Genomic DNA, 265,910 nt, shown 5'->3' with positions numbered 1-265,910 from the left:
TTGTTTTTCTACCTGCAATAAGTATGTTTCAGATCTTTAAATTGTATGTTCAAACCTTTAAATTGTATCCATGCAAAGTTAAAGCATTTTATTACCTCAGATTTAACATTATGGTTTCCATTTTTAATAATTTCATTTTCATGAAGTATGATGTCCTTACTCAAGGCTATGTGCTTATTTTTTTCCTGTTTTCTCTAAGAGAACTTTTCTTGTTTTGGGCAGCTTGCCTTCAGCTTACCACAGAGTGAAGTAACAGAATTATGCCATTTTGATTGTATACCCAAGTCAAATCCCTCTGTAGTGCAGGTGTGACTCCGTATCAGATGCAGCTTTGTTCAGTTTCATGTAAATCTTCTATTTGGGAGCTGTAATTCTATTTTGTAAAGAACTTTTTCAAACACAGTATTGTCTAATATTAGAAACTGGAACCAAGCATAATCAAGGAAAGATTTATAGCTGTAACAGTGTGGAAAAAAAGAATTTCTGTGTTTCAGAGGATTTTGTTTCTTCTCAGTGAAATTGATTTTTGCAATTTGGATTCCTACCCAAATTGCAAAAATTCTCTGGGCAAGAAAGCTCCAGGCTGGAAGCCTGGGGTCCACAGCCCTCAGCAGTGCTGGATTCTGGGGGGCTGCCAGGTTGGCCGCCAGTGAACTGCACTCACAGCCTTGTGGGGTGCTGTGTAGATGTTGATATGCCAGGCCAGCAGAGCCCCATATTCTTCAGTTGCCTATCTCTGTGTCAGTTATCATAAGCAGCGTGCTGCCTCATTCCTGCCTCTCCTAAGAGCTCTAGGTTTTATGTCTCACAAAGCTGTATTTCCAATATCTACCTTAATCTCAGTTTCTGATCCCTCTCAGGTTACAAGCCAAACACTTGAAATCAGTACAGTGAGAGGCAGAGATTCAAAATAAATGACACCTACTTCGCCTTGGAAGCACAGATTAACCAGGACACATTGTGATGGCCATCTGTAGAAATAGGATTTTATCCCTGCTTTTTCTTTGGGAAACCTACTTAGTCATCTGTGCAAACTGCCACTGAAGTGGGTGAGGTTGTGTATAGCGTACAGTACTGAGACTTAAATATCTAATTGTCATATTTATAGCTTTCTTGATAATTTATGAATAGTTATTTTAATTGATCTCATTTAGGCAAACTGCGGACAACACAATACCTGTCAACATACAGGTAAAAGATGATGTCATAAAATATTACAGGTAGCATCCGCATATAGTATCACAGTTTTAGGTGTTTTTTTCCCTTCAAAGTTCTAGATAAAAATTTGCTCATTATTACCATGCTATCTGCACCAGCTTCTGTGCACTATTGTACCTCAGCAATTATAGGTAGTAACCAACTAAGCATACAAAAATGTCCTTTGCAGTCTTTATCCACAAATGTAATTACTTGCACATTTATTATCAGTGTTGTAACGTGCCTTCAGTCTTCAAGACAGTAGTTGGAATTTCAACTGGTCAAACCTTTCCTGTTGAATGGAATGAAACATATTTTGGGAAATAGTCATGCCTTCTCATTCTGTAAACACAGTTTTGAGGGATTAACCGAGCTGTATAATTCTCATCTACTTCTGTGAGAGCTAGAGTACCTTCAGAATCACTTTCAATTAAGTATCGCAAGTCACAGATGTATTTGGTATGCCTCTAACTGGTTTATTTATGCTTTATCAGGCACTTTGCCAGCCTTATCAACATCCAGACATATATGTAGAAGTCTTAGGAACTGCTTCTTCCTACTGTTACAAAAGAATCAGTTTTCTGTACTTTTGCTATCATCACAAAAATATGAGGCATTCTGTTTTGTAAAGGAGACCAAAATTAACTAGCTATGTCAGCTAGAAATGCTAAATTCCTTTCTTGCTACTACTTTGATAAACTTTAACCTAAAGAAAGCATATTACACTGTGTGCTTTAAGGGATCTCAATTCAGAAAATTCTCAATAGTTCTATTATCCAGGTTACCTGAGTCTACAGTTACTCTCTGAAACTTGGGAGATGGCTGGGACCACGCTTTTCGCAGAAGCAAACCCTGAAGAATGTATTCATCTCCAGCTTGAACAAGATTGCCTTTCTCAGTTTGCAAAAGTAGCTTCAAATATTGTGTTCCAGTTTATTAGTTGGGAGAAATGCTGCTCTGTGTACACAACATGCTTTCCTGGATGATCTAATGGAATGATTATTTTTCCTGGGTTTGAGATGAGTCAAAGACAATCCCTTCCATTTTCCTAATACTTCAGATGAGAAAAATCCAATCCTGAGATGTAAATTATCTTGATATTTGAAGGCAAATACTCCCCTCCCAGATATACTCAGACAACTTGAATGATAGTGAAGATGGAGATTAAGTATCTGTTGATATTCCTTACTCATTTGCAAGTAATGTTAACAATTACTTTGGAGACTATTTCATTTTTATTCAATTTCTTCTCAAATAAATTAACTCTTTTTTCTTTAAAGTTTTTAAGTGAAATTAGTGCAGCCACTTTCAAATGATCTGCAGTGAAGTGTATGAAAACAGACCATGTATTCCAGTCAGGAATTCTGTGCTGAGTGACAACAGCTCAAATACAGGGAAGAGAGAGCAATTAATCTTAACTTATTCTGTAGACCAGAGGAATGAAATTAGTTTGGTATTTTTTAAATCGTAAGCATGCTAAGTGGAAATCTCATGGATATTCCAGTTTTTCATTAATTTATTGTTTTTGAATAACATTAATTAAGTAAATAATTTTGACTGCCCCTGTTATTAACTGATTTTATTCTGAAACACTGGAAAATTTGAAAATACCTAATATTTTTCATATTTTGGTGTACTTGAGAATGAGATGTGCTAGTTGACTGCTTCCTTCTGAGAAGCAAACCAGAAATAATTAGCTTCCAGAAAGTAAATTCTGAGAAATTATTTTTTTTTATCAAACATTTATTGTAAAATAGAGTTTACAGGCCAGTTGTATCTCTTGCCAGCCAGCACAACAAGCTTCACAGCCATTCAGGTTTAAAATTTAAGAATCAGTCTTTCTGATCAAGCAAAAAATTGATGCAAGTCCACCAAAGAAAGGATGCCTACCTTCACATCAGAGAGCCACCCTTTCATCTCTTCTGGAAAAGCAGCTTCCCCCATTTACCCACCCTGAGGAGCTGCTCTTGCCTCTTTTTTCCTAATCTTTTACTGAGCAGGGGACCTTCCAGTCTTCCAGCTGGGACTTAGATCGCTGCGTTGATTTTGTCACCTGTATATACTTGTCTTATGTGAAGGACAATCAGCTTTAAAGGTTCTATATGTCTTGTTGCAGCAAATTCAAATCCTGCTATAAAGTCAATAAAAAGAAGGAAGGCATATCTGTCAGGCTGTTTTCCAGCAGGGTTTATTCTACTAGTGCAGAAGTTGAAGGGAAATATTTTGCTATCTTCCATGACTGTAACTAGATAGAGTATTCATTAGGCAAATGTGGTCTCCCAGATACTTGCAGAGGGCTTTTGTCTTCTCCTTTGTAATATGTTTCAGTTTCAAGCTGATTAAATGTGACCAATATTTTACTCCTTGCAAACTTTATTTTTCCTTGTCTTCTGTCTGTCCTGGATTTTCTCTTCTCTTCCCACCTTGATATTATACATTGCTCTTTATAGCAATGGAGGCCTTTTAAATATTTTTAAATTCTTTTTGCCCCCAGAGGAAGAAAAAAATCCTAAGAAATCAAAATTGAAAGCACAGTAGATATATAAAAGTCTCTCTGATTTTCATGTGTTTTAATCATTCCAGATATCTCAAGCATTTTATTTAAGAAGAAAAAAATCTTCATGGGAATTTTTACATAAGACAAGGGCAGTAATATTGTCACAGCAGGAGCTGAAGGCCCAATACATTTTGACAGTGCTGTATGTAAGGCAATTATGTTTTATTTTTTTGTAATTCTACTATAATTTGTGTAAAAAGAAAGTGTTCCCAGCATGAAGGAAAATGCAACTTTTCCCATTAAATGCTACATTTAAAAAAAAGTCATTTGTTGTAAATTAAACTTTAGAGAATCTCTTTGACTGGCTATAATTTATGCTGCTTTCAATTGTAATCTCTGAAAGCAATGGAAATTGTGAACTAATTATTGAACAGGCAGTTTTATGGCATGTTTGTTGCTTCAGCATCACTAATCTTGAAAATTATTTTAAAAGTATTTGTCACATGAAGGGCTTGATTCTACAGAGACTTAAGGGTGTAAATAGTTGCTTATATGATTATTTCTGAAGTCAGATATATTATATCTGTCTTATATTCATATATATATATATATTCAGACTGATATTATATCAGTCTTGTATTCAGATACTTATAAGAATGGAAAGCTGACTGTGACTTCTGTTACTGGTTGAGCATTCCAGTCTCTGACAAGCTGCTTCAAGCAGGCTATGGCTTCTCTGATTTAAGCTGTTTCCAGCACTTTGCAATTGAAACCCAGAATGCTTTGGCTTTGTTCTGTTCATATAATTTGCAAAACTCGGTCTATAGGTGTTCTGCTAACATTTGTGTGTACAACTGTGGCCCTGTAGCAAAGAGTTTGGGTAGAGTGATTTTGAGAAACTGATGGTGGAGGCAGCTTTAGGATGACTAGTCTACAAGGAATGCAGAAGCATGAAAAGAAGTGATCTAGCTGGCTTGCGGAGGTATACTGTAATCAGAGGAAGTGAGATACTGTGTTTTTACCCTCTGCCTCTTAAGAGATTTTTTTCTAATCTTTATTTGCTTACATTTTGTATATTAAAGCTTCCGCTTTGCTGTGACATCAGACATAAACTTCTTATTGACCATAGTCAGTGTAAAAGAAAGTCTAACAGAGTATTATACCCCAAGTGCCTAACCAACAGTTAATAAAATAGTTATTGGCAAAGTCTAGCACAGAAACCATAGATTCTGAATTCATAACTGTGTCTTGACTGATCAGCTACTTACCCCTCAGTAGGCCAGGAATCATCTAAGGATCTGCTTATAACATTCTTTCCTTCATAAAGTGCTTGAGTGTGTGTGTAACCACTTGCTGAGTAGAGAGGTAGATGGCCTGTTATATTTAGGGCTCTCTGACATTGGTACACTATCGTAGACACATAATGAAAAACAGACTCTTAAAGCAAATAGTGCAAGTAATACAGAAGACGACGCAAAATCCTTATCTTATTGTATTGGTCTTGCTTTCTAGTCTTGTTGCATTGTGGATAAACAATATAATTAGGCTACCGAAAGTCAGTTAAGAAAAGTGTTTCCAACCAGGACTTAGGAGTAAAACGGGACACTCAAATTTAAAAATCCAGTATTAGAGTTGAATTCAGTCATGCTTGGCTTATTTTAAACACCAACGGAGGGGCTGCAAGTGTGATACCAAGACAGCTTTCTTTATCCCATGTAATTATTGCTTGATTAATATTTGATGCGTGTCTGCAGAAAGAGATACATTTTTTTAAGGCAATAGGGACTCATTTTTAGATAATACAGTTTTTTTAATCTCTTATTAATCAATGAAATATGATCCAAGTTACTGAGTTATTCTGCTCTTCTATTGTATCAGTAACAGTCTTTATCCTATACTTCTAATATCTACCTTGGCCAGAGCAGAAATCACTGCATGCACCCTGCAACTTATAATCCACTCTACCCAGTTCCTCATCAATTATTTTTGCTGCAAAATGTAGTGCCACTGATAGGTATTTTATCTTAGTGCTGCATTCCCGCTGCCTGCGGACTGTTGCTTTGAAGAGTCTTAAAAGCATTGCTATTTAATGGTAGTAGCCAGTACATCTGCTCTAAAATTTGTTTCAAGTTACTCACATTCTGTTTTTAACACTGAACTTTCATATATATATAGTAAACACATTTTCTTTACTACCAATTTATTCCAAAGCAAACCTTTCCAAAGTGAGACTATGTTAAAATAGGGAGGAGGCAGATTTAATTAAAAAAATAGTCATAATGTGAAAAATTTATATTTTTTTCATTGAGTTACTCTAATGGAATTTGATGTAATTATAATGTAAACTAAATGCAGTTTTCTTAAAGGGAGACATTGTGACTATTTTTCATATTAGTTTGTTTCTCAGGGAAAGCTTTCTTTCTGAAATCCTTACTCAGTGAGAACTTCCCCCTAAGTGATGATCATGGCCCATACCATTGTGTAATAAACATCTCATCACCGCCTTTTCACAGGAAAAACTCCCCTAATAGGTTGCAATAAATTATTCATGTATGTAGTGACCATAATATGTTGACCTATAAATATATTAAAGTCAATGTAGAAGTACACCCAGGATAAAATTTTGTTTTCTATGTTTGTGATGTTAACTATACTATAAATGTTTGCGAGGCATTGCTTATATCTTTGTGAGGCATTGCTTAAATCTCTATGGTTTCTTCATGAAGTCTTTTGGGAGAGTTAACTGTTTTTATGTTAAATTATCTGCAACTATTTCTGGTCATGAATGTATTGGATGATTCTAAAGAAGAGAACAGCTTTTCAGGGACTGTGCTGAATCATGTAGTCTTTCTCAGACCTGAGCAAATTTTAGGCCAGAATGCTCTTGGTGGTGCTGGATCTCCATCCATTGAGGTGGGTACAGAAAATGGGGCAGGCTTTGATTGGTTGTTTTTTTGTTTTTCAGAGAGTTAGAGAATCATGGAGCATTACAGGTTCTCCCTTACTACCAGTTTATTTTTCTCGGCTACAACTATTTGAACATCTGGTTTAATGTAGTATGCAAGCTAGGCAAACAAACCTATTTTATATTTAAATATTTGTCTCTTCTTTCTTGGTGGAAACTAGGAGTTCTGAGATTTGTTTGTTGAAAATCCCCAATCCTTTCATTCATGAAAATGTCCTCCACCCTTTTCAAGACTGTCTTTCTCTGTGCTACCACCTTGAGCATGGATTTCTTAAACATAAATGTCTTTAAAATAAGTTTTCTTAAAAATAAATTTTAGACATGGACAGTAAGCGTATTCATTTCAGTTCATACACTCTTATGGTTGCGTGTATCCTGGAAGCTTTTACATTTGGCTATTAAGTTAATTATTTTTAAAAGAGCAGTGTAAATCATCTCATCTATCCCAGTCTGCATTCTTCTTGCAACGTCTATATTGTGAACTCTGTGGGTTTGCAAATTATTATGGTAGTTGTACATATGATAAATCCCACCTTCATATGTCACTTTTGGTAAAGAGAAGCCTTTAGCAGGCATTGTGCCTGAAGATCCTGTTAGCAGTCTTTTCTTTTCCATATGCTTGCCTGAGCTTTTTATATTCTAGCAGTTATCTTCTCCTGACCATGTGTCATTGGTTGTGCTTCAAGTAGCAAGCTGACTTCATTCCAGTTAGCAGACTATTTTTGGCATATGGCAGTAACATCATGGTTTGTAACTGCTCTCAGCTCTGCTAAAGCATCTAGATATCATTTAGATGTTGACCAACATAGATGCAGTGGTGTCAGGAAGATTACTTTTCCTTTGAGGGATGTGGCAGCTATTATAATTGCTTGACCAATCTGTTTTCTGATTTAAATGACTTAGGGAGGGATACATGCTTATATGAACTAAAAGGAAAGAAATCTTTAGAGAGAAGAGTTTTGAACAATAGATACGTACCTTTCATAGATCAAACTTTTGTAGCTGCAGGATGAGACATAGTTTAGTTTATCCTTAAACAGCACAAGATAAAATAGTGGTATCCCACCTTTCTCATTTTTGTGGTACTGAGAACATTGCAGAGTTGCAAATCTGCGATAGGTCTATTTTATCTGTTTTATTTTTCAGATGTTATTCTCTTACCAGATACATGCTGTAATGCATTACTGGCTTTGACTAGCTATTGAAATATATGAACCAAATCTGAGATTAGCAAAAACTTTGATGGATTTTTAATATCAGTAGAAGAATTTAGGCCAGAATAATGTATGATGGGAAAGGGATAAGGATGGGAAGTATATGAACAAGAACACAGGGACAAGAGAGACTACCCAAATAATGTGTGGTTTAGAATCTGGCGTATGTGTCAGTGGGTAAAGGAGAAAAGAAAAATCTTGTCAGAAATTAATGAAGTGTGGTGGTGTTATAGCAAAGGAAAAATCTTTGTAGAAAAACCTGGTATGAAAATCTGCCAAAACAAACCACTTGTAGCACGCTGCAAATCTTTTTAAGAGTCTAAAAAGCCCAGAGATTATATTTTTCGCTCCAAATTGCCAACTATTGTGGCTTTTGTTAATTACTTATTTAAGAGATGCCGGGAAAGCCTGAATGAACATGCAACAAATACCAATTTGTATTGAATATGAAGTTCTCTGTTGGGTGAAGCCATGTGTATTCTTTATCAAAAGAGATGTCTGTGCAACCCTCTCTATACTTTTCTAGTTTATCCAGTGGCAGCTGCTGCAGTAGCAATAGCAGAACCAAGTGGGGCAGGAAAATCCCAGGCTTTGGATGGGGGATTTTTTATGCCACCTTGGGGTGCTGTATTGCTTTCTGTGAATCAATTGAGTTAGTTTTGATGTGTGCTCATTTTGGGGAGGATGGATCCCGAGTATATGTATGTAAGCAAATAATTTTGAGCAGAAAGAATTGGAAATTTCTCACCGTGGAAAAGTTGGACCACAGCAGTGATTATTAGAGACTACAAGCATGTCACTTCTATGTTAATACACCAACATAATTACTCTGTCCTGCTCCTTTCTTTGTGAGCAACTGGTAGGTGGTAAGTAATCTCTTTTTAAGCTATTTTCCTCTCAATATGTCAGAGGAATTACTTGAAATAATTATGAAAAAAGACATAGAATATAAATGTCAGAATAGATGTAGATAGGAAAATATTACTAGAGAGGGGTTTTGTAATATGTTAGAAATGTCATTTATGGTTCTGTTTTAATGAATGGGTAATTAGTTGGCTGTACATCAGCTCAGTTCTTAATGGAATCTTAGTGGATTAACTACATGCCTCATTCATATTATCCTACAGAATTTTTATGCCTTGTTATAATGAATAATCTTTTTGCAGGATGCCGATATGAAAAAAGAGGGGCTCTAATAATGTAGAGAATTTGTGCTTTTGTTCATTGGTAAAAATGTATGTGGAATTTTATTGGAAAAAATCTACCACTGGTGCTGTTCCTATACTTCTTTCCCCAGAACTACCAACATTGTTTTGGATGCTATTGCTAACGTTCTGCCTTTTCTGCATTTTTTTGATTGGTAGCTCAAATGACAAAATACAAAATTCAGACTATATTCTCTCTTTGTTTCCCTGGTCTTATCAGTTTCCCTCTTGGCATCCCTACAGAGGTTTCATCTGTATAGGTCCTAGTCCTTTTGTTGGAAGGGTCGCTCTTGTCTCCTCATAGCTGTGGCTGCCAGAGGCATCTCTCAACACCTACAGTCAGCGCCCTGTTGTTTGCTAACATGGTAGGTGAAGTCAAGAACCTACCATGCTCCACTGTCTACATTTCTTAGCTACATGTATGGTATCCAGAAAATGTGTGGGTTTTTTTAATGCATGCATATACTTTTTGGACAAAAATTCTGTTTGTTCATGATGACCAAACCTCTTATGCCTGATTCATATACATGATAACAATGGGTCTACACTGACAAATGGCACTCTTGAGCTTGCATGCTCCGATTATCTGGAGTTTGAGTTTGGAAGATACTGCCAGTATATGTGCAATTATATTTTAAAGTTGTCCCCTTCGAGATTGAATGCTGCAGGAGGTGAGTGTTGTTATGAAAAATCAAGAACTTCTTGCATTAAAAATATCCTACCATAAATAATTACAACTGTCTCTAGATTTGTGTGTTGAGTTCAAAGTCTTTGCATTTTGAATCCTGTAAAACTTCTAAAATCCCAAATACAGAAGATATCCATTGTTGAATCTCCCTACAAGTGCACAAAGAGAACCCTATTCAACTCTGTTTATATATAAGGATGTTCCTGAAGGAAATTGTTTATTTCTATAAAAGCTTTTTTTGTTACTTAGTGTGCATCATGTCTTTATTATGCATACATACTTTATGCTTAGATTGTTATGTATTTTCCAAAACCTGTTTCTAATTGGGCACAAAGGTGGCAAAGCAATTTCAAAAATTTATAAAAACTGTTCAACACTTAGCTCTACTGTTTGTCCTAAAGCTATAATTACTAAAGTATTTTTTTTCCTCATCACCTGCATGTGAACTCCTGCATTACGTTATAGCTTACAACAAAACCTTCTCTGATTTGCTGTGTTTCTTGACTGTGTTGCATGCACATTTGTGTGTTGCTAGGGTATACTGCTAAAATTCTGAAAACTTAGGTAAGAGGACCTTATGATATATGGTTCTGAATAAAGACAGTTCTCTTTGAACCAAAAATTAACCTACTTTCTGAAGTCTGCCTTGGCAGATCAGAATTCAAAGACAGATGGTAAAATATATACCTCAATTTTACTCATTAGATGATAACTTTTTCCTGTCACAATTTCAGGGAATTCTGATACAGTTGGGGTAAAAGAAAGTGAGGATCAATATTGTATGGTCTGTGTTAATATGAATAAAATTATATCAGTTAGTTTTATAAAAGAATTTAAACATATCTTTTAATTTTCTAATTCAGGACCAAGAGATGTTATCTGCTATAATGTACCTTTCAGTAGCATTATGTGCTTAGAAAAAACAAGAAAGCTTTAGCTAAAGCAATTTGGATTTATAATTTGTTTTCATTTTATTTTACTTTGTGTCTAGCAAAATAGTATTTGCAGCAAAATTTGGTATCTCAGCTGAACCATTATGTTCAGCTGTAATTAGAATAAAGTGTTGGCATGAATTACTGTACATTGGTTTTAGAGATCTGTTTGGAGACAACCATTTCTTACCAAAGCAGAGAGACAGCAATTTGCTGTCTAACTTTGTACATTTGCGGAAGACACTTAGGGTAAAATTAATTAAGTCATTAGGAACCTATTATCTTGCCTCAAAGGAACTGATTTTAAAAGTAAGCATGTTTCCTATAAAATGTGCCATCTTTCAATTCCAGCCAAGTTGTGGTTCATTCTTAAGACTCTCCTCTTGCTTTTCTTCCTTTTTCAAAACAGAGCAGTGTGTAACAGGTTATAAGTAATTCTCAGTATTGTGGAAAATGCAAAGTGAAAGGACAAAAAAGGTAATTCTTTAGTTGTTTATTTTATTGTCCAATAGCACTAATGGGGTAGCGTCCAATAACTAATATTCTGGAAAAATAGCTTTTTTATTATTATTATTTTGAGAGTTATCCACAAACACATTACGATTTAGTAAGTTCTTCAGTGTTTAGAACAATTTAATTAATGTTACACGTGAGTGAGTTTCATCCTATCAATTACTATTCATTATGGCTGTCTCAACGATAGTTTATTCTTGCAGTGTATTTAGCTTTGAGTACTTCTTAGTAATTATTTTTCTTGCCTATCTGGATGATCTGAGCAAATAATTAGGAATTTTAGGCTCTATCTTTTCAAAGATAAAAAAAATGCTTATATTTGGCTAGCTACAGAACTATAACTTCCCAGTAGTCTCCTGAGAAATGAAACAAAAAAGCTAAAGCCATATTTACTTGTTACTTAACTGGTTCTATGTCCACTTTTCTCTTGTCTCTTACAAACAGTGATGTTTGTATATAAGACTAGGATCTTATTTTCCTGCTTTTGTCTCTTGGAAGGTGAAAGTTATCTGGCAAAAGGAATAGTAATTTTATATTCTTGCTGTGCAGCATCTAAACTTGTTTTTTTGTGTAGTGATCTGTTGAGAGGGATTTTTACGATAGAGTGACAATGATGTAATGTGGTATAGGCCAAATGTAAGAAAAAAGTATGGAAGATGTCAGGGTAATTAAAAAAAAAAGGTATGTCTGTCAACTACTCAATTTAGGGCTCTAGGTCTGTTTACAGTAAGAATCAGTAAGTGTCCCTATTCTGAAGAGATGGACCCTTTGTGAGTGCCATAGATTAAATTAGTTCATGATTTCCAATAATGTGTTTAAGCATTACCTCTACTACATCCAACTGTAATGAAATTTTGCAGAAGGAAGAGCAAATCTGAGATATTGAGCAATGTGTTCTGAAGTAGATTTTGTGTACTGTGTTCTAGACATCTATTACACTCTCTTTCTGTACTGTTCAAATATCTAGTGACAAATGGGTCAGTTTATGCTTTATCCCAAGATAGACATTTTCATGGTGTTCAGAAAATAAGATTTTAAAATTCCAGTATTTAAAAAATGGTCTTAATATCAGAGGGAAACAAGCCGCAGTTTTGCTGTGAAAAGAGAGGCCGTGTTATCCTACTGAGGAAGGAACAGTTTGCCTGTTCAAAAGATAGACTGAGACTTCCCAAGCTGCCTTAGCAATTTGGGCTCCTTGGTTTCGCTGTTTTGATAGGAACAAATGCTCTCAGATGAGGACATGGTATTAAAGCCTGGACTAGCAATCTGAGATAAGTGTCAGACTGAATGCTGAGCTTAATTCATAGACAAACAGCTGTGCTTCCTTTTTTTTGAATAATTGTAAAGAGCAGCTGTTCTTTTTTCTTCTGTAGCTATCTTTGAACTCTGCTTACTCCTCCCACCCTCAAATTATGAGCTGCCTTTTAAAAATTCATAATTAATCCAATCTTGAATATTTTTGAAGCTCCTGCTGACTAGTAATGATGAAGCAGGAATGACTTCTGTCTGTTGGGTAAACTTTTTGATGGGGGCATCTCACAGCTGTGTCATCCCAGCAAGGACTGTTTCTGAGTCCTCCTTGCTTTCAGGGCAGGAAGATGTCAAATCTACTGACCTTGCACAGTTTATTCTCCCCTGCTCACTGCAGTAGGGTCACTCCTTTGCTGATGGTACACAGTGAGAGCAGGAAGCAAGGGTTCCACGTCTCGGCTCCCTGTATTTGTGGCACTTCACAAACCACACTGGTCTCCCACTCAGGAAACTTTAACAAACACTCAAGGAAAGGAGAGCAGGATGGAACTTTACTCTCCCTACAGTCTTGACAGGTCTTCTTGTACCATACAGAAATTTCTCCTTCAGGGCCCTGAAGTTTCCAAGAATCAAATGATTCCTACACAACGGGCAATCTGCTTTGCAGAGAAAAAATTAACATTGAGACAACAGTAAGCAAAGCATCTAAAATTCTGTTTAAGAAATTCTGACTGATTCCATCAAATAAACCCCTTCATCCTATCACAGTGGTTTCTTTAGTGCATGTCTTGTTCTCTGTGTTTCCAAAACAGAATGTCTGTAAAGACATTGTCTATAATGAACAAGCCTTCCTAAAGGCATGTGTTATGCTTTTCTCTCTCCCCCACCAAAACAGGGAAATCTCTGTAGACCCTTGTCCTCCACAGACGTGCTTTAGGCAATTTAACCAATTCCACTTCTCAACCTGAATTTTTATTTACTGCATTTCTCTGTGCTTTCTTTAAAGCCACCCGCCTAGTTTTCCCTCTCTTTTGGAGACTTCCCTGCCGGGAGTCTGAATGCTGCTGATCATACAGGCAGGATTCAACTCAGAAAAACACAGCCAGCGCAATTTACCTTTCAGCTTCCAGCCCCTGTGTTGTGTCAGCGGTTTTGTTTTTGCTTTCAGTGAATACACTTGAATGCGCTTGCCACAAAGAGAATTGTTTTGGCTGTCTCTAAAACATGGGAAATTTTCTTTTCAGCTTTTCTATCCAAAAACTTCTAGCACAAAATCAGAATAGACTCATCCAGTAGGCAGTCTCAATGTGACAGAGAATTATTTTGCAGTTAGAACGACTTTGTCAAGAGACTGTATCAGTTAAAGGAGGGATAGAGCCACACCTTATCTTTTGGCCTCTGTTCTGAGTCAGTAAACTATAAGAAGGCCCCAAAAACATAGAGCTTTAGTAAGAACTGTCCTGAAGGGACTGCTTCAAGCACTGTTCCAGTGAATACTGCTCTTAGCTTTTAAATTAAACAGAGTTATAGGCACAAGGTATCTTCCCTTTGAAGTTAACAGACTAGAATTTTTTTAGGCAAACATGTAGAAAGTTGGATAGATCGTGTCTCTATCCTTAGATATTCATTAAAGGTATTTTAATTGCTAAGCACCTGTATCTTAATACTCTTGGTATGAGACTGTACCAGGTATTTAAATACTGTAATACATACAAACTCCAGTACATGTACCATATGCTTCATATTGAGAATGTGTATAATACTGATATAATCAACATTTTTTGCCTCCTCTGAGCATTTTAAGGGTAAGGTGTTGGTAAGACTGACAGTGACTTTACAGTTTTGCAGTGTAAGTTCATTTGACTATAATATTCATCTGATACTTTACAAACTAAAATATCATTTCTGCAGAATAGTCAGAATACAGTTAATTAGCAAAGCGCTGACCAAGCACAAACCCAGATCTCTCTGAAATGTTAAGATGACAGTAAGCTGATCCTGCAAGTTTGCTGTGTTTTTAATTGTCTGCTTGTGGCAAGCTTGCCCAATATTGATGCATACACATGGTGCATGCCATCAGTAAGCATGCTAAATAACTCCTCACCAAAACCTGATGTAAACTTAACTTTAGTGTTGCAGACAAGCTGCTGTAAATCCAGCATGAGCTGGTGCTTGATATATATATATATATGTATATTTTAGGTAACTTTGGTGAAATGTCTTAGCTAAATTGATTGAGCTAATCTCATGAAGGCAGAAGACCATTGAAATTTTGCTTTGTCCTTCCAAAAAACCTTGCTGACTAGCTGCTGCTCCCAGCTTGCAGTAATTGGTGGCAGACACCAAGCTAATTCCTTATTATATAGTACTTCAGGGGGGTAATTTGTAAACTGTTGAGTGCAAAATAATAAACCAATAAGGTTGTGCCCAGGAGAGGAAAAATGTTTAATTCAGATTTTCTATTGTTGTATTTCTGTTTTATAATCTCTTACCACTGTTTTCTTTTACATAGGCTTACAACACTTACGTTAGGTAAAGTGATGCAAAGCTAAGAGCTGTGCATAGGAGGTTTAGCACCAAACAGAGTGAAGTCTTGGTTGTCCCTCGCTGAGTAGAGGTCTGTCTGTTCATTTGTATTTGTAGCTACAAATACAGATAAGAACCTATAGACTAAGGGATTTGTAGAAAGGGGAGACCTGAGGAAAAATGAGTTATTTACAACATTAGGATAGATATCTTAATTAGAGATGGGTAATGTACTAAAGTGTGGCACTCTTAGCAAAGGGTTGTAGCTGCAGTAAAATAAATTCTTACCCAATGATGAAGGGGGGCAGATAAGGATATTATAAATGCAGAGCTCAATTATTGTATTTTTCTCTGATTTTATCCTATTTGTTTTCCCTTTTTATTGATGGCTTCATTTTCGAATCAGGATAATAGCATCATATTCTTTCTCTAATTGGGTATATTTAAGTCTCTGTGTCTTGGGGGGCTTTGTGTTGGCATAAAGAAGTCTAGCTGAAATGGAGTTTTCTCTTACATCATCATGGCAAACTTTGTGAAACTTTGTGATCTGAAACTAATGATGTCTTGTTACTACAGTGGCTGCCTCGCCTTGTTTACATCCTTACCTCTTTCTAATAACAATATGTACTTTTGTGTTTTTATTTTTATTAAAGAAGATACCAAGGCTCTGAAGACTTAGGAGTAGATCTTGAGTTTTGTGTCCATTTATTTAGAACGGAGTAAGCTATTAGAAGGAAATAAGAACTCTAAAAGTGCTATCTCCTAATGTTCCAAAAGCCTATTTTAGGGAATCTCTTTAGGGAAGTTCTCTTAGGATGCTTGACATATAAAAAGGCTACTAGTTCAAGTATGTGTTGCTATTTATTTTGCATAGCTCTACATTTCTAGAGTGAATAATCATGTTGCACATTCTGGAGTGCAATGAGAGCTGGTTAACATATGGGTAATTATTCTACATAGCTTCTCTGTATCACACTAAAAGGAAAGGAATAGAAGACACTGTAGTTTCTGTATTCTCTTCAGCTGAATCATATTTGGATCTGTCAATTTTTTATGGATGTGGGAGTTAGCAAGAAAGGCAGCATTCACACATGTAATCTTAGGAGATGAAGCAAAATCAGTAGGGGTTTGTTTTGTTTCGCTTTGGTTTTACTGCCAGGTAGAAGTCAGTACTTGTATTTTCTATGCTTTCTCCTGGTTTTTGGGGGCTTTTCTTTTCTCTGACAGGGATAGCAACATAGTATTAAAAGAGAGAAATAAGATAAACCTTGAAGATCAACATAGCTACACCTTCCTGCTTCTTAAGAGGGTAAACCACCAAAGGCATGGAGGCTCTCTTCTTATGGGGTGAAGGAGAGAATTCCTCTTTGCCGGAGAAATGTTTCTGTAGAGAAATATTTAAAGTTCAGTGTAGATATGCAAGTCTGAAGTGAAATACCTACAGTTGGACAATTGCAAGATATATTTTATGAATGCACTTTCTAGTGTTAAATGTATTGGTCTAACAAATTAGTTTGCTCACATTTACAGTTTTGTTAATTAATATTGAGTGAATATTGTCAAATTTTAATATGAAATAATTAATATATCTGGGCTTTCTAATAGTGTGTGTTGGCAATCAAAAAAGAGTTGCATGTTCCCGCAGTTGAAAAGACCATGTATCTTCTGACTTCAAAGGTCAGACAAAATATCTCAAACAAGGGGTTAGTAGCTCTGAACTCTTACAAAAGCACTGCTCATTAAGGAAACAGATGGTAAAAATTATCTGAATTTCTATTAATAAACATGAATGAAATTTTAGGCCTTTGACACGTGCAGACGTTTCACTGTTGAAATAGAGGCCATTTGGTGAAGTAAGTTGGTAGAGCCTTTCTACTCTTGATTACAGGTGTGTTCAAAAACTGCCATCATATTTGATCTCTGTAAGGATCTGGAAACTGGAAACTGACCATTCCTTAATGCCTAGATGTAGTCAGAGTTGAAGGATAGTAGCTGGGCAGCAAATCATGAAGCTGATGTATGTGCTAAGATTTTCTTTCTTGAGCATTAATGAGCAAGTGTAAAATCATTACTATTTTAAAAGTAAAGCATGTACAATGGCTGCAATAAAACATTTAGACTGGGCACTACCATCTGTTTATTAGTTAGAAGGGGTTTATATAGCTGTGCGAAAGAGATTATTTTATTTATGAATAGCAATGCTAACAAATTAATAATATAACTAGCTTACTGTGAAGGTGCTGACCTTTAGAAAAAAAAGAGCTGGAATACAAAGAAGGTTGAGTTAATTAACATCTGTTAGAAGCTTTTGCAACCAGTCCCAAAGGCAGAATTTCAGGTAAGCTAGAACTGTGGGGCACCTGACAATTCATTAAGAAAGTAAGCCCAGACGGCTTCATCCAACTGAGAAATTGTGCATCTGATAGTGAGATCACATGCATGAACAGTAACTTCACAACTTTCAATGATTTATGCTGATAAAGGTAAAATCTTTTGTTTATTTTGTGCTGCACAGTTAATATTTACTGTACAACGAAAGGTATGAGTAGCTAGGTGGCTACAGTTGCAGAGTATTTTGCCATTCTACACTGGGTGTATTCTCCCAGAGGAATTCTGGAGTGTTTCCCTGTTGACTTCGCTGCAGGTTGTTATTGTCAGCTGCCAGACCTCAGGTTGATTTTGACACTTTTATCCTGCTGACAGTATTTTTTGCTAATAACTTTTGCAGATTTTAGGTCTTTTTTATGATCATTTCCCCTTAGTGTATTTGCTGAGTGGAAAGGGGTGAAGGTGCACAAGGACTCTTGAGGCCTTTTAATAGAACCCTTAAATCCTTGTTGAAGTTTGTGATGATTTGTACTCAGATCTGTCAGCTTGGCTTAAAATTGGTGCTCATACTGCTTTTTGTTGGAAAAGAACATATTCTAGGTCAATAGGAAGTTAGCTGGGATGTTCTTTTTTTCTGATATCCCAGTGAGTCATTTGTCATGTATCCTGTTACGGGTGTGTGATTAATACTTCTAGGAAGAGTTTTGTGTGTCACATCTCAATGGTCCTTTATTGCCAGTCCTGCTTCTAATGAAGTCTGTAGAAAAAATACCAAATAACTAAAGAATTGAGACTTGGATTTCGAGCTTCACTGGCATCAATATCTTATACTTCCATATGGAAATTGCTCTTCGGGACTCCAGCTGAGCTGCCTTTGCTTTCTGAGCCATTGGGATGCCTCTTCTAGTTCCTTATGCATTTTTAAGTGAGGTGGAAGCATGCTTTTAATTTTATGCATTTATTTTGGATAGCTGAAATGGAGAGCAGATACCGCAGATGTAATATGCTTGAGCACACTTGACAATGAAGCAAGTGCAAGAATACTGCTGGTGGCTCATTGATGATGCTGTTTGTTCTGTGGGGCCATGTGAGACACAGCACTCTGAGTTGGTGATCGTGCTTAAGACACTGCAAACTCATAATCCTTTCAACCACTACCAGATGATCGATGAACGCTCTTCAGTTGTGGTGCAGACTCGTACGTTGCTCACAAAGCAGAGTTACCCCGTGTTAGTTTTAGCCCAGTCTACGAATTTATATGGTAATTGGGAGCTTCTTTGAACAAATCCAACTCAAATAAAGGGACACCTGTCCTTGCATGTTATCTGTTTGATGCTTGTCTCTATGTAATACAAGCTGTATTAAGGAAGTACAAGATAGTAGAGGACAACTGGAAGAAAATAAGACAGAGGAACAAAGTATCTAATGAAATGCTAAGCCCATTGAAGGGAAATAGGTGCGTGTTAAGAGTACATAATCTAAATCTTGCAAATAATTTTACTAAGAAAAATTATTTTCTGTCTTCATGTAGCCACCCATTAAAATTCAGCAAGAACATGTGGAACTAGGACTAATTTGCAGGTTCATAATTGTATGCCTAGATAAAAAGGAACTGGTGTTTTGAGCTTTATAAAAATCACTGTCCTAATATGTACATGAATGCTCTTGTTTCATTACTCCCTATACCTCTGAATGCTAAACTGTAGAAGACCAAAATTCCCCATAACAAAGGAGGCATCCATCTCTTAAAAAGAGATGACTACATCCTGAAAAGTGACTTGACTATTGAGCCAATGTCTTTTTCCACCAGATCAGTTAATGGAAGTTGTCAGGATGTCTGCTTTGTGTGATGACAATGCATGAGAAATTCCCATTAAACCTGTTTGACAGAAAATAAGTGAATCTACGTCTTGTTTAACCCACTAAAATTATTAGTGCTTTCAGACTGTAACGTTCTCTTTCAATACCATTTTGAATATTACTGCACTTGAAACATGCTAGAAATATTTAGGAATATGAAAATTTCCACAAGGATCCATTTATTAGTTATCTCGTGGCTCAGTAGTTTAGCTATGTGGACTGATTCTTTATTAAACAAAAGTCAATATGGTTAAATTTAGCCAGGTTAAGTTCATTGAGGTGCTTATCTGCTTATTTCTGTAGTTCTGCTATGCAAGTTTAAGGCAGTTACTGAGGGATGGCCTGTTAATTGATAGTAAAGTAAAGAACCCTGGTGCAAGATGCATTAAAAGATTATCCATGGGAAATACAATGTGTTTGCTGCTCATTTAATTTTTGAGAGTATTAAAAATGCATTTCCCTGAAATGTGAGATATCAAAAGCTCAACATCTTTCGTTAAATGTTTTCCAATCTATATTAGGAATCTATTTACAGTAAGGCTTACAAAAATACTAACACTCCTTATACATGCAGTCAGCGGAATTCACATGATAAACAGGATAGAGAAGCTTTGAAGACAATTGGTCCATCATTTTCATGAGAAAACAAAACCTACAAACCTAGCTGAGCAGTATGACTGTATTTGTGTTCAACTTTTTTAAAGTCATTTGAGGAGAATAAAGTGAAAAATGTGTAGCAAAAGTCTCTGGTGAAATGTGGAAAAAAAGGTAAAATCTCTCAGAAGAATGTAAGGACAAAATGATGAAAGGTGAAAGACTGAAACAAGCTCAGAATAGTATTATTCTTTATTCAACCTAGTGTTCTCCTGTGAAAGAATTAAAAGATCAACTCTGAAGTCACAGCAAATGTGACTGACCTATGGTGGTTGTATAAGCTGCTCAACTGTGTATACAGACCCAGAGATGGTCATGAATGATTCAGGATAACTACACAGAAATACTCGCTACCCTTCCCAAGAAAACTCTTCATTTTTAAGTCAATGGTGAATATTGTTTTAAGTGGAAAAGCACGTAAGACAAAGGCATTGGTTGCGAACTTTTGTATGAGGAATATTGCTGGCATTTTTTATGAGTGTCAAGAAAAGGAGGACTTGCAGGGAGAGACAAGAGAACTTGATTTGGTAATATGCACTTGCTAGTGCATTGTATTCATTAGTCTTGTATGTTACCTCTACAAATAGCACTTGAAAGTGCCAATGAATTAGATTTTATGACATCAAAATGTCATTTCTGAAAAAATCAGTTATTATACAAGATATGACAGTCTCCACTGAGTGAGTTGGAAGCAAAAAATTTTTGCCTTTCCCTGAGGTGTGATTTGAACTCTAATTTTGGACATAGGTTAATTTATGTAGACTTATTAGATGTTTTATTTGTATTCTTTCTGAGGTTCTTAAAATATTGGTCAAAAGCTATCTCCAATTTCAACTGCCTTTTTTTTTTGTACAATAGATTAAATTCAGAAATGACAGAGGTGTAAATCAAGCAGGATTACGGCAAATATGTATAATTTATAGTGTGACAGAAAGGATAGGAAAGATATTCTGAAATGCAGCTTCTTGGGGATATATGATACATTACCAATAACTTCTCTTCCTATAAACAAAGTAGTTGTTGGTATTATGAAATGTATTAAGGATAGTTATATTACAATAAAAAGACATCACTGTGATAATATTACTATAGTAATGAGGATGTCAAGTGCTGTACATTCAGTAAAAACAAAACATTTCCTGAAAGAAATCTAGATTGAATATACAGTGTAAATACCTTCAACAAGAAATTGATTCCTCCAGTCTAGCTATCCTATCATTGTATGAGTTCCAGTTCACAGAGACAAAGTCTTGTTTGATGTAAACAAAGCCTTCTTTGTGTGGAAAAAATCCTGGCTTCTTTTAGTGAAAGGAAGACTGCGCATTTCAGGAATTTATACTATTGATAGTTCAGTGTTTCCTTGCAAATGGAAACTTGCTGTATTGATTCTCGTAGCTCTCTCTGGTGGTAGCGTCATTGCTGAAATCTCCATGGTTTTATTTGACATATAACTATATAGGGCTACGAACAGCGATGATAAGTAACTCATGCAAATCAAGAGTAGAGCCTGAATAGTTCCAAAAATGGATGCTTTAGTGTTTCTCTGTTTAAAAGGGTAGTATGTCATTGTCACCTTGGTTTTAGTTGCAGTGATGTTGCCTTTTTTTTTCCTCTTCCTTCCCCTGTTATGGCGGTTATTCTTTCTTTCCTTTTTTTGTTTAAGCAGGAAAGGATATAGAGGATGGTTTTTATGACTGTTTAGTCTCCAGCAAACACAAACATGTTTCTCTACCTCTGCCCAGGACTTTCCATTTTCCTCTTTGCTGCTTTAATATTCTTAATTCCACATTAAAGAAATGTCATCATTTTAAAATATCTGCTTTAAACCTTGAAGTTGCTTAATGTGGTCTAAAAGACTGCCTAGCGGACTTCACCTAGATGGAACAGGGCTTGCAGTTGTGTTTAAAATTAGTGAATAACATTTATTTATTGTTTTAAAATATCAATACATTGATTTATAATATGTGAATATATTAGTGATTAATATTAGGTGCACTGAAGTAAGGATTATATCTGGAGTGAAAAAAATGCAGTCATTAATTATTACCAGGATTTGGATTTAACCATAAAATAACAGTCTAGAATTGCTTGTATCACTGAAGGTCTGTCAATTTAGTGTTGGCAGTTACACTGCTCCCATTTGGTGTTCATGTGAATATTCAGATGCACTGATTCTCCCTGACCAAGCTCTTGACAAGAATTCAGCTGCTTCCACTGAGTACAGTGGTTAAAAACATTGAATACACAGCAAAGAATAGTTGATAATCATTGATTTTGAAGCTTTTTTCAGCTAAGCCATAATGTGAGTAAGAATCAGAATGATGTCTTTTTCTTGCTCATGCTGTAATTTTAACAGCACTGTGTGTCTCTTAGCTGTTCTTGTCTTAAGTCCCCTAAACTGAGGGACTAATTTTATTTTCCTTCTTTTTTTTTTTTTCCTGAAAGATAATTGAATAAAACTAGAAATATGTTCACTGATGTTTTGGAATCAAATACTTTTCCTTCTGTATTCTTCTAGACTTACACATATGCTGTAGAAGGAGGATTCTTTGGCAAGTAGAAGAAAAAAAAACCCTGAATTTACAGCAGACTCTCTGTTCCTTATTCCTGGAGGTGTGCATCAGCTGACTAGCTACTTGCAAACTCTTGTCCTTGTGCATGAAATTGCAGGCACCCAGCATCTCCACATTCAGAGTCTAATTCTGTGATTTTGTCGGCGCCCACTCTAGTACTTGGAAAAGTGACACTGCTATTGTAATGCAACAATATATAGTGCTATTGAATGCAGTCTTTGGTTCAGTATTTTGTGTGATCAGATTTGAAGCTGCAAGAGCTTGAAGAAAAGCTGTCTGGCAAACACTCTCTTATTGAGAAAGGATTTTTTTCAAAGCTTTTGTACCGACATGGACTTAAATTAGGGTTGATGGAGAATTTAAAGTTAAGAATTGATTAGGGTAGGGAGAAATAATAAAAATGCTTAGTGGAGGAAATCTTTGAGGACATCAGAAGGGTAGAAGTGTCAAATACGAAAAAAGTCATCTATTGTATCAAATATAATGAAAGGACATTCTGTGAGAGTCCCACCTACTTATTCTTAAGTGGAATGTGTTGTAATTACATCTGTCAAGTATGGATGTCTGTGGTCACCTGCGGCTTGAAAATACTGGCAGAAATATCTGTGTAGCATGATCTGACACTTAATAACTGAATTAGAGAAAGACAGGTTATTTTGCTAATAAGTGGAAATCTGTTCTATAGAAATTAAGGGAACTGTAAGCCTTTAAAAATTTTACTTGGCTGAGAATAACAGCTAGTATTGTATAATGCTATTCATTAATATCGCAATATCTGGAAGTATGGTGGAATATTGGCGCCACTGAGGCCAATGGTAAAAATTCCTTTGTTGTATAGGGAGAAAAATGTTACCGTTTTAATCTATTTTTGTCAGATACGTGGTGCCCTTACAAGTGCCTCTGGACATGTTTTTTTCTTCTTTTTTCTCTTGAATTAATATTTCACACTAGAACATGTTGTCAATGTCACAGGGTACTGTATATCAGTATACATGGTGATACAAAAAGAATTAGCATATTCTCATGAAAAATAATAATGTACTTGTTAGGATATGAGCCCTACTATGGAGACATGTCAATGATGAGTGACAGGAACTCACATTGCACTAGATAGACAGATGTTATGAATAATAGTTTGCTTAGTGAGGGTAGGCATTTCTGCATCTCAGCTGGACCTGTAGGTTTCAGAAGCAGGTCTCAAATGCTTATTTTTCTTTTTATTGTATCTTGATTAATCTGACCTAAACTAAAGATACCTATGAGAGGGATGGCATAGAGTTTACTAAATAAATTGAAGATAATGAGTAAATGTAGTCTTTTCAGCAAATCTTCTCTCAAGTTGTATTTTAAGTTATGAAACCAGTGCAGCTATGGCTAGATTTGTCAAATAGATTAAAATCCATCTGCACTCATACCTGAGCCAAAGTTGCATGTTCTCCTTCAGGCTCATGTAGACTGGGTAATAAAAAATTGATTTGTGTGGTAGTAGGTGACTAAAGAGTATTTACCTCCACTTCTTGATGTTCTTTCCTTTGTCAGAGAAAGCCTTTTCAGAATGTGGTATCCAGGTGACTAGTTATTTTTCTTCACTATAAGATAACTTTATAGGTTGCTCTTCTTTCCTTCCTTGTGAAATGGAAGAAACTATCACAAGAGACTGTCTAATGGGGTCTCTGCTGAATCAGCCACTAAGAAGAGAGTATGATTTCTGGCTTCCTCTGAGGTCCTCTTTTGGAGAATATTGCATTAGATCAGGGAATAAATAGTCTTCTGAAGAAGATTAGCTATTGCATGTCACAGTACTGCCTTTTAGTGACTGATAGGTGGTCAAGTGTTAATGGACACCTGGACTTTAAGAAAAAAAAAAAAAAGTCTCTACAGCAGAGAGGAAGATTTGTTGTTTGCGTTATTCAGGTGGCTGTGCACTGGGTTAAGGGAACCCTCCAGAGGGAGAGACAAGATGCTTTCAACCAAGCGTGCTTTCTGGAGAAAAGGGAAGAACAGGGATGGTGTCTGCAAGAAGAAAGAATAAAAGATTTTCTAGCACAGCCAAGACTGCTGAAAAGAGCATGGAGAAGTTGCAAAGCCAGTCTTCAGAAGTGACAGAAAGGAAGACTTTTTTCAGATCTTCCAGGGGAAATACACAAAATGTACTGCAACCCAGAAAGCCACTGAAAAGTTGTTTCATTGAGAGTTATCCTAAAGGCAAAGACCGATCTTGCAAAGGTATGAAAATGAGGTAACTCTCTTCTTTTTTTTCTTTTCTATCCTGTCCTTGTTTTTCTTTAATTGATGATGGCTATTGTTCTTGCACCTGTTCTAATAAAACCTAGCTAGGGAGCTTACAGAAGTCTGTTGGTGGACTTGTGTGCTTGCTGTAAGGAAAAGGTGAAGGCAGTACCGCTATTTCAGTATTTCTTTTCATCAAGCAAAATATTCGTGAAAACTTTGAATATAATAATCAAATCCTGCTTTTCCTGTCTGTCTTCCACCCTCAAAATTAATGGTTCATTGCATCAGTGATAATCTTGAGGAAAAAAATATCCTGTTCTTATGAAACCCTTTTGCTATTCGAACACAGAAGAATGGATTCAGCACAGAACAAAAGCTTTAAACCTCAGATTTAAATGTTTACATTTGTTAAGACTGTGTTACAAAGCTAGAAGACACAGTAATAAAGAACTCTTCATGTATTCTCTCTCTTGTACTTATGATTACCCAAGCATAGCTTCATTCTTCTCTTCACCCATTGTCAAGTAATACATGGATGTTAACAAATGATGTCCGAGGATACCATCAGGTGTCCAGTGATTTGATGGTATCAGTTAAATTCTTGCAAGGAATCAACTCAGATCCCAGAAACTACTGTGCAGCCTCAGTTTAAATAATTTACTTTTATCAGAGATAATAGAACAAGATCATTCCTGGATTCTTGCTAAAGAATAAGTAATGCTGAAGAAGTTTGATTTTCTAGGGAAAGTTAAAAACCTCTGGATAAGCAGAGAGTACATCTTAGCTCTGAGTGTTCATTTGGATGAATTGTTACTGACTGGGTTTTATTAACTCTGGTGGCAGAACTGGGTATATGGTATTTTCTCAAGGCCTTGTGAACTCATGTTCTGTTGTGTTTCTTTGGCAACAGCTAAGTTTGTTGCTTGCTGTAAACATAAAGTAAAAAAATAGCTTGAGTGCACTCTTTGAATGAAAAAGAAGCAAGAAACCAGAACATGTAGCTTCGTAAGGTTTTTGAATGAATATGATTAAAGTGTATGTGTCTGAATCTTAGGAAAATGTTTTCATTTTTTTATCTGAATAGCTAATATTTCTAACAAATACTTGAAAAATATTGAGCTATCTATTTTAGATCTCATACTGTGGAATTCCAGTGACCTGTAAATCTTTGGTAACCTTGGAAAGTATTTACACTTTCTTAATAAGGAAATAATCAAATCTTACAAAAAGGTCTCTCATGCATACTTACAAGGCAAAATAAATCTTTAATTAGGTGAATTCTGATCTAGGGCTATCGACATGTTTTCACTGTAGATGAAAAGCTTTAGTTCTTCAGACAGAACAACCTCAGTTCCTTGGTTCTTTGGCTGAGACCAGATGAGCAAGAAAGACTGAACTGCCATGTCAGGAATATTCAGGTTTTCATGCAGCTAAGAAAAGCTTCTTAGGATTTCCTTGGTTCCATTTGGCTTCAGGTACAGCAGAAAAGTATTGTTAAAATATGCTGTTTATCTCTGTTGTCTTTCTGCTTCCAGAATGTCAGTAGATAAGACTAAATAAGTAAGATTAGAATAAAAGATATTGCATATGTATGGTAGAGGATGAAACCACTAACAGCATCTGACTTTGGAAATCTGACCTGAACTTTGCCTTGTGAATTACATTATCATAAAACCAAAGTTAAAAAAGAAAAAAGCCAGCCTTTGGAGGTATGATTACTTAAGCATTTGCCCGAAGAAAAATAGAAATATTATAAAACTGAAAATGCAAATTTTGTAGAAATAGAACATCTGGTGCAAATTGCCTATAATTATTTTGCAAATCATGTTTTTCCCACTGGCATTATTTTTTTTAATTGATTTCCCAATATTTGACAAAAATATAAACACAAAGTGCATGTAAATCATTAAAGTAATTCTAATAATAATAATAGACACGCTTCAGCATTAACATGTTAAGTGTTGATATTATTTGGAGGATAGTCATTACACAAATGTTTTACTCAACCTTATGTATACATTCCTAGGCTATTGTTGTCTGGGCAGACACACAAAGGGGAGCAGCTTATGTTTCTATTTGTTGTGTCAATGACACAGGAAAAGGTACAAGAGATGCTGGAGTTAAAGCGTAAGCTGTCAGTCAGGACATGAGGGGTCAGGACCCATTTTAATGTTCTCTGAAATGTTCTTAGGGCCATACAGAAAGGTGGAGGTGCAGTGTTTGAAGCTGTAGGTGAGGAAATTGGTATGTTCTATGGAAAATGGGTCAGCTTCATTAGGAAATGGAGAACCTTTTTGAATTGAGGAGCAGATATAAGAGGAATAAATTTAATCTGAATCAAAATGAAATTGAATTGCTGGCATTAACAGGTTAGAGACAAAAGAGTGAAGAGACATATATAAGAGCACATTGCTCAGGTAGATATATCTTTTGAATGAAGTAAATATATAACTGTATTTAAGCAAATAATTTTAAAAATGCTGTTGGAAAACCTGGATATAAATGAGCTTTCGGGCACAATATACAAACTAGAATCTTGATAGGAAGATGATAATGGTACATTGTAATATTAAGGCAGAAAGTGTATGGGAAACACTGTGTAGACTGCTGGTGGAAAAACTGATGTTGAATGCAAATAGAAGCTAAGAGAAAAATCAGATATAGTAAGTGTGTTAACAAGAAATGTAGAATCCTTGACATTTCAAGAAAAAACAACAGTATTTGACTGTAATAGCAGCTACTAAACAGGGCAGCAGTAGTTGAGTGCAATGTGTTAAGAGAATTCAGAGAGCCTGTGAGAGAAAAATCTCAATAATAATAGGAAGGTTCAATTAGGTATAACAGGAAATGTCATGGGAGATGAGGTGCAGAGATTAAATTTTTAGATTTCATAAATGAGTGCTTCGTAGAGCACGCTGTGGTAACCCATAGGAGATACAAATCTTGGCCTACTTGAGCATTGCACAAGAAATATTGCAAAGGGAGTCACTCTGTACAGTGACTGGTATATTCAGATTTAATAATCCTTACAGAAGCAATTAAAAAAAATCAATAGTTCTGTATAGTTTTAGAAAGTGAACTATGTTTTAGCTTTGCTAAAAAAGAGAGTAAGAGGCAGAACATTTACAAGTGATAGGTAGAATATTTAAAATACTATATTGATAATTTTAGGGTAGATGCATTATAATTTACCAGGAAAGACTTCAGGAAGTATATAAAAAAAAAAATTCTAGCATGACTATGTAAGATAAGGAACTCTACAGAAATAAGAAGGCAGCCATCAAGGAACTGGAGTATTGTCTAAGCAAGAAAAATCTGCAAGAGTATCACTCACACAATTACACACTAGCAGAGCAAAAAGAGATGAATAACTTTCACAGAGTTTGAAGAATCATAGATATTTTTTCAAAATATCAATAAAGGAAAGCTTGCCAGAGAGCTGCAAGGCCAGTCGAGATGATCAATCTTAGAGGTGATCAAGGTATAAAATGACAGAAGATAAGGCCTTACCAGAAAAAGTTACATTTTTGCATATGCAGTGACTAATGAAAAGCTCAAGAATGTTTCCATGGAAAACATGGAGGAAAAAAAAAGGAAATGTTAGGAGTTCTGCCTCAAATTCAGATATCAATAGAAGTAGTTAATTGGCAGGAGTAGATGGCATTCACTTGAATTTTAAAAAATTTCAGCTATGAAATTTCTGAACTGTAGTGTGTCATCTTTTCTTTCATACCTTCTTTGGCATGAGTAAAATGGAAAGTGGCAAATATATCCCAATTTTTTAAAACAAATTCAGGAGTTACTAGTAAATCTGATGTTTGCAATTGTATGCATGGTTATGAAAAGTGAAACTAGTTGCTTGTATTGGGAAGAATCAGCATAGTTTAGTAAAGGGAAGTCATGATTATTAAATCCCTGAAGGAGTGAAAGAATAGGTGAATGGGCTGACGTACCTATCTGACGTTGTATACTTTAGGGTTTTCAAAGGCATTCCTCCAAAAACTTTTAAAGAAGCTAAGCTGCCTTGAGACAACAGAGATAGTTATCATAAGGATAAACAATGGATTAAAAAATTACGATGGCCTTACACTTACCTGTAATGTAGGTAATCAGGTTTAAATCTTGGGTGTGATGATTGCCAGTCTTCCCTTTTTGGTGAAGGGGGAGATTTGTTTATTAATGTCAAAAGCTTGATCTATTCTTGATTTAGATTGCTTTGAAATGGAAAACTCCAAACATTTCAGTCCTCTTTATGGGATGGGAAGAGCACTGCTTATGAAACTTGAGTTCTTGCTAGTCATTTCCTGAAGTCACCCGAAGAATTTAATGAGAGTCCATGAACACCATCAAATAATTTCAAGTTGTTTCAAATCAGTTAAATCACCCGAGTCTTCTATATAAGAGTGTAAGACAATTGGCCAGCTCATAACTATGTCAGATTTGTGCTGTTGGCTTATTTTCCTAATTTTTAACAAGATCTCTGTAGCAATATTTATAAAGAAACAGAATAATAAGTTTCGGGAAAACTGACAAACATGAAGGAATTCTGTATGAGTTGCAAAACCATGTACCCGCCCCCCCCCCCCCCCCCGGATTATGTAGTCTTTACCTTCAGGCACTTCCAAAGACGAATAAATGTATGAAATAAATACACTGAGTAGCAACATCTTGTATGTAATATAAAAACCTGATTACATTAGGTACAGCTGTCTTCAGCATCTGTAAGATCTATTATATCTTTGAGGCTATATCTAGTTTGAAAATAATGTCTTTGTTTTACAGATGTAACACAGATTCCCCCAGCTCAAAAAAAAAAAAAAGAAAAAAGAAAAGAAAAAAAAGTAAGTAATATATACATTACCCTAAAGCTGGATTATAACCATTTGAATGTGCCCACTGCAAAGCAACTCTATCAAATACTCAAAGATGTCAGTAAGAGATACGATGTTGGTCACAGACAAGGCCCATTACAAACTTTTGTAGTAAGTGTTTTAGTCAGAATAATGATTTTCTCTTGAAATAGTTAAAGTGATACAATCCCTACGGTGAACTGTAGATTGCAGTAAAATAAAAGCATGTTTATGGCCATTTGTTCACCCTCCTATGGGAAACGTAAGTATCCTTATACTGATACAATGCCTGTGCAGCAGGACAACTGTTCCAGTCTGTCCTGATGTAGTTAAAGTAATTATAGACAAGGTCATGGGAACAGAATTCTTTCTAAATAACCCTGTTTGTCACTCTTTGGGAAGTACAGTACACAAGAATTCACAGATGAAATAAAAGTATTTTCTTCCAAAGGTATGCATATTTCATACTTGATGATTAGGGAGCAATGAATAGATTTCTGGCTAACAAGTATGATTTGTACACCTATGCTGCTGGCTATTTACCCCAGTATATTCTCTTGATAATGTGTGTTGGTTGGTTTTTACATGCTTTCCTTCATTGAATGTTCAATCTGAAATGAGTGTATATTCACAGATCCCCTTGCTGATTAAAAGCCATGCTTTATGTGGCCTGCATGGAATACAATCTTCTACTTTATAAGCTTATTTACAGTTTCAGTGTTGTGCTTCTCTTTACTGCTGTCATTACAGTGTTGGCAGAAGTACTCCTGATATTTTTGCAGGACTTAATACTATAGTGAAAAGAGCATTGTTTTGCAAGACACGTAAAGTTTCAGTGCATCTGTTCTCAAGCCATTATCACTCTCTCCCTACCAGATAGCACCAACAAAAACAGGTTTTGTGAAAATTTAAAAATAACTCACAGATAGTCTGGTTCTGGTGTAACTAACATTCATCTCTGCTAAGGCTAACAATAGCCCCTGAAACTTACTACATTGACAAAAAAATAAACATCTAATGTAAATGAGATGTCTGAGAATATCTCTGCAAATGAGAATATCTGAGTAAATGTCAGATTTGCAGAAAGAACATTTTATGTTTCTTGAAATGGCAAGGGCTGCTTTTTGTACAAAAAAGATTTTCCTTTTTAAAGCCCACTCTGACACAAGAAAATGCTTATACAAGACCAAGCTTCATAGGCCTTTGGGACAGGCACTGCAAGAAAAAGAACAAAAATATAGCAAGCCTCTGGGGTCTTATCTTTGTGCAGGGACTATTTCTGTTCTGCATTTGTACAATGCCCCCTACAATGGCGGTATGTACAGTATCTCATATAGTACGTAACAACGATGAAAACAAAAAGTTTATTGAAGTTTTACTGTAAACTGCTGAAAATAATACATCTGTCCTGAGCCAAGTGTCTTCAGGAATGTTCTCTCTCTATTTCTCTCTCTCTTTCTATTTCTCTCTCAGAAGTAGAAGCAACTGGGTTTTGGAATGGTTCAGTCTTCCCTTCCTTTAATTTTTCAGAATTTTGTGATCGCAAAATACCATCTCTACAATTTCAACCATAATAGAAGCAAAAATCAATGAAATTTTTTGCTGGTTTGCAAATTTTTCTTCACAATGATGTGCAAATATCAGTGTTTGCTACAAACAAAAGGTGAGGTGAAAGGGAGAAAAGTGCACAGCCAAAACGGTGATCTTATACTTTTTACAATATTTTGGTGAGTTTCCATGCTAATGTTTTGCTGAGTCTTAAATTCTCATCTTTTAAGTACCTTAGTGAAAACTGGAACATGCATATTATATAAAAACTCATGAACTTACCAAATTGTGTTCCCTGCCTTTTGCATGTGAAAGTCTGTACCTTAACCAGGTAGGTGGCAGTTTCTACAGCAACCAGAACCTTATACTGCTGCAAGCACTTGTTTTAGAGAATGGCAGCAGCACAGTTTAAATGGAATATACATGCTGGTTTTTATGGAATTCTCATTAATATTTTATCTTTAAACTCTACACTTTATCTTAATGGGAAACATTGGCTTAGAAAAGAAGAAAAATTGTTGATGAAAAATCAAGACTGTTCAAAGAATGGACATGAAAAGCCATTCTTTGCCTGAAAATTAATTCATTATATTCTGTTTTTGTACTTTTTGTACTTACTTTGTGTTTTTAGCACTGAAATACTTTAATATAGGCTTAAGACTATTTTCATAACCTTGTGACATAGTATCCCCTATATGTGGTTCCAAAGGCATATAACTAGCAAAGGCTATCCATCAGTTATGGAGTGTACTACTAACCTTAGTTTTGAGGTCTTAGGATCTAATCCAAAAAAATCCTATTGTCTTCACTGTGTATATTGCTTCTTACTTTATTGTTGGCTTTGGCATATTTGTTTCTGCATTGTCTTTCCATTTCTGTTTGCTCTTATAGTTTTTGGGGCCTAATTCTACAGTGTTTGGTACAAATTCACATATTTTATCAAGACAGTGTGAGATACAAGAACTTAAATGCTTAGACAGTGGCCAGTGGCCAACTGTTTAAGTGATAAAAATTGAAATCACTGCAGATAATGAGGATAAGATTTTAGCTGTAGGACTACTCTAAAGGCTCTGCCCAATGCCTTACACAACCCCAATACTGCCTATGAATTTTGTTGTATTTCTGTTTCCTTCAAACTTTCACTGATTCCCCTGATGTCAATACATTTTAATGCACTGTAAATCAGTGCCAAATTTAGCTTCTACCTGAAGCTCTAAACCAACAAAAGCAACATGATATTGAATTCACTGAATCTTAATGTTGTTTTAAAATAGTTTTTAATGGGGTTAATTTCTTTAGGTTTTTCTTTCTCTCAGGGTAGTATAACTTGATTGATACAGTTTCCTTTCATTTTGACATTGTAACAGGGTCTCATTAGGCCTGCAATGAAATTGAATTGCCGTCATAATATCACATCATAAAGGCATATTAACGAGTTCTCTATAGACTTCTTTGGAATCATTTTTCCATCATAACCTTAATGTCATTGAAGGAGGCTCTTCCTGAGTTTAGGAAGAAAGCATAGGAAGAACCAAAATGGCTCTGGGACCCTCATTTTTAAGACCTAGGTCTGTCTTTCATTTCTTAGCAGTTACAGCAAATGTAACTGGTTTATATTTCACAAGTAAATGCTGTTTGTTGTCTCAGTTAGAACTCCAGTCAATTGTATTGCTTATTGCTTTCATGATTTATGCATTTGTCCCACAAACATCTTATTAGCCACTTACGCTACTCTGTTTTGTACTGTGCTTTTCATAACCCCTGCTTTTCTTTCCCCTTCTTGCAAGCAAGAAGTTCGTTTTTACCCATTCGTAAAGTGGCAAGATATTGCTGACACCTTTTGGTGACATTCAGGAGTTGTCAAACTTCCAAATATCTTTTGATCCTTCCTTGGCTGTGAGTGCTTCAGGTAGAGTTGATTATCAGTTTATATCCATAAGACAAATGTTAATCTGCTTCCGTAATTTGCTATCTTTAAGTCTGATTATTTGGGTGCATTTTATACAGCTGGGCTAAGACTGGCTTTGCCAGTTGATTACAGGGCAGAATTTAAAACTCAGGAAATTTCTTCTGAAGGTTAATGAGACTATTGCAAAAGTTTATTTTCCAGACTCAGTTGTTGTGTTTCCATTACCTTTGTTTTCATAGTGGCTAGATGGGTTAATCAAGGAATGGAACATAGACAATAGGCAGTACATAAAGTTAGATATATATAATAAATGTTATTAATAGTCATGACGTATTTTAATGGAAAAGTTATGCTTATGTAGAGAACAAATAATTTATTTAAAAAAAAAAAGTCTAAGTGGTTAGGTTAACTTCAGAAAACCCTGCTGTTTCATCTACCTTATTCTGTCCTTTTCCAGCTGCTCTAATAGGAGAATACTTTGAAGAAGATCAACTGCAGCATCAAAATATGTGATCTAGATATGAACTTTTCCAAGCATCCAGGAGAGGGGAAAGAGGAGGTGGTAGGAAAGTTTCAGATTCTGTTCAAAATTAAATTAGGTTTTCACTGAAAGATGGAATCAATGTGATACCCTATTCATTCTAAAATTTTCCTTCACACAGAAAGGAGGGTAGAAAAAAGGACTACTAAGTGATGGAGAATGTCTCATTTGATGGAAGCTGCCTGCCTCCAACAAAGAGAGCAAAAATCATGTATGAACTAGACACTCTCCTCATGAGCAGCAGGCATAGAAAAGCCTAATTCCATAAAGTGCATGTAGTAAGATTGGACTTTTGTACATGAGCAGTGGAGGTGTTGATTTGGTGTTGAAGCTATTGTGTGTTCTTTATTGCCTCCTAATTGGAGGTCATAGGCCCCCAGCCCCTAAAATAGTGTAAAGTTTCTGGCAAATTTTAGGTTCTTCTGATTAAAACTTTGTAATGGTATTACTTTATTTGGCTTTGTATTTTTCTAGTTAATAGGTTTTTCTAATGCCTAGGCACTGAACAGTTGCAGTTTGCACCTCAGCTAGAATACAGATGCTTTGGAAGAGTGCATGCTACAAAACACAGCTTTGCAAATTGAAATATCTGAAGACATTTGCATGATTAACTCCCCTACTATCCTGGGATGATTAGATCTGCCAAAGTCACATGTTTAAAGCATTCAGCCAATTTAATCAGCCTGAAAAGGCTTCATTTATTTCCAAGTGTTTAGTGTGATTATTGGTTTAAATCATAAACAAAAGGTAACCAAAAAAAAAAAAAAAAGATGTGGGTGGCGCATCATTTATTACTTTATGTAATGAGGCATACACTGATATTTCGTGGCATATTTTAACAGAAAATGAGAAATATATGCAGAATTTCTTCATATTGGCAACTGAGTGTTATGTTAAAGTAAAATATGTAACAAAAACAACACCACCCTTTTTAAGACAGCCCCCACCACCCTCCCATCCTGTAGGATCACAGCTAGAACTTTCACAGTTCCTGAATCATTGAGGTACATTTTCAGTACAGGGCTGCAGAGTACTGAGAAACGATGTGACAAGCAGTTCTCTTTCTCTGTCACTTTCTTTTTCTCTTGGGTATTCTTTCTAATTCTTTTAAATGAGAAAGAAAATTAATTTAGATGATACTAAGAACTGTTTATAAGGAGCATTGAAAACCAAGAAAATGTCTAATTATAATGCTTTTGTTGCCATTTGAAACACAGCACAAATGGTTTGTCTGTGCTTTTTCAGAGGCTATCCTTTATGAAGATGTTATTACTCTAGGAAACAATAGCATCATTTATTAACTTTGGCTGTGTCATTACACTAGGCTTTTATGTTTTCAAAGTATCGCTAAAACATTAGCTGACTGATATATGCAGCACCCCTATGAGGTAGGTAAATATTATTAAAACTGCTTAAATGTGTATCCACAAATAATTGTTTGATGAAAAATTGCCTGGTATTATTCAGAATATTTGCTCAGTTGACTGGGGTGATGCTTCTCACGTTAACATTGAGGAACCAGGAGTGCTGAAGATGAGGAATTTGCCTAGACTCAAAAGCAAGCCAGCATCAGAAATCAGCTACAAATCTAGGTCTTTATTGCTCCAGTGCACCTTTAGACATGCTGCCTTTCCTTCTGCAAGGACACCATGGGAGAATCACAATATGCCTTTTATGCAGCCCAGTGGTGGCTCAGTGTGTCTTATTTTCATGCACGAGCCTTTCTGCAGTAAAATAACCTTATTAAAGGTATCTGGGTGCAGAGCACATTTTTGAAGCTGGTGAATACATCCTATGGTTTTTGTCTTACCAAAAACTTTTTTTTTTTGGGGGGGTGGGGGGGGAAGGTTAGCGTACCAAGAAGAAATACTTTCCTGAACCTTGATTTGGGAGCAGTTTTATGTCGTCTTTGCACACAAGGTGTCGCTACAGTTTTGCGTGGTGCAGCGCTCACCTGAGCTGTGCTGGTGTGCCAAGGTGTTGCCCCGGGTGCGGCCCAGGCCCACCCTGCTCCCAAACAGCTACTGAAGGGTTTAGGGCACACAGTTTGAGTGCCGTTGCTGATATTAATGAAGATAACTTTGCTTCCTGCTGGCTGCTTCATTTCTATGTACGCAACTTCACAAACACATCAGGGTAAGTTGTCTGGTGTCCTATTTTACCTCTCTCCTTAAGAGAGCTCTCTGATTTCCTCCTCTGAGGCAGTTCAGGCTGAGTCTGGTGTTCACGAAGTGTGCCTAGCAGGGCTGTGGAAGGATGGAGGCGACTCGGGCCATGGCACTCTTGCTCCCAACTGTGGCAGCATCTAGTCTGATAAGTCAAGTACAGTATCTTCCAGTAATGGCTCTCCAAAACATTTTAGAGCAACACTTCAGATATGACAGTACCGGGTAAACAGCATATAAATAAAATCCTTACCTAACGTGCAGCGCTCTCTTGTATTTTACAGTACAAGTTCTAGAGGTATTTTGGATGCTAAAATGTACCAGCATAAACTTAAAGAATACTCTGTTTTGTTATTAGTGGCCGTTACATTCATTTCTTTTAATTCATTTGAAAATAAACTGATAATTTCAGGGTTTATTTCCAAAATTGACAATGTGCTTTTAAGCCTTTGGTGGGATAAAAGTTCAAAATGATCTTGATAAATTGGAGAAGTAGTCTGGAAAAAAATAGGATGCAGCTCAGTAGGGACAGGCAGAAAATATTCCGGTTCGCTAGTGTTGCGGGCAGACAGTTTTTGATTTGGGCAGTTTTTTTAATCTAATTTATTGCAAAACAACAACTTCTGATCACTGATTTGGGTATTGGGGAAGACATTCAAACACACACCTTTGAACACCTTTCCTCCCCATTTCTGAGGCTTAACTTAAGCCAGATACGTGTTGTCCTCCTTCCTTGTCCCAGCTTGCCCTATGCTCACTGCAGGTTGCACTTACTCCCACCCATTCCTTCACTGAGATGGCAGGTAGCGCATGAAAAAAATTACAGCTGTAAAAATAGTTAAGTCCTAGAATATATTTCTGGGGGAAATTCTGGCAACTCTGTCATTGCAGTATTTAAGATCAGGCTAAACAAACACCTTCCATTTAAGTAGAGTAGATCCTACTTTGGCTTATGAAGGTGAATTAGTTGACTTCTCCAGGCCCAGCTGTCTTTACTGTGATACAATTTGATTCAAATCATGTAGTAAGGCAAATAAGAAACAGACATGATTCTGCTTTTGAACTGACTGCTTTAGGAGTACGTGCAAGTGGTATCTCTTTCATGTCCACAACAAGGATCAAGACAGAAGAGAGACAGGTTGATCTTGTTTTATTTTCAGCAGTTGGGAGAGGATAGGTCTGTTGACCATATGGCCTCTTCCTGGGCTTTATGTGTTCATCTGTTTATTAAATGGTTAAAAATGCTGTATAACCATATTCGTTTATGTGCAGTAAAGAAGCATGTTCTTTCTGCAGGTTTTATGGGACTTTCTCGAGGTCTTCCATAGCTCATGATACTGATTTAAAGTAGATTTAAAATGGGTCTCCAAACTGATTAGAAAAACGTACATGCGGAGTCACAAAGGAGTGGCAATGGACTTGGTTGTTTCACTGGAGTGATTTCAGGTTGACGTATAAAGTGTAGATTCTTTTTGTTTTCTTTCAGGAAAGAAATGTGAAAACGAATTTATTCCTGTCAACACAAATGGTAGCTTGTGAATGAGAATTCTTTATATTCTCTATAACTTTATATTCTGTTCCTTTGCTCTCTGCCATACAAAGGCTTTTCCATCTTTTCCTACCAACAAAAATATATTCTCTTTGCTATCTAATTCCTTGCTGTAAACTGCAAATTGCAGCACTTCATTTTCATTGTATGTTTTTTCTCTTTGTTTTAGTTGCAACCGAAATGCTTGCACTTTTGCATGTTTGTGTAGGGTTGCGTTGGAACCTTTAAGCGTTTCATAACCTCTGCAGAATTGTTTATATGCCTAAAATTTTGCATGTGCATAAGTGCCTTGATAAGCCAGGGCCGTACACAGGGGAATTACGTGGCACATTCAGTTTTTTGAGTTCATTAGAATATATGGCTAATGGATTAAAATGAAACTTAATGATCCTCTTGGATGTGGTTTATAAAAGGAAACGTGAGATAGCTGGTCTCTCTCTCTCTCTCTCTTTTTTTTTTTTTTTTTTTTTTTGATGTTAGCTCAAGGTAGCAATCATGCAGTCTTATTCCAACATATGCCAATACAGCACATAAAAAGTATGCCCCTTTAAAAATAGCAGACCATACTGAACCTTCAAAATGTCAGCACTTCTTTGCACTATCACTTGCTTATGGCAGTTTTTTGACAATTTTAATGGAACACATAGTTCATTCTGTCTATATTTTAAGATAAAAGTTGCATAGAATTTTTGTTAATTAAGAAGTTGCTCAAAATCATAATGTATTGAGTAGCTTTTACTTTAGAACATGCCTGTCCCATTTTTATGCTTGTGTAATGCTTTTAGTCTTTTACTCAGTGAAAACACAGTCTGTAGTGCCTTTCACTCTTCTCTGACACAGACATGTTGCATCATTGTTGTTATTTCTACCTTGGGTTAATGGGATGGACTAAGTTGCCCGTTGTATTCCCCTCCAACTTTGTTATTTATTATGTTGTTTTATTTTGTGGACATTTTCACATATACTCTCTCTTTAATATTTAGCTGAGTTCAGCTATGTGCCCTGTCAAAAATATTAATTGACTGGGCTTAATGTTTAGAAGCCTGCACCACTGATTAGGATATTTATTGGAGTTTGTGTTTAAATGTAATTGATTTAGTAGTAGCTGGACAGGATATACAGAAGTTAATGTGGGAAATCAAGAGTAACAGGTGGTACTATATAAAATAAAAGACATTTCCTTAAAATATTGCTAGGCTGTTCTTTGCTAAAAGACTTGCCATTTCTACACATGTTTTATTTAAGGACATCTGATAATTAAAAAGAGGAGAAATTCATTTTTCAGTACTGCACTTGAAATAAATATCTTTCATCCACTGCAGATTTCTATTTATATGTATATATGCAAAGAAAAAAACATTTTTTCTACTGCAGAAGTCTACCAGTTCCAAGCAAGCAAAACCTCATCTCCACCTCAACATGGTGGTATTGCATATAGGGTGATGTGTATAATGAGTGCACAGAATAGTTCTGGTTTTGCTTTTGTGCCCTGTGTGCCAAGTTCCATTTGCACTGATTAACTACAGTCTAATTCGATAGTAGTTACTGGCCCAGGAAAATTTTTTGGTTAAATTTTAGCAGTCAAATCACATTATATAACAATTGTGTTGTGTCATGTACTATTCTTTCAATTTCTAGATTGGTTTGATGTGATGTAGCAGGATCTGAGATATAGTCTTAGTAACTGATGTAGGATAATGCATCGTGCAGTGTGTCAGAAACATGCGGTAAATGTTCCAGAATGTTCTGTAGCCTTATGTCCATTTTACAGACCTGGCGTGATGAGTAATCTGTGAGTAAAAGTGAGTGTATGGCAAATGCAGCAAAAATAACAAGTGAAAGTCCACTGCAGGTATCACAGAAACAAGTGGCAAGACTGTCATTAACTTCATTACATTTGGATCAGGCCTGTAATTGTTAAATTTGTAGTGTATGTAGCCTGCTTCAAATCAGACGTTTACTTTACTGGGTAATTTGGCTATGTTTGTGCAAGCTTTACTTGAGAGACGTATATATAACTGTGGTATTATGCTATCTCCCATAGGTAGCACAGCTCTTTCTTGAAATTCCAAACATCCTCTACTATGCTTTGCATTTGTGTGTAAACATTTCTCACTCACGGAAAATTGGAATTTCACGTACCGAACTCTGACTCCCTGGGTCAATACGTAGGACCAGATCTCTGACACTGTGCTCTCCTCAGTCTGGATCTAGAAAGTAGTCAGGCCCTAAGATGAAGACTTGAGCTTGTTTTGTTCCAGACACTCCTCGAAGTGGTGTATATAAGCAAAGTATTTCACCAACATCCTCTTTCCCCAGTTGCCTTCATCAACCATGTAAGATCACAGCTTCTCTTCCAGAGACCGTTAATTCTTTTAGACTGCTTATTTACTGACAGCTGTCCTTTCCTTACCTACTTTTTTCAAAGGAGAAATTATAACTATAAAGAATATCTATTTGCAAAATCTTCCCGTAATAGGTAAGGTTACTGATGGCAACCAGGAAGTTGTCATTCATTCTCATTACATTTAGCATGTAAGTCTAGTGAGAGTAACCACAGAAACAAGGAATTTTCTGTACTTGTAAGCTACCCAAATGCATGCTGGAGGTATTGTGGGTTCTCTGTTGTCTGTAAGCTCTCTGCAAACAGAATATAAAAGTAACATAATGCATGTGAAAGGAAGGAAGGGTATATTTTATGTAAATTTCTTAAAAAGTCTTCACAATGATTTGCATGAAGTAACTCAGAAACTGTCAGAGTATAATAAGCATGGAGGCCTTTCCTGCTTTTTGATGATCACTTGAGCTTAGTATACTACTGCACATATCAAGTAGATGCAGACTGTTTTCAATGGTCAGAAATTACCTGCTGTTTCCAGAGGTTCAGTCCACAATTGTACGGAGGAGAAACAAAGTTGGTGTTGAAGGCTGAAGGGAAAGTTGTGATCTATACAGCATGCCTTGTAAATGGAGGCAAAATCATGCTAGACAGTGCTGGCTGAATGAATAATTTCTGATGAAAGTATCTGTGAATGGAAAGAGTGAAATCATGATCGTGTCTTGTGGCTCTCATTTGTCAATCTGTTGTTAGTCAATGAAGAAACAAAGAAAAAAACCCTTGAGTTTGTGATGATTCTGATGATTGTATATCAATATGACTTGGTATGTAATGTACCAAGTTTGCTGTTGTGTATTTCTGTATCCTTTTTGAGGGTCCAGCTCATCACAAGCTACCCATGTCGGTCAAGTTGTAAATTTGCCTCGTGTTTCGATACCCTATGTGCAGTCAGACTAACGTGCAGTGAAATGAGATATACAGTGGAACTCTGGGAAGCTCAAGGTGAAAGGTGGTGACCTCGATAGTCTTGTTATTGCAAAAGTTGGCTCCTGCACAGTGTACTGAAGTTTTGGTATGTACATGCAGTGAAATATTTCCTAAATATTAGCTAATGAAGTGGTGCAAAAGGTGAGGAGACAAATAGTGGGACTGCAGAGAAAATCCCTTGTGGCAGAACTGAGGTTTTGCTAAATGTGGAACTATAAAGCTGGAGAACTTCACTAGCAGCAAACAACTGAGGAGCATCTTCAGCTTTCAAAGGGCTGTAGTTAATCAGCTTGTAAACTTATATATGGAAAAGAAAAATGTAATTTCCCAAGTGTCCCAATTCTATGCATGGTAAGTCTTCTATTGTGGTTTGAATTATGAGGAGCATCTGCATTTTCTGATGTTTTTCAGTGAAAGTAATAGCTTCCTTCAGGTTTATTTTCATTTCAAATTCAAATTTCTAGTGAAATTTAAATTAAATATCATGTATAATTCTGAAGGGGCCACTAGTTGCCAAAAGGATAAGTTAAATCATGAGGATAAGTTACACCTTGATGCATTTTTTTTCTCTAGGAACATCACCTATGTGTGCAATTGGAAAAAACATCATTTTTACAAAACTAAGGTGGTTGTATGTTGTGTGTGTGGTGAGAGTTAGAAAAAGGAAAAGGTCAAGTTGTGCTTTATCAAGAATTTTTTGTGCTCAGATAATACCCCTTCTTCCTTTTTAAATACCTTTACCTTGGACCAAATCTGGAACACTTATATTATCTGTTGGGGGGACTCTGACAAGATGGATGTGAGTATGAATGAGAAGCACAAAATGGAACAACACACAGCTGGGTCCAAACAATTTGGCTATGATTTGGTACTCTGTAAGCCCACTCAGTTCCTAAACAGCAGTCTGACAAAGTCTTTTCTGTCAAAGTCTCCTGCATACAGATGATGAATAAGGGGAAGATACCATTTATCTGAAGTGAAGGGAGTAAAAATGGGAGTTCGGTACCTTTCTAAGGGCATTATTACAACATCCTATATGCTTGCTGAAAACTGTCCTAACTCTTGTGGTACCTTAAAGCCTGTCTGTATTGTTTTATATTAAGATACTCAGATACTATGATTATAAAGTGTCACAGGAATAGAAAGCAATGTTTTGGTAGCATGAGCCAAATAAGCTAGATGCATTAGGTGTTGATTTTTTTTTTCCTCCCCTTTTGATTAGATAACAACAATAGCAGGAAAGAGAATTAAAGGAAAAATTAACAAAGGAAACACTTTTTTTTTTTTTTTTTTTTCCTGGTAGGCCTTGTACTGTTGTTGCATTTGAATGCTTTGAGTGAAGCAGTTATCAAGAACAAATCCAGAGGGAATGTTTTCCTAAGACCTCAGCAAAAATAATTGTTTACTTTCATACATTTTCAGCTTTCAAACTGACAGAAACAGGAGTGGAATAGTACAGAGTCTGGATAGTAGGAGATAGGTGCAAATGTATCTCGAGGGCTTTTATGCTAGACAGGCTCCTATTGGAGTCATTAAAGTGTCCTCGGCTGTATTCAAGAAATATACAACATAGATGAAATGGACTTGAAACAGCTTTTGCTTTGAAAATTTTGGCCAAATGCGGCCAACATGGTTTTACCCAATTTTCTAGAGTAACTGCGAGCTACTTGCAATCCTGCATTATGTCCCACTTGGTGGGAAGATGTAAAGTTTTTGAAGACATTCTTTTTTTTTGTTGCCTGGATGCTGAATGTTCGTGTGTCATTAACTGTCTCTATAACATTTTGTACCACTGGCTTGAACCCCAGGCCATTTTTGCTGGATCAAAGGGCAGCCTGGGATGTCAGCTGTTGTATTCATTACAGCTGTTCTTCAAATAGCACTTCAGACTTCCTTTCCTTCCAGTCATATCATATATTTCCATATAAAGAAAGATGAAATAGCAGTCTCTTTTAGTCCTTCCAGTAGTAGGTTGTATCTTCTTTTTTTGTTTTTTTTTTTGGACTCTTCCAGAATGATTTCCATATGAATCAATGGAGTAGAATGATTTTCCTATTGTATTAAGCTTACTAGACAAGTAGGCAGTGATTGGTCTTTAAGGAGCTTTCTGTATATCTTTTTAAATGCCAGAGTGCGCTGAAGAACAGACGAGAACTATTGAGAAGGATTGAGCATTTTTCTCTAGGGTTTGAATACCTTTTCTGTTAATTTTTTTCCTTCAAATAAACTTACCTTGAATTACTTTTTGGAATTCAGTAAAACTGATGCTCTCTATTCTCCTTCTGAAGTCAGCCAGCATTCGACTGAACTCTTCTTGACAGTTTACCAGATCTCTCTGGATTTACTGAAATCAACATGACTCAGTCACTTGACAGCAATTGCTTTAATTTTCAAGTGTGAAATGGTTGTTGCCAGCTATAAATATGTAATGTATCAAAGAGCACAGGTTTTATTTTTTGGCCAATGACAAAAAATACTTTTATATTGTCTTGTGAGTTCCGTACCGCACAGAGCACATGCTTAGTAAGTTGAAAATAAAACACAAAGCTATCAGTCTCTAAATTTGAATGAGTACTTCAAGGATCACTCTATTTAGGGTGCTAACTTATTGATTAAACATGTAGATTTACCAAGTACACTTGACAGTTTATCAATAATACTTTGCTCTATTCACCAGCATTGTTAGTATTTAACATTTGAAATAAAACTACCTCATTTTGTCCGTGCTATGTTACTTTTACAATTAAAAAAAAAAGTTTAGCAATCTATCCAAAATTACTTTATAGACTGTGGCATTTAAGCAACTCACTTAAACTGTGAACATCAAGCTTGATGTTTCAGAGAGCCCTAAAGTGTTATCTCAAGATCATATAACTTGTGCTGTAATTTTGTTAAATCTTTGTAATATTTGATTCTGCTTTCTTAAAAATCTCCATGAGTATTAACAGAGATTCAGTATTCCATGTTGGAAGATCTAAAAAACTGGCTTTTGCTCCTGCTGCTTTTGTGTGGTATAACATACTCCAGTTTGATGTGGATGTGTATTAGAGGTGTGGGATGAAGCAGTTCATAGATGTATTCCATACTTAATGCAAAGGCAGTTCTGAGACTTTGGTGAGACACAGTTCAGTCTTACTTGGTCTATAGGGACATCAGTGACTGTGTTGACTTGAGAGGAGCTAGATGTAGTTCGTGATGTTTTCAAAACAATATATGCTTTTCAGCCTGAAAGGACTATTGAAATTGTTAATGTGCAATTCCTATATGGTAGGAAAATGGTTGTTAAACCTAAGTTAACACTTATGTGTGATTTTGTGTGGTGCAGAGAGATGTTAAACTAAATGCAACTGCTCTCTACATTCTTAGTCACCAATTTCTAGGCAAGTGGATGGAGTGTCACTGTGGAGCTTTTTTTAATAGTATCATGTCATGTTGAAGCAAATGATTGTTTGAAAAGTATGGAGTGTCTGTTTTTTCCAGGGGAATGAGAATATTCTTAGTGTGTCGTCACATCAAGTGTAGAGTTCTTGTAAACTATAGTATTTTATTAGAGAAACTGGATTAGCAAATAAGAGGCACAACTGTATGACAGTGTAAGTAGCATGATAATGTTTAGAAATTACTGTCAAAACCTTCTCATTTTTGATAAATCCTTTTCAGCATCTATCTAAAGCATTAGCTTTGACTGAAGTTCAAATGAAAGAAAGCACACAGTTCCTAAAAGTTCGGTCGTGCATCCAATACAGTAGACCAAAAATAATACAATTTAACAGCGGCTGTCTGCCAGAATGTATACAAGACTGATAAAGTATGCACAATAATGCACTTGGGTCAAATGTTCTTTAATGAAAGTTCAGTAAATTTGAATTGCTCTAATATGTGAGCATTCTGTAGTCTGATGTTCTAATATCACTCATTCTTGTAGTAATTTTAAATTCTAAGATTTCAAAGTGCTTGGTAGTACTGTATAAATGAGATTTCTGATACAAAAAAAGAAAGGTTTTAGTGAAATTTTTCACCAGATATGTGTTCATACAACTCACATAAAACTTTCTGACTCAGGCTTTTCTATCTACAAGTCCACAAACTAAATAGACTTGTTGCATGATTTGATACTTTATGTAGAAAGGTTGGAAGTTGATTCATTTTCAGTTTCATCAAAAAAGAAATGATCCATGACACATTTTTCATTGCACTGAGACATTGTCAACAGAAGGGTTTTTTTTTTCTTTTCCAGGTCAGTCCATTTCGTTCGATGATAGAACAGTACTGTGTTTTGCGACTAACAGTATAATCTCACAGAGGGAGAACATGCTATTGAGAGTTCAGACCCGAGTCCTGATGTTTCAATACATGCAAAGGTATGATTTGTCATATATCATGTGTCTGTAATATAGTGTATAACTGCCATAGCTGTCAATACTGATTATGTGACAGCACAGGTCTTCTTACAGGGACACACACATTTGACAGAGTACATGCTCAGTTCATGCTATAAAATCATGGCTAACAAAATTAATCCATGAGAACTTTTTTGTTGGCCAATGAGGTGCAAAGTGTCTGCTCAGAGCCTGAGAAGCAGCTAGGTGAGTGAATCAAATAACAATTCTGTCTTGCGTTAGTATCAGATTTACATATGATATGCACATGTTTTATGTAAATGCCATAAGAATTTATTATACTTAACTGACTAGTCTCAGAGTGATATCTCAGAGTATCTCAGGAAGGAAGGCTTATGGTATCATAAGCATTAATTATAAATCTCAATTATAATCCTTCTGGGCCAACTCCTTCCATTTTTGTAAATGCTTCTTTTCTCTGTGTAAAAACAAAGGTATTTCATTATATCTTCCCCCCTTCTGTAATGGTATTTTAATTAAAAATAGAAGTGGAGCTGAAGCTTAGGGTAGCTAGTAAGAATAGGAATTCATTGATAATAGCATGAAAGTGGTGAAACTGTTTCTCAGATAGCCTAATCCTAAAATCAGAGCTGGTAAGATTCTCTAATTCTATTTTATTTTTGCAACATTTTAAAATTTAGATTAAAAATACAAAGTTACTGCCAAAATATGCATAATGTCATTCTGAAGAATTAACTATTAATAAAAGACAGTGATAAAGCTTGGTCCTGCTACTGGCAATGACAGAAATTCTGTTGACTTCAGTGGGTCAGGACTTGCCTCATAACTATGGACAATACAGGGTAAAAAGGCAGCTGAAAGCTATTTATGCATTTCATACTCCTGGGAATGCTTTATATCACTTCATACCACAGCATTGCTTGAAAGAGGATCGTGTTGAGTGCCGAGAACTGCCCCACTATCTGCTTGGAAACAATTTCTGATCTCTGAATAAAGGATTAGTTGCAAATAGTCCACTGATATCTGTAGTCTTTATCACCCTTGTTTCCATCATTTGCAGGATTCTCTGTTTCTTTTCTACAGAGAAGGAGCTAAACTGATAGCTTTATATATGATTTGAGCTAGATAAAAAATTATTAGAATTCACAATGTGGTTATTATCATTTGGGATATTATGTGCCTGCATAAGTCATTGTATAAAGGATTAAAAGCCTAAAAAATGTTAATAATAAAACCCCCAGATCTAATAATTTTAGAGATTAAAATTAATTGAATTAGTCTTTGATCTTGGGTATTAAGTTTTAAAAGAAAAGTTCAGTAGGCATTTGCCATTCGGTTTTCAAAGAACCAACCATTGCTAAATGTGGAGTTGGAATGCATCTATACAATCATCTTGTGGCAAAATAATGAACATCAAAGACAAAGTTGAGGAGAAATTTTTCCTTTCTGCTTTGTGTCCAGGCAATCAATGCTGAAATGTTTTCTGGTTAAGATTTATAAATATTTTAGCTTAACCAGCTTCAACAAATTATTGGTGGGAATTGGATGAACTGGAAAGCTTTGGCACACTTGTTCTTCTCTGTGCAGTATACCTAAAGAAATTGTATGCTACATTAAATAAACATAGACAGATATATAAAAAAAATCCAATTCAACAAAGGTTTGGGGTGAATAAAGCAGGTACATTTTTTTGATTCATGGGATGTTTACTGAAAGATCTTTACTAGCTGATGAGATGGTGGTAGTTGGGTAGGACTGGTGAAGCCTTTGTATACAGCTCTCTGAACATTATTTTTATATGGATTAAAATAACACCTCAGTTATTCAAAGTCCGTATCTCATCCAACTAAAATGAGCTGAAGTACCCCACATGCACATTGCTAACTCTGTTACCATAAGCTTCATGGCATGAATTTATTCAATATTATTATTTTTCATTTCAGATCTGTAAAGCCATTTTATTTCACATTATTCCATCATCATATTTGTGTTCAACACAAATGCTCCCAATTTCCTATTTCAGTGGTACTGTTGTGTAAGAAAGATGTTATGCTGCTGTAAAAATCCTGGTATGATAGCCAGAGAAGGCTCTCTATTTCTTGCTACTTTCCTTCGGATATTGGAAGTGGTAAACATACATCATCTCAGCTGCCTACTTTGGTACAACTCATATTTTTGTAGATAACTTTGTGTTTATATCTGTGTTGCTCTTTATTCAGCAAAGCTGTACAAACTCATTCATTGCACAGTGATTACAGTGAATCCCGAATACAAATATTTCTGACTGTCAGATGATGTCATTTTATCTGAAGAGGTTTACAATCACCACGAAAGTTAAAAAGAAAAAAAAAAGAAAAAAAAAGGGGGGGGGCAAAAGTGAGGAAAGACAAAATAAAACAAAGGCTAGCAGGAAATGAATATTTAGGATATGTTCTTGGATATTTGTGGCTGCCCAAGATTTGCTAGGCTACATGATGGTATCTTAGCAACTTTGACAACCTATTGAAACATCTTTAATTATATCTTTTACTGTTCACGTTTGCCTGTAGTGCATCTCCAAGCATGTCTTTGCATTTGTATGTGTCTTTATGTGACAGTGGAATTTACTAAATTCCTGCATCATGTTTGCCATGGTAATCAGAAAAGCACAATGAATATGTCAGAATGAATCATTTATCCAATTAATTTAGCCTCTTAAGTAATTTACAAAAAGGATTCAAAAATTTGGTTTTCGTTGAGCTATTTTAAATGATGGCTCAATAGGAAACATCTCTATGTGAAACATCCGTTCTTCAGTCTTTTAGTTGTGATGTTTACTTTTGTTTGTACAGATAAACCATAGGATGGCATAGTTTAGTTCACCAAGTCTCTAACACCTACGTACGCATTTATTGAGCCAAGTACTTGTATACTAAATATTATGCTAAATGCAAGCAGTTTGAGATATTCTTAAATACTTGGCTGAAATGAAGGTTTCCAGTAGCAAAGGACTAGATCCTTGCATCAAGAAGGCACTTAGTTTGCTCTATTTACATCCATAAGGGATCTAAATTCCTCTCTCTCCTTTTATCTCCCAGTTTTCTCTGTTCTCTAAATATCAATGTGCTCTCAAGTTTTGTATTGCTATACACCAACTAGCCCCCTGAATGGGAAATGCAGATTCTGGGAGGATAGGGCTGAGAGGAAAAAGAGCCGTCTCTTGAAGTGGTGTAGAGGTAAATGCAAGCCAAATCATTTTTTACCAGACTGATATGTGGTCATTCGACGACCCTATTAGGCACACTTTAGTTTGTACTGCTTTACTGCCTGGCAGCACACTGTGCCACACCGCAGAGATCCACCTGCTGTGCCCAGCTCTGCGCACTTACAGTACCCTATTAGGTACGCTCTGGTTGATACTGCTTTATTGCCTGGCAGCATGTGGTGCCGCACCACAGAGATCCACCCCCCAGCCCACCTTGTGTGTGGTGGGCAGCATACCCTGGGTCACTTCACGGTTCCTGCCCCGTTCTAGTGGAGCTGCATAAGGTAGACTGCTCCCAGCCTCTGGGGCTCTGTACACACGCACAGGACAGAGTTAGCACAGCAGCCAGAAGAGCCTCACACTGGCCTCCACAGCTGAGGAGATTATATTGATAGCCCACTCTGCATAGGTTTCTGGGTGAACAGGCCTTTGCATGTCTGTCTTCAGAGTGATGTCTGAATGGAGAAATACTGTCTTCACGCGTCTTTATTTTTTCTGAACCAAAACTAGGCACACACGTCATCATACAATCATCATCAGCAATCTCAGTAAAGCCTGGATAGGTAAAAAGAATAAGGGACCTGATTCAATCTTGACATAAATAGTAGCATTCTCTGGTTTCAGTGAGATCTAGTTCTGCCTGCTGATGAAGAGCTTAGACACCATCACTCATTGCATCATTGAACAGTTATGACATGGGGAATTAGAAAAATGTACAAATGCTCAGGAGACTTCTTCATCTTTTACAATGCACGAGTATCCTAGGAGTGACTGCTGTTGCTGCTCTTCCCCCTTTTCTACAGTAACATTCAATTGGGTTACATGCTGGGATATGAATTTGCCCTGTAAATATCAGTGCCTGAAACATAGACTTTTGGCATATTTCTGGGAGGAGGGGAAGAAGAAGAAAATCCAGTAAAATTGGAGGTCCTGACCTTGGTATGCCTTTGATCGTCACTGATAGAGGTAAAGTACTTGCGTCTGACAAAGTCGTTTAACTGATTGGCAAATATAATAGGAGTGCATTTAGTAGAATAGTCTGCAAAAAATTGAGGTCAGCCATTGATGTTATCCCTTCAAGATCTAATAGGAAAACACATATTTTGCCCCTGAAAGAAAAATGTGGATACCATCAATCTAGTAGTATATGTTAAAGTCATGAAAGAACTGAAGAAAGTAGGGTGCAATTGAAACTCTTCAGTGTGGCCTGTGTAACTTTTACATTTCAAGAACACAGAACCCTGTAACAATAAAAATCTTGCTTATGCTGCTCCTTTACAGTTTAGTCATTCAAGAAGAAACAACTCTTATTACAATGAAGATAGTGTCTATAGATTTTAATGTCTTCATCTGATTTTGTGTATGATCATATACTAATGAAAACAGAAGACCATAAGCATATTTTAATACCTTGAAGTGCATTAAACAGTAAAAAGGTCTACAAGAAAACAGTTAATGCAAAATTAAAAATGTAAACTAGTGAGATAAGAAGGCCTATCACTTAAGTTGGCTAGAACCCTCAGGCTGAAGGCAGTTCACCAGAACCAGAGAATCTCAATTTTCCACATGACAGGCTACCATCTCATTTATAATGATGTTTTAATCATAAGACATCCATTCTTTTAAAAGGAAAAAAAATCCAAGTTCTAATGAACATGACTTATATTGAACAATTCTGTCATTTCTCTCTTTAGCTGACAGATATTGCTGTTGGATTGCAAAGTTTCATTTAAGAGAAAGTTTTATGATAAATGTTTCCAGAGTGAACTAGTGAATGGTAGTCAGCCATGATTATCCTTCAGTTCATTACAATCATGCTTCTAACTTACATTGCTGACATTCCATTCCTGAAATGTATTTGAAATGATTAAATTGTTCTTTTTTGATCTGAAAGGCCACATCAAACTGGAACCTTGAAAAGATATCTTACAAAAATAGATGACATAAATTTTTATTAAGTTCTTTATGAGCAAATATCTTTAGAAATTAAGAAAGCACCAATAATGTTCCATATCTTTCTCATTGTTTGGAGGAAATGGGGCTTAAGTCAGATTGCTATAAATAACTTTCTTCTCAAAGTTGAAAAAAATTGAAAAAATTTAGTGTCTGTGAGAATAAGGAGGTTAAAGCTATTTCATGGGTTTTGATAGTTTAAATATTTTGATTATCCATGATAAGAGAAGTAGCCCTGAAATCCTGAATAAAAATGGTGGAGTAGTGCAGTAAGCAAAATGGATTGTATGCTATTGATACAGTAGATGTATCAGAGTAAATTGGCTACGGCATGTAGACGTTTTTAAAACTCTTAGCCAACAGCTTTATTAATGGTGATATATATGTATATGATTATCTTTCAAGCTAGCTAACTACTTATAGGAATATACTTTAGCATTACTAGAGCTGTTAGATGAGTTTTTTGAAACTGCTTAAGTGCTTGGAAATTCAACCTGCAATCTTTTCCTGTTTTAGTTAAACTATTTGAAATAGATATCTAAATAATGTCTTGTTTCTGTAAAAAGATAATGAGATATTACTGTCTGTTTTCCTTCTTATATTTCTTACATATGGCACTCATTTTGCACATAGAGGTTGAGTTATCAAATCTAAATATTTTACTTTGAATCTGAGCATTAGGATAACAGAGGCCACACTGCAGCAGTATTGAAATATGTGAAAGGGCTCTATGTAGCTCTAGATGAAGCTCGCATAATAACTTTCGAGTAGAAAGATCCCATTTTACTCAACACTTACCTTGATTCAAAATGAGGATGGTGGTCACAGGAGCGGCATGAGTGAGTATATCAAAACTGATTGTATTTAATATTTTCTCTTTTGCTATGATTGATCAAATAAGCCACACAGAAGTGTGGCTCCATTCATGGATGGAGGAATGTAAGCAAGGCTGCAAAGCAGTTGTACATGGAAATATAATAGGGTGTTTTACATACAAATCATTTATACAACTCTATGAATATTCATGATAAATAGCGAACCTCAAAGGGCAACTGAAATGCTTATAGAAAAACTCATTGTGTTTTCCTAATAGCATACTTAAAATTCTTTTATTTCAAGTCAACCCCTTATCACACTGGAACATGCACACACACACTCTCTCTGTCTCTGTCTGTCTCACTGGTATCAAAGAAAATATTGCTGTCCTAAGTATGAAAGTTCTCAGGTCCCTCCATTGAAAGGGAATCCATATAGTATCCTCTAAATTTACTTTTCTCTAGCTTATGGAGCTAAGATGATACGCTTCAGAGGACCTATGGCTATTGCATTCAGCACTTTACTTATCGCAGGAGCTAAAACTGCTGATTTTGACCGTGAATTCCTAGGTGTAATTTAGAACTATTTTGATGTTACTAAAAATTAAGGCAGTGACTAGACTAGCTGTTCAACCGCTGTCAGGGCTGGAGGACCATAAAGGTCGTGCAAGCTGTCCTTTTCTTCTCGTGATCTTTTGCAAAACAATACCACGTGTTGGCCCAAGATAGTAGGAAGCAATAGATGAAAAAATCCCAAGGTCTAAATTCTGTGAGATATATCTAGGGATTAGAAATCCTAAGGCAGATTTCTTTCATTTCTAATAAAAATTAAGTATTCAGATATATCAGTTAAAAATAGTAAATAAATGGAGAGGGTTATAAACAAATGTTTAGCTGATTATTTGAAATATTGTGTGTGTACACTTTTCACTGACACATGAACTGGGTGCTGGATACATCTCAAAAGATGTTCATCATCATATAAGATTGGACTAATGAGAGTACTGGATCCAATAGATTTAAATGGCTTAAGAAAGCAACACCTGAAGCAGAGCAGTAGTCATTTTAACTTAAATGGGTTAGCTCCTCAGTGATCATTAGTTAGTAAATGGCTATTTTATTTCATTTGTTCTCTTTTAGCATTCTTGTCCCCTTTCGTTTATAGGCTGGATTGGTTCAGCTGGGCAAAAAACCTGTTTTCTCTGTTTCTATAATGTGCATCTGGGAATTCCTTTAGTTTTTTCAAAGAAAAAAGTCAGATATTTCCTCTTTTTTGAGTTCTCAACTGTATTTCCTCAGCATTTCAAATTATTTTTTTAAACAAAAATCTTGGGAAAAATGTCTTTTACCTCATGATTGACAGAGAATTATCAGTACAGTGAGACGGAGAGTATTGGACTTGAGATTTTCCTGTAAAAATAAAAATTGCTGGTGTTGTAGAAGAGAACTTGTTCAGATTAACTTTATTTGCAAAAGTGATGTTTCATTCTAAAAGGCTGTGAAAATATTCAGAATTTAGTGGTTCTTCAGTAAAGTAAAATTTGAAAGTGTTTCAATTAAAATTAGAAAATGATGCTTTGTCTTCTTACAGCTGGCCTCAGGATGCTTTTAAGATTTTAAATTAAGTTCTAAATATGACTGAATTCTGTAACTTTTAATCAATGTCAGTTTAATACATTCATACAGAGTTTTGCTGAAAAAAGTATTATGCAAACCTAGACACAATTAGACTCCTAGACTCCATCGAACAGTTCTGTTTGTGAAGCATTTATTCACGGCAATGCAAATGGACATTCTCTATTGGGCAAAGCATGACTCAGGTGAATTCAATGGCAGACACACACTTGGAATATTTGAGATAAGCAGTGAACTAATACTTTATTCTTTTGGGCAAAAATCTTGTTAAATGTGGGGGAGTTTTACAGTAGCAGAGCGTCTAAATTTTGCACTCCGTATCTGTTACTGAAGCTCTGTATCTGAAGATCTCAAAGTGCTTCATTGCTAGTGTTCTTGTAAGGAAGCTGTTGTTTTTATCCTGTTTCGTAGATGAGGAAACCAAGCCATAGAAACTCGAAGAGTTTTGCCCATCATCATAAAGGGGCTTAGGGGAAAGTCAGGAGTAGGGGCTGGAAAAAAGATTTTTTTTGCATGCCTCTGAGAAAGCTATCTCTGAACTAGTTACACTAATGATGCTAAGTAATCTTATCTGCATATGGTAGACAGACAGACCTCTCTTTGGATCCCACGAACAGAATTTCTGAAGCTCTGTTAGCAATGTAAATGTAAAAATGCTTCTTAGAAATACTAGTTTAAACATTCTGCTGTGTTGGTGACTTTCACCCAATATTTTGAATCCAATGGACAACACTTGTTAAGGAACCTGCACAGCATGACTGGATTTTTAAACGTTCCAAAGCTGAATAAAAAATAATCCAAAGCTTACAGAGGAGTGGGTTCTGGCAGCTTTGGTGATAGCCTGGAGGTTTCAGTAGATTGGATTCAGTCTACCCTTCACAGATGTGCAGCCTCAGGAAAGACCGGTTGACCCAGGTTCATCCCACTTAAGCACTTAAATGAGGTAGCGTAGTTAAAAGTTAACTCATGAGAGAGAGAAGCACCTCCATAAGGCATGTCAGATACTGGGTGTACTGAAATGTCCTCTGGATGAACCTCTCTCTTTTTTGACATGAAAAGAGCATTGAGCTTCCTAGTTTCTGCATGACAGTGCACTGCCAAGTCCTGGAGTGCATCCCCATTCTAGGATTTTAGTTGGCTGGACTGGAGAGCTTAGCTGGCCAAGTCCAGGGTCAGCGCCTTCATTGCTAAAAGCTGCTGTGGAGAAAGCTAGAAGTGATGGCCTGCCCCTCTTGCCTGGGACTTGCTTTTAAGCTTAGGCTTTATGGCTGGCCCCTAGCAGTGCTATGCTGCAGCTGTGCAGCTGCTTTCTCTGTGCCTGGTCTCGTTGCACCTGGACCTTGGACCTGCCCTGCCACTGTGGACCTGTTGGATGATCAGTGAGTGGACTGTGTCTGACCCGATCACGACCCAGCTGTGCCACTCTGCGTCCCGGCTACTTGTTGGCGAGGCACTGCTCACACCCGCCTTATGACTGTGTTTTGCTCCCGGCTCACCTTCCCTTGCAGAGCAGCCATCCCTCGCTGCACCCTCACGTGCTGGAAATCAGATGGGATGAATCTGGGCCTTACTTTCTCTAACATTAGTCTTCTGTTTTACAGAGGTTTTGTAAAGAGGCATGCCTTGATAATTTTGAAGCACGCAGTCTCATATCAGTACCTCATTGTACAGTACTAATGTATTACGTTATAAAGACTCACTGTTATACAACATTTTATGAGTACTGCAGTATACCTGATGCAAATACCGAGCAAAATTGTAGCACAGAAAGTTTGTTTGGCATTTTCGAAGGAGCTAGAAAAGACATTCAGTGGAAGTAGGTATGGAACTTACATTTCTTACTCTTACAGCTTTCTTTAAAAATAATGTACAAATGTAAAGCAGTTAAATTAACTGTATTTGAAGAGTTATGAGGTTTAGGATACATTTATATCTGTGTTTAGTATGAACTTTGTGCTTTAGGCTGTTTTTTAGTACAATGACTTGTTCAAGGTCACATATTAATTGCTGGCAGAGCCAAATAAAGAATCTGGGAGTATCTACTCTAACCAATAGATCATACTTATTACTGGTTATTTTTCTACTGACTGGATCATGGCTCTGGGACACTGCGTCTGGCTGTCTGAGTTATTACCTTTAGGTTTGTGGAAATTCATAAACGCGGAATGCTTCAACAAATAAGTACCAATCTAGAGAAATGAATGGCAAAGTATCTTCAACCTGCCCTTTCTTTATATAGAATTTTGGATTTATTGCCAATTTCATGATGATCTTGGCCAAGCTTAATTTTTTCTAGTAGTAAAATTATGACTTCATGATGGATTCCAAGACTTTGGGAGTCAGAGTAGTGCAACTTGGTGCTTCTAGTGCAGAAGTGTTTTTTTTTTTTTTTTTTTTTTTTTTTTTTTTTTTTTTTTAAGAGATTTCTAAGTGTGATTTATTGGCATACTTCATGAAAAACCCATTTAGCTGTTTTACAGGGAACCTGCCATGTGGGATGTGAAATTGTAAGTAGCTGATCTGCCTTGGGCTTGGTAGGCATGACGGTTTATTACAAATCTGCTGATTGTTGTCTTTTTTCTACCTTTTTCTAGTTCTTTGAATGACCTCTTATCACAAGGAAGCTCTCTAATGTAACATGAGTAATAGGAATAATATTTTTTATAAATGTTTATCTATTAATTAAAAAAAACTTGTATTTTCTTTAGCTAATCTAATTCTAAAATGTAAAGACACAAAGTATCTTTGGTCCTAATACAGTTAGGCAACCAAAACTCCTGGGACTGAACAAAACTTTGAAACAGACTCGATGCAAAGTATGTCTATGGTAAGTCCCTATTAAATGGGAAGCAGCACCTATAGAAACAAAGAGCAGTTCACAGGCAATGAAGAGAAAGAGTTATTGTTTTCTTTATGCCTCTTTACCAGTGTTTCTCAACTAAATTACTAAATGCAGTTTCAGTAGAAATTGTAATCTACATACAAGTGTTTGTGGAAACTGGCAACTAAATTGCATTACATTAATGCCTTTCAGTTCCAGGCTTTCGTTTTGCAGAATTTTCTACCTGTATATTTTCCTTATTGCATTCCTCAATCTGGGATATTCTTGTCCTGTTCAACAGCACCTTAAAATTGGTTGTAAGGGGAGCACTGGACATGTTATAAAGAAGTTAAGGGACTATTTCCCCTAAAAAGGGAGGGGGAATTAATGAAATTTGTAGAATATACTTGCAGCAGCAAAGAAAAAGAAAAATCTGCTTTTATCCTGGTAGCTGAAAATAAGATTTCCTCTTGGTTATCCAGCCATCAAGTGATTTAATAAGGAATGTTCTTTCTTTCACTGTTAAGGAAAAGTGGCACAAGCTGGAAGCGGGAGAGTAGAATAATGAGAAGAGATTTGCTTCTCTTCCTCTCTGCTGGGTGTGGATGTCACAATATGATTATCTTTGTGTTTCTCTGTGACTGCAAGTAAGGAAAAGTGACTTCCTAGCTGTTAACAGAAGACTGACATTGCAGTAGATCTTTTACAGTCAATCAGTTTTCAGGAAGACCAAAGAGAATGAAAATAAGAAATGGCTAAAAAATTGAGAGGAAAACCTACAATTTCTGTCCATCAACAGAGGCCTCTTAACTGCATGTTTGCAAGTACTAGAAAGCTTCAGGAGGTTGATTTTGTACAGCACTAATAGGATTAGATGCAGTCTCGCTTTGTTCTGACATGTTTCTCTTTTGGACTTTTCTACCAGGAGAGAAATTGCTCAGACTCTGGTCTCAAAGAATTCAGAGAGAGAAAGATGAAGCATCTCAGAAACCCGAAAGAACTCTTATTGTTGCTATGAGAATATACATCATCCATGAACAGATTGTTTACTCGAATAGCATTTATGGGTCTGAATAAGGTATGGCTGCAAGGATTTCTGTGCCTCAAGTATGAGTATCAGTTATCCAGTAACCCATATTAAACAGGGTAGGCTGGATAACTGTTTACAGTGAAGGAGTATGAATCAACAGTGTGCTTTCATCAGGCGTAAAGCAAGCCACGTACTGGGCTATATTAGGAGGAGCATGACCAACAGATTGAGGAAAGTTACTATCCTGGATTGCTTGGTATTGTGAAGCCATACCTTGAATATTATATCCAGGTTTGGGCCCCTCAGTTGATGAAGGATATTGAGAAACTGGAGAGGGTCCAATGAAGGGCCACAAAGATGATGAGCCTAGAGCACATGAAGAGAGGTTGAGGGAGCTGGGCTTGTTTAATCTGGCAAAGATAAAGCTTAGAGGGCATCTAATAGCAGTTCACAACTATCTGAAGAAAAGTTGCAAAGGCAGTGCAGTCGCACTCTCCTAGTTAGTGGCAGAGAGTAAAACAAAGGCCAACAGCTACAAGATCAGGCTTGAGCGATTCATAGTGGACACTGGGAAAAGCTTCTTCAATAGGAGGGTAGGGGAGTATTCTAACAGGTTGAGGCTGGAGATTTTAAGGGCTTAGCTGTACCAAGCCATGGCTGACCTAGTTTGGCACTGGCAGTAGTCCTGCTTCAGCAAGAGGTAGTGCTTCTATGATTTTAATCCATATTGTTAAAAATAAAACACTAGAAGAGGAAAAAAACTAGAAGGTGGATTATTAATATCTATTTCATTCTCTCGTTTATTTTATTTTTTCACAAGAGAATTCATGGTAAAGAAGTGGTTATGTAAAAAAGAAAAGTCAGAAGGTAAAAATGTTACTGAGGGAATGATTACATATGTATAGATTCTCTTTATTCCTTTCCCATCTCTGTTTTCTTCTTGTATGGTAAATAAATGTGGTATCACGCTTATTTGTATGTATATAAAAACAATATTAGAGTGCATTTGTGATAAGAAATTTACTAAGTGGTGAGGTCGTAATTTCTTTTTCCATATGGAGTAAGTCATACAGCGTTGATCTGAATTTGGAGAAGGTACTTTTTATTATGAACTTTCAGTCTCTATTATTGGTGGACAAATGCATAGGTTCAGTAGATATTAACCATTGCTGGAAGTCTTCATGAAAGGAGAAATGGAACTTGGTTTAAATGTGCAGCCTATAGAGTAGCAGGAAAGCAAGGTTAAATTGTAACTTGAATTCATCACAAAGCTTTTGGAGAACTAGAAGCAGTATATGTTGAACTAAACATGCAAAAAATCCATCATTCTGTACTTGACTGTATATAGAGAAAATATCTAAGTCCTGCAACAGAAAAGTTTGCCAGACATTCTTAATAAAGGCACATTCAGTTTTATCCACATCAGAGGCCTACCTTAAGCAGACAAGAAGATATGCAGTCTTCGTTTAACCTCTGAATCCAGCCTTAGGATTCTAATTTGTAACTCATTAATGGCCTTGTTAATTAGACATCCCCTCTCCTGGCTCCCCAACTCTGCAACTTAGGTGCTACTTGTTAAACAAGAGTAAAAGGTTCAGATGCAAATTAGTCCCCTGTATTTTTAATGAATTGTCTGTATTCACCAGTTCAGGCTTATGTCCTAAACTCACCTGCACATTCCTTAAAAAGAATCATTTTAATGAAATTTTCAAGTGAATGAATTTTAAATCATTAGAATATAATTCAATAAATGGAATAATAGGAGGTGGATAGATGTAATTTACTATATTTTCTTGTTCTGAAATAACTGAAGCAGCTAACTTTGGTTGGCAGAATTTCTTCTTTCTTTTGTAAGTGAAATGAGGTTATGGTATGTTAGAAATCCTTTTGTGAGGACAAACACAATGTCAAACTCCTTCCCTCAACTGGCACCTCCGCCTCTACTGTCTGTTCAGGTAACACATTCAGTGCTTGCATCTGAATTACAGATGCATTGGTTAAATGATCCAAGCTAACTGAAAATCTAGTCTCTCCCATGTGTGAAGAGAAAATGGAAGCATGTCGTCTCTATTAGCTTCATCATAAATTTGATTTTTCATTTGGCTTGCTGTAGATTTGACAGACGTCCTTGTTTTCTCATTTATTTAAAAAGCATCATCATGGTCAAAAAGTTGGAGAACAAAAATGGGAATAATTTTTTAAATCACACGTGTATTCAACTTGAGATTATTCAGGTCTGTGCTTAGCAGCACTTAACAATAGTGTTAAAAATGAATATATTATTTTAGAAGTTATATGAGCTTTGGGTTGCAAGTCATAGCTCTAACTAGAACATTATTTACTGGGTCACAAGTGTAAAAGTTAATGTACCAGTGCTTCTATCCTTCTCTTTCTCTGGATGGATTGTAGCTGTAATGAACCTTAACTGATTTCTATTCATCTGGCCTTTAGCTGCTGAGATTTGCAAAGAGAATTAAAAATAAGACCCTTTATGTTGTCCTTTTTTCTCCTTTCATTTTATTTAATAATATGAATCACACATTTCTGTTTAACCAGATCTTCAGCGCATGAACAATAATTTCAATAACCACCAAACTGGCATCACGATGAAGTGCAATTCAAAGAAAAGAAAAGAAAAATGAACTACCACATGTCACGGTGTGTTAAGAATCACAGCAGGAGTCTTAAAACCATCACTGTTTTATGCTGGCTTTAGTAGTTCAGTGTGGCTAGCCACCTGAATAAAAAAGTCAGAAAGTAAGTAGTAGGCTGAGTGGCTTAAATCTGAATGATGTTAGCTCAGTCTGTGATGGGCATTTGCAGCTCCATGGAAAAACGCATGAGTTATTTAAGTCATCTTTAGTGTTGCATTTATGTACCTGAGATGTAAGGATTTCTGATGGTGTACACTAAGGTTATTTGTTCCTTAGTAGGCTATACCGCTGATTCTTTCCTGGGCAACTGTGGGAGAATTTGTGTGTCCCTCTCTCCAGAGGTGTTGTATAGCAGTATTAGAGAACTCTCGATACTTGGATGTCTTAGTCTGTGTCTTCACAGTGAGTAGACAACTATCATTATGAACTTTCTGGGTGTAAGCAACATTCAATTTTAGCTTGTGAGTTAGCTCAAGTGAAAAGCAACACTGTCGTGAGATGAAATGATAGTGTTTAGACCAGATGCGGTTTAGGAGCAATACCAGAGCGACAGCAATAAAGACCTTGTGTCTAATTCCAGGTAATTCAAAACAAACTTCATTGCAGGTCAGTATAGTTATACAGATGTTAATTTTTTGGAAATGATACTGAGAACTGGTCCTTGTTTTGGTGTGTTTTCATCCCAGAATTTAAGTTAGCTATTGCACGAGGGAAATGTCGGTATTCTTATATGCCTATCCTCCTGATCTTTCTGTGTCTTGCCATAGCTCAAGTCATACGTTAGAATAAAATTTGATGTTAGAGTAGATTTAAAAATAATTTATCTTGAATCTTCTCAAAATAAATAAAATGTCAAAATCCCTAGGCAGAGATGTTTTTTTCTCTCTCAAAGAAATAACTTTTGGAGAGATTTTGAAACATTCAGTAAGTTCTTTTGAGTAGTCAGAACTCTTATTTTTGAGCCAGTTCCTGACCAGCACAGACAGCTTTAATGTATATACAATGCGTTTGATAATTTAACATCAGATTTCACTTTTTGAGATGCTGTTCTTGTGACTGGTTTTTATTCACATTATTCTTTTCAGATATCCTAATTCGGTAGTTTTTCCATTTCTTTGTGTTCATACTTATTTTATTTTAGTATGATATATATGTCTTTTAAGATTGCTGCACAAGTATATGCAAATTCATTTTCTTGCATGGACAGTAGTAAAGTCATATGATCAGTGTTTAATCTGGAATTAATGAAATAATGCCTAACTAAAAGAGTGCTAAATAATTGAGTGCTGAATAATTGAGACACTCATGTATGAGAACTAGACTTTTCTTCATTTTTTGATGTTTAGACCTCTCCAAAATGTTTAAGTTTCTCATTCCAAAGATCTACATAATGTAAACTGGTTAGAACAATCGAACTAAACACAGTACAGTTGTCTTTACAGAAATGGGGAAAAGCAATCAGGCTGTGTCAGCCCTCCATTTTTACTTTCTTCTCTAAGTTTGGGGACTCAGATGAGTACTTCCGTGTCCCAGAAGATTAGCAGATTCACATTATTTCAGGGTGGATGAATGTGGAACATGGCTTTTTAATTTTCTGGTTAGCACGCTGGTATATAGCCTGTTGGTATTGCTTATTAGTGCACTTACTGACAATGTATTAGGCAAAGTCACAAAGAGCATATATTTTGTTTAATATATAATGTATCTGGCTTTCTTGTTACTGTTTTTTGGCCCTCTGTGGTATTGCTTGCACTATTTATGTCATTTTCAAGTACTACATTTTAAGAAATGCTGCAACATTGTACTATTATGTCACAACATTACTTTTTTTTGTTTTAACAAAAGAAAGGAGAACTGATGGGCAATACTGAAGCCAATTCTGAGTCAAATCAAACATCTTCAGGTTCATAATCCTCGCTCCTGCTCAGTTCCTAATGGAGTCAAAGGCCTGTTTTTTAAGGAATATTTGCAGGAGATAAATGTCTCCTACTGTTTGAATGAAACATAGATGTTAACACTAGGAAATTAATTAACCATCTGCATGTTTAAATATCCTGAGATAGGTTATTTTCGTGGGCATTTTACCTGTCTGAAAAACTGTGTCACAGTGACAAAATAAAATAAACGTGATAGAGACTGATGAATTTTTCTCATCAAATGTGACAGGCAGAATACAATACTTTCTAGAGCTTTTATGTCGCTCACCAATTAAAGCAAGTTCCTGAGGTCTTTCAAGGAGAGGTGTATTCTATATATTGGGGAAATCAATATTGAGCCAGTTTTTTAATGGGAATAAATTGGCATAGGTCAATCAATGTCAGTGGACTCAAAGTCTGTGAATCATTATTTGTACAAAACAACTCATTCCTTTTTCTAAAGCAACCTTAATCTTTAACTAAAAGCTGAGCAGACCCCTGCACTTATTAGGGAAATGTTATGACTAAACTCACCCTAGCTGCTGGTTTTGAACTGAATATTTTTTCCTATTCCTAAGCAGAAAGTTGCATTCCAAAGGAATGTGGGATACATACTCTCTGTCAGGAGAGGTGGCAAAAGTAGACAACACTGGAACAACTTGTGGGGGCAAACAGACATATGTGAAAAGCCTTGGTTTACCATGATGCTGTCTGATTAAATAGACTATTAATAGAACAAAGAATTAAGAAAGGTAGATTTCATTTCAGTTCTCAGATCTCATATTTGACCAGTAAATTATTCATGTCATTCATCCACTCAGTTTGGTCATTGTTGAACAATATTCATTGCTGAACAGTACCCCAAATATGCATTTTTAATACTCATGAAACATGCTTCTATTTTTTCATCAGGGAATGGGAAAAACAAGGTCTCAGTAGGATTTGAAATCACATTGGAGGCAGGGAATAAAAGACTGTCTGTAATTGCAGTAATTGGGATGTAGAACAATCAATGCTGTTTCCCTCTGTCTTGCTAACGGTGGAGCTGTCCTCTTTCACAGGGATGTACAGTGGAAGAACAATCTATGATATTAACTTGAGGGCCTGAGAGCAGCTGCCATAGGGAGAGCTCTTGGTAATGTTTAGAAACACTGGTGCCTAAAATCCATCCATCCATGCTACTAAGGAAGAATGTCATTCAGACAGCAGGCCTTGAAGTATCAAAAATAGCAGCAATATATTTTAACTGGGGGAATTTATACCAGGACTTTCACCAGGATTATATATTAAAAAAAAATTACAGGATAAGACAAACAGCATACATTTAAAAGAAATGTTCTTCAACATTATCTTTTGCCTGGTGAGCTGCTTGTATTTACTGTACTTTCTTATGATCCATGCTGCTTTACACACTGGCATGACTATTATTATTTCTCATACAGAGAGTGCATAAGAAATATTTAATTAAAAATGCAAAGGAAGTCTGTTTAGTCCTGGTTATCTCTTTCTTACTCAGTGACTTCTGTATGCTTAAAAAGTTTGTGGAATATACCTTTTGACTCTATCTTTTGCAAATGGATCTTTGGGTTGGAGTAAAGTGCTGCAAGTGTGGGGTTAATATATGGAACTGCAATTAGCAGTTTTTCTCAACAACAATAGCAACATTCCTGCTAAATGATTTGTTGTGTTTTTAATTACTGGATTCTATCTGAAATCAAGTATTCAACTTCGCATATTTCTAATTTGTTCATATTATAGTCACATCATTATTTTTGAATCACAGTACCCAAAATGTGGTTTTGCTACAGGATAATTAACCAATGACTTTGAAATATGCAAGCAGGGAGTCTCATTTAGGTAGACAGCACAAGAAATAAGAGGAGCTACTGATGCATTCCAGTGCACTCTTATCTTTTGAAAACAAATCAATTTGCTTTGTTCTTCATTGCATTATTTCATGACAGATTTTATGATCTATAGTTATCTTACATTGCTGCAACATTGAAACTCTTCACCCTTAAACATGTGCTCCTGAACTAATTGCTTTGTAGATCCCAAAAGAATTACTACAGTGAAAAATAAATAGAACTAGGAAGACAAGTTCAGTGATATGAACAGTAAGAATAATGAATTGTATATACCATGGTCCTTGCAATATTCCAGCCAAATTATTACATATTGGAAAATTTATGTACAGAAGGGGCCATATTGTATCTTTATTTTCACTTGCCAATAGAAGTTTTGCATGAAGATAGGGTAGAATATTGTTTTCAGTAAATTGTCAAATGATATTATTGTAATCGTGGAGTAGTTCTACTCTTGGTAAAACTAAGGGTGCTTTTGCTGCTTTCATTTTCTGGTCCATCGTATTTATATCAATGTCCATCTTTTCCACTTCAGTAATATTTTTAGGTCATGTAAAAATATATGTAATGTATGACAAAGTGAAATGGGTACACACTATCTCCTAAATAATGTTGTCAAACTAAATGATTCAAGTAGTGTATTTTTTAAATGTACTCTGAACACAAACCCGCGGGAACGTGAACCTGAGACGTACAGCTGAACTATACTACAGTATGTTAGCATGTGTAGTAATTACATGAACAGGAATAAAGATGTAATCAAAATGCACAGCACCTTTAGCTGCTATCTTAATTCTTCATACTTCCATGTGTCTGTTCTGTTTGGTAAAACTGAAATCATTTTTCCATGCATTTAGAGATAATTGGCACCTGTCCTAAACATCAAATGCTGGTATATGCTGGCCACTATGTGTATTAATTGCCCAACTGGTAGAATGAAGTTTAAGGAAAGAAAAAATGACTGGACAGCTATGTTTACTTGTGAATTGTTACATACATTTTCTCTCTTTTACAACACATTGCAGATTTATAGGTCAGATTCAAATTCATTCTCTTAACATGTTTCTGTGCATATTTGAGAGAAAAATTTGGACCACAGAATACACATTAGGAAATTATCTAGTTCCATCCATAATGTGCATTGTATTTCCTTTACCTTATGGTGCACATGTGTATATATATTTTTTGTCTCTGCTGACTTACCCGTCCTACATCACTGCTGTGTAACTGACTGTCAATATTGCCAGACATTTACTTTAGGCGACTGACACTGTTTGCCTGAAACAGCCAGGTAACAAGGAGGAAACTTACCTACTCAAGTGAACCTCGGAGATAAGTATGCTGTTCCTGAGTTTAAAAAAACAGTTTGCAGTCCTCTCCTGTTAGGTATTTGGATACATATGGATACATTTTAGAAAATGTTTAAATGGAAGATTGTATGTATGAATACTTTATGAATTTGTAAGCTTTCTGCGATGCCCATAATACTGGACTGTACAAAAGTGCAATTTACTGGTATTTCTGGATTCTGGTACTGAATTTGTACAGGAACTTTCTCTTCTCCCATTCTGTTCCCTGCTTTCAGTCATTTTTTCTCCCTTGTCAATCCTTGCTCAAGCTGTAACCGTCATTTTTCTATTGGAATTATTTTTATACTACTGCTTTTCTTGCTTTTAAGTCTAACCTAAATCAATGGGAGCATGCAAGACAGAATATTAATCCTCATTAAAAACATTTGAAGAAATTTTCCCATTCCTGATGTGCACTCTGATTTGCAGTATTCTTACATAAATCTATTAAGGGAAACATAAAGTTTACTACCAGTGTTATAAAGCATTGATTGATTAATTTTGAAACAGGGGTTGGCAAAGGAATGTTTAAAATCTAAAAATATCTGCCTACTGTTTAAAGACTGTTAATATCTGTGCAAAGTTTAACCAGGTGATCACTGGCATAACAGAAGTGTTACAATTTATTTCATTGGTGGTGATGCTTTAGGCATGGGTTGACCTTCTCACTGGATTGTGTTATGCATAATATATATTTAGTTGATAAGGATATGCTTGAACTTGCTTGTAGGGTGCATAGGATGCATTGGATGCATAGTCTAGAAAGGACTATCATACTTTATTTCTATTTTGGTGTAAATGTAGCTGCGCAAATGATAAGGAAAGCGTTCTGTTAAACTCAACAGACAGATCAGGCAGAGTCTTCATTAAAGTGGTACAGAGACCACACCATCTGCTACAACTAGTCCCAGCCCTCGCTGGGTTTGTTTTCTCAGCAGTTCCTGCGGGATGGAGCCACCTGTTCACTTCAGTTGTAAACACTTTCTTAAAATATTGTGTACTAGGAACACTATGTCTCTCTAGAGATAGGTATTGAAGGCAAAGAAACAAGTTGCATTCATACCAGGGAGAAACTTTTTGCATATCCTGAGTTTAGGAAAATGAGTATATAAAAGAAGGTAATAAGGTGTAATTTTCAGAAAATACCTTGCCAAATTTTGCTTTGCTGCAGGTGGAAGAAGGCATGTTCACTTCTTAGTCTTTTCCAGCAATACTAGTTTTATTCAGCCTTGCAGAATTCAGTAAAGACAGTTCTTGATTTTACTAGCATTGAGAGAAGTTGTGACTTTGCAAGCACAAATGTAGGCTAAAATAAGAGGATGTACAACTTCTGATTCTTTTTTATTGTGATCATATGTCAAGAACTAAAGTGAAAACAAAAATTGCATCTGAAATTTGCATATAAAGAAATGGAAATGGAGGTTCTCAAATCTGGCATAAAACATTCTTTCTTGCCAATCAAAATATGAAAAATGTGTTCAGATAGACTATGGTATATAAAGGAAGTAGTCCTCATTAGACTAATTAGAACTGTAAAACAGTCTGCCTTAACTCTGAACTTCACAAACTGCTGAAGGCTAAGAGTATGGCTAATGTATCCACCTAGTCTACTGAGCAAACTTTGACCTGTCTATGTTACCCTAAAGAGGAAGGGGAATTTAAGAGTGCAAAAGAGATTACTGATATGAGGTGATAGGAAAGGGAAACTAATCTCTATTCCAGTTAGGAGATATGTGTAAAATGATAATGCGTTGTTTCTTTTCTTGTTACTTGAGGTCTTTTAGTAACTATGTAATTACTCTGCTTTTATACGTGAACAACCATAGTAACTCAATGGTGGACCTGGTACATCTAATTAAAAAAGTTAATCAAGATTATTAGAACCAAGTATAATATCAGTGTTCATCTCTGTTTTGTTTTACCAAATTTATAATTTTACCACTGTTTGATAGTATTTGCGGGGTTGAATTTTTTACTGTTCTTAGTAGGTTTTTAAATGCTAGACCTGCAGAGTGTGTCCCTGTGTGTAACTTTATGGCTTGCTTTTATGCTAGCAATCTTAATGAATTGGTTAATTACTTAATGGGACTTGAAGATAATAAACTTTCACTAAGTGTTTAATATTAATTATGACTATTATCTTTATTAAATATTACTCATTTACTGCAGGAGGGACTGGATCAGGGCTGCTGGTACAAAAGATATTGTAGAATACAGAGTATCTCAATTTTGTCCTCTGTTTAACTCAGGGAGGTTTCTGACTGTGATGGGGGATAAAGAATCGAATTATATAAGTGAATTATTCCCTATTGGAAACTCAATAGTGTATACAATACTTCATGACCAGTCTTATTTCTTTCTCCCTCTAATCTCTCTTGGTACTGTATTCTCATGATGTTGCTGCCTTGAATAATTTCTTGCCTTCTGTAATTACCTATCCCGCAGTCATGCTGTAGTTATTATTCTCTTTAACCCTGCACACTCCCTTTGGGGCCTGCCTTAATTTTGGTGGTTCTGGGGCTGCATATTCTTGATCTTCTAATTTCACTAGTAAATCAGATGTCAGTGAAATTCTGTGTAACAGGTCAAGCAGAGATAGATCACCAGTTATCCTCTGTGTTTCTGAACTGTGTGTTTATATTTCTGTGGACTGTGTATGTGTATCTCTGCGCTTTACTTTGGCCACTATCCATATACCCAGAAATAGCGTGCGTCTTAATGAGTCTGTCCATTTCACAGGTGTAGATGAGAAAGGAGCTCGGCCCTGTATCATCAGTGGTTCAAGGATATAGTCCAGTCAGTTAACAAACTCTGGATTTACATCAGTTTATCGATCAGTTGTGTAACCTCTTACTTCACAGCTATGGATCCTAGAGCAGAGATCAGAAGAGATGTTTTCAGTATACAGCTCTGAGCAATTGGAGGAGTTGGTGGTAGATCGCTCTTGCTGAGCAGCCTTCAAATGTGGAAAAGGTTCTTCCAGAGGTCTGGAACTGAGCAGGATTAATTTTTAAGGGAAGCTAGAAGATATGAGCTCTTGATTATGGAGTCTCATTTGTAAAGAGGAGGGTAGAAAAAGATAAAGCTAAGTAGAGAAACTAGATTGTAATGGGTTATGCATGTTTTCCTGTTTATTTTAAGGTTGAGGCTGTTACAGGTTTGACTACTAATTTTAGTAGTGTTTATTCTTTCAAATTTGTTATTGGTACGTGGACTATAAATTCAAAAAGTCAAGATAAATATGTTCATTTACATGAGAACTGCAGGTTGAATAGTATGCAGAGGTTGCTTTCTTGCAATCTTTGGCAAATATTTTTAGTCATATGCATTATACTAGAAAATTGACAAGTATCTTATATGCATAAAATACATTGAAACTCATATATGGAGAAAGTTTTGAAAGTGATTCAGATAGTTTTATTTGATCTAGTTCTGCAAAGCCTGATGCTTTGATTCTGCAGCCTACTTAACGCAGGTAGATCCCTGAATCTGTTCAAAGCTCCCTTTCCATTGTCCACATTAGGAGTAAGTGGGCTCCCTGACTTTGAGATGCTACTGGGTACACTAGAGCACAGGTGATTATTTTCAAAATACATCACTACTTAATAGTGGCAAGATTTTTAATCAACATAGTTGTCTGCCCGCACAGAGTCAGTTGCAGTATTGCATAATAAGTTTTTTTGTTGGTATTATCTGGCATTTAATATGATTACTCCTATTAATATTTTTCATACATAAATGTGTGGGATTTTTTTCCTTTCTGTTGTCTTGTGAGAGAAAAAGAGGGAAGGAATTTATCTACATTTGTAAATATATTTTTAAATGCCACAGACATCTCAGAGTATCAGAGTTTGGTTTTATTTCTCTTTGAATATCATAAAATGTGGATGAGTTCTAACAAAGAGGTAAATGTATCTGAATAAAATCATTTCTGTGTATGTGTAGTTGATACAGCAGTTGCCATAGTAAACAAACATTGTACATAAATACTTAAATAACTAGTTGTATATTTAGAATGGTAGCAAGCTGTTAACTAAGATTTAGACACTGATAAACAAGACCCTGTAGAGGATCCTGGTGCTTTCAACTCTCTGTATATCTATTCAATTAGCAAACTTACAATTAAATAAAACCTAATTGTACCAGCCTTTAATTGGAGGCTGGAGGAATAGGAAAAGAGAAGGAGTAACAGTAAGCATCACAAAAAGTTTTAAGAGAAAGTATTCTGAATCTATGCAGTGTATCACAATATAATTCTGTTACTGAGGTTGTGGGCATTAAAATGGAAAATAAAATTCAGTATGAGTTGCAAATCCAAATGTTTTGATGACAAGTTAAGTCAGATTTTTCGATGCAAATCATTATAGCCTTTTCAAAATAATAAACCTGGAACATTTTGTTAGGCTCGGAAGAAAATTAAGTGTTTAGATTGCAGGGGGAGGGCAGTGTTCCAGTTAAAGGCTGAAGAATAATGTCGGACTGACTGAAAACAGAGGGAATTTGGGGCTAAAAATAAATAAGCACAATGAATTATTTTGACACTGCATCACAACATTTTAAAATACTAGACTTTGAAGTTGTTCATGAACATCAGCATTCTTGTATATTTGTTCAAATTTGATATTTGTTCGTGTTCCAAGACCAGTTAGGGATGCTAGTATTTTGTATGTATCTTTTGATTTTAACTATGTTTAGTTGCTCTAAGATTCTTTTTCCTCTTCCCTTTAACTCGCATCTCTCCGGGCTTATCCTAAGACAGTTAAGTTTTGTACATCATTGCTTCTCACTTAGTCATGGTATAATAGATAATGATTTATATTAAAAGCTTGTAAAAATAACTTATCCCATTTTTGCTGTCAGCAGTCCTGCTTTTAGATCAGTAGCCCCAACTGAGCAGTCTCATGCTTCCCTTCCAAGAATTCACCTGTGGTTTTCTGTGCAGGTAAGAATATGGCCTGCATGTCCTCATGCTGTGTTTAGGATTAAAATTAATGTTAGGACTATATCCCATTCGTTAAGCAGAATTACTATTTGTACTGTGTTACTACAATCAATGTAGTTGCATAATATTTTTAAATAGTGATTATTTATAGAGACTGTCGCTGAATGCTGTATTTTCTATAAAACTAGGTTTGTGTAGGCAAAAAGAAATAATTGTTAATCAAGGAGTAGGTAATTTGTTCCAGATTAGTGTCTGTCTGATATCTCCTGCTTCATCTGCAGTAGAACTATTTAAGAATGACCTGGTGATAACCCAGTGACAAATCTTCTCCCTGTTAGACAAGATTTTCCACTTAGGAAAGCAATGAACCTGAGATTGTGTTGACCCTCCTCAGGAAAATGGTGAATGTTTGTACTATTGCTCACAGTGAGGAACAATTCAGAAGGATGTGCAGCTCTCAAAACTTAAGTGTGGTGAGTGTCAGGCTGGGAACTGGGGCTGCATACATGCAATATTGTGTACCCATTCATATTTTCTTGAATCATTATATTCCAAAGAAATCTGCAGTAGTTCAAATAATTCTTTCCATTCTGTCTTAGCTGACATTGATGATAACTCAGTTTCATCTGCCATCATACCAATACTACACTAAGCTTTGATAACTTCCCAGAGAATGGCTTACAGTTATTGTCTGTCATGACAAACCTAAATAATGCCGTGCAATTTAGATAGCTTAGCAACTTTTGTTCATTTTTATTTTAACAGAGAATAGAGGACTACCAACCTGAACTCATTCAACTTTTGAAGTGTTTTGTTTTACCATCCATTTTCTGTCTTTTAAATTGTTCCCAAATCAGGACAAAATTAAATTCTCAGTCCATACACAATTACATAGTTCGTAAGGAATTCTGCCTAAACTTGACGACCATAAATGCCACCAAGAGTTACCTGCCTTTATGTACTTAGCACTACATCTGATGAATGGCTTGGGGGAAATAAATAAATAAATTGTGGCTAAGTAACAATAAACTAATTAATTACTATTTGTGTTTTCTTGCTAGGACATAAGAAACTCATTTAGAGCTGCCATTATTTGTTGGGTAAATATATTCTGAGAATAATAAATGTATAAGATTATGCACTGTTCAGAGTAAATACATGATTAGTAGTTACCAAAATGTGTATTCTTGACAACAATAGGGCCTAACAGCTGCTTTGCTGCACTGTGCCAAGACTTGCTCAGGAACTCCTTAGTTCATGGACCAGTGAAGCAATAGACAATAACAATTCCTTTGCTGTGAATAAATTCTGTGGAGTCACTGTGGATGCCAGTGTCACTGACATGTGAAACACTAATAGTTCCTTGGCAGACTTTTAAAAACTAACTGAAAATCCAGCAAAGAGTAATTGCATACTGAGAGGGATGCAATTCAAGACTGACAGTTTCTGAGAAGACTTTTTGAGAAGAATCTTGTTTGCACTAAGAGTGCAAATCAAGACTAATTGCACTGAAATGAAATAGTGTGTAAAACTTCTCACTGAGAGGAGATGGAGCACTTTTAGTTTATCAAGCTTTTTAACCTGTGGTTCAGAGCTCTCATGTACCTAGATTTGTTGTTCTGCATACTTTATGTGGCTAAGTGTGTACCAATTGATATAAAAAATGAGAATTCCACAGGAAATATTTGATAGAAAAAAATTGTGTATAATATGGAGGATATGGAAAGAGGCTTTTCTTAACCATAGTACTCAGTTCTAGGAATATTTCCTGCTCAAAGGAAGGGTCTACAGCTGTTAAAAGCAGTCTCAGGAAGGAAGTTTGGTTAGCTTGAGTAATAGTATGTGAACCATCAAGTCTAGACATAGTTCCCTCACCTTTTCTTGTATTTCTCAAAGATCTGCCTTTCTCTTACTGGGGCAGAAGAACAAGGACAGCTGATAATTACAGAACTAGTACTTGTGTTTAGCATCCTTTCCCAGGAAAAAAACTGGCAGATAAGGTACTAACAAGTGTTTTGGATAATAATTTTGAATTTGGACATTTAAACCCACCGAGTGACTGCTTTTTGTACCTCAGTTTTTACTGGATCTGCTTTTATGATGCTTCATAGGAATTAAGGGTTGTGTGACATAAAACATATCCCTTTCAGAGAAAAGAGAAAAAACTTTGGAGAAGTTGGTATCTCTTAAGATTCTCTCATTTCTTGAGAGAAATGAGAAGCAAAGATTAATCTGTCTTTTGTTTTTATTAATATGTCTTTTGGTTTTGTCCATAAAAATAGTTGAAAGGAGTGAAAATAACTTGAAAGGGCTTCAAAACTCTAACATTTTGTCAAGAAAGGTTTTTGGTGTTTTCTTTGATGATGGAGGCAAGTTGGAAAGAAAGAGTAACTTCAGTAAAATTTTCCAATTACAGCATGTATTTTAGATTTTTGGCATAATATGTGGTGTTTCTTTTGAAAATCTGCATTTTCACAATTTACTTTTGATAGTTTATCAATAATATGAGTATTCTGTGTCTGCATCTACACTCCAGGTTTAGTAATGAAGCTATCTTAGAATGATATAATGGCCTTGCAAACTTGTAGCGCATTCTGACTTGGTGAAGCAGGTTTTCTTGGTGGAAAATATTTTTAAAATTTCTAATTCAGAGCAGGTCTAAAACGCTTTAAAAAATATTGAAATGCACAGGATTGTTCTATGCACTCTCATGTGTTCCTGCGGGGTCTGCTAAATTTCACCTTGAAGAAATCTTTTGCAGTTGTTATATAACTTCTGAAAGTGGATAATAAAATAAAAATGTGAGTAATGTGTCTAACCCATCACATGAAAGTAATCTTAATATTCTTTAATTTGTAAATAATCTTACCAAGAAGTGTCAACAAATTTGAATTCCAAAGGCCATGCAATTGCTTTAGCAACAGCATTCTTCACTCTTTACAATCAATTTGTGTCAATAACTTCATTTCTTTGTGGTAATACTCCTTACCTGAACTTTTTATAACACATGCATAAGTGATATGTCAGAATATTAACATAATGCTTTTCTCAGTTTAAAGATTTTAATGCATAATGATTTGTGATATTCTTTCTTTTTTGTTATTTTTTCTTATATCAGATCTGAATGTCAAGATTCTTAAAATACTGAATTGCTTAAAAAGTGCCCTGAGCATAGAATACACAGCTGCAGCTCCCGGTAATTCTCCACCTTAACCCATAAAAGTTAACATCATCTGGCAAAATGAGTTTCTGTTACCTCTTGGGCAATCAAAAGGAATTTTTATAGACAAAATATGTTCCAGTGTTAATTAGAGTTTCATCCCAAAGGAGATCAAGGTGACTCATATGCCACTAATGCAGATAAAATATATATATTCATCTAATTTATTCTTTTTACTTGGTTATGAGCTCAATTAATAAAGGAATTAATGATATTTTAAGTATGAGTCTGACAATACCACTGCAGCTAATGAGTGCTTTAAATTGTGTCAGTATTCCTACTTCAGAAAACAGTAGTATTCTCCCTTATGTAGGGTTTAAAAAAAAATACATACACCCCTAAAACACCCCACTTATTTTATCAAAAATCATAAAGTATATTTAACAGTAAGATGGTGCTTTATAATTGTAATTTCAAGAAAGGAAGAATTGATGAGAAAAATGACAGGAAAAACTTTTATTTTGCATGTGTTATGGCCAAGATAGGAGCTGGGTGTACTTAGTTAGAATATAAAACTCTGTAACAAAGGATAATAAATATGAAAAACCAGGACAAATCACTGGTTAGTCTTAACTAATCATTTGATTAGTTAGCAGTGTCTAAAGAAATGGAAGTCAAGAGGGCTGTTCAGATGTTGGATTTTGAAGCAGGAAAATGTTTCCCAGAAAATAAGTTAATCATAATGGTCATATGAGTAACAACAATGTGTACATTTCCTCCAGAATACATAAGTGCATTTAGTCCTTGGCACACTTGTTGATAAAACTCTGGGTGCTGGGACAATGAACAAGCAATACAGATTTGAGAAAATGCCCTGGAGAGGAAAGAAAGCAGTAGTGTTATAGCATTGATATGTCTAGAAGGGGACAGAGAAGAAAGTTGTTTTCAAGCTTGCCTGGTAGGAAAATTATGTTTTAAGATGCTGTTTGCAACCCAAATGGGAAGTTTGGAAAAAATCTTAATAGCAAGCAAAGAGTAGCCCAAGTGCAGAACAAAGATGTAGGAGACAAGTGTAATGACTTGACATGTATTCCTCCAAGGCAAGGTATATCTTGCAACTCCCAAATTATATATTTAGTCACTGTTTGAATGTCTTTTTTTCCTGGTGAGCTGTTCTTACCTCTACACATAACCATTGGGGCACAAAAATATTAATGAGAGAACAAGAAACAGAGGTAGAATTACTATTTTAAAATGACAGAGCAGATGCACAAGGTAAAGCTGAGAATATAACTTGGGTTTCCTCATGTTGGACATCATGCAGTGCAATGGAGAGATGCTCACATTAGTGCAGATGTCAGGATTAGTACAGCCTGCTACACTTGGGCTAAAATACATTGCTGAAAATTTGAAAACTTACCCTAGAAGAGAAAAAAGGAATTTAATTTGCATGTGGGATTCTGTTCTTTCAGAAAGGAGGAGTATCTTCTGTTATGAAGCTAATGAAAAATTGTTATTTTTGGCAAAGTAATCTTGCAGATAACAAGAAGGAAAAATACCATAGCGTCTGAAAATTTTGTTTACTGTAGTGATCAGGGACAAATGTTGTTTGCATAGTGCATTATCATTTAAAAATCATGGCATATTTACTACACTGCTACTAAAAGCAAACTCTTTAATATTTGTTGATACAGTTTCAATTTTTGCCTTTCTTTTTCCTGAGGAACTGTAGAAAAAAGATGAAAATTAAAAAGGTATTGCTTTATGAAAAATTGCAAGTATTGTAAATTACAAGTGTTGCTGGAGTTCCTTTGAATTATTCAGTGTTTTTAAAGGTTTTATGCTCTGTGTACAACTGTGTCTATGTTTATTTGATCTATTATTTTTATATAGTTGTCTGACACTTCTTTATGAAAAAGAATAAAAGATGTGAAGCTGATCTGTGATGTCAAATTTTTATCATGTCCAAACATTTTATGGTTCTGCATTTTTCAGATCAAAGTATGCTAGGTTATCTTTTTACTTGTTTGATTTAATCTGGCCAAAAATAGCTATTTCAGAGTACTTTTTACATGTACAGATGTTTGGCAAAAGGAAGTGAGAAGCGTAATTGTTAATTTTTAGCACAATATTTATTCTCTTAAGAATATTTCTGGAGGGATAGTTTTGTTTTCAGAATTTGGTTGTGAAGTATACAGGAGATCTTATACTTCTACATTCACAGGACAACTAATAACCTAGTTTGAGGAAGAGTCGTAGTAAATAATGTTAATTTGATTTTTTAACAATATAGACTGGAAGCTATATTTTTAACATGAATTCATAGTTACAGTACTGCCTTTGAGTCCAGCTGGTAATGTCTTTATTTTGTTTGTTTATTATAACTTTATGTTTTATGACTATACTAAGTCCTCAGTTCATGCCGGTGGAGGGTCTGGTGCTGTAATTCTGTCATTACAATCAAAAACTAATGGTAACGTTAGCAGTGAACTTGAATAGCTTTTCCTCTATAGATTTTTACCAAACTTTGAAATATTTCTAGCTCACTTTGTTTGCAGAAAATATTTGCATTATCTTGGCATTTGGGTCTATACAATATCTATTGTATTAAATTATGTAAACTTAGATCATATATAGAATTGGTAAGAGAATCAATATTTTTTTTTATAGTGGGCAGGAAGACATTTTAGGAGACTGCATTTCCCCAGAGGCTGTGTTGACTCTTTTTGTAAATATCTCACTTCTAGTGCAACTTCTGTATGCCTTCATGCATCTTGCTCCTGCCTGTGTAACAGCAAACACAGAGCTTTTCATTTGATATGAAAATACACAGGTCCCAAATGCTTCTGCAAGGAAAACTCATGGAGATTGTAGTTCTTAGCTTGCCGTGGATTAGATATCCTTTTTCAGTTTATCACATGCAGAAACATTTCTAAAATAACTTATTTATAAAGAAAGTGTCTGTGACTGTTCAGTTAGGGGGAAATATGTCACTTACTTTTAGATCCAATAAAGCTCTATTCTGTTGGGAGTGCAATAGCAGAAACGGCAAATAGATCGACTATATGCACCTGCAAGAAAAACTGTCAGGAATAAAAGTGTTGCACTGTGCCCTGCTATCCCTTGTGAGAGACAAGGAACTGGTTTGGAGAAATACTGAGTCAACGTTGTTACTAGCAAACCTGACATTTGACGGTTTTCTGCTTCTGTTACAGTTCTGAAAAATATTTTCTGTTGTCAAATGGTAATGCAAGAATTGAATTTTATGCCACATATATATTGTTTAGTAAGGAAATATTTATATTAAAGATTTCTACGTACATTTTTCTAGTGAGTCAAGCTTTGTAGGGAGTTTATGTGTTTGGAACATTTTCCTCTGTGATTCCCCACACTGTAAAGACTGTCAGTGCTTTAGTAACACTATGTCTGTTAACTCTTTTTGTCAGTTGAGTTTACCTGTCTTATGTAAGTGGAGACTTCATTCTGCATTCTGACTATAAGAAAATAGTAGACAGTTGTTTTGTATCTGTCTCTTCTCTCTGAATTGCTTTTGAATTTAAGGTGGATTTTTTAAAATTGACCTAAATCTGGTTACTTGGAAATCAGTGGGAATAGGGATCAGGAGGATTTGTTCTCTTGCTTGTTTGGGGTTAGTAAATCTGTAGCTATTAGCCTTGTTATATTTGTTGGAATATGTGAGATATATAAACTTTTGACCAATCAAGAGAACGTTCATTCTACAAAAGCTTAAAACCTCTATGATGTGTGACTAAATTCTGACTGCTAATTCACATATTCTGTGCTGATTCCTATAGATAAGACAAAGCACATAATTCTGTCTAAAATTAATAAACTTAAGTAATATGTTAATATATAACTTTGAAAGCATTTGTCTAACCATTTTTTCTTTTGTTTGACTATCCTTCCACAAAATGTTATAATGGAAAATTTATAATGATTTAAATGAGTGGTTATGAGTCAGTTTCTTTAGAATTTCAGTGTCTTTAGAGAATGTAGGAGAGACCCATTAAATTCAAAAGAACCCCTTATTTAATAGTCTGAAGTGATAAATGGTCAGTATTTGCATAATCTGCTTTCCTCTCTTTGTGAAAATAACATTTAGGATAGATGCAGTAAATTTGTAAAAATGTAATTCAAATAATTCCAAAAAATTTTACCAAATTGGCATTGGTAATTGACCAAATTAGAAGAAAAACATACATTTTATAGGAAAATGACATCATCATTTGAAAACCAGTGACAGTGAAAGCTTTAATTCGCTTTTATGGCTAAAGCAAAAGGGAGTTAAAGGAAGTCTTATTTTCGTAAGATGTATGCTGTAGATGAGGTTAGGGAATGTACTGTATGGTATGTATGAATGTAGCTGTCTAATCATATAGAATTATACATGCATGTATTTCTGATTTTATAATGCAATATTGTAAAATGCCTCACCTTCAAATATTGTCTGAACAAACTACTTTCAGAAATACAGAGGAAAGCCTTCTAAATCTTTTGGCATTAAAAAAGTTATGAGCCAAATTGAGTCAATGATCAATGAAGTGTACGTCCAAACAGAATATATAATTTAGGTCTTTACTGAAAAGTAAACCAAGCTGGCATATTTCAGCCATCAGAGTCAATTGCAAGAGACGGAGTTATTGCCCCATTTAGATCCTGAGGCCACTGTTTTGTAGTGACTGCCTAAAAAAAAGGAAGAAGTTTCCAGATTTTCTGATTGCCACTCATATCAGGATAATCTGGGGTACTGTGGAGAAAAGTAGAAGTAAAACTGCTACCAAAACTAATGTTTCATTTTTTATGTGTTGGGTAATTTTAAGAAAGGATTTAACTTTTTAGACTAGCAGATGTTATTCCTAAACTTGCATTCACATTGGTACTTCCCTTTTCTCTGAGCTGATGTTAGTTGGGTGTTGTCATTTTTGTGAACGCTGTCAAAGTTTCTGCCTTTTCTTTCTGGTAAAACTTTGCTGAGGAATGCAGTTGTCACCTCTGGGAGTTGGTTCAGCCTCACTGACTTGAGGTGTATCAAATGTATCAGTCATTCCCTATCTCTTGCTGCTCAATCTTGGCCCATTTTCTGAGAGAGTGGGAAAAGTGGATAGGAATTGTTCCAATCTATCTTGAACACAGGGACCGAGTGTCTGAGTAACCTGCAAAAGGGCAGAGAAATGCCAGCCTTTCGCAGCCCAGGTCAGAATCCAACCTTCCTGAATTGTCAGTGTGAAATAGAGATAGAAGGGTCTTTGCTGTAGATTTATTTCTGAAGGAGACATACCTCTCAATCTTAGCTGATAGTGTCCTGCAGATAGGATTGGACATTGTTTCTTGTTTTTTGTTTTTACTATAATACTGAATTTAAACTGGCGCTGTTCTAAAAATGTGTTCTTTGTGTATAAATTAAGGGCAACTGCAAGCAAAAATAATTCTTCCAGTCAGCTTAAAACCAGTTAATTCAGATCAGTGTTTAGGGCAGTGCCTGGCTTTGTGTTTTCCTTTCAAAACCTGTGTGTTGCTCATGTGCCTCAGGAACAAAAGTATGCTTGGATGTTTAAAGGTGCCTAGGGGATTGAAATGTTCAACACTCATTTAAATTAAGGGGACTTATGTATGTAACCTTCTGAAATGTTTCTGCAAATCTCAATCATAGTCGTCTGTTGATACGCCATTTCTTTCTCTGGATAATTAATTGTTGAGTTCTTGCTGTAATTTGCTCTGAAGGAAAATTCATACCATTCTCTTTCTGATTTCTTGAATAAAAGAGTAAGCATGATGGGGGAAAGCTCTGACAGGAAATGGAGGACTGTAAGTTAAATGTATAACCACTACACGGAAATGGAAAGAGGGGTTATTTCTTGTGCTTTCCCTGTTTTGTCTTGCATGTTTTCTGCAACAGCTGGTTTCCTTGCCTGTAATGACAAAAGTGGACTCAGTATAGGGCGGCTCTTTCTGGCACTAACATTGTGGCAATTTTAGTTTTGCGAGGAATAAAGTTTCTGAAGGAAAAACCAAAACCAGCTCTTGTTGCAAGAGTGGAAAGGACAATAGGTATGCCGATAAAGGCCGCAGGCGAACAAGCTCTAGACTCTAGTTGTATCAGCACTGGATTCAGTGCATAGTTTCCATGGGCTAAAGAGATTTCTGTAGGGGAATTTTGCACTCAATATTAAAAATATGTCAGACCTTGTTGAGCTGAACAGCAGAGAAGGGAACATAGGATGCATAATACTGAACTACTGTGCTGAAAAGATTTTGATTAATTTAGTTCTGAGCATTGTCAAAGTTTCATAGGTATATTGACTATATCTGCATTGATCCATCTCAGCATGGCTCATCTGTATGCACACTCCTTGTCAGATTCCATGTGGTAACTGGTTTTGTCGGCTGACTTAGAAGCCTACTTCTGCATTTCAGAAATCAATATAATAGTTTACATGAATACTGATATCCAGTAATGTGTGTGTAAATATGAGCCAGGCACAGAGCATAAGCATTTAGAAAGTAATGAATCTTGAAACAATAAAAACTGCTTTTTTTCAGAAGTATATACTTGTTAATATTCAAGTATATATTCATTTCAAATGCTTTTATTTCCAGGCTTCATAATTTTCCAAGTGTTAATTACATTAATTAGGAATGCTATTTCAGGCAAGGTATTATTCAGTCAGAAGAGAGAGTTAGAAATTTTATACCACCCTCCTTGTAAATATTTCTAAACATGTTTATCTTCTGCCTTTCCTTAGAAGGAAAAAGCAAACTTCTGGAAATCTCCCTCTTGCTGAAAAATGTTGGTCTGATCCAATCTGTAAGTGGAAATACCACCACCTGATCTGTGTGGCAGGATGTAACAAAACATATCTCAAATTTCAGATGCTTTGATTCTTGGTATGGATGTCAGGTACTTACGGAGAATTGTTTGTGATCAGGGCACAGAATTAGAAAGCTTAAATCAAAAAATATACATTGAGTGTATTTCAATAATGAACATATGTGGAAAAATATTTGTGTGTTGGCATTACGATGTTATCATTTACTTATTACTGGCTACCTAAAAACAGTTCCTTTTATCACTAAAAGTACATTGCTATTTGATCGGATACAATTGCTGTTAAATAGAAAGGGAAAAATGTCTAGATTGGTAGATGGTACAGATTTTGGATTCTTGATTTTATATAGATGAGAGTAGTTGCAATTTTAAGCCTCTTCCATTGAAATCTCAACACAAGCCGGAAGGAGTATCACTGCAGCCTTTAGCACAGGTGTATAACTATAACTCAGCTAGGATGATCTGGGAAGTGCCCTAAAGCAAGAACAGCTCTCCACAATCTAACATTGTCCATGTTTTCGCAGGAGCAAATCTCACCCTGCTTCAGTGATTCTACCCATATAGTCCCAGTGCTTTGTCTTTGCATCTGGGCACTGAGTTGCTAAGACCGATTTGCTTTTGTAGGTCCTATGCTTGTAAGGGGATAACCCTCACTGTCAGCCCACCTCTGGCAGTGCAGCTACACCCCATTCTGCTTTTGTGGAATGGAAGTGGGAGCAGAAAACACCTCCCTCTCAGGCCTCGATAGAGTACGCTGAAAACCTGCGTGGGGCTCCCCTGGCTGTTACAAAGATGGTGAAGTCAGAGGACAGATTTCAAAGGCTTCTTGTACATGAACCCATCCTATGCATTACCTCTCAGGGTTACCTGCTTTGTGAGTGAATCATTGCTGACAATTTAGGATACAAACCCATATTTCCTGGATGGAATTGTCTCACTAAGATGTCCATGGTATGATAAAATAATGCATTTGAATAAAATGTTCTAGGGGGACTCTCATATCTATATGTGCCTTGTTAAATTCCTATTATGGGCTTTCAGCAGATGTCTTAATTAGAGGTGTCATTATTAAAGAGATTATTAGGCGGATTAAATCCAGCTCCTCATTCAGCATTTAAAATGTATAGAAATAAAAGAATTGGCTTGATTTGGCATGAGCAAACTACGAAGTATACTTGTCACAGCCAAAGTAGAAGTATTTAGGTAAACTAGACTGTAAATAATGATTTGCATGCAGGCATGATAATCCAAGGTACCTTAATTTAGTAGGTATCTAACTTGCTCACATAGTTCCTCAAATCCAAATTTAAAGTTTCTGGGACATAGAGATTTAGTTCCACAATTAGAAATCTCCGTGTTTGGATTGCAGGGTAGTCCATACTTCCTGTACTCATAATTAATCTTTTTTTTTTTCTGTTGGATTATACTGTGTGTTTGGAGTATGCCTTTCAACTATATATTAATACAATAGCATATTAATATGGCTGCCTTTATAAATACTTTTACAAAAAGGCAATAAGAAAAGCAAAGAAAAAAAACAGGCGTTGATATACTAGCTGTCCTCACAGTGTAATCCAGAGAAAAACCAGGAACTCCACTGTAACCACAGAATAGTCAGAAGCTGTTGAAAATCTGAGCTGTAAATGGCATGAGTGTTTATGCATTAACTAAGAATATCAAAATGGAGTTTCTGGGAAAGCATGTGTGATAGGGGATGGAGAAAGGGGAAATAAACATGACCTTAGAGGAGCTTCTTACAGTTTCTGATTTTTGGAAGCTGTAAAAACATTTCTAAGAAGATTTTATCCAGGTATCTGAACTATGTATTTCTGACCAGAATGTGGATATTGTAGTTTCTTTCTTCCCTTGTCCTCCAGATAGGAGGGATTATTAGCAAGGGAGAGAGAGAGAGAAAATGCTATCTTTTTTCCTTTTTCTTTCTTTTTTTTTTTTTTTTCTTTTTTTTTTTTTTTTAACAAGTACTGCTAGTCCACTTACTGGGAGGTTGTCAAGAGTTGAAAATCCTCTGCCAGGCAATTCTCCATCTTCCATTTTGGTTTTCTTCATGGCTCGTTCCACTAGTCACTGGAAAAATGTTGGCATGGAAAGGAAATTAGCCTGTTTCATGCAGGAAAATACTTGGGAAACTCTCCACTGCCTAATAGCAAAGAAAGGCAGTTTGTGTTCCATGTTAGATTACATCCTATTGAAGTATTTTCCCACAGGTCAGAATCAGCTCATTGCCAGTGAAGGCATTATAGTAAATATATAGTTACATAAAGCTATGTAACTAATCATATCTATGCCTACTGGTTGGAGAAGAACGTGGCATATTTTGCCAGAGTCTCTGTGGTGTCAGAATCAGGGCAATTAAATAAGCCCTACTTTCAGCAGAGAGAAGAAGCTGAGAATGCAGCCTCTTGATAGGATCAGTTCATTGTGGAAAGATTCACAGACTGGGCAGCTTCTTTACCCTGTGACACACATTGTCATTTTGAGATTGATAGTGAGATATAAACCCAAATAATATACTGTATTTTTTTAATGTATCATTTATATTTACACAGAAGAGCAAAAAAATAAAATCTTTCTAAAATCCAGCCCTAAAAGGAACACTTTGGGTTAAGGATAGAATAAGGTTAATTTATCTTTATCCTGACAAAATATGTAACATTTAATACTGACAGAATAGGAGTTGAACATTAATGTTAAATGCTGCATGCAATATAGAATGCATTACAGGATGTTCAGTATCTTCCTTGTAGAATATATAAGTATGTATCAATCCAGAACCCCTTGTTTCTTATCTCCTTCTCTCTCTGCTGTATGTTTTGCCACCATGGGCCTGTGAAGTTGGGCAAACAGCTGATGTCCTTGGATGAAATGCTAAATCTTTGAGATTTACTTACAAAATGGAACTCCCACTGTTCAATTCATCTTCAGACCCTCTGAATGCGGTTAGCCGAACTTATTAGCCCACTTCACTGTTGAGGCATAGTACTTGCACTTAGTCACTCTTTAATAAATTAAAGTACATTCTAGATCTCCAAAGTGTCATGCCTATAATTTATCTAGCTAGACATACTTTCATTATCCATCAAGATTTGATGTCAGCTTTTAAAATTAGAACCATTAGAATACCTTACAAGTTTCCCTTCATACATACCTTTTCCTATTGCCTCATCCATTCATTTTTATGTCTCAGAAATTAAATGTTCAACTGATTTGTCATAGTCTTATCATTAAATGTGATCGTCTGTTGTAAAATTAATTGAATGTCTTCCTATTACCCCTGTGAAGTACAGGGCCTTATTTGTTGGACCTGCTGTCCGCCCTATATATTGATACTAAAACAGTGTTTTAATACTGTGGACAATAAAGAACACATAGTTATAGACATTCAAGTCAAAAGTATGAGGATTCGGCACTGCCTGTATCTTTAGAAATATGTATTAATTATAATCAATCATCTAAAAATATGTTGTAGAAATATATATAGAAATAGTTCTGAATCTGCTGAACTCGTTAAGATGTGGTATTAGACTACAAATGTTTTTGTTTTCAAGAGAGTTTCACTTTGTGAGAGTACTAGTGAATCAGTAAATTTAATCACTAGTGTATAATTAAATGCTTATCTGAAACAAACAATACTTTCTTATGTAATTTTCTTTGTGGTATCTGAGGTGGATAGAACTATTTGAAATGGTAATGTTTTTATTAGATATTACTTAACCAGAATTTTCAAAAGCAACTCATGAGTTCCTATGTACCATTTTTGTGCCCTTTGTGTTTTTGATGTAAGTAGTCTGCCTCATCTATCCTGCTAAAGTACACCCAACCTTTACTTCCAGCTGAAATAAAACTTTCATTATTTCCAAAAATGAAATATTCATGTTTAAAAAAATGGGAACTATAAGTAGGCAACCGTCTGATGCAGTTTGATTACTAGGCCAAAAATAACAAATACAGCTTCCGATAACACACAAGCAACTCTCTGAAGCAACTCCAGTGTTAAGTAAGAGGCCCAATTATAACTGGCCTTGCTGAAACTGCTTTTGCCAAACCAGTCGCTTTTAACTGCTGTCCTAAAAAAGGACTGTTTACTTTTAAGTATTTGTGTATTCTTGAAATTTCATAAATATGTTTAATTTTAAAGCTATGGTTAAAAGTCGCTTTTACTTTCATGGAATAGTAATAGCACATTGCTGCATTGAAGCATGTTTTAAATGCTTTCCTTACTAGAGGTTTGTCTGCAGCCATTAACTGTTACTGGGGGCTTCTGGTGACTGGGCAGTTTTGTGTATTACATGCATTTTTGCAGGATTGTGACCTCAGGTGTGTGTTTTTTGAGTGTATCACATTCTTTATTATATATGTGCAATTCTGTGTACTTTAAATGGATTTGGAAATGCAACAGCTTAAAGTTGGGTTAACTACAGTGGTTTAAACTGTTTCTTGCTAGTACCAGTTATTACTAGTTGTTCAGCAGAGTAATGTGGTACTGTGGAATCACATTAATGAAATTATTACTTTTATTTAGTTCATGTGGCATGTTTGTCAGCCAAAATTGATACAGATGATATTTACTTGAGAAAGATTTATAGGAGGATGAACAAAATATACCTCTCTCTATTAGTATTTTTTGAAAACTAGGTGTCAGATGCCAGCCCCAAACAAAATCCAGCAAAATTTTCCACGTTGTTTTAGATCTAAATTTCATTAGAATAAACTCAGAGGGAAATGTTACTTGTCTTCTGTGAAACCAGCCTTGCACAGAGCTCAAGTATTTGGCCTCTGTGTTTTCACATGAACTGTATTTTGGAGCTTACGCTCAAGTCTGTACAACTCTTACAGGATTATATGTAGTTGTTAATTGTAGTTTATGCTTTTCCATTTATGTGCCTTGCAGAGGTGAAAAGGTCATTTCTATTAGTTTTTATAAAATTATTTTTCTTAGAGATTATTATGAGTGAATGCTAGCTTCCTGACAATGGAGCTGAGGGGCGGTGGAGTAAATTCCATGTATCTTGCATTGCTTATTCAATAATCCTTCCAGAAAATCTTCATTCTTTTTTTGTTAAGCTGTCATTACCAATTTATGTTATATTCAGTAGATGTGCATAGGATCATCACACCTATTTTCATTTGTGACCTAATTGCTTTCTAATTTGCCATCATTTCAGTGGCAACACATGTTGATTGATGTAAGAAAATAAAGTAAGCTTGTGCAAAATTCTCTTAGTGGGCCTCCAACCCAAATGGAGTTCAATATTTGGGCAAGCCTGAAACTTAGATTTACTTGATGAAAATTATTTGTCTTAAGCCAGGGAGGCATAATTTTGCATTTTCATAAAAAGCCAAATACAGTCTGAATACATGAGAATAATTTTTCCGATTAGTTTCACTGTGCAACTAAGTTCTAGTTAGTTTCATTGCGAAAACAGAGGGCATTTCACGGGTCTGATAATTCTGGCATTCTTCCGAACCTGAATTTAATTTAAATTTGAGCAATGTGATTTCAGCGGGATAAGGAATGAAGAATGTTTTCTCACCAGTCTTGCTGAATGAAAGTGCTGTTTTTCTGATATCTGCTACAGAGGCTTTATTTTAGAGAAGCATTATTATTAACTATAATTCTGTGCCTTCAAAACAGATATCTTGAAGGTATGGCAAGGTCATACCTTGATACCTTGAAGCTATGTGTGTTTTCTTAGGAAATTCACATCCAACTAGCTATTTTTGCTTGGCCTTTCTATGTACATATAACGTGTAGAAACCTGATTTTTTTTAACTAAGAGTTGCAAGGAAGAATTCTTGCTAACATTACTTCATCTGTTCAAATATAAAAAGGAGAAAACAAGGGGGAAAGAAAAACTGTGTCTGTATCTGAAAATCAAGTCCATAATCTGATCTGTAAAAAGATAGGTTTAAAAAAAAGTAAAATCTAGGTTACATCTGTAATATTTCAATCATGCTATCAGCTGGAATCTGTTGGTTGTTCAGTCTTTCCAGTGTGTAGTTACAGTATGTAATTCCTATGACTTCTGATAATTATGATGATAGGAATTGACCTGTTTGGTTGCTTTGCAAACAGTATTTTGTGTAAGAATACCACTGTAGTCAGAGGATTGCCTATCATCGTTGGCTTACCTTTTTTTGTCTGTAAAGAATTTTTACTAAACAGAAAATGGAAACTCTTTGAATAGTTTCGTAGTAAGAATTAACAATGCAGCCATAATTATGTAAATTTTATGGATTTAGAACAATCTCATGGAGTAAAACAAATATGTCTGATAAGAAAACTGTACTAGAAAAGATTGCTATATCTCCTGTCTCTTGCTGATTGCTAATAGAGCACTTTTATGTTCTGAATTCACATCATTGAGCTATTATTTTGACAGGTCCTAGATGAAATACATTCTAGATATTTTTCCTTTAAGAAAGTAACTTACAAGAAACAGATTTATTCTTTGCCTTGCTCATAAGTTTTAGGCCCATCAAAAAGTCCCCTTTTATCTGATTTCAGATTGTGTTGGTTGTCGGTCTCTTTACAGTACTTTAAATAGCATTCTTGCTTGTCAACTTATTTAAAGAATAATCTGAAATTGCATAAAAAATTTCAAACATTTCAACTAAACAATGGTAAGATATGTTTGCTATGAAACTTGAGATGTGAATTTAATAACCTTTAATAGTATGCAAAATAAGGTTATTCTATTACCTGAATCTCAGATAACCATTTCAACATGACTTACAAAAGACTCTTGATGCAGGGTATCTGCAGGCAGTTCATCAGTCTATCTGAGATTGGGCGATGGGTTTCAAGTAGGACAAATAGTATCAAACTGTTATACTTGTTTTAGAAGACTGGATGTCTCCAAACCGTCGCCTTAGTTTTATCCTCTTCATTCACATAGGCACTCTACAGACAAGTGCAAGAGGATGATTTTGCCCATGGGCTACAAAGTAGAAAAAATAAGATTTTGGAAAGGAACAACATGCTGCATCTATTTATACTATAAGATGGCAGAAGAATTACATTTTTAAATTTAACTTCACTGTTGTCAGCTCAAAAGTAGAACTGCAACTAATGGATACTCAGCCCATTGTTACTAGTTTCATAAAGTCATTGGCGCATGGGACGTTATCTTGACAATTTCTTATACAGACATGGTGTTGTTGACACCTGTGTAACTCTGTTTTATGTTCATAATTCTGAAGGTCTCAGCTGGTAACAGTCTTTTCAAAGGAGTCTCAGGACTATGAGTGCTTCTGTTTTTGGAGAGTCTAACAGTAACCTCTGGACTGTGCTTGCTGGATGTGTTCATATTAACTCTGTTTTCCTACTAACCTAATGACAGATTAATTTGTACTGAGTTGGAGAACATTTTGGGGGCAGAGGGGAAAAGTTCGTTTCTACTGTGGAGTTTATTTCTGCTTTTCTTGCCCTATTTAATGTTAAATAATTGGAATATATAGATTTCGCGATAGGATTAAGGTTTCAGAATCTGATCTGAAGATTTTCAAAAATAGATTTTTACTCCATGTTTCTCAGCACTGTCAAAAGCGATAAAATTTTGCTCCTTTCTTTGGGAGAAAAGACTTACTGGAGTGTTTAACAATATTGTCAATTTTTATTGTATATTACAGCCATTTTACAATTATGTGAGTGTAGTTAGTGGGAGAGGAAAATAGTAGAAGTTATACTGTAGCAATAGAAGATAGTACTGTAGAGTTTGTTTTCATTTGTAGAAACGAATTACCCATAACTCACAATAAGGAATGATAAAAGTTCTCTTATTGTTTAATTTCAAGATAACTTTCAAAAGCTAAAGTAAAAAAAAAAATTATAAAAGCCTCTTTTTCCATGAAGTTAATCATATTACATTGTTGGTAGTTATTTTTTAATTGGGAGAAATATCATATTACTGCAATGAATTTCTTGATTAGAATGTAAGGAAATTTAAATTTCAAGCTGTGAAATACACAACAGAGTTTTAAGAAAAGAAAGATTTATTTGTCTATGAAATACGGGTTCTTTGGTACACGCTGAAGTAAGACGTGCTGCCTGTCACATAGGTGAAGTGAGGAGACTATGGTATTAACATTTTGCAGGGGAATTTGATTGTTCAGAATAAACCTCTGGGGACCAAGGAGCATAATTTCATATTTGATGTGCCCTTGAAGATATTACAGCCTTTCTAAAGCAGCAAGAAATTAATGTGTTGCTGTTTGTTTGCTCTATCATTATTTCCATATTTATTTTTACATCTAAAATTCCAAGAAAAGATAGTTACCTCTTTCAGGCATTTGAAAGCAATATTAAAAAAATAAATCATTTCTAACTAGAAACAAACGTGGTCAAAGCCTAACGCAAATGTATTTGAGGGGAGAAGTAGATCAAATTTATTAGTTTGTTTAAACAACAGTTCTGATGAAATGGATGAAAAGATTGATTCTAATCTCCAACGCAAGAGTGTAAACCTGAAGTAACTCCACTGAATGAAATGGTATTGCTTAATGAAATGGCATTGCTTTGGGCTGAAACCTATTCAAGGTAAGTAAGGACAACAATAAATCAACTTCATCTTTAAATGTATTTGAAAAGTTTTGAGGTGAAATTTTTCTTTAAGCAAAGAATTACAATAGATAGGTAGAACTGAATATATGTATATTTTTAATATTTATATGTTTTGCTCAAGTTTATTTTACATCGCTGGAATGATTCTTGATTTATACTGGGATGTGACTGGACTAGACTGATGTTTAAAAATAGACACATACACAGATTGTTTTGATTCTAAGGCTGATCCGTAAATAAAACAATGGACAGACTAAATAACATAATTAGAACCTGGCAGAGTAACGGAAAAAAAACTACGAGCTTTGACTTGTTCTTACTGAAGTCAACTGTGAAAATTACAATCACTTTTATCATTGCATATGTATTGATTAAACTAGTCTAGTCCATTGTTTTTGTCTATTTACTTGGAAATTGCAGCCCACTTAGAAATCCCTGTAGGGAAGAGCGTCACCGGTTCTAATGCTGCCGCGTGGCGTCGTCTCCCTTCCCGGCCGGTCGGCGCCTCGGCTGGGGTGTGCCGAGAAGGGCTGGCCCAGCCTTTCCTTACCGTGATGGAGGCAAAGCAGCAGCCTGTAGGTTCGGCTTTGGAGCTGGAAGCTAGGCAGAGGCAGCAATGACAGCTTGTCCTGGTTTTCACATGGTAGAAAGAAACAGATGAAATCAGAGAGGCTCTAGAATCTTCTTTTCTATGTTTCTTTAAAATTAGTTTCTTCACTGCAAAAATGAATGATTACTCTGTGAAATACTATTCCTCAAAAAGTGGTCATAATATTCAACTCAGTTGTTTTGTACCACAGGCGCGCAGTAAAGTACAGTACATTTATGGTTCCATCTGGAGAGAATCTGCAGTAATGAACTCGTGTTGTTGTTTTGCCAATTTAACACTTCATGAAATACTGAAGTGCCACTTGCATGTTCAGAAAGGATTTCTGCTAGTGATTTTGTGTGAAGCAATTCAAATTGAATACAGTAATTTTGAACTGTTTGTTTAATAATATGAAGAGCAATAATAACAATCATAACAAGATCATCTATGCTTCGATATTAATGTGGAAAGAATTGGAGCTGAGGTAGGAATGACTGAGTGCTTTCACCCCTCAGTGTGTGACGGCTGGCTCCAGCAGAGCCACCAAGGTGATTTATGCCTCTCGATGCTCTGGCAGTATAGATCTCCACCAATTCGGCCTATTTGTATCAGCTGTTCACTTTGCATATAGTATTTTCCAGAGCTGAATAGATATCGTAGGAAAATAAGCTGGGGAATACTCAGTTGAATTCGAACAGGATTTCACATCAGCCAGGCTGGTGTTCTTGCATTCGGGCTTTCAGTTTTCTCTGAAAAGAAAGTTTTACTTGCTTGTGGAAAGTCAATGTTAACCTGACTTACTTGACTACTTGAGTACTTGCCAAGGGGGGATTTGGTTTTACTCTAGGTTAAGCTGATGTAGACCAGGTAACACCTCAAGAATCAGTGGATAATACGCTCAGAAAAGAAACAAAGTATGTTTTAGTATATCACAAGGACACAGCCCATTTTATATGGGATGATGTACTGTGTGACGCTCCTGGTACACCATTTCCCAAAATTGCTCAGTAAACTGCTGTCGAGCTATTGAAGATGCATTTAATGTATGTGTCTAGGATCTAAATGCATTCTTCACAGTATGACTGTACAGGATATTTGCATTAGTATTTATGAGTATTTTAATAAAACTATAGAACAGTAAATCTTTTTAGAAAGAGAGACATTGCTTGGCACTTCTCACATCTACTTGACACAGGACAAAGGTAATAGCTAGAGCTGAACAAAGACTAAATTGTCAAATGCACTGCAGCTAGTTTGTAGCCTTAAAAAAAAAAAAAAAAAAAGGCAGACAACTTTATTCCTATTTGATACTATATGCATTGAAATCAACTGGGATGCTCAGGTCAGCAAACTAGGGTTTCAGCTAGGGGGGACAGTTTCAGTTGGAGGGCGACAATGGGTACATGTGTTCCTTTTTTCACTGGAACTTTTGCATTTTTAAATTGTTCAAGGTCTATTTGATGTTTCAAAGATTTTCTTCCTGCAGCAAAGCAAAGAGTGAATGGACCTAAGAACCGGATAATTTGGAGGGGGAGAAGGATTGAGTTTTCTGGAGAGACTGAGGTAGTAAAGATCAATTTTAATATCAGACATCCTTCAAATAATTTCTTTTAACGTAATTATATATGCAGTATGTGTGTACCTGTATAAATGTGCATGAATAGGTTTTAGGTTACTAGTTATTCTTTAGTATTTGAGATAGACATAGAAAAAACTAGGAAGCCATGTGAATGGTTAGTTTGCATATTTTACTATTTAGACTGGAATATAACCTGACATATTGTATGTTCTTTCAGACAGGTACTCTCTTTTGCTACCTTATTTCAGGTCCCTCTATTGTTAGAGTATTGTCTGTCACAGGGATTCTTATGTGCTGCTGAATTAATAAATAGTGATAATGCTGCTGCTGATAATAATAGTACTGGTAAGAGCAGCGCGTTAATAATTTGGAGCAAAATCTAAGATTTTTCAGATAATGGTGGGCTGACAGCCTCTCTTGGAGCATTTTTTGGACACTGCTTTCCATGGGAAGTTATGCATACCTGGCTTTGTTGTGTTGCCCAGCAAGTTGACTAGGAAATCTCTGTGCTAAAGAGCTAGGAATAGAGCCGTAACTGCAGTGGATGCAGCGGGTGAGGCTGGCATGCAACTGACAGCACTGGAACTCTCTGCACTCCCAGATTGGCACCATCTGGATTGCACCATTCGTAATGGGATCATATGTGTACATGCAATTAGTTTATGTCAGTAGCTGTGGGGATTAGATAAAATTATGGAGCAGTAAATGCTGCTTTGAAACCAGCTTGATTTTGTAAACTCAACTTGAAAGCCATTGTAATTCTGGCAATTACCCTAGGACTGCTGAGCTTAGAGGCAAAAATAGGACTCTTACAACACATCATCACCTCATCTCCTGGGGCTGAAGAGCTTTTTAGATGCAAGGTGATTTGGGGGAGGTGTTTTTTGTAAAACTGGAGGAGTGTGGAATGGAAAATCAGAAGATGGAGTAATAGAAGGGAGGGCTAGTGAGAATGAGGACCAGTGGGGCTTAATGTGCCAAAAGAAAGGAGATAAAGGTTAGTAAGATGGAAATAATATATTTCTAGAAGTGATTTCTTTATTAGTGTGAGAATTCCTGGCAGTGGTATGTGTAGTCAGATGAATCTTTAATTAATGTTTGCTTGCTTCTCTTCAATGAATTAGCCTAAAATCCACCATGTGAATTAGTGTTTTTTTTTTTTTTTATTTATATTGACAATTACTCAAAGACTGTTTTCATATAATAAAAATCAGCTTGGAATAAACTGGGAGGCTGAGTAACTCTTCCCAGGGAATAACAGGTGAAATTCTGAGATGATGTCAATAGTGAATCAACTGACACTGGCATAAATCTCTCTCTCAGTGTAGAAATGACTCGCAATGTACATCCAAATTGAAATCTCCTATGGATTTGTTCTACTTACCTCTAGGGCTGAAAGAACTGGTCTCTGTATTCTTTTCGATCTGTCAGAAACTCTACATCTTTTTTATCCATGTTCGGCTTTTTTAATGGGAAATGAAAGAAAAAAATATTGCTCTTTCATGCAGGTAAGATTTCCATAGTGAGTAAGCCTCGAGTTATTTCACTACTAGAAACAATACCTACAAGTACCAATATTATAAAGATATTTGCTTTAGAGATCCGGGGAATAAACACATGTGAGCACACACTTATAAAGAGAGGCAGAGCAGTATTCAATGGAATTATTCTTGATACAAACATGTGAGAAAATCTTTAAGCATTAAATATTGTGGATACTGATATTTTCAAAAACATAAGGACTTTAAGTGACCTGCTTTCTGTGCTATGGTTAGTAAGTTTCTATACTGGTGGCTCTGGTAGTCATAGAAGTATGACTGTGTAACACAATTTTAAGAAAGAGTATTTATGAGTAACAGTTTTAGTTTTTCTACACAGTATACATGATAAAAGTTGTACTTCAGCTTTTGTGGTAAATGATTCTACCTGTAAAGTCAAAAAAGCTCAAAAACCCCAAAAAGCTTTTGAGATAATTTCCTTTAATTTCTTCACAGGCAGTGAAAAACTCAAGTTAAAAAGAGAGGGTTCAGTACAATGACAAGAATGGCAACAGAAAAGACTAGGAATGGAGCACACAAGAACTAATGAAAAGAAAAGGAATAGTATATAACTTCCCCACAATAGGAAACATGTTACTAAAAGGGAGGAGTACACATCACAGATGTATATAACGTTATAGTCCACTATTTCCTGCACTGTATCAGTAGTGATGAATACTTAATATGAGGCATGTTGAAGGAATGATATCACTGCTGAATTTGATCATGCATACTCAAATACCATAATTCCTTATTTCTCTTTTTGAAGATATTTTTACTTTACAATAAAATACATCATCCTGGTTTTGAATTTTCATAGCAGATAATTTTATATCTAGAGATTTAGAAGCAGAATAGTTTTGCATTTGGATTATTTTAGAAGAAGGCAGTTGGATTGCATTATTCCTTTTAGCTATCTCAGTGTTGTTCCCATTGGGCAGTTGTTTTCCCTCAACAAAATACTGAAGTTCAGCAGTGCAAGTCAAAAATAGAAACCTTCCATATAGCAATACATCTGTAGAGACTGAATGTGGTCCAAAAGTCTTTTCTTCAGGGTATTGCTTACTTCACAGTTGTTCATCCCCTCCAAACCATCTAAGAAAGGGGTGACAGAGAAATAAGTCAAGTAACAAACACAGAGGAGAAGTACAGAATGAATGAATGAATATTATCTGATTCTTCCAGTAGAAATTACCTTAATTTATTTTGGGATAATAGAATGATTTTTTTAAAAATAAAAAAGACAGTTGTGCTACTAACAGGATAAATTAATGCCCTCAGCAGGAACACACAATGCCTGACTTAAACACAAAATGTTATATATGCACTGTGTACATCACAATTTGACATTAGGTTTAATTTTTTTTTGTCAGTAAAGAAATTGAGTAGTCATTGTCAGTAAAGAAGTTGAATTCATTTTCTGCATGATCCCTTCTTCCAATACATTTCCCTCAAGAATTCAAAAGATTGCTGAGAATAAGAGATAGAACAACAATGTAAACATAAGTGTCATAAAGATTTATCTTTTCATTTTTGTGCAACCTGAAAATAAGGTGCGACTTCTGTTGAAAGAAGTATGTGTGAGCAGGTCAGGATATTCTGTTTCTAAACATGATGTCGTCAATCATTTTGTTGGAGATGGAAAGATCAGTACTTGTTTTGACCATTTCTCTGACTTCTGAAAGGAACTCATTAGAATAGGGCACAGTGGGTTGACAAATATTTTATCTATATCTCAAATATCAAATAGAGACACATTTTGGTCAAAGTAGCTATTGGCATAAGGAAACAGGTTTTCAAAATCAATTGCATTATAAGGCAAGCTTAATAGCAGTGCAAGTAGTTGGAACTTTCTTTCTAAAGATGAAATGTACATGGAAATTTATAAATAAAGTCTATTAAACTGTGTACAAGTGTAAACACACACACACACATGCACAACCAATGATGCTTATTTGCCTACCCTTCACAAAATCTGCCTGGGCCAAGCCATGGCAAATTGTCTTCCCAAGACCCTATCAGCCAGCCATGGCTGGTTGTTCCAAACCTTCCTTCTTCTCGGCATCATTCAACATTTCTCTCTGTCTTAATTCCCCATTTCCCCCATGTCTTCTCACTCTCATATCACTCATTTAATTTTTCTTTCCAGTAGGCTAAACTCCTCCTAACTCAACTCACACTTTGAGATGAATCCTGTCATTTGTTACATTCCCAGTGTTCACTCTGCTGCCACTGTTGCTCCCTTTCCCCTACACAGTGTCAATCCTGCCTGTTTAGATTGCAAACATTTTAGGTATGAATTATCTGCACGATCACACTGGCTGCACTTTCAGCACTACCATAATAAACATGATGAATAATAATCCAATAAAACAGTTAAATCATGCCCACAGTCATGCCAAATATGCTTCTCTTATAAGTTATATGAAAAAAAACAAATAAATATGTATAAATGACTCTGCGTATGATTGTAGTTATGTATGTGCTCCTATTTCCACATTTAAAAAGATTTCTGTAATATGCATACATGTGTGTACAAATTGGTATAGGAACTGTACTCCCATTACATACCAGTTTTATTTTGAAAGAAATGCCAATCGTATTGTTCACAATCAAAGCACTATATTTTCAAATACTTTCAGAGTAGGCTTTCCTTAGCATGTTCATGGATTACAACTGCATATTTAAGTAACAGGCGTATAGAATTTATATTTTTCTCTGGAGTAGACATATTTGCCATTTTAATAGAGGAGAAGAATAAAAAGAAAAGGAATTTACTTGTGGTGCATGTGTATATAGTGGGATATTAGCTTAAAAATGCAGAATTTTTTTGAAATGTGTTTTGCCTCATCTGGGAACCTAAAGCTTTTGGCTGAGGAAAGGCAAGCATACATAAAAAAATGCATATGAGCCTTAAGCTTTAGGTTCCTGAATGTGGCAAATTATATTTTGATCCCTCCCAGCCCCCCATATTCTTAAGCTGATATCCCAATATGTTGATGGCTTTGTGTTGGTTTTATTTTATTAAGAGTAATATATTGTAAATCTCTAGCCTGAGAATGAAAGAGCCATCTTGGATATAGTAGCACTGTATACTAGCACTGGAGGGAGAAATCTGTGCCTTTGACTATTTTTGTTGTAGGCACAGAGGCTCTGAGTCCTCTCATCACTTTTAATAGTTAATATGGTTATTTTGAAATGACAGTAGTTTAATTAAAATTAAGTACAGTGCTTTCCATGTACCAAAAAAGTTTGTGAAAAAACAGAAAAAACACAAGCTTCACTAAAATCCTGTTATTGTCCAATGGCTTGTAATTTTGCTATAAGGATCTAATTCATTTTTACAAGATATATAGAGCTCAGAACGCATATGCCACTCTATATTTTTACTGCTGTCATAATGAAAAATTGCATTTACAGGGAGAAGTGGCATTTTTTTGCCTTTTGACAAATTCATGGAGATATCTTTTATACTTGCAAATATTTGCAAATTTAGAATTGATACCTTTGCACAGATCTGTCTTGTGAGGTGCTATGACACTTTGAAGTTCTTTGATCATTTTATTTAGTTTGTCACAGTTTGGACTGTTTAAATATACTTGGGCATTTTGATAGACTTATGAAACTGGCTAGCAGGGCTGTCTGTGGCGCAGAATTCATTATGCTAGGATGGGATGCAATAGTTGGAACTAAAGACTGGTATTTGCAAAAGTTTTACAAAAAAATTAAAATGAAGTGACTTTCCAGTCAAACCTGAATGTATTGCTGTCTTTAATGACTTTAAACAAATTGCAATGTAAATTAAATGTAAACTAAAGTTAGATGCTATCTCATAGTGTCAGTGCTACACAGTATTCATTTCATAATGCTTATAAATAGTATTCATGCTGATGAACAGATTTGTGCACTGTTTTCTGTGGAGCGCTCAGAGTAGACTGCAAGTCAAGGTGGAATAAAGAAAGTAGTTAACAATGAAACTATCAGCAGCAGTGGCAGCTAGAGTTAAGCAAGAGTCTTTTTAGAAGATTCCTGTGTTGTAGGTGAGACTTGAAGACAGCCTTTAGCAAAAGGGACCCTGCTAAAAACCTCTGAGGAATATGAATAAAACATACTTTTGCATTCCCAGCAGATAGAACTGTTTTGTGTGGCAAACCAGATGAGTAAAACCGAAAATTGTGTATTGACCTCCACAAATCAAAAGTCTTAGTGACTACAGATGTGTGATTAATGGTGTAATTTTAAATGTTTTCACATTGCAAGAATTATGTTTTCTCCACAGAGGTGCTATAACTAATATAATAAGGTATTCTGTAGTAATTTGCAATTTCTGTCAGAGCACATAGATAAATAAATATACAAGTATGGAAAGTATTTGTTTAAAATGGTGCCAGCAATTCTTTCTTAAACATGTATTTATTAGTGTTTAAAAAGAGGAATAATTAACCAGACAGACTACTTAGCTGCAGTTATATACACCACTGAAGAGCTCCAGGTCTTCAGCTCAAAACTCTAAAATTAACTACCAAGTAGTTAAAAATATGTACCTAACACAATATTTCATATTTAATGGAAATTCATCAAAAATCCATCAGTCAAAACATACCAAATGTTGGCTTGTACAGAATGAGATGCATTATTGTTCTCCTTTCCAGTTCTTTTTCAGGCTCTATGATGCCAACTGCATATCTGAAATAGCTGCTATGGCTATGGCTCTTGTGTTTAATGTAACTAAGCTGTTTTATGCCCTCTGAGAACCTGGGCCATACTCATTAGTGAAATTTGTTTTGCTTTGTTTTACCTCTGGTTATACTATGATATATAGAACTTGAACAATTAGCCCAGGAGAAGTGTTAGGCTACGTGAAATGTCTCTTCACTTGTAGAAAATAGTGTTTTTGTTGTTGCCACCATAAATTTCATTCACATTTCATTTTCCTTTTGGCATGTACAAAAGGCATCTTCCTCTTTTCCGTAACAGAAATTGCTTTCTATTGTAGTAAGTGCCTGACTTTCAGTGCTTCCTGCAAAGCAGAAGGATTTCTTCTGCAGGGAAAATATCTCATCTGAAAATGATTCCTAGGTCTAATTTATAAAAATGTGTCAACATGACTAATTGTAGGATGAGTGGTGAAGCTTATTATGTGCAGCATAATGCGGAGTATCTTTCAGCTGTGGCAGTAACATCTCGAACCCTTTCTCAGGTGATACTGCTTTGGAATAAACAGCATGAATGGTTCTAAAATGCATGACAACTGGCAAATTGATGTTTATTCTCTTTAAGAACTGAGTCAAATCTTAAATATATATTTTCACAGTGGTCATAGCTTTTGTCAGAAATCATTTGCATTAGCTTGCCATTTTGGTATAACTTTTGTAGCACCTTTCCATAATATTTCCTGCTCATTTTTCTGTGTATTTTCTCAGCCTCTTAGGAGAACAGGCAACACAGTTCTCAGGGGAGAATTGAGGTACAGCTGTTTCCATTGTGCTGGTACTGCAGTTGAGATACTAATGAATACATATTCCCCAGGAGATGTATTTCCCAGAGAAACTTTCCTAATTCATCATGAATTAGGAACAAGAAAGGGAAAATGAGAAAAAAAACAGCAAAAAGTTTCAGCTTGCCCTGTTGCTTTAGAAATAAACCTAAATAGAAATAATTATATAGTGTAACAGTGGGAAGACTATCACCAGCTGTCAAAGAGGTGATGGTACTGATTCCAGTCTTGCTCTACTTTTTGCCTTTAAACATTAAAACTCTCATTTCTATAAAGCTCCTCAGCACCTTCAGTGCTCGTTGGCTTCAACAGAATTTGAGGTTTTCACAGCATCCAGAAGAGTTATGTTGTTCTATTGTTTTTGCAGCTTTTCCTGAGGTTGAATGGTAAGTTACAGGATGTCAGGATAAAAATATGACAAATCATTTTCAAAGCCATTTTTATGTAGTGTCTATAATACTATTTTATCATACCTAAAATATTTTAGATGGAGTTTACATTCAGATGCTTTTCCTTGTACATGTTTTTTCCTAATCATTCCCTTGTCCTTAGAGCCTTTCAGATGAGAGCTGTCACTCATTTCTCCCTTTTCGCTGTACAGGACAAGATAGTCTTGCATGCATAGAGATTGATGCTCTTTGTCAATTTTACTGTACTCTTAGGAGTCTCTAAACCTGTGTATCCAATACAGTAACTGTGAAGATAAAAATTTATTGTAAATTTATGGGGAAAAGAAAGCCCCAATCCAAATAACTATTTCTTTGGTCTGCACATACAAGCAGGTTATAGTCTGTCAGATATTTAAAGGTGTGGGAGGTCAAATGCAAATAAGGGAAGTTGCAGTAGATCAAGGAACATTGTTGAGCATTGTCCAATTACTGTATGTGGAAGTTCAGAGACAGATTTTTGCAGCAGCACCATTTTGAACAAATCATGTTCTTTCTAAAGATGACAGTCCTTGGAATCAAAAGTATTTATTTTTTATCTACTCATCTAAGACTCTAGGAGCTTTATCAAAGCTACAGTCTTATAAATTATTTTCACTTCTGGAATGGAACTAGTGTGATATTTACACATCAGGGCTATTAAAATGTAGCTTGGTTTAACTCTTTGAATGTGTCAAAGCAAGTCTCCTTTCTATGGAGTTTTTAAAAGCTGTCACCAAAGGTACTGTAAAAGAAAATCAGTTTCTCACAGTGTTCTAGTATTTTGTTGTTCCTAACAAGCTATTGATAAAGAGTAGTGTTCAAATTAATTGCCTGCTGTAATATTTCATCTGTAGGGAAGATTAGGGAACATAAAACCTCAGGAATTGCTCAGTATCTTGTGGAATTAAGCTCTAACACTTTGCTTTGCCACCTGGATGGCTTGATAAAGTCCCAAGTTGGCATTTCTTTGCCTCATCAGCTTTCCATCTGCTTCTTTTTCTCATCTGAAAAAATATCTTTTCTTCATTCCATACCCATGTTTTCTCTTTTTTATATTAGTGGCTTTTTTTAAAATTCTTTTAACCTCTTAAACTCTATTTTATTTAACTATGTAAACAACAAGCTGATCTTTTGGCTAAAAGGACCAAGATTTTAATGCACAGTTTTTTGAATACAGGTTCATCATGATTCATTCAGTAGAGTCTTTCTGTAATCCCTAAATTCTTCTAAGCATATAGGCAGAGTAGTTTATTACAGAATAGAAGTAATGTATCAACCTCAAAACATTTGCTATGGATAAGCCTTCAAAACTGGCTGCTTAGCCAAACATCATTAGGCTAGAAATCAGGCTGGTAATCTCACAAGAACAGCATTTCTCATGATTTTTTCAATATTTATTGATCTGTTTGGGGCAGATTAAGATAACATAAAATCCAAATACACCTTGAGCTTCAGATTATAAAGGATGAAACCCGACAATGAATCCTGTCATAGGAATACAATACGACATATTTTTCATATGAATAGAAAAAAGCTTTGATAGCGTTGAAGTAGTTTAAAGTTAGAATCTCAGCTATCTGCTTGACTTGCTAAAATTATTTTTGATATTTATTGTTTTTTTTCTGGTCTATGAAAGTATTGTACTTAAAAATGCTACATCCACCATAATCAGACCTTACTCAGCAGAGCTGTACTGTGAATTCCTATGCAGTAGAAGTTAATGTCACTTAGCACGTGATAAGATCAAGGCGTTCTTTTTAACACCTTTTCCTTTCATCTTTAACACCTTCCTTTAACACTCTTTCCTTTCTGCATTTAGAGATGCAAACAGCTCCCCTCAAACTGAGCTAGATGTTTGCCTAACTTAAAGTGAGGTCTTTATATTTAGGTGTAGGGTAATATTTGGAGTGGGGAACACCTGGAACATTTTTGCAATGGCATGGTTTAACAAGTACTGCAGATGGCTAAGTATTAGTTAATGCTCATTAGACACATCCTTGTTCAGGAGAATAGCTGTAAAAACATCTGTATCTTCTGCTTTGATTAGGAAGTGCAGCTGTGCCATCTCATAATAAGATTGCAGCAGATATCAGAAACCAGGAAGCGAGTGAGTTTGCCAGTTATATGGCTAGAATACCTACAAGGAAATCTAGGTCTTTCAGAATGAGATGAGAAGAGGGTAATTCAGCAGGTGGCATTTGTCCTAAAGTCAAGCTCTAAAACTGCATGATCTATCATTAAAAAAAATCCACCACAAAAAGTACAAGTTTTGTTGATGGTATAAGGATAAGCCTAGGGTTCAGTGCAGAATTTCTGCAGGCTTTCTGCAGTTTGCCAACCTACCCTGAAAATGCTTTCCTACAGTTTGAAAAAACTAAGGTGATCTTCACTTTCTCTTTGATGACTTTCTCCAATGAACTAAGGGAACAAGTGTGTTTTGAACACCACCAGAGTTAAAATTGTTCAGATTTAGATGCTTTTTATGGTCACTTAGAACATAATGCAAATAAATTATAGCACTTTTGCATTTCCACACTTTCAGCTGTTTGATCTGTGTACGAGAGGAACACGATGCATGACAAAATTAATATACTGTGTAGTAATTTTTAACAGTCGAAAAATAGGTATCAAATCTATTTGTGTGAGTCTACTTAAGAATTGTTCTTCCAAAGTCAGAAGCCACTTTTATACAAGGGTTCACTTGTACAAAATGCAGTCGTCATTTCTCATACTTCTTTAGTTCTAATCTGTATTGCTTTTCATATTTTTGCCAGAAGATGTGACTCAAATATTTCTATCTAGGGTGTGGGTGCAGCATTGCGAATGCTGCATCTACAAAAAACTGCAAAACCAGCTTTCATTTTGGGGTAGTAGTGTCTTGAATCTATCTTTTTAACATTGATCTACAAATCTGTAGATAGCAAAATATGGTCCATAACAGAGTTAATGTTACATTCCCTTAAAAATGTAAATTTACAGTACAGTACATGCTGTATGAATTATTTCCTTATTATAAGAAGCTTACTGATAATAAGGAACTCTAATGAATCTGTATATTAGGAAAGGAGAAGTACATACAAGAAAATATTCCTCTATGTCAATTTAAAAACAACTACAGGTATATTCATGCTGGTGTCATTTTGTAATCACAGCGAGACTGAAAGGTTTAAATTAGTCCTGTCATCCCTGGTCCTGTAGGACCCCAAGACCACGGTGTAATGTTAAAAGAGAGATGTTCTTGAGCAGGTGCATGATTTTCCTTAGTCAATGGACCATTGAATTTCTCACCATAAGTTCCATTTTTCTTTGCAGATCTCTAAGGCCCCAAACACATTAAAGGTCTCAGTAGAGGACACCCAAAAGTCTATTAAATTTAACAATAACAAGTCCCCAGATGAAAGCAATTAAGCTGCAAAGATTTACAGGCAGTGCATGTGGATGCCTTTTCCTTGCTTCAGAGGGGAAGTACTCAGGCAGCAAAGTAAAACTGAAAGGAAAATAAAAAGCAGAAGGTTTGCTTTCAACATACCACACAGTATAAAGCCTGCTGACACTGGAGCAGCTACTGAGACTGTGCCCAGCAAAAGCATTATATGTCTGCATGGTGCAATGCCATGCTCTTAACTCTTACCTGACAAAATATTTGCCAGCTAAGAGTGATATGATGCATTTCTTCCTTACTGAGATCTTTCAGAAATTGTGTTTGTGTGTGTATTGAGATGTGTGTGGCAACATGTAGGAAATTATAGAGCTAGTACACTGCTGCTTTGCTAGAATCTGTAGGCACAGAAGAGAGCAAGAAAGCAAAGGCAGTGCCAAAAATGCATTTTCTGTGCAAGATCAAAACTTCCATTTTCCAAAGTTTTTGGTAACATAGCTAGCTCACTGTGCAGAATATTTTTACAGTTTGGTTCTGCTTGCTTGTTCAAGATCTCTTTTAAAAATAAAAATCCACTTCATGAAAAAATAATTTTCATAATTATTATTTTATATGAGCTAACATAGTTTTATCGTTATGCATATGTAATGGAAAGTGGTTATTCTTGACTCTTGTTAGAGAGCTAGAATTAATTTCCTACTCTCACAGTTACTATAGTAACTACACTGGAAAGCGCCCATTTGGATATTTTTATTCTGAAATAACTGGCATATTCAATGTAACGTCAGCTGCTTCCAGAGCGATACATGTTAAAGGAAGGAATACACATCAGAGAATAACATCTCACCTGAGATGTATGTTGATATAGTGACAGCATTTTAAATTCACATGTTGCCTTACCTTGGCATAACCTACTGAGGTAGACAAAGCTCCGCAGGTACAGCCTACCGTGTAGCTGGATAAAGGGCATGTGAGAATAAGTCACATAGACTTTTTCTTCACTGTGAAAAAAAATCTCAGATTTATATTGGAATGAGCCAGCTGAATTTAGCTAACTTGAGGTGAAACTCTAAGAAAGACAAAGGAGTGTCAAGGAACCTTGCATGTGTCTCATCCCATTGATTTATGTGAATATGATGCATGATATGCAGTATTTAGAATTTTAAATCAACTTAGACAAAGCTAGGACAAGGATGTGTCTCTGCCCCACACCCGGTTTACTCTGAGAAAATGGATGGTATTGGAAATGATTTTCCATTCATTTTTTAATATATCACTGTAGAAACTGGATGGAATTTATCTTACCAGGTCCATTTAATAGCTGTCTGAGCTTCCTTTGTAAAAAGAGAAAGAACTTTTACAGCTATTAATCTCATCTTAAGGTAGGTGTTTAAGAGATTGAGTAGTCTGGGAACCTAGGAAAGTGGCTTAGGTTGGATGCCTAACTTGCAAATGAGATAAAGCTGCCTGTAATATACATAAAAATAATCAGATTTACTCACAAAATGAGTCATATCTGTTATGTAGAAGATTTAAGGGAAGAGGAATCCCTTCCTCCTTCTCAAGCACCCTGTTTTGCCTGCCTTTCACTTTGGAAGATGAGAAGTGTCTATTACAAAGTTCACTGATGCAATTATAATTTTTGTAAAGAGCCCTAATACTATGGAAGCAGATTCTGTCTCTTAATCCTTTGTAGACATGAATTCTTTGTTGCAGACTAATGTGAAATAAGGTCGTCTGGACTATTGTGGTTTTCAGTTTTTGATTTTAAACATTTTATATAGTTGTGTGAGGAACTTTTTTCACCCATTTGATTCTTTGCTCTAATTATATTCTCTGGTTTCAGGTTTACAAGTATAGGTAATTTTCGCTGGCATCGTATCAGGTTACATCATAGAGTTGTATTTTGTTAAGTCAGTGTTTGAAAAAGCTGGATTTTATTTTCTTCAGGCCTCAGTAAATGAATCTTTTTGATTTTGTTCATTAGTATTGTCTAACTGAAATGCTATTTAAGCATCAAAATCTCAGAAATAAACTGATGATGTTTTTAGTACTGAGGAGAATGGAAGGGAATTTAAAAAAGCAGCTGTTGAACGGACACTATACTCATACGTTACAGAGAATCAATATTTAGATCAAAGCAGATGATATGGGTTCATTCAATCCACAACCACACATTAGCAGGAGTTATTTTGGGGATCAATACTGCAAAATATAAATGATTCTTGAAACCTAAAAAGAAAAAAAAGGCTAACAAGCATGCTTAGTGATTTTCATCTTACTGAGGATTTCTGATTGCATTGGTCTAGAAGTTAACTTCCCTTAGAACTTGCCTCCTGTCTTTATTACTATTTTGAAAAGAAGCTTGATTCTTCTGTCACTTTAGGTGATTTTAAAAATGTGTCCTTGTATGGTTTTCAAACTGAATTATAAGAACGATCAAAGAGAATCTTTATTTGAGTATTTGGAGTCTCTTTTTGGCTACATGCATGCATTTAAAAACATGTTTCAGCTCCTCCCCACTTCTCTCTCTGTCTTCAAGACATACACTTTTTGCTCTTGATACTTTTGAATCAATACAAGATAGTGATTCACTATAAAACAGAAAGGGATTTAGAGATCTGTCACTTGCTGATCGTATGTTCAGCTAGATTAAAAAACAAAGAAAGAAATGATCCTCTTTTGTTTTAAAAAAGAGTTGTTAATATACTCACAAATTCCTCCCATGATAGCCATGCTGTTCTTGTTTGCATTTTTTCTTTTTTGGGGTGAGGGTAGTTTTTGAGAGAAGGTGTTTAAGTCTTAGCATAACATCTTTCCTATCTAGAACTGTAAAAATAATTGATTGTTTATTTTATTTTTTAGTATGTTTTTTGTCTCCTAAATTGCTTTAATATGTTTTTATCAATAGCAAATGTTTCATTAGTCCTGTAATGGATTGTTATATTTTTAAGCACTTGTAAGAAAATCAAAGGAAATAAAAGGCTATATTCAGAAAGCTGCCAAGCAGAAAGATATTCCTCTCTCATCAAATAGTTCAGTAGTTAGGGTACTCAGTTAGAAAATAAGTGAATTGGATTTAGTTCCTACAATATAATGAGATGAGGCAGTTGCATTCCTCCTTTCCAGAGCATTTTATAATCAGTAAGTTTTATGTTATCCAGTGATTAGTATCTGGTAGGTCTGTTTGGGTTTGTATTAAAATAGAGAGATAGAGAATGAGAGTCTTGGTGGTTTGGGTATCCGTGTGGGAAGGGGACACTTGGATTCAAAGCTGATGAGTGCGTGCTTCTTTCTATAATCTATTTAACCTTTCTATAACTTATTACTAAGAGAGATTTTCATAACACATCACTCTCTTCTATGTAATGTAGCCTGGTGCCTGGAATTGGAAGGGGATAAAGTGTTGGACTGAATTGCCTCAAGCAGAGAAATGGGTAGACAGAGTCTAGCTAAAACCGCTACTGTTAGTAGAGTTAGTAGTTAAGTTTGGTAAACTGAAGACTGTTTGTGACTTCCAAAATTGTGAAAAATTCTGACAAACTTGATACTACTGGAAAAACAAAACAATCAAAACAAAATAATGATCTACACGTTTTTTTTTTTCCCCAGAACAATGTGAATTAAAGTTCTAATAAGTATTGTCAGTACAAGAGAGTTGCCATATACTTGTTTATTTTTTTTCTAGTCTAAAAATCTAATGCCTCATAAGAGGTGAAGTATCTAACACTTTTAAACTCCATTTGTAGGAGGAAAATACAGTAGTGATCAAATTACCTTTTAGTCAAAACCTGAAATTTTATAGAAAGGACAATATCCATTTAAAAGCATAAGTTTTTAAATAGGTAATGTTAGCCTAATGTGTAACACATTTTTAAGTTTTCATTTCACTTTTCCAAGAGTTTTTAAATGTCCAACTTAGAGTTTTTTTTCTTTTTTTCTCCACCCAGCTTTTTTCTTGCCACTGCAGTACGAGAACACATAGAATGGCCAAACTGTTTAATTAATTCTGGGTCTATTAGGCTACACTGACACCGGTAAATTAAACGTGCCTGGGAAGATTACCAGGCACTGAGGCCAATTGGCATAGATCAACCCTGTGCTAATAAACTCTCCTACCTGCCAAAACAGGGTGGCTGCACTGACTTGCCTTTTGGGAATCCTCCATGGAACACCCCAGCTCATACTTAGGAGTTGTTTGGAGGAGTGCAGATTGATCTATGCCAAAAACATTCCCTGGATTATTTTAACAGTGTATGGGATCATATTGTGTTTCCTGGGAACAGCATAATTAAATAGGGTAGATGTGGCCACAAATACTTTTCAGAGGAAATTCTAATGCCAAAACACTGTGTAAATGTAATAGTCAGTCCTAATGAACAGTTAGGTTTGTATTTTTGATGGCTGATGGCAGTACACATTGTAAAGTGCTTTGAAATCTGATGATAATAGTATATAGAAGAGGTGTGTGATGTTGACTGTGGAATTAAATATAGAATATATTAAAGAACTAAATATAAAATATATTAAAGAGAGACCTGCATTGCTGTGCCATTGTTGCAAATGGCACAAGTTCTTCTTTAGAGGGTTTCTTTGTTAACCACTTTGGCTCAAATTCCTGAGGTTATTAATCATCCAGCTTACATTGTTCCAAATCTTTTTTCTAATGGTTAGAATAAGTAGGAAATTAAAGCTTTGAACTGACATTTCAATCTTCACATCACTGAGAGTACTGATTTGCAGTTGTTTGTATGAAACTGTATCTTAATTGCACCAGTCATACATGTTCATTTCAAAACTTGTAAATATGAAGCTAATTCTGAACACTGACCTCAGATTCTAGAAAAACCATGGGGCAAATAAGGTTTCAGAAGCCAGGCATTCAGATGTTGAGACTTTACATGAGGTGATACAAAAATGAAATGGAAAATAATAATTCAGCAAGAATAAAGGGGAGGATTTATCAATGCATGTTGACCTGTTCTCTTCTGGAGTCTCTATTATTACAGAATGTGTATATAATACAGGGAGAAAAAAAAAGCACTAACCATATTTTTTACTAATACCTCCTTTGGCCCCCATACCTTTAGTTAGAAAGGATTTGCTCTTACATTAGAACCATGTCTGTTTAACAAAATTATTGCTAGGGCAATTATAGTAGAAAAATCTCTCAACTCCACTGATTGAGGAAATAAGTTTCTGTGAGCCAGCATCCACCATTTCTGACTCAGACTTGTGCATTAATGCCTAATTGACTGATACATAATACATAATCCCTGACCATTCAGATCCACATGCCTTTGATCAGAACATAGATAGCTAAGTTGTTTGTTCAGTATGCAAATGGTCAGTCTTCTTGAAGCTGTTAATTAAACAGTTCCTTTTTGTATCCAGGGTATTCTTTGATGTGTGTTTTAGCAGTTGAACCCCTGTGTCATACTTAGGCAATGTATTCCTTTCCCTTTGTTATGAAGCTGTCTTTTGAGTCAGCATTGAATATCAGTAAGCCAGCTGGCTGCTCCTATCTGGCTGTTCATCATTAGGAACTCTTTATCATTTACAGAAGCTCGCCTATTTCTAGAGGGAATGACCTTTGAAAAATTAAAAACAGAACAGTGTTATTTTTGTAACATATCTTCAAAGATGTGTTCCAGTCATTCACAGTGCTCTGGTTGGAAGTAGAGCGGTTCATCATGCTGAGCCATCTTTGATAAAGAAGGAAAACATGTAGCTTAGTATCTTCTGTTTTCATGCATCCCCTTCCAGGATGCACCATCCACACACATGCTTTGGTGTGCGTAATTCCACAGGAATGTAAGACGTAATTTATTTGACTGAATAAAATGAACATCAGTAGGATAACATACCAAATAATCAGTTTAGATAAAGAGAACTACTTTCAAATCAGTTCGAGTTCTCATGTTAAAAGAACCAAATATTGCAGTTCAAATAAACGAGAGAGGGATGGGTGTTTGTTTTTGATCTTGTATTGAGAGAAAGATTGAGATCAAATAATAAAGGACTCTCTTGGACAGTAAACACTGGCAGAAAAGATAGCTGGCAGGACCTCTAATTATGTAAGGCCTTATTCCTTTTGAAATCGCTGATAGTTGTTTAAGCCCCTAATACTCATCTTGTGGACATTTAAAGACACTGCCTTTTAGTTCCTAGAGGCCTTATGATGATCCTTTGGAAAATTAAGAATAACAAACCTAATATATTATTTTCTATTTGTGCTTTTAGATTTCCTTTGAGTTTCCTTTCACTAGTGATGCATGCATGTGAACATGATGATAAATTACAAGTGAATATTCAAATACCAAAATTTTAAAAGTCATTTTCATGGCTGACATGAAAGACCTTTTAGGAAAATTTCAAAAGCAGTTTTGATCACTCTTAAGGTTTGTTTTGTCTAAAGTCTTCATTGCTTCACATTAGTTACACAAGAATCAGGTTTTCTTATCTGTTTATGTTCTTGCCTTGTTGCAAGTAAATACATATTAAATTTTGTTGAAGAATTACAGTTGATGTATGGATAATGGTGACAATTTCTGCATGACTATTTACTTACAGTCAGGCTTGGTGAGTGAATCAATATTTGAAATGAAAGATACTAGCTCCATATGTTCCCCTCCTACTTAAAACATTCATCAGGGAATTAATTACTCTTGTACATTGCTGGGTTTGTTAGATAATGAATGATTTAGCTGATATACTTGGCTTGCCAACTGTGGAGTTACAGCCATACTATGAGCTAAAGTAAGACTATGGCAAGAAAAGAAACAATATAGGGAAAAGACTTCATACCACAGATAATCAGCCCACTCAAAAAGACAGTCCGTAGACCTTTTTGATGAGAAACGACAGATCTTGATGACAAATTTGTTGTGCTTTAGACCTGAAATCCTAAAAAAGTCAGTATCATTATTTTTTTTCCCAACTTTGTTGTATGTGACATGCAGGGTTTTCTTGGAATCATGTTGTGCAGATCAGTTACCTCCATTTTGTAGTGGGAATGCCACTAGGAATGCCTGATTTAATTATTTCATCTTTTTGAAGTTACCATTTTTCTCCCTATTGGTTTATCCTAACCTGGTTCATTGAGCTTTTAATTAAAGAAGATTGATAGGATATGTCTATATATCTTATCACAGAGATACAAAGGTAGGGATTCTTTCATCACTCAAATTTGGGCTTTATTCAGATACACAGGCTAAATTTTTATATTCTTGGGTGGAAAACTGTTACAATATCAGGAATTTCACTGTGTGATTTTAAGGAATTAATCTCAGAAAATTTAGAAAATTTCTGAAAACTAGTGTTACGATAAATGTAGGTCCTTTGATCATTAAAAGAGTTTTAGTAACTGAGAATGTTAACAGATTTCACTAATCTTGGTAGTATGGTGTAAAACAAAAGTAGGTTAGACAACCAGAGAAATAGGAAATTCAAACTTGAACATAAAAAATTAACCTTGGGAGATCTATGAAGAAGGGAGTCACTTTCTCTCCCTTTCTCTTCTATGTTCATTCAACCACTCATTAAAATACAATTTCATTTCTAAACCCTACAAGATATCTTCTGAACTATTAAGATGTTAATTCAGCACTGAGGAATTTTTAAATATGATTAAGCATCTCAAATTTGATCACATTCACTAGACTTCAGAAAGACATTTTTTGTATTAAAAAGCCCCACAGCGCAGACATGTCAATCAAATGGCATACATAATGAAAAATAACGAATTTTTCTACTTTAAAAGTTAGACATGTCACATGCAGGAAAAGAGCACTGTAATTATAATTGATAATACAAATAATTGATAAATAAAATGTCAGTTAGCCAAGTGATGCACAGGTAAGTTTAATTTTAGATTTCAGAGAAGAAGCAGCAACAGTAAGAAATTTTGCTGATTAATATCATACACAGCATTACATGGTGGACTGTTTCACCATTTGTGTATTTTTTGATAAAAATTTTAATTGATAGTAAAAGTAGTAGTTTCCTTAAAGACAGAAACATTGACAAGTTAAAGGTAAATAGAATTCCGTATTCTCTCAAATACAAAAAGCCCTTGCCAACTTGTTTTTTCAGACATTCTATACTTCAGTTTTTTTTCACAAAAATGAATAAAATATTTATTAGGAAAGTGCAAAGTAGTTTATTTAGCATATTAATCTTCTCTTGTCCACTTAAGTAACTAAATTGTAAGTCACAAAACCAACCAGCAGAGCTCAGAAGATTTTAGCCAGGAAAGGACACAAGTAGGAGTTTTGTGCAGTTAGTTTTTCCAAATGTTTGAAAGGATATTTTTATAAAATTCTAATTTACAAGAGAATGGAGAGAATAATTCTGTTCTTTTTTGGTGATAAAAAGAAAGCATTAGGATTTATATTATAAAATTATTTCAAACAGTTGATACAAACGTACTTCACATACTGTAGTAATTGTCATCTAGTTACAACAAAAGCTTTCACTTGAGCTACTCTGTATTTTGTTGATTGCAATTTTGTCTTTTTCTATGAGTATTAGCATTGCTCCTTAATGAACCTGCTGCTTTGCTTGTATATTCATATGTTTTCATTTGTTCAATGGTTTGTGCTAGAGAGATGCAAATGCTTATTTACCAAAATAAAAACGTAAGTTCAGCAACCTTTTCAATCAGTCAAGAATAATCAGGAAGATAGCAAGGAAAAAAAAAAAGAATCCATGGAAAGTCTGTCTGATGCCTTAGTCTTCAAATTATGATCACTTGATGATGGATCTTTAATGGGCTTGATGCTAAAGTTACCACACTAATATAGACATGAGAATTAAAAGACGTACCTATTCAAAAGGAATTTTCAGCTGAAATGTCTCTTCATGCAAGCGTTTGAATTGAAGAGAATTCAGGAATAGCCTTACCTAGGTTACATATTAATGTATGTTATGCTGTTGCAATAATAGTTGATAATAGTTCATGGGCTTTAATGAAAAAAATAGCTAGTAATACAAAAAAGACCTTGTAATAAAAACATTTGATGGAATCAGTTTCCTTGGTTTCACCAAAATCATGTTTCACTAAAATGATAGGGAGGGATTTTGAGTGGTGAAAGGAAGTATTTCAGTGAGTGTGATATTTAGAGCAGAAGAATGGATGTCAAGACCTTGTACCCAAAACCTGATCCTGAGAAAAACTGAGCAACCAAAATTACTTTTTGTTTTTTTCCTAAAGGTGAAGTGGCTTGAGAGCTGTTAGAATAATTCAAAATTAAACTAATTGCCAGGACTTGTGCCAAAAACTCCTTTGGATTTAAACATTTTTAAAAATCAAGTCACTTATAGATTCCCTATTTGTAGACCCCTGGGCAATGAGGATTTAAAGCTGGGCCTTAACTTTTTTTTTTCATATGCAGTAGAAAAGTGAGTATAATCAAGGATATTATAAGACCTAATGTTTATAAAGCATTTCAAGAACTCTTAGTGAGTAGAAGTTACAGAATGGCAAAGAGACATTTTTTCATTTAATTTTTATTATACAAAGTTCTTCCATCCTTCTAGTTTCCCAAAGCGTATGTATGAAGCTACTGCCTTCCACAATTGTAGTAGAGCCACGTGAGTGTATGAATGTATTTCCTCTGTTATTCTTTATATATTTTTTAAACATGTTTCTTGTTCTTATGTAGGTACATCACAGAAATATGAAGAGAACATAATCTGCAAGGTGGCACCTTCCTGGAATTGCAAAGAACCTGAAAAAATGGTTCTGTGAGGGGAATTTTTACAATTTGATGGAAATGATTTCAGATGTTCATCAAAGCATATTAATGAATAGTGTTTCATTATTTAGCACTCTCAGATCTTGTTACTTTTTTGGCAGAGCTCATTGCACACAAAAAAGCACTTTATACATTTATTTTTTTCATTTATTGCATTAACTTGCTCATGTATGCTGAACTCAATGTGCAAGATGTCAACATCTCTAGGCCGTTTTTTACACGTATGAGTAGAACTCTACCTAGTGACACTAAAAATGTGCGGAAAAATGATTAGCTGTGAGGTTACAAAGTCCTCTGGCTGCCAACTGCCAGATGCCTTAAGACCGAGTACAGGGTCTTGCTTAATCAGTGAGGATTTTTACAATATTTCTGAAAGAGAACGAGGAATAAAATTATATGAAAGTGTAATACAGATTCGAACGGCTGCTGCATATGCTCAGTATGCAGGCCAACATTTGTGCCGAAGAGAGTAAATATTTGGAATGGGCAAAAAGGCATGTGGTTCAATTTTTCTGAAAGATGTGTCAGATACAAATAATTAGCAAGCTCTACTTTTTGGGAAACTCAGGAGAGGGGCAGGGGAAGCAATGTCCAGGAGCACTTAAACACAGTGTGCATCTTCATTAAGCCCACTATATAAATCTAACTGCCAGCTACCACAATGCCCGCTGCGGGGCGTATTAATCTCAGTGACAGTTAACACAGTGCCCTCAGTGTGAATCTAAATGCCAGTTGCGTTTCTCCTGCTTAATTTGTGGGTAAAATGCTGCAAAGGACAAGAATTCTGTCTGGGGAAAATTTTGGAGTTACCAACATATGTCTTCATACCAGGTAGGACAAACTCACTAATTCAAAAAGTTTCTGATTGATAAAGAAAAGAAAAGAGGTTTTCGTATAGTTAATGAAAATCTTCAATTAAAAGATTACACTGGTAATCATTTTGATAATGCTTTTATCTTGTATTTGGTTGTACTACATAGTCTAAGTAAATCAACTAAAATATGCTAATAATAAAAAAAAATTGGTATGTTTCATTCCAAACCTGTCAAAAAGTGATCCTTGACCTTTTCTACTGCCAGTACTTTTCCCTTAAATTTCTAATTAAAATTGATACTATTTCAGTAAACATTTCCACCTTAGCAGTTACCAAGTTCTGTAGAGCTGATTCAAATGAAGATCCACACTTTATCAAGGCCCTAAGGTTCAGAGCTCTAGAAGCTTTCTGACTCTCCTTGTGGGAAACGGGAATCCCAAAAATCAGTCCTACTTCAGAAACCATGTTTGCCTTTAATATTATGATGTCTTTTCTTTCCAGTTGTGGTTGAGGTACCTGAAAAAAAGTTTTCCTTACCTGAGGAATATCGGCCAGGTATTAGTTAGTGGTAGGCATAGTTAGTCACCTGCAAAACTAAGCTGACATACAGATAGCCTAAGTGGATTTTTTTTTTCTGCTGTTACATTGTTCTCTTCTCTTTTTCACTCCTTGCTTTGTGTTTCTTCTCTTAATTTACTTGTACTGTCATTGGATTCATCTCTCTGCTCCCTGTTTTTAACTGTTCATCTACAGCAAAAGTTAAGCTGTTGTTCAGAGTCATTCAAAATCAAGCTTGGGTAGCTTTGAACTGGGATGAAGTGAAAACCCAAGTTAGTTAATCCTCAGGGTAATACCTACTTCTTTCCTCTGTAGTCTGTTTAAGTCTGTGTTGAGTACAGTGAAAGAATTATAGAAAGATTGGTCCCAGGAAGATAGTTGTTTTAATCCTCTGTCTGTACTGCCCATATCTCTAAGAAGATCCCTTTGGTCTCCCCAAGTGGCATAAAACAACCATAATCTTCAAATATAGCAGTGCTGTGCCATAGCGTAGAGAATGATTTGCTTAACAGACATGTTGCGTGGCTCTGCCTCCTCTCCTGGCGGAGCGGCACTCCAGAAGTGAGTGGAGGTTTGACGATAGCAATGCAACCCAGAGCTGCCCACCCGCAGCACTTTTAAGTGGAGCCACCCTGCAGGATGAACACTCCAGCAGGTTCTTCTGTCCAAAGACAGGACAGGCTTCAGGAATTGTAGTGAAGCTTCTCTTCATGTTACTCTGTCAAGAAACCACACTGAAGTCAGTTAACTTTGCCTAAGAATTGAAGCAATGTTTCCCCTCCTTGTCAGTCCCATGAGACTTAAATCCAGCACATCATCTGTTAAGAGCTCAAAATACAGATGGTTGTTAAGGCCCCAGTCCCACAGTTGCCTGCCTGGATAAACCAAATAAGAAGTATGTAATAAATATATATACTGCTTATTATATAGAATGAAAGTTGTTTGAACAGATCGGAATGTCGTTCTTGGAAAGACTCCCATTTTTTGATCAACTGTTTCTGCTTCATTCACATTGTATTCAATGTCCTCATTGATAGCAATAGGAAAGCTGTTGCAAAATGTCATCATTAATTACTGCTTGTAAAGCAATTATAAACAGGCAAATAATGTCTTATTTTTTATTTAATCATTCATTACTATTACTATCATACTCAATATTTACTTTTTAAGACATTGCATTATTACAGTAAATAACCTAGTGAGACCTGAATGTGGAAAATTTTACCTTCCAAGACTACCTCATCATTGGACCACTTTTCACTTTCCTATTGGAATTTTTCATTTTTCCTCATTGTATAGTAGAAATTACAGGCAAATAAAACTAACTTTCCTACTTATACAGGCTCTTTCTTCACTTATTACTCCATTATCTTTTACTCTGTGTATGTGGATAATATGTTAGTTAATAGATGGCAGCCTGATGCTACAATTTTAAATGTGTTTCATCATTAAAAGAATACGGGATGAATTCAATAAAAAAAAAAAAATCCCATCTGGCTAAACACTATGCTGTGCCAAAAGACATCATTTTTTTCCAGGGTCTGGCCAATTTTGAACAAGTTTGAGAGCAGGCCAAAGAACATATGTATGAATTTTGGTTGCAGAGCAATTTTTTTAAAACAATATTGTATATCAGATTAATCAATGATGTCTAAAGCTTTTCAAATACAGGTATGTATGAGCTCCTCAGAAAGAATGGTATGAGCTGGATATACGACTTAATGCAGCCTCTATTCTAATATTTATAAAAAGAAAAACCTTTCTTTCTAAACAGCTTTTAACTATGTCTTAGAGAAAAAAAACTTTTTGCATGCTTTTAGAAAAGGCAAATGGGTATAAATGCCCTGTGCTGGTGTTAAAGGTTTATACTAGCTACTCAATGTCTTATTTAATCACTTTGAGTAGTTTGGAAAGATAAAAGTAGTGACAAGAAGTATTTAAATTACTCTCTAAGAAGCCTTGTAAAATAAGACTTCACTTTTCTTGAGCCAAAAAGGAAGCCCTTTAATATGAAGTACACAAAACAGTTTGATGTCCTGTTTTTTAGATGGCACTGTTCTATTCATTTCCATAGAAGACTAAACAAATGTAATTAAACATACTGAAGTAATTTAAGTGAATAGGCATTCTTTTTAACTTCAGTTTGATCAAGCTTTCTACTGAGAAAAGATATACTTGCCTTTAGATAAGGTCCACAATACAAATACAGAAAACTATATCCTGACTGTCTACTTTAAATCACATGAACTTTGGCTTAAAAATGCAGTCTAGTTCAAACATACCAATTAACATTAATTTCCCCATTGCAAAATATATTAATCCAATGAGTTAGAGGCAGAAGATCAAACAGGGAATGCCTTTTTTTTCTGTAGCTGTATCTTTCAGTCTTTCAAGTGTCTAAAGAAATAGGTTGATGTTCTTGGAAGCAAGTATGAGAGGGAAGGTACAAATTGTAATCTCATGGAGTGGTGTTCTTAGTTGAAAGTGTGTGTGTATATAAATGTATATATGCATATATATATGTGTGTGTGTGTATGTTTTTTTGAAGATGTTGCAGTGCATTGTGCTTTGGTCAGAGAACAGGAATTTTCTGCCTGATTATTCATCATCTCTTTTCAATCTTTTTGGCCTCATTGGGACATCTTTGTATTTGTTTTACTTTTGTTGGCTACTGTTTTTGTTATTAGTCATTCAACAAGAAAGCATGTAATTTGGAGGGTGCCCCTTGAGCAATGTTTGTATTGTTAAGGTATGTTTGTAAAACAGGACTGCTGTTTGGTTATTGATTGATGGCATGTCTGAAGAATCGAAGAATGGTGGTTGTCAGCTTCAGTGGTGATTGTTGTTCTTGACTCTTTGATTCAGATCCTCTGAAGCTTACTGGACTGGGGCCAGAGCTACTATGAACTGGGCATAAACTAAGAAATCATTTCCACAAGTATTTAAGAACTGCCCTTTCTCCTTTATTCCTCTTAGATTTTATGATCTGTTACTGTTTTATCTCTGTATCTTCCAGAGTTTGAAACAGGACCTTCATTCCACTTTCTCTTCAAAAATTAGCCCTTTGTAATCTTTTTCTGTCTGTGGGAAGGAAATTGTGTCCTTAAAATATGCATTTATTTCAAGTATATATTCCTCATGTAAATGTCAAGTAGTTCCTGGCATGAATCTCTTTGTAATGTACTAAGAGTTGATGAAGCTTGTTTTACAGTAGGTTCTGAGAGTGGTGAGCTTTGTCATCCAAAAGGAAGGTGTTGGAGTTCTTCACTTTGTCCTTCTGGCCAGCTGCCAAGGAAGGGCTGCATCCTCTGGGAAGGGAGCAGGCAGCTCCGTTGTCCCCAAGGAGCAGGAGAGTCAAGGACAGATAAGACATTTGGTAATGGCTGCAACTTATTTGAAGGCTGGTGTATAAAAACCCAGATACGTTGTTTTGGACTAAAGAAATAAGGATAATTAAGTTCTAAAAGATAAAGAACCTGTAAATGACAAATAATATAACTATCAGAGGATGGGGAACTCTATACATCATAACAAGATACAGATAGTCAACATATATGTGTCTGTATGTGCACATACATATATATGTTTGTAGTCCATCCTATATGGCTATCAGCATCAACAAGAATCCTAAATTTCTTCATGGTAGTTTCTTTGGTGATTTGGGGACAGATGTTCACCACTGAAGGAAGCACACAGTGCTGTCAAGTGTTTCCTTCTGACTACTAACATTACCCATGTCATGCTTAGATTTACCAGCAAGATACTGGGCTAGCTGGTGGTACTTCATATGGTGTGAAAGATAAATAGAACTGACTGCTACCTCCATATGGTTGGGATTTGCAAGAAGTCTCTCAAGTGCAAACAGAATTTCTGTAGGACAGAGGAGCAGCATAAACTTGAGTGCTAGAGTGTATTTATAAAATTAAATACTCTTTTCTCTGTAATAATTTCTCTGAATAAATGACTTATTTTCAGGCAGGTGGTGGCATTCAAATGATTTTTGCCAAAACCTGGAAGCATAGGTAAAGTTGTATGACCTCTAGCTGAAGATGATTCATTAGCACCATTATCTGCTCATAGCCAGGCCCAGTCTATGGCTGGAAGAGATGTAGGAGCTTGGCAGAAGAGTACTTTCTTCCTTGTGACTCCTATCTTGGTCATGAAAAGCAGATTTGACTCTGTTTAACAATCGGCAAGTCCAGTTGCATCAGGAAACAATTATTGTAAAACTACATTCTATTGTAAAATATTTTTTATTAATTGTACAAGATTAATGTATTTCCTGTAACATTTGCCATTTCATATTGTTTAATACAATATTAACACTGCATAAGATATCACATACCTGAATGCCCAATTACTGCAAGAGAACTGCAGCTAATCTGAGCACTATAAAAGATATATCTGATGGAAATTCTTGTTAATTTTTCAGTTACTATGTAGTTTAGTTGTACTGAATCAATTACTAAATCAGAGTGGTGAGTAAATTGATTACTTCACTACAAATTCACTATTAAAGGAAAATGTCACTAAAAAGAAAAATGAAAAAGTTCAAGCATAAAGATACCGATCCTGGTTTACTGATGCTAAAGGTATACAAAGATATTACAAAGGAAGTATGTAAGGGAGTTTAAGATGCTATTCTTAAAATTTGTGAATTTATTAATTTGTTTTGTTAATGGTTCACAAGCTAAAGGGTATTGGGGAAATAACGGTTTCCTTGTTCTTGCAAGAAGTCTTTTCAAAACAGGATTCTTCAGCTATCATGATTTCTCTTCTATAGACTTTAATTGTTTTTTTTTATTAGAATGTTGCTTTGTAAATGTTTATGTCAGCTTAAGAGAACTGAAAAATGTTGCATCAGACATTTTCACCAACTTTCATAAACACTAATTATATTCTCTGATCTTTTACTGTGTTAATTTAAGAAAAGCAAACTTTTTCTCACATTTATTCTGTTTATTTTTTTCTAGAGGAGCAGGTTTGTAGATTATTAGTAAAGCTAAAAGGAAACAGGCTCTTTAAACCATTGCTTTATATTTGATCTTCTAAAATGTATGGAATGCTTTTCAATCACCCACTGATTTTTAATTCTTCTGAAAGTTTCAGTGTAACTCAAAAATCAATATTAACAGATGTTGTTTGCTTAAGTCAGAAACTGTTCCAGAAAAATGCTTGTCAAATGCATCCCATCTATGTTTTCATAAAGTTTCAGATTCACAGAATCAATATCAGCAGATGTTCACTACTTTTATTTTATTTTTTCTCAAGGCGTTTCAGAAGTGCTTCTTCCAGCATAATTTTGAAAGAAAGCTGAAACCTCCAAGTGTATGACAGCTATCACTGTTGGCAGAGAATATGCTCTTGTAAACTCCTTGAGAAATACATTGTCTTCATCTAATATCATTAGAGACCAGTAATTAAACAGAAGAAGATGGTTTTAATTAGTTCATGTTGAATGAATAACTAAATCAATGTGGTGTAGTCCATACATGTTAGATTCTATATTAGGACTAGATTAGCATTTCTTCATCCAATAAGAATGTTAATGCAAAAACTGAATGTTACAGAGGTAGTTAGGGATAAGATAGGATTGCATTGGTTTATAATGCTATATTTGAGAGGTAACTTTTGTTCATCCTCTTCACTCCTTTTGAGGGTTTCAAGTTTGTTTTAAAGGACTGACATTGAATCTATAATATCTTCATGGAATTTTACAGGTTCTCGGTTTTAAAGAGTGCATCAGAAAGATTCCTCCCTGCAAACAAACAAACAAACAAACAAGAAACCCCCAAAACCCCAAACCTGTTTCTTTGTTAGGCAGTTTGGAGGAAAGAGTTTTTAGCTGCTGTATCCCTCTTTTAGTATATAAAAATCTAGTAGTTGTCATGGATTATACCTATTGAAACTTTAAAGCTTGTCTTTATCCAGAAGAAAGTGTAATCTAACGGGGTTTGGGATTGACCGAATGGGTTTCTTTTTCCAGTTAAAATAATAGACATATATACCTCAATTCAGATACACAGATGTGTGTGTGCTTCTCTGTGTTTGTACATGTATATGAAATAAAGCTGAAGAAGACATTATTTCCACATTTTGCTTGATAATTATCTAATAATCTCTGATTGGAATTAATGGACTTTCTAGAAACACCAACATGCATTTTTTTCAAGTTCTGGCAAAGTGATGCGCAGTAATTACAAAACATATATTTGATATTAATACATTAATATCAATGCCTGCACAGTATTACAAGGAATATGTAGTTAAAGGTTATTTTAGTCTTTCATAATGTGTTTTTGTTGCTTATCATAATGTTTGTGTGTGTATTAAATATGTCTCCTTCCAGAGTGCTATGTTGAAATGACAGTGACTTCCTTTTCATAATAAGTAGGAATAAAATAATACACGGATATATTGCAGCAAGATAAAGCCTGCAGACAGATTTACTTTAATACAAGTGCATAGCTCATATCAGTATGTTTCCTACAAACTATGTCATTTCAGTATGAATAGCAGTTTGGTTGGTGGAATTATACCTGCAACATCTGCAAGCTGGCTACAGGTTCTACTATATCATGGGTATAAAAATGTGGAGATTTTTTTCTGGTGGATTTAAACCATTGGTATCTTTATACCATACATTTGGGATTATTCTGTGTGAGCTCTGAGCTAAAAGAAAACTGTGCAACTGTGTTAGCACAGCAGCAAGTCTACGTGAATAAAGCTGCCTCTCAGCAGGGTTTATTAATGTAGGCATCACATCATGCCATTACAGTTATATAGCTTTTTTTTTGGTTAGGCTCAGAGAGCAAGCAGTGTGTGCTTACATCTGCCTGCAATATATAGCATAAACATATGGCAGGGGAGACTTGGCCCTGACTTGTATTTATTAACAAAATTGTGGCAGTTATGATGCCTGTTTATTATATTCAGATTCAGCATTCACCAAGAAGAAGCCAACTTTCATAAATTATTTTTTTGTTGTTGGATGCAGTGTAATGAATAACTGTACTGTTTTACAGTAGCAACTTTTTCTTTGGACCCTTTGTATATTTGTGACTGTGGCAGCTCCGGTGCGATTTCAGGTTGTAGTGCATCATGTATTTTATATTTGATGTTTCTTGTAAGGTACAATAAAAAGAGAAAAAAATATAGACTATCTCTTACACTTCCTAAAATGGATTTGAGTAGTGTGTTATTGATTATAAAGTTTAGATATTTCTAGAACATGAATCACTGAATTTTTTCCTTATAGATATACTATGTATCCATAATAATCAATGCCCTTCATCAGATGGCTTGGCATCTCCGTACTGTGATGTTTATGACAGTGTTCACTCCTTGCCAGCATAGCTTTAGTAAAACTGTATGGGCAACTCCTTCCACATCCCCATAAAATAGGCTTTCTTGAAACAAAAGGGAGCCACAGATCCTTGTGTTTAGTTCTTACTCAGCCTAATTGCTACTGACTTGGAGAACAGTAATAAATAACCCCAGAATATCGCTCCATCCTTTCACTCAATCTCCTTCCATTCTTTCCTCATGACCTTTTTCTATCATGTCCATCATGTTAGTAAAATAAATTAATTTTGAATCTTTAAAACTTTAGTGGATTTTTGCATGTGCATCTTGTGGACAAGTGGAAAAAATGTCTCTTTCATTATATTCCTACTCAAATATTAAAATAGTGATTTTTTAAAAACATTAAAATATTTAAGAGCAAATGATTTTATAAGATAGCACCCCTGAGCAGTCAGTCCATATTAAACATTTAGGAAACAAGAATTATGCCATATCTATTATTAAAATCAATGTCAGCACACAGGAGGGACTTCAACACACTGACAGTCTATGACAGAGACAATGCCATCCGGTTTTGAGCCTTAAACTAAGAAACAATGTTCATTAGTTTCAGGTGATGGGTCACTGCTCTGCATATGGTTGTAAGAAATATGATAGAAGGTTATTGAGAAGGGTGTGAAGAATATAGACCTAGCTGATAAATAGTATGAACATTAGGATTAGCCAAGCACACAGCAAATTTTTTGGCTGATTTTTATTTTTTCTAGGCTTAGAAAATATAAGTTTATTAAAATTCTACTGACTAACAGTAACATAAATTGGATTTTTGCCTAGAAATTCAAGCACTTAACGACAGTTCTTCTCACAGTCACCTCCTGTACCTCTGTCTTTGGACTTTTCAGCCTGTTTTAAATTTTGCACTGCTGGCCTATTTCTAGGATAAATAGGTATAATTCATACTGCCAGCTGCCGGGGACTACTGTAGTTGCCAATAAACGAGTATCAGGAATAGCTGAATGAGGAGATGTCTGAATTGAGAAAAAAAAAAAGTTTAAAATTAGCAAACAAGATGAATGTTGTCAGATCTAAACTAATTTCCATCCAGATTCATCAAGGACCCAGCTGCTGGAGTGCAACATGAGAAAGAATGTCAAGGAATGTTTACTTGATAGAATGAAATATAGCAGGAATTTGCAGATTACATTAGCTGAAATAATGTTGCATGAATGCATAATTTTTTTTTAGGAATTGCAAAATAATCACCAAAAAATGAAATAAATATTTCACAAATAAACCATCTCTGTGACAAGCGGTGTAAAGGTAATGTTCTATGCTTAAACGGGTGCTGCAGAAGAGATGCCTAGCAAGGCCAGTTTTGTTTAGCAGTTAAATATTTTAGGACTTTAAATCCAGGTAAGTTATAACAAATGAAAAGCAAATTTATTCTTTTAAGTAATTTCTATAAAACTTATTTCCTGTTTTCACAATCAGGCTGCAATATTGAAATAATCAGGTAGGTAGGACTGCAGAAATCAAAAGGTTCAAATTTCTGGCATTTTAGATTTTCCTTCTATATTTTCAATCTCACAGTCAGGTTTTGAACCTCACAGATTTTGAAGAGTTTCTTGTGGACTAAGAAATTATTTAAAAGGAAAAAAAAAAAGGAAAGGCAAGAGTGTTTCATAATCATAACTCCATTTTTGGGTTAAGAAAATAGTAAATTTTAGAGGAGAGAGGAGAAAATTCTTGGGACTTTGGGACTATATACGTATTGAAATAAAATATAGCTGTGGAGCCACTAAAATTGATTGGCACTCTGCCTGGTAATACTGTTGGCAGGATATCCTCCATCTTAGGAGGATAATTTTGAGCCACAGGAAGTGAGAAATGATACAGAGTTTTGTGATTGACAGGCTTACAATACACTAAGATTAATTAGCATTGGAGAAGCTGAGAACGAATGATGGGTGGATGAAGGTATCCTTCTAAGGAGCTTGCTCTTGAAAAGGAAGAGATTGAGAGGGAAATGCTTTTAGGATTACGCTTTCTAAAATGGTTTAAGTAAAGAGCATTATGACTTCCTAGATATCTTGACTAGATCTAGAGCTTGAATATTGTAGAAATGAGGTACCTGATGATATTTTGGGATTCCAGGACTTTGTGAGCTTGTAGAACTTATAGAATTCATTTCGCTATGCAAAACTGTATCCATACAATGGCAGAATTCTTTATTATGTCAAATTTCTGTTGGGTGCCATTTGGAAGAGTCAGAAAATTCTTTCTTTTGAACAATAGACCTTTTGATGGCAATGTACCAGAAAGCTCGGTAGAATTCCTACTAAGCAATGTTTAATTGCAAGAAGAGGTAAAGAAAAGTGATGTAGCTAAGCCAGGAAAGCCTGCTATAGGCTTGCTGTATCACAAGAGGAAGATCCTGCATTACAAAGCAGGATGATCTTGTCAAGGCAGGCTGATGGGCCTCATGTTTACAGAACTGAGGAAGAAAAACATGCTCTTTTGTTTTTGGGAAGTCAGACTAGGCATATTTTTAAAGGGAAGGTGGGAATGAAGAAATTAGTAAAATTCAGAAATTTGGGCTGCAGCTTTTATTGTTTATCAATGAACTATATGACATATTTAAGAAAAGGGCATAACTTTGGAAAGTTATGTTACAAATAAAAATAAGCTGATATCTTATTTTGTTTTTATTTTATTAGTCCCTAAGAGGTCAAATCACAGGCCAGCTTCTGCCCAAAACTCAGAGACAGTCCTTGATTCAAAGGCACATGATAAAAAAAACTATTAAAATGACCTGTTGCTCTTCCAGAGATTTATTTGAAACAATCAGACTCTTTCTTATGTGGTTTTAGTATTTTATTATTTAATTTTGTCAGGGGGAGGCATTCTATTTACTCACATCGTGTCTTGAGGAAAGGGAGTGGAAGTTCAACTTTTTCACAATGCCAGTGACTCTTCTTCATTATATTTTTTTCTTTTCAGAGGAAAATACTTGATTGTTGTCTATACTGAAGAGATTTTCAGATACACTTTTACCTGGCTAACAGGATTTAATGTTCTGTTCTTGTCTTCTACCGTTCAGGAAACAACAATTCATTCGTTCTTGAGGTTTGCACATGTGTTCAGATAGAGTGATGTTTTCGGAATGATGCCACAGCTGCATTGCTCACAGTTGCTCTGATCTGCAGTTTGCTGAGGTTGTCAGCTTCACATCATTCATTTAAACTGGTCTATTTGTCTTGGCCACAGGTGTCGAAATGAGATGCAAAAAGATTTTTACTTTTTTAGGACATATAATAAGTATGATAAAAATATGTATATGGTGGAGAATGACCACATATTTTAAGTGTGATTCATTACTGACTCTTGTCCAAAAAGAGTTTTCACTGGAACTAGCTGCTTCTTTACTCTCGGCTGCTGCAGATGAAACTGTGTGGATAGGGTATGTAAATTCAAGGCAAGCTTCTTGTTTAGCATTTCTGCCTTGCCAAATGAATCACAGATAGGAAATCACTGAGCTTGCCAAAATTTATCATACTGTGTCTCCAAAAGTGAAAACAGGTTTTTCATATAGCAAAGCAAATGTTGTGTTTTGCCACAGATAATATTTTGAAAGTTGGTACAAGGTATCTTTGTAGCACAGATATTTTTTTTCCAAACTGATTACATACTTCAAAGTACCAAGCTTTTTGAGATCCTCTTAAAACTAATTAATCAACTTTGCAAACTGCCATATCTTCCTTTCAAGTAGAACCCACAATCCCTCTACCTTGGGGAATAATTTTCTTATTTTCCTAGCATTTTCCCAATCTAATTATTGTACCTCTAAATAGGAGATTTGTTATTACACAACATGATTAATTAGATATGTTATTTCTTTATCAGGTGAGAAATCACCAAAGGATTGATGATAAGCTTATGAAATCAACAAAGACTGTATAAGGCAAAATGCAATTACTTCTCAATTAAAAATCCATTTGACATATTTGAGAGATTAATAAATTGGATTTGTTAATAACAAAAATAATTGGATATTTTAAAAAGATGAATCATATTTGATACACCTCATCTGAATCTAAAGCATAGACCAAGACAAAAGTGTAAACTTAGTCAACTGGCAGTAACATAGACTTAATTTTCTTACCATGAACTCTTAAATGACTGAGCCATAAGTCACTGTATAATTTGGACTGTGCTACATTCATTCACTTACAATTTAATCACATTTAAACTCTGTGTTTGAATTAGAGCACTACATGCTCCCTTCTTCACCCCCCAAAAGTTCCTGACATGCAAGCAGTTGTTACTACTTTGTCTACTTCTGGGTCATCTAGATGCACTAGATAGAGGAGTATGAACAAAAAGACAGTATCTTCAGCTTAAAATACAAGATTAAAGTATTAACAAGTAGGTAAAGTATTATATTAATTCTGGAAATGAGTTTTGAAATACAGGATACCAGCTGTTTGCCCTTCTAAGCAGCTATAAAACAGTCTTGGCATGCTCAATGTTACAAAAAGATACTTAAGAAATAGGGTTAACGTTTTCTGTTATCTCTTCAAAAGTCTATACAGTAACAAATTTGATCTTGCCACCAGTATAAACAGTAATGTCAAAGATCCTGTTGACTTTCTTGAGCATCCTCCTTCTTCCACTCTGAGTTCTCATAGATAGGCAGTCATTTCACTGACTTCATTTGCAGTAGTGTCACTAAATTGTTGAAGTAGGGTTAGACTCTGCCCGTTTTGACGTACAGTATTGGACAATATGTTTGATGTATTGGGAATCTTGAGGCACTTTTAAAATAAGTGGATATTAGCCCATTTTGCAGGCAACTGTAGGAAATACAAACCCTTTCTAATGGATCTAGTACGTAAATTTTACAGAACATGATTCTCTAGCAGAGGTGGACCGTTTGTGATTCCAGCCTGTGACTTTCCCTGGGAAGAGCTGATGCTCACAGCAAGACTAATTTCTTGTAGTGTGAAGGGCCTGGAAAGCAAAGGAGCAGATGAATGTTACAATAATAATTGACGCATCTTCTGGCCAAGTGAGAATGTGTTTTGCACAGAAAACTTCTGAATTGGGCCTTATTAATACAAATTTCAGGGTGTGAGGAAAGTGTCTGAAACTGTAGGCTTTTCAATCAAAGAAAACTTTCATCTTATTCAGACAGTATCTGGAGAGCCATATGGATGACTCTCTGGCAATCTGCCATTTATCAAGCATCTGATCTATCAGTTTCTGTGTCTTCTCTTGAAAGCTTATAGTGAAGGCCCACTGATTTTTCTTTTCAATCCTTAGTGATCAAGTAGTCTTTAAAACAAGAAAAGACATGATTTCATTATTTTGGATTCATAAACTCAGAGTTAGTGAATAGCTTCTCCTAGACTTTAGCTTTAAAGAATGGCAAAAGACTTTGATCACAATATAGAAATCATAGTATGTGGTGAGAAAAAAATTATCTGGTAGGATTTCATCCAAAGTTTCAGTCCTAATTAATCTTCGTACTACAAGAGAAATGCAGTGCTGTCTGCTTCCAACATTTTCTCTAGGGTGTATAGTATGTAGAATTGGTGACATTCTTTTATTAAATATTTTATTCATGTAAAAATGAAGATATGAGCAGGTCAAAACTATTTACAAATTTGTGTCAACTTTTTCAGGCTGTTCTAGATGAAGAGGATTCTTGTTGTTGTAGGAATCCAAATATGCTTTTAAGTAAATGTTATAATTTCAAAAGGGTTAAAAAAAACAAGGAAAGGAAACCTTATGTGTTGAGGCAGGTATTTACTGCTGTATTAAATACTTCTTAACAGTAGTAAATATAACTTCAGTGGTTTGACTAGCATGCAGACTGACTGGTGTGGCTATTTGTGTAATTTTTAATGTGCCAGTTGGTAGGCTGTAGTGTTAATAATATCCCTTTTATTGTTCATCTTTGTGCTGTATGAAGTATTTTACCTAATGGCTTTCAAATATGGTGAACAGTGAAGAAAACTCTTTTCTGCTCACACCTAGGGAAGGAGAATAAAACAACCATATCACATCTTTGATGGACATATCCATAAAATGGAAAGACTGCATGAAATTATACCACATCATTATCTTAATTGTACAAACGAACTTTTTTTTAATATATATGTGATGCTTATGTGCAATTGTGAATAGTGGTCTCCCAATGTAGAATTTCTGTACATTTAGTTTAATATGTATGCTTTTGAAAATACATTTATTCTCATTTTTGAGAATGGTTAGTATCACTTCTGACAAAGGACTAAAAGTACCAGTAGAGAGCTTTGCTAATCCTTCTGATCACCAGTTCCTCTCTTCTCCCTCAATGCCCAGTCCAATTGATTGGCATCTTATACCTTGGTAGACAGGAACAGAAAACTAGTGTAATTTAGAGATGCATGAGCCACAGGTAAAATGATTCTTGAAGACTCTTGATCTGAAATTGAGGAATAAAAAATTTCTGCATTTCAAGTATTTTTTCCTATTTGTTTTCTATACTGGTGTTTCTTGGTCAATTTACACTGAGGAGTAAGAAAAATCACATTTAAGCAAAACAACTGTTGGGGAAATTTTGTGATGTGTTTAATAATTTCCCTTTGAGAGCAGGATTTACACAAGGGATGACAGTAAGAACAGAATGGAAATACAAATATATTTTTCTGAGAACTTAACAAGTTTGAGTGGGGATTTGTCTCCCTATGAAGTTACCTTGACACTTTCCCCAAAGCATGCTTCATGTAAGCACTTTGGCAATAGCAAATTGAATGCCATCTATATAATCCATTGTGTTTGCAAAATAAATACATAATTCAGATTTTTTAATCACCCTTAGGAAAAATCCTCTTGATCCATAATTTGACTCATCATGTTAATTTCTTGAATGTTTAAAGTAAATTATCAGTTTTGAGATTTCATCTGTTGAATGTTTTCATGGTGTAACAGTTGGATAGATAATGAAGATAGATACCTTCCATTCAAAGGTAGTTCTGTCTGAGCTGTGAAATAAAAAATGTTTTGATAACTTATCAGGATCTAAGTTTCAAACATACAGTATATTACCATTGCAGATTAGAAACTGAAATGGGGTTCTTTTCACCCTTGTAACTACTTGCAGATTCAGAAAACTTCAAGAAGACCAAGGCATTTCTAAATTATGATTGCTTTAGTTGGAGCAAATAACTTCAGTAGCAGGTTAGCTCATAAAAATATGAAACTCCCAGTAGTAGAAAGCTTCAGCATTCCAGATTTAAAACATATTCCATAGCATTCAGACTTGAGCCATTAGTAGAATGGTTTAGAGAGACAGTATGATAGAGAACTTTGGAGCAAAAACATATATGAAATTTCTATCTCTCCACTCCAGTCACACTTCCTGAAGATATCCAGCTGCAAATATACATTCACATATTTTCTGCATTTAACCTCTCTTATGTGCAATAGTAGTATTCCAAGATGAGTCCATTACAGTCATTACAGAACCAAATGGAGACAAGAATCTTAATGGAGGTAAGACTGTTGGTCCAGAACAGACATGTTTTTTTTAACATGTTTTCTAGAGGGATCCCTGGATACTTAGGAAAAGGGGTTCTGTGTTCTTTAGCCTAAATAGATCAATCAGTCAGGAAGAAGGCCTGTAATGGTGGCGGGAGCCCAGGCACGATTCTTTGAACAAGCAGGTGTATAGACCTATACAGCTTCTAACATGCAAGTATAGGAATCCTGTCTGGTCAAGTGCCCCTATATACTCTCATTCAAATGGAGAAAATTTGCAATTCTCTGCATACTCCTGAGTTCTTGTACTTCCAGCTGAGCATGATGTGGGGTATTATTACATTCTTGTATTACTTACATTTCTTCCATTTGAGGTGGGCGACAAGTATCCCATAGAAGTGAGTTGGAAATTAGCTATGCACTCAGCGTAGAAGCAGAATATCTCCAGCTAATAGAAGACAGAGGTTTAACTTTTTTGGCAAAAGGGTTTTTATCTAAATGTCTTTAAAAGGTTAATCTCAAGATAGAAAAAAGCATAGTTCATTCTTACAGCTTCCAGAATCTGGCACCAAAAAGCACTTAGCCTCAGTAGAGGTTTTTATATAGAATAAACACTATTTATTTTTCCTGTGTGATTGTAGTTAATATTCTTATTGCTCAAATTATGCCTGGCACTATGGCATATTTCTTTCCCCTATTTTACAGTCAGAGTTAAAATCTGACCCTGCCTTCCACTTGGATTACATTTCACTGGAGATGATAGAAAGCCCGTGACTCTGAATGCTTCTTGCAGTTTTAGTTGGCTCTTTGATAAATGGCAACATGCTTAAGTGTTCTGGGATTTTGTTTCATTTCAGTTTACTAAAGGCCTAATACAAAACCTATGGAGGCAATGGAAAAGCTTTTGACTTAGTATTGGGCCCTAAAGAATTGCCAGTATCTATTGAAAGACCATGTACTTTTCATATGAAAAATCTGTCACAATTTCTGACTGACTGCAGCAACACCTTGATTGAAATAGGATAGCTTGGTATTTTATATTATTAAAAAAGAGATTTTCCCCTTGAAGTTTCATAAGAAAGTACAGACTAGATTTAAATTTTCTGCATAGAGCTAATCACATTTCCTTTGTAATCATAATGGTCTGAAGCTCTGGATCTTTGCTCCTCTAGTTTCAGCAAATGAATAATACCTGGAGGGATAAAAATTTCATATATATTTTTCCCACAAGGTTATCTGTTCTGCTGACTGCATGGCTGTCTCTCTAAACCATTCTATCAGTTGCTCAAGTGTGAATGCTATGTAATATGTTTTATATCTGGAAGGTTGAAGCTTTCTTCTCCTACTGAGAGTTTCATATTTTGATGAGACAGCCTTAGTTTCTTTCTCTTTCTACCTCCTAGGAATTCCTAAAAAATGATCTTGTTATGCAAATAGTATAGCAACTACAACTTTATAGTCACTTATGTAGGATATACTCTCCTCAATAAAATAGTAGAAGTACTCAGCAATTTAGATAACCTTCCACATCAGTAATGGCAAGCTACAAGTTATTTGTAGTTGTAGTAAATGTTATTCTCAAATACTGTTTTTTTTTAATCTTATCTCCTCTAAAGGTTTTGCTTTCACAAGCAATTTTATTTATTCATTTATATTACATGTGCACTGTTATACTGTTTAAACTTGCTCTTGGCCAGTAGCAATCAGAGGCTAAAGTAAGCTGTCTGTAATTTAGAGGTCTTGCATTGCAATTGCCCATAATCAAAGCTGGGAAATCTGATTATTTTGATTTATATATGCAAGAAGACAGCTTAGGACTCCTGGATACACATGAGGACCCAGTTATTTAGCTGCAATACAAAGAGCAATGAGTATGTAAATGAATGTAACATTGGACATAGCACTCACCCAACCAGCAGGAACTATGTTATAAACTCTAGTCACTTGTGTGTTATTGAGTATATTTGAATAATGATTTAGTCACATTTACACATTTCAGATGGATATCTGAAGGTAATCTTGGCAGTTATGAAAACTGGCATTCTCTGGGTGTGTTCATAGGGGCTCAGGAGAGACCCAGAGAGAGAAATTATGTAAAGGTTATTAAAGAAATGACTTGCAGCTCAGGAAGCTGCTGAACTGAAAATGGTCGGAGGCTGAGAGTGCATGAAGGGGAAGGATCATACATGCCTGGGTTGGGCTTACATTCATCACAAGACCTTCCTTTGTGGCCATTTCCAGGAAAGGACAGTGAGCAGGATGGACCTTTGCTCTGAGTCCCTAGAGCTGTCCTTTTGTTTGCATGTGTGATAATGGGAAGTAGAAGGAAGATGGGAATGGTTGTAACAGTATTTATTAAATACACTTGTCGGAGACATGTTTAGCTAATGGATTTTAAACTGCTTCAGGTGCTTATTTGTGGGTGATTATTAGCGAAGGGCTCTCCAGAGAGCGCGCTGCAGTAGCTGCTCAGGCCGTAGTGTAAGGGCATGGAGGTCACTGCTGCTGGCATCAAGGAAGCCTTGCCGGAGCTGCTGCCTGGGAGATACGTGGGCGGAGGAGGGAGAGGGGCTGCTGCAGGGTATGCTGCCGCACAGGAGGCAGCCTTTGCCCCCGGTAATGTGCATATTAGCTCTTGCAAAGGGGAGGTTTTGTGTCAGGACTGCTGGCTTTAGAGTAAGGAGTGTGGTCTGATAGAGGGGTAATTAATGAACCCGGACAAACCCCTCTGTTGAATCAAAGGGCTGTAACTATCAGAAATATATCTGACCAAAATCCTGTGTTTTAAGACTGAAAAAACTGTGTTGCAATAACTGACCAAAAGACAATAATTTATGAGTTTCCCTAGCAGCTGAGAAACAAAAGTATTTTGGCTCTCAGAGACTTCTCCCCCCGGCTCCTCGCATCTTCCCATAGCATAAGTAATGTAAATTTTATTATTTCTCTACTAGCAGTGTAGCTATTTCAGAGTCTTGTCTGCCTGTTGCCAGTACTATGTGCTTCGGAATAAGTGTACTGAGTTGTATGGAAATAGCACTAATGGAAGTCCTTTGTAGTCGGTGAGTTGTTAGCTTACATCTTTTGGCAGGCAATTTATATTACTATAAATGTTTGTAATTCATTCCATCGTGATTGTTTTCTACCTAGTTTACTTACACATTTACTTTTTTCTACATGGTCTTACACAGGCTTATATGACAATTAGTTCCACGGATAAATTGATATAAGATGAAATGCAAAAAGATATATATTTTTGTTTTGACATTTAACTCATCATTATTTAATATCTTCTTGGTCTTGGACTGAGAAAAAAGCAGAAGTACCCAAACTGCCTTTTTGATGGCATTTCTTTTTCCAAGGCCACTGTGATTTGTTCCTTGCCATATGTATTCTCCTTTCTGCTTTCCTTGGTGTTCTTTTTTTTTTTTTTTTTTTTTTTTGGCTGTTACCTGTCCTTTTAAAACACAGCATAATTTACAGAGAATTAAATATGAAAAACAAAACAAAGATGCTTTTCATCAATCAACAAACAAAAAGCTCCCTTGACCAATGTGTTTGAGATCAGACAGACATAATTCCTGAAACACAAATAAGCTTTAGCTTTTTAGTTTGCTTTTCTACAGGTAACAGTTATGTTTAGCAAGGGAAACTATGGCCTTAGTATTTAGTATTTGAAATAATAATGTGGGGTTTTTTTAAGGATCGTACTATCTGTAAAAAATGAAAAATCTAACCATGAAGAGATTAAATCCACTCATTTATAACTTTTGTCACGTTAACAGACTGGAATGTAAGTCAGTTGGCTTAAGCAAATATAATGTAGCATTCCTTTCAAATATCTCTGCTGTAAATACTCTATTATTTGTCATTTTAAAAGCAGATATTTAACCTTTACAGTGTCTGCAAAGGACACATATGATTTAAATATATTTTATATTCAAAATGGCATGTGTTATAAAGGAAATCTTGTGGGGGAAAAAGCTGGTTGTTCAGCTGTGTCCATATATATATTTTTAACATAATATGAGCAGTGTACTGATTTCTAACTGGGATTTGAGCCTGCAAGCAAGGAGAACTTTTCATCCCAGAAGTATTCATCCCAAACATACCTTACTCACTCAAGATTATCTGACTCCATCAGTTCTTAAAACTACTCCTTTGCCTCTTCCAAATTTCAATAAATCCAGCAAAGGTCTTGTTTGGACTCCAGCTGCCACAGTCGGTAGGGTCTCTGTCCCGATCACCATTTACCATAAGAGCTTTCTCTGATATGCCTACATGAATGAAATGCATCTTTCAAACTGTATCAAAACAGTTTCAAGAGTACAGGAATTTGAGAGGAGAATGTTTGGCCATGGATTTAACAAAGCTAGTAGGTTAGTTTCAGTTATTTTTTGGGGGACAGATGGAAGACTTTAGTAGCTGATGTGAACCTGTACCTTTCTTTGGCACATTAAGGGAATACTGGAATTCAGCAAGAAGGGATTGGTATGAAGATGCTCATTTGATGCATAAAGAATTTTAATAAGGAGACTCTGGTGGTCATGAATAGAAAACCCATGGAAAGATCTCAGAAAGCCTGCAAACAAACAAAACTATTTTGTTGTTGTTGTTTATGCAGTACCTAACAGACTGATGATGCATTGTTGTTTTTTTTCTCCAGGACCATACTGTTTTTCCGTGATGCTGAGGCCTTCTGGAGTAGTCCACCATCTGCAAGACTGCTAACAGATCAACTGCTTTTGAAGCCCAGGTAATGCACTGGGAAAGTTATCATGCTGCTCTAGGGTTCTCAAAAGTCTCAATCCCTCTGCTTCTTTAGGGCAAAGCTCCTTAATGAAATCACAATATTTGGATGGCATAGTCCCCAGGATATGTAAACATCCTGCCTAAACAGCTGTTAAATAATTGTCAGTGTTTATTCAGACTCTCAGTCAGGGAGAGGTAGATTTAAACACACTTTATGATGGGATCTCCATAGAGAACAAATTTAATCCTTCCTGCTATGGATGTGGTTCAGAGCTGCAGCACTCTCTTCTGAAGTCACTGATCTGTGCTGAGACAGTGGTTTCTACCCTTTTGCACCCTACTTTGTTCAGAACTTTTATGTTAATTTTGGATTTAGATGATTGTTAGGCATATTTAGAGAATTCCATGAAACTGTCTGTGTGCTTTTAAGAGAAAGTGTAATCAAATCTGAATTCTCAGCACAGCGATCACTAAATAAGCCTGTTTAAAGAAGTTGGCACCCAAAATTGTATGAAAGAGTTTGCACTTGTTCAAATGCCATGACACAGCATGTAATATAGATATTTGCTGTATTACATCTGTACAATTCTATGCTGCTAGATGCCTAAGGTTAGGCCTGATGCTGCACATAGACTGTAATTTATTTTCAGACAGAAAGATGTTCCAAGTACTAGAGCATGAAGTTAGGAACAATATATGCATCCACTAAAAGAAAATTAGGTTTTAGATATGTTTTGTGTGTTTAGATCTTCACAGCTTTTGGCTTTCAAACAATGTACTTTACATTAAGGTTTTGCAAAGTGAAATTAAGTAGCATGGGGAGGAGGAAGGAGACCATTCCCTGGCTATTGCGACTGTGGGAGGCAGTGCCAGTTGGTATAAAAATTAAAGTTAGTTTATACTTTGCTGCACATGTGAAGTTTCCATGAAGAGTTAAATGAATACAGTAAGATAGGACATGCTCTACATCTTAAATGCCAAGAAGCATAAGGGTAAATATAGTATGAAAATTGTTAGTGGATATATGATCTAAATATATGCAGTGTGATTGCTCTCTTCTAAATAGTAGCTGTCTTAGTACTTTGCACTGTGGCATCATGACAGCATGAGGCCTGATGTGATATAAATGATGCCAGTCTATGCACTGTTGGCATGAGCATCTGTCTCCTTGGCAGACTCCAAAGGCAGTTCCTGGCAGCTTTGGAGCTGCCTCTAGGTCTATCATATGGTTGGGCTTCTGACTTTTCCTCTTTAGCTAAAGTCCACTCCATCTGGAAACTATTTAATTCTCTTCCACCTTTGATTCTGGACAAACATGTATGGTAACATTGTACCTTCTGAACTGAGGACTCTGAAATTATTTAGATAAGCCAAGCCGCCATGCTTATTAGTGTTACACTTTTGTGGAGATCTGAAATGAACTGTGGTTGTTATATACTAGAACTGAAATCTGAAAAAGAATGAGATTAAAAAACACTATTTCATATAAAACTAACAAGGAAATTACAATAAAATTTCCTGGTTTGATTTGGGGGGGCGTGGGCATTGGGGAGAGGGAGGAGGGGAGGGAGAAAGAGTACAGCCAGTGCAGTACCTACAGTATGACAGTGGTGTTTTACCTTTCAATGCTGGCAAGGCTGCCAGCAAAGAAAATCTTAGATGTATAGTCAGTGTAAAAGAGCGGGAGGGAAAAGGGTAAAACCAGTCACAGTGGGTCTGATAGGCTTCTGCATTCACCTAGAAGGATGGTATAGGCTAAGACATAGGACAGCCCTGAGATTCGTCTAAGTTATACAAAGATTTGATTCAGTTATGGACATTCAGGGAACAAAGCAGATGATGTTGGGGGTTGAATAATGTGGGCCATGATTTCTTTTTCACCACTTCCTACAAATCTTACTTTCAATTTTTTAAATAAATGTCTGAACATGAGCACGCGGTGTATCTGAAGGAAGAACAAACCCAATTAGCACCAACACACTGATGATTCAGTCCATGCCCTGTTAGATAAGCGCAATCTGAGCTTTAAAAGTTCTAACATAGATCAGGGTCTTATTGTACCAGACACCACAAAATGAAATTGCGCTCTTTCCTGCTTCTTGGACTAATTCCGTTGGTCTAAGGACCAAGCATGACTAGTTTCTAGTCACACTTGTGGCACTTGGCTTTCTAGAGAGAGAGAGTCACACCCACGAAAGCTTTCTAAAGAGATTAAGAAACTGTCAAAATAAAATGGTTATTCTTTTTTGATTAGGTCCTTTTCCTTCTTTCATGATCCCATATTGCTGTTAAAACAAGGTTGTTACCCACAGTATCTGTGTAACATCAACTGTCTAGCACAAGAAAATGGGAAAGCTCATTAAAAGTATAATGTTTGAGTAGTCAGTGTTAATGAAATGCATCATCTTTGATCAGAGGTACTCCCCCCCCCCAAAAAAAAAGCATTGGGAAACATAGAAAATAGGGGTGGGAAGAAACAAAGCTTCTCTGTACTGCAAGCAGAAAGCTTGTTCACTCATCCTTTGGATCCCAGCTCACTTCTTTGGGTCTCTGTGACATCTGGCTGACTTGCTTTGGTTTCTCTTCACTCTTCCTTTCACACCAGGAGAGGGCTGTACATGCTGCTCCATCCTGCGATGCCAATTACAGCAATGGGATAATGACACTGACTCCCTTCCAATGCTGGCTAGGCTTATAGCTGATTAGACAGATGGGCAAAAAGATGGGAGAGACTTGACTGTAACTTTGAGGACTGTGATCTGAAAAGGCAGAAACCTGTCTTTGCTTCTTGCATAAGTATAGGATCAACTTTCACATGCTCTTTATGGTAGAATCAGATCTTAATCAAAATCCCAGTTACTGATACTTTACCTGTCTAATCTGTCCCATTTCTTCTATCTGTGAAGATGGCTTGTGCAGACAAAGGCACAGTGCTCTCGTGAGCTACCATATTGATAAGCCCAACCTATAGGTCTTCATGTTGTCCTGCCGAGTAGAAACAATGAGTCTGAATGTTTGTGTGTTAATTTTCTCAGAGCAGCTTGGAACTTGTTTGGTTCCATCAGCCTTTGAGGACCATTCAAATAGGTCCAGGCAATCAGTGAACCTTGACATTAATTTGTCTGCCAAAGTCACCAGTTGAATAAGAGATGGTAATGCTTTGCTATATGTTTCTATATCTGAGCATTCACCTGAAAAGATAGCAAGTCTGAAAAGCTTCTTTTAAAGAGAGCAGTGCTAGATGTCAGGTTGCCACACAAAATACTGTTTCCTCTCCTCTGGTTCATATCTAGAAGGTGAGCTTCTGGGACAGGGAGAACTGAAGAAAGATACCAATTTGTGGGTTGTCATTTGACAGACAAAAATAGATGCAAAATGAATGTTGTTGCAGACATAAAAATCAGCAAAAAATTAAAATGGTTAGAAACAGAGAGAAGCAGGTGACTCACTGTGAAATAAAAGAAACCATTAAGGATAGCATTGAAATTCTAGCTTATTTCTGAGTCTTTCCTTGATTTACTGTGGAGCTTTCAGACCTCTGCTGATTCCTCTTCTAAATCACTGCTAATAATCTTGAGATTTGGTAGTGAAATCTTTTTTCTTTTTCCGCATTGATTTCAGCATCTTTCTTACTTGTAAATGTAGCTGCCGGATTATATAACGGCCAGAGCATGCAACTCCTACACAAATTCCCAACAGAAACAGGATTAACTGAGGAGGCAAATACTTTACCAGTCAATGTCTTTGCAGACTGAAAATTGGCAAAGGTACAGCAAAAAGACATAGTCAGTCATTCCATATACTGCTGTCTTGTCTCTGTATTGTGAGAAATGGTCAGAGAACTGGAATTGCTATAAAGCTATCATATAAATTAACTGCCATTTGTAGACAATGAAAGATCAGAAGACATATTGTTACAAAGCAGTGCGCACGTACCCTTTAAAATACAAAGTTGGCCTGTTTTATGAAAAAACAGGCATTTAAGAAGGGAAAAATATTTCAAAGAACCTAACAGATATTGTCAGAATACTGATGCCTCTCTTGTACGCTCACCCTGGGAATCCTTTGGTGTAGATCTGTCACTTTTTTCTTGATAGATGTATTTTGTTTTAGGCATGTTCTGGTAATAGATGCTCTAAGTGCAGCCTACTGCACAGCACCAAGGGCCATCTCAGAATAATAGAAAGTTTAGAGTGTGAATCCATCCATCACAAAGAAAGACTAGCTAAAATGTGTGAATCAAATGAATGTCTGTGTATGACTCAAAAACTGATAGCAATTTCATTTCTTATGTGCTTAAAAGGAGATTTGGATAACTTTCACTCTAACTTCACCAAAACAGCCGTAGCCTTTAAACTTCATACCACTAAAGCCAGAGGAATGAAAGAAAAAGGGACTTTTTTTGTACTTCATGGGTTGATTTATGTTTGATTTGGGATGAGACTTTCCTTTTTTCTATATAACAGCAGTATGAACTATGCAAGCAGGTTTTTTGCTCTATGAAAAATAGGCCTTTTCTGTGCTAAGGGGATAAGTCAATTTGTGCTATTTGGAATAGGACAGAGGGAGAAAAGTGCCTTGAGATATAAAGATTTAGTATTCTTCAGCATATGCCACCGGTCATTTCTATCCAACAACTAAGAAATGTTAATGGAGCATGCTCTCCAGTTTATATTTATTTGTCAGTATTCATCTTTTGCCATTTTGCTGGTGTACAGAACTACCTAACTCAGAATGTTCAAAACGTTGCATTTGTTATGGCATGGTTCAAGTATGTTGCGATGTACTCTTTCTAAGATTTAACTCCATGAAATTGCTATCACATTAGAAGGAATGGCACATTTCGGTTCTTAATTATGATAATTTTCCCAAAACAGATGAGGAAGGTGCTGCATTCCTTCTATGTGGGGATATTTTTCCTTTTAAGGTGGCCTGATAGAGCAAGTAAGGCATATTTCAAAACAATTAGAATTTCTTAAGTATGGTTACACATCTAGTAGCACACATCTAATTAGTGCAGAGAGACATTTCCATAGAAATGTCAATAGAAAACATTATGTAGAATACATTTAAACTAAATGTTAGACAAGAGGACATATTTTTTTTTTCTCTGGCAAGCTGAAGCCACTCTGCAGGAAGCTTGTGCAGTACCAGAACAGTGAGGTATTGTAAGCAAGATACATTTTCTCATAAACTGTCTTCTGATCTGTTCCTTAGAATAAGAACTTCATCATGGATGACTTTCAAGCTATATGATTTGCCATTTCAAAATCTAATTATTTTATAATTTAATATTTCTATTTTAAAAGTCCCAAAGGAGCCAAAAATTACCTAGTCCTGGCCCTACAGATCTCACACTGTATATTAAAACCATATGAAATAAGTAGAAAGGGGTCACTCAGGGCAGGGTTACAGGAAGGACACAGCACAAGGACAGAAAACTTCTTGGATTTGTATGTTTTAGGTTTTTGAATTATTTTCTTGTGCTTTGAAAACAGGAGAATTTTAGAAAAAATAATTTGCAATATACTACTTTTTTTTTATGGAAAATCAGTTTCTGTTTTAAAAGGGAAGATACCACAACAGACACTGTTGCAATTTCTTAAGTATTTCTGATACTTTGCAGTACCTGCAATTCCTAAACTATTTCTGATAGTTTCAAGTACCTTATGTTTACAGTCTAAAGGCATATAAAGAGAGGGATATAAAATAAAACAAAATAAAGATATATAATTCTAGCTATTTTGTGTTGTTTCGATCAAGAATATTACCAAACACTATTTAGATAACTGAATTGATAGCTCTCTTGGCATCAGTAGACATGTCCATAAATAAAGAAAAGGAGAGAGAGAGTTATGACATTTATATGACAAGCCCTATGAGATGTTTGGGAATGAGGATTATTATTATTATTATTACAAAAATGATGACCATGGCAGATATACTGCATTAGGTAGGCTTTATATTGGAATGTTTTGGGGTCAGGGGCTCAGGTCTCCTGTGTAGCAGGCATGATCTGTTTTAGTGATTCTTTCTTTCTTTATACTAGATGCTAGTGGAAGCTGTCCCTAGTCTGAGTTCAGGATATGAACAAGTTTGTTCTGTGAACTTGCCTGTGCTAACCTTTTTGATAAAAGGTCTCTCCTCTTGCACTGATGGAGAGGCAGTGTGAGAATAAAATATCTTTTCTTGGGCAATGAAATTGTTAAGCTTAACACAGGTTTTTCTTTGGCAAACTTGCTAATGATCTATTTTGAACACATTTAGAAAAAGCAGCTTCCCAGTGGGAAGCATTTGTAGTAGGAGCCAGAGATTTCTAATTTTGCAAAGTGTTTGATGAGGAAGAGCAGCATTTATGAGGAAAGATTAAAAAAAAAAACCAACAACCTTAATGTTGCCTCTTAGATGCTTAGATAAACAGCAAAGATTCTACTAAGTGAATGTTTCCTTTCGGATGTAGATAATATGCAGTTTTGCTTTCTGGGTTCATAGAGATTATGTTACTTGTACAGGACTGTGCAGCCCAGTCTATGCTAGAGATAGGATTAGAATTCATGAGTTTTGGATCCCACAATATGCTGCAGTCACTGAGAGCAGGATTGCACAATAGGGCCAATAATGAGCCCTGCACTCAGTACAAAACGCATGGCTTGGGCAATGCCTGTTGTGCTTCTCCTAACTACTGCTTTCTTTTGACATGATTTTGATTTCCCTTGAATTAGCAGTCTTTATTCATATTAATTTCTCTAATTATTGTTCTAAGTTCTTTTAGAAGATAGATCAAAGATGGAAGAGCCTTAGGAATAAAATATATATGCATCTTTGGAACTTTGTTTCTTTAGATTTAAGATAAGTGAATGTCAGACTCATGCCTGACCAGGGCTGTGCTCTAGAAGGTAGAGGAGACACATAAGTGAGGAAGAAATAATCGAAAACTGTGGAATTTGAAGTGAGATGAAGACTATATATACTAACATGTAAGAAGAATTGTATACAGAATGTATGGCAGTGAAACTTCTGTTAAGAGAAAGAAGAAAATATTATGACAGATTCTGCAGGGGAGATGTTACAGTACAGTTTACTGAATGAATTTTCTCTGTAAAAAAACCTGCATAATGTCTCTAAAAACAAATCCTTCACCAGCTAGATAGCCTGCACAACACTCACGGTCCATAGGTGACTAAATGCCCTGCAAATTCCCTGTCCACCAAGGACACTGATTTATGGGAAGCTTTGACTGAGACCCCAGTCACTGTTCTCTCTCTAGCCCACATATCATCTCGTGTCACCTTAAGCAATGAGCCTACTACTGAGCCTGCAGAGAGAGATTAGGAGGGCGAGCTAGGAAAGGTCCTCAGGAGATGATGAGCCCTCTGTGCTCCTTTTAAAGCACCACGGTTTTGACTGTGGAACATATTTAACAAGGAGAAGGTCAGTTTTTCTTTTCTATGTATTCTCTAGATACATCTCCATTAAAATAAGACACTGAAGATATTTTTCCAAGTAAAATCATGCTCCAAAATTATCAGCCTAGCCTTAAAAATACCATTCTACATCACCAGTTAGTATCTCTAATATTAAACTGATTTCCTCCGTTATAGGAAGAATAATGATTGGTGGCTATTTTTGATGTCGTAGGTTTCTGAACTATGAATTCCTAATTAATATGTGAAAGGATAATAGTTATAATTATAGGAGCCAGAATACTTACCTGACTTATGATGGAACATGAAAAAAGACCTACACACATTCACATCATCTATATGAGCAAAGTTTACCTTATCTTTGTAGAGCAGAGAGGTCTGGTCAGGTCATACACTATCCTAACAAAACTGTCTTTGCCTAAAAGCCTGATGTCAATATAATGGATTAGGACAGTTGTGTCAAATTCAATTACTCATCATGGTCAGATGCAGTTTGCTTGATTGCTGTAAGACCAGTAGGGAACAGAAACATGATATGATAATGAAAAGAATTTTTGATATTTTGAAATCACCAAAAGATTATTTTGCAGCTAGTTGGCACAGGGACCTATTAGTAGTATAGTAGCCAACTTGAGACCTTTCTTTTAGTAACTGTACATTTTTGAAAAAGAAAAATAGACTACGTTAAGGCAAATTGTGTGTTAGCAAGAAAGGCTAAACGTTTGCTGAGCTAGGAATAGGCTGGATTTGATTTCAATTGCAGGTTTTTTTTCTTTCCTTCCTGAGAAAGAATCCTGACTGCTTTGTGGCAGGGAGGTGTGTTCTTCCTTTTGTAGGTGTAGGATTTTTCTGCAACTCTAGAATTACATTGGCAACAGGTATTTGGGATTGCAAACAAAGAAACAATGATTTTATCACAGAAAATAGGAAAGGTCAATGAAAAGCAATCCACTTATTCCCACTGTACCAGGACCATTAAGGGGCAATGGTCAGGTAAGATAAGGATATCAATATGTCCTGTTCGTGTTATGCTGAGAAGAGAAAGAAGTGGATTGGGAGAATAAAAATAGAGTCTCCCAAACTTTACACTTAAGTCTGTGATCTGCTATCAGATTTTGACTTAGTAGAAGCTTTTGGTTGCTGTACATTCATTATGTCATTTCTTTGATTGCAAGAATTATTTAAACTGTAAACTCTTGTTGCTTGCATGGCATTGGATTTCAGCCAGTTAGAAATTAGGACTTCTGAAATGAAGATTTTTGGAAAAGTGAGCAAGTCTCTCTCTGTTTCTAAACTGACAGCTGTTATGTTACTGAAATATTGCTGGTTTACACAAGCTGCAGTATTTGGGCTAGAACTAGCAACCAAGAGGCCATAACTGATGTGACTTCCAGCTACTTTAATTTCCTCTCGACTCTGAGAAGGCAAAGGTCTTCATGGCTACTGGTGAAATATATATGTCTCTGGGAATTAAGGTATGCTGTTCAGTCTTACTTTGACTATTTCCAAGAACTCTGGAGTCCTGAATGCTTTGGGCCCATTCCTGACACATATTGCATATTGTTACATATTCCATCCTCCTTTACTCACTGAAAGACAACCATCTTCCCTAACACTGATGCCAAACTGATCAACCCTTGAGCAGAATCAGGGCTCTTAAATATTCTTCTTGTTTCATTAAAATGATCATTAGGCACTCTCTTTTTTGATTTAGAGGTTCAAATCCTATTAGCGTTTATATATCCTGGCATTGCATAGCATAGAAAGTAGAAATGAGATGACCTGAGAAAGAATAGTGAGAATACAAGACAAGAAATGCCAAGATAATGTAGAGAGTCAAGGTCAAGGAGACATTATTGTGTGAACTAGAGATGTTTTGAAGCGTGAAAGGAATAGATGGAGGAAGAGTGGAAGGAAGAGGTGGTAGAAATAGCTGGTAGATGACATCATTTTGTCTTCCAGGGATTAGTGGGCTCTTGAGATGAATAGTAGTTAAAAAGAAGATATCTATTCAAAAATAGCTGAAAGCCTTTACACTTTCCCAAACAAAGAGTTAATTGCTTTGTGAGAAATGCAGTCTGTAAGTCTATACATATTATTGTTGGGGAATACGTTTTACATGAGTAATCATTTACAAACAAAAGAGAGTTTCAAGGGAATCAAAAGATTATGTGGGTTCAGACTCAATTCAAGGCATAGTTTTAGTCAAAAATGAAGGAAGAAGGAAATTGAAAACATACTGTGAAATCAGTTGTGGTTTTAGTTTGGTATTACTAAAGTGTTTCACTTCAATGTATTTTAAAATAAACTTGTTGACTTTTTGGTGTAAAGTAATATTTTTGTTTTAAGGTTTAACATAAAGAACAAAAATTGAATATACTGTATTTCTTGTTTTAGGTCAGACAAGAATTTTTGGGTTGGCCCTAAAATTAGGTTGTATAAGTTTTGGTTTTTTTCGGAGAGGTAAGATCTTCTGTCTGGAAGTACTGGGAAACACTTTAATCCTGTCTTTGTGCTGGACATTTAAACTTGATAGAAAATGAATCTTCTTTAGAGCAGTACAAGCTGGTCATACATCACTGCAAATTCTTCTGTTTTCTCAATTATTATAGCTTGTGATATCAGTTCCACACATGCTGAGAATAAAGACAGCATTTTCTACTATGATTTGCAATTTATTCTCCGTAAGCTCTCATAATTGTTCGTATGGTTCTATTAAGTCATGTCTGATGCATCATTATATATGAGAAACCACAGCAGAGGAAGAAATCCAGAAATTCTGCTCTTGTTTTCATTTCAACTTAAAACACAAATGAAACAAAATACAGAAAAATTGAACATTTTAGAAAACAACAGACATATGACCAAGGAACTGGGTATTTGTGGTGCCCCACTCACAGAACCTCACACCACAAAAGGGATGGATGTTTCAATAGCGAGCCACTGCTTTGTCCAAAAAGGAATCAATCGCTTTGACTTAACACCTTTAAATTCCACTGAGAACCGCCAGTCGGGATTAGACCTCAACCAGTTTTATTCAGTGTGCGTGAAACATGAAATGTTAAGTTTTCAGAAGTTTGGACTTATCAAAATATTCTTGCTTTTTGAGTATTTCTCCTTCCTCTCTTAGCCTTCTTTTCAATTGGTCTTTAGTTTTCAGCTCGAAAGTGCTGAACTGATCTGTCTGCCTATTGATTTCTCTTCTGAGTACCTGGCCCTGGTTAGAATCACTCCTTGTTCCATTAACCAATTCAGTTACGCTTTTGGTGTTGGAGTTGTGAGACCTTCCTTAAGAACCAGTTACCCCAACTTTCTCTTCCAGTGCCTGATCTTACCTTCAGGACTTCCTTTAGTACAGAACAGTAAATGTAAATCTGATCATTCATGTGCTGAGAGATGACATCATTCATTGTTTTATATTTTGTATCTGGAAGGTCTTTTATCTGCTAGTATTATTTAGTGATTTTAAAGAATAAAAATGTAAATGTAGGGATGTTACATGAAGTATAAGTATCCTTAATAAGGTGATGAAAAAATGCTCTAGGAGAAAGGGCAATGTAAAGTAGTCACCTGAGGACAAGACTTGGAAAATCACACTCAATTCTGGCAAGATAAATGAGGATTTCTTAGAATTTATTGATCTGAACACTTCTGAAAAGCAAATACTTGCTTTGGTTCAAAAAAAAATCAAATGAGTTTAAAAAATATATTGTAAACACACACAGAACTGTGAGAAAGCTGCAGACTCCAAGAAATCACTTATTTTTTCTAAGTATTTATAGTGAGCTGCCCCCCCCCCCCCCCCCGGAATGTCTGAACCCATGGCACACACCTAAGAGCATTGAGCAGGTATCATTTGCTACAGTTCTTAAAGATATTTTGATGGTGTATTCTGGTGGTAAAGGTGCTGTTTCTTCTAGTCAGATCTGATTACTTGCTATAGCAGTCTTTTTCTCACAAATATTACTTCCAGGGGTTTCCTTCTGGAAGGGACAGGCACAATTTACCTGAGAACTCGTGGCAAATGAAAGGAGTTTGATCTGTGTCCTACGTTTAACTTGGATATTTGTCTTTAAAAAGAGAAAGTCACTGTCCGGTGTGTTTTGAATTAAAGTCTTGATAAATTCTTTCATTCTTACCTTGGCTTCTTCGTAAGTAGCAAGAAGCAGTAAGGAGAAATCTTTGTTTCTTCCAGCCTTTTTTTGGATCTCTTTTGCAGCTTCAGGTTTTCCTTGAAAGTAATAATAAGAAAAAGGAAACAAACAAACATACCATTGGAATTAAATTCAGGAGAAAATAGTACAAAACATATGCTCTCTTACAAATGCACAAATTCAGAATAAACAAAAAAATGGAATGATAAATATGTCAATTCTGATAGAAGAAATGAAATGAGATATTCTCATATTAAGCAATTAAACAAATATTTTCACCACTGTGGTCTTATGGAAAAGTATCTATAAAAAATATTTTAATATTTTAGGAAAGATACAGAAAAACAAAAATGCTAAAGCATTAGGACTGTATTAAAATTTTTGCTTCAACAACATCCATTTTCCTTCAACTAAGGCAAGCTTTTTTATGGAATAAGTAAAAATCACTCCTTATTCTCTTCCTTTGTCCAATTTTGACAGTAGTAGTGGTGTTCTTCTAATGGAAAAATAAGAGAAAGACTGTTCTTTTTTTTTGTTTAATTTCAGCCCTTTTCCTGCCAAGATAAATGTATACAAAGACTGAGAGAAAAGAACAAAGTAGACAAAAGTAGGGTTTTTTCAGGTATTGACTCCTACCTGCTAAATCCACTACTGTAGATAGACAGGTGCAACACACTGTCTTTTCAGGCTTAGAGATCTGAAAAATTTGTTGAAGAACTGAACTGTTTACAGTAATACTCTTTATTGCCTTTTTGGTAAGTGGTTCACAGAGGTCTTGTGAGAGTTGGCCTGCTAAGCCATTAACAAATTACACTGGGAAAAGGGAAAAGTAGAAAATCACAGAAGAAAAGAAATGGGGTAACGAAAGGAGACTTGAGGAATAAGGTGTAAAAAATAGCAAAAGGCTTCTTTCATCCGTTGTATAGAACTCAGACTAAGACAGTGTAGTTAGCAATGTTGTCTGTGCAATATTTCTTTACTTCAGTGAAAATATCTCTAAATGTGATAAATGCAGCAGTAGATTCCAGAATCCTAAAATGACTCTATAGCTTGCTCATTCGTTCTTTTCCTCTTAAACCCCAGACAGTGATGAGGGGCAGAAGAATATCTTCTTGGTAGTATGTATTTATGACTCACACATTTGGGTCCATTGAAATCCAGCTTCTCATTCCTAACCCTTACCAGATGTAATTTTAAATTGTCCAATGGCCAAACAGATCGATTTGGATAAGTTATCTGGGGCAACTTAAAATACAGCCTTACACTAAAAAAAAAAAAAAAAGAAAAAAAGTGTGCGAAGCAGGCAATGTTTAACTGGGAACAGAAGTCATTAGCCTTTTTCCAAGTCAATTAAAATTTCCCCTAAGATGATCATAATATATCCATAAGTCTGATGTATGGATGCTGCTAAGACTAAGTATAAAGAACAGTTTCTATTTGTTTGTAAAATTTCTAGGTATTTAATATTTTTTTTCCAAATCTTATTACACAGAAATGTATATACAATAAAATTAATTTTCTAATATTACAAATATTTTAAATAAAGGTATGCAAAATTTCATCTATATGCATAAATGCATATTTTAGCTAAGCTGAAAAGTGTTACAGAGATATATTGGCTGGGCAGAATGGCTGCTTTTACAAAATCCATTATATAAATATGATAGAAAGATCTTATTTTCATTCCAAAGCAGAAGGAAAACACAAACAAACATCCAAACTTTAAATGCTGTCATGAAACAAGAGTGTAAGAGCCAACGGGGGAGGCGGGAGCATTAATCTCCCTATCAGTTTTCTATAAACAGAGTGGTAATTTTTGCTTGGAAATTAATTGCAAAGTAAAGTAAGGATGATTCCCAAAGTGCAAATTTAAACTCCTGTTGCTACCAATGGAGAATCTGCTGCGAGTAAGAACTTCAGCTAGATCCCACACTTGGGCTGCGCAGCTCTGCTGTGCAAAACCGTTCAGCCAAAATCCTACAGAATCTCTACGGCACGCTTTGGAAACAGTGGTGGAGCGTGCGTCAAAGTGTATATGATAAAAACTACTTTGTTTGAAATTCTGTGATCATAAAAAATGAATGGATTTTGGACAGGAAAGGCAAACAGTCAAGTAATTTGTATCATCTTTGCGATATGTATGGTACAGCTTCTAATGTTTCTAATGTGTCACAGATGGTCTGGTTGGGCAGAAGGACTGCCAAAAGTGAATGTATGAAATTTATCTCTTTTTCACCATATCTCACCATCTGTTGCCAGCTCATTGCGTCTGTTACTAATAACAAATAATAATAATTGCAATAATTTAATTAATATGTTCCTGCTTCATTTGAAAGCATTTTTATTGGGTTTTCTGGTTTAGTCTCCTTTTTTTTGTGTGTGTCTGTTAAAATAAAAAAAGATTTAACCCTTTTTAACCTTTAGCCCTGGATTACCAAGCATACAAGTTAAATGTGTGCCTCGTCTTAATGTTTAGATATAAGCTCTAATTAAGTATCTTTGCTAGGAAGTCACTGGACTCACTGAGGCTGAGGTATGGATTTTAGAGTTTTGCTGGATTTGGATTATAATCAGCCTAATCATCAGGTTAATATTAGGTAAAGCCTGCTGCATGAAGACGACGATCTCTAACTAGCAATGTCATTGTTCTATTATTGTTCTCTTGGAGAAAGAATTATATGCAGCTTGGGAAAGAGAAAATTCTCTTTCCGTTTATTCTCTTTCCACGATATGTATCTCCAGTCTTCCTTTTTGCTTTCTCCTTTTCTTTGGTTCTTCCCACAAATATGTATTTCTCATTCATTTCTATTGTATATGTTATGCCTTTTCAGTGTTTTCTGATTATTAATTTTCTTAACTACTCAGCTTCTATTTGCAAATCATTGCTCAGAAATTTCTTATGCCATAATTTTCTATCAGTGCTACAAGTTTTCAGGCACCTAAAATAATTTATTATGGGATTATAACTCGAATTTTAACATCTTTTTCTTGTAAGTTTGTTTTCAAAATTAATAAGGTATTACAGTATTTATAATAGGATGAAGGGTTCTAATAGTAACCACAAATGCTTTTCTTCATAATACGTTTGTTTTCTTCCTGTATGTTACCCCAATCATTTGCCCCAAAGATATTTATTTTCTTATTTTATTTACTTTTACACTAGAGCTTTGTTTTTCCTATGTGGTGCTTTATGTCTAGTTGCTTCCTCTGATGTAGCTAAGTCAAACTTTAAAGCAGGCAAACTCGCTGGACGAGGTTGAGAGACACGCAGCATGGCTTAGTCTAACTGCTGTTTTCCCCCTCTTACTCTAGTCTACACCTCGCTGTCCCATTTTGTGCAGAAGTTGGGGGGGGGGGTGGGGAAACAGCAGCCCCTCTACTTCCTAAGTATGCACAAACCGCCACTTAATCATATGGTAGACTATGCCAATTACTTTTGCTGCTGTTTTACTCCTTTGTGAGGGCATACAGGAAAGCTTAGGGAATGCCTTTGAATTCTATTTTAGTGTTTTTTAAACAGGCACAGTATGTTACTGTGATATCCATTTTTAGCATATAAACATTGTTTACTTTTTGCATATATTGAAAAGTAGTCTGATTTATGTTATGTGAAAGAAACTGGCAAGTGATTGTTCTTTGATATTGCCATCTGCTCCTCTCTTTTATAAATATTTACAGCTAGGAATCATAATTCTGTAGAACTTTCTTATCAGAACACAGAAATTATTAATTCTGTAGTATATCCAGTGCGGTTTACTATACCATAATCAAACTCGTCTGTTTCAGGGTAAGATGAAGGAAATGGTGAAGTTATTTATCAGGTAGCATATTTAAACAGAAAGTTTCCCTTGCTTCTCACCTCTCCTTCCCCACCCCGGCCCCCAATTTAGCTCCTAATTTGTGAAGTGACTTGCAGGTTTACATGCTGTCAGATAGATTTGGGTGGAAGTTCTTGGCATCAGAATGATCAGTAGGAGTTCTGATTTGGGATTTAGGAGTCCCCGAAGAAAGCTTTCCCCAAATTTTCTTTTTAACCTTCATTACATCTTCCATCAGTATAAATGCTCCCTTTTAAAAATTCACCTAAATTATGGCCTAGATACCCTGTAGCAGTGGATTCTGCACGTTAATTATGCATTACCTCCATAAAACAACCCCCACAAAAAGGTTAAGTGTCTTAGGTATCTGGCATTGTTTTTTTGTCCTTTTTTGATAGTCTACAAAGTTTTGAAGCAACTGCTTCAAAACCTGAAAACAGTACTATAGAAAAATAGATAGATATAGAAAAAATATAGATAAATATAAAAATAAAAAATATAAAAAATATAGAAAAATAAGATGGGAAAAGGGCATTAGCCAGCAAGTTCAACAATTCTTGTTTTTTCTTTTGTAACAATGCGTTTTTATGAATTTTTATGACTGTGTTTATAAGGGTAGTAAATCTTACCCACTTTTTTCTGAAAATGACGTTTATTTTCTATGAATGTAAGGTGATATTTTGCAATACATTGCCAATAAGCACCTTCAAACCTTAGTCAATTTTGTTAAGTTTGATATGCTTAAATTTAGTTATTGTGACAAATCAAATTATTAACCTCTTTGTCTTTGAGAGTAGGCGTCTTTGAAAAAAAAAAGTTTTGTGAGTTTTCATAATATGCTTCTCAGTTTAATTAATATCATACGCTTTTTGCATGAATGTTCATTTCTGTATAGACCAAGTTCTAAGCCCTAAGCCTTTCTACTTTATAAGATCTTTCATGGCAACAAATGATTCACTGATCACATAGAATATGAACTAAATGTATGCATCAAAATATTGCTCAGATAATTACTAGAAAATAAAATATTGTAGTGCCATCATGAACACTCAATATACCTACATGAAATCTCACTCTTACATGACACTGGAAGAGACTTTTTTAATCAATTATTTATCTCCCTATTCTATAATGTCAAATTAAGTTTGATCATGACTTCCTATTATGTATTATTTCTGGAAAATGAAATATGAATTTTATTTTGCCAGCAAAACAACAGGAAACAACATAGCTTTTTTGTAGCGACAGTATTACATACAGGATGTAAAGACTCAACAGCATAAATTTGGAGGAAAAACGATGAAAGAATGATCAGCATATATTGATAGGTATCTTCCTACTTACTTAATTCATCTCTGGATCATTCGCATCTGAGTACCGTGCTGAAGAGTCTAGGATGTTCAGGATGCCCTGAAGAAGGAATTACTATTTTTTCCCCAAAAGCAGGGCACAGGGGAAGATTGGCTTTTCCTGTCTTTTGCCTTTGGAAGGTGTAAATTCAGATACCCAAATTCTCCAGAGTTCACATAAAACTCATTGTATTTGGAGAAGTCTCGGGGATTTCCAAAAAGATTTTTGAAAAATGATTTTTGGAAAGGGAAGAAAAAAGGTGATTCTTGATTTATATAGGAAAATTCTAAGCATCTATACAGTGTAAACTTAAGCTAATAGCTGAGTAAACCTGGCATTAAATTATTGAGCCTTTAAAAAGAATAACGTCTCTAAGAAATATGTTGCAATTAAATAATGAAGGTCTAGGAGAGAGTTGGCAAGTACCTTCTGAAGGGAAGCTCTTTCTGGAGCTCCACTGAGAGTTGAACACTCAAACTTTCATAGACATTTCTGTTTTCTCTGTATGCATGATAGCTGAGGAGCCCTTAAGTTATGTCTGTGCACATACAGTCCTGAACACTGCACTAGTATGATTCTATACTATAAATATATACCATAGGATACTATATATGCTATTAGAAGAAAAGATACTGCATTAAAGAAAAAAGTCTTGTAAAATATATTTCTTGTATCACCATTCGCTTAGATTTTAGTAATACTAGTCACATAATCCTTCTTTTTGTCCTCTGAGCCAGCCGAATTTTCATCTGTATGTGATCATAAGAACTGCATGGAGGGGCCCATCAGAGCTGAGGAGCAACATGAATAGGATGTCATTTTCTGTGGCACTTGCGTAATCTGTAATAACAGAGCAGTCTAATAACCTGCATGTCTTGGTGACAGTTCACTCAGCTGAGAATGCGGGTTTTTGCTGTTAGCCAGGAGCTGATTTATTGACAGAACTCTGAGACCTTGTCTTAGACTTAGGGGTATGCTGAATTATAGCCAGCTGGGCTGGTGATTGAGAAGAGCTAAGTCAAAGTCCACAGAATCTGTCTTAATTATGGATTTTACTGATACACGAATGTAGTGAGAAAATCCTACTTTCTGTCAAACTGTTTCAATATTTTCAATATTAGCTTTATTTTCTCCCTTAAATGTTAATAAAGACATTGTAATTTGATTCCAAATCTTGATGGCAATACCAAACACTCAGTCCAATCACAGGCTGAAGTCCTATCTTCTTACAGAGGAAGCTGTAAGATTCTTTTTGTGTATGTTTGTTAGAGTGGTATAGTGTCCAGTCAGGAGAAGTGAATAGAAATATTATTGAATAAGACTTTTTGAAAGTTTGAGACTGTAACACAATATAATTCTTAGTAATATTTACTTGACATAACATTTTTAAGCCAAGAAAAAGTATCAAAGAGCAGACTATGACATATAAATGTAAATATAACTTAATAGAGCTACCAACCCCCCCGAAACATAGCAGTCTTCTGGCAGTTTGAACTCTTGTGGAGATGTCTGAAAACCTGATTATTTTCTCTGTAGTTTTGTGCAGATTGTTGCCTTTGAACCTCTTCATTTCTGGTTTGTTTCATTGACATCGTTGAATAATTTCCTGCATTCTGAGCACTGTGCTTGTTCTCAAAGTCCAAGTGCTCTGCTCTGCTCTGTCTCCTTGCTTCACTGAGGACCACGTCTTGAGCAGCTCCGTGCCTGGCGGGCTGAACTCTCATGTCTGAATTCTGGCGTCCTCAGGCTCAGGAGATGCGGAAGTCAGATTATGTTTATATCTTTGTCACTTTACCTGTGCTCAACTTTTTTTTTCTTATCCCATCTTATTTGGCTGTTTTAATAGCTGGGCTATTTTCTTCCCCTTTTCCTTTTTCTCTCCAGAGAAATGTATTGCGGATTATCAGCTCTTCTCAATTTTAACTGTACAGTGCTTTCATCTGTTTCTTGTTACAAATATGAATACATCCTTTGTCTTCATAAAGTAAGGTATTTAGTTTGTCATTGTCATGAGACAACGCCCTGCATAAAAGTATTCTGCTAATGTTAGAACTACCAAAATTGTAGCAGAGTTTTAGCACTACTAATACCACATTTTTGAAAACTTTTTACTTGATGTTGAGTAGACTAGCCAGCAAATACTATTGAGTAACTGATTTTTCATTGTGTAATAATAATGTTCCTGAGTATCAAGCTGAAGTTTAATCCGGAGGTATATGTTAATTTTGGAATGCTCTTTGGGGTAACAGTTTTGCGTTATTTCAGCTGAATCTTTGTAACCTATCTGAATGTTAGGTGTCTAACTGAGTCAGTCATCTGGGCTTCCTCGCTAGACAGGGTGAGACTGACTTACCTCCTATAGGGTCTTCATCTTACCTGACCGAGACAGAAGGTGCTTTTCTCTCTCCTTGGACACTGATATCATGACCAACTTAGAATGGACATTTTTAGATACCTACAGTGAGATGACCTGATTCTTAACCACTGTCCCCCATTTTAAATTAAATATATTCAGCTGTGTAAAATGTGGAGTCCTCGCCATCTTGCCCACAAGGGTACTCAATTTATTCAGGTAGTTTTGTGTACTACCCTTCTGCTACTGTTCGAGAGGTTCTTGTTGGAGGCAGTGTCCTGTAGTTGTAAAGTATAGCAACTCAATGTAAAAGTTTGGGGAGCTGTCAAGGGGGAGAGCCCCATGAAAAAGCACAGTTTTTCATGTAGTTCAACAAAAAGAAATAAACAATGAATCAAAAGTGTTTCAGTATAAGTAGATTTGCTGGTGAAGCTGAATAAATTGATTTTGCCATTCAGCTTTTCCTAGGATTTTTAGTAATGCTCATGGCCATCGTTCAAGTTCAAACCTGTGCATGTACATACACTCTTTACCATTGAAATTTTCTCGAACTATTGTAAGAAAGGGAATACTGACTCAGGGAGAATGTACAAAATGTATAGTGCTATGTCAGCTTCCCATACCTGTTTCATATTGAAGTAATCAATCAGTTTTCAGTTCATAATTCTGTTCTTTACCTGATAAATATCAGTCACAATCAAATAGCTCTGTCTCAGGTAGATTCTTTTCCTACAGTTTCATTATTCTTATTTTAGATGTCATTGCCTTTTTATCCTATTTAAATTTGCTCCCTGAAAATATATTTTTAAAGGACTTGGAAGCAAAACAAATACTAAACCCATTCTGCTTAAATCTATGACGATGATATTTATTGCTCTAATGGTAATACCGGATTTCATTTGGCGCACTTCTCTTTATGCCAAGTCAGGGCAAAACACTATCTTGTTACATGGCAAGCTATTCTGGTCTTTTTCTTCCTAATGTACCTAAATCCTGAAAAAAAAGCAGTTGCTGGACTTTGCATATCAGAAAACTTAATAGGAAATTCCAAGGACAGATACAGTGCAGATCTTGCACTTCCATACTTTTTAACCTGTCTCATAGCAGAAAAATTAACAAATTCTTATTTTGTATTAGAGGCTCTATTTTTCATTTCTTACTTTGGTCCTGGTTTAAATACTTAATATTTAAATAGCTATTAACCATTTAACTTTAACTATTAATTATGCCTCCTTGAAATTACACGTTTAAAATGAATTGTTATTTTGTTTTGTTTTAATAAAAGTTGAACATTTGCTTTCTTTGTTCTTGAGGTACACTTTGACTGCCATGCCAATTTTGCAGTTACATTGAAATACTCTTCATATATGTAATGTTTGATTTCTCACATTTCAAAAACTCTCTGAACTGTCTCATTGTTTATTTGATCTTGAGCAACAAAACCCAACTAAAATATCTTTGAAGTTTTACAGATCATCTTAATACTTCTCACTTCTACCTGAGGAAGCACTGCCTTGTAGAATGTCCTTTTCCTTCCAGGAAGGATCTGAGTGGATAACATACATATGCACCTTTAAACTGATTAATATTTAGACAGAGAATATAGTTTATAACCCCTTCTTTAAAGGAACAAACAATTTGTTTAGTGCTTCTTGAAGTAATACTGTTTCTACTATCAGATAAAATTCCCTCAATCTGTTACGTACAAAGAGGCCAAGGCTGACTTTTGTGTGTGTGTGTTGCTGAGAGTATAATTTTTTATCTTCACTTTAGGTTTCTTGGATCTAAGTGACCTAATGGCTGAGGCAAATGTTTGCAGAAACAAAATTTCACCAAGAATAATTTCCATCATTAAGAAACTGGGTTGTGAGTAAATCATTGCTAAAAATTTGACCCTAAACATGCACTTTTAAACAATGATAAGGGAACAAAAAAAAAAAATTATTTTGCTGATATCTGTAACATAGCCATTCCTATATTTTATTTTAAAATACATTCTACTGACACGAGCAAAGTGCAGTGGATGGCAGCTGAATCTTTTTCATGCAGAGTTGTGAATAATATAATGATTTTCACCTACTCTCATAGCTATTGATAGCCTTCAGTTGTATTTCCTTACTGAATTGACGACAATTTTGCACTCTACTCCCCTCTAACTTTTGCTTGCCTCTAGCATTCTCCTTTTCCGTGTATCCCGTATTTTCTATAGGTAGAAGAAGGACTGGTCCTTGAAATGAAAGGCTGCCCAGTAATGTTTGAATTGGCACTCATGCATTTGCTGGTCCTTTTTCCTCTTTCCTTTTAGTAATTTATGTAGGTTTTGATTTTAATTCTTTTTGACTTCATGAGACATTTGTCTTTTAAAGGAAGAAATGTATAAGAACACAGAGAAACAGTGTAAAGAGATGAGGTATAGTACATCTTTCTGTAAGCAGGTGTATTGTTTTAATAATCAAAGTCTGCAATGTATAAAATATGAATTTAAACATCCCATTTGAGAAAAGGATTGAGAATCATATATTATTTTAATTGTTTTTTTCCAGCTTTTGGCTGTTTTGTACGTGACTTGCTCTATCTGGATTTAATTATACTGTTTATTAGAAATACAAATATGCAAAGTATTTTCAACCTAAATAGGTCAGCATTTGAAAAGTGGCAACAGTAGGCTTAAAATGTATCAACAGCTTTGATTTCTAGGGATGCCTTCTCACCTTCATGGAAATTTGTGACTAAATGTACTAATAAATTTCAGAGAAGCAAATGTGACAATATTTCACATCTTTTTCTCGCGTAAAAACAATATTCAAAAAAAGCATTATTTTATGTCTAGCAGGGGTCCTGGGCCTGGAATCATCTATGTAAAGTGGTAGTTCTGAAAGTTATTTTAATAAGTTTAAAAAAAAAATAGATGATTGGAAGGGTAAATTGGTGGAATTTAGCCAGAAAATATATATATCAATGCATGTAAATAAATGTCATCTCCCCCATGCTGGTGTGCAAAGGTACAATTGCACAATTTGCATGATGAAGAAAGAATTGAGGCTGCTACTGAGAGGCTGTAACAAAGGTAAGGGAAACATATCCAAACTAGAACAATGCTAAAAAAGTTTGAATAACAAAAAAAAAACAAAAAAACAAAAAAAAACCCTTATTGTATTCTATATGGAAAAAAGTTATTAAAATGGTAGTAATTATTAAAAAATACAGCTAATATACCATCACTAAGATGAAGTATTATTAAGTAAAAAGGAGATGATTCTAACTTTATTCTGTGGGTATGTTTGGATTTCTTTAGGTAATCATCTACTTATCTGCCCCCTAAAAGTTAACAGATTTTGTGAATGCCCTGATTGCTAATCAACACTTTTTCATACTCCTAACTTTCAAACATAGGAGTCGCATACAGCACTGGACCTTCAGTCTGTTAGGCATTCTTTGGTAAGATCCAATCCCTGGTAAAAGACGTAACAAAAGCATTATTAGTGAAAGGTTGGCTTTATATCCCTTCAGTTTCTGTACCTTCTAAGAATTTTCATTTTCTTTTGTTCTTTGTTGTTTTGTTTTGCTTTACAGACCCTTTACAGACCTAATGTACACCTGCTATTAAAAATTTAAATTCTGTTACTCTTTATGAATCCGTCCCAAGCCTAGAATGGATCCAAGCTTATTTTCTAAGTATAACTATTCTTCAGCAATGTATTGATTAAAAAGTAAATCAGGCTGAAAATAAGCAATGTTATGCATGCATCGACAGTCTTAATTCATAGCAAAAATATGCCATGGTTGCCATTTTATTTATGCAACATTAATCGTTATGGAAGATGATGAGAAAACCACACATTGCTATGTCTGCTGGTGTCACGATCATTTGTTCCCCTGTCCCTTAGCTGAAGGGCTTTAGTGTGATGATTTTAATAATCCTTATTTTAAAGCAGTCTGTAATTATTATGTGGATTTCCTTATGTAGTAAATGACCAGTAGCTTATCCAGTCAAAGTTGTCCTTGTTTCACCCTTACTTCTGTGTATTACAAGAATCGACACTTATTCAGTGCTCCCATAGTTCAAATGTGAAGATACTCTGCTTTATGTCCATATCTTCAACTGCCTTATTTTACCAGTCTTCCCTTCCAGCATCTTTATTTCTGTGAGAAATTCTAAAGGCGAATGTGGTCTCTGATCTTGTAAACAAAGTGAGTGGATAAATTTAACGGCTTGGAGTTTTTTATGACTTTGTTCCTTTGGATTTTTTGGAAGTTGAGGTGTCTATCAATGCACTTGTTGATTTTAGGGGTAGCTTACCAGCTTACACCAGTTGAGAATAGTATGTCCAAAGTTCTCACTTCAATTGTAGGCTCATATTTAACATTTAAGCATTTGAACATTTTACTGCTGAGGTTCGAAATACCGACATTCATTCAGTACATGTTTTGGAAGTTCTGCTGCGGTTCTGTTTTTAAGCAAATGAGAGAAGGAGTGAGCTGCCAGTATTTCTATTGTTGCAAGGTCAGTGAAATCCATGTAGGCTCTTACTTTTGCTTTTCGTAGTGATGGAACGCCTCCATTTTCGTTATATGCTAATTTTATTTGGAGAGACTGTAAATAGTCTCTATTGAAATTTAAAAATCCATTCTAGTCCTGAAGAGGCTTACAATGTCTTTTTAGTGGAAATATTTCCATTACCTAATACTAATACTGAGTCAGCTAACCGGTACTCACAAAGGATGTAGCTCCTGATTCTGTACAGAAGTGAATTACTAACATTAGGATAAAGAGAATCTGATGCAAGCAAATACGTATAAAAAAGCCTGTTCTTTTGTTAATTTCCACAAAGCAATCTCTTGGTGGATAGGGTATGAAGATTTAGAGCTGAAGAGTTCAATCTTACTTTACTTCAAGCACTTATAAATATGCAGCATGCCACAAAGCCTGGAACTGTAGAGAGAAGGTGATAAAATATATTTTGTACTGTTTCTTTCTCATGTTATTGCACCTTGCTCAGCAGAATATTTATTATGTTAGTTCTTACTAAATAATTGATTGAGAACTGATAATACAAAAATTACTGAATATGTAGAGTGTTTTATTATAACATTAAGATGCTAAAGGTGTATTTTATTGGTCAATTAACATATGCCTTAAGGTGTGATATGATACATGAGGCTGCTGGTCCTGTACCCTGTGAGGTTTGTATTAACAGGCCAGTAAAACACATCCTGTAGGGTCTTAATGGTGTTGTATAGTGAGGAAAGATGCCTTACACTTAAGGATATGTCTATATACAAATTGCACTGTGGTTTAGATATGCAAGCTAACTTTAAATGAGGAAGTTGGAGTTCTGGAAGTAGTCTAACAATAGCAATGTCAATCTTTTATGTAAGTTAATTTACCCTGCTATTTGGGAGAACACTATGTTAGGGCTAAGGTGGTCTCCCTTAATTTCCCAGCTTTCCTGGAAAAGTTGTACAAGTCAGTTTATCTCCTGCATACTTCATTTACAAGGCTGCACACAGCACAAGCCCACTTGTTATCTCTGAGTGCTACTCTTTATCAAGTAGTGTCATGAATATAGCCCAGGAAATTTAAATTGCATTTAAACTACTTTCAAAATTCTTTATCTAGTAATGGTTTTCAATATAGGAAATAGATGAGGGTCTCTCTCTCTCTCTCTCTCTCTCTCTCTCTGTTTTTTTTTTTAACCTGATACTTGTTGCTTACTTCTATACCTTTTGGAAAGGCTGACTTGCACTGTGTCCCTTGACTATCATTAGTCTCTTCTTTCCTTCTCTTGTCTTATTTTCATTCCATGCACAACAAAAGATATGTAACTTTAGATTCACTTTCTGAGTAGAGTGGTGCAAAGGAAAATAGAAAATGGTAACATTGAATATGTGTGTATTCCTAGGTGAAAGTGTCTTATTGCATGCAAAGGGCAGAGCTCCAAGAGCCAAAGGATGTCTGCAATAGATCAGTCCAAGAGTCCGGCTGACCCTGGAGAAATCAACAAAGACAACAGGCAATAGCAAATGCTTGGAGAAAGAGTGTAAAAACAGGGCAAGCATATTGATATTTCTCTAGGTATAGCCTTTGCTATTTTCATCTGCAGTATAAGAAGTTCTTAGGTAGAATATTACATCCAGACCATTTTGCTTAATAGCTCTTGAGAGAATTTTCTTCCATTTATCTAAGAGGTTTTTAATCTTTTGCATATTAACATCCAACCTGTCCTTTTGGAATGAGTTCCATCGTTTTAATTCCGAGTCATGTGGGAAAAGTTTGATTTACATCTGCGCTCTTTATTTTAAAGCTGCTACCACATACTTTCATTGCACACCCTATGGATGCTGTGCTTTAAGGTGTGAATTATCAGTCTATATTCAGTCATCCTATGCTCACTTTACTGTCTTTTTATCCATGTTGAAGAAGCCTCAGCTGTAGTTTTCTCTTAAGCAAATTTTGTCACTTTATTCTCCATTCTTCTCAGGTGGTTTATGAATATATACCAGGAGCTCAAGCATGAATCCCTGTGGAATGCCACTGGGCTTCTCCCCTAAATTTTAACCCCCATTTATTCCCAGCTTATTTGTCCTGTCTTCTACCAGATTATTAGCATACAGAGAAACCTTCTCTTTCACCTGTCTTTATTCGCTAGTAGAAAACATTTTTTGGAAATCTGAACTTTATCAGGGATATGAACTTTATTTACAGTATAATTGACTTCTTTGAAGAGTGATGCTATGTTTAAAAAGCATGATTTCTCTCTGCAGAAGTCATGCTGCTTCTTTGCATGTTATTGTCAGCTGTGTACATAAATTTTTTGCATGTTCAAACACTTTGGCCAGTCATGGTCACTGGTTGACATTTCTCCACATTCTGACTAGAAACTTTTTAAACAACTAATACCATGTTTGTCATGTTCAAGTGATGTCACATTGCCACTCTCAACTACAGGTGAGAGTTTGCTGGAAACAGTGACTGGGTGTGCTGATAGTCAGCCCTAGATATCGCTGCATGCTTGAAAAAAACAGAATGGAAACATCATGAAACATAATTTTTATGATCTTTTTCTCTGGAGGTAGTCCCCCAAATTTCCTGTTTGGCCTTTAGGAAAATATGCAACTCCAGTGAAAAACTAGTTTAGTTTCAAAGAAATCTCTTCACTTAACTCTCATACAGACAAACCGATCATCCAAGAGAAGCACTGCATTTGCCTGTCAGTCCAGTTGCTCAGAACTGCTTCTGTCTGTGCTGCAAAGGCTGCAAAGGCCCCTGGACTGCTTTGGAACATTTTTACTTCACCAGGTGCTTCTGCACCTGATTAGTGCAGCAAAAAGTGTTTAAGGCAATTAGTAGTAGTAACAGAACTGACAGAAGAGTGGTGGCATGTAGAATCACCCCCCCCCCCCAACTCCGTTTAAATGAAGAGGTAGGTTAAAAATGAATATTATAGCAGTAATATACAGATGAGAAACTCTACCAAAAGCAATATCAACTTGGTATAGGTTGCAGAATTTAAAACAAATAAAAGTAGTCAACAAGCAAAATAACATGACTGTTAATGGAAACTTGCTTTCCCTTCATGTGAGAGGTCCAGAACACAAATGTCATTGCTATGACTGAAGTTCTCATGCAGTGTATATAGAACAGGACCCTACACATGCTGATGTTCTGGTTTGTTTATTTTTACTAACAAGCCCTGGGCCCTAGGCTTGCTAAAATTAATAGGGTTCTTAGCAAAAGAAAGATGTCACCAGAAACTGAGAGACGTGATCCTGGAGCTTGTGCTGGGATAATACCTAGCAGTTTCAGTGCGCGTAGGCCAAGTCCTGCATTAAATTAAGGCAGTTGAAGAGATAACAAGTGCCTGAAGGTTTGATCGAAGGTGGTTGGTTGTGGGCTGTAAGCTTGTGCTCACCTACTCAGCACTCAATTCTTGTTGCCACTTGGACAGCAGCTGCTGCGCTTCTCCAGACAGCACCCACCACTCATTCACTAGTTCTGACTCCAGGCATAAAGACAGTTTATTATCTATCTATCTGTCTGTCTGTCTGTCTGTCTGTCTGTCTATCTACTTACTTACTTACTTACTTATTTTTGCCTATTGTTTGATCTTTTCTAGGATGTAGTTTTGCTTGTGTCATTTGTGATAATACTTTAAGTTGTGTGATGATCAATAGGAGGGATGACCTTGCAAAACTACATTTGCCTGCACTGTCAAAGGTTTTATTATTATTGTCCTGGCTGAGCGGGCTATCTGGAATGTAAAAGTCTGAGTCATCTGAGTTACTCACTTCTTCAAAATCAAAGCTCTGCTTTAATAATAATAAAAAAAGTGTTCAAATAATTATTTGAGGCTTTTGATATTTTGATGGGGGTTGAAGATGGGTCTATGCCAAAACAATGTACTATAAGGAACTAATTCTAACAGAAAGGGAACTTTCTGCTGAACATTCATACAAATCATGTTGTGACTCACTAACTTTTAATTGGAAAATATTGTTGATAATTTATTGGGCAAGCAAGAATCTTTTCTAGCCCAAGTCTGTCTGAAAGATGAAAGGGTGTGATAGAAAGGTGGCTTAGCAAGGGAATGTGAAATCTAGACAAGATAGACCAGTACTGCACTTGACTACAAATGAGTCGAAGATGGTTATAGCAGATACCTCTGAGCAAAAAGTTTTTTGAGGAAGGCTGGTATTTTGCCTGTCAGATCTGCTTCAGGGCTAGTGATTATCAACATCTTAGCTGCTTCGATTCCCTGATGAACTGCCTTGAAAGGATGAGTTTTATAAATCACCTCACAACACTATACTACAAAGCTCTCATGATCAGCAATGCAGTGACCACATTTATGGGAAGAAAAGGTATCGTTTCTGGGAATAATATGAGAACGTATCAACTCCACACATCTTGATTGCAGACTCTGCAGGTAGCCAAGGTTTCTGTGGCTTACTCCTTGACCTTCACCTTTGCTTTCACAAACTGCAGATTTCTCAGACACATCCATAGTGTGAACTGCATCTTAATAGCTAGACTGCCTGATGGAGAGGTTTCCTTACATTCTTAATTGGGTGATACCTGTAGCTCTGTCATCCGCGATCATAAAGATTTGCTGCTTCCTATTTGCAGTTGCAAAGTGTCTCTGGGGAAAGTATGACAAATTATAACACTGAAAAGTGACTTTAAGATGCATATTTACATTGTTTTATTCTATAAATATTCTGTCATTTTTGAGAATTGTAAATTGTGCCACTTGCTCTTGCTTCATTTTCTACTTTTTCTTACCTCTCTGTACTCTTTCAAACTGGAAATAATTTTCATTACCTATTAATGAATAATGAATTGTAAGTTCAGTCCAGGTTGTTCTCGTAGCTTACTTTCCCAAGGAGATGGCATTTAGTCCACTAGTTGGCAGATAGGAAGTCTCCATTAGACACATTTCTTCACCGTGACAGGAAGGACCAAGCAACAGATTGCAGACAGGTCTATTCCCCACTCTGCTCCAACACCCTTCGTTTTTCTAGTCATAATCACAGTCCAGTACTGACTGCATGACTTGCTACTGGGCGTATTGCCGCTGTTTACTGGTCCGTTCTGTGCACTCCATTTCCATGCAAATATACTTTCTACCTTTTTTACATTAGATTAATTACAACAGTTAGTCACTTAGTTAAATGTACAACCATTGCTGTTACATTTCTGTTTCTCTTCACATGAACATGCTGTTCTGCATGTGTTTTGACCTAGTGTAACCCTACAGCTGTAAATTCTGCTAATTTATGAGACCTGAGACCTTGCTGTATTAATGTTAACTCACACCTATCAAAAGTCCATCTCTGAGCCTTATAGGGAGAAAAAATCATGGAATTTGGAGAAGAAAAAGATGAACGAGATATTCTAAGTCATATTAATGCTGAAGAAGAATTAGGCTTCTTTGGTAGTTTGCCTCAGGTAACTTGAAATATTCCAAGAAACAGTTATTTCTGCTATTGCCATTAGCCTATTCTTTACAACATTTCCCATCAAAATTCCTGGGAATGTTGAACAGGTTGCTTTGCCTTTATGCTCTGTTCCCAGATCATAAAGTAGAAAAAATAGTATCTGCCTCCTTTGTAAGGTGCTTTGAAATCTACTAATGAAGGCTACATGTTAATTAGATATTATTGTTTGATTCATGAATGTGTGCGCCAGCTGCCATGAAGCTGTAAAATGACCTAAATAATATCATTTCCACTGTTAGGCAATTTGGTTTCTACTAGTCTTATGATTTCTAGAAAGTAGCAGATAAAAGAATAGAAATATTTGGAGGTGCCAAGATTAGCTCTGCTAATGTCTATGGCAAATTCTGTTCCACAGATGAAAATGCTACTGGGCCACTTATCTGAACTTAAAGGAAAAATCTCAGTTTTTCATTCCTGCACCATGTGTTGCACAACTATGATATCATCACGTATGTCACGTTTCCTTCTAGGAAACATACTGTTGAAAATGCCTGTTTTCAAGACATTGAATATCACAGGATGTTATGTGCATTGCAGTGGCTGTCAATTCAGTAAAATCAAAGATAAATAAAATCTATGTAGCTTTTTGATTTCAATGCAATCAAAAAGCTGTATGGGTTAATCTATGTCCTTTTAATTTTTATTTTTAATTTTTTATGTCTATTAACAGTTTTCATTTTTTTTTAAGAGATGCTGTTGCTACTGGTTCAATTTTAGTTTACAAGCAATGATGAAATTGTGTAGGTCAATATAAGAACATTTGTCAAATCTAGACTAGGCAGGAAACTATATTTAGAAGAAAGCTATCATCTTACAGTGGTTTGTCACACTTACTTGCTATGATTTTCTGTGTAAAAGATCTTGGGAAACAAATGTAGACTATCAATCTGCAATTACTAAAAAGTTCTTTGGCATCACGTTTAAGCTCTAAATTTCCTCCACTGTGAAGGCTACTGGATCCCATTTCATTTTCATAGAGCAAGACTTTTAAAAAGTCTTTGGGCAGGGGGATAATATCCGTCTCATCTTTATTTTATACTGTTTGGTACGTTGATCTCAAGTAAGGTTTAAGGATGTGACTGGCTGAAAGCAATAAGAGAAAAAAAATACTACTAATGTTCTTTCCACTCGGTATTGCTCTGAGGAGAATAATATGCAGGCTGGAAAAGGGTGTGTGAAACTTCGACCATCAGGTGATAATCTGACAAATTTGGCGTGAGCTGAGTAGTTCAGTATTCACCAGCCATCAGAGTTTCTCAAGGAAACTACCAGATATTAAATGCTTTTGGACATTTGCATCTAATTCCCAACTACCATTGGCTACAGTTTCCAAAATGGAGTTAGGGCATTAAAAAGCTTAGGTTTGGGGTATCCAAACTGCAACATTTTAAAGGGCCACATTTTCAGAAAGTGTTAAAACTTGTAGGATCCAGGTAGTTGGAGACTTCACTGCCTCTAATCAGATACCCCAAATTGCCAGTCATTCTTCTGTTCTTGAAATCATGGCTGCAATGATCTATTGCTGATATTCAAATCAGCTAATTTTTCTAACATGCCTGAGCATGATAGGGAAGATTCAGATAGTTTGATGAAGTAAAAGATGTGTTATGCACAGAGCAAGAAGGTAAAAGTCTATTAAACGATGAATTTTCCTACATAGCTCAGACATGAAATTTAATGCAGATGTTTTCTGCTGTAAAGAAATGTTGCTAATTAATTATCTATGGGAAAGAAAAAGCCAGATTCTCATGTCTTTATTTTCAAGTCCAGAAAAATCTATTCTTCTAATAAAGATGTTCCTTGTGTATGTTGATATGACTAAGACTTAATGGTAGTTTCTTTCTGATGAAAGGTTAGATTTAGTTTAGCATATTAAGAGGTTAATCCTGCAGTATAGGTTCCAAAATAATGGTTACCATGAGAAATAAGAAAGAAGCTAAAGCAATCCTCTGTACATTTGTTGTATTGGGAACATAGAGGAACAAATGCAGAATCCAGATCTACATTTTGTATATGAGGATATGAGTTAGGAAGAAGGAAGATATTTCCCTATAACTGTATTTTTACTTTGTTCTAACTGTTCTGATTTCTGTCAGATAATCCTCATTTCTACAGCTGCTGTTCAAGACTTAATGACACTTTAATAATAATTTTTAATAAAAATTGTTTGTATAAATCCTTTTGGTAGGAATATATAGCAATATTAGCACCCAAATTCTTTATAAAAAGTATTTTACCATTCACTGTGATGTATGTGAGTCTACCTGTAAGTGCCTTTTATTAGCTGTATACAACAGCAAAGGCTGCTGGGTTATTCTGCTTTGGCGTTACTCCCATCCCCCCCCCCCCCCTTTATGGTTGGGAACAGAAAAGGCCAATTACACTAAAGAGAATCATCTGGGGATTGCAAATGAACCAGGTGAAGGGACAGGAGATAAACAAGGGTCTTTTATCACGATCTAAAAATAGGAACTTGCATAAAAAAGGGAGTCAGGAAAAGGAGAGGTTTGATTTAAACATGGTTTGAGGTTGTGAAAGCTGTTCAGCGTTAGGCTGGGAGAGATGTTGAGCAGATGTTAGTTGAGCTATGTTATCTGTTCTCTCTAAGACTCAGAGAAATGGCAAAATTCAGGAAAGTATTTTAGTCTTTAATACAAAAGTCAATAAACTCTTAATTATATATCTGAGCAACTATACGTTAATTTTCCCCAACATCTTTATTCTGTTTGAAATTGAGTGTTTTCCAGCGATAGAGCTACAAATCATCTCAGCATTAAAGTATAAAAATTAATATTTTTTTTAAGACTGAAAAGAAAGGCAGGGCTAAAGATAACTGTAAAAAAATGAGAAGCACTAAGCCATTAGAAATGCATGGTAAAAGACTTTGGAACTGAGTGGTTAACTCTGCAAAGTGCCTTTAATCGTGTTCTGCTGCCGCATCAGGCTGGTGGTGGCACCTGCCTCGGTGGACGGCGCGTTAGTCATCGCGGCTCAGCAGCGCTGCCTTTCCTGCTGACAACCGACGGGGTAGCGCAGGGTAACCAGGCGTCCCGCGCGGCAGTGCTGCCGTGAAAATATTAAACCAAGATTCATTTTCGGTAGAACCTCTAATGTCTCACCTGTCCCAGATTTTTTTTATTACTGGAACCTGTAACTTTCTTAATAGTTCAGGTCAGGTTACAGTTCTCTAAGTAGTTTATTTGTACACAATGAGCAGTTAATCAGATTTTTTGGCTTAATGTTTCTAGCCTCTTTTACGGCTCATCCTACCTCAAAGGTACAGTTCCATACATTAACTAGACATCAGGTTAATGGACTTTGGCAATCTGCAAATTACATCTCTAAATCTACTTTACATTTAACTAAAATGCATGGTATCTACTTTGTTTAAAAAAATATCTATTAAAAGCCAAGGAACAGACTAAAATGACAATAATATATTTCAAATGTTCATTATGCTTGTGATATTTTCTGCGTAGTAATATAGGTAATCTAAACTACAGGCAACTCGTTCATGCTGAAAAGAGAGTCAATCATCATTAGGTGTCAGAACAGTGATTTCTCTCATATTCCCATGGAACAAATATCTTTATTTCAGAAGATGAAAAATAAAGATGAAATTAAACAAATTCCTGAATTAACCCTTCAGTAACAGAATCTCCAGAACTTAACGTCTCTGTAGTTTTCAGTTTGTTTTTCAGCATGACATACATTTTTCATTTCTCATACTTCTCATTGACGTATTTGGATAACAGTAATAGTAAAGTATAGCCACTCTTTTGTTATACCACTGGAATTGCTTCACGAGCTATTTCAGGTATGCTTTTAAGAATGAATTAGAAAATCACACTGCCCTTCAAAAAATTTGTAGGAAATGAAAATAATGAGTTATATAGCTTTATATTAAATAATGAGAATTAGTAAATGTTTCTGTAGCATTGTGAGGTTTAGGTTTTGATTTTTTTTTCAGACAGTAAGTCAGGCGCAGTCCCAGTAAGCTCTTTAGGCTTTATTTAAGCTATTACATGCTTGCAGAATGTAAAATGAAAAGAAGCCAGACTGTACAGACCCGCCACACAGCAAATCACATTATCTAGGATATCATTCTTCATGTGTTTCCAGCCAGGATTTCCAGCTTGACCAGTGACAGCTTGTTTGTACCTGGTCTGAGAAACACGGGCAGGACCGCAGCGAGTCCCCTTGGGCCCAGCGTCCGTCGTGCCCATGGCACAGGGCCGCGGGACGCGCGGGCGGCTCGCTGCGGGCCGGGAGAGCGTGTGGCAGCTCCGCGGGGCGCCGGCGGGAAGCGCCTGCTCGGGGAACGGCCCCCGCGTGCTTCGCCGCGTGCGAGGGGCTGCGCGAGGAGACCACGCGGGTCGTTGGCAGCAAGCTGCCACGGAGCCGCGGTAAAGCAGTCGGGGTGGGGAGACTGCTGTAGTGAGAGCTGGAGCTTGAGCAGAAGTATCCGTGGGTTTCGGAGGAGACCTTCGGATCTCGGAGAGAGGAGTGTGGTGGCTCTTGAGGGTGTCCTTGCATCAAGCAGGGCGTTTTCCCTTCCTCTCAGGCCTTCCTCAGATATTGTCAGACTATGGCTTCTAAAGCTGCATTTTTCTGTTTAAAATACTGTGTACCTCTACTGGCACCTACTGTGATCAGAGATAATGGGATTACATGTAATCCTAACTCCTGTGGTACAGACAATGAGATTACACATCCCCTGCAGCTAGGCTTCCTCGCGCTACCGCAAATTATAAGAAGGTCTGGAGACTAATCAGTCATCAAACTTGTGTGAAAACTAGGCAGAGAGGAAGAAAAAAATAACAAAAAGATTTGTGCTGCTGTCCTAGTGATAAGCATTTGTAGAGTAAAAGCTAAATTCCCTCACTAATAAAATAGACAGACAGTAGAATAGCTTTCTTCGTGAAATTTTCCTGCCAGCAGCAACTGCAGTATTCCAATTAAAGAAACAGAAACCGGAACATACACAGAAGAAAATTTCAACTGACCTTCTTTTCCTGAGGAAATTTTCCTAGTTGTTTACTCCTGATGTTTAGTCCAGAGTCCTAGAAAATATCTATCTACCTGACTGTCACATAATCAGCTAGCTTAGTTTAATTATATATATCGCCTGCATATTATAGCAAGATGTGTAGCAGCACAATAAAAAAGCATATATACATGTCAAGCTAAAATGAAATTTAAAAATTTAATAAGTAGACTGGAGGAAACTTGATGCTGAAGACTACAGTAGAAATGAGGCTGATGATGAGAAGCCTGTCCCTTTGAGATACTGAGTGCTCTTACAATGTATTTAATAGGACTTGAATATACAGAATTGGGCAGTAAATGATTTATTCAGAGGGTTGTTTTCTAATGAGATGGAAGAAAAGATCACAGATGAGAAAAGTTAAAATATTCAATAGTTTTGTGATTGCTCTCCAGAAGGTAATCCTGCCAGTTAATAAAACATGATGATTGCTCCCAATTTAGGTTAGGGATATTTTTAGGTCCTCTTTTAACCATTTAGTATGAAAAAGCAAAAATTAAACTTTAAATAAGTTTGTTTTTAAAGTAAAAGATTCAAATTCTTCATGTTCATTAGGATTTTCTTACAGAGCAGAGAGGCTATGAAAGAAGATTGCTGGTTTTATGGGGAAAAGAAATCTTAAGGTAATTCTAAATTCTATTTTCCCTCCCTTAATAATATCATGATTTACAGTTTTGATATATAGATCCTCTTAGGATTACTCATAGAAGAGAATTTTAAAGTATCTGCCGGGACCCCATCATAACCCTCCCAATGAAAGGCAGCTGGTGCTTTACGGGGTTCCCTAGTTCAACTGTACTACCCCAGCCCTGCTGCCAGCCGTCATCACCTCGGCACAGGCAGGCAGCACACGAGTCTCTGGGCTGACAGCAGCTCTCTTCTGGTTTCATCTTCCAAGAGATATTAGTTTTAAAGACCTTCTAGTAGAAAATCTGGCACTAGAAAGAACAGATGGAAAAATACAGAGGGTTTTGTGATAATCAGATTAGTATACATAGTTTTGCCCTGCACATTTATGGAAAGATGGGTATGGATATTGAAATTTTTATCAGACATTACATCGCAACTTTCATCCAAGTCTTTTTTTATGAGCCTAATATAATACTAATAAGGCATGTTTCATTATATAAGCAAAATAGGCAGCTTCTGATTCTTGCAACAGGCAGTGGTGATTTTATCACTACCCCACTTAGCAAAATGATAAAAATGAAATCGGCTTTTTCTAAAAGGTTCTTTTTTTTTCTGAATTGTGTGTGCAATTTGTAGCTGTTAGTGTTGATGAAATACATATCCAGATGACAAATTGAGGAGGAGCAGCTGCTCTGGTGCCCTAGATAATTTACTGAACAGAGAAGTTTTCTACAATAGAAATGAAAGCAGCAGCACCTCAGGAACTCATGCAAAACAGTTTTCTAAAACTACAGAAGGGTGCTTTCTCAGGTGATCACACATCAGGACCGGAACTGCAAATTGATTAACTGTATACATAAAGCAACAAGTTCTATAATAATAAAACAGATGCAATTATAAACATTTTAATGTTCTGTCTACCTCACTGCTGTTAAATAGGTAAAAACTCCACCATAAAGTGCAAAATTAAACATGCAAAAGCTAAAGTATCAGAAGTTCGGCAAACTAGGATGAAATGAATGAAATGAAAACGTCCTAGCTGGGATGTTTTCATTTCATTCATCAGCCTGCTCTTCTGTCATTCTGAGTGTCTTCTTGTATGGATAAGGTGAAGAATAAACTTATCAGTATTTTTGTGAGGATTTACAAACTTTCTCAGAAGCCCCTCAATTTTTCGAAATGTCAACCTGATATTTGCACTGTGCACAGCTAATCATCCATCTGCATTCTGTCATAGAGGCTACTTTCCAGCAAAGGTGTGTGATTGCTGGGGAGGAAGGAAGGGAGGAAAATGTCTTTTATATCAATCTCTTAGGTGCAAGTATGATAGCTTGTTCAGTCTTGTGCAGTTCAGTCAGGTCATGCTCACTAATCTTAGCTGGAAACTCAGACAAACCAGAAAGCAGAAACCATTCCACTAAGATGTGTTCACCAAATGTTTTTAATGACTAGTACTGAGGCACTCATCCTCTTCTGAAATCTTCCCTCCAGATGAGCATTTACTGAATGCTCCACCAGTGCAAGGCAGTTAACGTTGTCTGTCACATCTTACAGGATGCACTTATGAACGTGCTAGATGCATTTTTTTATCCAAAATTTGGTGATACACAGGATATAATAACGAGAGGTGAAATCTTTCTCTCTGCTGGCTTTATTAAACAGCTTCTGTGTAGCTTGAGTTCTGAGAAGTGACAATGTAGAATTAAAAAAACCTGAAGGTGCACAAGGGAATGTGTTTGGGTTACACACTCATTGTCTCCATTGCTGCTGTTCCCCAAACTCTCAATTTCTGCTTTCCAGAAGATTTGTTTAAATTAAGAGCTCAAGGTTGGGATGATGATGATCCAGCGGACCATCAGCACATCCCGTATCTGGTGCGTCAGAACAGTTATTCCTGTACAGCTCCTCTCTCTCCCTGCTTGTCATGACAACGCTGTCGCCATCTTATCTGTTTTATGGAATGTGCACATCAGGGACAAATTTTCCTTTGGATAATATTTGTACCTCCAAATTTATGCCCTAGAGGATAATGAAATTAAGATTGGACAACTGTGCATTAAAATATTGAAACTAGTTGCTAAAAGAAGAAAATAAAATATCTAACTTCATTGATGAGCTAGCTGACCTGGTAAAAGAATATAAATAGGAGGTTTTGACTATATTATGTCATATGGATTTGTGTCAAAGTCAGCTTTTTTTTGTGATGGAATGACATCTAGTAATGTCAGCACCTTATCACATTACTGTTAATGTTTGTGAAATTGTTAACATCACCACCAAATATTCAGCCTGCGTATATCATTAGGGAAGCCTCATGGCTTTATTGCAGTCTATTTGCAAGGAAGCAAAGACGACAACTTGTTCTGGAAGACAAAGCAGATTCTGCATTGTTTCACATGGATCTAGATTATTTTGTTTTTATTAGCAAACAGCAACAAAATATTGTATGGGTATGTATGGCTGAAGTTAAAATGTAGATTTCCACAGAAAAATTGGCAAGTAAGAAAGAAAGAAAGACTGGCAGATGACTGGTGTAAACTAAATGCTTTCCTACGGAACAAATTATTCATGCTTTCAAGCTTTCAGTTTTTTCTTACCTGTCCTTCTGATAGATTTGTTCACTATTGCATACCTGGTTTTGTTTTCTGAATATTTCTCAGAGAAATTTCTGAGCCATCAGGTCATAGTTTGTGAATATAAGGAAGTATTGTATCTAATCAGCAGGGTGTATAGGGTTTGTTAGATATAGCAGTTTCTTTGCTGTATCCAGCTTTTCTTACCTTTCTCTGTTAGCTGTTCGGAAAAAGAACAATCTCCTGGAAAACCATTTGCACGCTATTTACTACATTGGGGTACAGTGAGATACCAGTGACTGGTGCTTATACGCACAGCAAATTCACAGGCAGAGAAGTTTATAAACACTACTGAGTAATAAATGATAAAGTAATAGAACATTTTAAAATAAATTTTGTTGCCTTTGAAAACTCTTCTCATGCATAATGTGCCTTTAGAACCACCATGTCTGGTACCAATTTTTCTTTAGATACTAATTGTTTGCATGCAACTCTATCACTAAAGTAAGTTTAGAGGTATTTAAAGTGATCCTCACATAGTACTTATTTAAACACATTGGCGAGTGTCTTCACAATGTTGTTGAAAAACAAGAGAAGCTTACGAGTAAAAAGATGTCCTGATTGAAACTTGGGGTCAGACTGCTAGAGGATGTTGCACATTCTATTCTTCTTTATCCCTTTTGCTCAACCTGCAGTTTCCATTTTGGATTTTTCTTGTTTTCAGGCATGCATATCAGATATACATAGTCAAAATGTCCGTTTGAATTACTCCTTGACACTATTTCATATTGTAGAGAAATTAAAAACCTTAAAGCTTTTAATTGTTAAACACTTTTTAAAGCTTGTGGCTTATTCTGGGGTAACTTCTGATTATTCTGATCACCAAATGGTAGGAAGTATTTCACTCTTTCATCTGTGCTCCTCCACTTAACTAGATTTGCAGTCTATGCATTTAGCTAATAAAAGAAGAGATTACAAGTGTATGAATAATTGTTTTAAAATGCTATTTAAAGTACTATATATAGCATCAGTTTCCTGGAAATCTTTCCATATACTATTTGGTAGGAAGTAGTTTCCAAGCAAGTTACAATGTTAATTTGATAGCTATAGCCCTTCCCAATAGTCATGTACTTAATTTGCTTATTAGAAAAATCCCATTTTAGGCTGAATGATTATAATCAATTTGCTGTTACCAAGTTATGAGAGAGGAGCCATACCACATAATAATTGGAAAAAACAATTAATGTTAGCAAAAGCACTGTTAACATTCAGTTTTGAAATGCACAGCTTAGGTCAGTTTTTATCACATCTACTCACTAAAAATCCAAAGAGAGGTTTATATGATAAAATATGGAACTACTTAAGCTGTTAATTTTCTAGCCAAGTTTAGATGAATATCATGGACTGGGATGCTAAAAGCCATTTAACATAAATGTTTAATGAGCAAATAAAGCTGTCAGAGGTAAATGTGTATTGTGCATTATATGTATGTATTTGATTTGAGTAGGTCGTGCAATCAGAATCGTTGTCTGATCTTGGCTTAAAGGGAGTCTTTGGTTTCCACAACTTTGAGCTTTTCTTTTTTTTAAACAGTCTGTTAACAGCCTGATTTTGTGTTATCTGGAGTGTTAGGACATTGTGAAGAGACATCTATTCTTGTTTTTCAAGCCAGAATTACTGGACTAAACTTTAGATGTAAGCTTTTCACTGAATGAGGGCAAATCTCTCTCTCTCTTTTGCATCTAAATTGGTGAATCTCAGTGATGAGCTATGCTGAGACTCCCAAGCCTGGAATGTTTTAAAGAATACAACTCTCATATGTAGAAGAAAATTTTACTTCTGCTGCATGTGCTTCCAACAAAATCCACAAAGCCTCACCACCAATGACAGAAACATATAGAAGGGAGATCGCCATTCACTATTTAATGAGAAACCTTGGAAAGATTTCTACAGTATGCTTTTGTAACTCCCTATAACCCTACTGTTTTCATCTCTATTTGGATCAACTTTATATAAGGCATTATTGATGATAGCTGGCATGGATCTGTGGGCAAAAAAAGAAAGTTACGATTAAATCTTGCACTACGGATTCTTCTCATCTTTCATAGAAGGCTGTAGAGTTCTTTTGGAAGCTGCCTTCAGAGTTTGTCCAGCTAGGTCCCATCCCTAGCCTTGTGTAGTAGGAAAAACTAAAAAATTTTATGAACTGAGTGAAAAAATCTGTGATAAGGTGTGGTGAAAGTGAGTATATGTATTTTTTTAACACATTGGTAAAAGTCTCAGAAACCACAGTAATTCCAGCAGTTCCTTCTGTGTAAAAGGGCATCATTTTTATTGCAGCCCTCCTACAAATGTTTTAATCAAAAGACTTAACTTTGAGCTCAAGGACTTCATTTAAGTAAGACCTCCTAAAAAGAAAATGACCATTTCTTTGGATGAAAAGATAATGAGACATTAAAGTCCAAGAAGCTGATGTTCAACAGTGCAGAAATAAATGCCCCAAACCTGGCAAACAGCATGTTCAACAAGAGAATAAATTAGACTGGCATAACTATAGTGACTGCTGAATTTGAACTCATCATTTGTAAATGAAATCCTCTTTTCATTAGCATTTCCATGCTCACACGCATAATTTACGACAAAGGTTTGCAGGCACTAACACAGTTTTCATAAATTAGTGGTAATTTTGTTGTTGCTGAAACCTAGGAAACTTTGGAATGCAGTAGGATTTTTACATATGAAAAAAGACATAAGCTTGATCTTTGATTGCCTTAAAGTCAGATTTATTGTTTAAAATGCATGTAATGGGCCTGATTTCTATTCTGCATTCCCTTTTGTAGCAGTCTGAATGCAAAGTAAGTATAAAAAATGACCAGAGCTACGAGAGCAAAATGGTAGGTTTAGGGCATATACTCTGTGCAAAACTGGAGTAATTTTCTAGGTGGGCATTGTTTGTTTTTTTTTCTTTTTTGTTTTGGATGCTGCCACAAAATCAGTTAGAAGTTTTATTTGACAGGTATCTAGCTAGCAAGCACCATATCGACCTTGACCATCTCCTTTTTTAACCTCATCCTTGTTCCTGTCCCTCTCTCCCATCACAGCCATCCCTCTGGAGTGTTTCCTCTCAGGAGGGTTGAGGCACACTGATACAACTACATGGGGAGACTTTAAAGCTTCTGCTAGCTGATAAATTGAAGAATATCATTTCCAAGGCAGATCTGACAATGTGTCACTGAAATGCTACAAATTAAATAAAAATCAATTCAGTGAGTGAAGAAACCAGGATCACAGCTCTGTGGAGGCAGAAGAGAAGGGGAAAGGAAAAGAGAAAAAACTCTTTCTTCTTGCAGTAGGTGCCTACATAATAATGTAAAACGTATTTAATATAAATGTGTAAATAATAATGCAACCTAAATATGTAAAACATAATGTAAAACAGCTCCGGGGACTTAATACAGGTTCATCAAATAGGAAAAGGGGAAAAAATACAAGCCTCTAAGATTTTGGAAAAGTTCAGAAATGTTCCAATTAACAATTTAAAAGTGATCTGAATTTGAGGATGCTGGTCATTTTGAACTACTCCTGTAGCAGTTTTAAGGGGAGAAGCTTTTTTACAGAATCTGACCAACTTCACATTTTGAAAAAATTGCAGTTGCAGTTCCAGTCCAGAAGTACTGTGTTATACTCCTAGAAATAGATTGAAAACCATATGTATATAGCCATGAATATTCATTTGACTACTTTTGAAAATTAACTCTGTATTTTATTTTCATTTTTCATGGCTCTCTTGCTGCTTGCTTTCACTTGCCCAAACATCCTTGAAGTGATGGGGCAGCTTCTCACAGCCAGTGTGCTGCACTGTCAGCGCGGTTCAGCCTGGGACGGTGTCGCGTTCTCCCTCTTTAACTGCCTCCTGCTCACCTATCTTTGCTCCCAGTGTCTCTGCACAGTAGGGGAACAGAAAATCCTTTTTTATGTTCCTGTCTTCCACAAAAAGCTATAGCAGACCCCAAATGGCTGGGACCAAATGGTTAACCTCAGTCAGTATATTATGAGATGGAATTGCTCTGCATTAGGGACCGTGTCTAAATCCTCTGTAGTGGTAGAATTAAATGGCTGCTGGTGTGCTTTATGTGATTAGAGCACTGGTCTGTGAACTGCTTGGGAAAGAGTTCATTATGTATTATTTTTATGATGCAAAGTCCCTTCAGAATTTATAGGATGCCTGCACCGTTGATTTCAATGGATTTTTTGCTTAGTAGGAAAAATAAAATAATACAGTATTTTAATAGTAGTGTGGCTGCTTCTGCATCTTCTGAGATAAGAGCAGTATTCAGGCCCTTATGAAGTTTGTGGCCATTAAAATACAAAGGAAATTAAAGACTTGAGAGTCTTTAAAGTAGCGTTATGATTTGATTTGCAAAAGTGAAGACATTTGGGATTAAGGAAACAACAACTTTCTGACAAAAAGTGCTTAGAGTAGTGTGCAGTGGATTTTGAAGATGGGGTTGTGCATGATAAGAGCTATGATACACAACGTAATTATTTGCAAACAGAATGAGATCCCTCTCATCTGCTTCTCCTAACTTGAATTTCTTAGTGTTTTGTAGGTAGGACAAGAATATTAGTGAACAGAGAAAGCAGCTTTATTCCAAGAGCATTAAAATTTCAATCTCATAAGTAAGGCTTGAACAAATCCATTTCTATAGCTCTGACAGGGCATGCGGCTGGGACAGTTTTACGGCCGCTTTGCTGTCAGCATCATCCTCAGCCCACCTGCATGTTTATCCACTTACTAGGAATCAAATCAGCTTGCTAAGTGATGCCCTGCAGTAGTGCAGTAAGTCAGACTGGGGGTTGTCCCGTTTGTTGTTTAGCATGTACTGCCAGCTGACTCAAGATGCAAAAGTCTTAAATGACACCATGTTAGTATTGAATGTAAATTGGATTGTGACAAATACATAGAGAAGTATATTGCCTAAAGAGTGAAATCGATGCTTGCCTGTTCTCAAACAAAATTATATTTTACTTACACCATTTTTAAGTGAAGTTATTTTAAAGAGACTTCATATTTCATGTTTTTATACACATTGTTTTCACTGCAGATGAGTATCACAATGATAAATCAGCACTGGAGAAAGATTTGCCATGCTTAGTTATTTCATTAGAAACATTTTGTTGCCTCTGTACTATGCAAATATTTGTCAGGAATATAGGACACAAGTAAATTGGCTCATTTTACACTGAAGATGAGAGTGTAAAAAGTCTAAATGTTTTTTTTTGTTGCACTGACTTTATGTACTGAGTTGGTTAAAGGAACTTGTAATTGCAAAGTTTTTTTTTAAGTTTCAAAAATTTTTATCACCCATTACTTGCAGTGAAAGATTTGTCGAAATCTTCTGAACACTAAATTTCAAAGTGTGATTCGGTAAGCTTTGGTATAGGATAATAAGAAAGAGTTTTAGTATAGTGTTAAAATCATCCTACATCTAATATCAACTGGTTCATGGGAGGAACTAAATGTAGGTTTCTTAAACATCAAAGTATCATATAGGATGCTAAGAGATGATTTGTTAGGAAATCAAATGTAAAAGACTGTCGTTTCCTTTTGAGAGACACTTTACATCCCTATATTATAATAAAGTTTTTACAGCTCTAGTTAAAGTTAGTAAAAATAACTCCCACTAAAATGTTCAATCAGTTTATAACTATTCTTTTTAAAATTCATTACATGACTGGAGATGAAACAAAGCTAAGAGACATACATTCAGATATTAAAAATTCAACATTAAAAATAAGCACTGAGCCCTACCTCTTGCTTCCCTTGGAAAAACACCAAAGCCCAACTTCAGAACAGTTTAGGAACAGTTTAATTGGTCCAATATTTAAAAGTTCAAAGTACTTATATGAATATTATACTGCAGTAGTTGCCACGTGGCACTTGGCAGGTGTTCAGCTGAAGTCTGCATTCGGAACGACCCCAGCATACCCAGTGACGCTGTTCCACATTTGCAGAGGTAGACCCGTTTGGCACCCTGACCTTTCCTATGGAGAGGTCTTGGAGAACTTATTACAAAATGGGAGTAACATTTTTGAAAGCATGTAAGTAATTTAGCAATAGGTTGAAATGGAGGACAAAATGTCTTGCTGTACAGCCAGTTTTGAAAGATATTTTCATTCTCTGTTTGGAATGGACACAAAATCTTCTGGTCTGTTTTCATAAAAACAGATTTGTCTCAAAATATGTCTGACTGTACATCTGCACTTAGTGATTTAAATTTTTGAAAATGTTTTTGCACAGACCAGTATGGTTCCACTGAAATGGCAGAGTGACTGCAAAACAGCCTCTGAGGTTAGGCTTAGTGTCCCTGGATCAGTCTTGTCTCCTGGATAGGCATGAGGAAGGGAACTGGCTTCGGCAGAGAAACTGTAACTTCATCTCTTAGCCACAGATAAGAACAGGGGCAGAGAGAAGTATAGTCAGTGTAGCTTGTTCCTTGCCTTGCACTAGGCAGCATGGATATACTGGGATGCTGGACAGCACGTGTTGTACTGGGCATTTGGTGAGTCTGGAGACTGTCACGGACAGTGTGGTGGTCTGAATCTGGCCACTGAAGAGGCAGTGCAGCAATGCAGACTTTGCAGGCCAGCCCCCTACAAGTGACTCTGAATGGTCATAACATTTTAACTTCCTGGGAAATTTCAACCTAATTTAAACATATTAAAGCAAATGAAATTTTCTGTTCAAATCTAGAGAGCGCTTAAGAAGACTTTGAAAAATATTGTTGTTTTGTATAAGGAACAGTTCATACAAGTGGACTAACAAGTAAGTGTTGATTTTTCCTTTGGATGCATTTTATTTCCCTGGTATTTGTCAAGAATATTATTACATATCAGATTGCATGGAAGTATTCTTTTTCTTTTCTGTTTCAGTGCTTTGGTGTAATGTCTAAACACTTCATTGCAGGATGCCTGCCTGTAAGAACCGGGCTTCAGTAACAAAGCCGGTTTAAGAAATCGCATCCTCCCTCATCCACCCTGTCTGCTCGTTTCCAGCTCTGTGCCACAGTCTGTCTGCTTCTATGGCCAATCTGTAAATCATCCCTGTAATGATCTCACGTAAAAATAGTCTTTAGTTTTAAGTGTACAGTTATACTAGCTCAAGTGCCCCAGGAAACTGCAGGGGGTAGGTGCTGTGGGTGTGCGCAGTATGAATGACTGCAGAAATGTAGAGTGAACTTTGATTTCAAAGCTAGTACCTAGAAAAATTACATCCCTACTTGGTGGTTGGAAGGCTTCACCCCTCCACCTCCCGCTGATATTAAATTAACTTGCTAAACTAGAGGCTTTTTTTCAACACCCTCTTTTAAGCTTAGATATTCTAAGGAGAGGAATTGCTATGCATTTTCCTAATGTTCGACCTGTAATTTCTTACATTCTCCTCTTCTGGTTTCCTAATGTGAAGAGATTTTAGATAAAATAGACACAAAAATCTCAGAAAAAGATCCAAATATTAAAATGTCACTAGTAAATTTGGGTGCCCACTTTTAGACTATTTTACAAGATCTACATTTCAATAAGAAGGAAAATTGCTTATAAAAATGTGGCCCTTTGGGGAGGTCTCAAGCTGCACACATAAATTCAAAGCTTGTTTTTATGGTTTAGAGCTACACCCCTTACATTAAAAACTAGCATACTGAGCTTCAAAGGCACTCTTTTTCTCTCATTGCTGACCTTGCTCTTAAGTAAGAAGAGTTGAATGAAATTTATTGGCAGCTTTTATAATTGTTTTGAAACCACTCTGCCTTCTCCCTTTGTAATTGAATAAGTTGGCAAAGCTTTTCAAAAGAGCCTAGAAGGTCATTGGAAAATAGCTGGCCTCAGCCTTACTTAAAACTAAATTTGTTAACTTATGTTACATTTTCTCTTAAAAACAAATTAACAATTTAAAACAATGGTACATTAATTGGCCAATTATAATGGAATTTCTGTGAAATATATACAGCATTACCACCTCATTAATAACACATTAGTTCTTCATTATTAACATCATTACAGTGAACATCAGATGAATTAATAACGTCTGGCCACAGAAAATGTTACCAAATATCACTCCCACTCTGGAAATGATTTCGACCATGGTCATTCCTTCCCATGCATTTTGTTTTAATGAGCCGGGGTGATCTTAATGACATGACAAAAAAATCATTAAAAATAGTACACTTTTCATCTAAGTTATACACCTTTTGAGTCCTTAGCTTTGTCATGTCCAAGGAAAACAAACTGAATATGTGCTGAGTAACTCTGAGATCTCTTACCCCTTTCTTTTGCTTTAACTGAGGTCCAACAGGACTGTGTGACTGGGGTTTAAAGTATACTAGAAAGTATTTGGCCTGCCTTTTACCAGAAGAGGATTTTCATTGGTCTATAACAAAACTGAAGGGTTTGAAGAGCTATTGAAATCAGTTCAGTGCTATCTTTTATAAAACAGCAATTGCTGTCAGGTCCTGTAAAAAATGTTTTCATAACTATCAAACCAGTTGAAATCTGTTTTGCATTCTACAGAGTTAGAAAGATGATCAGGGAAACTGTGTTTGGAAATAATAAAAATAAAAGATGTTTTGAATTAAAAAATGAAAGCACTTCTTTTCATGTCAAGGTGAAATGTTTTAACCTTTTTGGAATTGTTTTGCTTTCTTTCGCACAGTATGTTTTAGCAAAATATTTTAATCATCCCTTCTGCATTTTTCACTGAAAGTTTCTGATTGAAAAACACCATTCCCCCCTTCATAAATCTACGTTCCCCTTCAGCTGAGTGATAGATTTATAGCTACAGAATGCTCTTAGAAACATAGTCTCTTCTGCTAGTGATGTGAAATGTTAAGATACGACCTAATCCAACAGTGAGTGGCAGGCTTAAGATAGACAGTGAAGTGACGGTGCTAGGAATCTGTAAAGATGTCTAAGATGTCCCAAAGAGTTGAATTTTCTCTCTGGGCCTGGAGGAGGCCAGGTTCAGGCCCTGGCTACCCCCTCGGTCTGCAGCCGTGGGCACATCTCCCGGGGAGCTGAGGCCTGGGGTGACTAGCCACAAAGTGAGGGCAAGAGCGTTTCCGTGCTGTTCTCCTGGCTTCCCCATCCCTCTTAGCATAAGGACACTAGTGTCTGCAAGTTCACTTACCAAAAGAGTGGGGACTGAAAATACGAAAGGAAAAGGAAGACCACAGGAGTGAGGAAAGGAGAGCTGGTAAGTGGGGCAGCAGACCTGTAGCTGGAAGACAGAGATGAGCTGCCAGCTTGGTGAGACGCAGCGAGATCTTGGCATGAGGAGATGGGAGGGAGAGCCAGCCTGTCAGCTGAGAAGGGAAGAGAGACGACCTGGCAGCCAAAAGAGAAAAAGGGCAGAAGACCTGCAGATGTAGCAAGCTGCGGGGGAAGAGAACTGCCCAGCTGTCTGCCAAATAACACTGCGGAGGGAAACAGCCCCAGGTGATCTGTCTGTTTGAGTGTCTGCGATCATTTGTATTTTTATTCATTCCAGGGGTTGTAATTTATGGAGTTCAAAGGGAAAGGATACTTATCATGGCTCCATTCTCCAGGATGCCTCCTAGAGAAGCTTCCTTATGAAAAAGAATAAAAATGTTTCCTAAAAGTGTTTTTGAAGGATTCTGAAATAACCTGTCCCTGCTCACAGCTTCCCTCTTCCCTTCCAGCAAATAACCTCTTTGGATTTTTGGTTTGTACCTTCTATATCATGGAAATACTAAGCAACAGAGCTGAAACCTTATCAAAGGCATGAAATAGAAAGTAAGATGCACAAACACATTCTCATACCTGAGAAAGTAACATACAGATGGAGGCTTTCTGCTTAAAAAAACATATAGAAACAAACCCAAGCCGATGAATTGCTAATTCAAAGCAGACTACTCCTGGTCATCAGATGTGTTTTCTAAAATGTTCCAAACCGACCCTCAAGGAGTTATAATTCATAAAGGAGTACCTGACAGAAATACTTAAGGTTTGTTTGGTTTTTTTTTAATAACCAAACGCATGGTGCTATTTATCAAATCTTTGATTTAATTTGTCTCAGTCATCATGTAAATGAATTTGAGCTTGTTTGTTTATAACAGTAGTGTCAGAACTAATACATTGCTTGGAAAAATCTGTATATTTTTCAGTGGTAATGGAGTTTTATTGTTATTATTTTTCATTGCTTCAGAACATGTGTAGCAGAAACTGACAGCATTCAGTGTTAGTACTATAGTCAGGCAATCTTAGCAAATATGATGTCTTTCTAAGCTTAAAGATTCCCGGGAGAAGTATTAGGAGAAAAAGATTCACCCTAGACATGGAACAAATCAGACTAACTCCAGGCTAGATGAAACAATTTTGAGTGGTGGATGATGCATAAGCTTAATTAGGTTTTGGAAAAGACAAATTACATCACCGCCAAAATAATAATAATAAAAACACAATTTATTCTCAGTTTATGCCTAGGAAATCTAGTGACACAAATACTAGATGTCTAATATAATACTATTATTTGTATATGCAGTGATTATAAGATTTGAAGTTTCATGCTGCTGCAGCCTTTTTGTTTGTTACCTGAATTACACAGAGGAATTATTCAACTATCTGAAAGAACATTACAAAGTTTTTTACTTCAGTTTCCTAACTGAAAGAGCATTTGCTAAATCCTGTTAGAATTGAACACAGCCATGAACATACTGAAATGCCATCAGTTTGCAGTACTTCTGTTTTGAAGCCTCTCGAGGGGTAAAAATAGTTACGACTTTGAATGCCTTACAGAATCCTTGTTTCCATGTACGTAATTCCTCTGGAGCTGGGGTCGCATGCAATGAGATAATTAGGATTATTTCAGACTAGATCTACATTGCCGGTGGAACTGAGTAGAATTTACTCAGATGAAAAGGCAGTACTGATAAGGTCATACCAAGCAGAAACCATAGGGAGTGTCTTGAAAAATAATGGTGTAAAAAAGGTGATTTAAGACTAGGTTTGTGCCTGACCTTTGTATTGGTGCACAGTAGGAAGTTTCACATAATGGCTGAGTTAAAGTCTTATGGTTAGACATAGTTATAGACCCCAAAGTCCTAGGAGAAGAAGGATTGTGCTATTTAGTTCTTTATTCTAGCCTATGGCAGAAGTGGAGAATAGAAAAATCCCTGCCTGACCCCTTCAAGGCAATGCAGAATTTCCTGCGTACATGGAAAAGATTCAGGAAACAATTCTGTCACTTCATATGAGACAAAGCAGGCCACCCTTTATATTGACCGATACCTATAAAGCACCATGCTGTTATTGTTAGTAGGAAATGATCTAAATCTGTAAAAAAGTCCTAAGCAAGATTTATGCCACTCGAATTTCTTTTCTTTTTTTTCTTTCTTTCCTTCTTTTTTTTTTTTTTTTTGTGTGTGTGTGTGAAACAAGATGTTACCACCTCTCAAGACGCCTGCTAGTAGCTTCAGTAAACTTGGGGTCAGGTTGTTTTTAGGTTTCTTAATCTGTGGGGGGAAAATTTTATATATATATAAAGAACATATATATGTGCATACACACACACACACACACATATATATATATTCTTTATAGAGGAGCCTATTAGAAATGATTATGACAAAACTGCAATGTAAAGCTTTTAGAATTTGCTTACCACAAGCCTGGTCAAACTAATCCCGTAGCTGCACTGACAAGCTGGACGCTGAACGGCAGCCTTTTTGGCTGAGGGTACTGTCAGCGTCGTAAGAACAGATGGAGCAGATGTAGCTGTAAAACCACTCCAGGCTCTTTTGCCAAGCTACTTCTTGCAGAGGAGGCCTTGGTTCTAGGATGGTCAGAAAGGAAAACTTCTTCCCTTCATTTTACTGGAGTGGTTTAAGTAATTTGTAAAATGGAGGAGTACAAATTTTTCAGACAGTAACAGGTGCAGTAGACTTCAGGGAGAGGCCAGAGTCAGCAGCAAATGGGAAGGAGGATAAAGAAGCTGGCAGAGAAATCTTAGCGTATTGATTGTAGCCTGCCAGAATGTATATTGGATGAGGCTGGACACTGCTGCTCACTCCGTCCTTGCCTAAAGCCTGCTGAAATGTTCGGATTACGGGGCCTGTGAAATGGCAAAGTCAGAAAGCCAGATTCTTATCAAAGAAATGATTCTGATTTTAACCGATAATCACATATGCAGAGATTTTTGTTGTTTATGTAGGACACAATATGGGCTAAGAAGTATTTACTTTTTGTCGTCTTTTTGGATGCTGAGTAATCTTGATGCTGCAGTTTAAATGATGATGTTGTCTTTTTCTGATTAGCTGCTTCAGATTGCAATTTTTCCCTTGATGTGGCCATATAATTTCCATTAATGCTAATGGGCATAGCATACATGTTGCAGAGAGAACAGATTTTGTGGGTTTTGGCATTTTATTGTTCGCTGCTATAGAGAAACAAGACGAGTATTCAGGCCCAGTTCTATACCACGGCGTGTTACTAGCTGTTCCCCAAAATGAGCATTTTCAGTGATTGAAGAGAAGCTGAGACCTGAAACTTAGAATTGTCTTGATTTCCTATTTAATGACAAATCTGGTCGATGTGTTTGGGTACATAAGGGAAATTGTTCACAAACCCAGAGATTCTTGTGAGCTAACATCGGTCGGAACTTACAATTTTCTGTTAGTATGTTTGTGTTTTTCTGGCATATCCCACTTTAAGATATCTTGCTTTACCTTGGAAATTAATGTATGTAAACAGTAGATACTGTACAACAATACAGGCTCATTCAGCAAGTCTGAAGGTTTTGTCCATAAACGAGGGCAGTAGTGGGAATGTGAATGTCACTTAGGTTTCATTAGGTATCACTATCTTCTTATAAAGTTCAGTAAACTATCAGACTCCTGTGTCTTTGTCAGTATAGTATATAAGGAATAACCAAATGAGTGATACAGGACCGTTATTCAATTTATATATTAGGGGAAATTTTTGCAGTAAGGTACTGAATTTTGAAATTATAAAGGTACCCGAGTCCCATGGATTGCTATAGAAACTGATTCAAAACTAAAATTGACCTCCATAGGAGCAGGCCATCTGTGATTAGTGGGTTTAATTAGGCTTAACTGTCTTTTCTGTCTACTTTAGGTATCCTTTTTTTTGCTTTTAACTGTTTTTAAAGTAATGAATGATATGAACATTTCATTCTGCATACTATCTTTTAAAGAGACTTTGTAATATAATCTTAAATTGTCAGTCACATATATTCTGCCTCTGTTTAGTAATTTCCCTCAGGTCAAGTGATAAAACATGTGTTTCTTTTTAAGAATAAAAGCTCGTTTGCCATTCATTAGTAGGCACTGTAGGTAAGAGCTCCTCAAATACCTTCTGGTATGGTGATTTAATGTGATGGAGTAGAGAAAGGGCAAACCTGTGCTTGGTGACTGTCTTTGCTTGACATCATCAAGAACTGTATTTATAGATGAGAAGAGCCTGCCTGTGTTATATTTCAAATTGTGTAGTTATAAAGGTATTATTAAATATTCAATCTTTTCTTGGTAGCCATTAATGTTTTTAACTCAAAAATTGAAGGTTTTTTTTCTTACTTTATTACCACAGGCTCATGAGTAAGTGTTAATGAGATAAATAAATAGAAGATATTTTTAAGAGGTTTATAAATAAATAGTTGTACTTGCAGGCTGAGTGTAGCTGAGGTGTAATAAAGGTCTGTATGCCTGTTGTCAGGGCAAATGCTGTATTGCTAGCAGCAGCTACTTGCTTTTTTCTACTCGTTTGTGGCTTTATTGTAATACACTGTGACTAGTCCATGTGATCAGAAAATCCAGGTTTCTCTCTATGTCCAGAGTTGCTGCCCTACCCAAAGGGAATCCAGGCTGGCTCTAGGTTTAATGCCTGCAGTATTTTGTCCAGAGAAAGCTCTGTCTTTCATAGACATAATTATGCCTGTACATGCAATTGAAAGATCATATCTGAGACCAGAAGCTGCAACATTGTGCTCTAGTTTCAGTAGTATCTCATAGTCAAGCACCTGCTACTGGAATACAGATTACTTCAAAATGGCCTAAGAGCAGCATTACCGTCCCTTAATGAAGAAGAAAATTATATAGATTTGGGAGTTTCAACAGCTAATGTTCTTTTCGATATGGTTATAAATTAGATGCAACCTTTATTTCTATTGCTGGACCTTTGGGATGGTAGGAGAATCTTTCGTAAGTATTTGGAAAGTGTTGTAATAAGTATTTGTATTTCAGCTCTGTTTCTAGCTTGAACAACTGTGTGTTCCAGTCTGTACTAAAAAGAGTTGCTCTGCTTCAGTTCTGTTTTACATTTGAGGCTTTCATCAAGTATTTTCATTTTCTCTCCCCCAAAGCTATTATTTGTTTTATTTGAGATTTCTGATCCAATATTAACACAGTTGAAAAACTATCATATTATCTTGCAAGAAAAAATCTTTATTTAGTCAAGAACACTGGAGGAAGATTTCAGTTGCTTTACAAAGAAATAATTATGTTTTCTTCTTTTGTGAAGAAAATAATGCAACCTTCTTACCTTAAGTAAGACTTCCAACATATACCGCTTAATAACATACAAGTTATTTTGCACCAAATGGGTTTTGGAATTTGGTTACAGAAAATTATACATGGCAAAATTAGGAAGATGTATCTGGGGATTAATTACAAAATTGGAATGCAAGACACTCTCACGCTAATCTGATTTTGACTTGCTGCATGACCTTACATACACCTCCAGGCCTTCTTTTCCCCACCTGTGAGGAACGGCAGTGATATTCCCTCGCCTTATTAGGCTGTTGCAAGGCAAAAACACATAAAGCTAGTTATGTCCAGTTTTTGGTAGATGTGGGGAAAAATGCCTCCTGAGGAAGTCCACCAGAGTGTGCTTGTTCAGAATTCTGTGTCATGCTTAAATTTCTTTCAAGCTTTTTGAAGTTTTCTTTAACACCAGTAGGGAGGCAAGCCTGCATGTGGAGCATGCCTTTCAAATATGAGTCATAAATGAAACCCCTTTTATATGAAGATTGTAGTTGTATTAGAGAAGTCAAATAACTGGTGATTAAAAACTGTATTGAATATATTTTTCACTGATTTCACCCCCCCCCCAGCTCTGCACTATATTATTCCAAATCATCTGACTACACTGGAAACAGCTTCTGAGCTTGCCCTTCTCCTTGATGTCCTTCTGATGTTTCGTTCCACAGCAAACAACCTAAAAAGAAACATCTCAACACAAAAGTGTGGCATCTTTACAGCTTTGTTTAATTATTTCGGGGGGGGGGGGGGTACTACAACAGCTTTCTATGAGGGGACCCTGCAGTATCCATTAGGCTAATAGAGATTAAATTTAAGAGAGACATGTATGCAATGCATATGCAAACATAATGGCAAATTAGGCTGATGCTGTCGTACAGGCTATTTGGGACATAAGACTCGGGAGCTCCTTAATGAGCTGATGGTGATCAATACAGGAATCAGATGCTGAATGAAATCTAATGCTGCCAGTCTGCTTCACTTGGATTGATTATTAGGCAGCTCAGAAAGGGCTATCTGTGAAAGAGCAGAGAGTTGTGATAACTCAAAACATCATGGTATTAGAGCGCTTATCTGAAAAAATCAGGGATTTATAATTTTCTCCATGGAATTTGTTCATTATAGAACATATATCAGCAAATAATTGTAAAGAGTACTTTTGTGGTGTGTAGGAAACTGTCTAGTTGACAAAACTAGTTTAATTTTGAATATAGGTTAACAAGAAAAAAAGACAAAATCAAAATTTGTATGTCGAATTAAGTTAGAGCGTAAAGGTTGGTGTCCAGCAGTTTAAAACAAGTTTTCAAAGTCAGAATGATTGCACTCTGTGATGAGAAGTCATAGCAATTGGAAATCACCTTAGAGCAAGATTTGATGAGAATTGATTGTAGCCTTATCATTGCAAGTTTGTTATCAGATGGATGCCAACTCATGGCAGGTGTTTGTTTATCTTGATTAGATAAAACCGCAAAGTCTTTGTCACGTGGCTTGAAAAATGAGAACATTGCTTTCTTGCTGCAAGTGTCTGCTGACAAGGAATGTGAGCTAGTTGGAAGAGAGAAGCAGTTGTATTTTGATATGTTGTGAGGGGAGAAAAAATCTTTTTTTGTCCGGGTTTGCAACTTAAGTAGGCTTACTACTTTGTTTGTTTATTGCATGCAAATAAGGTATAGTAATGCTATCCTATAATTATATTATTTGTGAATGTTTAGCAAATATACATGTGGGGTGGTTTAATATGCATGAACTGAAATGTTGTGCTAACATTAATTTAACAGAAACCTTTCTAATAGAGTCAAAAAGATGGAAGAAGTTGAGAAAAGACAGATAAGCAAAACCATACTTTTAAAAATAATTTTCATGTTTATTTTCAGCTTCTGTCCTAAAGGCTTTATTTTCATGTCCTGTTGGTCAATAGGAATATAAAATGTGGTGAATGATAAGAAATAATGAAAGATATTCTGTGTGTCAATGCATATCATTATGAAAGTCTTTGTTTGTTTATTTATTTTCAAAAAAAGTTTCTGGCACTGTAAATGGGCACCTATTTGTATTAGAACTGGAACTGGGTACCCAAGTTACATTGTAGTGTCTATTCTAATGTGTTTAGAGTTTATAGTTTCTTAATTTTACCTTTCCTCTAGAAGCCACCAATATTCTGTTTCAATCCCTTATTAATTTAAATATTAGGGGATTAAATTAGCACATCTGTCATTGCCAAGACCACAACTGTTCTTATACTACTTGTTTTCATACAGTTCTGTACAATTCAATGTCAAGTGACATTTTCTTATTGCACCTTAAATTCAGTATAGTATAAGTCAGCACAGTTTAAGATTATGAAAGAATATTTTCTTTCCTTATCTGGTTCTTTTTTTTTTTTCATTTGACTTTATCGCAAGGAAAGCTAAATAACTAGTTCCAGTAGGAAAGGCCATGTCTCAGAACAGACATCTGAAACTTCACATGATGAGAGGCTTTTCTGACCAAGTATCACCTGTAAAATGTTATTTAAAGGAGAGGGTTTTTTTTTTCCTGCTCTAAGAGTAAGATGTCCTCCATCCACGTCTTGCAATAGTGTACATCCTTAAGTTTACTATGTAGGATGCTGGCGCTATGAGAAGATGTTATAATCATTTTCCGACCCTATTTTTGTCCATGTAATAAAATGGTGGTGAAGTGAGTGAAAACAGTATCCTTGACATTTTAATATGTCAAGAATAATTTGCTAATGAATTTTAAACCAACCTATATATCTCTATAGTAATGACAGAATTTTCTGTTGTTTCTCAGAAACCCTTTGACTGACATAAGGCCTGTGGAAGCCTGCTTTACTTCTATAGAACTGTGTTCAGTTCATCTCTACTTGATTATGTGGAACACTGAGGGTGTTTAAACAAATGTTTTTTTTGACAGGTAGAACCTAATTAGATAACAGATATTCCTTTTCTCCTTATAGATAACCACATTATTTCAATAATCGGAACATAAACAGTTTTATTTCAAAGTGTGTTGTTATTTTCCTTTGAATAGCTCTTTTGTGAATTTCTACTGGTTCATTTTTTAACATATTTCTATTTAGATTGTAAAACTCCCATTACTTTCTTTTTTAAATATAAATGAAGCCATAGAGGGCCATACTTTATTCTGCATAAATTGTAATGATTATAATTGTTCATGTAGAAACACCAAACACGAGCCAGAGATGTCTTTATAAAAAAAAAAAAAGAAAAAAAAAAACCAGAAAAGCCTGGTTGAGTATTTTAAAATGTCCCATATGCTCTATAAATGTAATTAAAGATAAAGTCTTGTAAATTAGTAATCAGAAGTTATTTTTCTACATACATGTCAATATTTTTAGTTATCTTCTTACAAAATTATCTGAAGTCCAGAGGAGTGGAATTTGATTAAAATTTTATACATAAATATAAAAAAATTAATAAATATATAGATTTTATATCTTTAATATGGATGTTTATATCTTCATATATAAATTGTTTTGAAAGTAGCATTTAGGCTAGTTTGTGAATATTTGAGAGTAGAAGAATGACTCCCATCGCTCTAGTCTAGCTTTTTATGAGGAAATGTCTTTGAGAAAATGTGATGGCACTTGAACCGACACAGTGGACGTGTGGTGTTTGCAATGGTGCTTGCAGGTGCTGAATGAGATGAGGCAGGGGTTCCTGACCCTTCGTTGGGTTTGCTGTGGCCTCCAGTGCAAAGCACATCAACATCCAGGAACATAAAGCAGAAGAACCTCAGAAACAGATTTATTTAACTATAGGTTTTCTCAGGTAGTCAGATTGTTAAAAGTAAGATGTAAAGGAATCTGTCAGTTATTTTGTTCAACGGCAACTGTGTGCAAGTCTGATGCCTCCTAAGTCCATGGAATAGAGTGGTGAGATCTGTACCACAACTATTGCTTTTGTGCCCTCTAGGAATATGCTTGAAGGATACATTAGAGTGCAATAACTTAGCAAACTTTATAGAAAAAACAGCACAGTGGAGACGCTTTCGAATAGTTTGTGTTAGTTTCAACCCCAGAAGACATACTAGTAGGACTTTTTGAGTCTCAAGCTCACACAAGAGCCAAGAGAGTCCGATTACAGAAACCAAATTCCCCTATGTTGTAAACTGCCATAATCTGAATGGCTGAAAGCAAAAGGCACAGAAGTGGATGATGGGGTGTCCGTGGGAGGGCTGGGATATCCCAGACACTTGCCACAAGGAGCTGAATGAAGAACAGAGGGGCAGAACTCTGTTTGCTTCTGTATTTTCTGGTTTTGTCAGCCAAAGGCTTTGTGAACGAGTTAGACACTTGTCTGAATGCTTTGCATATCAATGATGCTGCCTAGTGGGGGGAATATAGTCTTTCAGAAGTCTTTCCAACTGTGCTTTCTGTGGTACTTTGTTGTTGTTGTTGTTGTTCCTCGGTTTCATAGCATCTCTCAGCTCTGTGATTCCACCACTACCTCCCTCTCTTGCCTTCTGAGTGCAGTCAACAGTGTGGTATTTGCTTATTTGTCCTTCATGGTTTGCATTCTTGGGATGAGTTGACTAGGTAGCTGTCATCTTGTTTGTGGAGTAGCAGTTGATGTTTTGGATTCTTTGGTTAGGAAGTATAACTAATAATCCACCATAAATGGAGTTATGTCCCAAACAAAACATGGATCTCAAAACCCCTCTAGTTTCGGGCAAGTTTGTAAACAGGCTCTACGTGAGTTTGCTGATTAGCTTCCTTGTCACTATCAGATGCAATTAGATTCTTCAGGAAAATATAATGTTTTTATTTTCTTTTTTAATCCACAAGCAAGGGCATTATAACTTTTTTGACTAGTAAATTCTTGTGCATGTCTCCCCCTGTTTTATGTCCATTTACTTTCTGCCAGATTTGCTGCTCTTGTATTTCTATGTAAGAAACCCCCAACCCTCAATGAAGTCTAGAATACCAGCTCTTGATTCAGCCCTGTACTGAAAGGCAACAGACCTTAGAACATCTTTTAATGAAAATAGTGTTTTCCCTGTTTATCTATAAAAGATATTTGTAGAAAATACTACCTTGTATGTGTTGCCAAAGCTCGTACAACACTGAATATATGCTTATTTCTAGTGTTAGGCCTTATTGGTTTTGAGAAATATGAAGGTTATCTGAAATGTCACCATACTAAGATATTTTGTCTTCTGTTGTTATTGCTCGGTTACTGATTCAAGACTTTACATATTTTCTAGATAATTAAATTTGAATAAGACTTAAATAGACCCAATGGCTAGCTAAATTGCTTATAAGGTATTTGTGTCAATAAAGAATAAAATTATATTAGAGAGCAACATGAGCAGACTAAGACAACTCAAATTGAGTAGTTTTCATCATATTGACAAAGCAAGCAATTAAAACTAAAATCCATGACTAAACTGCTATTGGCTCAAAGTACAGTGAATCCAATTACACATTATATTATAGTATACTATATAATCATGTGTACTGTAGCCTAGTATCTTGTCAATATATTATCAATGGAGAATTAGAGAAACAAATCTGTCATCAAACTGAAGTAATATTCGAATCCAAATCAGCATTCTTCAAGCCATTATGTGGCCAGAAAAGATGGAAAGGAGCTGAACTCTGCAAATTAACTAATTTTATTGCTTGCAATTTTACATACGTTTCCATGGTGATGACCAAATAAAAACTTATAAACCCCCAGTGTTTGATTGCACCCCACTGTAAATAATAGCATAAAAGAAAACAAAAGAGAATATCCATGGAAAATTCTGTAAAGACTGGAATTAAACTCAGTATCTTAGTCTTTAAATCAGGGCCTTGCAGATGTAGGCACACTAATCAGCATAGGCATACAGTACTGGTGTGGTGCCTGTCCTATATTCCCACTGCCTGATAGCAAAAAACATTCATGGCACAGCCAAAACTGAATCTCAGACCTCATCAGATACATTTTGGTTTTTGACTGTGCTCTGCCCATACCAATGGAAAGTATTCGCACAAAGTATGTGTTGTTGACCCTGCATAAGGCAGGGCTGTCAGTGAGATGGCAATTCTTCTCTTTCAGCAAAGCATAAACCACTTTGCTATTGATGTCTTTATTAGACATATAGTAAGCTTGAGCTTTCCAGGGTCGGAAATGGTATTAAACATTGGAACCAGAAGTGAAAAATTTTGAAATGCCTTCTCTACTTAGCAAAAAGGGTATTAATAACTTCGCTGACATGATAGACTCTGTTTTTTGCATTACCTACCTTCCTTAATCTGTGTTCCAGCTTAGTGTCTTAGGTTTTTGTTTTGGGGTCTTTTCTTTCCTGTGCTTCTTCAGAAGTAAATCTTAGAGCCATAGACTCTCCATTGCAGTCATTCCCATGAAAGCTAAATTCCATGTTAGGAGTGGAACTATTGTAGAAATCAGTGATTGCAGTAGATGGAATTTCATGGGCACTAAAAGTAAACTATAGAACTTATTTTCCCAGTAAATAAAAATCAAGATGTGATTACAGCTTTCATATAGTAAAAATCTGAAAGCAGTGTGGAATACAGCTCCATGTTGTATTTATGTAAGCCATGAGGACCTACAACAATGCACAAAAATCAGCATTTGTTACTTGACTTTTTCTTTGCTTGGTACAGGCTATGGTACTGAAGGATTAGAACTACAGAGAAAAACTTAGGTAACCATTGGAACCACCCTGATCACCTCTTCATTTTCTTTTTCCTTCATGAAAACTTAATGAGGTCTGTAGTTTGATTGCACCTAGTGAAACATAGCAGGACAAGAAAGGATAGAATCTGCAGGAATTTCATGCAACATCATGTAATGTATAAAATGCTGCTATAAAATAGGCATATCAGGATAAATCTTGTCATGACTTTTATTTAAATTATGATAATTAAAAATAGATTGGAAACTCTAGAACACAGGTTATACTTGTAAGAATGTCTTTTTCAGACTCATAAGCTGGGAGAAACTATGGTGTGTGTATTTTCAGACTTTATTATGCAATTTAAGACTGTAACAGGAAAACTACATGGTGGTGCAAAGCAAGAGAGTGATTTCATATCAGAGACCACAAGCAACATGGAAATGTGTAGACCATGAGCCTCTGAGAAAGGAACTGTTCCTGTTAAATTAGGAAATCATATTTAGCAAACACAGGTGCCTGATTTTTTTTTTGCTTTGAATAGTAATTTCTTATCAGATTCATTGCATTGCTTTTGCAGTCTTGCTTAAGATATTTCTATAGTAATGGAACAGATTATTTGCATGCTATGCCGAATAACGGATTTTGCTTACTTGCTTATAGTTCACATTTTATGAAACCTAAAACGTGTTTTGTCGTATGATAGAACTCTGTATTGCTATCCCTTCCTTGTTTAATATTACCTTTTGATCTTAGGGTGGAGTGGCAAATATGAATAGAACATGAAACAATGACAAAAAAAAGGGGAGAGGTAGCTGCTTTTCCATCTTTCTTAGCACTTCCTTAAAAAGGGGCAACTAATACAGTAACTGCAGCTTCAGATGAGTATTCCCTATTGATGTAAATAAACACGGTACGTACTTCGTGGAGCTAAACCAGCAAAGAAACCAGGCCAGTATTTCAATTATTCTACTTTTTCTTCAAGAAAATATATTAATGGAAAAATGTATTTCTTTCTCTGCTGTTCATCTTGCAGATGATTTCTAACATCTGCCAAATTTATTTTCCATTTTTCTTCAGCCTAGTACTCATATTTCTCTTAACCTTTATTCCTGCCAGGTCTTCCCTTAATAAACATGTGTCCTATTCATATCAGCTAGAGTGATACATGTGCAACTTAGGTAGAATAAGCTTACCCTAGTGTTTAAGGGGAAGGTATATGCAGAAAGTATAATTTCACTAAAAATATTATCTATACAGTTGAATACAAACCTACTATGTTATGTGAGATAAACATACCTATTTAAGAGGAGACATCTATTTCAAAGAAACATGTCTCTGCTGGTAAACAAAATTAACATTTTAAAGAAATCTTTTTTCTAAAGTGCTTGGCTTGGTAATGTTTATATTTAGAGATGCAAAAAAATCAATCATGCAATTTGTCCACTACTTCAAGCAATTTTTGGTCTATTCTTTCTATATTTCCGCATAACACTGACATCTCTACAAAACATAGTCATGGAAAAATATAATTTAGAGTATTAAAGTTACTCCATGAAAATAACAAAGAGAGCTGATTGTGGATTTTAAAGAGAAAGTTAGCTCTCTACAGTACATTTGCACTTGTATACTTCATATGGATAAATGCATAACTGAATGCAGTTTCATAAGCAGCCATTTAAAAATTTATTTCCTGAGCCTGAGCTACTCTGTTTTCTGTAATATAAAATTCAACAGAGCAATTTGACTAGAAGAAATTTCTGTACTGTCTAAGATAAAATTGAACTTTCAGGGTAGTATGTTATAAACACATGAATGCTAACAATTCTGTATTGATTGTTGTTTGTTTTTGTGTTACGGTACTGTATTTTACTTAACAGAGATCCACACAGATCATGGAGCAAAGCTAAACGTTGTTGTTGTTGTTGTTGTTATATTGATCCCAATTTGTGACAATATGCTTATTTTGGAGATCAGGCAGTGGATAAGTAAGACTAAAAAAAAAAAAAACTAGTTCCGTTTCCCCAAACCTCCAGTTCTCAATAGTTCCCTGTCCTCTGGGGGTGGGGAGAGGGTGGGAGGCCAGACTAGACTTTCCTTACTGTCATAGTAAGCCCTGGGAATTATCATCCTCCAAAGTATAGATTATAGCAATAATTCAGTGATGAATTTTTTTGACTGGCTAATGCTATTAATTAATGCTATTAACATTTATCCTGATAACATTACTGTGTTGTGTCTTTCCTTCAAAAAATTTTATTTTACCATTATTCTGATTTTTCTTGTGCTACTCTGTGGCCAGTCTATCTCAGGGTGAAAGAACTATGTTTCTGTTCATAGGCATTCAGTTCACATAAGAAATAATACAGTTAGATTTTCTGTTTTTATGAGATACTGTTTTAGGGGATTTACATTTTCTTTGACCATGTATAAAGTCTAGCACTTGAAGCTTTTTGTGACTTTTTCAAATAGCACAGACTCTAGCCAAGTAGTGCATTCTGTAAATCAGATTTTCTGTCTGGTATATATTGTATCTGGACATAATCCCGGCGTTGAAGCAGTTCTGCAGTAGTCGTGGTTACAACGTTGTACCCCTCTGCATGCCGAGGGAAAGGAGTAGGGATGTTCCGAGTGTTCCCCTGACTTGCATTTACAGTAATATTTGGAGGGAGGGAGGGATGTCTGTCTCTCTCTCTCTCTCTCTCTGTTTGCGTATTGATAGTTTTGTGCTTGGACAAAATTATAGGAAAAAAACAAATGAACCTTTATAAACCTAATACTTTTTATCGAGCATGATGAACACTTAGAGAAAGACAAACTACTGATAGCATGCGGAGGATAACTCTTCTCTGTGAGCTGCTGAAGAGGACTAGCTGTAACAATGTCTTCACACCTGTGGCTACAAAATAAGCCAGTGCTTTTTTTCATCATGTTTGCCTAGTATTCAGTAGTTCTCCATAGGCTTTTTGAATCTGGATTTTTGACTCTGAATTTGAATTTTTTTTCCTCCAGTGTTGGGGGGGGAAAAAAGATCTTTCATCAAACAAATATATTTTCTTTTCACCTGATTTATACAATGAAACCTGGGCAAATTGGATTTCACTCTTAGCTCAGTTGCAGGAATAAATTGGCATGCACCTCTACTCATAATGCACGTGAATACATTTCCTGATACCCACTTCTTCGATATCTTTTCTTCTGTTTTTCTGCTCATTACCTAGCTTCTCTCAGCTAAGTCCAGAAAATGACACCAGCAGGTTTTAAATTGTGCAGATAGTCCAAGTGGAAATGGCACTGCTAAGTGCGTGTATGACATAGCATGAACATAGAACAGGATTCTGACATCCATGAATGAGCCTAATTGTGGAAAAAACCCTCATTTTTTTGTATGAAATGCTATTTCTTTCTCCTGTTAAAATAATTCAAAGTCAGGAGTCCAGAGGATGTATAAACAGTTGCTTTACCTATAATAATGACTTTGGGGGGAAAAAAACTAAGGTGCACGCTGATTCATATGCACTTCTGCCGTTAAAACCCAATTTTTCTCATGCTATAATGTGTCATCTCGCTGGGAGTCATGTGTTTTTTGGCATCAGTAAGAGCTTGCCCTATAGTCAGAATTAAAGCTGCTGGAATTTAGTTTTGTTTATATGTATCTTCTAACATGAATGTCATTCTTAGGTTTGCACAAAATGAGGACTTTTTTTGAGCTTTTAGGGCAGTTGATGTTGGAGTTTTTGTGTGTCAGGCCTGTTTTAAAGTTTTGAGAGCAGCAAAGCTTAAGACGTTCTCAGAGAATTTCTGTCAAGATATTTATGAAAATGGCAAGTTTCTTCTGTAGCTTTCCATTTTGTTTTGGCCTTTAACTTTTCATTAATATCTCATGTGGCTAGCCAGCTCAAAGAATTAGTTGAAAACTAATTCTTAATTATATTTAATATTAATATATTTTTACTTTTGTTGTATAATGTGCTAGTGCTATTAAAACATTGACCTCTGATGGATGTCCCAGAAGATTGGCAGTCATGTGATAATTAAGGGGTTTTTTGTGGTTGTACAAATAGGTTGGCGAGAGGGAGTGCTAGATTACATTGCTATTCCCTAGGGTCCTCCAAAGCAGTAAATATTTAGTTGGCACTAAAAGCCAAAACAAAGATTAAGAGAATTTACTGTCCTAAATCTCCTGGTGGGTCTAGGCCTATGATTCTGCGAGCTGATCAAGCAGAACAGTCCCAGCCAAAACCAGGATGATTGTCAGTGTTTACATCCCCAGTGATCTGTTATGTACAGCTCTAATTAAAAATAATCCCAACCTATCCAAAATGTTTTTTTCTGTGACTAAATACTCAGAGCTACATTTAGCTGTCCACTCTTGCCAGCTGAGTCTTACAGTAAGAGAGGCTATAGCGGATGATTTGCCAAGGGGTAAATTTGCTCCCAAGAAAAGGAGAACAACATATGTCTAATTAGCCAGTTAGATTTTGCATTCTCCCTTTCTCTATACTGCACACTGGCAAACAAACTGCTTTTTGTGTGGCTAGATCAGTCCCCCCTTCTCATAAAAGCTTTGATACGAATTTTGCTCCCTTACTGTCAATTAAGGAGTGTACTGTTTTAAACCAGAAATGGGTGCTATGGCACACAGTCAAAATCCTTTCCAATAGCACATAGCTAAGTGACTGGCCAAGATTTCAATAGCTTCCAAAAGGACTGTGGAAAGTGATAATGAACCCTTATAACTGAGGATCAGTGAGCGGTGTCTAACACTCGATACCCCAAATAGGTATCTGTAGTACCTCAGCAGCAGGTTATGAAGTGTTGAATTTATCGGATGTGATAGAGTACATGTCTGGCCATCATTCTGTGCCTGCTCTCTACACTTCTCCTTCTGCTGAATATGAGGAATAGAAAGCCCCTCCATAAGGCAAGCAGAGCTGCGCAGGCACCTCTGTCCAACGCGCTGTGGTCCCCATGTCCATAATGTCTCTTTCTGGAGCTGGATTTCTGCAAGTGCCTGACTTTCATCATGTGTTAATCACACTAAACTGCCCATGACTTCATTGCTTGATAACGAAATTTCTGCTTGACTTTACAATATTGCCGTTGTTGAGTATGTGTAGATACTCTGTTTCACTTGAAAGTAGCTGTTTTTTGTAAAAGTAAATATTTGAGAGAAGGGGGTTAAAGGGTATAACACTATTCCCCTATGGAATTAGCACTGTTGAATAACAGTATGTTACAATCGAGGTTGTTTATAATTGCATTATGGTTGAAATACATGACAACCTTTCTGTTTCAGCACTAAGATATCAGCAAATCATCTAATTTGGTAGGCTGGCAAACGCCAGAAAACTTACTCTACCATATCGGTGTCCAGAAGGTCGGTACAGCAGAACAGGCCTCCTTTACACCCGTCTATAATATAGCCTGGATAGGGTCTGGGTTATGCAATATATAATGCATAGGAGAGCAATTCTCTGACTTAACAGTAGCAACGTGAAAACTCTCTGTATTTTTATACTGATAGATGCTGTATTCCAGTTCAGATCCTTAAACAGCAGTTCCTATTTGGGATCCTTACCGATAGTGTTCGATTTAACCTATATGTTCAGATATCGTGGGTGTTTCAGCATGGGAGACTTGCTCCAAATCTTTCATCTTCAGCCTTGGATGCAATCTGTGAGGATAATGTTTTGCTTGTTAGATGTGCTTCTTGATGGAGTAAAAACTGAACTAGGCTTTTCATAGCTTTGGCCATTGGATAATTCATTCCATCTTTGTGATCCCTATCATGCAACTGCAAGTCTAAAGGGGTATAAGAGGTGCAAAGGGAAATGTCATTGCCTCCCCTGCCCCCCGGAAGCTATCAATACCAAAAATCATTCTGCAAGAGAGTAAAAAAAACTGTTGAAGGAAATGAAGCAAAAATAAGAAAGACTCTTTTTAACTTGCACATGTGGTTTGTCAAGAACTTCCATTAATCACATCAGGACAGTAGCATAGAGAGTCCACAATCTACTTTAATGGGAGGGGGAATCTTTTACAGCACTACCCAATATCATGGAACTTCCCACCGCAGGGAGGAACATACTTCATTAATATACTACTATTATATAGCTTTTAAAGGTTTGGATTAATATTATATTAAGCCAATTCATTTCTGTTCTGAAGGATGGTATCCAAGTGCAAATATTTCATTTTGATGTATATGCTTATTATTCAAAGTGCATTTAAAACTTACAACTTAAATTATATATGAAAAAAACTGGACTTGGTCTGGCTGCTTGCATGTCTATATACATATAGCAAATGTAATACATGTTCACGTCCACATACACATACACTCACCTTAAATGTTGTGGTCTGGAGATCTTGTAGCCTCGAAGGGACAATGTTACTTCTAACAGGCGCTAACCTGAATCCAGAAGTAGTGTCAGGGACTCATGTAGGGAGCTACTGCATGTTGTGTAAGGAAGTAGAAAAGAGTGGAAGGAAATTACTGTCTGAGCCCCCTGTTACAAATGCAACAAGCCTCATTTAAAAATGAGTAAGAATTAATGAAAAAGAAGAAAGCAACAGGAGATGAAAGAATGATGTAGGTGTGTCCCCTTTGAGAAAAGTGGGCCAGAGTTTTCTGGGAAGGAGAAAAGTCTGAATTTGCACTAGGAGAAAGCAGGAGTGCGAGTGAGACTCCTTGGGAGCGATGAATGGATCCCACAAGGCTGAGACCCTGACAAAAGCCTAGGAAGGGACGTGCTAAAGTTTCTGCGTTCACTGGGAAGTAGACGTGTGCATGCATTCGTGAACGTGGCTAGGCTGAATGTCCGCGGTATTTTTCTGTTGAGCTGAATATGGGCAGAATCACTGAAAGAGCTACTGTTTGCATCGGAACATCTCACTGAGGCATTCCAGTGCGAGCTGCTGTGTAACCTTACCTAGGCGGTTCGCAATCTATGAATTTCTTCATGCGTACTAATAAAGCTCTTTGTTCTTTGCAAGTGAAGGTGTAATCAGAGGTGAGAGCTTCAGGCTCATCTCAATATATATATATATATTTTTTAATTCCCCCTTGGAAGTTTTCACTAACAGCTCTAAAATGCACTCATTAAGCTATATTTCAGAGATTTCAGGTTCATAGCCCTAAGAAAATTGCCTGTTTGCAATACACAAAGGTTAAGTTTACTTCACAAAATAGAAATTTATCTAATGTTTTACATTTTGGGGGGTGCAAGGTATTGTCAAAATGCTGCTCTGGTTTTACACATTAGATTTAGAGGGCAGAGGAGAGATTGAAAAGAGGAATTTTTTTTTTTTTTTGCATGTTACACTGTTTAATTTGAGATGCCCATGAGAAAAAATGGAATTAAATCAAAAGCAGAAGATGCCAAATTCATTTTAATAAGAATTCACAGAAAGCCTGAAGGTGACAAACTTCAGGAAGTGTTAGGGAATATGTGCAAGCAAAAGGAAACTTGTGACTTCAATAAAGAAATCTCAGCAACATGCCCTCCGAGGACTATATAACAGTGCTCAAAAGATTACACCATCACACTGCTTCAGCAGAGGCATGCCATACCCTGTGCTGTACCGCAGTCACGCTTAAACATTCAAAATGGAAGATCCTTCCTACCTGTGATGTCTCTGTGACCAAGATGGACAGTGTGCTGGAATTGCAACTAAATCTCAGAGCAGATTTTTTTAATGTGACCACTGCATGTTTATCATACCTTACACTACAGCTGGTTCAAGCTGTGCACGAGGAAAAAATTTTCCGTCCTGCGGTTCTGCTGGTGTTAGATCGCATGGAACGAGTGCTTTTTGGCATGTGTTGCTGTCAGCTCACCACATGGGGAAACATTCATGCACTGATGCACATTGCATGAAGGTTAATGTAAAAAAGTCCATGCTGGATAGCAAAGTTGAAGCCTGATGGGAAACCTTCGGGCTCGTTGTTTGATAAGGCTGATGTGGGTAGCCTGATGCTACAAGACTGCGGTGAGGGGGGACCGTATGCAACGTATAGCCTCTTTCGAACATGAGACTCAGCCTGCCTCTCTGCACCAGCTGGTGTAGGCAATCGCTTAAATCGGCTAGAAACGTTTATAGAAAATGGTTAGAAACAAGGAAACGAACACTCATTTCAAAAGAGTTTGTGTCTATTACTAGTAATTCATAGTAAAATGTATCTCTTATTTAAGAGCCTGTTTGGTAACCAAAAATATCAGGGCTACTCAAGGGACTCTGGACATAGAAGATCTGTAGTAATGGGGCTATACTCAGCCCCAAATGCTTTGATCTGTTTTCAGACCCAGATCTGACTAAATGAAACTTTTGACTTGCCTACTTCTCCTGCCATTTGAAAACCAGGAGGAAAATAAAAAAAGTTAGTATAATCCTTTATGTCTTACCAAGGTTTTCAACAGATCAAATATATTTCCCAAAATAAAGATAAAACAGAATGTTAGTTTCTGAAGCCTTGAATCATTCTGCATTTCAACCACTTAAAATACTTCAAACACACATACACAATCAGGACAAGAAAGCTGGCTGGGAAATTATAAGTAAATTGGAGCACTTTGAGACATTATATATATATATATATATTTTTTTTTTCCCAGCTGGATTTAAATAGTAAGAGTTCTTCCTTGTTTTCGACATCACTGTTGTGTCTTTTTTGAAACCATTTATCCTAGATGTGAAATTGAATAGGCTAACAATTACATGATTTCAGAATTGTGACTTAACTTTCTCAGTAGTCCTTAGCTGCAGAATAGTCCTTGTATACATCTCTCCTGTGTAAAATTTCAAACCAGAAGTTCATCAGCAAGCCAGGAACATGCCATCTAGTGATACCCATAGGAATTATAACTTTAAAATAGGACTCTTAGATATAAACACATGACTTCTGCAGAGTGGGCATTTATCAAATAAAATGATTCAGCCATTAACATACACTTTAAATGTGAAACTTCTAATTTCTGTTAAAATATTTTTATGAATAATAAGCTATGCGCAAAGGCTTTTCAGTGAGATATAATTTTGGATTGCTCAGTAGTATTTCTTAATGTAAGGGGAAAAGAAAGGTCTTAAATGCTCAATCACTGTCTGTGCTTTTTGAAAAATTTTCCCTTTTATACCCAAAAGGATAATTACATTCTTTTATGAGGATAGGTCAAATGTTATGACATACTGCACCAGTTTTAAAAAACAATGAAATGAGAATTAGTTTATGAAAACAGTAATTTCTGAATGGTAAAAGCTCTCATTACTGCTCAACTATAAAATCATAGTTCTTCTTTCAGATAAGTTTTGAAAATATTTCTTATTGCTTTTGATACAAACTAGTATAGACCAATATGCTTTGTGGTGACAAAGGAAGACATCACACAGCTGAGGAGTAAGCAAGATTGCTTTGAGCTGACTTTGTATTTCTGTGGTTTTTGGATCTCCTGGGTTCCTCTCTGATGTCTAGCATAAATTAGCGTTCTCAGTAATTAAGCTTGTTCTCAGTGATTCCTAAGGCCATTGTGGCAATAACGGAATTATGTTCACATCCTTTTCTGATTGAGTTTCCCTCCGCTACTGTAAGACGAGAAAGTCCTGTAACAACTTCTCACAATGAGAAGATTTCTCTTTGAGAAAACGTCCAGGTGCCGGTTAAAACTGGAACAGTTTGAGGCTGTCCTTGGGCCATAGACTGTGCACCTCTGGTAACAGAGCCTTTGTTCAGGGAAGACTGTTTGAAGGTAACCAATACAATACCTTGGAATTGGTCATTTAAAACATATTTTAATTTTCAAATTTCAGTAAGCTAAATAGATACAGATATATACTCAGGTAGACTGTTCAGCTTGGATACCTTCTCATGCCTTTCCCCACTATCTCATGATATAAATTAATTTATATGGAGAAGCTATACAGTCTTTTTCATCTGCACATTGTAAAAAATATAACTGTACAACTGTGACTTCAGTGTAAGAGAGGTGTGAAAAAGAGGGGAGAATACTGCAGGAAGAGTTTATTAGGCAGAATGTGGTTTATGCTGTTGGACAAAGTGCAATAGATCCTTATTAACTATTTACAACTATCTACAACAGCAGACACTTAGTGTATTAATAGACATGTTCAAAACACAAACTGGCTATAGAGTAAAAGCTTAGAAGAGGGGGTAGGTGAGCACCAATTTAGTGGCTCCTATTTAACATCAAATAGCATAGCTCTGTTTTCTGACTAGCAGAGAAAGGTGTTTTTCTGTGGAAATAGAGATGATCCACTTCTAAGGTTCATTCAGTAGCTCATTTTACCAAATGATGAGTGTCTATTATAAAACTCTGACATAAATTATTCAAATGGAAGTATCCATCACTACTCTGGAGGGAAAGATGCAGCTACAGTATGAATAGATTTTGTAAGTGGCTGCTGTAGTATGGGATGACCTGATTGAGAGCATGTGCTGCACCTGCCAGTGCTGAGAAAGAGATGACAGCCAGTAATTCCTGCCAGTTATTTAAGGTTAAAAGTAGGGACATTAAATTGTCAATAATTAATTACTACTTTATTGAGGAGTTAATTATTATAGCCTTTCTAGATGTAGAAGGCTGTATGAATCTTCCATATTCAGGTTTCCTAATTGAGATGCAGTTTAGCATTCCCATCCAAATACAGAGCAGAGTGGAAGATACTGCTTTATAAGCAGGAATGCTAATACCTTCCTCTACTCCTGAATGAAAATGAGTTTTCTACTTACTTCAAGTGACTACTTCCTCAGGAAAAAGGAAAGGACTACTTTCATTACGGAAAGTTTCTCTGCTTTAGGCAGAGCAAAACATTTTTCTGTCAACACTGGTTTTGAATGGTTCTCAGTGTGAGAAAGCCTGAAAGAATGCCATATGTGAGCAAGCTGAGGAAGCACTGAAATTGAGGCACTTCAGATGGAGCAAGTCGCTAAAAAACATACCTTAATCTCTTATGAGGCAAGGCCTACTTGTGGGAAACGTGGACCCAAGGCCTTGAACCTTCTGAGAAATGTGAAAATTATTCTTATACAATTAATGGACTCATTCATCTCTGCAAGGGTGATGCAGCTTTAATAACAAGATAATGATTAAAAGCATTAAAGCAAATTGATGGTAGTACATCTCCCACATTTAATACAACAAAGTGTAAAAAGATTCTACTTGGTTGTGTGTTGACTGATCTAGAAGGATTTGATTTATGTTTTACATTCTTGATCTGATGTGTCATATTGTACTATGTCATGTTTCATCAGCCACATCATTTTGCATCACACAGAACGCAAAAGGATGTGAGGGGTGCAGCCTGCTATGATTAATTATGTAGCCTGATTTGTATAGGTTTGTAGTTCAGGGCTTTTATTTGAAGTTTTTAATGTCATTACCAAATTTGTAAATGTATGACTTCATCACTTTAACAGTCTATCACTTTAACCATTTCCCAAGTTTTAAATATCACATAACTTAAAATCTTTTGTAGACAGTTGAAAAATGTAAATTTGTAAATGAAAAGAAGGTCGACCTGAAAGTCTCTTCTCTGAGGTGGTTTGAATGAGGTTTTTTTTTTAATACAATTTGATAGTCTTGACTATTTATGCATTAGGAAGCTGCTCTTAATATTTTAATTTCATGAGAACAATAGTGAGTGGTTAATTTAAGTTTAGAGTGATTGCTACTTTAAAGACTCCCACTTGTGCTCACTTATGTCAATAGAAAGATTCCTGAAGACTGTATCATTCTTTCTAATCTTCACTTTTTGATTTAACTTTCAAGCTATAATTTTCTGGCTTTGATTCTTTCTAAAGTTGAATTTATTTGAAATGCTTGTGCAAAGTTTTACTTGGAGGAAAATATGCCTTTTTATAAACATCAGGAATCATTCTATATTAAACAGGAGATTGAATGCCTTCGACCCGAAACAAAGAAGCTGTTGAACATAATTATTAAGGAAATAGAATTGATTCTGCAGAATAGTCTAGTATTAGAGTATTTGTTTCTTTATGAATGACAAAAAGAAAAGCCAGCATAGACATGTTTCCCTTTCACTAGAATTACATCTCCAAAAGAAAACTTGACAATTTAAATTTTGAAAAGCTCCATTTCAGAAGGAAATCTAGGGTTTTCTTGGAGTCAGTTTTCCAATGGGAAGGAAAGCCCCCAAAACACAGAGAAAACCCCCTGTTAGGAGAGAGAAACTTGTTCATGGCTGTTAGACTAAATTAGCAGGAAATTTAGCTAATCTTGTTTGTAGTGAAGCATCAAGTTTGAGACTAAATACAAATATAGCTTTTTTTTCTTTTTTTCTTATGATCTTTTCCTCCCTGACATTTGTTCCAACCTCTGAATAAAAGCATTTGGCTTTAGTAGAAGTGATGAATTGTACGATCACAGGTTTGTTTCCCAAGTCCATGACTGGCTGATAGAAATGCAGTATTCCTAAACTCTGAGCTAAGAATGCGGTGACTGTGCTGATTCCCCCTGCAAAAAGTCCTGGGAAGAAGCAAGCCAAACAACTGCCATGGATGTATGCAGAGACTGGTAGAAGTGAGGCATACGTGCAAACAACTCTCTGAAATAGCTCTGAGACTGTGACAAGGACCAGGTCCTAAAAATGCTTGATGGCAAAAAGCAGGTTATTTCAATAAAGTTTGGATGTGGAGTAGATGTGTCATCTGCTGTTGCTGGTCATGCTGTCTAGACAAAAAGAAAATTCTGGTGTTTCCTACTCTTCCACTCCTTTTTATTTGAATACGGTGTTTTAAACTGATGCCTGGAAATGAATTATGAGATGTCAGAAAGGTGGACATTTTAGTTTGGGCAGATAGAGACGGGTCTAAGGCGGAGAATTAGATCAGCAGATCATCACTGTAGAGATTAAAGTTGAAATTGTATTTATGAAAAAGATCATTCAAGACAAGATTTAGAGCAAAAGAATCAGGGAGCTGAGCCCAGAGCCTGCAGAGCCCCAGCGAGTGCAGTCGTTCCAGGGGCCCTGAGGGTTCAATTAACCTTGGCAGCCTGGAGTCTCTTAAAAGGAACAGAGCCTACGAATGAAATGCAATGAAAAATTACTACTTTTAAACTATTGGCAGTTTAAAACCTTGTCTCGACAGCAAAACCTACTCGGCAGACACCTCTAAAATGCTGCACGCTAAATGTGCTGTAAATTTATTCTTCTGGCAGGTTTATTTCTTCATTAAATATTTATGTTAGATGGGTTTTAGCATATGCATGACGTTGCTGTAAATTGGGTTAGAAATTTATCAGGTTAAGTCATGTTTGAGTCTAAAGGTCTCATTCTTGAATGTCCAGTCATGCAGCAAAGAAGAGGGGACCTACAAATAACAGTCTTCAAAGCAAAACTAAATAAATTTGAAGAGGCAGCTCTGTCTTTCAGTGAATTCATATAGGTATGTGTTCTGGGAATTTTTTTTCTTCCCCATTCTTGTGTGTTGCACCTGACGTGGTACACTCTTCTCATCGTGTTCTGATATAGGAGATGATTTTTTAAAAAATTTATAGTTGTGCAATTAGCATACAAAAGGAGGATCTAAGTTTCCAATTGTGTGTCTCTTCTGTTAAGTGGAGAAGAAGGAGCTATTAGCAAGGTGATCTCAAATAACTCTTTACTTTTATGTTAAATGGAGGACTTTCCAGCATCTCGACAAATAAACTCTTCAGCCTGCTATGATATATATACAGTATTACCAGACGCTTACCAGATTAATAGTTCTCTATCAGTAGGTAGCTCCATGAGTTTTCCTTTTTACTGGCTATGTTTTTGTATTATACAGCCATCACATCTATTGTATGATGCTGCTTATATTTCATGATTGGAGAAATTTAGATTTATCAAGTACTGGCATAACAAAGAGGAAAAAAAATACATAGCCAATTTTAATATGTAGTTGCTGCTAAAAATTCATGAAACCTTTGAGATCTGTGAAAATGTTCTTCAGTGCCCAGTAGTTGTATGAATATTTGTCAGTAACAAGTAACCTAACCCCATGAATTAGAGCAAATCAATTTATGCTTTTATTTTGGGGAAAACATTCACAAATCAATGTGTTTTATATTTGACCAGCTCCAGTTGACATTCTAGCAAATAAACTCTGCAGCTAGGAAATTCCCCACAGGATCTTTGCAGAATGAAAGAATGTCTTCTAGAAATCCCATCTGTGTTTCTGACAATATTCTGGAACAACTTCTGTGGTGATCTTAAGATCCATATGGATCTTATTATAGTCCTCCCGCTTGCCATGGGACACTCTGGGAATTGGGGGTGAGTTGTAAAAGATCATTAGCTAAACTCAATGTGATTAATTAAAGCTATGATTTTAGATTACTAGTTTAGTGTTAAGTCCTAATGTAGCTTATTAATTAAAAGGCTGAAGGTTACTTGAATTCTGATAACAATTTAAGAAATATGTGACCTTCATGAGTGGCACCATTTTTTCTTCTTCCTTAGAATATAAGATACCCAATATAGTTAGAATAATGGAACATTCATGTTTGTTTAATTTTACATTTGCTTTAATTGAAGAATTTCTGCTTCCCACTTTCATTAAATGTGTGGATCTTTACTGATGAAATAGGCTGATTAGCATTGCAGGCAGAAAAACTATGCCAGGGTAGGGTTTCACCAGTTTCTACCTACTTATGGTCTATCGAATTAGTAATGTTAAGGATGAAGTGAAGTATCAGCAGAAGGAAATGGCTTTAGAGGTAAAAAAGTTTGGTTTAAAATAACTACTTATGGAAAGCCACACATTTGCATTATCTTAATCAAGAAAACAAAAAATAAGTGGAAATAATTATAATTAGAAAGTAATTATGTGCAGCTAACCTGGCCAGTACCTTGCATTGGACTGCCATACAAAATATTCCTATTACCTTCTTAATCTCATACTTGTGCTTAGCCTCCTATTTCCTACTAAACTCACAGAGTATTAAAATATTGTACCACAGGGGAGGAATAGAAAAAAATATAGTGATTCCTTTTCTAGAGCATCTAAACTCATTTTGTGGTGAATATCTCAAACTGTGACATTCAGAATTACATCGAGGGTGAAGATCTCAGTGTAGGCACTTTTTTAACTCATCTGTCCTGTTCTTTGTGTCATATGAGATGCCACAGGCAACATCTTTTAAGGGCAAAAGACCAAATTCAAAAGAGATATTGGATAATCTAAATGCCTAGTTCCTGGTGTGGATGTGTACGTGCCTTGATTTCCACCAGAAGAAAACCTTAACCTGCAGGCAGAGGAGAGCCACCATGAGCATTGTTGAGATCCTCCAGCTTCCATGGTTAAGAGTGTAAAAGGCACAGGGTCATCTCTTTTCACTGTTCAAATATCGCTGCTGAGCTTGTATAGTTTAAGCTGTTAAACCATTAGCTCTAACCTGATTCACCATTTCTTGTTGAGCCAGAATACTTCTGTCAGTAATAATTTTAGTCTTGATTTTAAAGACTTCAGTGAGTAGAGGATCCACTATATCTCTTCATATTTTGTTCCAGTAAGAACAAAGGAATGGCTGATGGTCTGTCCCACTTTTCTGGTGTTCTGTCTCTGACAATTGCCAAAAGTAGATGGTCAGGAAGAGTATAAGGACGAAAGTAGCATATGACAGTACTTTCACAGCTTTCGTGTATCGTAGCTCAGGAACTTCCTAACACAAATGGGATTTTGTGGTATTTATGAACCTCAAGGAATTTGTCTGTTCTCCCCGAGTAGTCTTAGTCTCCTCAATAGTTCAATAGATCCCTTACTTTCAGTATGAGTCAATTATGATGTGTCACAGCTACTGATTTTGACGTCTAAATATTTTTAGACCTCAGTTGTTAGAAATCTTCATATAGTAGCATCTGAAAATGCTGTGTTGCTCTGGTTATGTGAAGTCAAGAAAAGCTTATTTACTTCCTGAGCCTTCTGAGAGGATTAGGAGAGAAGACAAAAATCACAGTCACAACAATTCTCCTAGATAGAAGACAGAGAGAAGACACATAGCTGAATCTATTTTTAGAGACCTGTGAGAAAAGAGGTAGCAGGACAAACAGAAGAACAGAATAATCAATATTTTCCTTTTCATAAATTTCCTTTGTTAAAATTCCAGAATGTGTATGTGACTTATATAGTGTAAAAGACAAAGTAACAGAAGGCAGGTCCTGTCTGCATCTATAATACTTGATGCCCATGTGCATCAGTCAGTGCATAACTTGTTTTTCACAAGTGTATGGTGGCTAGAGAACAACATGTCTAGTCTTCAGCAAAGAATATTTAAGCAACATAGAGAGTGACAAATACTATAACTGTAAGAAAAGAAAGTAAGGAACAGATTTATGCTAATAAAAATCTTTCTCAGGCACTTTACATTTTGATAATATACCCACAATGAACATTTGAATTGTATGAAGCAATCATTTTCTAACTTATCTGAGTGGCAAGCACTAACAATGAAAAATAAACATAATAATACTCTAATGCGTGCATCTGAGGAGGTCTTGTATGCATTATTTGCTCCTAATCTCTGTCCAGAAGATAAATGTTATTAGGATGTTATGCCATTCATATTGCTCCACTTACTCTAAATTGTTAGTATTAAATAGGCCACAGGCAAGAGTCTAGGCATTGTGATACAAACCAAATGCATCCCTAGCCCTATCTAGGATGAAATAGAAGACAAAGGCTTTTTTTTTCATAGCAGTATTTGAAGTAGGCCATTAGTTTTCAAAATTAACCCAATATCTAATAAAAGCCCTATGATTTCCTTTACTGGAATGAATGCTTTTCTTGCAGCACAATTAACAGTTAGGGGTTTTTGGTATCTTTCAGGCAAGCTAATATTAAAGTCACATCACTTACGATTTTCATTCATACCTTCTGATTTTGGTGACCTTCTGCTCTGAGTGCCACTGATGAGATAGAGAAATTGGGCACAGTCCTAGGAAGGAAACTCACATAACTGAGTCTTTCTTTTTCCATTGAAGGTATAGTTTCAACACATTACAATAAATGTCGGCCAGGCATTTTGAGTCCATAAGCAGATGAATAAATATGTTTCAATAAAATAAATTAGATCTTCCTTTGCTTTACCACTTGTAAGGAAGCAGTAGTAGGGAGAAATAAGTTGATATCTGTCCCTTTCATGATGTTTATCATATCAAGAATTTAGTAATATCCTGATAAGCGGCATGTTTGTTGAGTAAGAGATTGGAGAGGAAATCCAGAGACTTGCTTTCTCTTCTGTACCAGTGATCTCCCATTTGAGCAGGTACAAGCAGATTTACTTCTATTTATTGCTGTGTCACCGTCTCATTCTTTGTCTGTCTTGCCTATCAAATATAAGCTTTCACCAGGAGTGTATTTTTTGCTATGTATCCCTTCAAAGGAAGCAGGGTGACAAATGAAGCTTTAAGCTCGGTTACAGTCACAGCTACTATGCAGGTAAAACATTAGAAGACTACAAATTGACCATATGAATGGGAGAGCATGGCATGTGCCACATACAGCAGCTATTCCTCATCTCTTTCAAACCTGTACAAACTGATGGCGGTACATTGAATACGCTTTCTCATATTCAGATTTTTCTTTGCACAGGTAGCCTTGCCATCTGTAAAGGGTCAGTTCACTTTCCGAGAGTGCTCTGCATCTTTCACTGTCTTTTTGAATAGCGTTGCTTCATGGGAGGACTATACTTAGAACTACTTCATTGTACGAAGCAGTCATGACAGTAATTCGTCCAGGGGAAATTGCTTTTGCAAAGGTGGAGAAGTTAATTAAGTGTATAACAGGAGGAAGCTAAACCTTACTAATTAGTGAGAAGGGTAACGATTATGGGAGAGAACAGATGACACTTGGCTGAAGACGAACTCAAGAAATTGCTTTAGCCAAAAGGAAGTTAGAAGAGTGAATAGAAGATGAGCTTCAGGAAAGCAAAGGCTCTGTCACTGTGTCCTGATAGATTATACCTCATTTATAGTGTGTCTGCTAGGTGTTAATCAATAATAGCTTGGGATGAGTCTTTACCCTTAGACACGTAGCCTGCTTTTTGTTATATAGTTTCACTTACATCCTTCGCTCTTTGGGTTGCCCCTCCTGGGAGGAGACCCTGAGTGAAGGGGAGACAGCTCTCGCAGACCTCTGCGGGACTGTGCACAGGGGCTGGACGCTCATGCCAGGGCAACCTGGCAGCGCTGGAGCTCTGCCCTGCTAACGCCTTGGAAAGGCAGAGGCAGCCTCGTCCTGGGAGCCCTACCAGCTGTGTGAGATCAAAGTCAGAGGCTGTATTGTCCATAGACTCATTGCTCATCTGCTGGGATGCTATATTTACCCCAAATGGTACAGACATTTAACATACAGGAAACAATTACTTCAAAACCTCCCTAATTAGGTCCCTATTCTAAATTCACTCTTGCTGATTTTAGCCCAAATAGCTACTGGCTGTGGTATTGCTATAGTCAGGATAAAAATATTTTATTATTTTGATTTTCCTGTTGGGGAAAAACCAAAGAAGAAAAATATGACAGCTTTCCCCATTATTTTGACACATAGAACTCAAATGTTTAGCCCTTTATATCTTACTGTAGTTGTTCGCTGGAAAGTATTAGAGGATCATCAGTCCACTTGTGCCCTCATGTAAATGAGAGCTGCATGTATAACTGAAATGTTTAATTGATTTCTTTGTGCATCCTCCAGTGCTGGGTTAAATTTGTATTAGTGAAGAGGACTAATTCAAGGTTAATATGCTGTTTAATTCTTATTTTAGAATTTAAGCGGGTACTGCTCTTACGCTGGAAAGGAAGTTGATTTCAGCCCTTCTGACTTAGGTTGGTTAGACTGCAGTAATATATATGTGTGAGTGTCTCTCTATATGTGTGTGTATGTGTGTATGTTTTTTAAAGAGGAAAGAAAGTTTTTCATTAACTTTATGCAGAACTTTTGTCTAATAGCAGATTTCTGTAGTAAATTTTTACTGAGTTAGAATAAAAGTACTTTTCTTAGGAGAGAAATTAAGACTAAAAATATATATATGGAACTAAAACTGTTCTTTTACTTAAAACAACCCAAAAACTATTTAGTCATAAATGACCTTAGGTGTCTTTGAGGCAGAAAATTATTCAGCAAGTCTTCAAACAGCTTAAATACAGAACTGGCTATCCATTAAATACCTAAAAATAATGAGTAAAATATATTCCCTTATTACTAATTTGCTTGATGCTGTTGGTAAAATCAGAGGAAACTTGAACACTCAAAGGCAGTTTTCAAGCTTGCAAGAGATTAGTCATCAGATTAGAAACAAACCTAACCACCAACAGAGTGAGAACTTCCAACTGGAAGTCACTGGACGTTGGTACTGTCCCTCTGTACCCCTGTTTGAGGGACTGGGTTGCCCACGTATTGTCTGTTACCTTCATTGTGTTTGCTCATGTCAGCGGGGAAGATCGCTTGAAGCGTCAGTTCCATGTTTGGTCCAAAGCAAATATTTACTTGTGGTGTAAACTTAGAACTATTCATCCTTCATACCTGAGTTTTAATATGACATTTTTATGTAACACCTTTTTCATATCTTCTGCAGTAATTTAAATATTGAAAAGCAAAACAACTTCCTCAGCTGAGAAAGGATTACTGATGAAATGCCATTTTGTATCTAAAGAAAAAATCAAGCCAGTAGACCTAGATCTCATTTTATATGTTTCAAGGTAAAACAGAAGTTATTTTGTAGAAATAATATCATTTTATAATTTATGATAGGTATAATCAATTCTATTTCAGCATTTCCTTTATGTTCTCCACTTAGGGGAATGCTATTAAATTATATTTTTCAAAGTCTATAGCCCTTTAGTGTTTCCTGGCCCATTTGTATAAGCAGGTGAGAACTATAATGTTATGCCGTAGACCTACATTGTTACAAGGACAAATCAAATTCAAACTGTTCCTAAATCCTGTTTTATCTTGGCCGGGCATGGCATCAAGGCCGTTTAACAAGAAACTTGTCACCTGATTTTGGCCATATGACTTTGACTTTCATCAAGGCCGATGCTCATGCTCTGATATACTGTAGGCAAATACCGTTACGTACTTATGACCTTTGCTGGCTTTATTCTCTAGCCAAGGAAAAACAAATGCAGTTCACCTTTGATTGGATATTTCTTTCCTTTGAAGCAATAGGTCTGGCCTTTCATCAGTCTAGGTGCTGGTCCCTGCATACTGCAACCAATTCTTTGTTCTCTTACTTGGAATAAATTGATTGTCAGCATCCTGGCATGAATAAAAATAGAAGGGGAAGCGCTTTTTTCTTCTCTCCGTGTTTAGCTTGCAATAAGACGTGCAGTAAAGCTACAAAATGAAAAAAATAAATAAAATGCTCCAAACGATTAAATTTCAATCATCTTCATTTAGAGTATGCTTTAGTGACTACTCTTTTTCAGCATTGCTTGTTGTGGCTTCATAATAAATAAAAATAGATAGTTTTAAAGACAGTTATTAAAAATATGTCCAAGATGACTCAGTTTGGCAAAGGAGAAAGGATGTACTTTGCACAGCATTTCTTGAAGGCAATTGACTGACTGAGGTGAGAAAAACATTTAGGGCACACTTTATAATGCAATTCATGACTAACTATGAAGGAATGAAAAAAAAGAAAAGAAAACAGGATATATTCATCTTAGACGCTGATGTAATTTAAACTGTCTTGGAGTCTGAGATATTAGAGCTGTAAGTAGTTGTGCCAAATAAGATAAAAAAGATCCTCCATTTGGTACACCCATATGATGTTGAAAACCCCTGCATGCTACCAAATATTATACACAGTTCATGTGATGCTTATTATATCAAAAAAGTAACTTAACATGGCCTATTTTGTGCAAATCAGTACATTGTTCTAACAAATGTTGGTTTGAGAGAATCTTTTAGCAGACAAAAGGGTTTCTCGTCCATTATGGTTTTGTAAGAATTCAGATTTACTCATGTGGCTTCTATGGGCTATTGTTTGTATTACTGAAGTGCCTGGAAGTGTTACTCATAGACAATACTTTTTGTTCTAGGTGCTTTATAAATGATGCTACCATTTAGTGAATGAAGACTGTTGCTTTTGTGGATCTGAAATGGATAGCTAAAGAAATAGCTAATAAAATCATTAGTGTCATATTTATAAGCTCCTTCAAATAGTTTTTTGCCTGAAGTCTTAGGCAATAAACATCCTTGATGACATGCCAAGTTAATGAGACAAAAAAGGTTCAGATACAAAATACAGACGGTAAAATTCCGTGGGAAAGCACCTTTAATAAGGCTATCAGGTTTAGTAAAAGAGACTGTGGCACAGGAGGGGCAAATATAGAAAGTATTGCCATCTGCTCATATCAAGTTCATGATAAAGAACTTAAAGTAGAAAATAAAGTCATGTTACTTTCATCTAGTGGAAAATGAGCTCCTAGAAATATGGCAGGGGTCGCCTCTTGCCTTAAGGAAAACTGTCGGAGTTGATTATGTGGCTTGCATTCCAGATGAAGAAGAAAGAGAAGCTAAATTTGGGGGATAAGTAAGAAACTGAAGCAGAGAAGATATTCCTTCTGATTTGCAAAAAGCCTTTAAAGACCTTATAAAAGAGACCTGTGATAGGGTGATGGTTTAAAAAATAAAATTGGTATATTTTACTCTACACATGCATAGAAGCAGGATTTAGAGAAATTCATACAATTTAAAAAATCCTTTGCAGTCACTTCTGTCATCAAAATAGGATCTTAAAAGTTTCTATTACATGATGCAGTAAGAAGCAGTAAAACCGATCATTTTAGAATACTTCAGAGGAAAAAAAAAGTGTGGTAGGACTGGCATAACAAAATTGCCTAAATTCGTCTGCAAATAATAGGATTGCATGAGGAATAGATTTGGCCCAATTAGTTTCCTAAGCTTTTCATATCTGGAAGCTTGAGTTCAAATCAATAGGAGAAGAAGCTTTAAGATTCCCTTGAGTGAGTTATAGGGAGTTGCAATTCTGAATGATTGTGTTACAGCTGAAAAGCATCCTCTCAGAGTATTTCAGCTCTGTTCTTCTGCTCCTCTTCTGCCTTATCACAAAGCATTTTAAGTGCTCTAGTGAGAATTTCCTTTTTCAAGAAAATTCTTTAAGGCTGGTATAAATGGCTGATGTCTAGCCAGTTACTGCAATAGTGAACAATGGTGAGTAAAAAGACCATAAACAACCTTTGCTGCTCTATCACATTACCCAGCTATTGGAGCATTCCCAGAGGAAGTAATGCGGCTTCTTGCAAATTAAAGCAAGTCAGCTAGAGCTCTTATTCTGATGGCCTTGACTGATCTTAGATTTGTACTAATTAATGTTACACACCACTCTCTTTCGCTGCCTTTGTTCTCAGGTCCTGCAGAGGGCAAAGAGAAGGAAGTGTTGAATTTACTGAATATAAGATAAACACATCTTCCATTTGAACTATTCAGAATTTCTCATTAAGTTTTGCTGTTGGTAGTGTGTAGATTCCTCTGCATTCTAATTCTATTCAAGCAAGTTCTTCTGTCCATGGTTGATGAGGCAGAGTTTCACTCTTTGGCTTTTTATTTATTTATTTATATTTTTGGCTGATAAATCTCTAACAACTTTTTTCATGTTTGCAGCTTTTCCCTGTAAGAAGTGGCAATGGTTACATTCATGCAGAAATGAATTCACAAACACTGTTGCGGATTTTTTCACAATACATTGTAGACTTGAATGACATCAGGGGTTTTGTGCCGGTTTTCTAAAGATCCTCAAGTCATCTTCCTTAGAAATGAAATGGGATGTTTGACTGTTTTGATTAAGAGAGGATTTATATCATTGTGTTAAATGTTGCCATCTACAGCTGTCTGCTTGCAGAGAAAAGATGTCTGTCTTTTCTTTTTTCTTTTTTTTCCTCTCCTAGAAATATGCAGGATCTTTGCTCTGGGTTAATGTAACATATTTGTCTGCTATATTAGGATGTAGATGTTCAGCTGAACTAGAAGAACACATGTTAAGAATAGGGATGGGTTTGATCTAATGTCACCTTTCCTTTCAAGCGTCACTGTTATCGTGATGTAAATTGCATTGTCCTCAGGCATCTGAGCTGTTTTCGGCAGGGTCCCTCCGATGATTACTTTCAGCAGCTCGCTGATGGAGCATATTCCTGCCACCCTCAGAAACGGGGTGGAGGGGTTGTGGAGAACACAACCAGCAGGTGCTTTAACCAGCAGAGGTGTGGGGGGAGGCAGATATCCTCAAACAGAGGCATCCTCAGATGTTCAAGTTGTTTTTAAGGCTGCCTTCTAAGACCTTTAGAAAAGGTAAACACTTACAGCAGTTCTCTCAACTGTGACCACAGTATCTGACCCGGTTTTTGCATGTGAATGTGAGTGAAAGAACACTTTGTTTCCCAGCCTTCTACCCTTGACAACCTTTCTTTGGAAAGTAGACAACTTTCAGGATTGAAGTTCATTAATTAGAAAGATGAATTAGCTTGGGTAAGCCTGCCCCAGTCCTGACTTCTGCTCATGAGAGCACAAGGTTCAGAAGTTCGTCATCGTGGCTTGCTGGAGCTTCTATTACATTCTCTTTTATGAGCATTATATTTACCCACTGAAAAGAAAGCAAGGGCAAATAAGAGGTAAAAATGAAAAAGAAGTCTGACCTTTTCTATGCTTGGCATGTACAACACATGCTCAGAGCTTTTGAAGGTTATAGACATTCCTTTCAATAAACCTGTAGGACATAATTTAAGCTTTCTCCATTGCATCACACCAGTTCTCTTTGCTAGCAAGCTGAATTCCTCTCTACCTGAGACATTCAAGGCATGTTGTTATAATTGCAGAACTCAGAAATAAGCATGTCCTGTAACCATAATTGCCTTTGTGTTAGATTTTTAAAATACTGTTTATCATCAGTGAACTTGACAGCTTGTCATTTTTATTTTAAGAAGTATTGTTAAATTTAAATAATTATTATGATCAATGAGAACCATGAAAACTTAAAAGAAGCCTTATTTCTTTGTGAAAGTTTCTTATAAACTAAGATTTTGATGCTTCAAACTTGGAGAAGTCAATGCTATAAAATATCTAGGTTCTCTAGTCCTTATTATTGAGACCCTTGGAAAGGAATCTAGAATGCTTTGTCAACCGAGTAGTGCATGGGGAGAGGTAGTGCTCCAGACTGATCATCAAAAAAACCAATACAGGGAAGCATCCTGCCTTAGTATCACACAAAAAGGAGTTCCATGTGGAAACTACGTGGGGCAGGGAAAACCATTGGGCCAGACAGACAGCAAGACAGAGCAGGAAGCAGCGTGACTCTGAAGGCCGATGGTGATGGCACTCCCTAATAGGTGTTTTATCCAACAGCTTTAGTGTGTAGAGTGCAGAAGAAATATCACATAGCTTTGTAGGCTAACATATGGATATTATCTATCCATCTTTTATAAAATATATGTATGTATGTACATGCGCGTGTACGTACACACACACACACACACAAAATACTTTCAAATACATTTCCTCCAAAGCTAATGCCCTATCAGTGACTTGTAATCTACCAGCAGAATTATTATTTCACCTCTTACTCTTAATCCGCAGATCTTCAGAAAATGTCGTTGTTTCCAGTCATTTAAAATATATGGCAAAACTTCCATTGTTGTCTTTGTAGTTTGAGATAGGTTCCTGGTTGAAATGATGTGCTGTTCTGTCTGAAACGGCATAAGACAACAGGCAAAAGAACAACTTTGCAGCTAGCTTTGATGATATTGTGTCATGTTTAATCAGTGAAGATTGAACCAGTCACCTTGAGATTCTGAGAGCGTTGTTCAATACCATTTAAAACATTGATTTTCTGTAACTATGAATCCTCTCAAGTAGTCATTAGACAAGAAGCAAGTTACCTAGGGGTTTTTTAATACAGAAGATGTTAGAAATATAGAAATCTAGCCTGGAGGAGGCAAGCTGGAAACTGAGGAGCAGTTTGTCAGACCTGAAGCAAAGGAATATCTCCTAGGATTGGCAGGGGTGATGGTTTTCAATTGATTCTCAGGAAGAGCTGGAACAACTTTTTGACCTTGCCTTACCTGACAGTGCTACTTTTTAGAAGACTAAAAATGGACAGAAAGTGGTTAAAAAAAAAGTTCTGTAAAGAAGAGTTAAGGCTTGGATTTCTCTTTCTGCAGAGCTAACATTAGTCATGAATGTTTACTGCCAACAGATGTTTCAGTGTAAAGGCAATTACTTGAAAACATTGCCCAAGACTATGTGAACCTTTACTTCAGCAAAAAGTTATTTTCCATAATCTCTCTCTCTCTTGGTGTTTGAAAATCTTGAGCTAAAAAAGGAACGGTTATTACAGGTGTTTATTGTTGTCTCTAACTATTGGCTAGAATGAAAGAAAAGTACAAGTGGCAAGATTCCCATATGATATTTAAATTGCAAGAGACATAGAAGAACAAAAAGAAAAAGATCAGCAATAATAGATTATATACTTCTGTTTTCTAATGTAAACTGTACTAAACTGTACTAGCGGTCTGCTTCTGACAAATACCTACGTTTCATCAGTATGACAACTTGCTGGAATCCTGCTAATCGAAGAAAAGTCCCTAAATAAAATTATCTACTGCTATAATTAGAAGTAATTTATAGGAATATCAGTGTACATGGATGTAATCTATTTGGATTCTCTATTGATCTCATCACTGTGTTGTGAGCGTGGTCTGCATTTGGTATTCTGCAGTACAGCATTGCTGACAGAAACCCTTATTTGTTAGTATGCTGTCTTCCATTATGGAGAAAAAAATAATGAAAATTACGAAAATAGGACATTTCTGCAAAATCAGAGGATTGTTTTGAGGACTGCATTTGGGTATACCTAATCTTTGTATTTCACACTGAAGCTGACCAGTTTTGAAACTTATTTTACAATAGTTTTAGTCAAAGAATAAGCATTGTGAAATGTAACAGTTTTATTTCTATTTGGCCTACCTGGCCATTCAAATACGATACTGCATGACTATTTCTTTTGAAGTGGAAGAACATGTTTCATGGACAGCTTGTGCCTATTGTGTGGATATCGCAGTAGGAAGTTCCTTAGACAAAATAAGCTGCATACTTCGTCCATTCACGCAACTCTGTCTCTGCAGTCAACACTAAAATATTTCATATTATTTCAACATTGAAATGTAGCAACTGGAATCAGGTTAGTTATGTTTTTTACAGAAAATTTGTCATTAACTTTCTTTGCTGTCCTGCTTACTCTCCTGTAAAATCTCTAGAGCTTAGTGAAGACTGTTCATCGTCATTGATTTCTGCATTGTTTCCAGCTCCCTCCTCAGGTAAAATGGCACAGCTCAAGATGCATGTCACTGAAATTTTATCTAATACTTTCTACTATTAATTGACTTCTAAAAAGATAATTTGTTCTTAATTGTTATCTATAGGTTCCTTGCATTATTCCATGCCAACCATACATATTTTTGAGAAATGAACTGTATTTGCCCTACCTTTTCAGAATTATTGCATTTATTTTTGCTATTGGGAAAATAGTAGCATGCAATAAGTCTTGCAAAATGTAGTATGCGAAAAGTTCCTGACTTACTTAAAAATAAAAATCTTCACTGAGAACCTGAAGTTTTATGGTACTTGTTATTCTCCCAAGCTTTTAATACACAGTAAGTTATTTAAAATGTAATTAAAAATGGTGATTTACCTTCAAGTTAGTTCTTACACTGCTACCAAAGAGCATGGAATAATTTTATAAGATATAAAAATACAACCAAGTTCGAGTTCCCTTTTATGTCTTTCCGACACATCAAACTCTCCAGCTTGTTTTCTCATCTGTAGTTACACTGAAGTTACAGAGGGCATAAGTTTTGTCCAACAAATTAATTCGTTGAAGCTTACAAACACCTGTTGTTTCCCTTATCTAACAGAGTTCTGGTGTTTTTAGGTTTGTTTTCAAGAAGTTGCTTTTCTGCAACATCTTTTGTTTTATTGCAACAGAATGTATTTGAATAAAATAGTCTGCGAATAAATTGAGGGGTTACAAATAATATAGTTAATTTAGAAATTTTTGGTAATACAAGCAGGCGTTTTTGAGGTATACTTAAATATGATGCTGGACAAGAGTGTGAAGATACTGTGTAATTGCTTGCCTCTTTCTGACTGAGAAGCTGGAAGAATAGCTTTGTAAAAATGGGAATTGGTTACGCAACATCTTTGCTCTTTGTGTAGTAATTCTGCTGGCACCAGCAGCAAGAGAAACTCCTTTTTTTCACCATTTCTTTACCCTACAGTGGCCTTCTCTCTGTACCTGCTTGGGAACATACTAGGAAACTATCTGTGAGCAAGTATAACTGACGTTGGAAGGGACTAATTGCTTCGTTAAGACAAAAATCAACGGAGTACCAAAAAAGAGGGCAAAGGAGTAATGCAATTAAAATTGACAGCATTTTAAGTATAAAAGAATATCTATTACAGTCTGGGAAATTTGGCAAGGAAAACAAAGGTTTAAGTTGAAAAATGAAAATACTCTATCTAGAATGTGTTGGAATGAAAGGCATTGCGAGTTTTTTATCAAAATGAACAGCTTGCTGACAGTTACATGATTCCATAGAAACATTTCAGTTTTGTCCTATTTACCTTAAAACGTTGAGAAAATTGTGCTTTATGTAAGATGTCCACCTGTTCTCCCCCCCCCCCCCCCCCCCACACACACACACAATAGGTCTTTTGTTATTATTTGCCTTGGATGGTGCTCAATTTTTTTTCCTTCCCTTTTACTTACTCTGGTATTTCTCATATTGGCTGCCATTCTAGAGGTTGTTTTGCTGGAATACCAAGTCAATACCTTATCTTGACTAGCTGCGATTGAGACACCCGTGATTTATCATTTGTAAATGTGTTTGGAGAAGTATGATTAATCTATCACTAACTTTGATCACCAGCTCTGAGATGTGTATATGCCGAAAACCCAGAAGAAGCCCCACAGATCTCTCCAGGAAGCACATGCTTTTTCTGGAATGCTTTTATGGCCACCATAAAACAAGTTTCCTTATTTTGGGTAATGTTCATGGGACCCTGCTGAGGTTTTAAATAATATCCATCTGTCTGGCTCAGTTTTTATTTTCTGCTGGTGAAGTGTCAGCCCCATAGCATGCATATATCCATGAATAATGTATATTCTTTCCTCTACAAAATAAAACTTAACCTAACAAACATATTTACCATATATGATTCAAAAGATATCCATATATTAATATCAAAATTCATCTGTTATTAATATTTTTAGTATTTAATACACAAAGAAAAATGCATTTGTAACTAGATAAGTGAAAGAAGGAGAGCTTTCCATATTTTTGAACTCTTTATATTGTAACTAGTTACTTTTCCAAATGAGTCACCATGCTAATGTACATATAATACTTGTCACCCATCCCATTGTGGTTTGTATTGGATTCCTTTGTGCAGTGTCGGGATTGTGGGTGTCTCATTCAGCTTTAGTGGCCTAGTCCTATGCCAAAGGCTGCGTAAGTGTAAATTAGGAATAGCAGTAGTTAATTTTTTGGTATTTAAGTCTTTTCTTGATTCCTCCCATTCTTTCTATTGCTAAGTAGTACTTTACTCAGTAGGCACTTAACCTGATCATTAGGAAAACTTGTGTGTGAAGCTACGTTTTACTCTTAGTAAAGAAGAACGATCTTGGCCTTTAATCACAAATAATCCTTTTGATTGAAGAATCCTCTAGAAACAAGCAGGACTCTTTCTCAGAGCAAACCTTCTTATCTTAAGGGTTGGTGGCAAAATTTGGCCTAGATGTAAAATGATGTGGGTGATACTTGGAGATGCACATACTTCACTGTCCAGAAACATCTTACATTAATTAGATGTACAATCATTTCTTATGCCCAGCATAATTAATTCTACCTCAAAGTGTGTTCACAAAAATGTGCATTTTCCACTCAGATACATCTGTGGCAGACTTTGCAGGATAGTGACAGAGTTTTATGACTGTTTAGTAAATCCTATCTGCCAATTGTTTCATTTTTTTATTATTATTTTAAACTGGTTGCAAACAGTGCTATTGAACTGTCAAGCTACATCTGCCATCCTGCAAGTCACCGAGAAAGTGAAGAGAATTAGTTTGGCTGTGCTTCATTTCCAGTCAGGTTTATAACTCCATTTCCGAGGAGTTTCTCAAATGTTCTGTGAGATTAACTAATTCATAGCTTATGTTCACTTTTTGCTAAAGATAGAGCTGAAAAATCAATAGATACAAAACTATAGCTATTGAAACCTGCTCCTAGATTTGATTCCTTGAGGTTGCACCCTTGATCTCACCCAGAGCCTTTTACAAAGCCAGGGCTAGGACTGTACCTGGACACCGACCTGCTTCACCGGCCAAGAAGGTGGGTTAAGGAAGATGTTTTGGTGTTTTGCCATTTGTCCAAATGACTGGCAAACCAGTCCATTTCTTTACCTATACACAAGAAGTTTGGCCATCACTGAGGCCAGGTCTATGTTATAAATAGTTGTTCGTGCAGCTACATCTGTGTGCTGTGCTGGCAAAATATTCCTACTGTGAAAGCAGCTATTTAACTACAAGTTAAAACCATGTGTAGGCAGACATGACTCATTCCAGTTCCCTGCTTAGTCTCCCTTCCCACAAAAGACGACAAGCCGTGCTAGCAAGGGCACGGTATTTGCCTGTCTACACAAGGGGCAGAGTTACTTTGGTCACAGATCACACTTCATCACACAACTGTGCCAGAAGAACTTTTTAGTAGAGAACTTGCCTCAGGCACAACGTCTCCCAAAGCTATTTCTGGGTTGGTACAATTTATATAGCATCTTTTGTTCAAGGCTGTGCCTAAAGCCACAATCCAGCCCTTGCTTCTAAACAAGTGAACACCTTTTTTCTTTTTTATAATGTTTCCATTTTCAGCTCTCATGTTAGCACATTTTGTGGCTTTTACAAATTAATATTTAAGCTTTAATGTTGTTAATAGATCAGTCTTTACTTTACCTGTGTTGCTAGAAGCAATTAATAGTACCTTACTTGTTCCCCATGAATAGTATAAAATATTGATATAAGAACAGAAAGACTATTTATACTCACCGAATTATATATCCTCATTCGTCTTGCCCCTAATGGATAACTTTACTAGGACTTTTAGAGATGAGTTACATTGGTTTCTCATATATTTTCAGGCACATCTACTAAAGTATTTATTGTTAATCTGGAGCATTGCATCATTGGTATTCAATATATTCTAGTCAAAGAAAATATATTGGGTTCACCAAGGAGAAAATGGATAAAGGTTTTTGACCTATGTTCTGTAGCAGGTCAGACCAAATGATCTTAACGTGCATCTTGACCATAAAACCTACAAATAGAGAGTAAAGAAGGGTAATTGGTAGACTTTCAGTTCAGTGACCAAACTGAAAAATTTGCGGGAGGAAGAGACTTGAGTGTAATTTGAATGTAAATTTTTGTAGGGAGTTTATCAAATACTATCAATGTGGAGATAAGTTAAAATAAAACACGTTTTTCACAGAATAATCCCCATTTCTGTCAAGGCTTTGCAGGTAAGAACCAGGGAAAGGAGGGGTACCCTTTCTGCTATCACTACTACTGAATAATATATGTCCACTTGACAAGCAATGCTCACAGATCATCTTGCAGAACAGAATATGATTAAGATATAAATATTACTTGGGAAGGGAGAAGACAGATCACCCTTTCATTCTGAATAAGTCATCAGAAAGGGCAAAGGGAAAGGAAGACTTTTCAAGGATCACATCCTGAGGGTTCGTCTCTGTTGTTCCACAGCAATGACAAAAATTCAGAGTTCCTTGTGATTCCTGGTGCTAAAATCCCTAAAAATCTGTGTGAGCTTTGTGCCACAGGCAATTGGCACAAACTTTGTTTTCTTCAAAGCTCCTCAGTGTCTGTAAATATATTTACTATTGAAACCTCTTTGTATGTACATGTATCTTTTTTCCTCCCTTGTTTACATTAGAACTGGTGACCCAAGGTCAGAAAACAAACCTGTTTTGTACTAAGTCTGTTTTATATGAGAGTCTCAAGCTTTACATCTAGAGCTCAGTTAGAAATGTGGAACTAAGAGACACTAAAGTCATAAAGAGAAAAACATGCATTGTTATTAAAACTCTTCATCATTGCAATGTCTTTTTACTAAAATACTAAGCTGTAACTAAACATCAAAAACATAAGTGGACAGAGATGTGCATTTAGACATTTTATTATGGTCCCCAAATTATTAGTAAATTAGCTCAAATGCAAAATAACTAAAGGAATAAGAAACATGACTGTATAGCCTCTACACTTTATAACCGTGGCAGAAGATGAAAATAGTACTACATATGACCTCTGAAAAGTAAACTTACACAATATTTTACACTGTACAAAACAAAACAATATTTTATACTGTATTTCAAATTCCCATAGTCTCAGTAGCAGGGGCTCAGGGAGAAAGGATGGTCTGGTGAGTACGGATCGAGTCTGAGGCTTGTGATTGTCACTTCCACATCTTTTCTCAAAAACAATTTTGCGTGTGAAATTGGAAAGTGACTTCTTTTCATTACTTCTCGGTCTTGTATGTGTGGAAAAGGGCTAATACTGTTTTCATGTCTCACAGTGAAGATGAATTATTAAGGATTGTGAGGTTCTCGGATTCTACAGTAAATGTGTGTGAAGTGTGAAGTATATCCAGACAGGGATAGTTAATGTTATTTTAATAATAGTATCAAACCAGGAACCTTCACTATCAAAGACGGCTGCAACTGCATCTAGTGACTATACCAGTGTATCACAGATTGCTGTTGTCTAAATCGTCTAATGGTATACTTTGTCAACACATTTACATTAGATTTATTTCTGCTAGAAAAACAGTTATCCTGAATTATAGGCTGGGTTGGTCATGATTTTTGTAAGCATTAAAAAAGTTTCATTGCTTTTTGAGCTTAAGGATAACGGAAAAGAACAACAATATATTTTTATAGAGAGGAAAAAAAAGGTTGTGACATTTTAAACAGTAGAGAAAGGTTTCTTGATAAAACCTTTCTAAAGAGCTCCAGGGATCCAAGAATTACGTGTTATCTTATTGAATGGTGCAGGTCTTACATACACTGTTCAGGATAGAATTTCTTTGCCTTAGCCGTTGTAGAGCAGAGGGTTTCAGTGTTTTCTTTCTTATTTATCATGTGGGTTTATTATTAGTATTTTACTCACCTGCCAAGACTTTGCATGTGTAGAGCTTCCTCCCCCCGTCCCCCCGCCGCCTTTTTTTTAATTGGGTATTTTTATTATTTGAAAGACAAGTACATACCAAACTAAACATTACCTGAGCAACATACTCATTCTTTTTGGTAGAGAATTATAGATTTTATTGTCTAATGTTTTTTTACATACCAAAAATCACCTGCCAGCATGATGCACTCTCAGCATCCATGGAGTTAAATTATGAACCCAAAAGAAAAGGGAAGGAGGGCATGCAGAAGAAACTGTGAAAGTGAAAATGGCAGATAGAAGCTCAATTCCCTTGGAAAGTGATTTCCACATCTCACCCAATATCTTTTATTTTCTAGTATCGCGTTTGATAGAGTCAAGAGGAAATAGGCACACGAATAACACATACACATTGGGAGTGAAAGGGTAGTGACAGGAGGGCTGTCAAGCCAGTCTATTCGGTATTCCCGTTCTTGGAGCTTGCACCTTTATTCCTCTGCTGTCCGCGTGGCCGACCTAGCGTCCGCTCGAGACGGCTCTGTGTGTCATGGTCTGAGGAGCGCTGGGTGTTTGGGGTGATAGGTCCCATGTCCTGCTGTCTCCAGTGGGCAACTCACAGGTGGTTTTGAAATCTGAAGGATGATGGTCAAACTTCTTTGGTTGGGAGCCACTTAAATTTATAACTTGCTTCATCAAAAGAAGGCTCAGTTTGATGATTTGTAGCGCACATCATAGATATTTCTGTGAAACAAGTTACTTGATGGTAGTTTCTCAGCTGTGACATCTATTCGCTCGTTTGCTTCTCATATATGTGACATGCGTAGGCTATTACAAAGTTGTATACATAAGGTTATATATGATACTTTGACTCAAGTATCAGAGGACACTTGGTTCTAAAATCCAGTAAACTCACCTTGTCATCCCTTTTGGGCAGAAATACAGCAAACAATATTTAAATAGATTTTAAAATAGCAACAGTATTTTTCACCGTATTAATGCCTTACACTGTGTGTCAGATACGATAAAGAGAGAAACATGTTGTCTGTTTATAAATATGGCGATATCTTTGAACAAATCTAGATAACTTCCAAGCTAACAAGAAAGACAAGTGTCAAAACTTAATACACATTAGACTAGCAGGAAAATGACATATTCTGCTCATTTTCACATCACAAATTTTACTATATGCTTAGTTATTAGGAAAGCATCAGGTGTATTTCTCAGTTTTGACAGAAATGTTTGGAATAGATGGATGCATTAAATTTGTCAAGTGATACACTCCCAGTTTAATTTTCTATGATTCAGCCTAAGAGAAGGGCAAGGTGAATTTATTTTGCTTTTTCTATGAGGAAGAAAATTAAAGACTAAGGCAAAGGGCATTTAATTAGCTGCCTAATTCTTAATTAATAGTAACAAAACAATAAAATGCTAAACAACCTGACATTAAAAAGTGCTATGTCTGAGAATAATCCAAATGAAAAATTCACATTCTTTAAGGTTTAAAAATATAAAATAACATCTATTGAAAATAACATAGGTCCTGTATTAAATATTATGATATTCCCTTTCATTTTGTAAGTACCCTAAAACAGATAAAAATGCTCATAAAAGAAAAACTATTTTTGTAATGACAAAAACAGTGAAGATAACTATTAATGTAAAAAAGTGTATGTTTCAACTCAGGAATATATTTACCTGTGTATGGTCTCTGATTTTTGCAGATAAGCCATTGAGAGTTTTACTACATTACTCTTCCACAAATCTTGTTACAATCGGTGATGGTCTCTAATTTTCAGCTGACTTCAATGAATATTGGAATATGTCCCAAATCAAAAAATGCTTTGTTCCTGAAACCTTGGGAATAGTTTTGTGGCAAATTTCTGCTATTGTCTTTTTGTATTTACATTGTAGCCTTGTAATGAAACATGAAAATCACTCAAATATTCGGTTTTTTTGTGATTTTTATAGAAAATATTTTTTCCCATATCACTTAAAAATAGTTACTAAATTTCTAGTGAAAATAGGAGCATTTTCAGTCAAATTCAGTTTATTCTTAAAGGGCGATGGGTTTCCACACAGATATGATGACTATCTTGCTCTCTGATTCCAAGCAGACATTTTACCATAGTAGTGTTACGTACCATTGAATTGTTTTCTGTGACTATGTTTGGAGCAAGATGTAAAAATCACATAGAAATGTGGTAGTAACACTTTGTAAATTTGTGAAACAAAATAAAGTATTTTATAGAATTGCATATGTGAAACTTTTTAAAAAAAGACTATGGCTTAGTTTTGACTGTGAAGTAAACTCACAAATCTTCACTTATGTATCCTGTATAACATAAACTGATTTCACAAGTAAAACAAAACAAATGAGAGAGAGAAAGCTCAGAATTTTATTAATTCATATAGAGTTTGAGCAGTGTTTGTTTGATAAATCCTCCGCTGTAGATTGAATGTTTGTTTCTTTATGGATTACCATTTAGTTTATATAGTTGTATAATTTAAATTAAATTTCATGATACAGTCGTCTGTATTCACAGTGAAGAAGGTCTGTAAGCCCAAGTAAGAATACCAGACCATGGTGTATTGTGCTGGGCTTGACAAAGAAACCACTTAACACAGCCACTCCTGCAAAACACATTCAGAGAGTGCATTCACAGATTTCCCCAAGGTTATCTCTGTGTACAGGCATTGGAGAATAATGCATACTTTAAAAAATGCATCTGTGATTATTTTTATTGTGAAATTAAAGATGATGAATTTGAGAGAAAAGAATTAAGCATGTTGTATGCTATGGCAAATTCTTTTATAGCCCTTTACCCATTAAAAGGGTGCATAGAAACAATCAGTTATATAAAAGCCTAATAAAAGTCATAAAAACATTGAACTTTTGGATGACTTATTGAAAACCTTTCATCAAAGAAAACATAATACCCTTATATATAAAAGAGATCTCAGTATGGAAACAGGTACATTAGGTGATTATTTTTGAAACAGCAGTATATATGAAACCCTTATATCCTTTCTTCTATAGATTTGAATGATATTTAGCATTGTATTTTGTAGTTTTCTGTAATCTGGCTTTGCCACTCTCTTTGTACTATCACCTGTGCTCCTTACACATACATCTGTATTTTGACTGCGTAAGAACTATGAATGACCATTGATTTCAAGAATAGCTGTGTCTATCTGAAGGGCATAAAGACAAACTGAGCCAAACTGAGAATGATGTCAAATGGAGCAGTGCTCAGGACCAAGGCTAGCCCTAGCATTACTATGAAGGCTCTGCTGTTCTTAATCTTAAATGTATGAGCAGGAGAATAGGAAGGCATTAAGGAATTCCCACTGCCAGTGCTATGAATGTGTCTGCTTTAAAGAGCCTTGGAGGTGGAGAGTGACATCGCTGTGCCTTTTCCATACACCCTAGTGAGCCGTAACTGCAAGGTGAACAACTGGTTAGAAATTTGTTGGAATTGATGAAGAATTAAGGGAGGGAAGGTGTGAGGAAAATGAAAAATAATTGGAGTAAACTTCTGAAGAAACGTATCTGTTTGAAGAAGTTTTTGCCCCATGACATTTGTGATCAAACTGTGAAAAGGATGGAGTTGCTCTGGTCCCAGAGCGGAGCAGCCCGTGCCATGGGCCACGGCCATGCAGAGCTGGCCCAGGTGCCTCTTCTGCATTAGTCAGTCACTGACTTTCCCCAAAGAGTTGCCTCAGCTTTGTACTGGGCAAGAGAGACAGACTCTATTAGTGAAGGCAACATCTAGCAGAAGACACATAACTTCTAGTCCTGACTTCAAATAAAGCAGAATAGGGATTTAAATCCAGACATTGGAGGTGAATGCTTTAGCTACTAAGCCTTCTGGCTGTTTATGATGAGTTTCCTTTCCCTGTTTCTTCAACAAACAGTCTTGGTTTCATTCCCACAAAATCTAAAAACTTCAGTTCTGTTCACAAGATGGAATTCTTCTTTTACATTCAAAATATATTCCATTTAGCAAGATTACCTAATTTTGAATGCAAAGGTGATATGTTAAGCTCATGTCTGATATAAATCCATTGGAATCAGAGATCTGATAGACTCACAGTAGCATACCTGTATATGTTCAGTCCAAAGCGATGTTCTGTGACAACTTTTCTTTTTTTTGGATGCTTCAACAAACCTTTTCATGTTGGAGAAGATGATAACACTGCTGGTCCCTGCTCAGACCATCACATTTTAGAATGAAACTGGAACATGCATGCAAGGGGCGCCCCTAATACATAGCAATTGCTAATGGGCATACAAAATTGGTTGCCAGTGTATCTGACACTGATAGATACAAAGAGGGGGAAGGTTTCAACCAAAGGGACTGCAGCTTGTGTCTAGCCTGGGTGCATGAGACAAAAAAGGTGAGATGCCAAATAAATTTTCTGCCTACTTCTATCAACCAGTACTGTAATCCCTGCATTATAGAGCAGATGGAAGGAAGATTGGAAGCGTAAATTGGTAAGCAGCAGCCTTTTAACCATGTTGTACGGTAGAGCAAGCAGGCATTGGTACTGTTTTGCAATTGATTTCCTCTCTGACTAAAAGCTGTTTTCTATTTCAATATGTTTTACCTTACTGACTTCTTAATTTTTTTGCACAGAACTTCCAGAAAATAATTTTATTTATTCATTCTGAAATGAGCAATAGGCCAAGTTCTCAAGGCTCCCCTAAAAGTATAACTAGCAGGAAACTGATAGGTGAAAACCAACTTCTTATTTTGGCATCCATAGAGTTTGTGTTTAAATTTCCTCCTTTCCATACGATGTTAGGACTTGTAGTGTGCACTCGAACAGATTAGTTAGTGAGTTAGAAAGGATTGGGGAAGGCTGGCTAATCTCTTTATACAGTGTAGATAACAGGAAGATAGAGTTCCATGCAACTGCGTATAAACATACGGAGCAAATGTGCTGAAAGAAGGCAGCTGTTTAGATGATAATGCTATACATTTAGAACAGAAATAGTCAGTGAACTTGTATATGTATATTTACATATATATATGTATGTAATGCAGATGCTAGTGTCAGAAAAAAACACTTCTTAGAAAAGGACCTGCTGTTTTTGTCTTTTTTGCAAGTAGGCTTGACACCATGAGTCAGCAGGTTCTCAAAGGCCATCTGTGAATTCTAGGGGAGTTGGGCAGACTGGATTCCTCTTGGTATACTTTGAGTACTAGTAGCCAGATACCCTTTTTAGTACCCTGGCCTATCTAAATCATTAATCCTTGCTTGTTTTGCAAAACTTCTTTAACGTATTTGTCAGACCTACCATGAAAAAGAGCAATGATACTTTTCTATCTTTTTTTTTCAAAAAAAGCACTAGAGTGGGCTTGAGTTCAGGAAAACTTAAAAGTACTGGTTAGCAGAAATATTTTGGGAACTGGTAGGATCCAGCCCTAAATTTCAGTGGAAATAATTTTCAAAGCATTGTCCTGATATGTTTGTTTCTTACCTTTAGCTCTGAAAAGTAAATCCCCCCCTCCTCTTTTTTTTTTTAGATAATACATAGCATTGCCAACTCTAAGCTCATCTACTGAACTCACATAATCTGGGAAACATAAATGGATGTTCCCATAACAAAAGTGGGGTCTAATGTCATTGCTGTACTCCTGGACTGAACTGTTTAGATACTAGAATTATTTCAGTTTGTAAAATGTAGTTCTCTACCTGTTCTTTTAATTGGGCAGAATATACAGGTTTATACTTTTATCTTTGCTATTAGTACAACAGGTGATCTTACTTGGGAGTTATTTCAGAAAGCTCACCTGCCTGTATTGTGATTGCAGGTATAAGTAGTGGTGTGGTGTGTGTGTGTGGTGGGGTGGTTTTTTTTTTTTTTTTTTTTTTGGGTCACAGTTTACTGTGTGCACTCGATATATTGCTGCTTCATTATGAAAGGGAGGGATTGAGTTGAGGCTTTGTCTTGAGCAACAATACTGAAATCTTGTGAGCCTTCTAATCAAATTCTGGCTAACTATGTCAGAAATTTTTTCAAGATATCTATTCTTGTGAAAATCCAGCATTCCTGAGATCTTGCCTGTAGTTCTAGTTTCATACATCAATGCTGTGTATGGTTTTGTACCAATTTCATACTTTATTACTGTTTTGGGTCTGTTTCAGATCTGTTATGAAAAGGATCTGTTATAAAATGTAACTGGATACCCCTTCTATTTTTTCATTTCAGGAAAAAAAGAACTTGGACAAACAAGACTCCAACCATTTTGATCTACTACAATCTGAATTGTGTGAGTAGCTGCTCTTTTATGCAACATTTCAGCACTCTCAGAGTCAGAAATGGAAGACTCAAAGCCATGAGAAATTGAATTCTTAATAACATCAAGTTTATGTGAATTCCCAAAGATCGTCATTTCACATGAGATGGAGGAAGGTTCACAGGATTGCTTAAAGGTAATTTCAACTTGCTTCCCACCTCATTACTACAGACTGAATAAAAAAAGAAATGGAAATTTGGACGTTGGTCTTGCCATCTTTGGCTGAAAATTTGAGATAAATCAAGTTATTGTTTCTGACTTGATCATCACTTCTAGGTAGTTCAGTCTTTTCAAACAATCGTATGCTGGTTCATAAAGTCAAAAAAGTCTGTTCCCTATGTACTTGCTGAATTTGGATGGAATTGTTTGTTCAGTTTCTAAATTTAAGTTACTACTTTAGATGTCAGTCTCATTTCAGTATTGATTCTTTTTAACGAAGAAGGAAGCCTTACTGCAAATACCTGGGGAAGCAAAAGGTTTACTTCTGTACTGTAGCTGTGCCAATGTGTAATGTAGTATTTTTTTTTTAATGTTAAAATGAAAAGTGATAATCCCTTCCAGAGATTCCTTAATCTGCTTGAGAGGTGGGGGTTCCCCCTTAGAATTCTCTGAAACTTTGAATCATTGTAGAGCACTGGGTTTGAACCTATGTTTGTCGAAGGACATTGTTTCACAAGAGTTACAGGACGGTTTACAGAAATGTTAAGTTAGAAAGTTCCTGAACAAGGAGGCCAGAGGCTAGGAGGATCAACTATGCCTAAATCATTTCTGACAGATGTGGCTACCCTGTTCTGAAAAAATCTCAACAACTGAAATTTTACTGTATTTTTCTAGGTTACTTATTGATGAGTTTACCTATCCTTGAAGTTAGAAAGCTCTCCCTAAAACCCAGCCCTGCCACAGATAAAGCTGATTATACGTAGTCTTAGTAAGGTAGATACGTGGTACAGTTGGTCACTGACTCTTACTGGCGGCATTTTACATGTTGGAAGACTGTTGTTATGCTTTTTATTTTCTTGATCAAAAAAGCCTGCGGTTCTTTCAGCATTTTCATGTTGGCTATATTTTAAACTTTTATAGCTGTCTGTTTGTCTGTCATAAACTTTCTTAAGTGGACCTGGGTCTATGATGTTTTGGGTTTATCTGATGGTAAGGATAAACCCATGTTAATGATAATTCATTTCTTCTTCATGAATCTTCTTCAAGACACATACAAATTGTTCCAGTATCTTTTCTCTAATTACTTGTCTTGACTGAATTGCAGTTCCCCGATTTTTCTTTTCAACTTTTTGCTAGATATCGTGTTTCACCTTCTCAAGTCTTCTGAAACCGTGCTTATTTTCTCCAGGCTCTCAGAGACATCAAGAAGCCATTTCAATTTCTTTCAGATCCTTCTTTGTAAATGAACTTGCTCACTTCTTAAGAACCTGTTTGTAGTCAGGATGATTCTGGATATGTTCATAATGACATTGAATATATTCAGTTACTGTGTTTTGTATGCCATGGTAAAACCATCACATAATATTACGTTTGAAATAACATATATCTTCAGTTTCACCCCAAGTGGCATTATAGGTTGTCCACAGTAATACTGCTCTGTTAGAAAAATGTTATTTCTTTTTCCAGCATAGAAGAGGACAAGGTTTAACACTGCTCTATTACCCAAATCCCAGGCCCCATATCACTTTTGTCAGCCTGCTCATAAAATAGATAGAGCAGTTGCCAACACAGTAGATCAAAGGATTAAATTTTTAATCTTTCAGATGCTTTGCTCCTTAGGATCCACAGTCCAATGATAAAGCCACTTACTTTTGCTCTGAATGGCGAGTTCCTTAATCGTGAATGTCAGGAGATATAGTCTGGAGAACAGATGAGAAATAACAGTTACGAATAAAACAAGGACATACTTAATGTATGTAAGCTTGATTAAGGTAGCTCACAGAAGCAAGGCAGGGGACAGCTTTGCTTCTCTCTGTGATACATGAAGATGAAATTAAAAGCCAATTATGTACAGGTCATGAATTACTCATCCAGCAAGGACAAAAACAAAAATAAAAGGCTCTCTACTCTCTTGATATCTGTGGAGTTCTGGTAAACTCAGTTTTGTCATTCCTCATTTATACAGATTAAGTGATAAAAGCATTGGCCCAAAGGCTACTTAATGCCTGTTCTGCAGCCTTTACATTTTTGTGTATGGATGTTGTGTGTCTGAACACATGCAAGATCAACATTTGTATTTTTAGTGTTTACATTAAAAAGCTGTTCAGTTCTTATGTTTTTCATGATTAAGCATGCTCTTTTGGATTGATAGGAAAAAACAAAGTGAAAGAAAACATCTATGTAGCAATTTACATGCTAAAATGCATCTAAAGCCTCTGCTGAAGAATTCGTAGTTGTTGGAATAGGTTGGAATCACGTCTAGGCGTAAGAGGCACAAGGCTGTAAATGAAGCAGGTGTAGCGTGGGGTTTGTTGCTACACTTCTGTGTTTCTTTTAGTGGGTGATAACAGCCGCAACCCATTGTCCATGCTGTTTTTGTTTTATCACACAAGTTTATTCTGTTTATCATTTCCGTAGACTTAATTCCTTACATAAGATTAATAAGGGTGCAGGGATCTGCAAACAGTCATTGGATTAGTGAACTGATCCTCTTTACATTTGGGTTGTAAGGGAAATATGTACTCAATTCTTTTAATCTTCTATGGAGGCAAAATTAGATAAACAAAACATCCTAATCCGGTAACATTTTCAAAACCTAATTTACCTGAAAAAGACTCTTCTGGTCAGTAAATGTAGGTATTCATTAGCATTTAGCAAGCCAAGTTAATTTAGGAAACTGGAAAAAATAAAACACAAAAGCAGAGCTAATTTACTGACTTCTCTATTGACATTGAGTATTTCCAGTCTGCCCATGGGCAGATGTTATGCAGACCTACCAAACCACTTCTGAGAATCAGTTCAGTTCCAGAAAATTTTGATTTCATTAAATTTCTATGTATGGAAAGTAATTTTTTCATTGTAGCTAATAATTATATTCAGATATCTATTAGCACTACAATCCCCTGACAGAATCTGTAGTATTAAAGAACATTTTATAAAAAAAAAGCAAATTTACATATGTTATAATAAACTCATAACTAAATATCATGCTTCTTAAACATGAGGAAAAGAAAAAAGAACCTGAAGTGAAAATAAATAAAGAAATAAAAGATCTAACTAGCAAAAGGCTAAGGATATTAGGAGGCAATATGATTTTCATGTGACTGTTTACAAACCCCGAAAGTTTCATGAGATTTAATACAAATGATTTGTTTCTCAGTAATACATCCTGAAGGTGCATTGTTCTTTTTTACCATCATCCTAATTCCTTATTCACTATTCTCCTGTGGTATTAAAAAAAAAAAAAAAAAGTTGTCAGGAATCCGATAAGGCAAGTGAAGTAATACCTAATGTCTTCAGGTAATCAATCATAAGTACCTGATATGAATAACTTCCAAACAATGCATATCATCAGAAATTTTTCATACAGATTATTCTGCAAATAATAATCATGAATATAAACACAGAAACTGGGATAGTTTGTAAGTAAAGAAAAAGGATTACTTTCCAGTATAATTCAATCCAATCTGGAGGCAATGATGAAAAACAACCAAAAATTGAGAATATGCCTTTTTAGGACTTGATTCAAAGCACAGAGAAATGAATAGAAGTCTTGTTTTTTGAGGTGGCTTTGGCTGACAGCCATCAGGAACAGAAAAGCGCTCCTGCTGAATTTATTTCACCTTAATTTCCATTCAGGAAAATGTCATGGCACAGAATGGCTGTTTCCTTCGCAACATACATGCACTTCAGTAGTGACTAAAGTTGTCTTCCCTACAGCCCCCCTTTGCTGGGCAGGAGGTGTGTTGCTCTTGAACCTCACGTGCCAAATGGGCCTTTTTGTCAGAAGACCTTGGGTAAGTGTGGAAGAGTAAAGACCGGTGGGAGCAGACCTCAGGCAGTACCACTCAGTAGTGGTGTAGATAATAGATATTAGTAAGCAATGTAAGCGGAAAACTGAGGGGATGAGCTTTCAGAGATAAATGTGAAATAATAAATAGAGACAATGTGACCTTATTAATCTCAGCAAAGGAAGAGCAAGTGAGTCCTGAGATAGTGAATTGCCCTCATTTACTTTCTTTCCCCTTCAAAGGGTTCAGATATAGGTCTAGGCAAGCAAACCACATGTTGGCAATTTGAACTAGGACTTGCGTTTTACACGAAAGTATTTGTACTTGTAGAGGAACTCCTTTGAAATCTGTGCCTTTATATATTGAATTTAATACAGAGATATTCTTCTGCTTTAAAATCTGCCTGTGTATCTGTTTCAAGTATGTCCAGATCAATAAAAAGAAGTGTGGTTATCGCTAGCAAATGCATTTCCCATTTATTCTCATTTGCTTAACACTATGGTGGTGCATAAAAAAACAGTGGTCAAATATTCTGATTATAGGTGTTGGTATTTGCTGTTATTAAAGATCAAGTCCTGCACAAACAAGCAGCATACATTAGGGAAAACAAGAGAATGCAAAAGCTGGAGACAAATACACATTTTCTCCAATTCTAACTAAAATGAACAACTCTTTCTTCTCCTAAGAAATTCTTCTCCTTGGGATAATCTTGCTTATCTAGAAATCAAAAGGTAACAGCTCAGAAGGTATTCTTTTATGATACTTGAGAAATACAGTGAAATGACTCTATATGTTTGTGTATAGCTATATATACACACATGCACATGTGTGCACACATGCACACTCATACACACGCATACTCACGCGCACACATGCAGAGACTCCCAAATATGTGTTCACATGGTGTTAACAGCCTAGACTAAATAAAAAGCAAGGAAATACAAAATTCAAGCTGTTTGCTGTGCCTTATCTATTTCTATTATGCATGGTAAATATTGCACATCATATGGTCTATCAAATCTCACGCTGTTCGGAGAATCCTTCAGAGTTTTGCCGCAACAGGGGATTGTAAAGATAGATGCAGCAGCAACGCTGAGTTTTTCAGACTTCATTTAATTGAGCTCTTTATGATATCTGAATTTATTTTTTTTGCATGTGAATCTGCTTTACTTCCTGAGGATTTTTGATAAAAAACAGAATATTTTGGGGGGAGGGGAGGCTAACATTAGTTTTTTTTATGATGCTTGCATTTTAAGGAAATAGAAATCATCAGTGAATAATAGTGGATGATTGGATAAAGAGATTTGATATTGTGATATTGTGCATTGCTGGGAACTGTTCTTGGCTATGAAACTGTGTGTGCATATGTGTGCACATGTGCTCTCTCAAGTCCCAGGGTCAAACTTTTAAAAATCGAAGCATGTAGGCTTTAGTTAAATATCCAAAACTTTAGAAGATGCGAAGATAACTCTCCTGTTGTAAAATAAAAGAGAAGTTTTTTAAGAGCTTAAATATTTGAAACTCCTCCCTGAAATTCTGCTGGGGGTGGGGGTGTGAGGGGGGTGTGGTGGGTGTTAAATAAATGGAGAGAAGTATGTAAAGGTGGAATAAAAACTTTTGTTTTCTTTTGCCTAATGGTTACTTAAAACTCACGAATGTGTGAGCATAGCCAGTCATCTTTTGTGCCTAAGACATCATCTTTGTCTAAATGCCTAGAGAAATGTTGATGTTATCATGGGGGATATTTGTCTTTGTAGTAATACAATTTTCAAAATATCTAAGGGTCAGCTTTTGATTTAAAACAAGGCAAATTCATTTGGTTTATTAGACATGTTAGCATTAATGTTATTTTTAAAGGAATTTGTATTTAATAATGAGATATTACATTTTTAGGCAGAGTTAATACGATTATGATGCAAAAAAAAAAAAAAAAAAAAGGAATCTTTTTTGACCAGTTAATTACTTTATAAGGTGCCCTGTAAAGGGATCATTCACATTGTATGACCTTAAATTTGGATAAGGATAAAAGTGTTGCAGCAAGACAGAATGGCATGTATTTTTTTCTGTACATTACTAGTCTATGGGGTAAGTCCAACTATATCCATAGCAGAGACAGACCAGGATGCTGTGGACAGTCAGATGGACTGTTCTGGCTGCTGCTTGTGCTCAAATAAGAAATTCTGTCCTCAGCTGGTTACTACTATCTGCTGTCAGAAGTTGAGCAAGTCCTGGTGATTTTACTGATTGTCTGATCACTCCCTAATTGATCTTAAACCTGAGGCAGTTTACAAAGCCAACAACCATAGTAATTTTTACCTTCTCCTGAGTTTGTGAGCACAGGCAGGTCAGGTTGGGTTGGGTTATAGTCAAGCAGGTGATTCCACCAGCAGAGCTGAGGTCCCATCTCTGCAGCAGCCAGGAGCAGTCATCTAATAACTGCATCATATTTTAAATGGTATTGATGGTTACTAAAAAAGTCTGAAGTTTTCACATTTCATTTTGAGTTCCTGCAAATGTTTTGAAAAGTCTGTTTCATACTCTGTTCACAGCCTGCACCTATGAGTTTGTAGAGAGAACAGTATTATCTTCAGATGGATATCAGACAGTAATAGTCCATCATGTGTAAAGTGCCCCCTTCCATGCTGGTTACATTGTAATGTCAATGGTTTTCTATAAAATACAAACTATAACGTGTTGTTATGTTATATTCAACAAAGGAGAAAAAGTGATCATTAAACATATGTAGGCATAATTTTAATATTAAGAGAGCATCTTCTTATAAAAGTGAAAATCAGAACAGTTCCCAACATATGTGAATCAGGCTGGTGATCTTAGGAGAGGGCTTTTTTAATTAAAACTTTATTTTGTTGTAATGAATCAATCCTAAAAGTTCCCACAGTTACAGTTCCTTAATCTTATAGATTACAGGAAAAGGACACGTCTATTTTCTAAATATGAATTTAGCTTATCATTACCGCACACACTTTAAACAAATTCCTGTGGTTCCCCCTCAATCTATAAACCTTCTTTCTATTGGTAATAGATTATAGAAATATTGAAGGCCCTACACATAAATTAGGAACCATTTTGATTTTCACTGCCTTATGAGAATATGCATTCTCTCTTCTTACTAATAAATATTTTTTTTCTGAACTTTCCAGCATTGTACAGCGGAACTCAACAAAGAGACTTTTTGCTCAGTTAATTTCACTGACTTGGTGCATATTTTGACATAATGCTTTTAAAGTCCTTTACAAATAACTAAACAAAAGAGAGAAGAAAATCTTTATTTTACTGCTCTAAGTCATGAATTCTACTCCTATTGTCCTGTTCAGTCAAGGTGACCAGATGGCGATAACCCCACTGATTACATGCTCAACAACTGTAGTGCCAGGATAGGAGAAAATTTTGCTAGAGTCAGAAGTGGTGCAATGGTATTTATACTACCTCTTATTGTATTCACATCTCCTTTGCAACAAACTCATTGGGGATGAGGAACTGCTGGAAAGTATTACAATTCATTTTAAGATTTTATCTGACAAAAGAGTTGAAGTAGACTGCTCTCAACTTTGGTATTTTTGGCATTCCAAACATTCCAGCAAATGCTAACAACAAAGGCTATTTACCAGCATGTTGCTTGTAGGCAAACCACTAATTCCTAGTAGTTCAAATTCGTAGTTCAGATCAGCAACCTTCAGGCAAACCTTGGGAAAGCTGTCTTGCAAAGCAGCAGAACAACTTAAAGTTTAGTTCAGGAGAACAGTAGTGATCGTTCATTTGGAAAGTAAGAAAAGAAGGATTTCTCCTTTCAGTACAGTTGCCTGCATTTCATCCAGTGTAGGAATTATTAAGTCATTTTATCTGTGACAATAAAAATGTCTATAGAGGTATGAGATTAGAGACCAGTTATCCTAAAGATTAAGAGTCAGTGATGCTGATCATCAATGCATCCTCTTAAGGATATAACTGCAGCAGATGTAGCTTAAAAGGAGAGTGTGGCAACATATTTACTGATGTTTTTGCATTAGCAGAATGATGCAGAGGGCCAGAGGCTCAGCTGGCAATACCAAGTCTGGTTCTGGATGGCTGGTGGAGAGGACAAAGTGCTCTTTAGGACTGCTATTGTGTTTGTTGCCTATATTCCAGTTTCCATTAATGACCCTTATGATAAGACTGTAGCATCTGCTCAGCCTTTATTAAATTAATAAAAGTCTGTTCTTGCTTTGATGGTGCCACTAGAAATGATGATCATCCTCCCATCATTTGGACTGTGACATGAATCACATCACTTGAAGATGTATTGCAGTGTACCAGACGTAAAAGACAGCAATTTGTTCCTATGTAAGAACATAAGAGCAAGAGTCCATCTTCTAAGTCCTGATCTTATTTTAGAAAGGCATCCTATAAAAGGAAAGGGAAGCTTCCTTCAAAATATATGCTGAAGAAAAAGAAAGATAATGAGTGTTATTATTAATACCCATTGCATTAGGATTTGCTGAAGATTTTAGATCTGGTGAAGTAGGTTGACTGAGCGTGCTATGTACTCCAGCACCTCTCATAAGTAGTAAACCTTTTGTGCGAAGCTTTGCTCTTGAGCATTGTGTGCCCTCAGTGGAGAGTGAGAACAGGCACCTTTATTTTACAGGTGTTTTGGTTTTCTTCCTTTCCCCTCCCTCCTCATTCTTCCTAAGAAACAGTTCATGGCCTGTTAGTATCTTAGCAAAAGCAATCAATAAAACAGAAAACAAACTTTGCTTATGTTCCTTTCAGTCTAACTCAATAAAAAAAATAATCTCAGTGTAGGAATACCACTAGGTATAATTACAGTGTTAATGCATATTTAGCTTCTTGAGGTTTTTTGTAAGACTACAAGCAAGGATGCTCACTTTGACTACTACTATTTCTAATGATGAAGAAACATAGATTATCTTCAAAGGAATGAAAGCGTACTTACTGTGAAGAAAACAGTGGATGACAATTAGACTAGTCTTCAAAAATGAACAAAACAGTGCCTTGAAAAGAACTTAAAAACAGGCTGCAACAATTTCCCAGCATTCAGCTATAGTTTATTTTTTTCAGAAAGTCCTAGATTCCAGAAGTAATTAATAGCTGCTTTTTATCTGAGTATTGTAACACACTTTGCAAACTTGATGACTTCCATGAGTTAAATAAAAGTAAATATTATTTAGACCAGAAAGTATATCTAGTCACAGGACAAGTAGGGGATGGCATTCACAGTAGACAAGAGCTCTGTTTTCAGCCTTCTGATTGAGCCAAAAGGTTTATTTTCTGGACTAAAGAAGTATCTAATAGTTGACTTGGATGTGAATCTTCTGGTAGCTCAAAGGTGCTGCGTGGCTGTGCCCTTCGGCAGTCTGAGCAGAGAGAATTTGGGAATTAGGCTTTCAAACCTTCTCCAAAGTCACTGCCCCTCCACCCCACCATCGCTGTGCTTCTCTTCAGAGAAGGAAGCTTCCTATTTTTTTCATATAATGATTTGAAAGTGTTTCAGGTAATTGCTTAGGTTTTTTCAGAGATTTGTTACCAACTGCCTTTTATCTTCCGTTTCATCACTGAGTCACTCAAACTGCATTTTTTCCCCATCAACTTTAGTTTTGAGTAGAATAATTTTGTGCGCTGAACAAATTTTATCACTTCACAATTCTCACACTTTTTCAGAGCGCTTGTGAGTAAATTTGATCCTGCCCACCTCCAAGAAATTCCCATAATAATAATAAACCTGACCTTGACAAACTGAGTAACATTAGGACTGCAAGGGGGGGGAGGGAAAGAGAGAGAGAGAGAGAGAAGGAAGTGGGAGGAGGGAGAAGTCTTCACTTTGAAATTTGTCTTGTGAGCTAATGTGCTGGATCTGAATCATGTAAATTATGTGAGAATTCAGGGATACAGAGGATGGCTTTGAAACATTATACTCCTAAGGATACTTGTTAACAAGTTCCAATCAAACTCTAATTTAATTTTAATCTTCTCACTTGGAGGAAGGGAACCTACCTCAAGGGAAAAAAACAGGCAGACTTTAAAAAAAACAAACAAACAAAGAAAACCCAACAAACCCACCTTTTTTAAAAAGGCCTAGATCTGGTGGTCTGCGAGTGAAAATGAGAAGGCAATAGAGCATTTTTTATGAAAAGTTTTTATAGAGAAATTCTTAAATTTTCCCCTAGATATCTAGTGTCAGGACAGTGTAAAACAGTATAGTGAGTATACTGTAAAAAAAAATATATATATATGAATATGTTGTAGAATACTGTGACAGTTGATGCTTATGGCAATTTCTACCTCCTCTGCCTATGATAAAATCATTCAAGAATTCACTGAAAGTCAATAAACATTTGTTAGTGCACACAGACTATGCAACGATGAGTAATTACAGTTTATTCTGTGAACGAGCTTAATTAATTTTTCTTTTTTCTGTCATTGTTAATGATATATTTCCACTGTTCTTAGCATAGAGAAGAGAGTGAAGTTTGCTATCCTGGCTGTTGCAGCAACGATGACAGACCCTGTCAGAGAGAAATTATTTTGCAGTACTAAGCTTTGGCCTTTGCTGGGGTGACTCAAATGTGACAGAGGTTTTGTTCCACCTGGAGCCCCAACGTTAAAGTAACATATTGTTCAAAGGTAACGGTATTTTATTTATCCTTGGTTTATACATTGCAATAGATAAGGTGCAAACCTGGAGCTGGCAGTTGTGCTTGGCAGTCATCTCTGATGTTGTCACTCATTCTTTGAGAAATGCAATTCATATGCCTTGTTTATGCACAAAACCTTGTGAATACTCTGTGACAGGAGCTTCTTCCTCTACATCAAAAAGTAGCTTTTTGCTTTCTTGGCTGCAGGTTTGATTACACGTTGTACCTGCTCTTAAAAACTGGCTCCAGCCTCTGGAGCGTCAGAGTAGGTTGTTGCAGAGAGACGGAAACAGACGGTGCAATCGATCTTCATGACTCCTGATGCACATGACTACATTTCTCCCTTCCTAAGTGGCGCATACAAGGTGATTAAATAATCAGCGCTGCTGCCCTTGAGGAATATAAATCCCGCAGCAGCCACTCACAGCGCTGCTCCCTGCTCTCTCAAGCAGCCGAAGCGAGAGGCTGCGGTGCCCGTTCCACGTACAAGATGAAACACAAAATGAATCCCAGGTCCCCGTGTGGGCTGATGTATTTCAGCTCTTTTATTTGTTTGTCTCAATCACCGCTTAACCTAAAATGCTGATTTTTCTCTCATTATTAAATGAAATTGACATTGCTGTTTATCTTAAACGGGATATTGTATCTCTCTCCTGGTTAAGTAGGAACAAAATGGATCAACAATTCTCTTAAAGATGGGTTTATTGGTATTTTTAGCATTACTCTTTACAATTTACCCAGAGCGTGTTTTAAACTTTTTGACTGTTTCTAATTAATCAGGTGGGCAAAGAACTTCAAATCTAAAGCATGTATTGTTTTTGAACACAGATGGATCAAACTGCTTTTATTAGCAACATACTAGGCAATAAAAGCAAATGACTTTTACATATTTCTGTAAGTGTATCAGTGTTTGTAATGTCTCCTACAATATTATTCTCCATTAGAAACCAGGAACAGTGTTAAGCTGACATCATTGATGCTGATTACCCTGACTGCAAAAAATGCCACTTATAAATTCATTTTATATGAAAATTATAGTTATGTCCTTCAAAAACAAACATCAGTTCAGTCAGATACAATTTGTTTAAGATGAAAAACCATCTCTTTTTCCTTGGTCTCCTCATTGCTGAAAGCTGTAAGTTTCTTGCTGCCAACATGAAAATCGATCTTTAAAAGGAGAGAAAACATTTATTAGTGAGTATACTAGCTAGGAAAACATAGAGTGAAGATTTAACTTACATCTTCCTATTGTTTTTTAAAAGAAGCTATTTTAAAATGTAAAGTAATTTTAAAATAATGCAACAAAAAAGCCGTACAGTTGTCTTATCTGTATGTTCCAAACTGCGGCATAAAATTAGCAGCCGAGGGAAGACAGAAGCAAAAGTGGGGTTTGGCCTACAATCATTTTGCTGGCTCAACTGAGCAGTTCTAGAGATACCCAGAATTTAAATTAAAGGTTTCTGGCAGTGCGCATGAGTCATAGCAGCACCTCAGGGCAGCTGTATAAATAGGGTGTTACCGGGAAGTCATATACATTATATTCTTTGGCCTTACTTGTATGCACCTCTATAAACTGAAGCAGAGCTGATATAGGAAAATTTTTAGTCCTCCTTACATTCCTGCATGTGGGAAATTCTCCTTTTTTCTTGTAGAAGCCTCTATAACCTTTTGGTGCTTTCTAGTGTGTAGAAGGTAGTGGAGCTAATACCGTTGTCTGCAGACAAGAAGCTAATAGATAAGCTTCCTGGAAATACTTGTGCTGATACAGCATAGTTACTTTTTAAAAACAGTCCCTTACATTTTTCTTTGTAGAGACTGCATAGTGATATTCGATAGTCAAATGATTAACACTCTAATGTGTTCTGAACTTTCTTTAGAATATTTCTGCTACCCCAGTCAGAGAAGTCTTTGTTTGGATTTGTGTCCTCGTTTTCCAATGGTATCTGTGCCATTTCTGTGTAAAATAAATAAAAATCAAGAAATTCTTTACAGAATAAGTAATTAAAGTGAAAATTCCTGAGCACTCTTATGAAAACATTGTGAGAAAGCTGCTGCCTAGAGAAATGACTGTACTGACTTCATCCTTCAGATCTTTCCCACTATCTTTTAGATTAAAATCTGCTTTGATGTGTGAAGATCAGTTTCAGTTTACAATAATGTACCGGGGAAAGCAGAATTTGCCTCTCTGTCATTGCAAATAAGGTGGGGTTTGCCCTAATACAGCAGATTTCCTTGTTTTCTTTTTGCAGCAGTGGTGCTCTGTGACAAGTGTGTCTCTGGAGACAGTGAGGACATGCGAGATGCTGACAAAATGGCGCTAAAGACTTCATCTTCCTTCAGAGGCCAGTCCTTCCTGTCCAAAATCATCAAATCACTACCTGGCTGCCTCTTCCATTTGGAATTCACATGTATTTATATGTGCGATGAAATACGTGCCAAAAGCTCCTGTCAAATCAGCATGAAGATACTTGAGAGGGTAGGTAGAGGAATTTAATAGATAATTAAAATATTAGAAGTAAATGGGGAGGATTTCTTTCCTTTTTGTTTTGTTTTGCTTTCTTTTTTGGCTTTTGGGGATTTAAAGCTTATACCGTGGACTATGTGTACATCCTGTGGTACAATTACCTGTTTGCACTCCTATTCTGCCTTCGGGTAAACCATTAGCAATATGTCCTAATCTCCGTATTGCTCATGGATGCTTTTGTAGCATCATCTCTCACTGTCCCAGGATCCTGTGGTGACTATTAGAAACGTGTTTCATTTGGATTTTGGTTTAGATTTATGCTGCTTTGAGCGTTTGGTTGACAGACTTCAGGAGAGGCAGACTTTTCCAACACATCCAGGTTATGTAGCTGAAAACCCCATGAAAAGGAAACATCTCCAAGGGAAAATCAGACAGTAATTTTTTCAGGAGATAGTAAATTGGTGCCTAAAGAAATTAATTATCGAGATTAATGATTTTAGATCTGTAAGTTATATTCAGCAAATAGTTGCAGTCAAAATGCTTATTTTTTAGTTTAAAAAATTGAGTAATTTAGAAAAGGTTAATTGTCAAATGAACAATAGAGATTTCAGATATTTTAAGATATTTTGTGTTTTTCCATTAACAGGAAGAATAAATTCTGTTTTTCTTTGGCTCACAAATACTCTTCTTTTTGTTTTCCTTTCTGGCCTGTCAGCAAAGTAAGAAAATTGTTATTTGCCTGGCTTTACTCCTGAGATAAGAGATGCTTTTATTCCCGTGACTATTCACTGATCAGTTGTCTTTGGCTGAGAGTGCTAACACAACAGCTAGCTATCACCTAGAATTTCTGTGGTGTAGATATTGTCCATTGTAAATTGGATGATACCATCAAACTAACTTCCAAGCCATCAGAAAGAATTGATCAGGCCTAATCACATGCTCGTTTATGGGGACATATCTCCTGTTTTCAGCATTTACCAAGAGGTGGATGGCTCCATCAGTCTAGTCAATACTGTTATTCCTTCTAAGGAAATACAGATTTAAAAAAGAATCTCTGTGTGTTTAACATGTATTTATTTTTCCCTTTTTTGTTATAATGAGCTGTAAATGATCAGTAGTACTGAAGTCAGTGAAATGACCGTATAAGTTCAGTATAACTAAGCTCAGCATCAAGTTGCTCTGCTATTTGATCTGTGTAACATTATAAAGGCTTGTTTATTATATAGAGATCCTTCAAAGACACTGTTTCAATTAGTAGAAGGATACTTCTTTTGTTTGACAAGTTGTACTTTAAATCAAATAGCAGATTAGAAAAATACATTATATGAAAAAGAATGTCAGTGAAGTCTGAAATCTGGCATTCAAAGACATTATAGACTTTTATAGGGCACAATGAGAATGGAGGAGTAAGCATACATTGGGTATATTTTTATATTTTATTGTTCAAAAAAGAATTGTTTGTTGATGAGTAATTTTACTTTTATTCTCAGCAATAAACAAAGCTAGTTGCTGGATAGATCTTGTAGCTTCTGTTGCCACTTCCTATTTTCACAGGTTTTTATGTAAGAGTCTGTTTAGCTAGTCTTTCTGCAAAATCACTTGGGGACTATATCCAAGAGCTGGCAGTTTAAGGTAAAAGAATATCCTCGGTTCTAAACAAAAATATCCTTCCATCTCACAGTGGAGGGTTAAAGTATAGTGAGTGCTCATCATTTATATACTAGCTTTGAAATGATCTCTTTGAAGGTCAGCAGCATAGTTACATTACTGCTTCCATTGGGTGGTATTTTAGAATTTTTACCACATCCACAACTTCAGTTGTTAATTCTACTTTCATTGCACAGTGGAAAAAATAAGGACTAGAATCTGATCCTATGGAAAGCACTAGTACAACTCCTATTGACTTGCCATAGAAGTGGTATCAGGATTCCACCTCACCTCACATATGATTAAGAAGAAATACAGTGTTAATGCTAAAGGATAAACTGTTAAAACAAAATTCATCAGTTACAGTCCATTTCATGTGCCAGTGATCTAAAATGAATGCCACCAAGCCGAACATGTAGTTTAACATGAATGATGGTGTCTGTGCCCTGATACCGCATGGTAGATTACTGGATGAACTTGATAAATGTGACTTGATGTTCTGTTCTGAAACATCTTATGTTGGGCCCATGCATCTAATCTGCAAATATTTTGAGAACCTGTTGTTGCTGTTGTCAGTCCTCAGCAGTGTCACAGATTGTAATGGAAATGTTTTAAATTCTACATCTTAACACATTATGAAATTGTAAAAATACGTTTCTTTAAAGGATTGTACTTTGGATCAAGTGGGAGATAAAATTGGATATTTTCTACCACAAAGGACTCTTCCCTTCAACTCCTTCACTCTGGTTTGTGCTATTTCAGTTACCCCTGTTTCCACAAGTAGAAAAATTGCATTACATTTGAGTGCTCTGAGAATAGAAGAAATTTTGAAATCTTAAGAATGCTAGGTGTTTTCTTCCCATTAGAAGTCACATGAATATACTCACACGACAGCAGCTGTAATTCTACCAACATATCTCCAAGATTAAAATATATTATTGATCTTCTTAAAAGAGACATATATCAAAACATAGGGCTCAATACAAGAAGCAATTACATCTATACACTCTAGAAAAAGAAATGAAGAATTCAAGGCCAATACATGCCAATAAAATAAAACTGGTAAGGCAGAAATAGAGGTTAAAAACAAGTTGCTTATATCAAAATAATATCCTGGAACTTATTAATGGGATAATAAGTAGAGGCTGCTGATCATGTTAGGTTTGTTTAAAGAACCAGTAGGCTTGATTGAAATATATTAGAAATTTTATTGTTCTAAGATTAATTCTTTCTTTTTGTAGGAGTGCTTGCCATTAGCAGTACAGGTTATGTGGATGTCAGTAGAATTGAAATTTCTGAGGCTGAAGCACACAGCTTACACATACCAAATTTAGTAGGAAAGGAAATAGTAGTGGTAAGATAAACATGGGAATGCTTAATTCCCATGTATCCACACCCAAATGATTAGTGTGGATACACTCTGTGAATTAAAATACCATGTAACAAATTAGCATTCACTAGATGCTCACATTTCCATAATTGTGTAAATTGACCTCAAGTGAAGTGAGTACAATTTACATAGGAGATAGGGGTGTTGCAGTTAAAAAGCAGAAAAAGAAAAGCAACTAAGAGAATATAAAGCAAAGCACACTTCCCATACATTCCTCTTCTGAGTGCCTGTGCATTATTTCTGTTCATTCCCCTATAATATGGATGATTCACTTTTAATGTATTATGCTAGACCTGTGTGAATGTGTTCATTTACCATTGATGCATACTTTCTTACCAGCTTGCCCATCATGCTTGACTGTCCGTAATCTATGAGTTTGTTTCAGTGATTTCTCTATCTGCATCTACTATGAAGACTATAGGCTGTCACTCTGTTTAATAAATAAATAAATTTATCTGGTTTTGGTAGACTGGATCATATCCTTGAGAATCTGTCTGTACATATCTATGGAGAAGAAGAAAGTGGAAGAAGAAGGAAGTCTTACATAAAACTAAAGGAAATCATTAGCAGTATAGCATATCACGACATCTTAGTGATTGGCCTAGTGATGCTGTCTTAATGAGTTATTTACTATACACATGTATCAGTGTAATTCCAGTAAGAATAAATTATTATATAGAAAGTAGAGACTCTTCAGAATTGTTTTGATACTTCTAAGAGAATTATGTTTCTTCCATATTGTATGTGTTCCCTTTTTTAAAAGGCTCCTTCAGTTGTTGATGTGAATCAGACTGTACCGTTTTCATCAAGTAAGTAAGCCTATCTAGTTCATTTTTATATAAAAGCCGGTGGAGATGATCTCAGGGAATTGTTTTTTGGGCAACAATGTTTTTGCTGCTGAACTGCTGCTGAAAATATTCAGTTGTCTAGTAATGAAAATGTATGGGCAGAATCATGAGTAACAAGCCAGCACCCTCAATCTTTGTATGCACAATAAAAAGCACAGTAGAGAAAAATCTTTGGAAAAAAACCCTGTAATTTGTAGAGGCTGCAACATGCAATTTGATTAAAAGCATTTTAAATGGTAGCACTATTTTCTTATGGATTATGCTAAGCTATAATATGTGATGTGTGAGGCCAGCAGAATTACCTGGAGTTGTATCACTTATCTCAGTCAAGTATTTTCTCGCAATTCTGTCATACAGGCATTTTGAAGATAGTTTATCAGCAGCAGATAATCTTTATTATGGGGTTTCCTGGATACTTGAAAAAGTATACACAGGAATACTGAAATAGATGTGTATTTAATATATATAATCAAAAACATATTCTTAATATCACACTTCCCTATTTAGTACATATACAACACTTGCGTTTATACAAGGTGTTTCAGCAAGATTCTTTTCCTTAGTTTCTTGGAACCAGTGGTCCCTCCTTTCTTACTGTAACTGAAAATTGTTTCAGTTGAACACATCCTCCTGTCAAAACAATAGATAAGTCAGATTATGAAAAGGAATTGGTGCATAATAAAGCTATTGACATGGAGAAAATAACTGAACCATTAGCTATATTTTTATTTTTTTCTCATCATTGTTTCATTAAGTAGTTGGTTAATATTAATGTTATAAGATACAGCTCTTAATCTTAAGCTCTTAGCATGTCGCACCCAGCTGTGTGTCCGTCTCACAAAGCCAGTATCTTACTATCGCTTCGTGAGTTATTGACCTTCTTAGCTTCTGTACACATTATACCTTGATACGTGCCAAAGTCAGTGAATGCTAAGTTACTTCAGATTTCTCCTCTTCTAAGTGGAGTTGTTGCTCCTTCGGAGCCTTTGCTGCAAGTCCAGTCTGTAATGTGTTGCGGCCCTAGCCCAGCTTTGTAGAGTTTAGGTGCTGGTCATCTTTCAGGATGGCATTTTTTAATATCACAGAACTCTATCACAGAGTTTGAAGACTCAGAAGTCTTTTCATATAGAATGATAACTTAATTTTAAATTCTTGCTCACATTAATCTATTTGTTATTTTTAAAGCAAGTCATACCGACTTTGCACCATAGGAACACAGCAAGCTTTAATACTACATGCTTAAGATGTTTTGCTTTATTTCCTTCTTTGTCATGTATTTTAATGTATTGTTTTATGTGCACATAGATTTTGGTGAAGATTTCAATGTGGGAAGAGTTACAAAAAACAATGGGTAACCTGATGCTTACTCCAAAACCAGTTTGCCTATACTCCAAGCAAGTGATTCATTTCAATAATGTGTCAGCTGTCTAGCCCCCCCCCAAAAAAAAAAAAGAATAAAGAAAAAAACCCCACACCTAAATTAATATAATTCTGTTCTAGGAACACATATTTTCCACTGAATTACATTTATCAAAACAGATTATCAAAGCTTTATAATTAACTTTCCTGCAAATAGAAATTAGCATATATTATATGAGTACTGCGCATTAATCAAATAATATTTAGTGAGGCACCCACCTATGCATGCCCAGGAATTACAAAGTTAATGAAAGATGGCAGTACATGAAACTGTAACTAATTAAGCAAGACATAAAAAATTCTGTAGATGTTTGACTGAATATGTAACAATTTACTCATTATCATATTTACATGATAAGTTTATTCCAGTAGTTAAGTTTGGGAAACTTGTTATAAGGTGTTTAAAGTTAACTTTCTCTCTCCTATGTTCAGTTATATCCACTATATTTCTTTGTGCTTTTCAGTTGCTGTGTTTTAAATAGATAATTTTATTTTACATAAAGGGTATTTATGGGTATTTAAAAGGGTATCCCATATTAGTGTAACAGCATCTTTGGTTTGTGGCTTCGTTAATCATTCGTTGCTATATGACATGAGTTGGACAGCACAGTTGCTAAAGTTGATGTTACAGTCCAGCAAAACCCAGCAGATCTGGTGCAGGGAAGTGCTGAGCACTCGCTGCTGCCCCGCGCTAAGGGTGTGCTGCTAAGCAAGTTTGTATTCATTCATCCTGCTTATTTTCAGGCATTGAACTGAGGTACCTCATGAAGCTTTTTGTCCTCTTTGGAGAGGGCAGAGAAGTAAGATAACAAGAGGAGTGTGGACGTTAGGTAGGCTGAAGGAGTCTGTGGGGCCGTTCCCATTCGTTGCAGAGGGCAGCTTATGGGGGTACGTTCCTAACACCCAGGCTTCGGGACCAAGCAGCAGAGCGTCAATACGATGCTGTGACCATAACGCCCTCTCTCCATCTCTGCCTAGTCTATCCATGTTGAAGATTTTCTGCCAGAATTTTTTTTCCTGTGGAAGTTTGTTTTGGGGGGTTTTGTTTGTTTTTTCAAAAATATTTTATTTTTGTCATGATCAAGAAAAGCTATTCAGATATAACTGTAATACATTACTTACTTGGCAAAGTTGTTCAGAGACATCATACTGGACCTGATGATTACAACCATGAGCTCAGTGGGACTGAACCACTAATAAGCAATAACAGCTACTTAAGATACTTTTGCTAGTTGGTGTTACTGATGGGATTTATAGTATTAATATATCGGTTCCATAGTAGCTAACTGGTTTCAGATACAGCATTCAGATATTATGAAGAACTCTCTGGTGATTGAACTGGTAATTTTAGAAGTGAATGGCCTACACTTAGAAATCTTCTTAGCAATAATTTAGCAATTTTATATAATGTGATTGCAGTGATTCCAAACTTGAGCATTTTTCACTTATTTACACACAAACACAGAGAATTAATTTAAAAGTGTAAGTAAAAATTCCTCTTTTTAAAGGAACAAACATTAAGGAAATATCCAAACTGTTTTCCATGCTTGGGAAAAAAAAGCATTTTTTTCAGAGCTTTGTAGAAGAGAAAAGGTCTACTCTATCTCTGTAATAACAAAGTCTAGGTTGGAAAGATCTTTAAAAAAGATTAGTTAAGTAGTTGTGCACTGGAATATAAATACGAGAAGCCACTCAAACTTAACATGCAGCCCTCACAAATAACATACTCTTTGCCTTTAGACTTAACTGTAGTATATATCCTAACATAAAATATGGTATAAAATCTGACCCTAGGTTACTGCTTTTTCCGTATGATGCTTTAAGTAGACATCAGGAGAACCACGTGAAATTATTGACAAGTTTCTTTTTTTTTTTTTTTAAGAAAAGGTCAGTTCACTACAGCTTCATTGTATGAAATGCACAAACAAAAAAAAAGAAAGAAAAAGTATTGTTATATAGAAAATCAGCTGTGGTGTAACAAATGAATATATGCAGTGGAAGAGCAAGAGAGTGGAAGAGAAACTAGCACTGTTTCTATCCTTAATTTATTTCCATGATATTCTAGATCAAAATGTGAAGTGCTCTGGCTGCTTTTAATTAAACCTGTAAGCTGAAGACTGTTTGCTTCTTTTCTTTTGTAAATATTGTTGATGATAGAGCATATGTTGTTTATTTAGAATGCTAGCTCTTGCTGTTCAGATGTATTTGAGTTTCCTTTGTATACACTTTGAGCTTACAAAGGTTTTTCTTCAGTAAGGTGCTAAAATATCTTTGGGAATTGAAATTTATCAGTTGGAATACATCTTACTATTCAGCCAGCAGAAATACGGTGAGATAGAGCCCCTGAGAAGGACTAGTCATATTTGTTTCAACCATGGAACAAAGTAAATTTTTTGGCATGGTCAATGATAATTATTACTTTCTTATGGAAACAAAGCTTCTGAGATTTTGCCATCTAGCTGTCTATCCTTCTACTCCCTGATAACTTTTATTGGACAGTTTCAACCTTATTTGACAATAGGTAGCGACTCAAAGACAATGCGTTTCTACTGGCTTAATGACTATATATTATCAACTAACGTACAGACACCCAAATAGTGCTGCATAAGAAAAAGCTGTAGTCTGAGCTCAGCCATAGTATAGAACATTTTATGTAAAGTGCTTGTGTAGACTCAGTTGTCTACTAGGGACCATTCAAAACTCACTGGGGTATGGCTGGGTTTCTACTTGTTTTTTTTCACTGAGCTTTGAATCAGACCTTATCGAATATTTAGTGCTTCTTTTGAAAATAACAATGCTCTTTCTGGGGAGTTAACGAGACACTGAAGCTGCAAAAAGCTTGTGAAGTGCTATCCTTTTAGTAAGTAGAAAAGGCCTTCTCTTTATCTATGGTGCTGAGCTATTTAAAGTAAGAGCCATAGTAGGAATATTGATGATATATAGAGTGTCACATCAAAAGAGATGTTTGTTTTCATGCCATAGGTACTTCACTCAAATGTCCTTCCCAAGGCATTGAATTATTTCCCAAATCCAACCATTAGAGAATAGGTTTCGTTCTTCCATTTTTGAGCAGTGTAATGGACTTGGATAATTTTCCAAATGAAAGATTGTACTTTCAAAGAAGTCTACATGTTTTTTCCCATTTTATGATCAGACTGGTGGGACACAAATGGTGGGAAAAGTGAGTTAAGCTGGGACTATTAGGAAAAGAAAATGATCTTCCTACCTCACATGCACACACACAAAAGCTGAGTTTGAAAAAGCTGTTCCCCTTCTATTAGATTTTAACCAAGATTTTTTTATTATTTTTTAATTGGTAGGAAGAAGATAGAGGAAGGTGGTTGGAAGAGGGATCAGGCTGGTAGCTAAAGCGTACTTTATTTGGGAAAGATATAGTTTGAAAGCTGTGCTGTGCCATCTTTCTGTACTCCAGGTGGTGGCCTAACAGTGGATTATAAAGGCAAACCCACAGCTGGAGTTCACATTTTTGATAAATTAGAGAGAGTAACTCTGAAATACAGGGCACTAAGCTTCATGTTCCTGATCCTAAATATATTAGTAATGTTATAAAGTTAGAACATTTTGTACAGGAAAGAGTCCTGAAGATACTAGTGCTTTAATTGATAAGCACTGTTACAGCAGAGAAAGGCAGGGCAGGCACTTGAAACTGATCATGTCACCACTCGAATGAATGAACTCATTGTTATTATTATTATTATTATTACTATTTTAATATATTAGAAGCAATAATGTGCTGATGTTCAACTATAGAATCTGATCCTTGAACAAGTTGTTTAATCAAAAGGTGTGTCCTTCCGGAAAAAATGAGACTCAATAATTAGAGGAGTTCCAAGTTATACTTCAGTACCTGTCAATGTTTTTTTAGCCTTGGCTTTAATATCAGAGCAACTTAGAAGGAGATCATGTCTTTCTTATTTTATTAATTACGTTCTAAAAGGAGTATGAAACCCTAAAAGGAATATGGAGACCAGCAGCATGAGTGGTTCCCAAAGATGTGTGTGTCAAAAGTCTCTCATCCAGCTGAAAGTTGAGTTCTGAGAGTGAAGTACTAAATGCAAACAGAACTGAAGGCCATGCTCATCCTTAAGTGCACTTTCTCTGAATATCTTTTTCTGTATTTAAATTACAAGAGAAAGCTTCCAAGTGCTTTTATTTCCATAGCTGTTTCATGCCTTGGTTTTCTTCTGTATGGATTGACACAGTAAAGTGTTTCACAAGAGAGGGCTAAGCACACAACTAACTTGTATGATCTACTGTTTCATTTTTTAAAGACTTATGGGAAGTGTACAGTTTTCTGAGAATTAACTGGAATTATAGTTATGAAAGGTGGCAGGCTCCAAAGAAAGGGCCCATCATTAACATGACTTCCAAATGGGAAGTGATATAAAGGTCAGTGAGTACCATTCTGCGTATTATATATTGGTTACTCTAATAAATTAATTAAAATAACAACAACATATAAAATTGTGAACAAGGATTTTGCAAAGCACAGTAGGTGGAGTAAATCCTCAGCCCCAGCCAAAAACAAATATCAAAGAGATCAGTAATCTTTTAAGAAATTCTAATATGCCTAAAAAAACATTTGGGAGAGTTAGAAGAGGTTTTCCAAGTGGCAGTGTAACACTGATCACGTAAGAAACTGGTATAAGAGACTGACAGAGAAACTGCAGTAGTATTGTGGGGAAACAGCTAATAATGATGTTAATAGATGGATTTGTTAGAATTTGATTTAAATACTATCCAATTAGTATGTAGAAGCCCTTTTCTATTTTTTCCTTTGTTACCCTTTTTACATTTGGGGAAATTAATGAGAATTAATTTTTGCTATTCCACAGAAACTAACATGGTTCCTCATTTTCAAAAAAATCCTGCTAGAATGGCCAATGGGGTCAATTTCTAAAATCATAAATGTTGAAGCTGTTAGACTGGTTGATGCAAGACCGTAATTTATTTCTGCCAAATATACATCAGCTTTTTAACCTCAGTTGCCAATTCTCATGGGTTTTTTTTTCAATTGTGACTTCAGTGATAGGTGGTATTTTATTTAAAACATAGCTTCTGGAGGCACATGACTGAGTGCAAATCTCAGTTCTTATATTTTTTACATAGAAGAGATGATGAGAAAAGGAACACATATCTTGCTACTGCAGTTTACTCTGTCATTATGCTACAAAAATATATACAATATATAATACTTAATATTTTTGTTTCTAAATATTCTTGCTTACTTCTATTTTAGTGAATTCAAGGGAAGGTGCTGAAACAAAAAAGACTCACATCTGAATGAACAAATGGTCGGAAAGACTGAAAGGTAAATCAGTACACAAATTGTAATTTCCACAAGCTGTTAGATAAGATGCAACCAAGCAAGTGGGTAAATAAAAGTATACAAAAATAGAAAAAAAGGAAATTTATTGGCATATGATCGGAATTAAAATCTGTTGAGTTACTGAAAAGTTTTTCAATTTTTAAGCATTCAGTTGCTCACACCCATCTCCAAAATGTAATAAATTGCCTACTGTCTCCAGAAGAATTTAACACCTGAACAATATTATTGTTCGATATTATTTTTTTAAAAAAACAGATCAGAATAGAATCATTTTTTACTACCTGCATAACTAATTTTATTCTTATGAATCCAAATATTATTAAATAACAGATTTTTGAAACTCAGAGAACTTTGTGTTTAATGGTAGTACCGAAAAGACTGAAAAATGTTAAAATAATTACATAAATTAAAGTATTACTAAATATTGCCCTGTCACATCTTACATCCACAGCACACGTACTGAACAGAAAACTCCAGTGTTATGAAATTTAACATAATGACTCAGTCTTCAGTATATATGCTTTGGATACAATCTCTGCTGATAAATACAATTCAAAGAAATACTTACCTTAAACACAATTCAGCCTTTTTCTTTGAACCATGTTTAACACATCTAACAACAAGTGCTGCTTCCTACTGGGGGCTTTCTCATTAGTACACTATTGGAAATTAAATTTGAAGATGAAGGTTGGCCAAAAAAAGCAAAAGAGAGTTTAAGGCAATGTTTCCTGTGTTTTGACATACTATGTTCATGTAACCCTGGTAGTAAAAACTGTATCATGGAATTGCTGAGATTGTAAGGGGCCTCTGGAGATCCTCTAGTCCAGCTATGCTGCTCAAAGGAGGGTCACCTAGAGCAGTCCGCCCAGGACAGGCTTTGAGTATCTCTAAGGATGGAGGCTCCACAGGTTCTCTGGGCAACTTGCTCTAGTGTTTGACCATCATCACCATAAAAAAGTTTCTTCTCATCTTTAAACAGAATTTCTTGTATTTCAATTTGTGCCTGTTGCTTCATGTACGTTCACTGGATACCACTGAGAAGTGTCTTGGTCTATCTTCTTTACACCCTCCCATCAGCTATTTATATACATTGATAAGATCCCCCCTGAGTCTTCTCCTCTCCAGGCTAAAAAATCCCCGTTCTCTCAGCCTATCCTCATGTGAGAGATGCTGCAATCCCTTAATCATCTTTATGGCTCTTTGATGGACTTGCTTCAGTAAGCCCATGTCTCGCTTGTACTGGGGAGCCCAGAAATGGGTACGGCACTCCCCATGTGACCTCACCAGTGCTAGGTAGAGGGTATGGATCTCCTCCCTTGACCTGTTTGCCACACTCTTCCTAATGCAGCCAACAAGATGCTGTTGGCCTTTTTTGCTGCAAGGGCCCTTTGCTGGCTCATGTTCAACTTGGTGTCCGACAGGATCCACATCTTTTCCTGCTGAGCTGCTTTCCAGCTGGTCAGCCCCCAGTGTACAATATATTCTAAAATGTCTCCTATAGAGAGTCACATGTGTAGCTTCATAGTAAAGACTCTCTCACAGTGTGGACACAGTTACAATAAAATTTTGATTTTCAGTAATCATTTTAAGGTTTTAATAGTGTTGGTAGAGTAGGATTTTTCATCCTGTCCCAGAGCTGCCCTCTCACTCTCCTCCATCTTTCAGCTCGAAGACTGGTCCTCATATTGTGTTTTGTGTTTGTCATGCTATCAGGGAGAGTGGTTTTAGTCTACTGTTTAAGAAGTAAAAGTGCAATACATTATCCTAGTTCATCTGAGCGTGTCCTTTGAATAGGCATCTGAACAATTACATTCTCACAGAAAGATACTGGCTTTTCTGGAGTTCCAAGCATCTATTTCTCGTCCAGACTGTGTTGTCTTTAGTGACAACCATATCTTATTTGGTTGCGGAATTGGGAGACTTACAGAAAGGATGAGCGATTGGCAGGTGGGTAAGGAAATTAGTATCTGGTTTTGATTCAGTTGTCTTACAAGTGGAGTTGTAAACAGATGTGTAATTTAAATACACAATAATGTGTAATAGCTGCAAAGAAGAGAATCTTGCGTTTATGTTTTGCTCTTTAATGCCTATAATGACTCTTAGCTTACTCATCAAGCAGTATTTCTGACTTATTATTATTTTTTTGATTTTCTTATATGATGAGAGCATGTGTCTCTAATGGAACTAAGTTTGAACTACAGTTCAAACTTCCAAGCCAGAAAAGTCACAAAGGAATTTATAAAAGTTGTAGTTCTTCAAAAAGGTAAACTTCAGGCCAGGTTCATCTCTTGTTCTCAAATTCTCCCAGCATTAAAATTGATGAAGAGCAGATTTATCAGGATGAGAAGTATTCAGCCATGACATACAGAAATTCAGAGCTCCATGTATGTCCTCATTTGTTACTGTCATCAGTCATTTGTCATTTGTGGCCATTACAGTTTTATGCAGCAATGGTTGAAGTTCTGTTTTGAAGTAGCTCCCATCATACATTTGAAAGTATTAATTTATTTAAAACAGAAATGTAATGGGACTCTTTGCAGTCCCAAATTCACACCTAAATGTATGTGGGCCAAACCATGCTATTGCATGTAATCTTTTTATATCCTTTTTTCAGTGAAAATGTTTTTGTAAGCAGACTAAGCAGGAAGGCAAAATTTAGTCTTTAGTCCTCATTATATTTTTTCTCAAAGAACAAAGTACTCTAAAATAACTTGAATTGTCTACTGCAATCTTGTAAATTTTCATAGTACTTTATATTAGGGTTAATCAGCTGATAAGAATCAATGCAGCTGATCATCTGATTAGCTGAACCAAATTGTAATTAGGTGGTAATTAAGATCATTTGTAAGCAAGGAGCATGCATATAATTCTAAAGTTTGATTTAAACCAGAGAAAGAAAGCTTGACAATGTTCTTTTCTACTAATTTTTATTTTCCTCTTTGTTGTGTATTGATATGTTGTATTTCCTTCTTGCTTTTCTGCTAGTCAGAAAAAAAAGGGCATCTAGCTCATGTTATAAGGAGGCTGATAAAATGGTTTGGAATGTCTAAAACAAGATTTTTCAGATTTGTTTTACCATCTGATGGATTATGTGGATGGAAAATTGGCTGAACTCCTAGGCTCAAAAGGTTATGACCAGTAGTACAAACTGCAGCTCACAGCTGGTTACTAGTGGTATCCCCTAGGAATTGATACTGGAGCGAGTACTGTTTAACATTAACAGCCTGGATGATGGTACAGCGTGGCCTCTCAGCAACATTGCGTGTGATACCCAGTAAGGGGAGGGGTTCATGCGCTGGAGGGCAGTGCTGCTGCTCAGAGAGACCTTGACAGGCTGGAGAAAAGGATTGGTAGGAATCTCATGAATTTCAACAAAAGCAAATGCAAAATCCTGCCTCAGGGATCGAATAACCTTGCACAACAGTATGGGCTGGAAGCTGACTAGACGAAAAACAGAAAAGGTCCCGGGGTCCTGGTGGTGGACAACAAGCTGAACAAGAGTCAGCAGTGTGCCCTTGCAGTGGAGAGGGCCGACTGCACGCTGCGTTAGCAAAGGTGCAGCAGCAGGTCGGGGCAGGGGATCTTTCCCCTCTCCTTGGCACTGGTGAGGCCACATCTGGAGTGCTGGGTCTGGTTCTGGGCTCCCCATTACCAGAAAGCCATAGATTTACTGGAGCGAGCACAGCAGAGGCCACTCAGATGGTCAGAGGGCTGAACACATGATGTGTAAGAAGAGCCCAGGATAATTCAGTTTGTTCTGCCTTAAGAGGAGAAGCCTGAGAGGAGAACTTGCATGCTATCGCAGCTGAAGTATTCTGGTCTTTTGTACTACTTGGTTCAAAATAAATAATAGAGAGATTTATAAACAGAGCTATGTAAACAGAGAACTGAAATAGCCTTTGGGCAATTTGATGTCATTTAAAAGCCAAAATAATAACCCATATTTGAAAAATGATAGAACTAAATCAAGCCTAAAGAGATAAAACACTCAAATCCCTTTAATATTCAGTGCACTCTTATTTCACTCACACAAACAAGGTTTCTTGTTCCTAAAATTAAAGGTAATTAACATTTGTTTGCTTATTTGTTTTCAATTTAAAATAATGATGTAGAAGTTAATTCTCCACTGTCTAATGTTTGTGCCTTACACAGACACACTCATACACACACACACGCACAAAATCTCATTTGGATCAAGATTGTCTGCTAATGATTTCAATCAGAGAATTATATGGTTTCATTAACTCAACAAAAACTTTTCGTTCTTTTACTTACACCAATTGGAATTTGTTTAGATAAAATTGTATCTTGCTGTAGCTTTTTTGAAGGCTTTTTCTCTTTTGAAACACAAAGAAAATTTTGCTTTGTTACTGTTCAGCATAGTTACTGCTCAGCAAAGTTACTGTTAAGCATAGTTGAATGCCTTCAATAACTTAAAACTGCTTGACTCCCCGCTCCCCCCATAATTGCAGAGAACTTGTCCCTCTTTAGCACGGGTTAGCATACTACTCAGTCAATACGGCAATAATAATAATAATAACTTGAAAAAGTAGCAAAGCAATTTCAGTATCATGATAAATGTTTCAGATAAATTGCTAGCTTATTCATTGACCTTGGTGAGCACTTTCATGGGAATGTAGGATGATTATACGCAACTTGTCAAACAAAACAATAGTTTATGAACTTAAAAAATTAAAAAGCCTCAGCATAATTATAAAAATGGACAAAAAAGACAATAAATGCAAGTAACTGTTCAGGTCATGTCTTTATTAATAGCATGTCATTAAGCAAACTAAAAAATGCTAACTGTGCCATATTTAGAGATTAAGTGGGAGCAGAACCTCATTAGCTCTAACAGGAAATCTCCGTCAGATGATAGCAGAGCTGGGAGCACTTCTCTAAGTACATCTGTATAGTCCATCCTTATGAAAGGGTCATGTAGAGAAATGAGGCACCTAAAGTACCACGATACACTGGGTTGGCCTGGGGCCTTGCAGAGAGACTGTAGAGCTGCTCCTGTCCTCCAGGAATCCGTTGCCTATCTGACCTGACACTGCCTAATGTTTAAAGGGTTAGAAGGAACTATTTGTCCAGGTTGAACCTAGACTGCTCAAGAGAATAGTCTCTGTGTAAAACAGAGTTAGTGGCCTCTTTGCATTTGGTAAGTATCCTCATCTTCATTTTTTTCTCCATTTTTGCCATTTTCTCCTCTTCCAGCCACTCACTGTATTTTATTTCTTGCCTCACAGCCTTGTGTTACAGCGTAGTGTGTGGACAGCCTCCGCGTTCCCCTCAAGAAGCTGTGCCACCTGGGCAGCCTCAGCCAACGGGGCCCGCGCGGTCCCTGCGGGGCGCCAAGGGGAGCGAAGGGCTGCGGCAGAAGTAGCTCGTATACAGTGGCGATGAGTAGCTCAAGAGGAGGAGTCGGAGTAAGTCGAGGCAGGCCGGCTGTTTGCTAGTGCGGCGGTCTGGACCAGAGGCAGAGTGCCGAGATAGCTGAGCAGGCTCGTGGTTTGTGAGGTGACTACATTGCACATTATATAAAAGGGTTAACTCCTGCCAGAAATAACTGAGAAATGTTTTTGATCTTTTTCCTCCTTGTCTGGGCCAGATTTGAACTGGTGTCTACTTCAGACCACTGAAGCATTAAGACAAAGACAGTCATGAGTAAAATTTAATCTTATCAGAAAAATAAGGTTAAGAAAATAGTTACAAATAGGGGAAGAAAAAAGAGCTGGACTGCAGAAAAGGTTAATGATATCTGGACACTACTCTCTTTGTATGAAGAAAGTATTAAATTGAATGTTGAATTTTTTTCCCCCACAGTAGCAGAAAGACTGCTGAGGTAAGCCAGCAGTTGTCGAAGATGCTGTTAATTCACCGTTGTTTTTTTCTTGCACCATTTCCGTGAAATTATGCTTCTGTAGCCCTGTAAATATCGTGGTGCTGTCGTTTGTAATGGGCCTCAGGCTTTGTGCTAGGATAACAGCACAGGCCTTAGGATCTGTCAGGCTTTGCCTGGACGTGCCTTGGCCCCTGTGAGCTCTCTTTTAGCTTGTTTAGCTCTAACAGCAATTATCTGACTCAGTAGTCACTGAGTAGGTGACTACTGCCCCCTTTGTTTTAGCTTTTGTACAATTGTCTGGAGTGTGTGTGTGTGTATATAGGTATGCATATATATATATATATACGTGTCTGTATGCATATGTATTGCTATATATCCTTCTGTAACTAGTAGGTAGGAATAACAAGTAGTTCTGTGCAGAACAAGCTGTCTATGACCTGAGAATAAAAATGCAGCATAGAGGAGTACAGGCAAGAGATAACAGCAGGGGCTTAGAAAGTACAGGCACAGGATTATACCAAAGGCCCCAGAGCTATAAATAACTCACCAGTGGATGATTACTGTTAAAGGAATTGACCTTGGGATCTGAGTAAAACTAGTTTTAGGGGTAACAAGGAACAAAGTGTCCAACATGCATAAAAACACACCAAATTTGAATTTAACATGTACTTGCAGACCAGCGAGGAATGAGCATGTGAGCAAGCATATAAAAATGACCTGAAGTGGTTCCAACACTATCAACAGTGTTGATACTCCCCAGTATCCACAGCATGCTGCTCCAAGCGAAGGACTCGGGATGCTGGTGACTCACGGTCACCCCGCTGCCCCAGCCTGAAGTCATCAATCTTACGACCCAGAGGGGCAGTGGAAGGGTAGGCATAACACCAGAGGAAGACGTTGATTTTATAAAGTTTGTGTAGATATCATTTTACTGTAATAAGAGCTAGTATCATTTTACCATATTAAGAGCTAGCATCACTGTAACTTGACTAATAATTATTCTTTCAACTGTGAAGACTTTAGTTACAATAACAGTAAATTTTTGGCTTGGCATATAAAGCACATTTCTTTTGCTCATGTCAAGATTTTAAGTGCAATAAATAACAAGATTTTAAGGGTGACAAACTACAAACTGGTGGAAATTCACACAAGCCACTCTCTAACTTGGGTGAAATAAATTGCTAACACGTTGTTGTACAACAGTGTGCATAACCCTGTGCAGTAGTGACTCAAAGCTGTGTCTCTCACAGTTACTAAAATTCCCAAGAATTACCCAAGTTCTTTTCTCAGCAGAAATAGCTGGTGTGGTTTTTGAATAAGGAAGCCCCACTTGGAAAGCCTATATCTCTTGACCTAATTGTAAAAAAATGTAAATATTGGTAAGCTGCAGTACTGAACTGCTCAATTTATCTCAAAGTGGCATATTTTCATTCAGCTACGTCTGACTACACGTTGTCCTCTGCATAAAGTCATTAGATTGTCCATGGGGCCTTCCAAGCATGTGTCTATAATCAGCAGTGTTAAAATCTTAATGCTTTCTGTATTGGTAGTTTGATCTATACCAACATGAATACAATAGAAAAGGGATTTTAAAAGTCAAATAAATGTCACTGGAGTGCAGTAGTAAATGTGTCCAAGAAATGTGCTACCTTAATTGAAAATTCAAATTACTGAGCATTGCTGCTTTTCAATAAAACATTCAATGCTGTTGAATGAAAAATCAATAGCCGCTTTATAGTGCATTTTTCTTAAGCAGCAGGCAAGCCCTCAATTCCATTTTAAAAGATTTTTATTCTTCTGTCTTTAATATTTACGTCTCTGCTCTCTCTCTCTCTCCCCATTGCAGAAAGGATCTTCAGTTTCTTTTGTAAACTGAAAGATAGTTCACTGGTAAGAAACAGAACATGTGGTATTCAAATTTGGGAATATGTGTAATATTTTAAAGCCATTAAAAAGTCAGGCAGCTTGATACTTCTTTTTTTTCCCTGAGTAAGCACTTAATTTAGTCTGCATCTTTTCAGATTTCAGGAGATACTTAGTTCCCATTTGGATAGGATAAGATTTAATTTTAAGGCAGTCGCTTTGTCACTCTTCTAGTCATAATTTGAGACTTGTCCTTGTTATTCAGGAAAAAAAGATGATGCAACAAGTACTTAAAAGTTTAACTGGAATTGGTAAAAATGTGCTGGAAATTTGTAGATTGAAAGGGAATTGTAGGCACCTATTGAAGCAGAGATCTTTGTGGAATGTGTAGTTCTTACAGAAGTTTCTTCAGGATGCTTGATGGAGGGTCAAGCACATTCTGGTTGCTTGAGATCTTTCACCTGTACATTTGACAGTCTTCCGTGAGCACCTGGGTAGGCACTAGCATGGAGGGACAGTTCTTCATGACACTCTATCCTTTCTCTTTTCATTTGTTTCTCTCAGGAGGGAACACAGAAACTGCATTAGTACTCTTCTGCTGCACACAAAGCAGAGATAGTACCTGCTATCTTCCCTTCTTGTGTAGCTGTTAGGCAGTAACAATGATGGTTTATAGCAACTAAATCGGTAGTTTTGGGGCTTTGTGAAAGGCCAAGGAGATACTGCACCACTCACTTGTTCCTGTCCCAGCTGTTTCAGCAGGTACTCTCGTCTCCAGTGTGAAAGTTATTGCAATCTGTATAGAGAAGAGAAAAAGAAGAGATTTTTTTTCAGCTTTGTCATACAACTTGTGTTAAGAAAAGCTATCATGTCACAGATGTCTGAAGTACTGATGTAAACATAGGTTTGAAACGGAAAAATATTAGGCTGTTTGGAGTTTTGGGTCAAAACTATATTAATTTTCAAGGGTAAGCATATAACAGCTCATTAAATTCTAGCATATAAGTCACTGATATTGATTATAGCTGATACTTGAATACATAGTGTCAGTGCATATGACATAGCCTGAAGTTTTGTCATATTGTTTATTCGCAAAGCTTTTAGAATTAATTCCAAGCATCCCTTGTTTTCCAGAAGAAAAAGGAGCAATGTCACTAAGTGTTAGAGTATGAGCTCCCAAGGCAATGTGCATTGCTGAAAAGACTAGGAATGAGCTTTAATTTAAGTTTGCAGATCAAAATAATTCCTTGGAACACAGACGAAAATTGCGCGTGCCAATATAGCCTCATTTGTTTAAATGGAACTTGTCCTTTCATAGAATTTCACTGATGTGACTTAGCAATGAGGATCGTTAGCCACTAAGCTAAAAATGAGAATGACAAAAGAGCCAGATCAAAGTATGCATTTCTGCAGAAAAAGCGCTGCTGATGCGTGTGCTGAAAGTACTGACATTTGCCTGTTTCAGATTGCCTCTTTTTCTCAGCTTTGTGGTTGCCCCCAATACTATAAGCAGCTGTCTTTTTTTTGTGTTGTTGTTGTTCCCCATCTTGTCATATTAACAGATGCTTGTGGTGAAGCACGTGCAGACTTAGTGACAGAAAAATACCAAGATGTTGTCAAAGTGTAGAGACTGGGTGCCTGGACTGGTGCTGAAATTCTTCTCCTGGACGGTAAATCATGAAGAAACTATGGCTGGTCACTCTGAGGCAAAAATCTAATCTGTACTTGTGATAACAGATCTAAATTATGAAAACTTTTTCAGCATCATACAGTGTGTGTTTTTCAGCTAGCTAAAAATGTGAGCTTGATTTTTATGTTATGAGTGAAAGTCAATGAATGATGAAAAGAAGTCAATTCTCTATATTTTGTCCCTGCATGGAGTTACTCTCCTCAGGTGACTTCTGACCTTTCAGTCAACACATAATGCTTTTCTACTTGTTCTGGACATATCTGTGAGTGTAAATAGAGACCAGAAATGAAGCACAGTCTGTCTCCGTGTCCTCTATCTTGCCCTTAAACTAGAGACTGTTTTGAGCATGGCGTATCTTGTTATGTAGGTACTCATTTGAGGCACAGCTCTATATCATGGTATCTTTTCTGGTGCAAGTATCTCCTGAGTCAGACAGAGCAAGTTCCTGCTTCTGGGCTTCCTGCAGTCTTGGTAAGCGTCCTCACCACCGATCATCCTGGTGTAAGGGCTAGGTTTAAAGCAAAGGGCAGGCACAGTCTGCAGAACACTGGCAGTTCTAGTCACCTGCTAGACCAGGCTGGGGCTTGGTTGCCTACACCCTGGCTTTGCGAGGAGCCCCTCTGCTCCTTCATGCAGAAGGAAGAGTGTCGGGGGAGAGAGGGCAGGAGGGAAGAGAATTATGGAGGGCTAGATCTCACTGGGGCATGGCTGCAGCATCATCTGGGAGCTGGGCGGTGTTTCTGCATCCCATCGTAGAGACAGCGTTGCTCTCCTTTTCTTTGTGGTTTGTTTCTTTTTTTTTCGCAAAGTCTTAATTCTGTCCTGAATCAGAATGGGTGAAAAATAGCTGTTTGGAAAAGTAGCATGAGAATAGAAATTTTTTCAGTCTATTCAGACCCACAGAATTTAACAGTAGTAATTTGGACACCAAATCACTATCTTTTTTTTTCAGTAGAATCTCTTTCCTTTAATAACAAAATGAAAATATTTGAATGTAGAAAGTAATCTACCAGCCACAGCATGGGGCCAGAAAAGATGGGCAACTGCAATAACATGACAAAAGGAAGAAATCTACAGTAAATAACTGGTTCTAGCTAACAATGACAGGTGGGTAAAAACTCAATTTAATTCTCTGAGTGGATCTTGTCATCAAAGTGAGTCATAGAAGAAAATGACTGGAGGGGCTATAGAACTCACTGGTCATCCTCAGACTCAGTTTAAGCTTGGGAAATTTTATTGAAGTCAGTGACTTTGTTACTAAGTTTGGTCAATGTGTTTTTAGTCTTTATTAAATGAAAGTCACAGGTATTTTGGTGTGAAATAGCAAGAGATGCAAAAATAATAGGAATGACAACCTATCTGATTGAAAGATTTAGTAAGTTTCTAAGAAGCGAGTAGCAAAAGGGTGTAAATATAGTTGAAATTAATATTTTAATACTTTTCCTTTTAATACAAGAAATAAGATTTCCTAAGGTTTTTTTTCCAAATTCCTAAAACTCAGATTTTTGGGTTATTTTTCTCTCTGCTGTGCAGTAGGCTTTCGCTATTTGTGATGTCTTTATCAAACAGGGTTTGCTGTGAAATGTTAAAAAAAAAATCAAATTGGTTACAACATGTTTCCCTAGAGTGACATAAGTACCAGCATTTGAATGCAATAGTCTGTTACCTTACACTAAACAGGAAAATGAATGGCTCTTGCTAATGCATAATCTCATTCTTAAACAATGCTGAACGGCTTCTTCAAAATTAATTTCAGGCAAGACAAATGATACTGAGGAGCCAAGCCAATTCCCCCATGACCTCCCCTAGAGGCTGTTTCCAAACTGCCACCGCTGCTCCTTGTAAAGCAAATCATGGGATCTGTCAGAGAGCAAGCCAAATAAGCAAGGCAGAAAGCCAGATTCAGCTGCTGGAGGCATTCCAGATTTTGCTATCTGTCAGATGTTTACTGATAATCTTCCATGTGTGGATATGAAGCTTCAAGAAGGAATTTCTGCCATAGCAAAGATACCCAAGTATGATGTTTTAGAATATCGCCAGTGTTAGATGCCTTTCAAATCCTGTGTTCTTATAATTGCTCATGTAGCAAACTGAAGCACTGAAGCCACACTGCTGAGTATTACACTATGCATGTATTCTGAGATACACATTAACTCCGTGACTCAGATAGCACTAAATTAGCCACTTTGTAGTGCTTTCTAAGTCTTAAAGAGCAGATTCTTGCCTGTTTATGACCTTATTTCCTATTCTATAATAAATATGGATAGACAGGATACACAGTTTTAATGGTTTTGTGATGTTGCTCTTTTCAGAATTTTTTTCTTCCTCATTCCTATGAATATCACAATGTGCACATAAAAGAGAAGGGGGCAATACTCTATCATGCAAACCTTTCCTGTTTCAGGGGAGAGGAGTCATCTGAGACACCAAAATGTTTCTTTTTTTCTGTTGACCTGATTTTTTTTTTAAGCATATGAGGCATTACAGCTGATTTTAGAAACCGTACATGACTTTTCTTCTGCCTGACTTCAAAATAAATGGTACAAAATGTACTAAAATCAGTAAAGTATTACCATCGAGGAGTGGCCAAGCAGGTCATGTGCAGCCCTTTATTAGACCCACATGATTCTGTTTAAGCTGGTTTGCTTACACAGAGTTAAATGAAAAGAGAGTTTGACCTCTTGACTGTAAAGTGCTAAATGCTGTAGCTCTCAAGACAATGTAATACAAGACACATTGCTGACCTTCCCATCATATGCAGTGCATTGTGGCTGTTGCCAACTGGATCAAATGAACATTTGGAAAGGTGTGCTAAAAAGTAGCCAGATCCCATTCTCTTTTAATTATGTGGCTTTCACCAGTGTGCAGCACTAAATCATCCTGGCCCAAGGGTAGTATAATTACTGCTGAATAGCCTAATGCTGAATATCTTAATAAACTAGAGGCAATAGTTATTCCCAGAATGGGTCTGGTCTACTTTGTCTATTTACTTGTGTTCTTCAGAAAAATTATCTCAAGACTTAAATGCTCTTTAGGGCAGCTCTTGGTCCTCGCCTAGAATATACTGGTCACGAGCTCAGCCCTTTGAGAGTAGGCTGAAAGACTTCCTTAGAAGAATGAATTAGCAATGGAATAAATATCTTCAGTAGCACTATAGAACATATTTTTAATTGTCATGGATCTGCTATTCATTTTAACTTAATCTCTACTGCTAACCCATTTCTTTTGAATTGCTCAAAAGTCTTTGTTCCTGATTTGAAAGAAAAGAAAGCTAAAGTTACAAACCCCAACAATGGAAAGTCACTTTTATTGTTAATATTTTAATAACCCATTATAGTTTACATTTGCAACCAGGGGAGCGAATTTTCATCAGACCCAAAGCTAGATACTCTTTCTTTCAGGCACGTGATCCTGTTTCTCCTTGTTTAGTTTGTACCTAATGTGAACGGGAGCAAATATTATCTGCTTCTCTCCACATACTACTTGTTACATTTGTGTGCAATAATATGGTGATACTGGCTCTGTTGAGTTTGATGTGAAGCAGGGGAGCGGTGTGTTGTCTTTTCTGCATTTCTAGACTTTTCCCTGATGTGTCTGAAGGGATTTCAAAGCTTATAACCCACAGATTCTGCTGTGGGAATATTTACTCCAGATGAGGGATGATAACATTAGGAAATGGGATTGGCAGTAACCCACTGGAGGGTTTAAGTGAATATGTTTCAAACGTCTAATTTAACTTACTATTTAATGTAATTTTAATTATTTAATATCTGGGTCACAGTGGAAAAATTTGGAAATTTTACCTTCCAATTTTATCATTGAAGCTGCTCAGTTTTGAGTTCTAAAACATGCAGTGTTAATTTATCAGTTTTTCTTTGCCTGATAGTCTGGCCTCCATGGTGTGGATATACTGTTTATCTTGAGATGTTACCCTTGTGTCACATGGTGATACACAGATAAGGACGTTTTGCTTAATTTTGTTTCCTACTGTCTGTTTTTAGGATGTGAAAGATGCCTAGCTGAAAGGAAAGCCTGGGAACAAAGACTCAAGTTGATGCAGACTCAAGCTATGCTCTCTGGGTATGACCCCTACAGTCCTAGTTCTGTACATGCGCTCGAGGTGCCAGGTTATCTGAATATGATCCTGGACTCCATTTCTGTACGTGTTTAAATGTTGCAGCAAACAGTTAAACTCGTTAGAATTGTGGAGATTGGGTTATATTACTTCAGCTTGTTCTAAAAGACATTTGCT

The 265,910-nt window shown here is 36.1% G+C and overlaps 1 long non-coding RNA gene across 1 annotated transcript; it reads left to right on the top strand.

The window, feature by feature from the left end:
• Positions 1–29,423: 29,423 nt before the first annotated feature.
• Positions 29,424–241,609, top strand: LOC135329515 (uncharacterized). Its single transcript, XR_010390949.1, has 6 exons — positions 29,424–29,476; positions 44,760–44,883; positions 131,328–131,417; positions 228,452–228,675; positions 238,958–239,131; positions 241,392–241,609. It is a non-coding gene; the product is annotated as an uncharacterized LOC135329515 (long non-coding RNA).
• Positions 241,610–265,910: the final 24,301 nt, after the last annotated feature.

Source organism: Dromaius novaehollandiae, chromosome 11, assembly GCF_036370855.1.
Source record: "Dromaius novaehollandiae isolate bDroNov1 chromosome 11, bDroNov1.hap1, whole genome shotgun sequence".
In the NCBI taxonomy this organism is placed as follows: domain Eukaryota; kingdom Metazoa; phylum Chordata; class Aves; order Casuariiformes; family Dromaiidae; genus Dromaius; species Dromaius novaehollandiae.
This window is presented reverse-complemented; position numbering and strand designations above follow the sequence as displayed.